The sequence below is a fragment of the Amia ocellicauda genome, chromosome 5 (assembly GCF_036373705.1).
Source record: "Amia ocellicauda isolate fAmiCal2 chromosome 5, fAmiCal2.hap1, whole genome shotgun sequence".
NCBI lineage: Eukaryota > Metazoa > Chordata > Actinopteri > Amiiformes > Amiidae > Amia > Amia ocellicauda.
Genome location: NC_089854.1, coordinates 27,496,894 through 27,785,251, shown reverse-complemented (window position 1 = coordinate 27,785,251; position 288,358 = coordinate 27,496,894). Strand labels below are relative to the sequence as shown.

Sequence of the window (288,358 nt, the reverse complement as noted above, 5' to 3'; positions counted from 1 at the left end):
AAATGACGCCTTCTTACAACAAGAGAAGTTCCTACTTACTTTAGCACCGCATTATGCAGTAAGGGGGCAGGTATTGCGGCTCTTGAAGTCAATCCATCAAAGTCTTTCAATATATCTTGCATGATTTTCTGGTGGCGTCTCTCGATTTCCTGAACCTCCGTATCATTCTGGTATTCCAGGATTTCCTCTTCTGTCTTTGAGGAGAAAAATAATTTAAAAAGAGAAAAACACCCATTAGTTTCAATCAAAAACAAGAAAGGGCACAAATACAATGCAACAAAGTATTTCGGAAAGCAGCTCAAATCAAGCATGTACAGTTTCATCATAATACCTGTAGATAACATATACATAATCCCTTCAGAATAGCCAATTCAGTTAAAGCCATAACCTGAACTGCAATGGACTAATTCTGAAAATAATAATAATTGGTGTTTATGTAGTTATTTTCATCCTTATTTTTCCCAAACTCCATTGTTGGTAGATGGTTACTCATCCACCACTGAATGCACCTCTCACCGAGTTGGCTGATTAGATGGAGAAGTGAGAAACTGTTAAACTAATTCAGCTAAAGGTTAAAATATCAAAACCCAGCCTAATAGCCTAAATAATGCATGTTCTGATAACAGCTATTTCATTTTTTTAAATTCTTAACCTAGATCCTGGCTTTTAAACTTTGTGTTTGTTTTTTAAAACTTGAAGTAGTGATTTACACATGAACAGGATATGGTACCTGCCTTACCAGTGGTCGCTCTTGGTAGGTTCTGATTGCAGGATCCGAGCCTCCCGTTCTGAAGAAGTCCTTCACACTGGTTGACAAATGATGCAACTCCTGGAGTTCATGGGCATAGACATTCCCCTTGCCATCGACAACAACGGTGAACTGTATATTACAAATGGTGGGGGTGTTGTCAATATATCCAATGACGGCTCTCAGGGAGGTATCGCTCCTCAAACTCCTGAAGCATCCATAGTTCTCTGAAGTACTCTGTGTCTTCAAGTCCACCAATTTGCACATCATACCTCCTTGGGCCACCTACAGGTAGGGCTACTTTCTTATGTCTGTGCTTCTCCACCAGTTTGATGAGTTCCTCCAGGTATTCACTGGCTGTGAACACAGATCACAATGAGTAAATCCTCTAGTTTATCAGACAGCAGCCTCCCTACAATTTGATGGCCTACACACTCAAATTAAGTAGCTTGATTATTTGTCAACATTTGTTTAGATCATTTCAAACTTTCTTTTCTAAATTTCTCTGTTTTTATGAAAGGTTTGATATGCAATAGAAGACCAATTGTGAACTAGAAGATAATTTGGTGATATTTCTCCACATTCTGTGAAATCAAAAAACGAAAATAAATAATTTAGATTTCCATGTCTGCAAAAATAAAAATCACATGCAATTTACAGAATTTAGCAATTTCCGACACATCTTTTTATTTTCACGTGGCAAGATTATTTTTTCCTTATGATTATATCCATGTAGGAATTACATCAATTCTAAAACAATTAACTTTTTTAAAGTAGGCAGTACTGGGCCGGTGCATTAACAAAGTAACATTAATCCAAAACCAGTCATATAAAACTGACTTTAAATACAAAAATCACTCACAGATTTTAGAACTGCAGAAGTCCTCAACACAATCCTTTATTTGGGTTAAAACCATTCCATTAGATGTTGGACCTGAAAAAAGTAAATTGTTACAATTTTAACTTTTAAATAACTGTAAAAAATACTTTTACATATGCAAAAAAATGCAAACATATATTTTAAAACAAAATGCCACTAATAAGTAAATAATTTTGCACAGAAGCATCACCCAAAATCCAGTACCTGACTATCAACTGAAAAGTTTCCACACACCAGCTACCCTTAAACTAGGACCAGTGAACACTACCCATCCAGAGGAGCAATCCTGCTTTTCCACCAGCATTCAGTTCTCTGTTGGCAGTATTGCAATAGTTCACTTGTCTGATGTGGTGTTGCTAACTGCACTCCTTCCAGTACAGTTACATTGACAGTGTGATGACAGTTCAGTTCAGTTCATAAAGAACAGCACCATACAATACAACACCCACTTCGTCATGCCACACAAACATTCACAAGGCAAGGAAATGAGTGTCAGATCCTTCCTAACAGATCAAGAGCCTCACTGTGTCTGTGGGTTCAAATATCGTAGTGATCTCTTCAGTCAGAAGTGCGTGTACATCTGGCAGATTCTTTTAAGGGAATGGAAACTTCCAGTGGCATGAAAGGGTCTTCAATGCTGTTGACACCGGAGTAGCGGTTTTGTTTTTTGTTTTTGCTAGATTGCTCCCTCTTCACTTATGTTTCACGGAAAACACATCAAGGGAGAGAGACCCTGAGCTATATTTCAAATAAAAACCACAGTAGTCACATTTGCGAAATGCGCCACCATGAAATGTTTCCCAAACACATATATTAATCAAGGGAACTCATTAATTAAATGAATAGAGTAATTTTAAAAGGTGTTCGATTTATAACATAAACACTTGGTAAGCAAAAATGCGTAAACTGTAAAGTTACCAAAACATATAGGGCTAAAGATTTGATATGGTTTAAACAAATTGTTTTAAATTACTTAATGCTTTTTGTCTTGTTTCCAGTTTCCTGGTCTGGTGGCACACAACTTCACACTACATTTTCACTCAAGAGTTTGGTTGCGTTCCACAGCTTCCTGCTCTCTATGTGACGTCACACGCATTTGATTTAAGAATGCATTTATTTATCTATTTATTATGTTTATTTATGTATGTATTTTTATTATTATTATTAATATATTATTATTGGAACAAGTAGTGTGCAGAGGGGTTTCACAAATGAAATCTATGTATATATTACACAAAGATCTAAAACATACATTTATCGTTTTTACAGGTTTGGTGTTGTTGGAGGTTAAAATTGTTTTAATATATTGCTTGACTTCATTTTCCAATACAATTAAAGAGATGTTTTTGGTTGCTGAATTTATATTATATGAAATGTGGCTAATAACAGAATAAGATGGATTAAGTAGTATTAGTATGTTTTCGAACGGTCAAAGTCATAAAAGCCTTTATATAACAGGGAGAAATCATTACATAAATGTTGTTTACTATGTTTACACACATCTGTCCAACAAGTTTGAGTATAAGGACATGTCCAAAATAGATGTAGGGTGGTTTCATTACGGGTGTCATAGAATGAACAGTTTGTCTCAATGTCAACCTTTCATGATTTTGAAGACTTGAATCAGGTCAACACATAGTCTCCTCTGTTCCAGGGTGAAAAGGTTCAGTTCCTCAGTCTCTCAGTAGGACATTCCCTTCAGACCTGGAATAAGTCTGGTTGCTCTCCTCTGAACTGCCTCTAGAGCAGCGATATCTTTCTTGAAGTGTGGAGCCCAGAACTGTCCACAGTATCCAGATGAGCTCTAACTAGTGCATTGTACAGTCTGAACATTACTGCCCTTGTTCTCAATTCTACACTTTTGGCAATTTTCCCTCTAATTTTGTTTGCCTCATTTATTGCTTCCCTATATTGTTTGGATGGGGTAAGGTCCTAGATCTTTCTCATGCATTACTTCTTCTAGTTCTATTCCTCCCATAGTGTAATTATAGTGGACATTTTTGTTACCTGCATGTAATACCTTGCACTTGTCCACATTGAATTTCAATTGACACTCTCTGCTTCCTAGACATCAACCAATTCATAATCCATCTACTTACATTACCCTGAATGCCTACAGCTTCCAATTTGAGGATCGGTCTTTGGTGCAGAACCTTATCTTAAGCTTTCTGAAAATCTAAGTATATCATATCATATGCTTTCACGTTATCTATAGCTGCAGTAGCATGTTCAAAAAACTCTAATAAATTAGTAAGACATGATTTACCTCGTATAAATCCATGTTGACAATCACAAAGAATATGGTTTTCATAAGAGGCTCCTCTATTTTCTGTCTAATCATTTTTTCCAAAATTTTACAAGTAATACAGGTGAGACTGATTGGTCTGTAATTTCCTGGCTCAGTTTTGTCCCCTTTCTTTTGGATTGTTATGACATTAGCAGTTTTCCAATCAGTTGGCACTGATTACACTAAGTGTCAATTTGACTATTTTAGTTAGTGACCTGTAAATACTTTCCCTCATTTCTTTAAGTACTTTTGGAAATGTACCATCTGGCCCAGGTGATTTGTTTGTTTTTAATTCTGCTAGTCCCTTTAGTACCTCCTTCTCATTTATCCTGATCTCTCTTTGATTGGACTGATTGTTAACTTGTGGCATGTTATCTGTTTTTTATTTTGTAAAAACCTCTGTTAAATACTAATTTAGAACATTGGCCACATCTTTTTAGTTTTCTAAAATACTTTAGTTTTTAGCTGTTTCACTTCCTCCTTTATTGACCTCTTGCTGTTTTAGTATTGAAAAAAGGCTCTTTGCATTAGTTGTATTATTTTCTTTCTATTTCCTTCTTTGCTTTCCTGATCCCTCTCTTAAAATCACTTTGCAGTTCTATATATTCTTTGTATTTTAAGTCTCCATCCCTTTTGTATGCACTATACAACATTTTCTTTCTTTAGATTTTTTTTGCATACTTCTATTAAACCATTTTGGCCAATGCTTTTTGGTCCTCAGTTTGCTAAGCATTGGTACCAATTTATCCTGAGTCTCTAGTAGTATATTCTTGAAATATAACCATATATTTTCGACTAAATAGTACCTACATCTGCATGTCTTGTTTGAAACTAGAGACTGGGAGCCTTCAAACAATGATTTTGTTTATTTCGTTTGATAGAAGATAAATGGATATGGCACAGGCTGTCCAGGAGCTACACACAAACAAATAGAGGAAAATAACAGGAAAAATATGGTTTGTAAAGGGTTTTAATTCCCATAAATGCTCAGACTTTCCACAGATTCTTTGCAGAATTACTAAAATCTGCTCCTTGCACCCCATGTACACAGCATAGCTTAACAAAGTTACAGTTTGAAAATATAACAATGACTGGTAATGCCTGGCTGAAAACAGACTGCACCTTTTTATTTTACTTGTAAGTCTTTGCTGCATGATAGTTGGATAGTTAGATAGTTTGCAGGAGTTTACATGCCAAGCTGTTTGGATTCTGTTGAGTTAAAGTCCTAACAAACCTCTTTTGTACTCATAATGTAGTAGGGTGTCAGTTGTGTGTATTGTAAATAACTGTCCTCACAAATCCTATGTCCCCCCCTAAGCACAATAAAATAATCTCCCCACATCCCTGTGAAAAATCCAGTACCTGAGCTCACAGCAGTCATTTGAACAGCAATGTATCTTATTGGAATCAGACTGGCTGTAAGTATATTTTTTAATTGCTGATGGGATAAAAGGAAAGGCGTGTCCTCATAACCCAGGACTATATCAGTTGTACCCATAAGCCCTATGAACCAGTATAGGTGTGTGTGTGTGTGTGTGTTCACGCACACATGCGATATTCCTCAACTTGTCTGTCCAGTGTGGAGAGTTATGGCTTTTGATCTCCATTGGGGAGGCCTCAATAGTGGATTTACAAAGGCTGATGAATGGATGGATATATAATTACCTGACATCTGTTCTTCTTGTGATGTGTCCCACCCATTGCCATTTTAACATTTTCACTCTTTCAGTAATGTCACATATTTTGGTTTGTTCTCGGATGCATTCATTTATTTTTCTTTCTCTTCTTGTTATTCCAAGCGTACATCTATCCATGCTCCTTTGTGTCATCCGCAGTTTCTGTTTAATTTTTGCATTAAGTGATCAGGTTTCATCAGGAATTCATCAAATATCTCAGCAGATGCCTATTTAAATTATTAGCACAATCCCAGAATAACAAGCCCTGTGCAAATAAACTGTACAGTATAAAAATAATGAAACTGCTCTGCAGAAACCCTATTTCACCTCCTTGTCACTAATTAGCAGTAGAGGGCAGTCATGACTCATAAGCAGTTAAACAACCGGCATTGGAGAGAACAGATACAGCGTCACCTGCTGGCGGAACTGTGTATTTCTTTATTCCAATCTAAACAGCAATGGATGTATTTGCTGGTGACCCTGGGATCACACATATAAATCTAATTTCCTGAAGCAACTAGGGCTCTGCATAGCTCAATAAACCCAAGTGTCCACCTCAGAATGTAAGAACTGCTTAACCTTTTATTGTATATTTGATATTTCATTTAATATGTCAGTAGCATAAAATTTATCATTTACATATTAAGTATTTTAAGGTCCGTATCTCTATGTGTGTGCTTCACCTAACTATGTGTGGTATTGAAGGATTGTTTACATATTTCCAAATGTATTTTTTATTTAAATCTTAAGTTGAGATATACACTGATCAATATAAATCCTGTTAAAAATGAAAGGTGAACTAGATTCTGTATTACACAGCAGAATAAACGAATTACCTTGTTTTATATAAAGTGGGAGTGAATAGGGAATTAAATGTCCTTAATCTAACCTCAATAAAACAAGGACGGGTGTTAAAGAAAACAAAAACAAACAAAACCAAAAACTAGAAAATAAAATTAAAACAAACAATTGAATCAGACAGAGTCACTACGGGCTACTTTGTTTTATAAGGGAGACAGGGAACTGAATAGATCTGCAAGAAAGACGTTGCTATTGGTGTACCTACAACAGTCAAATTACAGTCATTATTTTATTTCTTGAATAGATTACATCACAGATATCAATTAAAATGAGAAACAATCAAAAGAAACCACACAGAATACATGAAATGGAATCATCACCAAGACAGGAATAATATAATAAAAATATACATAAACCGCTCCTAAAGAAACACAGTGAAGAGTGCTTGCAATCTTTTTGTTGAATGCTAATTCTCATGGATTTGATAAAACATATATTTTAAGCCAAAAGTCAAGCAATAAACATTTCACACCAAAACAAGTATATAGATTGCATTGTCCTGAGAAATCATTATTCACTGTTAACATTTGATGTTGCCTTCCAATATATACCTGGCAGGTTGAGGGGATTCCTGATAAGCCCATATATTAAGATTTTAGTACAAATACATTAATATGTGTCACATAAATGCCACCACATCAAATCACCAGCAGTAATTTAACTCAGTATGGTATCTTTTAATGTTTTCCACCTTGAGGCTGATTGAATATAAAAACAATATTTGCCTGTCAAACTCTTATCCCTTGCCAAGTCTCGTAAACTCCTTGGGCTTATGCTGGCAGTTATTAAAAGTCAAGATTGTATAATTCATTTAAGGGCTTCTCAACATTCCTGGCACTGTGAGATAGGATTAAAAAAAAAAACTTTAAGGATCAAATTCTACATAAAATGTAGGCCGCAGGTGATAATTTCAAAAAAAGTCTTGCCCTACATATTTAGTAGAGCTTTCCTGCATTTTGATGATGCTTGAAAGTTATGTAAACCTGTGGGAAACCAGGAAAGAAACATACAAAAACACTTATATACTCAGAAGGAATAATGTGATTCAAATAGGCCTACAGATGGGTAGGCCTGTACTTTAAAAATGAGATTTTTCTTTTTTTTTTTTGTGCCTCGTGATTTAATGGCTAACTGAACAGGCAGATAAAAGAATGGAAACTTTCTGACAATTAGTCCTAATAAGTGGCTATTATCAAGTAGGATGTCCATAACCTTGGCAGTCACTATAATGACGTCTGCCGGGTCACAGACTGTATTGCACTATTATCAGGCCCTGTGGTTGACAGCTCACGCGATCCCAATAACTGGAGCTCATGCAATCTGCCAGAGGCTTTTAATAGATCCTGATAGATCAGCCCAGTATTTGGTAACCTAATCAAGACTTATCACAACTTGTGTCATTGCATTCTGCAGATGTTATTTATCCATAACCTCTTTCTAAATCAAAAGGTAACAGTATTTAAAAAAAAGCACACACACACACATGCACACACACATCATTACACTGTGTGATATAACAGACGTTAAAGATTCAGTAATATTATTTTCTATTATGCATTATTAAGGTATAATAATCCATCTGAGCTCCCTGTATCCACCTCTTAAGATGACAATATTATATAGTTCTCACACAGTATTTATTAAAATGTAATATCATTATGTATAATTTAATAATTCTTTGATGTATCCATTCTGTCTACTTTATGTCAACTCTAAAGTATGTATATGCACAGGGCCGGCGCTATGGGTGTGCCTTAGGGGGTCTTGCCCCCCCAGTTTAGATCCAGTGCCCCCCCATTTTGAATATTGAGTCTTTTTTTTTCTGTTTATTAATTGTCCATGTAGAAATGTCTTATTGCAATTTGCATTCTTGATACAAAACTCAGGTGCGTTTCCGCCATTGATACATGCTGTTATTGTTTTACCCCCCTGGACCACACATCGCCAGCACAACTCCAACCAAACCCCCCCAACCCGGGCCGCACTTCACCAGCACCCCCGACCGACTTGTGCCCCCCATGTCATATTTCTGATGCCCCCCCACTGAGTTCATGCTGACGCGGTACTGTATACACCGATCAGCCATAACATTATGACCACCTGCCTAATATTGTGTAGGTCCAAAACAGCCCTGACCTGTCGAGGCATGGACTCCACTAGACCTCTGAAGGTGTGCTGTGGTATCTGGCACCAAGACGTTAGCAGCAGATCCTCTAAGTCCTGTAAATTGCGAGGTGGGGCCTCCATGGATCGGACTTGTTTGTCCAGCACATCCCACAGATGCTCGATTGGATTGAGATCTGCGGAATTTGAAGGCCAAGTCAACACTTGGAGGCCCCACCTCGCAACTTAAAGGATCTGCTGCTAACGTCTTGGTGCCAGATACCACAGCACACCTTCAGAGGTCTAGTGGAGTCCATGCCTCGATGGGTCAGGGCTGTTTTGGACCTACACAATATTAGGCAGGTGGTCATAATGTTATGGCTGATCGGTGTATATATTATCCACATTCGTAAGGACAATTGCATTTAATCCTACGAGGTTACATATTGCAAAGGTTACAGGTTGCAGCAGTGTAACAAAAAGTGTTCAACATGAATATGCATTGAAACAAAATATAGTTCCAGGTATACTGGTCAGTGTGAAGAAATCCAAATATTTTGTTTCCTCAACACTTTAAACACTAACATGAATGAACTCAGGCTGATGATATGAACCTCAGTGAAGGGCTTCTATGCACTCCTTCTGTGTTATTTTCTTCCAGGGTCGATGTTTATCTGAAGTAACGTGTTCTCCAGAGTATAAGTCAAAGCCAAGTAACAACAAAGGCTCTTTAGAGAAGCTCTGAATTGTTCTTTCTTTTGTGAAAGCTGAGCCCTAGGGATGCCTTCCGAAGCTACAGATGTGAATTTAATTGATGATAATCATGCACTGTTATGGGATTCCAGTTCTAATGACTTGTGTCCTGACTCTGATTACAAAACAATAAAAAAAAAAGAAAGAACAAAAATCATATTTTCCATAAACACCAAGCCTGTGGTAAAATAATTGTTACCTCATTGTTAGGCTGCAAGTTTACGCCCCTAATCAGTTTAAATTACACGTTCAACTGACGTCAGAAACTATATAGACTTGTCTCAACCAGGCTGCCTCTTCCTGTTTGAAATGTTGCTTTTGACCCTTACCTAAAACCAGATGTTTCGCCAGCAGTCTCTGGAGTGAAAATGAAAAGACAGCTGTGAAATATGTCATAAAGTCTTTTCTAACGAGTCTTTGGATAATGACCCTCTATTGGGTAATCCAATATCACGTTTTAGTTCATTCGTCTGGTACAACTCCAACTCCCCTGGTTTATATCTGGAAAAGATTAGGATACGCCTGGCGTGAGATGCCCCCCCCCCCCCCCTTTTTTTTATCATCAGCAAAGATTGCAGACGCTTTCTAAATCAAAGTATATTTATGTTTCTGTAAACAAGCTTTAACTGAATCACTAAACACTGAAAAGTGCCTTACTTGATGGGAATTATTGTTATCGTAAGGGAAGTTTATAGATGTTTTTTTAGAAAGGAATTTTTATGCATGTTTGTATATAAAACCAGTTTTAAGATGAATAAATATAGCTAGCCACCATAACACAGGGCTGAGTGCATATGAAGAAAGTTTTCATAAACTGTGTACTGTAAAAAAAATTGGCAGTTTTAATAGTTTAGTTTGGTTTGTTAGTTTAGAAAACTTATTTTTCCCTGGACTTGCTTGCATGTGGCTTTTAGTAGTGTGACCTGAATCCATAGTTTTAAAGTATCATCTCATAAAGCAGATGTGTACTTTATCAAACTGCGGTAAGGATTGTTACTTGTTACAATCACAGGTTGAAAGCTACACACAAACATGGAACTGTGACCTAGAATCCAGCATTAGTTTCCTCTTTCTCTGAAGTGTAAGTATAAATGACCCATACATTACAGTGGTGTCCTGAGGAATTCAGGCTTTGCAGGGTGATTAATTGAAAGACATTAATTCCAGCAATCAGTGAATCACATCCCCCGAAGGCATTTGATTTGATGTTAAAAGTAATCTGCAGTGCCCTTGGAGCAATGAGGAAAATACTTGTAAACAATGCCTCAATGAATATCGATTGAAATTAAAACAGATTAATGGTGAAATACATCCTTAAATCCCTGCTATGGTACATTGGGTTATTTTAACAAACTCATATCTAAAGGAATTGGGGATGAGTTGGGATTAGTTTATACTAATCTGGCTGGCTCCTAGGCTGACAATGATTGAGGGATTTTGGATGAAATTCAGTAGCATATATTATATATATATAATGCAAGGCAAATAAGAACACTGACATTATTTTGTGGAGATGTCTAAACATTAGAGAGGTTTGTTATGTTTAAAGTTTCACAAGATCTGTGAATGTGTTGTGTCATGGACACTGAATGACTCATCAGTGGCTCCTCTTTGGGCAGTGAGGCCGAATCTCAGGCCAGAGGCAGTTGGGTCAGAATAGCTAGTCAGCAAGGAAAGGGGGAAATGGCAGCAGACACAACAGCAGGGAATCACTAATATTGTGAATCACGGCACGCATGAAAAGTTAATACATTATATATATTATAAAAATAAAGATTGTTACCTCTCGTCTTGTTTTGTTAGCTGACAATACTTTGCATTACTCCTGTGGGCCGTCATGCTGAACTGCAACGATTGACTCTGAACCTGCAACTCCTGAAAACTGTCCCTTTTATAAGTTGCTAAAATGAATATATATGTAACCCGTGTATTCTACAATTTCCACTGCTTATGAATGGTCTTAATTTTGTATTCTTCAAAACACACTGTAGTAAAGTATGTTGGACTGTTGTTTATGTATAAAAGAGAGTTTTTCCAAATTTGGTACAGTTTTGATGAGCATACAGAACATTTGCCAACAGGTTAAAGAACAGAGGATAAAAACCTAGTAATCGAAGTAGCCGTGTCATGACTGTGAAGATCTGTGCTACATTCAAATCACGTCGATACTTCCCATTCTTTGAGGAAAAAAAAAAAAATGCAATAAGTAAGTGAAAGGGAAAAGCCCTTTCCTGTCAATTGGATGTTTTATTGTCAATATTCCATTGTTGTGTTTTCACTCACCACCCTTTTAAGGCAAATAATGGATATATCAGATTCGTCGGTGGCACGTCTATAGGTGTGGCTTCTCCTGTTTATATCTCGAGTGCTGATCTTTCCCACCGCAGACCTGGTGCCAGGGAGTCCCATAAACTCACTATAGACTGGAAGTAGGAGAAAGACAGAGGGAGAGAGAGGGGAAGAAATTACCCAGAGGATATGCGTAAGGCCTCACAGAGGGTCCTTGGCTTCCCTCTCTGGGGCCTGGTGATGCTGGGATACAAGGGGCTGAGACAGGCTGTTCCTGGCTCCACACTGCAGTATCACAATGTCAGGCCGGGTGGCAGACACAGTTAAGATGTGCGTGAACAGTAAGAGAGCCCTGTGACTGTGTTTGTTTATTATTACAGCATATCACTACACATTGAGCCCCTCCTTTACAAACATCCTGACCCCTCCGCTAACAACGAACAGAGTCACACAAAGACAGACAAAGCAAACTACCTCGCTTTTTATTGTTTTTATTCAGAAGCTTTGAAATGACATAATCCTCCAGCTTAAAGGTTGCATTTATAATGTGTCACGCTACCAACATCTACTATCTACTGCCCTCATGATATAGTTGAATAAATAAAGTATTAACAACTTTATGTCTTCCCTGCAGTTTGAGTTATGTATTTTATTTGTTCGTTTAATCATAATCATAGCTTATGTAAAGTGCTTCGTGTCAAGTTTCAACAGCAGTGTGTGGAAGGATCAAAGTGATGGACATCTGGAAAATATTAGTACTAAATATGGATATTTTCAATGTCAGAGAAAGTACAGATTATGGTGGAGCTAAGGGCCACATTAATAAAATGCCACCAATCCACTAAAAGTTGTGTTGGTGCTTTACATGAACATCCTCAGTACTTCAGTAATTTACAGCATTGGCATTTGTAATGAATGCTTGCATTGTAAAGCAAATGTATAATGTATCAGGAGTGTTAAACTACGCTAAAGGAAAACAGAAGGTTTGACACATTCCCTAAAGATGCTCAGCTGGTGACAGAACTATCTGTGCAGCTAAAGAAATAGTTGGAATCGGGAGATAGAAGTAGACCTAACTATACCTGATAGACAATAGTTTTGTGGATGAATAATTTTGCACCTTATCTATATATTTTACAAATTGTCTGTATTGTGCTACAGGTATTCTCCAGGTCAGGTGCAGCCAAACAGAATAAACATATATCCAGTTTCTCAATGAGAAATATATATATACTGCTCAAAAAAATTAATATTGATTTCTGAACTTGGAGTGTTCCCTTAATTTTTTTGAGCAGTGTATATACAGTTAGGTCCATAAATATTTGGACAGTGACACAATTGTCATAATTTTGGCTCTGTACGCCACCACAATGGATTTGATAGGAAACAATCAAGATGTGCTAGACATCTTCATCTTTAATGTGAGGGTAGTTACATCCAAATTGGGTGAACGGTGTAGGAATTACACCCATTTTTATATGTGGTCCACCCAGTTTTAAGGGCTCAAAAGTATTTGGACAAAGTAACATAATCATGAATTAAATTGTGAGTTTCAATATTTGGTTGCAAATCCTTTGCAGTCAATGACTGCCTGAAGTCTGGAGCCCATAGACATCACCAGATGCTGGGTTTCTTCCCTGGTGCTGCTCTGCCAGGCCTGCACTGCAGCTGTCTTTAGTTCCTGCGTGTTCTTGGGGTGTTTTGCCTTCAGTTTTGCTATCTTACTATCTTGATTGTTTCCTTTCAAATCCATTGTGGTGGCGTACAGAGCCAAAATGATGACAATTGTGTCACTGTCTAAATATTTAAGACCTAACTTTTATTCATTTTCCACATTCAGTATTGCACATTCAAGCCTAACGTGCAATATGTTAGAAACTAAATCTGTGGGAAAGAAACTAAATTATCAGCAGAAACAGAAAGTTATACATTATGTTTCTGATTTCTTTTTTCCTTATTTTCTTTTTTTACATAATCTCACCATACTTCCTTACTGCTGCAGGGGCCCTGGAAGCAGTGAAGCAATTAACTGTAGCTTCACACAGGCAGGGGAGGAAGTTCCATACCTGCACAAGTTCCTGCACCAATTATAACTGCCATTGATTAACAGTCTGTGACAGCACCATCCTACTGTGCAGAACAATCACACCTCCGGGTGCACTACTTGAACTCAAATCTGGAATTTATTTTGAATAAGAACACTACTACTACTATATATCATTCTGTAGTGTTCCATGACTAGGTTTCCTTTTTTCAATACATGATCTTGATCATTTTGTGTTCTAATTGCGTACTTGTCAACATTCATCCATACATTTTCACAGATAATTCCTTCACCTCTGACCCCTGTTTGACCTCTGCCATGCTACAGAAACAGGTGCTGTTAATACTTGCAACAGCAGGAGGTCATACTTTAGGCTACACGATCTGTCTTACTAGGACCGTAAAAGAGACAAATCAGCACAGCCCAGGGTTGCTTGTATCATATTGCCAAATTCATAAGGTTTGTGTCAGAGACAGTTTTGTACAACAAATGACTAATGAGAAACACAGTGTTGTTTTAATGTATATATGAGGGAGAGGGTACTTTGTGTGTCTAGGTCTGATGTCAGAGAGCAGAACTACCTCCTGCTGGTTAGGGAATCGCAGTGCATCAATCACAAAGCTCTCTTGAGAAGGGCAAAATGATTTATAAAAATCATGTGAAACTGATATTAGTCATGCTATACTAAGAACTGGCTCTGCAGTTATTGAATTAAAGATTTTCATTTTTACTTTTTTTATGTGACTGGCCAAGACTGAGATTAATTAAGTGGTGTTTGTCACTCCTTTCCACATTTCCACTTTATTTGCTGAATATTATCATTGTCAGTCAAACCATTTCAGAGACTTTGAGCCAGTTAGGAACTCTAGACAAACAAGTTCAAATGTTTTCAAAAGAAGAAAGAGTAGAGAATCATAAAGCATAATAATGTTTAGTGAGCCAAATGTTTCCAAAATCCTGAACTGAAGAGGAAGAAAACAAATTATAGTAGAAGAGATTGCAAAACAGCAGCTGTGCAAAAGCAATATCGAGTGTTTCTTCACAGAAACATTGATTGACTCCAAATGTTCTTTTTCTAAAGTCAGCTGGAAGTGGGGTTTGCTGTTTTATTGTTTTCCGTTTGCTGACTGATAAAATCAGATGAATGGAGGCCTTGTCTTGTATGAAATGGCCATGGGGTTGACTTAAAGAGAATATTGTGTCAAAACATTTTTACAGAACATATTCGGACAACTTGGGGTTGTTTGGCTTGATAATAATAAAAAAAAGATAGGAAAATCAGTCATAATCATAATAATAAAAGTTTAAATTCATATTACATTATTATTATTAATAATAATAATACTGTTGTTATTATGCTTATTATTGGTTTATGCTAAAAGGCTGTGTCCTTCCATATTCTGATCCATAAAGTTCAATAAAAGCTTCAACAACTCCCGGAAATAAGCGACCCTTTCATGTGCCATTGCAACATATGATTATCCTGTGGAACTGCACAGACTGCATCTTAAGTCCTGAATTTCCTGTGACATAAAAGACACTGCTACCATGACTGATTTGATCCTACCTGCAAAGGAAGAAGACATTACAGAAGCTCTTTGATCCAGCGATGGTGCTATAAACAAAGGGAGGCAGTTGGAAGGAAATTTCTCTTTGTTTTGAGTCATGTCATTTACACCAGTTATCTGCAGACACAGTCACCCTGTGCAATATGGAAACAGGTTAATGTCCAGTTTACATCACCTAACCTGCCTGATACCAAACGTTACACTGTGAATTGAGGGAAAATTGGGAAATCTGTAAAAGTAAGAGAGATAGAAGCATTTTTCCTTTCTTTTTTTTGCACATAGGGAGGAGCACCTGTAAACAAATGCCAAACACAATTATTCAACCTTGAAAACACATGAACATCACTTATTTTAATTTATTCAGCTGGTCATTTAAAATATTTAAGCTGTCAAGATGCGTTTCTCATTTCGGGGGAAAAAATACTGTGCCAATAACTCTCTGGAGACATACGCCACTGTGAATTCCACCCCCTGTGTTTTTAGGCTGCATCTGTGGGTCCCCTGATTGTGGGTTGTTCCATGAGGTAAGCAAAGGGGGGGTTATGTAATCAGAAGACAGCTGGTTTGAGCTCTTGTTTTCCTGTATTGCCTAGGAATCTAGGGGAAGCTTTGTGTGCCCTTTATACCTTTATGCATGCCATATTCTGTATTGACAGCACCAAGTACTGCACATAAACATTGCTGAGATTTCAATTTCTTGGCCGATTCAATTTATTAGAGTTGCTGAAGGTGAGAAACATGGCTCATCTCATGAAACGAGAACTGATTCTACACAAATATTTTTTCAAATACGGACTTTGACTTACATGATCTTTATTTATATTTCTCATAAAAAAACAATCACTGTAATGTGCCCTTTGTTTCAGTGAAAAGCCCACTAGTTATTTTAAGATCCAGAAAAGGGTCAATTTCTAGAAATGTGTAAATATTTAGATGTCTGTGGAGGATACAATATTTTTCCAAAGCATACATTAATAAACAGAAAGCTGAGACCAGGAGGGATGGGGAGGTGGGGTATAGCTTAACTCTTAAGATGAAATTTGTCTTTAAACTTCACTTCTGCCAATGCATTTATTGAGATTAGGCCATTACATCTTTGGTTTTCCATCACTTTTAATTTCCCTTAGTATTTTGCCTACTGCAAAACAGCAGTACACTAGACCAGTGGCAGAATAGGCAAAATCTGAAGAACTATTGTTTCACAGCAGCATTAAAACAATAATCAAAACCACAAAAATAAAATAATAATTTGAACAAAATGTAATGCTTATAACTTTTAATTTTGGAAAACAAATACATTTCTCAGGCATTTCTGTGAAAGTAATAATGAGAAGTGTTGTGTAGATAGGCTGTGCGCTGATACCTCTCAGACAGTAATAAGAGACTGTCTGACCGAAGCACATACAGATCTGATAAGGCCACTGAAGCCTTTTCCTTCCTGAATCCAGGAATGTTTGTGTTAGTCTGTCTTCAAGCTCTTCTTCAGGGTGTGGGAATCAACTGCCATGTATTTGCTTCATACTCCTCCCAAATCTCCTGATTTCCTCTGTTCCTAGTCTAAATTTATGAAAGATGTTTTTAGTTTTAGTTTTGTTTTTTTAATTATGGGAATCTAGTTTAAGGTACCCACAACTTTTAACTTTTAAACTTTAACTGAACTCACTGAATTACCATAAAATCCTTATTTAAGTGGAACTCGTCTGCTTAAGTAGCAAGGTATTATATATTAAACCTTAAAGAAAACTTCCCACTAGGTCTAAAATCATGGTTTTATACTTCTTTATGTGATGTTATACTCTTCCAGATCCAGTCCATCATATAAGCAACTTTATACTTTGTACTTACTTTTTTGATGAGTGGTTAGTCACTTGTAACATGCTCATATACTATATGAGCCCTGTTTCACTAGATAAACAGGAATTGCAAGTGTGTCAGACATTGTCCACATTCATTTTAACCATGGTCTTAAGCATAAAGATTAATTATTACAATGTTTGAGTCACGTGAACGGAACTGCTCAGTATGAGAACATTCAGAAGGGTTTTAATAGAAAAACATGTCAGCTTCACTTGAAGTAGCATTGTTTGTGATGGCAGAAATAGGTGAACACGGGAAGCTACATGGGTATAAAATGATGCACATGCACTCAACAGGGCTTTGTGGAAACTCAAGCCACCAGACGCCTTCTTCACACACTGGATCCTGGAGGAGTCGTGTTACAATGTCTCACACAGTACCATGTTAGTTTAAGTTTCTATCCTTCCTATCCAGTTCTGTCGAATCGCGAGATTACCCATAAGAACTACAAATGGTCTTGGACTACACTTTTTTGTTTTTCGTGGCAACTACATGCCTAAAAAAATTAAAAGTAAAATAAAAATCCCCTGGTAGCAACACGCCACCAAAATACAAAAAAAAACAAAAAAAAAAGAAAAAAAAAGTCATTCTTTTTGTTTTTACTTACAACAATACAGGAGATGGATCCGCAGGGGAGATTGCACATAATTAACCACACACACAAAAAAGAAAAAGGCAATCTTTGATCTCCTGCGTTGGTTTGTATGAATTGACTAATGCACAGTAATGTGTGTGAGTGTTGGCAAGGTGAATAGTAATTTCGTATTCAAGTATACAATGTATATGAAGTAATTTGATGTTTCCTTTGGAATAACAAGGGTCGTTAATTAACAACACTTGAATCTTGAATACATGCTTTTTCAGTTCCATCAATTTGAAAACTTGGAACATTTACATTTTTGGGAATTACATTTGAAACATTGTCTGTGGGAATCTATTTACATAATAAATAATACCATTACTAACACATATTTTGTATTATCAGCGGAAAAGTATTTCAGATTTTCCCTTTCTTTAATGCAATACCAATTTTTCATTTGTTAATTATTTGAACTTGCCTTGATTGCCCTGCTTTGAGAGGATCAAATGAAACACATGACTTCTGATGTAAGCACTGTAACATTGGAGTTACATGAGCTAACATCTGAGTGTCTGTGTTTGTTTTCAAGACCTGTGTTGTCTGTTGCTTGTGACAAATCAGTAATATTTAGTGAAGTTGATGGAAGATATGTCACATACTGAAGTTATAAGCCCCTGTGAGACAGCCCTGTATGTAAAATTTGGTTAAGAGTTTAAATACATTTTCACAACATGGTTAAACACAATATTATTGTAAATTGAATTCTTCTTTTCTAGACCAGAACAATGAATTCTTACACAACCTCTGGGGTTTTCAGACCCTAAATGTGTGCAGGCTTTCTCCATGTGTATTTAGTTTAAGATTCAATGCCAACTTCATACATCATATGGATTTGCTATCCATTTGAAGACTACATGTTATTGATTTACTTTTTAAATCCAGTATGGTTTGAATTTTTTTCAATCCAATATATAAATATTTATATACATTTAAAAAGGGTCACTGTTTCCCTTTAGGCAGTAATAATCAATAGCAGTCATAGTTTAAACGATTGCAGTAAATGGTAAACAATTCTAGATCAGTGTTGGATAGCAAGTCGAGCAAAAACAATTGCTTTTGTTTACCTCAACGGGGTTAGTGATCCACACACACTATGAAGTTATGTCAAACTTTCTTATATGTTTTTGCTACAAAGCTTGAATTAAAGTTGTTTTAATTCATAAAACCAAGTATGGCATAATTCTCTATGCTAAATTAAGGACTTTATAAACAATATTTCAGATAACATTTAAAAATAATACAAGACTTCTATCTATATTTGCTGTAATATAAAGATCATCAAGTTATAGACTTTATCTTTTATCTTGTATATAGTATACTGTTCAGCATACTGTTCACTTGATTGCTATACATCTAACAGAATATATCATTATTTCCAGAGCTTTGCGATACCTACCAGTGAAAGTTTCAGCTAAGAACTTGAGTTGGAGTTTTACGTAATGTTTCAGAAAACAAAGACAAACCTATTCTGTCAGGAATACCACAAGCAGAGATCAACTTTACTTTACCAACAGAACATGAGAGAGCGCCACAGCCACTGCCCCAGCTTTGCCCTTTGCCCATTGTCTTGAATACGTAATTAGAAATGTTTTTCCAGTTTTCCCCAGGGAGCACTCCAAGAATGTACATCACTGATAAAATGTGTGGTCAATAATGCTTCAGACTGCATTAACTGCAGCTCCATTGTGTGGGAACAGTAACCTATTCACACACTCATTCAAAAAAGCCATAGGAATTTGGCTTTCAAGTCCTTTTTGTTTCCAAGAGTGCCAGAATGCCTCATTTTCATTCAGGTCGAATCAAGGCAAAGGGTTTCATGCTGTTTTATATGTACGTGCCCTAGTCCCAAGATTACTTGATGGAACGAAATGTACAAAAGCATTGAGTAAGTAAGTAATGTATTTATATGTGTGTGTGTGTGTGTGTGTGTGTGTGTGTGTATATATATATATATATATATATCATCATCATCATCATCATCATCATCATCATCATCACCTCATATCGATCCAGTGCTGGATGAAGACCTCCCAAGATTTTTGCACTTGCTTTTCTAAGTTTATTGAAAATCCAAATAAATATACTCTATGAGATAATGTTTGTGTGTGTGGAATAATGGAGTCTTCTTGGAGATGATAATACTTTGTTTCCTCTTTCCCAGAATTTACTTGAATATTTGTAAGTGGGAGATGTGGGCCATGGAATCTGGGCCTATTATAAAAAATATATTGCTCTCCCATGACAGTAGCGAGGGTAGCTCTCCTAAGAAAACACTTCTGTCGGTTAGATCAAAGGAAACAAAACATGGCGAAGAAGTTACTTCCCATGACATCATTGCTGTTTGTTTTGTGACCCTCTGCAGCTGTATCAGACACACCTTCTTGTTTCCTTAAAAAATGGTCCAAATTCTTTAAATAATCTACCTTTAGGAAAAATGAGTATTATCAGTATTTTTTCTCTTGCACTCGCTTGCCAAAATGATTCTTGGCATATGCGAGGAAGAGGAACTCATTAGAAATGAATACACTGCTATCTGTGTTACTGTTAGCGCCATAGCCCCACTGTCACCAAGAGGACATTATTTAAAAATAATAAATGATAGAGGAACTAAATGAATGATGCAAACGGTAAGAGTTCACATGGCTTCTGCTGAAAGGGTAAGAATAATTAATCTTGGATGACTGAGGAACGGGAAAGTGTATTCAAGGTCCTGATAAGTTTTGCTAACTAGCCCATGTTTTCTGCCACCGCTAGCATTTATAACAAGAATATCAGATCTGATATTAAAAACTGATGATCTTTACACAATACATCTTAAAACCATTTATATGACAAACAATGGGCCTGACCACCTGACCTTTTTTCCTCTTTCAAATTTTAAATCTCCATTTAAGATTTATCGAAAATGTCTTTCGACATGATAATGAATCATAGCTAGGTCCACTTGTCAGGTTACATTGGGAATCACGGCCTGGGCACCATTACTGGAAAAGCCTTGCCGAATGTCCACTGTTCTGCTTTTCTTCATCAGATTTGTTTTTCTGGAAAATTGTATTTGACTACAAACATGTCTCTGTTTTGCTTTCTGTCCGTTGATATGCTCTGGATTTGATATCTGATTTTCATGTTTTAAGAAAGAGAATATTTTATGTGTGGAAAAAGCATTTATGTCTTTAATTATTTCTATTTATTTTTTTATTTACTGAAGAATATGTTTTTGCCTAGGAATTATTTTACTGTATGCTACATAAACAAAGTTATAAACAAAACTGATGTGACTGAACACCTGCCTTTTGGAGCTGTCTAATTATGGTGTGTTGATACTTTGAATTCCAATAATGATTTTCCATTCTGCAGTTTCATATATTTTTATTTATTTTATCAAAAACGTGATAAAAACCAAGATAAAATAAATATATATACTGAAATAAATCATACAAAATGTATTCAATAATAATAATTATAATGCAGAGACATGGCACATTTGGAAGCAACATGAAACAAAAATGTATTTCATTTTCTTATTTCTAGTGACAACACTAGTAAGAAGCTTTGTGAAGACGCTTTAGTGTTTTATGTATTTTGAAGGATGTTAAAAGTTTTGAAAATGTATATTTATTTGCATTTATTTGCCTAGAGTCTGTTGGCTTAGCTAAGCACAGTCCTTTCTTCAAACTGCTGGTTCAATTGCTAGTTTTTAATTAAAGGCGGAAAAGTTGGTTCAGATTCAGGCCTATCCCTTTCCCTTAAGCTTGCCACCACTTACCCCGCCTAAGTTTCCAGGCTATCACAGCATCCCTGTTTGTGTGCAAGACAGCTCCGCCACACCACTGCTGTTCCCAGGCAATACGTGGTGTTGGAGGTCACAGCTGCAAACACAGACCATTCGCTCCAGTCGAAAGAATAACTTTCCAGAAGAGCATACTTTCTGTGCACTGGGGTCATCTTAGACACAAAGTTACAGCATTGTATTTCTGGGTCGCTCCTCTGCGTCCTTCAAAGCTACTGTTGTTGTGTTCCAGCCTTTAGTGCTTTATCTCGGAAAACATGATATAAGCCATTGGTTAAGGTTAAAACCAACCAAACCTGAAACAACACCTTGCTTTAAAAAAAATTCTCGGGAAACTAGCATTGTTAATAACTCTAAGTTAGTAACATCAATTTACAATGGAATAGATTGATCTCCATCCATCCTTACCCTAATCCCAATAGACAGTTATTCTTTTCTATTATTATTATTATTATTATTATTATTATTATTATTATTATTTGTAGTAGTAGTAGTAGTAGTAGTAGTAGTAGTAGTAGTAGTAGTAGTAACAGTAGTAGTAGTAGCAGTAGTAGTAGTATACTAGTAGTATACTTTTTATAACCTTGTGTTACTTTGTTAGTACCAAGTAAGTCAGGATAAGTTTGAGCTTTAGAGCTGCTTATATGTTAATATATGCATATATGATTCTGTTTAGTTCTAATTTCCCAGGTTTTAAGGGGGACCCAACAACAACATCTTGTGGAGTGTTTCCCCCTAGAATCTCACACACACACAGAAAAAACTCCATCTGTATAAACAGGATGGTCATCCTGGAAAATGCCAGAAACAGCACTGGATTAAAAAGTAATAGACATCAATTAACATGTTTCACCGTTGTGTTAGCAATTATCATGGAGGAAGTTTGAGGTTTTAAGCCGATTTCCCAAAGCTGAGTTTTGTAAACCACATGGAAGTTGGTTTTCCTGTAAATGACGGAGTTTGACATTAAACAGCATTTATGCTTTCGACCTGTGACAGGCTGAATTGTTCTTCTGTTTTCAGATTGTGACAGTAGGATTAGATTGTGGACCATGAGAACTTGCAGCAGTTAAAGGATTGACATGTTGGCTATACACAATGTAAGTGACCCATTGCTGTGATCCTTATGTTGTTTGTTTATATTTCAACAGGAAATAATTAAATTTGTTCAATGTAAACTGAACACTGTGTTGCAAACAGTGTAACCACCCATAGAAAAACATGAACTAGAAAAAAAATAGTTTATAAATAAAAAAATAATAATTTCACTCTCAGTTTATACACCATCTCATAGTGCTCTTGTATAGATTGAAACAGAGTGAAACATTTGAAAAACAGAGACTTACTGAGATTTAAGTTTCTACTGTATTTTCATATTGCTTTCATGGTCCTGGCAATAAACTGTGCTCACTGCAAAGATGTAATTTTGTGGTTTCCCATTGTGCAAACATTTTGACATCTTTCCAATATTTCAGATTTTTTGGGGACTGGTCTTATTTCAAACAGTTGGCTGGTAATTAAAATCAAAACTCTGAAACAAAAAATAGCTTTTAATCTGATCTCTTATTGAAGCCTTAACTGTGTGGATCTTTTTTTTTTAGCTTGTTAGTGGTGTTAAAAAGAAAAGACCAATAAGAAGGACACAAGAAAAAAGTTTGAACTCATCGGTTTAATTAAGGAAAGGCAATACTACAGTGTACTTTATTTGACTTACTCATTTTTATTTACACTTATAGACATGAATCACTTTATCTTTAGAAAGACCAACATGGTCTGTCTAAGCAATTCTTAGTATTTTGGTTAAAGAAAAATTCAGCTTGCAACATGACAGCTCCAATAGCAACTAAATGATCTCAGTGCATCGATGAAAACTACACATTATAAATTCAATGCAATGCTGTTTGCCCAGTGTGTAGATGTGTTCTCTAGTGTGCAGTTTTTAAAAACCCAGCAGTTTTTCAGTCCAGCAGGAAGGGATTTTCATACACTGTGCATGAGAATAAGGACCAGCCCAGCAGCCCGTGCTTGCTCAGGGGACTGCAGGCGTGCATCTCTTTAAGATGTACTGGCAGAGCATGAAAGAGAGCCACCGGCTGATGTTGATGAAAGGAGTGACTGCGAGGCATCGGGCGTTAGTAAGAGGAAGACAGTACTTTATGTATTAGTGAGCAAAAATCTCTTTTTAACTGAGCTCGGGGCTGGGCTACTGCAGACGTACAGATCTCAGAAGAGTGCCCTAAAACAATGCCCCTTCACAACAATTAACATCTCTGAACAATTTGAATTAAACCAACTTCACTTTTCAGTTATTTTATTAAGGAAATCAGTTGATTCGTGTCTGATGGAGAACTATGTAATGTCTTTCGGCAAAGGTGAATAGAGTTCTCATCTATATGAAACTTGTCTCCATTCCTTCTAGAAATATTCCCAAATGTCACACGTATATGTCTGTAACTACCAACACATTATATCTTGCCTTTTATTTTGTATAGAATTGAGAAACAGTGTTTAAATTAACCTGAGCAGCAAATGCATTCCATGTAGAATTAGGGTCCTAATTAATTAATGCACTGTATGCATTTAATTATTAATATAAATAAATAACAAAATAAATAGTGGTGAGTGCTCCATTCATTCTGCTGGGGAATGTAATCCTATACCATACTGTCTGCCACTCATGACAAATTCATTCGGAGGCTTGTCTGTTTCAGTCTTAATCATGAGTTTCTGAACAAAGGAATCAGGGTCATTTTATAATGGACTCTGCTCTTTGCTGACCTATTGCTGATTATTAAAGCAATTGAGCCAATTAAGTGTGGAGCATAAAAGCATGTTCTAGTGATTTCAGTATTCTGAAAACCTTTTTGTGTTACGCTTAAATGGTTATAAAACCAGTACTTGTCTGTGAATTTCGGATGAAGAGTTCTACTTATTATGAGCTCTTTCAATCTGGGCTTATTTCCATTCAGTTGATGGGTAATAATGCAATGTAGCATATACTGCACATTTAATAAGCAGACATTATTTTAGACTTGCAAATGCGAATTTGTCATTGGTATATCATCATTGTATGTTTAATAAATTATGTATACTTCTAAGGTAACTTGCTTTTGAAGTTTGCACCCTTAAAGCACACAATGAGAAACATTCTTCTTTAACTATTTTTCATTTGCCTAGTCATCCAAGCTGGTGGCTGGTGAGTTCTTTAGCCTTTATCTCACTGGTCACACCTCACTCGAACAGACTGACTGAATAACAAGGAAAAACAGTGCTATAGGGACTGACAGTGACCATCGCTTGCATGTTAGTTATGCTTCAAACTCGAATAATTGCAAAAAAAAAGAAAGAAAGTAATCAATTGGGATAATCATCCATTATCTTGTGTTTTGCACAGTAATTTCCCTTGCTTCATTAAACCAGCATGCTCAGTAATGTCAATCTGAAGGTATAAATCAAGGAGGAGCTGTGCAGTCATTTTCTCACACAAACGTACAGCAAACGAAGCCAGTCTCCCAATGTCAAATAGTTAACCTCGGCCTGGGAAGATTTTAAGCAGTGTCCACATGTACAGTTTTTATTTTTTTTAATGATGTGGCCTATCTGTTGTTTTAACTCGCTGCTGTGCCCACCCATATGATGCGAAGGGCTATCTGGCCGATCTGCAGTGATAACTGTAAGCTTATTCATGTTCAGGAATGGGAGGGTCAGGGCCATTGACACACACCAGTATCCTGCTGCCTATGATTTCCTGCAGGAGCTGGCCAGGCACCAAAAACCAACATGACAGGTGGATGGAGTTCACAAGGAAATAATGACAGGGGCTGGTTTTCCAGGAAAAGTGTTCACAGGCAGAAGCTTATATTGAACAAAATGCAATGCAGCAGCTGCTGTGCAGACTTATACATATATATATGATGCTGTAAGAATCATTATAGTTAAAAGCCTTAACTGTAATACAGATCCGCTGCTGTAATAATGTTAGACTACAGGTTGCATCTGCACCAACTGATTTCTTGATATTACCACTGTAGTTGCATTAGCAGCATCTGTTGTAATATATATATTCAGATATTGTTTATGTGAATAAAATGGTGGGTGAATGCTAGTCTTTGCTCTGGCTAGCTCCATGCAAATGCAACCTTTGTTATAATACACTTGTACAAATTACTCACATATCATTTTCACTAATGGAAATGTAAAGACATCTTTAGTTGGAGTACCTACATTTGCATATCATTTTATTCACAATTCAATACCCGAAAACAAATTATTTCAATAGTGGTTGGAAATATAAGCACTGTAGTAAAATTATTATAATAGTGGGCTTTTATTACAATAATTGCTGTTACAGCAGTGCAATTTATAAGCATAAGCAGGAGGCTTATCCTTTTACTTTTGTACAGTATGCATATATGCGTATAAATGTGTTTGTGAGTACAATGAACAATAAACATCATATAAAGGTATCATATCAGAATGAGATTTGAAATAACTCCATTAATATTAAACAAGAGAAGAGAAAGCTCCAGAGGATTTTTGCTTAATTGTTCATGTTTCCTAATGCTGTATTATGGCTTATGTTTTTGGGGGGCACTCTTGGATTGTCGTGATTGACAAGTACTAGTCAGGGTCCGGTTTACATGAGGATACTCTTTTTTTGTAGCCTGGCAGAATGCCAAATACAGGATATAATCTAATGGGATGGAAAGGATTAACCACCACATTAAAGGAAAATCAGGCCTTTAGTTCCATTGCATGGCTTGAGTTAACTTAGATAATAAGGTAAATGAAAGCTTTTTCCTTGAACTGAAATATCAGCAACTAAATCAGCTCAGTCCAACATGTTTTGTCATATCTTTCAAAAGCATAGCCCCTGATAAATCTGAAAATCTTCTGTCCAGCCACTTACAATATTAAAAGATAGATTATGGAGACACACGTGGATTTGGTGCGATGTTTGAAACTGTATACCTGTTGCTTTTGATAGTCAACACATTTTCATGGACAGTTCATGCGGACAGAATTATACATTCTGAAAGTTCACCAACCAGTTACGTTATTGACTCTATGAAATCATATTCATAGTGGTGCCTGTGTTAAATCTCTAAAAACCTGGTAAACTGGTCTCTTGTCCTATTAGCTAAATGAATGCCAGTGTAGCAATTAATCACACTAATACGGATCTATACATTTTCGTGGTAACACTTTACAATAAGGTACCAGTATTACTCATGAATTAATATTTGAATACTATAGGATTTAAACAGCAATACATCATGAACATCATCTGAGTTCTGATGTTGAGCACATGAACCTGCACTTACCCTTACCCTAAAGCCTAACCCAACCCTGTTATACACGTGATTAACATAAGAACTCAGATGAGGTGCATGACATATTCATGTGTTTATCCTGTGGTATGCATATATTAGTTAATCAGTTATACCTGTACCTTATTGTAAAGTGTGGCCATTTTCGTTTTTGTTTGTCCATTTTTTAGTTTAAGTTTTTTTTTAAGAAACAAATTAGAAAATGTTCTTTCCACTTAATGTAGAATGTTTATTTCACTCCATGTTTTTTATTTTCAGGGGGATGTGGTCTGGTTTATCTTATGACCCTTTGCAGAAGAATAATTTGATATTTTCCTTCTCCTATGGCAAAATGGTTAGTTGTGCTCTGTTAATAGACCAGGATTGCAGGTAATCCAAAGTACTTAAAGGTCCAAAGCATTTACTTAAACTAAAGTACTTACAGGTTCCTCTGTTTTTATTTGTTCTTCTGGACTCGAGCAAAACAGAGTTTAAACAATACTTTTGCTGTGAGAAGCTGGGACTTTTACTACAGTAGAATCTGTTTAACATAATAGTGTCTGAAGTTTGTAGCTCTTCCAGCTCTGATAATCCTGCACATTTACTTTAAATGAGTGTACACGCAACACTGCGGGCAATCAATGTGCTTTACTGACTCTCCCTACATAATTCAATTAGTGATACATACAGCATGCAATGAGTTAATTTACTTAAAAACAACAACACTATTTTCTTACTTGCAGTACCATCAATGTTAATAGATTTATTTACCCACTTAACTTTGGAGCAGCTCTAATTTAAATGCTAATTAGAAAAAGAAAAACATGGTGATCATTTAGGAATGTGATTTTGAAAAGTCTGCCTGACTTAACTCGAGTGATTTAAATAATGGCTTTCTCCTGCCTTGTAGCCATTTTAAATATTGTAAATTACTAACATTCTGTTTTAGCACTACAATTTTCATGAATGTTATTATTTTTGTTCTGTTTAGCATTGCAAAAACATCATTATAAGTAGGAAAGAATATACAAACTCTTGAACTGTAATGCTATAATAAATATGCATGTGCGGCAGGGATGTAACTAGAACCACCATAAATATACAAATTAAAATGAAAAAACAATACTCATGCATCACAGATATAATTTCATTTTAGAAGAAGAAGGATGTATTCTTCTACAGGTATATGATGTAAAGAGAACAGATTATTGTGGACTGAAAGACTATTGTACATTACGTTCCTGGAACACAATGTGCAAGTGTATCCAATGAACAATGGTCAAAAGCAATAATTTAATAGAAAAGGCTAGAACAGGTCACATTCAACAGGGTGTCAGCAGCAACTGACCCCAGACAACCTGAAAAAGAGTATAAATCTTACGTCTCCACCAGAATTACATTAATTATTCTTGAGCCACATGTCTAGTGACATTAGAAGGATAATGTAAACAGTAAATATTCTGGATGGAAGCCAGGAGTACAATTTTATTAAAACATCATGAAATCATGTTTTACTTGGTGCTTGAGATCACTTAATCTTGTTATCTTTGGAATGCCGTCACCACCTACAGATTTTAAGGTTAATGTCCTAACAAAGTAGGAATGTAATTGCAATCACGTCATTCCAACAGAATCTTCTTGGCCTGTGTACCCCTGGCATTTCCTCAAATTAAGCAATTAGGCAAATATATTTAAATATTTATCTCTAACATTTGCAGTGAATTTCGGTAGTTATTTATTTAACCTAAAAAGAAAGCTGATACAGTGCTTAATTATTTTCAGAACAGTGAAAGGGAAAATAACAGTATTGTACCACAAGGACAATATATAACAATATTACTGGCAGGGTTCTAATTACATTACATAGTTCTAGTCATGTTGAGTATATTTACTTGATGTGTAAGTTTAATATTGACAGATTGATTTGTTGAGCAATGTGAACTTTAATTGAAAGTATGATCCAGAATTCTCAACTGAATAATATTACTTTTGCTGAAGATTCATTTTTGGCTGAGGACCTTTATTCCTTATTACATAACAGTTGGTGCCAGCTTTTTGCTGACTGTGGTTACAACTATTTTAAAGCGAACTGTAAAAGTGTTCTGTGATTTATAGGGTATCGTATTTACTTAAATTAACAAATGTTAAAAGTTAATGCTTTGACAATTATCAACTGGGGTCCAGGGTGTTATATGCATTGTTTAAAGCTGTAAGAAAAGGGTGTAGAAACAGTAGTTATTTCCTGTACTTACTGTTCTTTTAATAGTTCCAGGTCCCCTAATACCACTTCTATTCCCCTATTAGTTCACTTTCCAAGCTTGGTGAATGTGAATATCTGCAGCCTGAAGCTGTCACTCTCATAATACTGCCAGGGATTTCAGGAAGGGAGAGACAGAATGTGACAATAAAATTTGCATCAACTCCCTGAAAACCTCTCCCGGTTTTGCAAAGACAACATTTTTTCTTTAGAGCACTAAGACAAGTCATTGAGATGAGTGCTGGCCACATGGATGGTTTTCCATAAGAATGAATGTACAGGGTGGCAAAAAGTTGCTAAAAATCCTGCATTCCTATTGCCCCACCCAAATCTCTATGGGGTTGTCTTTGGGTAAATGATATTGTACCCATAATTATAATTAAAAAAAAAAAAAAATTGTTGGTCATCACATGACACTAGAATTGTATTTGCCCCTGCAAATCTCCAATGGTGACGGCAGTGTTAAAATGTATACCCCACTGGGCCTTTGTAAAAGGGATTACACAATCGTGGGCCCTGCTTTAAAATCTTGCCTGCAGGAGTGCCCATTTCTCACTGTTGACTTTTGTTGTGAAGTTGAGAGCACAATTCTGCCTTCCAGAATTCACTGCTAAGCCTGCCAACCCCTCTCTTAAAAGCATGAACTCATTCCCAATTTTACAGACATAACAGAGGCGTTGTTGTTGTGGAGTTTGCAGATGAAGTAAAGTTGATTAGACGAGTCATTTCCATGAACTACTCTGCAGCATTCTTTCTGACAGCACCTTTGTGTAGTTGGCTCCTGTGTGTGCCCATTAAGTCAAGGTGTTCTCACTGCTTATTATCCGGGGGTTTGTTTTTTTTAACCTTAAAAAAGATCCATCAAGCATCCCTCCTACTGTTGCCTGAATAACAGGATTCATTACTGAAAGCTTCGCTGTCACGTCAGTACACAATGACTTTTAAAAATTGGCTCTGGGAGAGATTGTGCCACTAAGCCTTGAACGGCACTCGTTTATTTGAGTCTGTGTGTCAATTAAATTGTCAGGCTCAATCACTTGATTCCAAGCTGGCTTTCCCCAGAGGGTCATGAGGGTCACAACTAACAACTCCACTGCAAGAGTGACGGATATTTATTCTATAATCTTGCGTTATCTTGAACTATGAAATATATGGAATATGGAATAACCACACTTGAGTGGGAAGTGTGTATTTCAAAAAGGAATAATATATATTATTAAATAAATACATAATTATAATAAAGCAACAACTAAGAGCTACTCCAAAGCAGATTTATTTTTAATAGTAGTGTCATCAAAATAGAGGTGTGGGGTCTTCTATCACTCATATTCTGTATTGTTGCTTTGGCTTAGACAGATTAGTCATGAAATACATATATTCATTTATTGCATTCTGTTGGAAATTCTTATCAACCAGACAGAGATTGTGATTCTAAAATCTGATTTTAATTTAATTGGAAACAGTGTGTTAATCCTATATTTTAAAGCATGCATCCATGTTTGCCATTCAAGCAAATATAATGAATTAGATCTAGAAGACTATTTCATTTTTACTTCCATTATACTTGAAACCAGTGTAATTACATGTTTAGAAAATGGAAACTACAATGAATGCTTATGTGTTGAATTACAAAAGGTATTTTTTCTGTAACTGGTCACATTTCTGATCTTGACTCAAATCCAGATATTTTATATAACAGTAATTTCCAAAGTAGCAGAAGTCTGTTTTGGCCATTTTAATCTAGAAGTGACATTGAAGTCAAGGTTGTGGGCTGCAGATACACATTGCACTTTGTAGATCATAAGGGAGCACCAAGGCAACGTATGATTTGTGCTCAGATGAAAGCTACAGCTATTATTATTATTATTATTATTATTTATTTATTGGCAGACGCCCTTATCCAGGGCGACTTACAACATAAGTGCAAACAAAGTGCAAAAATACAGTGAAGTACAAGGCATCAATCATTACAAATTCAATTTAGCTAAAACAGCAATTCAAAATAATACATTTTACAAATTCCAATTTACAATTTACACAAGTACAGTAAGTGACTTCCTACATCTTGGACAGTGAAAGCTAAGTGCTGTCAAGATGTAAGGTCACAGTCAAGGGCTACGGGAAAGGGAGCAAGGAGGAAAACAATCAAGAACGCAAGAAGCATAATAAGAACTGTGAAGTGCTATCTAGCAGGGATAGAGGACTAATGATGCGTCTTGAGTAAGCGCCGGAATGAGGTCAAGGAATCTGCAGTTTTGACTTCAGTGGGCAGGTCGTTCCACCATTTAGGGGCCAGGGATGAGAAGGAGCGGCTCTGGAGGAAGGAGAGTGGAGACGAGGCAGAGTTAGTCTTCTGGCACTGGAGGAACACAGTGGTCTGGAGGGTAATCAGGATGTGTAGTATATTTGTGTTTTATAATTTATGTTTTACAAACTAACATGAATACCTCTTGTCTAATAGGAAACAGCAGGATTGCTGCAAATACTAACACAGACATTATTTGAGCAGAGTTCAATTTTCTTGCCAGTATACTAGCCAAGGTTTCACTTATCCTGTGTGCTGTTTATGAAATGTTTATGATAAATATGCAAGCACTTCCACGATCCCTTTACAAATATACTACACATCCTGATTACTTGGGTTTCATTCCTGAACCAATGACTATTATTTATTACAATAAAAAAAATGAGGTGTTTGCATACACCTACATTAGACCCATTCCTTTATTATGCCGCTGGCAGCGGCAGTTTTTTCTGTCTTTACCCCCCTAAATGCAACAGGTCCCAACAGAGACTCATATAAGCCACTTAGAAAGGTGGGTTGTTGACTGAAGAGTCGGGTTCAAGAAGAGGATATGCCATCCTGACACCACCTGTTTAATTATTTATCATGTCACCCTTTTTCCGTCTTCATTTCTTCTTAATTGTAGCTCCTGGCGACACATTATTTGGAAAGAGGATACCCTTGTGTTTTAACAACCTCTTACGAAGTGATTAACATCAGACCCCAGAGTCGGGTGTCAGAATGACGCAACAGTTTCTCCCTATAGCAGGCCAGCCTCCACCGGCGATAAAGTTAGCCCTCAAAAAGTGACAAAGTGTGTTGTTGGTGCCCCTCTGACGCAAGCAAATCATTTTATTATAGTGTCTGGTGTCACAGGCAAGCGTAGCAACGCAAATGCTGCCTATAAATATAGCTGTGAGTTGCACAGAGCATGCTATTTAAAACTAAAGTGGGGCAAACTAGTCAGATAGGAGTGTTTCCCTTTTACCATGGAGTCTTCACACTCAACATAAATTAATTAATTAATACATAACATTACATCTATATTTTTAATCAAACTAGCATTTAAAAGGAACAGGAAATAATACATTTTAGTTTACATTTTCATTATATTTCCGTTCTCTTTCCCAAATCATTGATATTAATCTATTTGTAAAGCATTGAAAAGAGAGGTAAAAACAATATTATTACAATTATTTTCCACCAATTCTGTATTTTCCTTGCCTGGCCTAACTGTTACTGATCATTCAATTTATACAGCAATTTGTTTTATTTTGCATAACCTTTTGCAGAACACTGGTTTATTTTATTTTAATTTTCTCAAAAACTAAATAGTTTACTTTGAATATATATGTCATGTTTGTATATATAAAATGTGTCCACTAGCTTCGAACTATAGCTTCCCTTTCCATGTTATACCTGCAAAGTTTATTATTTCATCTTCCCACCTTTTTGTATTTGTTTCAAATACAAGAATTGTAAGTAAAAATACTTAAAATGTAGAATCTGGACTACCTGGTATGTGAAACAAAATTGTTTCCATTGCATTTTGTGTTAAAGGTTTGTTCAAATAAACTTTGATATTCAGTACTTGTTGATTAAATCCCCCCAAATATCTAATGTAGGTTCTTTATGTAAATCCTGCATGAAAAAGTAACTTCTGCTGTTAAAACAAACAGTGTATATACTCTATACATAACAGGTTAGTGATGGAAATGCTGTTATTATATAAAATGTCATTCCTGGAGAAAAAATTTAAAGTTTATTTGCTTTATTATTTTTAAGACATCTTTTAAATCACCATTCACTACCAACAGGTTACAGGACAGTTAAAATACTGAATCAACATAATTTTAAGAACAACTATATTATAAATATATAATACTATTAACAAAATTGGAAATAATGATGCTGTCAAATGAGATTAACTCAAGGAACAACAGGTTGTGACTAGGCTGTGGTAAACTGCCAATGATTCCTACGATTCTAATCATATTTGCACTGAGTTTAACACAGAGTCAAAATCACATTGAATACATGTTGATGTAAAGTAAAACCATCTTCATTGCAGTAAAAAAATGTCTGTTCCTTCATTGTAACCAACCCAATTTGAAATTCAAATCTATTCCATTTCAGTATTGTTCATTATATCTCACTGGATTTTATGTTGGACTAATTCTATTTCAACCATACAAGATGTTGCATAAATGGTGTTTCAAATACGTCATTTTTTCTAACTACTGTTCAAATTATTTCTGGTAATTAATCATGTCATATATATGATTATGCATTACAAGACAATTCGTAAGTACCACATTTCAATTACTTAACAAATAGCTATGTCACAAATTAATCAAAACAGGCTGTCAGAGTTCTTCACATATGTCACCACAAATGGTCCATTCTTCTATTTTTTGGCTTTCTGTATTCACTTCTCATTCCGTCAACTGGATCCCAATTGATGGAGCCTTCATTAATGGGAAACTTTTTTACAGCTACTAACAATTTGTCTTACTTCTGATACATTCTAATGCATTTAGGCTGGCTAACCTCCAAACTACCCAGATGTGGTCAGTCTCATAATTGGAAAAAAGGCAGTCTTTCCGAAGAAATTTCATCACTTTTTCTGTGAACTGCGTAAGACATTATAGGGGGCAAAAACACAGCTGCTTGGATGAGCAACAGCAATCCACGACACATTTGGCTATCCATTTGTTTCTCGCAATAGAGTTCAGCAAATGCCTGAACATCTGGGAATAGTATGCATCTCCTAACCAAAATGGGGCTTCAAAGAGAGCAGTTCCCTTAGTTTAACCTCTTCCCCCAGTGTTTTTGCCATTTGAAATGTTCTTCCATCTTTAGTATTTCTGCATTTCTTTACGCAAAACTACTTCTTTGGCTCGCCATTAAGGCCGTCTGGCTCTCCCGTCTTTTGGCTTTCTTTCTTTCTTGTCTTACTTTCCAACACAAAGCGCTTGACCCGAGCAACAGCAGTCCAGTGGATAAAAGCACTAGCCCAAGGACGGAGATGATAGATCCATGGGAATTGAAACTGTAGGCAACGGCAGTGACCACTATCCCGGCGATGAGAATGACCACCCCAAAGGGCACCGTGCAGCGGTAGCAAGATAGCTCTGCTCCGCCTGTTGCTGCGGTCAGTTGGACCTCGTTGACCAGGGGAACAGCAGTCACCACACAGTCATTGTTATTGGTCTTTTCCATCAGTACTCTTTCGGGGGCTTTGGGGACTTTCATTGTGTCTTTACTGGATTCTTCTGGCATTGCAAGTAGGGGCACCAAATATTATGCTTACTGAACCAACGGGTCCTTACTCCCAGTCTTCAAGGCCTGTGTTTTCAGTGTGTCCAGAGCTGTGCGGAAAAGATACGTGAATGTTTTAATGTGTGTTTGAAACAAGCTAATCACATCCCATGTACAGTTTAGATACAAACTAAAATACAAAGAGTCCATTATGACATTTGTATTTTCTTGTTGGCCAATGCATGTGTGACCCTCTGGTCTTAAAAAATGGGGTAGTCTACTTTTGAAAACAAGGGAAAGTTTGTCTCTAACAATTATCAGATGATTGACAGTAAATGCAGCCACCATAGACTAACATTCATTCAATAATGCAACACACCGAGCTTTCCCATTCCCTAGAGTGAGACATTACAATTCAAATAGCTACAATAGAAACACTAACAAAGAAATAAGCAATTTCACTCAATCTGATCTGACAGTTAAACATACCTCTTAAATCAAAGCATGTCTTTACATTTACGACGGAGTACAGAAGTAGAAATTTTGAAAAGATAGTAACGGATGAAGTGATACTGTATTGCACTCAGCGACAGATAAAAATAATATTGAAACGTCAGTTAACAGTTCTGAAATTGCAATATCTTGTAATTATATGATACCATATTATATCATATTTTAATTCGGGAATAAAGAGAGCTAAGCTGATAATTATAAGAGCATACTAACAGTTCCCCATGCGTACAAAATACCTAAATTAATGTAATCATATTTTGAAATAATAATACAGCGCGGTTTTGAATCTATTGTGCAAAACCATCATTGTATCGATTACTAAATAAGCTATTTTGCGTCAGTTTTCACACGCAAACACACATATATATGTTAAGAATTTCAATTAACAAAATGGTAATATGCATTTCATTCATGTTTAAATTATATTTTGCCTTACATTCAAATTACTATTTTGTGTTCATGTATAACAATAGGATGTATGTAACATGCAGTTTCGGTGCTTAGTGGTAACAGGACACTTTGCATGTCTATAAATGTATCGCACAGGCAGCAAAACCCATAGAGTAAAATTCACCATGCTGTACTTCTACACACACAAACCGACAGCAACCTACCTTGCGCCTTTGCTCTCCATTCCACTACTGTAGTTTTGAATTGAAGAAAGTCGAGCCCATGTTCTGCACCCGAAAGCGAGAGAGAGAGAGAGAGAGATCCAAAAGTATGTTACAAAAAGGTGCGACTATATCTCCAAAACCAGCTTCCTTCTGAGAAAGAAGACCAGATGCTCGCAGTGTTGACTTTTCTTGTTCTTTGTTGCGATTCAAGCACTGCTAAAGCACTTCAGTGGACCTATATTGCAATGGTTTCGTGCCTTGGCTCTGTGTCCGTCCTGGGCTGCTCTCAGTAATGTTGCTCAGCCGGCGTTTGCTGTGGGAATTGGACTCTCATTCATCGGATGTCCCCTATCAGCTCCCCCGTGTGTAAGAAAGAGTCTGTTTGAATGCCATCATCTTAGGGAAGAAAGGACGTCTGAAATGTGTCAATGGCTCAAGAGGGGAGTTTCTTAGTAGCGAACACCACACTTTTTCCCCCCCCATTTTACTTGGCTGAAAAGAAAAGTTTTAACCCTCACAACGCTGAAGCCTCTAGAGAGGAAAAAACACGTTTGTTTTCGTGTAGAACAAATATTTATACACAAACACACATACATACATTTTACCTAGTTTTAATTTAATGCATATGTTTGGGGGTTATTTAAAAAAAAATATATATTATTTTATAGCAAAATGACCCCCGAAAAATACACTTTGTCTTTTAGTACACATATATTTTAATCACAAAGCCATTGCTGTGATTTGTGACAAGGATAATATGTGTTCAAAGACTTATTTCTTAATTAATTTGTAGCTAGAATAGTCAATAGCAGTTGCAGATGGAAGTGTTTGGGCTGAGGTTATAGATGTGAAAGAGCTAACTCCTCGCCTCTGAATGCAAATAGAGGATTATTACAAAGTCCACTCCAGGGATTTCACACTGCTCCTCTATATATCTGTTGTACAACAAACTCAGAGCTGGATGTGGCATTAAAACAGTGATGCCACCATGGCATATGCCCAGTAACTATATTCTTGTTTTTTATTTAATGTATCACAATGCAATCCACTTTTTCTTTTAACTCCCTATTTCAAAGTAAGATTTTCTAACACGTAGTCATTTGATATGGGGTGTTGTCTTGACCTTTTTCCTTCCTGAACTAGATCCCTTCCCAATAGACAGAGACAGAGGATTTCCATACAGGGATGGGAAAACAGTGGCTCCTCCAATACTCTCCTTTGTAGGATTTTACCCCGTAGTCTTAAATTATTATGAATAAGGTTGCATAAGTGTGTTTATCTGTTCCAGGCAAATTGTTAACAGCATGGACGATAACCTTTCCTGGATGAGAGTAGATTGTAAGAGCCCTTCTCTCCCTTTCGGTCCCTGTTGTACGACTATCTGAAAGCATTATTAATGTGCATGTGTGATCTGAATTGTATTTTCATTATTCCTTGGAAAGCTTAGGGGAGTGTGTTTAATAGACTGCAGGCCTCCACCAATCTAATCAGAGGAGAAATACAGTGTGCACCTCAGAAATATGGTCCAGCTTCAGTGAAAATCATTTATTACAATTTGAAGTGTACTGGATCGGGTTGCAGTTCTTTTGTGGAAAGCACTGGCATACACTCAGAAGAAATGTGTTTTGTACTTGTCTTATGCTGACCCCCATTAGAAATAATGATGCTCCAACTGTGAGAGAAAGTGTTGTTTATGAGAAGTGAAGGTGTAAGATGACTGGAGTGCATCTGTACAGCTGGATTACTTCCAGATAGGTTTGGCTTGCATCCAGTCAGAAAAGGAAAGAATATTAAACACACAAACACACACATACACACACACACAGACACACACACATAAACAGATTAAATGAATTAACTGTGAATTAAATTGATGAAAATATAAGGAATTACTTTTTTAAGATATAAAAAAGCATAATATTAACTTCAATTAAGTCTCTGTCTCTATCATAAGTGCAGGGGAACCCAATGCCTGTGTGGTTCCTTGTCTAACCTAAACTGTTTGTGAACCTCCTGTTAGTGAAATATTGAAGAAAATGTAGAGAATGAGAATGCAATAATATCTCTCTCTCGATATATATATTGAGAATAATTTTTCACAAAGACTAGGACTGGATTATTGTCAGATTGGTGAATTGTGCTTGTGAATTGTAAATTGTCAATCTGATCATAAAATTCTCATAAAACTTTAAGGGGGCTATATCAATTGATGTGTTACTGTCAGTAACACAACTATTGTATGCATCAGATATTGTACAAAAAATTAAGTGTGAAATGAAACTGATAGTCAAAGCCAGATAAAGTCAGCTTTGTACATGCCCATAGGGAGTGTGGGAGGTTGACCTCACGCTCTGTAAGTAATCTTGACAACTTCTCTACTCAGAGATAAAAACAAATTCTTAAGTCTAACTCAGAGAGGGATCATGTGAAAAATGTAGAAGTAGAAGTTAAAATACTTTTTATATGTCTAGTTTAAATATTATTTGCTTATGATGTATTCATGCGAAGAAACAAAAATATGTAGGCCTATGGTATATTCTATAGAGAAAAAGTTATGTGAAACACTGCCCATATTGTAAGGTATATATATTAAAAATCTGAACTGAAACTGAATGAATGTGAATATATTATATATAATTAATTACCACTACTATTACTAAAACTAATACTATTTAGTCATTTATGTTGGCTATTTTATGTATAATGTTCTTTAATATGCATGTAATTTGTAAAGCCGTCAAAAAACATTATAATACACCATTCAAGTGCAACCTGCTTAACCACATGATATAATAATTAGGGAATGTAATTTAATTTTGAAGTGGTGAAATATCGCACTGCAGAGGCGCGGAGAGCAGGTGTCTGGGCCGCCCGTGTCCCTGCTCATGTGATGGGGGCGCAGCGGCGTTTGAAAACATGGCGCTGCAGTTCGGAGAGGAGCAGTTTCAGGAGGGGCTGAAGGAGCTGGACGAGCCGGCCCTGGGAGCAGGGTGGGAGCTCTTCACAGAGACCATGGGCATCACAATCTACCGGCTCTACGACAAGGTACCTGCTGTCATTAAAACACACACCAGATAAACACTGGCCAACAGCGGGAAGCGCAGTGGGAGAGGCACAGTGATTTGACATAATTGAAATATATTACAGATATACAGACACCAGTGCATACAAAATGCAACTACAATATTTATGCATGTATTATTGTTAAACAGTTTAACCTACCGGGAATTATATTTTAATTAAACGGACGGTTTAGTTGTAAATTACAAGACTGTGTGTCCGGAGGTTTGCAGCTGAACTTCCTGTGTGGCTGCTGGATGGATCAGGTGGTGTTTGTTTTTTTCATTTTGAATGTGCATGTTCTGCAAAGGTTTTGGGATTTTAATTGACACCAAACACAGCTGGCACGATGGGCTGTGTGGAATACTGGTCGTGTTCTTGTAGCGCAGATTTCCGCAGTTCTGCACACATCTGCAGAATCCCTTCGATCCCATTGGTGGAGCAGCGCAGACCCTCGCAGAACTGCGGGAATATGAGCTACACGAATATGATCTAAGTGCAACTGTATATCTTAAAACCACAGCACCCCCCCTAAATACATACATAAATAAATAAATAAATAAATAAATAGGCTACATTGCTTCAGCCTTGCTTTAGCCTGACTAAGACTTGGACTAAATAAAAGCTTTGTCCTGATAGAGAATATCAAACTTTTACCTAATCTCTGTAAATTAATTTATTGTTAGATGGCACATTTTACTACTTAAAAAATAAATAAAATATAAAAGTACAGATTTGTAATTTGTAATTAGGTCAGAGATTTTATTTGGCTAAAGAAGCCTAAATTGAGCCATAAATTAATCTAATTTACCAAGACTCTCCAAGGAGTAGCATGAATGCAGTAATGTTTACAAAGAAGTGAATTTTCACCACAATACAAGACTACAGCAGTAGTCTTCAACAATGTAGTTGATATACAAAACAAAATACAAATACACATATGTATGCTATACACAAAAACATGAATAAGACCAAATTGCTATATAGGAAATACAATAATAATAGAGAATGGAATGCATATAATTGCATTGGCAGGGTTTGCAGTCAGGTTATTCTGGTTCTACAATTAATCCAAAGTCATTTAGGTTTTCAAACCTATTATTAAATGCACAATGACGAAAGAATAAATGTCTTTGTGTATGAACAAAACATGGTGTAAGTTAATAATAGAAGTGAATTAAACATTTATAACTAGGTATCACAAAGCAAATGGCAGCTTATAAGTATGACTTTGTATTATTTCTAGAATTGTGCTTTAGTCACATAAAAAAAAAAAAAAAATGTTTTGCATCACAGGCCTAAATGGAAAAATAAAATAAGTGTTCAAGTAGTTTGACTTGAAGTTGTTAATCAGAAAACCAAACATTACAAAAATTATCCTTAACATGTTGCATCTACATGTGTACTGTTCTTGCACTCATGATTGTCTGTTGGAAGATAAATATATTACTATTTCAGAATGTTAGATTTGTCAGGTTGTGTTTGCTAGCTGCCAGTCTGCTTTGAATCTTTTTGATCTTCATGTGTTTCCTTGGAGATTCTTGTCCATTCCTTGCATGTCCTTAATTAACAGTTCTTCATATTTTAACAGCAAACGGGACTGTATGAGTATAAAGTTTTCGGGGTCCTTCCCAACTGTACTCCAGAGCTATGTGCAAATGTGTACATGGATTTAGAGTATCGCAAAAAATGGGATGGTTATGTTAAAGGTCAGTATTTTCATGTTTTTTGTTTTGGTTTTTGAATCTACATATATACATTTAGCAATGCACTTATGCCCTTCATCACCCAAGATGTTTTTAATACAATTATAACCTTACTGGAAGACATCTCAGTGGAAACTGTTATTGTCAGAGGTGCAATTATTATTAATACAATAAAATCTGTGATATTCTTTGAAATATGAATTTGAGTCCAAGCGTTAATCGTGTGTGGGGGGTGTGTTTCAGGAGGGAGACGTCTGCTTTAAATTGTTCCAGTGATTAAATTCTTCTGTTTTGTTTCATATTAGCCTTTTATATCAATGTCTCATTTACATATTAACCTCAGGCCAGCTCAGGGAGGTGACCTCTACACAAGGAAGACTTCCAGGCCTGGGGCTTCAGCTCTACCGAATGTTAGACAAGCAAATGAAAAACAATTAGTCTGCTGTTGTTTTGTACATGACTGATTAAACATTCATTACATGTGCTTAGTGCTCTCTCTAAAATTATTATTCCTTTTTTAGCAGGAAAAGTTCTCTTGGCAGCCTACACTTATAATGCATTTGGTGGTTTTATCTTTTGCTGACAAATTGCTGAATATCTGTAGAAAGTAGTAAAGGTCCTTTTAAAGCGTAAAGCAAGCTTGTTTTTGTTTTCAGAATTATTACTGTTCGAAGCCATTTAAATCCATTGAAAACCGTGAGAAACCTATGTTTTATTCAGTTTTCTATTTATCACACATTTGTGTTGATTCCTGTTCTACACATTTCTGTGTACCATTTTATTACTTGCAATACATTTTCTTTTGATTTGTTCATTCTTCCATTGCCAGCCGTCTTCAAAACATCTACCAGGTAACCAAAGCTGGTACACTTCAAACACTTCAATTAGCATTAGGTTTTGTCATTGTTTGGTAACTGTTTGCTTTAGAATAGTGTGTGTCTGACGTAGTCTATTGAGTTCTCATCCTTAATTCATCCGTACTCTCTCCGACTGAAAGTGTACGTGCCTAGAGTTACTGTGCAAGCAGGGAAGGGATATATTTTTCCCATTCCCTGTCCTCTGGTCAATCACAGTAGCTTTGTTTAGAGTGAAATGTATGGTAGTTTTGGCAAAGCAGAATCAAGAAGCCTTCAGTCTATTTTTCCTTTTGAATCGGGGAATCTTTAAAACATTTTGAATGGTTACGCCCTCTTATTGCTTATTCCATTTGCATCTCCTTTAGTAATTTGACGAGATCTCTTAATCAGCCAAATTTGCTTGAGATTGTTGCCATAGCTGTAGTGGTGTAGTTATTGTTTTCAATAACCAAACATGAGATGAATTTCCTGTGAAAAAGTGGTCGGGAGATTGAAGGGAGGGTAAGTGTTTTATTGGGAACATATCCTTGGCTTCAGCTGCGAATGAGGTAATCTAAAACGTCACTGTTATCCGTCAGATTACTGGGATTGAGTCAGGTTTTTTTTAACTTTATTTCAAAGTTATTTTCCATAAAGAATTAGCATTGCCAGGGGAGTGACCTGGGAATTTTTGGATCTGTGTGTTTTATGCAGTGGAACATCTTCACAATGACTAATGTAAAACGCAAAGACAGTTGCGAGTTTCACTGCCCCTCGGGGTGGTATATATTCAGCAGACGTGTAAATGCTAGTGTTTCTTGCCCCTGTTCCCACTGCATAATCGTCACCAGAGATTAGATAGGAAGACATCAGGAAATGATCACACACATGCCTAGAATGATGTAATGCAGGACCCCAAGCGGTGTGCATCTTTGCAGTGATCCTGACACAGGAAAGCAAATGTAATGGTTCAATGGCGTTGTAATTTTCAGAACAACCTGGGGTTTGAGAATCTGAAATTGATTATGTGTGAAACATTTGCAATATCGGATAGAAGAATTGCCCCAACACTTCTCCGTTGTGCTAGAGGTAAATAGGGCCTCACTGAAGTAGGTGTGCCATGTGTTGCCTGTACAAATTCTAGGAAAACTTTTGCTTGGTTGCATTTAGGCTGACTCAGCGGGGCCTGAGCCATAGAAAGCAAAATCAAAAAAATGAAGCTGGAGAGCTAATTAAATAACTAAAAATAATAAGAAAATAGTAATGCCTCCCTCAATTTGTGCTGTATGTGTTTGATTGTATATGATGATTTTTTTTAAGTATTTAGAATTGTGTACTGATTAACACTGCTTGACATTTCTCTCGCTATTCTTCAGAGCTATACGAGAAAGACTATGATGGACAGACAGCGATTTACTGGGAAGTGAAATACCCTTTTCCTTTGTCAAACAGAGACGTATCCTTTTCCTATTATAGCTCAGTTCCTGTGCCAATAGACATTTCTACTGTGTCTCATTTTACTGTTGGCCATGTTCTCCACGTGAATAGAGTTGCTACAAATACAAATTAATTAAGCTATGCTTTATGAATGTTCCCAGTCCATACTGTTAGAATAAAATTAATAACATGATTACTTATTACTATTGAACAGGTACCAAGGCAGCATGTTTTATGTATATGATTATTGAGAGAGAGATTCGATTAAAAAATAAATAAAAAATTGTATGCGTATAGTTGTGTAATACGAGTCCTCCCCAGCTTCTTTAACTTATATCCAGTATGTATATGTGAGAGAGCGACGCGATCTGGACCTCAATGGCAGAAAAGTGTGGGTGATGTTGGCAAAGAGTGCTCCTGTGTCCCATTGCCCAGAGAAGAGGGGGGTGCTCAGAGTGAAAGACTACAGACAAACCCTCGCCATTGAGAGTGACGGTGGCAGTGGTACTAAAGGTGAACTCTATTGCAATGTACTATGCTTTTATTATATCCTTATTTCTCTCATGTCTTTTTAAAAGTTGTTAAAATATTCAGTCATTCTCCATCGTGTATAGATCAGTTATATTCATTCACATTTTTGGAAAGGCCAAAGACTCTGGTTGCTTTGAATAATTGGCTGAATTTAATTAAAGTAACACTAATTCCAGGACTTCAGGACTTTGAAGGCCTGGAAGGGCTGTTGTCTTCCATGATAGTGAATAAACTTGACTTACATTATTGATCATTCCAACTCAACCAAACTACCCATCACCTGAAGGCATCTCCTCACACTGGTTGTAAGGAATTGCATACATATCAGTTACCAATGTACTGGAACCCATTGGTGGAAACTGTCTGAACTTCACCCTGTGCAACACCAGGGGAAACAGAAGATGCCAAAACCAAAAACAAAAACAAAAACACTGTACTGTCTGTCTTTTATTGCTGGTTGTAATGTGTGTTTGTTTACTCCTGTTTTAGTTTTTATGAACTACTTTGATAACCCAGGCGGCATGATTCCAACATGGCTTATAAACTGGGCAGCCAAGGTGAGTTTGTACTCTTTACAGTGAGTCAGACATCCATCTTCTTTTGCAACTTTTCTTTGGTGATGATTCACGCTTATCTGGCCTTTATATGTTTATTCCCTGCCCTTAGACAATGAGGTGTAACACATTTTGGAATTAAATGCTTTTTTGGTAACCCCCTATGTGTGGGTGTGCAGTGAGTAGAGTAAAGATCACGCCTCTTAAAGAAGACATCACTGCATTCGTTAATGGCTCTGTAGCCAGGCTTTTCGCTCTGGCACAAGCTGCCGTAGTTGAAAAGTAAACAATCGGGGCCTTACACAGCTGTTCAGCTTCAACATCTGTGAAAATGTAATACAGCTAAGCCCTCCCAGACGGTATTTATATGTGTTTATTTGTTATACTGTGATGTCCTTAATGTGAAGTTCTATGGAAGGGTAAATCAAAAGCACTCTTTACACTTAACATCTGGGGCCCTCTGGAAAGGAAAAAAGGGGGCATCAAAGTCAAAGTATCATTGATGTTGGACAATGATTAAGCCACTTTTTATCGGCTCTCTGCTACAGCTGCAGAGTTTTAATTTCTGGTCCCTCACCATAGGTGCCTTGGAGTCTCAAATGAAGGCATTAATTGCCTGCAGATGTTTCACACATTGCTTCTTTGATGTTAGCTCCAGTCCACCCAGTTGGATTTTTTCCGCAGGTCCCATGCCTACTTCATTAAGTCAGCACAATATCCGCCTTAAGCAGGTGTCTCTATTTCGTCCACAGAGCGGTGTTCCTGCCTTCCTCACAGACCTGCAGAAAGCCTGTAACGGTTACACCGAATACTGCAACAGCAGGCGAAAATGATGTCTGAGGGTCAGAATGATGTGCGTTTTTTTGTGATTTTTCCTAGAATCTGCGATAATGTTCATAACACTGGGTAATGTGGGACTTTTCAGGTTTTATCGATTTATTTAATTTAAAGGGATATGTATATTTTGAAGTGTGATCTACATTTTTCAATGCTATATAACTACTTGCTATTTTATCATGCTGGATAAATCAATTAATGAGTATAAAGTGCCCCATGTCACCAATTTAAAGAAATTATATTGGTATTGTCTGGTTTACCTAGATTTCACCAGCAGTAACTAAAGTCCCATTTACACTAAAATGCCTGCAAAATGCACGCAATGTTTGCCTGCTTTTTTCCTGTTACACCCCAATTCACACTGGCTTTGAATGCTGGCAAATTGCAGAAAACAGAGAATACTGGCATTAGTGCTGAAGCTATGGGAACAAGATGATACAGAAGAATGTGGATTCGGTGACAGTGGAGACACGGACTGGTATTCCGGACGTGTTTGTAAAAGTTTGATAATTTCCCCGTTTTGCCAGTCTCCTTCTATTGTGGTTACTGGGTTATTGGTTCTAATCAGGGCGGCTGTTCGGTTAGGAATCACTACCAAGAACAAATAGTCAAGACAGAAAACAAACGATATGTCAATCTAGGTGCGTATTCACACTATGACTAGTTCCATCAGGTTGTATGGTTGTGTGTTTTTGCGGTGTGGTCTGCACCCCCAGCACTTACAGATAATTTGAAATTGTGAACCCAGTATGAGACTCGGCTCTCGGTTCATGGTCGTGTAATGAGAGACATTGTGTGGGGTTTTGACTGCAGCAAAGTTACATCAAATAAAATAAATGAGAAAAAACTTTGTGTGTATATCTATATTGAAATATGGGTGTGCAGATCTGCAATTGATAGCTCAAAACAACTTATTTTATTTTGGACCTGTTTTAAAGTTTGACATTACTCCCTTAAAATCAAATTAAATAACTTCAAACAAACTACCGTCAGTGTACACTGTAATGCAGTCCAACACGTATGCCTGTATATATTTTGCATGATTTATTGTTCTATAACTTCTGACATACGAGTGACGGTAGTTAGCATTATATACATCATCAACCTGTTGGTTCATCAATAACATTCAGAATTGCTGTGACTACATTATTTTCAACCTCCGCCATTTCTAACAACCTGGTCGGTTTTGGTCAAATGTTTTTGTGTTGTGGTCAAAACACGAAAAATGCGACCCTGTTCTGATTGGTTACGTAAATTCACGGACACACTGTGTCACTGTGTCATATGCAGGCATTCGTTTTCCTGCTCGATTCACACAGACCCATTGCCTGAAAATTGCTGGCATTTAGACTATGTTCCGAGGTGGAAAATTGCTGGTGTCGAAATGCAGGCATAAACCTATTCATACAGACCTTGCCGGCTACAAAATATCACCCAAAAGCCAGCATTTGTTTGTGTGAATGAGGCTTAACTTTAGCAAAGTTACTGGTGTCTTGAGAAGTTTGTCAAAAGTAGTTCCCTATAAACCATCAAGAAAGTCAAAACAAAGTTTCCTAACCTGATGCACTGCGCAATAAGGATTGTAATTGGCTGTCTAGTTCAGAAAAGAAAATATTGTTTTACGTAACATTGGGATCTATAATCTGTGGGTATAATGCATATTTTGATGCTTTTTTCCATTAGTTTGGTGTAGTCTAATTATCAAGGACAAGGTGTAACATGTTAAGCCTATTATGAAATTAGGTGGGAATTCATGCGTGGTGCATGTATTGATAAAAATGAAGCTTCTATGTGTTGCAGAATGAAAATCTTCAACTGACTTACAATAAAATATTTTGATATTGTGTGGCACTGAAACATTTTTTCACTCCTGAGCAACCATTGGTATTGGTCTTAGAAGCTGCCAGATTTAAACATTCATACAGTTTTAGTGGTTTTGTGTCATTAAAATGTAAACATTCTTGAAAATAAAGCAAACTGACAAGATCATAATTTTAAAATGGAAATTATTGGATTTGTTCCCAGTTTTGCAAGTCCGACCGCTTTAAAAGGCAGAAATATAATACAATGAAAAGCAATGAAGTGCTAATTATCATAAACCTTTCTCCTCTTTTACTTGAAGGTCAGTTTTATTTAGTTGTAAGTCAAATTGAAATCTCCATGGGGATGATTGCACATTACAGAAGTGGGTAGTGAATTAAAACAAATCTGAATAATTTGCAAGAAAACCCAACAGGAAGCCATAACGTTTGATGTTTGACATTTATGTAATTCAGTCCTGATAACACTATCCTTGAATGCAAAAGTAATTGGGAACTGCTGAGATTAAGCATTTCCTGTAATGCTCTGTTTTGTAATACTTTTTTTTTCTTATTTAAATATATACATACATACAGCTCTGGAAAAAATTAAGAGACCACATTGATTTCTGAACTTGGAGTCATCTCTTAATTTTTTCCAGAGCTGTATATTACTGCTTGAACATCAAAGAACAGACCAAGCAAAGTTAATTATATTGTAAACTTTCTGTCCACTGGCTGTGAAGGATACAAAGCAGCTGTCCCTTTGTGCTCTAGAGTTTATTTCAGTTGGGATCCAGGCCCATTTTCACTGACAATGGGGAAAAGCATAATTTTCACCTGAGGTGTCTGATATTTTTTAATGTTTCTGCTTTCTGAGGTTTTAGCTATTCTGTGGAAATACTTATGCTCTCCACTCTGATGGGACTTTCCACCTGATCTCACCTGTCCATAATGAAACATTTTTTGTTTTAGGTCATGGAAACTAAGTTTAAACTAAGTCAGTTAATAGGTCATGTGAAAGGTGTCTCTTATTGTATAACAAATGCCATGTTTTGTAGTTTGGGTGAGAGAGAAGCTAAGCTGAGCTGCACAAACTGTGAAATAACCTCTCTTATACAATAAGAGACATCCTTCACATTATGTATTATTATAAATCACAAACATGAGGTTTAGACACAGATAAGTTTACTGTGCAAAATATATATTTTTGTGAAATATAACAATCGAACCTGCTTCTCCCATCTCAAAATATTGTGGTCCAGGATCCACTGTGACTGACCTACAGTAGCCAACCTGTATTGTGTTTTCATTCTAGTTAAATGTAAATAAATTATTTATTAAAAACCAATGTACATCTTTCGCATTTAAGTGTCTTGAAATGGTAACTGATATTTTTTAATCCTGATAATTCTCAGGATTACAGGATGACATTTATACACAAGATCAGAGGTTTAGGATTGTTTTTTAAATGCTGCTGTGTGATTGGCTGGTTTCTTATATAGTACCCTGACAGAGTGCTCCCTGGGTTATATGGAAAGAGGTCCAATATTTGTTATTTTACAACTGTTTAGTTACCAATAATGTTCTTGACAATTAGCCAATTCATGTATATCTCCTATTGGCATTTTTGCCTTTTTTTTTTAATAATTTAGAACTTGGAAGGATTATCTGTCCTCCCCCACTACAACTCTTCTTTGACTTGACTGTAACAACAACATTAACCTTCAACACACTAGAATGGATAAAGAACATTATCTGACTGAGTCAGTGGGGAATATTCTTAGGCAACTTTCATCTGCCATCTTTTTTTAGGATAATGGATATATTTTTAATCTCAAATCCAACTTTCTTCTCTGCTTTTGAAAGTTCTAAATAATATAGCATCTTAAGCAATAGGCACTGCATCTCAATAATAACAACCACCAGGAAGTCGGTACATCCCCCAGTTTCATCAGTGCTTAAAAAGTGCTTAATCTTCGATCGTGCTACAAGAAGATTAACTTTCAGATTGTTTCAAGAACAATTTCTGATTATACAGCTAAAATAAATACTAATTCCACATATGCTTGCTTTCTTTTCAAATGATAAGAAATTATGTTAAGGGCTAGTGGGAGCATGGATAAGATGATAGTGTTGATAAACTTACATTTAGGCAGTTCAGTTAAATTACTTGATAAGCTTCCAGTTCATTGTGTTTCTGCTGACCCCTGCGGCTGGCAGAATGCACAGAATACAGCTGCATGACAGCTGGATTACTGGTCATTAAAGCCTTGCAAATCTTTACAATGCACTACAAAGCATGTACATCCCGTTTCTGAGCCATCAACCCTGCATCAATCAGATAGGTCTTTAATCAGCAGCCCAGTTCTATTTTCTTTCTTGGTTTCATCTATGGAGATTAACTGTCACATTTGTAGGATTCTGGATGTTTTTTTTTTTTTCCCAAGGTGCGGTTTCCTGCAGAGATAATTATACTCCTCAAGACCTCAGTTGCTCAGACTATCTTACATTTGAATCACAACTGAGCTGATCTGTAGGAGTACGTTCCCAGGAAATACTGCAATCACAATTAGTCTAGTCACATTAAACATTAAAAATATATATATGGAATATCTTTTTATATATAGATCTTTATATCTTTTATTGGGCAAATGAGCTGATGAGCATTGACTGAGGTGTTTGTTTGATTTGAATAAGTTCAAATACACAAAGCTGTCCATGGGGATGAACTGCAAATATGTTACTCTCCTGACTAATGCCTGACATTTTATACTGAGTCTTTTCAAATCAGCTCAATGATATGTGAATGTAGTCCGAAAATCCATCCATCTACAATGTACGGGTAACTTCTTATTGTCATAAAAAAATGAGTTGGGTTTCTGTCCATGAATCGTTTTTTTTGTTGTACTTCCTTTGCTGTATTTGCTACTGTCTCAGTCTTTCTATCATCTGCAAACATAAAGTTTACTCAATCAGTCTCAATCAGTGAAGATACTTTGGAAGAGGACTGGGTCTAAGTTTTAGGCCTGTCGTACTCTAATCCCCTATTGGTCATGTCTATTCCTGTTTATATGGCCTTTTTAAACCTTGCTGTAACACTTCACAATTATCTTTTTGTTGTCAAGAAGTACTTCTGTGAATCAGAGCAGATAGCTGTCCTGTTTTCTGCATGGGACATTTCATTGTCTACAGAATCAACAGATAGTGGAGAAAATGTGTATACTTGTTAGTCTATTCTATCTATTTGCCCACTCAAAAATTCATGTTCCAAAGGCCTTCTTAAAAAAATCATAATTAAAAAGAAAACAAACCTTGAAAGTCTAAAACCTTCCTGTGTTTTGATTGAGAGTCCATGTATCTAAATTGCTTGTTTGTTTTTCTATTCTGACAAGTGTGACTTTTTCATTATCACAGACAAAGCAGATCAATTTGTGCTGCTGCTGGATGCTTACAATATATTTCCCCTGAGAAGTTCTCCGCTGCTCTGTTTTGATAAAGGCTGACGTCGTGTTCATAAGTGACATTATACTTGCCATGTTGTTCCCAACTTCCCAGAAATTAATTGACAATCTGTCAAGTAACTTCTGGAAGACTTATATGTTGGGTGCAGAGCTATTGACAACAGAACGACAGCATTGAACAGAGGAAAATCCAAACTGTTTATGTTGAAATGTCAAGTTGTGATTCATTTCATGGAGGTTCAAGAATATGTGTTTTAATTGGTGTTTGGAGGCCTGCTTTTAAGAGTGCACTACCTCCCAGTGAGGGCAAATCAGTGTCCTTTCGAATGCAATTTAAATGACATCTTGTATTTTCTCACACATTTCAGTGCTAGTTTGATTTTGTGACACTGGGATAGAAAACTGGTGTACATTTTAAGTTTTCCAGCACAACAAAGTTTTTGTATATGCTGCTGGTGTTGTATTTATTATTTATTTTTGACACTTGAATATTAACATCTACAGTCAAAATTACAGAGATCATCAACAGTCCAAACACTGCTGTGCATCCTATAATTTTGAGTCTCCTAAAGAAATATACGGCACATAATCTTAGAGAAAGGATATATTTGGGAACATTTAAAAATAGACTGGATAGGATCATTGGATCGCTTGGTTAATTAATGGACACCAAACGAGCACGATGGGTCGAATGGCCTCCTCGGTTGTAAACTTTCTTATTCAAATGAAAGTGTAATGTTATGATTAAGAATTAGACTGTACTGGAACTGAGGTAAGTATGGGTTTAAAATCATTCCATATTGATTGGTGGACCAGAGTTTCTCTGAAGTGTGCCAAAGAGCAGGTTCACTCTTCCTGGGCTGTCCTTCTCAAGCTGTGTTAAAAAAGGGGACTTTATATACATCCATTGACAGGATAAGCAATGAGGTAGTTCTCTGCAGCCCTGTGAAGCTCCCCATGGAAACAGTGAATTGGATGACATTTCCTTACGGCCCTCACTATTTTATAGCTGTCTGCTGGTGAAATCAGAGCTCCACTTCTCTCACTCTTCCCACACTCCTGCGTTTCGCTGACTTATAAAATAACCACTGACCTGTTTAAGAACTGGAGCATGGGCCAGATGTTTCCTGAGCAAAGACAACTTTTGTTTCCTTTCAGTGCATCATCCGTAGGAGATATCGTCATTACTTGAGAACATCTGACCAGCTCTCTAAGTACCCTGGCTGGCCATGGCAATAGGAATTTGTGATTGTAGTCTGGACTTTACTGTCTCCCGTTCAGATTGCTCAGGTAATTTTCCACTGTTTTAACCTCAAACGCCAGAGCTCGGAGTACAGGTGCATTATTCATACTGTGGCTGCATGATTTGGAGGATAGCAATTGCTAATAAAATAAGTAAATTAATGCCTACAACCTTGTTTGCCTAATTATTATTATTATAATCTTTGTGCTTAGAGTATGGATATTGTGTTTCCTTCATGCTGATGTTGCAATATTTTTGTGGTCATTTAGGTATTGGGATTGATAGTGCAGTCACATTTTATTATGTACACAATTGCCAGTTTCAAGTGGTAAAAACTTTATTTACATTATATTGTAAACTGCTGTACTTGCTTGGGCATGCATGTGCACTTTGTTACCTTTCTATGACTTTATAAGATATCCTTAAATATGTTAGCTATGTTAAATGTCTGTATTTCGAACAGCTGTTAGCCTTTAAGTCTCCTTGGTCAAAGGCACCAGTAAAATAATCAGTTTATGAACCAAAATCATGAATACTCGTGTATTATTCAACTGTGGGACTACAGCCACCAATATTCAGTACATACAGTAGTAGACATGATCTATTTAAATAATCCAACATTTCCCCATGCAATTGTGTCAAGTTTTATTTAATTTACATCTGCATTTTAAACCAGTCCAAGCCAAAACAATTGGCTACCACCCAGAACACCAGGAAAAGAAAACAGCAGTTTTAGAAAAATACATAGTTTCTCTGTTTATTTACCTTTTATTATACTTTAATGGGACACACTTTGTCCTTGCAATTTAGACAATGCAATGTGTACATGGGGGTGGGGGGGAGAGAAAATCTATAAAGCTTTTAGTCCTGCACCTATTGCGCTTTCTGTTGTTACCATGGAAATAGTCACTGAGCAGACATCCCTGAGAGACGGCTTCTCGTTTGATTGGCGTGCGGAGGCAGTAATCAGAGAAACAGCAGGGCAATCTTTCTCCTGGCACTCTTGTAAATCTTCCCTGGAGGGCCAAGGTGCATTATACACAACACTGTACAGTCTTACAACAGGCTGACAATTACTGTGACTCCACGGCCTTTCTGCACACACTGAACTGATGCGGTCTTTTTTTAGCTGAAAGCGAAGGCAAGTTTATGTAAGAGACTGGTCATCCGCTGTGAGAACACATCGCATAGCGTGTAAGATGACGTTGGCAATAACCCTGAGTGAGCCTCTTTCTCAACCCTGTCTTCTCTCAAACAGCCAAGGGTGCTGACACACAACATGGGCATGAAATGATCATTAGGCCTTTGTAGTGAGGTCAAATGTTCTGGTTTACAGTCCTGGTGTTGGATTTCTGGAGTTACAATTCTGATCCGCATTGAAAAAAGGAAGTTCTGTTGATGTACACATGACACTACTTCCTGAAGCATTCTGTAGGAAGATACATTAAATCTTTAAATGCACACAGTAACTGTAACAGGTCTTTGATTGCAAATGTTTTTTTTGACTGGTAGCGTTAAATGGAGTCAGGGCTGAATGACTCACACACCAAGTGGCACACAAGAAGGACAAAAGAAACCAGGGTCGAGTTGACAAGTGGCAGAGTATCGTGTTATGGGTAAACGTTTCCCAAATGTTTCCACTTACAAATTCTTTCCAGCATGGTTCTTTGTCCTACATCCAATTAATAACTTTTTTCTGTGGTTTAATTAACAAATTGCTTGTTGGCAGGGAGTGTATTTAAGGGCTGTATATCAGTTAAATAATGAGTCCATAGTGCAGAATGGAAATCCTATCATAATTGATAGGGTTTTTTTAAGTTTATTTATTTTTTCTACTTAACCTAAGTGCTGCCTTTAATCTCCCTGCTGATGTTTGTTATATATTTTGGATTTAAATAATAACTCGCTGGACATGTAGTTTTCTTTCTTCCAAGTGGTGAACTGCTGGCTCCCTCTAGTGGTAATCTGCCTGAATAGTATATTCTGGTTTTATGGCTACATGTGAAAGGTGGCACACAGACTAAAGCTGAGCTCAGATTGATACCTGTATTGTACACATCATGATCTTGGCACATTTATTTTATTCACCATTTTATTTATTTTTTATTCCAACGCTGAGGAATGTATACTTTGAGAACATTATTTCCTTATCATTTGATTTGGGAAATGTAGATTAAGCCATTTTTCGTTTGTTTTGTTTTTTCAGTTGATTAACACTCCTTCACTTGTCCATCCTTTGCAAATCATGCAAATAGTTTTTTGGTTTTCCTAACTTTTCAGTTGCCTTGGTTCTTTCCTGGCAATTTGAAATGAGGTAGTATCTGTTCAGCAGTAATTGCTGTCTGGAGGAGAGAGTCAAGGCTGTTCAGGATTAACGTAGTAAAATACTGAGGTCACTATAGAGGGCAAGTCAGATCACTACCCCAGATGTGACGCCCACACGTGCAACATGCTCACTGCTAATCACAAACTTAGGTGAATCTTAAATAAATCCCTTTTACCCATTTCTGTCTTCCAGGGTCTAGGTGCAGGGTGATCCCAAAGGAGAGTGTACCATTGTTGGTTGTGGTTTATTTCCCATGTAAATATATTTATTCTCAAAATGTGTAGGAGGAATACATATTTCAATTGAGGTCTGCTTGCATAGTTTAACAAATATATACTGTTTTCACAATGGCATTTTTTTCAGCACTTGGAAGGAATTGCTGGGAGGTACATGTGAATTCTGTGATTAGATGTAAGCAGTAGATTTGTATTTATTTATATATATATCAGTAATGTTTTCAATCAGTTTATGGCATGCACAATAAAGATTACTATCAAATATTTCTCTCTCTCACTCTCTTCAGTTTACAGGTGTGTAATTGTGAAAACCGGTGCTTTCTCTATTCTCAAACCTTTTGGGCTTTTGTCAGTTTAATGAGTATTCTTTCAAGCTGGACAAACCCACACCCTTTTCCCTACTTTTGAATATTTATTGTACAGACCACACAGTTATTTTTAGGTTTGTTATCATCAATTTGTTAAAAGCTTTGACTGAAAAAAAGCCCCTGGACATTTCCAGAGCACAGGTTGCTGTCTTATAACTGTTACATAACACGGGGGTGCTGTACTGTGAATTTTGTTAATAGCATAAACCCATTTGATTCCAGGAATGCGCTTCAATTTATTTTTTCCTGTAAATGTTTGACCATGTTAAGATACAGATGCATTTTGCTTTAAACAAGGGGAAATCCATCAGGTTGAATTAGATTTTCTGACTAATGTAATATAAATCCCCCACTGCTTGAATGCTGTGATGTCATGCAAAGGAGAGCATGACAGATGGAGACTCCAACTAAGCTAATAGTATATAAATCCAGATTGAAGACTGATGTCATAAAAGGGAAGATGTCCTTTTGCCAATGATGTGCAAACTGACAGCATCCAGTTCAAATTCGCATCTGCTTTTCAGTGAAGAAAACAGGAGAAAATGATGTTAGTTCAAAAGAAAAATATCTTTAAATGCTTTTGCAAGAGGAAAACAACAGATCACAACAAATCTAAAAACTGTCTACTTTATAGCCATTGGCTAAACTCTGCCACCTACTGTTTCATGAGAGATTTTTTCATAAACGCCATAATCTGTTTGTATGAAAGTTTCCAATTGACAGCACACCTAAATAATCCATTTTAGATTTTGTTCTGGTAGGTTAAGGTAATTTCCCCATATGTGAACATGACAAAATTCAACTACACCAACATATAAAACAATAATATAAGTTTAACACATAGGAGTCCGTATTTATTGCATTTGATAATAAAGTCTGTCACTCTAAAGTGGTAGGGGTTTTTGTGTTCTTTCTTTACCTTCCTTCCCCCCACTGAACTAGTGAGTGTTAGTATTAGCTCACTGTATGCCCTGCAAACAACTAAACATAACCATGCAATTCAAATCCATGGACTACAGTGTCTTTATTTTAGTTGTGGTTTCCCTGATAAAAAGAATAAAAGGTAGGCTGGTTTCTACTCAGACAGAAGCTTAATTACAGATCCAGCTTAAGGGCATTAATTATTCCTCACTCAAAACAACTTTTTGTATTTGTATTATTGCAAATTTCTTATTGGCAGTGCATATCTAACAGCACATGGAAACATATGGAATAAAGATATAATGCCCAGAGGCCCTCTCAATTACACCATTCATAGTTACAGCAATCACTCAGTTTTCATATCCTGTTGTATTTGATCTTCTTGATTAACTCCTGTTTGTTTTAAGGATTCTCTGGAATTAAAAGATAGTTTTGTTCTGTAAGGAATGTAAGGAAGCTCAGCAGGGAAGGTGAAGGACCAGAGTATGCTTAAATATTTAGTATTGACAGCTAATAAGTTAAACAAAAGTGCTTGTATCCGATCCTCCGTTGGAGGGAGCGTTTCTTTCTAACTGTTGGTTCTGAAACATCTTTTCAGAAGCTATTTTGTGGGTATAGCCAGATGTGTCATCATGGCGTGCCGGGAAAGGCAACCGAATGAGGAACAACCAAAGACAGTGTCACAGAATGGATAAAATAGATCATGCAGCAAGATACAAAGTGCATTAAAAGAAAATGCAACTTTTTTTATATAACATTATGCCGAACTACCAAAATGAGGTAATGCTTTCATGTGAATGGAGTGTGTGGGCAGCATGCAGTGTGTCGGGCTTCTTGTGTTAACTTTGTGAGCTTTGAAACTTAATGTTTAACTGATTCTACTACAGCTCAGAAATGATTCATCAAAGCACAGGTTGAATGTTTTCATCTATAAAAGAAAAAGGCAAGCTTCTGTTTTTCTCTTTGCCCTTTGTGTCCTTATGCTGCACAACAATCAAACTACTTGAAGCTGTACAGAAAAATTGAAGCAAAACCCACTGTGATGAATAAATAATTTGAACACAAAAGAATCATATAATCTGTATTGTTCTCAAGTAGGTAAGTGACAGACGAAGACTTTAGCTTTAGGTGAATATTGTTCCATGTTTCTCTGCAAAGTAACTTAATACTTAGAGAAAAGCTATGGAATATTTGACTATGGTATTTTAAAAGGTACCATATGTTGCTTTCAAAAGTCTGCTGCTTTGTTATACTGATGACGAATGTAACCAGATATTTCCTTTTGGTTATTTTATCAACAATCTATTTTTGATTAGAGCCAAAGTGAGTGGGAAAAAAAATATCACTCCCCCCCCCCCCCCCCCCGAGACATTTCTACAGTTTAATTGAACAAATATATGCATGTAATGAAACAGGTCGGTTTTAATCTGCTCAGATATATTTACCATTTCATATTCAGTACCCAGAACCACTATGCCATATAAATCAATTAATTAAAATAATAATGATAAATAATAATTATAATTATAAATTTAATTTATATGAAAATATACTTGTTATAGTTTATTTATTTTTAAATACAACCACAGATAATTGCTTTGCAAACTTTTGTTGTATATGTTATTATAATCTTACAAAATATTGTTCATACACACACACCCAAACTTATGTATAAGGTTTCTAAAACACAAACATCAACATTAGGATAGTTGCTTTATCTAAATTACAGGGTTTTAATTGGAGTGCTGCAATTTATCCGGGTAAGTGCTGAAATATTTCCTGTATGTAGTTATCTTCTTCTTTTTTTTTTTTTCTTTCTCCGACATTTTTGTAAAGTTGGATGCAGGGATCCACATTGTAATCCTATCCTCTTAATATACCACCATGTCTTGCCAAATATAGACCGTTTACCACCAAAAGTGCAGCTGCGGTGAAATCAGTCTATCGATTCAAGTCCTTTTTTTTTTTTTTCTTGGCATGTCACCCATATGTAATATGTCTTCCTAACACAGGCTAATTATTGATGACTCTTGAGGGTAGAGGGCTGGAATTAAAGCCAGGGTCACATACTTCCTGATGTTGGACCGGGTACTACCATGGTATGTTTGTTTATTTGGATCATCTATTCCCAACTCAGAATTGCATGAAGTAATTCGCGTCAAAGAACAAGTTTGAAATGCTAGATATTACAGCTTGCTGATTTATTTTTTTCCTTCTTATTTTCAATGAAACAAAACCAAAAAAGCGCTGAGACAAAGAGAAGAAGATGATCCGAGAGCTCCTGCACACATGCCCTGCGAGCACAGCTGCTGATCTTGCCGCCGTCTGATGAGCGCTGACAAAGACAGGTAAAAACGAGGAAAATATCAAAATAAACCCAGCGCGTTTCAGTGGAAAATGGCTGCTTTAAAATACACTGTTGCAAGTGAAAAAGTGAAAGATACTCTTTTACGCTTCAATAACTGTTACAGTCTGTAGACTTTGTAGACGTTTTGTTGTCGGACACTGTTGCTTAACTCTGGGCACGGAAACTTTAAACACAGCTGTTCACAAATGACAGAATAATAATAGGATAACAATAACAATAAAACATATTTTAATGCGTTTGTAGACGGGGTTGTCCCTCCCCACATCATCCTTTGAAGTATGCATGGCAAAGCGCCGTACAATGCTGGCGGGTGGGGGGGGGGGGATGCATGGCTGTCCTGCACATACGTTTAAAAGTACACTTGCAAGGGCAGTTCCTCTCCTGGAGCTTAACTTTCATATTGTTTGATAATGCGCACTCAGTGCCCGGGTAACTGATCTCCAGGGTGCTGCTGGATGACAGGAGAGGCAAAACATTAGCCACGTGTAGAAAGGACCCTGCAAAAGTGCATCTTGCAGCCTCTATTGTAACATTTTAACTTGCTGTTAGTGTAAACAAATCCCACTGACATTTTATATGCATTCTGTAAAAGTGTCTTCTTATGTGCAGTTTCACACATTATTAAGCCTCTCTGACTGATTGTTGGGGATTCATGAAAATGTCATTTGAATTGGTTTACAATTGCCAAATGGAATCTTGTCTATTCTTCTTCCTGTCTTGAACAGAAAATGTCATTCTGTCAAGTGATCATGAGACACGCTAATTTTAAACATATAGAGGCAGTTTTGATTAACTGCATGCTATGGAACGCTTCTTTGTGCACAAATCCGGCACAGTTTGTTCATGAAGAAAAGCACATCAAAAAGATGAAAGGTTTGGCATTGTCTCTGACTCCTTGTTATTAGAAAAACAAAAACATGGCAGGCAGACTTCCATGAACATTTTTTCTTCTTTTTTTTTTTTTTTTTACATTCAATTTAATAAGTCCTTATTTTTCCAACATAGTGACGGCATACTGTGTCCCTGGAGACGGACAGAAATTGCTGACTGCTTTCCCAGCACAAACCAAACTCATCCACATCCTGTGTGTTAACAGCAGCCTGAGGATTAATCTGAGCTGCCTGGGATGGGAGAAGACAGGTATGGGTGTGACTTTTTAACTTCAATTGACTAACATTTTTACTTAGTGAAGCGTTCATCAGTAAACACTTCTACTTTTCTGTGAACAGACCAGGCACTGCTTCTCTCTTCTGTCTTGTGCTCCAGACAGGATCTACTCAAATGGGTAATTTCTACTTGTTGCTGAAGCATTTTCAGTCACAAGCTGAGGCATGGGAGGCAATAAAATAATAGCACAGCCAGCTGCAATTACATTTGTAAAGGGAGGGGGCTGTTTGATAAACTTATTTAATGTTTTTCCTTTGAGCCAAGATGCACTTATAAATTGATTAGTGTTGCACATTCAGTCCCATTGCTTTTGCACTGTCATTGAAATTGAGAACATTCTTTACATAATTATAGTCAAATTATGTGAGCCATTTAAATACAAACACATTTTTTTTTGTAAGTGCATACAGAATAAGGTCTATAAACATTTACCTCAGAAAATACTTACACTGTTGAGAAGTGTAAAGTAGGTTTTTAAATATGTTTTAGGAAAGAATGTACAATCATGTTACCTGCATAGGATTTACTTGGATTTAGATAACATTTTCTCTGGGCTATAAAAAGTGTACTTGTGAAGCCAAAATGTGTGAAGCCAAAAACATCTCTCTATATTTTCAAATGTAATCTTTTACCAATAGAAATAGTGCAGGAATGTAAGTTACATCCAGGGATTCTCTGCACCTTTTTGTTTTGGAATGACTTTCATTTAGGTTTTTTTAAAAATGAAAACGTCTCAGGAAGACATCTTCAGTACATCTGAAGCCAGTTAACTTCAATATGCTAGGCAGCTGAGAAACAAAACAAAACTTTTTTTAAGCATTACAGTCCACTCCATTTTTTCAGCTGACTCTTTTGGTAAAGCGAACAGAGAACTACATGAACTGTGATACAAAAATAGCTGATCAAAATGGTATTTAATTTTTTTTTGTGACCGACATACAAAGTGAAGTAAAGAAGCAATTGTATATTGGACCTGTCAGCACAGGCAGCTTGCTTGGCTTATATTATAAAAACATCTAGTTGTCAACTGACTGACATTTCAGGGTTGGCATCCAACAAAACCATCCCATTGGCCAAAGCCTTCAGCCAATCAGTGTGTATGACCCAAAGCCTATTAAGTGACCAAGAGCTCAGGCAGCTACAGGAAACTCTTTGCCAAAGTTTTTTTTTTTTATGGCTTGTAAATTGTAGCAAACACAAAATTGTTTATATTTGAATAGCTAGGCAATTTACGGTCTTATTCGAAGCTACAAGTAGATCAACAAACAATAAAGGTTACTCAAGCTTTCATTTTCAACTTGCAAACAAACCAGAGAGAACAAATAACAAACAAGCAAAGCTGCGATCTACTATGTTTTTTTGTGTGATTCTCACAAGGAACTAAATACGATTGTATCGACCTGAACTGTGAAACTGGGAAGTTGGGGTGAAACTGAAGTGAAAAACAAAATTACAAAAATACAGCTTTTTACAACAATGAGTTGTGTGATACATGAAGAAACCCCTGGAATACATGTCTCCCTTAACTTGTCCATTTCAAATCAACATTAAAGACATGTATGAATATTTGCTTTTTCCTTATTGTGTCTATCCATGTGTTTAAAACCTATTTAAAGCACAACATATTTAGGTCCATAAATATTTGGACAGTGACTCTGTATGCCACCACAATGGATTTGAAAGGAAACAATGCGTAGTGTAGACTTTCATCTTTAATTTGAGGGTAGTTAGATCCAAATTGGGTGAACAGTGTAGGAATTACACCTATTTTTATATGTGTTCCCCCCAATTTTAGGGGCTCAAAAGTAATTGGACAATTGGTTGCTTAGATGTCTCAGCTGTTCCATGGACAGGTGTGTGTTATTCCCTCATTAGTTCAATTAAAGGTAAGCAGATAAAAGGTCTAGATTTGATGTCAAGTGTGGCATTTGCATTGTGAATCTGTTGTGTTAAACTCAATATGAAGTCCAAAGAGCTGCCACTGCCATCATTAGGCTGAGAAATCAAAACAAACCAATCAGAGAGATAGCAAAGACATTAGGTGTGGCCAAATCAGCTATTTGGTACATTCTTAAAAAGAAAAATGAACTGGTGAGCTCAGGAACACCTAAAGGCCTGGAAGACCACGGAAAACAACTGTGGTGGATGACAGAAGAATTCCTTCCCTGGTGAAGAAAAAACCCTTCACAACAGTTGGCCAGATCAAGAACAACCTCCAGGAGGTAGGCGTATCTGTGTCAAAGTCAACAATCAAGAAAAGACTTCACCAGAGTAAATACAGAGGGTTTACCACAAGATGTAAAAAGGAAACAGGAAGACCAGATTCGAGTTTGCCAAAAAACATCTAAAGAACCCTGTACAGTTCTGGAACAACATCCTATGGACAGATGAGACAAAGATCAACTTGTTCCAGAATGATGGGAAGAGAAGAGTATGGAGAAGGGAAGGAACTGCTCATGATCCGACGCATACCACCTCATCTGTGAAGCATGTTATGGCATGGGCATATATGGCTGCCAAGGGAACTGGTTCCCTTGTATTTATTGATGATGTGACTGCTGACAAAAGCAGCAGGATGAATTCTGAAGTGTTTAGGCCTATATTATCTGCTCAGATTCAGCCAAATGCTTAAAAACTCATTGGATGGTGCTTCACAGTGCAGATGGACAATGGCCCGAGGTAAATAAGTGGATCACAATTTAAATAATGATTATGTTAGTTTGTCCAATTACTTTTGAGCCCCTAAAATTGGTGGGACCACATATAAAAATTGGTGTACCGTTCACCCAATTTGTATGTAACTACCCTCAAATTAAAGATGAAAGTCTACACTTAAAGCACATCTTGATTGTTTCCTTTCAAATCCATTGTGATGGCGTACAGAGCTAGAATTATGACAACTGGGTCACTGTCCAAATATTTATGGACCTAACTGTATACAGCTACTCAATTTTAGTGGCCCTGTAGATTTTCTCTATATTTGTCCCACTGCCTTTGGTTCATAAGATAATTGATCTTACAATAGCAGTGCTACACTATTCCCCATGAGCTTTATTGTAATCTCTGTTTCGTCAGTTCATGCTCACAAAAGCACAAAGCTCAATCCACATGCAGCAGTGAAAGTGAATTGTCTGACTCATTTTTACTTCCCCGCTTGGAAAGACGGGCAAAACATAATTGTATGGTGTGGTATTTGTGAGGCCCAGTGTGAGACTCCCATTTCAAGGCTACTGTTCACTTGGTACAACTCAGTATGTTGCTGCTGTCGCTGCTGTCAGAGGAAACTACTATTTTTACTTGGGGCATATACTGTTGTAATCTTTTATGAGCACTTTATTTTCAACAACTGGTTTAAAAAATAAAAACATATCATGGGCACAAGTCTTGTGACCAACTGTTCTTTTTTTGTTTTTTGTTTTGCTGTAGTACTCAGTGCACTTATTAGATGGAGTGTGTAAGCTGACATTTGAGGGGAACCACAGTGCACAGGACAGATCATCTTTCAACCAACTATAACATCTTTACATTTTTCTTAGTATGTTTAACTGCATCCACCCATGTCACCATTCTAACCATGATCCGCTTGCTAGCCTATCATGGTGGTTCCTACAACCTCATCCTCACCGCTGAAAAGATTCTCTATGAATGAGCCCACACAGCATCTAGAATCCACTTCCATTTGTGTGTTCCTTGTCTTGGCATTCTATATGAGCCGTGTTGCACTTCCGTGTTGTCTGTTGCATTGCACAAAAAACGAAACGAAATACATTTCCTGATAAGTGCATATAAATACATTTGCCTTTTATTTGCTCTCAGTGTACCCGCTCTCTGTTTCTAACGTGCTAAATGAAGCGAAGGGAGATGAAGGGAGAAAGCGCAGAGATCTATGTCAAAGTCACTATGTACCGTGGGCTAATTTAGTTTTTATTGCACTTTTTATGTGTTTTCAGTGTTCTGGAAATGCTGAGCTACTCCAAGTTTACAGACTTGGAAACCTGGCTTTGTATGCCATCTACAGTGTTGCCTAGGAGTTCGGACCCACCATCTGGGGAAATGACACCACTGTTGACACAGACCGAGGCCGCCGACTCGGAGCAGAGACCAAGGTACCGATTGTAAAGCTCTGTGGAAGACTGAAAGACCACTTAGACCAAACATGGTGGAGGGTATGAGTTTGTAGATGCATTGAGACGTGTAATGGGTAATACACATTAATTGTAAAATCAATGCTGGGATATTTCAAACTCCAAGTGAAAGATATTGGCTAGTGCAGACAGCATGCAGTGAGGACTTTGGTGATGTTTTTTTTTTTTTTTTACTTTGTTCTGTATGCTTCAACTAACAGATAAAAAAGTGTACTTTTCCTTTAAATAGATTTGTGTTCATCAATGTTTTTAATTGATAACAAATATGTGCTACCAAAGACTTTGCATGTTTGTAGTTTTAGTTAGGTAGTATTAGGGAAAAAATGTATTATTCTGCATTGTTGTTTTCCTTATCTCAAAAAAAAAAAAACACCTGAAGAAATCTTATTCATCTAAACAAAGTGGCGGTCTTTGGGATGGATTGTGTTCAGCTTTTGTGCTAAAAAAAAACTATAAAAGCATGGATTTGTACTTTGCGTCATAGTGTGGGATATGTAGTTTATGTAATATGTGGCAGAAGGTTTATTTCAGTGCCGAAAGCTGAAAATGAAAATGCTCAGGCAAAATACTGTGTCTAAAGTCCTCCAAAACCCCCTGCTTCCTGAATGGGAGTTTGCTGATGGCTAGCACAATGAACGAATTCTCCTACATTGAATCCCCTGCTAGGGGAGACTGGGACATCACCAGCCTACTAAAATAAAGTAAGTGGGCTAGAAAACACAAATCGGCTTGACATGATGTAGACTAGTTATAAATCTTTCTCTGCTGAACAGAAGTTGCATTATGGGTAGGTGAGTGACTGAATGGGACCAGGGAGTAGACCTTTGAGTTCTGTTAACCTTGCACTGATGAGGGTACACTTTGTTGAAATGCTCTACATTTAGCCATTTCACTTTGTGACACTTTTGACATGCAGTTAGAGGGGTGATTTGTGATTCTCAGAGAGGTGTTTACCTGTAGTTTTAGAAACCTTTTTATAGTTTTGTCCTTGTATGGAGGCTTGCATTTGTATTGGACTCTGACCACAAATAAAAGGACATTAGCCAGTCATAGGATTTGACTCACCTCTTGTCCCTTTGAAGGAAGCATATGCAGTACAATGGACAGTGGGAGGATCGTGACATTGTCATTTCCTGTATTTTCCATCTTTTGTTGCTAGATAGTGTGACTTCTGTAAGTGCACTGTCTGTCAGCAGTCCAGAACACTAAAATCTGCTTCTACATACTTCTACAAATAACCAGAAATCTTTGGAGCTGATACTTAATTAAAGAATTTCACATTTTCTGTGGCAATATTAATTAATTGGACTGAAACACTTTCAAGGATAAGCCAACTTTTATTTGTCGTGGCACAGTGTGGCTACTATATAAGAACAAGCGGGATTCTTCCTAGCCGACTCCGCTTTATAACAACTTGTAAAGGGAAAATTGTGGAAAAACAGGTGCACATGGATAAGTGCACACACCTGCAGGCGCTAGTGCTATGCCTCTCAGTGCACATCAGGGCTAGGTTTCTTGTCTGTTTTACAGTCATTTTCGAGGCAACTTTTAGATTTGACAACTGCCTGCACACATTCACAGCAACTTGACACGCCCGAGAACCCACCGGCTGTGTCACAGTATGCGGTATATCAATAATAATAATATGTAATATTTGACCTATTACCTAAGCGGTGGTTGTCTCTGAATAGCACAAGTGTCCGGTCCTATAGAAATTCCAGAGGGCCATGTAGAAGGTAAAGCTATGCATTTAATAGGTTGCCCAATAGATGTCAGTGTTGTAAAGTGTAAAATGAAAAACAGAAGTGAATTATCATGAAGTGCACAAATGCATTTAAATATGCTGCATTAAATAATCTTATGTAGAGATATAGATTACACTGCAAAAGGAAAGCACAACAACTATCCAATTGGCTACCTCAATACATGATTACATTTTTGCAATAAGATTTATAGATATGTACGTATGTATGATATGTGTTTACAAATTATTCCCAGGTTCTGTTGTTTTCAAGATGTAACCTGAGGGTTGAATAATGTATGTGATCAACTAAAGGCAATTACTCTTTCTTTTTGGTAAGTGAATTAAAATTAATGTTTTTTTTTATGGGTCAGTGACGTGATGCATGAATTTGGTGTCCCAAGCATATTACAAATATTACATGTATTTATTTGTTATTAAAACTGAATAATGTATCTCAACACTCCTATCTTTATTCACTGATAGGAGTATTTTTCATGAGTATTTAAAATTTTAGGAGCTGTTAATCTCCAATCATTCAAAATGTCATACCGGAAAACTGTCCACACCTAAAAATGAAAATTCAACAATGGGCATAATTGTGTGATTGTTTGCATTCATGTATAAAAATATTGCAAAGACTCTTAATTTCATTTCATTTTTACATGAAGAAAACGTTTGTCCCCATATTGGGATTTCTTCCAATGTCATTCCGGACAACAGACATTCAGGAGCATTTTTACATCAGAATGCATTTTGCTAGCCATGTGCCAGGACATTGCATCGTTCAGATTATGAAGGACCCCCAGGCTGTGCAGGAAGTTTTAATAAGTCAATCCTAAAATGTTGATAATTTGACCTTTTTGATCATTGGTGCACTTGGGTACAAAATTCTGTGTCATACTGGACAACACATAAAAAGCATTTATAATATTGTTTTAAAAGAAAAACATATATTTAATGTGAAAGATGACATAGATTAGTTGTAGGTCAAAGTAAAGTAGCAGAAAACGATTTTGTCAAACCAGAAAACGATCACTTTCTGTTATCCAACAATGTCACTCGTTATCTGCAGTGACTTGCTTATAATTGTATTGTTTTTAGGAGTATTTCTAAGCGTGTAGGCATCACATTTACATTGTCATGTTGTATTAACAACATATTTATAACACTATTTCTGTAGTTTTAATGCAGATTTAGTCTGTGTGGATGTCTGTACAAACGAGATGGCAACGTGGTCATTATTGTTTTGTTTTAATTTATGTTGATGCCATGAAGTCATTTGCAAGTTCTAAGAGAATATATAAATCCAAGTAAAAAAATAACATGATTCCCATATATTTAAAATGTTATGATATCAAAACATTTAATATACTTTTTAATCTGTTGAAATGTTAATGAATTGGATTGAATTGACTTCGTCATAAATGAGTTTTATTTAAATGGCATAGTTAATGTGCTGAAAATGATTAAGTTAATGTTTTTAAATCTTAAAATGTTTTACTGCTATGGTTTTATCAAATAGCCTTTGCCTTGAGTGGAATTTTATTACATCAAAGTGACTGCTCACTTCTGATTATTTACTGTTAATTAAAAAAATGGATACATTTAGTGACTCTCACTCTCGGTTAAATACAGAATGAGTGTTTAAATACACCCGTGTTGCTGAGACTATCTTTAGATATCATCCCATATGAAATCTCACAGTATGTCATTCTGAGTAACAATATCAGTCAGGTAGGACAACAGATTATTCTTGTAAAAATACTTAAGTCAGTGTCCTTGAGTTAAGGATACAACAATAATCATATAATTTTGACTAGAAAGCATTTTCAGACATTTCCCAGCATTTTTCACTATTCAGCGTTAATTTGTATTTTTAACTTTTTACCATTTTAAAATCCTTATTCATCACTGACCCACATATGTTTTAATTATAGTTTATATGACTATATATATAACTCTGTATATAAACTCTCTATATACACTCACCTAAAGGATTATTAGGAACACCTGTTCAATTTCTCATTAATGCAATTATCTAACCAACCAATCACATGGCAGTTGCTTCAATGCATTTAGGGGTGTGGTCCTGGTCAAGACAATCTCCTGAACTCCAAACTGAATGTCTGAATGGGAAAGAAAGGTGATTTAAGCAATTTTGAGCGTGGCATGGTTGTTGGTCCCAGATGGGCCGGTCTGAGTATTTCACAATCTGCTCAGTTACTGGGATTTTCACGCACAACCATTTCTAGGGTTTACAAAGAATGGTGTGAAAAGGGAAAAACATCCAGTATGCGGCAGTCCTGTGGGCGAAAATGCCTTGTTGATGCTAGAGGTCAGAGGAGAATGGGCCGACTGATTCAAGCTGATAGAAGAGCAACTTTGACTGAAATAAGCACTCGTTACAACCGAGGTATGCAGCAAAGCATTTGTGAAGCCACAACACGTACAACCTTGAGGCGGATGGGCTACAACAGCAGAAGACCCCACCGGGTACCACTCATCTCCACTACAAATAGGAAAAAGAGGCTACAATTTGCACAAGCTCACCAAAATTGGACAGTTGAAGACTGGAAAAATGTTGCCTGGTCTGATGAGTCTCGATTTCTGTTGAGACATTCAGATGGTAGAGTCAGAATTTGGCGTAAACAGAATGAGAACATGGATCCATCATGCCTTGTTACCACTGTGCAGGCTGGTGGTGGTGTAATGGTGTGGGGGATGTTTTCTTGGCACACTTTAGGCCCCTTAGTGCCAATTGGGCATCGTTTAAATGCCACGGCCTACCTGAGCATTGTTTCTAACCATGTCCATCCCTTTATGACCACCATGTACCCATCCTCTGATGGCTACTTCCAGCAGGATAATGCACCATGTCACAAAGGTCGAATCATTTCAAATTGGTTTCTTGAACATGACAATGAGTTCACTGTACTAAACTGGCCCCCACAGTCACCAGATCTCAACCCAATAGAGCATCTTTGGGATGTGGTGGAACGGGAGCTTCGTGCCCTGGATGTGCATCCTACAAATCTCCATCAACTGCAAGATGCTATCCTATCAATATGGGCCAACATTTCTAAAGAATGCTTTCAGCACCTTGTTGAATCAATGCCACGTAGAATTAAGGCAGTTCTGAAGACGAAAGGGGGTCAAACACAGTATTAGTATGGTGTTCCTAATAATCCTTTAGGTGAGTGTATATATAAAATACAGAAATTCATATGCATCTTCCAAAGTCATTTCAACAATAGTACATCATTAAACACTTCTGATGTTGAGCATATATTCATACACACTATGTCTATATCCATATTTCCTTAGCAGAAATACCATAATCATGAAAGCATTTTAACATTGAAAATATATGAGGGTGTGGAAATGTTTATCCATAACTGTACTTGTTTGAAGTGCAGAACAACAGGAATGCTTCACATTCCAGGCAAATTCCAATGAGATGAATGATGAAACTGCAGGGGGGCTGGGGACATGTGACAGCTGGAAGCAGCCTCTCTAAAAAGAGCATAAAATGCTTAGACAACAGAGGTGCTGATTAGCCAACAAATTGAGCATGACAGATTTTAGAAGCTTGGGGCTTACTGTTTAAATTAATAAAGACATGAATATCACTGATAAAGAGCTAGGCACTGCAGTCACCGGTCAAGCACTCCATTTCATGAACTTATACAAAGCAAAGCTAAGAGGCTTTCTCAAGGATGCCCGCAGTTCTGTGACTGTGAAACTGATACAAGGTAGCAGGTGCTTATCCTTATTCACTAGCATTGTCAAGCTACCCTTAGGTAAGATACACCTGACTAGTAAAGCCATCTGTCTTGAGGGAAATAATCTACCCAGCATGTGCAGTAGATCTGTATATCAAAGCTTTAAGTAAATTGGCCATGTACTGAAGAGTGGGAAAAACACTAACAGTCTTAAAAAGTCATAACCCTTTCCATACCATACCCCTATCTTAATGATAGTTGTCATGGAGACCTCCCCCAACTTTCCTCCTCGATTTCCATTCCTAGTAAGGACATTCTTTGACCTTTCCTTTCCTTGGGGAGAAATGGCAAGAAATATGTACAGACCATAGAAAGGTCAAGGTCTTTGCATCATATGTAAATAAATGGCAGGGAGATGCACAGTTTTTTTTTTTATGGGAACAATAAAAACCTAAATGGCTGCATTCATTAAGATCATTAAAAACAAACAAACTGGTATCCATTCCTGTGAGACTTATATAAAAATCAATTTTAATCAGAGGATTTGACGACATGATGACTACAAAACTGTACAACATAGTAAACCATATGGTTACAGATTTTGGCAACTATAATATAGACCAATGTCAATGCTTAACTGCAACTGCAGAGCATTATATTATAGTACAGCACTATAATTACTGAATTAGAACCTCAACACTGTACATTATAAACCAATATCACTGCTGAATTAAAATGCATAAAATTATAGACCAGTATCACTGTTGAATTATGGTTAAAACCCCCTTTTGAGCACTATTACTATTGGATTAGAGCTACATTACAGAACAGAACTGGTGGTGAGACTTTCCAGTGGTTCTTAAAAAAACTGCAACCAACCAAATATTGACAAATTGAATCCCAAACTCAGACAATACTTAACTGTGTTTTATGTCGGTTTTTATTCCAATGCTGTGACTATTTAAAATAAATAGTTAATTGAGCTAGAGAGGAGAAATGATGGCTTGGCATAATGTTTAGTTGAGTCTTTCTTCCCAGTGCCATGAAATAATACAGCATCACTATCTGTGTTCTTTAGAATTAAGAAATACTTCCTCCAAGCAGTCATAGTAAAGCCCTGTAAAAGAAATGAAAAGAGCTGGTTCTGGAAAGGAAAGAAAACATGCCATATTAAGACTATTTTAGTTTTCCATTAAACATTTACTATATCAAGAAGCGATTACTATGCTTTGGTACTATAGTCTTGCTTCTTTACATGCTTCTTCATTAAAGCGGTACTACACAGCAATAAAGATAATACAGTGTGTTCAGTTTTGAACCAGTGGAGCTATGGTTGAATTAATACGTTGGATTGTTTTTCTTTAATTCTCTGTAGGCTGGAATTAGCCTGTGACATACACTACATCGAAGTTCCCACAATTCTTATCTTTGGTTTTAAGCCTTATTTTAGTAGCCAAGATCTCCCTGGGATTTTCATTAGCTCTGATGATTGCTAGGAACATGACATTGATATGCAATGATGCTGTAAGGTAACATAATGTGACACTTTCTAGATTACCATGCATATCTGTTTTTAATATTATAGGCTGAATGATATAGCTATGCCTAAAGAGATGTGTACCATAACTGTTACAAACATGATTGATTTCCTTAATCTTTGTGGAATACTTGTGCATAGTTTTGAAGACTGTATATTATTAAAAAAAATAATCTATACACATAGAGACAGTGATCCATTTCTCATTTTATCATGTGTGAGATTTACAATCAGAACCCTGGAGAAGAGAGATTATTCTTGCTGTTATTGTCTTGACTTGATCCGTGATGTTGATCTGGCATATTCACACACATATGTGATGAATAAATGCAATAATGCCATAGTTTGCTGCAAATAAATAAGGTTTTCCAGCTGTCATGTCATGAGATGCAGGCAAAACTAAATATTGTGTGGATGTGACACAAATGAGAAAAAGGTAAGCTGCTAGCATCCCACTGCATTGTAAAACATGCAGGCTTTCCCTGCATTGTATAACTCTGTTTGCCTACGTCCCAAAACTGTCCTGGTAAAAATTGCACTGGATATCAATTAACAGAATTCTATAATCTTTTGAGCTAACACCATTCCCTCCTTTGGCTTTCAAGCTCTTTTGTATTTGATTAATAAAGCTTATGAATTGAGCTGGATGTATATCACCAAAACTATGTAGAAAGTGCATTAAATGCAAGATAATTCATTAGCTAGATAATTTACCCAATAAGTCCTGTAATGTTGAAATCCTTTGGAAATATTCATATATTCATCAAACACAATCCATAATTTATGGAAAAAACCGTGCATACAAATCCATTTGTTGGGACAGAAACCTACCCCCCCATTAGAATCCAGTGTGTTTAAGATCGGGCTGGCATCAGTGTTGCCTAGCAGGCAGAAGGTATGTGGTTTTCATGATGTTGATGGAGAAGGGGCTATTAGAAAATGTGTTTTCATTAAGCGAAAGAGACGAGCATACAAGGCAAGACAATTAAAATACTTGCTGAAGGAATTCCTGGAGAGCCATGGGATGTAAGCTCGGTACACAAAGTGTCAGTAATCCCTGCCTGAAAACATATGCCTTTTGCTGCCTCAATTTGCTGGGCTGTTAAAATTTCTATGGAGTGTAAGAGAGAACAAAGAGAAATATGTGGGAGATTGTCTGCTGGCTCAGTTATCGATGTCAAAGTGAGCTATTGATCTCGATTCCACAAAATATCACACGCTTCTCTTATTGGCGGTTTACCTGTAACTCATGTTACACTTTTCCACTTGGAGTGTCAGTGTTTAATATATATATTTTTTTTTTTATGAATTGGATTTTTCTTGGCAAACTGTGGTGGACAAAGGGATCTAGAGTGTAATTCATCCTTTCATGTGAGGATAATTCGAGATAGTTCAAGTAGTTGGCGACTGCTATTAAGAAAAAAACATTAAATTCAATACAAATACTCAGAAATGATAAAACGTAAATCTATCTGTGATTTTCTTCCTAGCTCTAAAGTACAGACAAACTCTATTAAATTGCAGTTCATTTATTTTTCTGAAGAATAAGAACTAACATTTGATATATCTTTTGTTTTCTTTTAATACTTCTTAAAAGAAACATAAATAACCCAAAAAAGTGCATGATGGACTCGGTGTCTAGACGACATCAGAAGCCTGGGGGTGTGTGTTGTCCTTCATAAGCATACTGTAATAATTAGCTTTTTCCTGCATTTAATTACCTCTTGATGTGACCCATGAAAGACCCTATCAGTTTCAAGTACAGTTCGTTTTTGATCTTTCACTTTTTTGGAGACAATATTTGTGGAAATAAAGATCACATCTAATCCATTTCTATGAAGTTAAAGATATTTAGAAATGTTACAGAGTAGAGATCAATGGAGGGTATATTTTTGCAGGCTTGCATTTTCTTGATAAGGTCATCATAATCCCCATTCTTTCTATATGTAAAATAAGACTGAGAAATACTGTTCTCTAAAATGTTATTAACAGTATCTACAAGCTAGAACAAATAGATATACCTTGATGGCAAATTTGTCTGATATATGTGCATTTGTAGGAATATATCAGATTTGTTTTGGCCCTTTTGGAAATCCCAATATCATCTTCAATTCACAATGCTGAGCAAAGCAGATAGGTTGGAAATGTTGCTTTGATGTCCTTACCTGGGCATACTACCTCTTAAATCAATTATTAGATACTTCCCACTTCTGGCTGTTGAACCTCAAGAGTGTGCGTTCCAGTCAGCGCTGACCCCTTTCTCCAAACAGAGTAAGCAAATTCAGTCAGCTCTTATTGATTTTTCTCCTCGATGGAGAATGATAGACAAGATACTGATTTGTATGGGCTCAAATTAGCACCATAAGTATCGCATTCTTTTTTTTTTTTATTGATGTTGAGATCAAAAATAAAAAAATCGAATGCAAAATGTATAGAATTGTAAAGAAAAAAAATGTCTCAAGCAAAAAAACAACAACTTGAAAGCAAAATGTTAAATCGAGAGCAAAACTTGCCTGCAGTCCCTGTCTTTGCTTGCAATGCTGCAATTTTTGCTTTTGCCGCCAGTTTCTTTGCTTTCGATTAATTTTTTTCGTTTACGTGTTTTGGCGCTGTTTTGTCGTGAGGGCAAGATTTACAGGGAGGCGTGGATCCTGGGTCTCCATTGGTCCAGCAGGTCCAGAGTGACAGTTCTTGCTAACCCAATCAGTGAGCAGGGTGAGCTGGTCTGACAGTCAGCAAAAATTGCAGCATCCCAAGAAAAGACAGGGATGGCAAGGTGGGGTGTCTTGTCTATTTCCATCAGATAATCCTCCAGTTGAGCCATGTGATAAAATGAATTTGCTTTCCTTACACAGACGTTATGTAAGCTCATTTAAAAAAAAAAACATAGCCTATAGCACTGTGATATTTCGCTTTCACCTTTAAAAGTAATTGCTGTTATATTAACTGTTATTTATTCCCAGTGAGCCCAACAAAATCAGTGTGCAGTATCTGAGCGTATAAAACATTTCAAGGAGGATTTTGCAACTGCATTATTAGCATCCTCGTTGTATTTCACATTCTTTCCAGTCATGAATTGTTAAGACGTGATTATATATCAGTTATGAGATTAGTGTTCTTAGAGTAGAAACACTGCTGTATTATAATCAGAAATAGCATTAAATATTGCAGTCTCAGACAATGCTCACGTACTGCACAATTCTTAGAAAGGCAGTCATGACTAACATAAAATGAATTTCAATTAAATATGGTATGACATTCTTTGATATCAATGGTTATAGCTATAATATACAAATTTAATTTTCAGTCTAGCTGTTTTCTTAGGTGAATTTAATTTTGCAGTTATAATGGAACCTGTTTCTTTCATTCACTATTTAATTGCAGTAAATATTCCTGATACATAAAGACCTTTGTGAGCCAGCTCTACATTGGTTCATAATTGTTTCTCAATTAAATATAAATAGTACATTGCACTTTTATTTATATTTTGCATTTTTAACACAGGCAAGAAACAAAACATTTTTACACATATCTTAAGATTTGCCAAAACTGAATGAAAACACTTATAAAAGAAATAAATTGTATTAGTTTATTGAGTTGGTTTATTTTTTCTTCTTCTTCTTTGAGCAGACTTGTAACTTAGTTACACTTTCAGCAGCACCAAACGGTGTTGTTTCTCTTGCTGTTCTCCTTGGCAGCCTTTAAAACTGCTGCTTTTCAAAACTTCAAATATTATTTCAGGCTGTGTTCTTCTTAAGATTGAGCTTTAATGGTATGCTGTTGCTTTCACAACTGCTCTAACATTTGTGTTAAAAAGAAGGAAAAAAAGAAAGGAAAATAAATGGTTTTAGTAAAGTTTTTGGCCCAAGCGAGAGAGTATGGATTAAACCTTCTGGCATCCGATGCGTGTTTCTCACAATATTAAAATATTTTGAATGGAGCGGTTAGCAGGGAGAAGCTGACCTAAGAACATAGGCCATGCTTGATGTTTTAATGGTGGTACGGTGACTGACATTTAGCAATAATCTTTGCCTAATTGCATAAAACACACTTTAAGTGGAGTGTTCTCCAGTTTCTCTGCCTGCTAGTGGCTTTCAGGTGTAGATTTCAGCCTTGGAACAAAAGCAAAGCCCTGATAAGTTCCTTTCTAGTGTTTTATAAAAGACAATCTTGTGGTCTAATTTGATTTCACTGTATCATCTGACTTGTCCACACCTCTGGGGAGCTACAAAGCTCAAGTCTCAATGTGCTTTAAAGGCCACTTCTATTTACATCCACAGCAGGATTACAACTGAATGACTGTGCTTGGTTTCAAGTCAGATGTAGGGGCTCTTTCAAATACTTCACTTGTGAAGTTATATGAATTCTTTGGAAACTGTTTTAATGGTTCACAGATACCAAAACATTAAACCTATGGCTCTAAAAACACAAATAAAATACAAAAAAAGTATAACATAAGTTTCCATTCCTTCCTATTAAGCCTTTTTTGTTTTTCCAGGACATGTGAAATCATAAATACATACAGGCATGCCTTCGGTCGGAACAGAAAAAATCTTTTCCAGTGGTTTAATGTGAACCTTTGTTTACTTGGTCAGCGTACAAGACCTGGTAATTATTCCACTCAACAAATTAAAATTAACTATCTGTATATTTGTACCTGTATTGATGCAGTGACCTGAGTGCCTCTTTAATTAAGGAAAAACACTTTGCCACCACAGAAAAAAATAAAAGTACATTAACAATCTCTTGCTTTCATTGGAACATGTTTTGTTCATACTACCAACCTTCAGACCTCCAACCAAGAGTCAACTTGAATTGATTTTAAAATAAAGCAAAACTGAGATATTGACTTCAGCAAAATGAAAAAATTGAAAAGTTAAACATCAGTACTAGAGAGGACAAATATTAACCAAGTCTTTAGAGTAAAAACCTTAAATCGCTTAAAAAAAAAAAGCATTCTTCTATTATTTGGTATGAATTCCACATAAGACTATATATCTACTTTAAATATAATCTCAAGAATTTCAGACATTCCACAGGAACCAAACTGACAGACACACACTCTCGCATACATATCTACATACAGTGTATATGTCTTTTTTTTTTGTTTGTTTAAAGGTCAGATTTGGTGATTTTCCTCTTCGATATTTATCAAATGAAAGAGAAGGCTCATTCCTTTAGGGTTTAATTTCTTGCCAGCATTTTAAAATAAAAGACAAATATATTTCTTGGCTAGCGATTGTATTTGAAATAGGTTTCTTTGATTGGTAAAATACAGGGCTAATTAACTTAAGAAAGTGATATACTTTGGTTTTGGACTCCTGCTTTTCTTAAATGTCGGATCAAATATCCCAGGTGCCTTGCTGTCTGCCAGCCGTAACAAAATAAATGTTCTGTGTGGAAACAGTTTTTCGGCCTCCTTTTTCATAATTAGCTTTATAGATATTAGTATGCTTTAGGGATAAGAAATCATGAGGTCTAATAGACATTGGAATTCATATAGCCCTGTACAAATCAAATGCATTTTGATGCATGGTTTTAAACTTATTTTTTACTTTTGCAAGGCTCTGTTTGAACCAATTTTAAATACTTGTGGTGTCTCGTGCACATAAACATTAGGTTATGTTATTATTTTAAATGTTTGAAATGCTTTACCTATATACAAAATATAAGGTGTGAAATATTTTCTCATTTGTTGTAGGAGTCTTTTGTTAGAATTTTCTTTACATTTGCTTTCCTTTCCTTTCGTTCGTACATTATACGTTTGCACTTTTCAAATTTACCAGATTCACAAATAGTGTGGTTTGTCAAAGAGCAAACAGAGCACAGTAAGTAGTCCGATATAGAGAGCTTTTGTCTCACATGCTCCCACACTGAATAAGAAAAGGCCAATGCACCTACTTCCCATTAGATGTTTGCATCCTAGTCGCCTTGATTTCCTGTGATCTCCAGAGCATTGAATTTGTTGGCTATATTGTGTGTGGTCTGTGGTGTAAGCTACTGAGCACAATTAATGGATTGTTTTTTTTTTTTTCTTTTTGAAGGGAATTAAATATTCATGATCAGTCATGGTACTGAATAGAAAATTGTCCCGAGTTATTGTATCACGTAAATAAATACTCCTTACCTATGATTATGTTACAGATTTGCCATTTTGAAAGTTACAGTGCCTTAAGTAGCGATTATTTAAAAACAACCAGTATAGTGTAGCAAGGTTTTCCTTCAATATGTGTCACCTAAGCTTTGACACAACTTTTGCTGTTTGCAATATGTTGCTGTGTAATGAGATGGATCTTGACAGTCGTGGTTTGCCCTGACTGACATCATGTTTGGCGTAGGGAAACTTGTGGAGTTTTTCTTCTGGCGAAAAAAGACTGGGTCCTACAGAAGGGGGTCTCGGAAAAGCCAAAGCTACACCGTCACAGATTCCAGGTACATTGAGATTTGTGCATCGTCTCCTCTTCTGGAAATTTTAAAAAGGGCAGACATTGCTAAATAGTCGAAATGTAGAAAAAATTAAAATAAGAGAATTCCTATTGATCCTCTCTTGTTGTCATGGGGCAGAACATCTCATAGTAGTTTACAGATCTCAGTTAATGACATATTAATTTTGGGACACGTTTATGATTTGATTACCTCCAGAGAAGTCATTAGATGACAAATATTTTTTTCCGCATGGGTTCAGAAAAATGTAAGTTTATTTTTTTCACTCTCTTCTGTGTAGCCTAACTGAAACGAAGTACGTTATGTTGTAGACAAGATTCTTAACTCAAGTTGAAACATATCCTTTATTTTCTCTGCTTGCCATATTTATATTTGTATTTGTTGCGGTTTCTTTCCGGTAAAAGAGGAATAATAAACAGAAAGATCATCCTTGAATGTTCCCTCGTGGTTACTCCAATCAAATTTCTGTGACAGCTATTGAGAAAATTGAAGATGGTATAATATTTGAGGTGACAGATAAAATCAATGCATACTCAGATATAACAGGAATGTTTAATAGAAACAGCATGAAAATAACATGCATACAAACCATTTTCAATATGCAAATATACTAACTGTAAGCAAAGTGTTCCCTCCATGTTTAAAATTTTGATATAATGATGGAAGCATTTCCAGTCAGCAATTTTATTTAAGTTTTTATTTAATTAAAAGCAACCTCAGAGTCAAAAAGACTAATAAATAATTGAGCATTTTATCTTGACTTTCTTTATCTCAAAGTTTCTGTATTAGTTCAAAATGCCATCATGTTATATTTGGTAATGGTATAAAATGTCAGATTCTTAAGAAATGAAGCTGTCCTTTTTATTTTTAATTTCCAAATGATTTACATTGCTTCCTAAAGCATTTAATTTGTGTTTCAGAGTAAAACAATCACCATATTTGGGTAGCCAGTGTTTTATCATATACAATCTTATTTTTTTTGTTTTTTTTTAGTCACTTCCTATGTGTGCTTAAATATCAATGTAGTCTACAGCAAATATGTTGAGCATAAGTGTAGAAACAATAAACTCAACCCCAAAATATATATATACATTTATTTAATTTTAGATGTAATTAAATGGGATTGAGAACTGGCTAGTATGACATCTGTCGTGTGCTCTCTATGTGTGATTGTTTTGCCTCTTAATGATAGCTGTTGAACGGTACAGAACAATTATCATGCTTGAACCCTTGCTTTATATAAACTCACCTCATTAAGTAGAAGGCAGAAGGAGGAAAATGCAATAATAAAATAAAAAACTGTTTTCATTTATTGTTGTGGTTGAATAAGGCCAGGCAATTTACAAGGCTGGAGAGTGTGGTGGCTTTGCTTTCCTGGGCATTTATTGGACTCCTGTATAAATAATATCAGTAAAATTCAAACCACATGGAGTCTGGCTCATGTTGTTGTTTTTAATATGGATTAGCTTGCAGTTCTTCACCGTGCATTGTCAGGGCTAATGTAGGTTCTCTCTTAAAGGTCTTAACAGTACCCATTCAGAGGAATTTAAAAGTCATTACCTGGTGGTCGATTTGTCTTGGAGTATATGAAGGTCCCATGTTGCATTTAATAAGTTTGAAAAGTGAAGATGATTTCTTTCATGGGCCTTGGTCATCCACTTAGACTGTCATTTTTTGTGATGGGCGCACAGACTTGAACACCTACCCCAGGGAAACGGTAATTTGCTTGTAAAATGTTGCTCTGCTTGCCTTTGTGAGTTGTGTCTCTCTGAATTACATTAAATATTAATACACAGTTCTAGATAGCTTGGTATTATTTGTTTAATGATTAAAATGACTTTCTCTTTCTCTCCCTCTAGACTCCCGTAAGACCTTTCAAATATTATTTATCCCTTCAGCGTGGTTGTTTTAGATGTAGTAATCCCCATAATTTAAAATTCATTTCATATACAAATGTGGCGGCTTATTATGAGTTTGATAAAGGTAATTGGTTATATTTTATAAATAACTTGTCTTAATAATAATGGAAGATTATCTCTTCTTTGTGGTTTATATTGCTTCCATGTACATCCCAATTGTTAAAATGGATCTATTTGTGCTAGTAACATAGTTTGACAGGTCATAAATCTTTTACAAATGAAAAAATATAAAAATGTTTTTTTCTGTTGGTGTTCATTGCATCTGTACAGTTCTTGTCTAAACTCAAGAAAATTACATATGTCTTAAGCAAATGCATGTTTATATAAATACAATGCCCACTAATATCAAACGTTCGCCAAACTGAAACACAACACTGACCTTGCATAGATAGATGGCATAGCTGGTTACATTTATTTTCAGTAATTCAAAAATACAATTATTCAAATCCACAAAGTCAGTCAAAAATTAAACAAAGCACATTATCCTGCAGTCAGACTACCCCCCCAAATAAAGTGGAGATAAATTTAGCTTCATTATTAAAAAAATAAATAAATAGAGAAAATGTTAAAAATAAAAATAAATATAATGGGTCTAAAATGTTCCAGAAGTGAAAGTTCAGAGGAAGTTGGTAATAAAGAGTATGCCCAGAGACGGAGACCCATGCCCTGAAGAGGGTCACATGTTTCCAGTGGTTGGGGAGAGAGTTTGCTAGTTTACTAAGCCAGTCACATAAGGCAACAAGCCAACAGCAGCTCGATTTCTTGCTGGCCACGATGAATGTTGCTCCTGGGACCAGGCCTTAACATGGGCAGGAACTTCTCTAAATAAACTGACTCACTGTGCACCGACACTGACCCTCACACACGCACAACATTGTTTTTTCAGGCCTCTGGAAAGAAAAGCACCAGTGCTGGTGAAGTGTCAGTCCCTGCCAATCCCCACAGTGCCAGGGTCCCCCTCTGCAGAGTCTCCACGAGGCCCTGGCCAAGATAGCGTCATTGTGAGGAAGCGTCGCCGCCTGCCACCCAACCCAGGAGGCCTCCACTGGAACACTGCAGGTACCCAATCTGCCCTGCTTCTCTCAGACACTGTCATTTATGCCCCGTTTCCACTGGCGGACGCTCCGGCCCCGGACGCTTAAACGGGTGTTTCTACTGGCTGAGCGTCCGGACGTGTCCGTGTTTAGTGCCGGTTAACTTGCTGGTGCTGGACGTGTCCGTAAGCGTCCGTCCCCACTGAGGACATGATTCACTATCAGAGCGGAGGTGTGTGTTTGACTTGTACAGGGAAGAGATCAGATACATTGTGTCGGAAGATATAATCTCAAGTGCCGAGTGCGATCACGAAGATGGAGTGAAATCCACGTACAGAAACAATGAAATGTTTTACTGCTTACAGTTAATATCCGAGTGCATTAAACACTTGGATTTCACAGGACCGGTGCAGTGCCTGACTAGTTAAAATAAACTGAAGGATAATAATCGGATCGGTAGCAGCCGATGTTATTAATATTGTATGAGCAGCTGGACGGTGTTTCAGGCTGTGTTGTGTGAATGTGTGCAGGACAATCCGCAGACAGTCAGTGTGAAGGGAACACGATTCAGTTAACATGCCCATTTACAAGTTAAATTAATGAATAAATAAATACAGCAGATCTGGGTTTCCCTCTAAAACATTAAGAACTGGTTTAATAAATACATCCATAAACACCATGACTGAAACGTGCACACTTTAAATTATAACCTGCTATATTGTAGCTGGATGAATAATCGTGAAACGTGTGTATTTTGTTTCAACTGTAACTTGCCCATTAAGGGCGTCTGCTAAGTAAATTATAAATAATACGGCAAAAAGTATCGTTTGCAGTTACAAATCTGCAGAAAGAGTAATAAGTTAAGGGAGTCACGTTGTGCCGTTTAAAATGCATATATACTAGCACAAATGATGACGATAATAATAACAATACATATTTGCTATTTATTGTTGCACATGGAAACATATTCTTATGGGAACATGCTTATCTGAATATAATGTTGTCTACACGTTTAGCTCTTCCTAATATCCCTGAACAGAAACATGTATTTATTACGCTATTACAATCATGTAAAGCAGAAAGAATAAAACAGACACACAAGTCCTCTCCTCGTCAGGCTGTGTCGCTCGTAGTGTTTCCTGTCTCTGTATATCAACCAGACTAGGAAGAAAAAGAGATGCCTAGAGAAGCTGGGCATCAAACATCAGACACAGTCTGGACTTATACCCGGTGAGCAAGCATGGCCTCCCAGATTACAATGTACAAAAAACAAAACAGATCAGGGCACTTGAACAAGAATCCAATCAAGCACTATCGAGCTGAATGATAAGTAAAAAAAAAAAAAAAAAAAAAAGTGATTTATATCTCTCTCTATATAATATAACTAGGTGGTAGAATGGTATGCTTCAGGGTCTGAATATGTCAACTGTTTGGGATTTCATTTACACCACGGTATAAAATCTGCTTTCCAAGTTTAGTGTTAAAATTGTAAAACAGTCAAAAGAACACCAATATTACAAATAAAAGGAGTTTGTCATGGTTTGTTTGAGGCAGTTTGGCTTATACAGAAGTAGGCTCTAAAAGTATTAGACACTAATGAGATGGCAGTGAAGCCCTGTATGAAATTGCACACATTTGTTCCCCGAATTGCCACAGGTACTCAATTTAATTGCAAGTCCAGAGAGGTGTACCAACATGTAAACCAGGGAAAGAAATCAACAGAAGCAGGTGCAGCACAGCCAAGTTTCAGTCTATTATGTCCGACACATGGTTCTAATATTAATGACACCATTTGCCAAACCCTGATAAACCCAAACTGAGGAGAGAGAGATTTAAATTCCATAATAACATAATAAGGATTTTGTTGAAATCCCTTCTTGTGGTTGCTGTGCTCATTTACTTTGTCTTCAAACTTTATGTGCAGGGTCAAGGAGTGTTTTTGTGTTATTTTCAGATTCAGACAATAGCAGGCTAGATCAAGAATTAAGTGGCCAAGAGATCTCCAAGTTGTCGGTCTACCACTGCAAAGGATTCTGTGTGTTTGGCCATGTGGCCACTCTTATATGGGAAGATGTCTTATCACCGCATTTTCCATTAATAGCTTTCACATTGCCTCAAAATGTTTTCATAGCTCTAAGCTCTGTGAAGACATCAATGTGTTTTAATCAGTTTGTTTCTTTTTGATACATTCCGGATGCCAGTTGGCAGCTTGTTTGCTGTCCATTACAACAATTAGTATTTCCTGCATGTGCTGTCTTGTTTTTCTGGCTACATTTCCTTTTGCACTGAGGGTCTCAGCTTCTGGTGTTTGTGTGTTTGGGGAATTAAATGGTTTACCATCTCTATTTTCTCCCTTCACCTCTTTACTTTGTCTCTTACTCTTTTTTTCCATAGTTCTATGCTCATCGTGTATGAGTTTGATAAAGTTTCTAAGTTACTTAATAAGAGTTTTGGACCTTTTAGGCTTGTGTCCCCACGTAATCTCCCACAACCTCTTATAAATGTTATTTTAATGGCAATACCCTTTGCTCTTGACTTTTCAGACCACTAATAGCTTGAGACATCAACACTTTGCAGTCTGATATCTTGCTTCTTTTATTAGTCATGGGAGTAAATTTAACCTGCTGCAATACACTTATTTATTGTTATGTAATGCTGACTGAAGATCATCCTTGAATTTGGCCTCTCCTGCTCAAAGACAAGAATGAAATCATTGTTATATATACTGTTTGTATTCATTTATATAGATGCCCTGTAATCTGTGAAAAGTATATATATGTTTATAAAGATGAAATGGAAACTGACAGATACTCATGTTCACTTTGCACAGTAATACAACCACAATTTCATGGTTGACTACATCTCCAAATGATTTTGCGTTTCTGATAATGTTCTGTGAGGAATACTGGGAGATATGGCAGCAGTATGCATAAGGGAACAAAGGAGCAATGGTGTGTAATCTAGTGAGGCAGGTACATTTATAAATTAAAATACCTTCTCCCATTTCATTTTTGTTTAACAAAATAACAAAACTAACAATACTATATATTGTAGCACTGTCGGGGGGGTCACCTAAAAATAGGCGCTCTAGGGAAACAGTAGGGATTTATTATAGACTGAATGTGGTGACATACAGAAACTGAACGAAAACCCAAACAAAAGCCTAATGGACACATCAAGGAAATGGTCCACATCACAATCCCAGAATCAGTTTCTCCATCCTCTTTTTTTTTTTTCTTGTCTGTCGCACTCTGTGACTTCTCTTCTTCTCTTTCCTACACTTCCCCCAACCCAAAGGTGGGCCACCTTCCTTTCTTTATGTAGGAGCCTGGCCAATAATTGATAAAGTGAAGTGTAGATGGATGTTTTTAGTTTTTTAATGCATTTCAATTCCAGGCTAAAAGACAACAAAAGGTTGCAGACTTTCTATAGGCACTGTATATATAAGTAAACACACAATCTGATACAATCAATACAATCACACACCACTTTCCTGTTCCAGCATGTCTTAGAGATATAATGAATTGGTTTAATTTCAAATTTTTAGCTGTTCGTGCTTTGCAGCTTCAAGTTGGCAAGGTTTCAGTTCATCTACTACCAAATGATCACAAAAAAGATTAAGCAGAGGCTGAAGCTGATTTTGCGAAATCCATCTTATTTATTGCTGAGAATGCATCCGCCTGCATTCAACACTCTGCTCAGCAAGCATTAAGATATACAGCCACCACGTACTGTCTCAATTTATGTGCTTTGGGTTGCATACTAATGCTTGTATGATATCAAATACCAATCTTATATAATTTACATAATCTTCTCAACACCCATGCCAGGCGGAAAAGAGCTATTGGGCCCTTTTTGATTTTCTCTAGTTATTGGAATCAGACCACAGCAGTGTGAGTCCCTGTTGCTGATCTTGTGCTGTATTACTGAAACTACAGGTGTAAACAAGCAGTACATTAAACTATACATTCAAATGCTTCTCTCAACAGTTTGTTTTCACTCCAGCCTTCTGCTCTTCATGTGTCTTCAATTACCTTACTGAAGCACATGACTTCTTAATTGAAAGTGGGAGATAATTAATTGAATTAAAACTGAATTTGATGATATGATTGCTAATATATGTGTTATCTAAAGTGTCTGACTACAATACCTCTTCACACCTGCCTTTGTTTAATGTTAAAAAGTTACATGTTGTATTTGGAAATACAAGTACAGACGATTTCATTTAAAAATTGTGATAAAGAAACAAATTTGTAAAGTGGAGCAAAATGTAATGCAATTCACATGAAGTGTAGGCTTATAGAAGAATACTAGTGAATACAGAACAGTAAAATTAAGAACAGTAGTGGAATCAGGTAATAAGAGTTGAATATTTAAAACAAGGAGTATTAACAAAATGTGGAAATGTTACTTGACAGTACTGACCTTGAAGAGAGACATATGTACTCAATCCACTCAGGGTTTGACATTACGTTTTTGAGAACTAAGCCTTTTGTAAAACAATCTTTTGGACTTGTCACTTGAAATGCGTTTATGCTTAATTAACCATTTCTAGATACTGCAATCAAAGGTGCCTTCAGTAAATAAAGTGCTACATCATTTTATTTCTTACAGTTACTGTAAATTAGTCATAAGTGTCGGTTATGAGATGCCATGACCGGCAGGCAATGCTAATGACAGTAATAACAGCCTGAAAGTCAAATGTTTTATATAGCATAATAAACAATTCATTTGTCAAAGCTGTTCCCTAAATGATCCTGGAACAGAATGCGCAATGTAATGAGGAAATAAGTTGGCTGTTTAATTTCCCCTCAGAGGAAGGGACATTAAAATTCTCTGGGTGGGTGAAACAGGAAACCAATTTTATCATTAAACTCCGCTATGGGAAATGTGAAGTATAACGGAAGCGGATTAATTAAAGAGTTCAGATTTGTATTCTTTATTTTTTCTAAACTAACTTCTACAAATACTCTTTCAAACTGAATGACTTTTTGGATCTATAAACTGACATCATAAGCTTGAATCCCCTTCAGTGAACTAAATGAGTGTTAACGTAATGTGGAAGACATCTTGGAATTGGGCTGCAATTCCAGACTCTTCTGGAAGCGTGGCATTTTCATTTTTGGATCTGTTCATCACGTCAAAGTCCATCCACAGTTCTCAAACACTCTTTTTTGTAATGTAACATAATTATGGGAAAGGAGCTGTATAACGGTGAAATTTAATTCGAGTTTAATGTGAAGGAAGGGATAGTATTACTGTTTAGTTGATTCTTAGAGTAATATTTAAATACTTTATTTAAGGTGGACACATTTTGTGAAGGGTTAGTTTGCTCAGTAAATCTAGACTTCTGTTAGGTTTAAGACAGGTCCTGGTGTATTGTAGTTTTTTGCTTGTGTTGTTTCATTTTCATATTCAAAATCAGCAATAGGAGCAGAGCACAACCTCGTGGCAAATCTCTTCTTCCACAGTTGTCTGTATCAGTGCATCAGATTAGTATTACAATCATATTTTAATTAAACCGAGCCCTGAGGAGACCTGACAGGATGATTTTATCTGCCTTTCCGGTGAATGAATAAACAAGGAAGACTATTGTCTGTTCTCACCTACACAAATACACACTGATACAGTGCGAGGGCATCTTTCAGAACACTGCGGCATCTGTCTCCTGAAGGAAGAGTTTCAAGATAGCCCCAAATCTGCCTGTCTACATCCTCTTACAACGTATAATAAAATGCTGGACAAATGATGTTGTCCCCTGTGGTAAGTATATATTTATTCTTCTTCCCATTAATATGGGTCATTGAGACAACACTGAACCCTGAAGTTACACACCTAATAAAGCAGTTACCTCATAGGACTACTTTATTAACTTATATAAGTTATTAAGTTATTGTTTTTTGTTGTAATTATGCAGTTAATCCCTATTGCCTATTTGCTTGAACTGTAATGCTAGCAGATAGGTTACAGTATTGCACATTACTAGAAAGAGCAACAGTTGGTTACCAGTGGTGTTTTTAACTGGTGTTAAAGCAATGGGCATTTAGTATACTACAGAGCTGAAAACATGTCACCGTTTATCGAGCTCTAAAAACTGTGATATTAAAGGAATTTGGTATAACTGTATGGTTTGCAGTTAAGGAGGATGGTCTGCAGTCAGCAACCCCAGCATAGGATTAATATAGAGTTTAACAACAACAAATCAATATGTTATCAAATGGGACTGTCATCTACTGTAAACAGACTGTGTTTTGTATCTGTCTGGGGCTGTCTGGGGCTGGAGGATTGTTTTCAAGTGCTAAATAAATGATCAAGGTGCCACTGCAGTTCCTTTTCCTGCCGGCTATGTTATGAACAACGACACAGCTATACAAAAAAAAAAAAAAAAACTCCAGAGAATTACTTGTGTGAACTCCCATTTATTTTATTCACTGTTTGACAGTAATTACCCTGTTTTCCCACAAGGGTAATGTTACAGTATTCTGTCTTTTAAAAGCTGTAACTCACAGTAATACTATTTACCTTTCCCCTGCACTGCACTGTACATAGGGCTAATTCTGGCTCAATGATAGTGAGAAAACACCCCAAAAATGTGCACCTTCGTTATGCAAAGTTTACATTGCACCTTAGGAAAAAGCTACACTAATTAATTTATTTACTAATTGAACTATTGCTTGGCAACACAGAAGCCAGATCTGTGGCATCTCCAGCAGGTATTATTTCTGTGAACTGTTGAGGTCAGGTGATGTGACTTGTCCTTTCCTGCAGCTCATGATGAATGTATATACCTCTAGGCAGCAAGGCTCTGGATTCTAGAGCGGAGGGTCGTGGGTTCGATTCCACATGGGGGACACTGCTGTTGTACCCTTGAGCAAGGTGATTGCTCCTGTAAAAACCAAGCTGTGTAAATGTGTAATTGAATGTAAAAGTAAGGTGATCTACCATATCAATTGTAAGTCGCCCTGGATAAGGGTGTCTGCTAAGAAATATAATAATAACATGCACTGAAATAAAGGTGAAAGAGATAATACAGGGTGGACAAGAATGTGTGCTTGTGTAGTGCTGTTTTTACCTTATTTCTGTTTATTATTATTATTATTATTATTATTATTATTATTATTATTTGACTGTAAAGAAGCTTGTAGGACCGATACATAGCAAAACTTAATGATAAGTGTATGTTTCTTTTTGTGTGTTTTGTAAGGAAAAACTACATATTAAAAGGCGTAGCTTGATAGCACATGCAGTGAAAGGGAACAGAGAGGTGTGGTGCCGCCCGATTCTTTGTTCATAAAATAAATTATGGCATAATGGAATTGCTTTGAAATGTCGCCTGCGAGGTCAGCTCAGAATTGGATGCAAAGGGCTTGAAATGGCAGTTCTCCATTCATTCAAATTGTTGACGACTCCTATTTCACTATGCACATGGAAGCTGTGATGCTGATGCTAGGAGAACTGATGTGTATACATTTTAAAACTGTGATGTCAAAATATATATACTTTCCACCCCCCTTCCCTTCCGCCCTCATAAAGTTTGACGCCATGCGAAAGCAGCAGCAAAAGTTGTCTCCTATTCTGCCATTATGTACACATTGCATGGATGCAGAGCATGAAAGTACATGGATTAAGGCATCAGCCAAATGTAAGAAATAAATCAAATGTGGCTATCCCGCTGTGAATGGTTTGGGCTCTGTTTCAATAGCAAAGGGTAATGTGGCTGTGAAATAACATTATAAAGTTACTCATTTTTGTTGCACGAGCTGGATTCATATTACGATCAGAACAGCGAAGATAGTTTTATATTTCTACTGTACTTTGAATGTTTTTTAATCCCCATGAGTTTTAAATATGCTCTCCATAGTTCCTTGAAATTCTAAAAGCACAACTGTTGGCTGCTTTAGTACATTTAGTTTGAATATTTTTTAATAGTTTTAATACATCTCCACCACATTTTTGTGACTTCTTAATGTCCCTACTGGCATTTTCATCTCTTTCAACTCTTTGAACAGGCTAAATACTTTTCATACTTTCGCAACACAAAACCTTCAAGGTACTGAAACGTTTTGATGTAGAGTATTCAAACTGGTGAGGTGGAATCCGATGGACATGATTGTCAGTGAAGCAAACCAATCATAAGAATGAAAATTGAGTAGAGGATATGTCAAAATTCAACTGACCCTGAATGGTTTTGTACATATTTTAAAAACCCATAGTCATTCCAGAAATGCCTAGGTTAATATGGAATTAAAATCAATGCCTAAATTGTTTTGGAAATGAAAAACGTTTACCCTAAAATACCTTCCAAACTTTACCAATTTCACTGTTAAGTAATAGAGTGCATCTGTCGCTAGAGAGAACCAACAATTATATCATGACCAAGCTGACTTCGATCCAAGAGCTGTGTGTTTGAAAATCGTAACTCTGTTACCTCAGCCTGAGGCAGAAGTGTAAATAAATCATAAATGACTTGAGTGATGGAGCAGGAATAATACATACCAACAATTGCTGGAGCACAAAAGCCTGTTCAGATTAGTATATTTTTCATTACAGGGAAAAGTAGGTTCAGCAAACAGCTTTGAAAAATTGTTAAACAGTTACAGCTCTGCTACTCCCAGGGTTTTTCTGTAGTACTATGTGCCAGAGTAGTGGTTTCATTCCAACTTAACTCTTAATTACCAAGGCTTACGGAATTCCTAATTGAACTATTTTAGTAATCAGGTCCTTTTTAAACTGATTTCTGCACTCGGAAATAATCTACTTTTGATGCATTATTGCCAAGGAATTCAAAAAATAGAATGCTATTTCGTCTGTTCTGATTAGTAAATGTTTCTCCCCTCCAGCTATCAAGATGACTCTAATAGGTTACCAATTAATTCCCAGACACAGGTGGGAATTATACACAATCTAACATTCCCATAATAAGATCTTTGTTTTTCATTGTCCCAATTGCTTAACTGATCACTGAAAAAGTTCACCTGAATGAGCAGAGCTCTGAAAGCTTGGATTACAATAAAGGGACCATCAGTGACCCCTATGCAGCTTTTTTAATATATAAGTTTATATAAGTATAAACAGTTTTAGAAATAGGTGTAATCAAACAAATGGTGCAGCAAAAGGGTTAAATGAGTGTAATTAAGACTAATTAGTATGAAAATCAGAAAACACAGTAAGTAGGTCCCCAGGACAAGGATTGAGAGACTTTCTGTGAAAATACAAACAGGAATAGAACTCTTTGCTTAAGATCTAGAAACATTTGTGCAGTTACATTAATTATTAGTTAAATTAATAATTAGATGTGACTTGTTGTAGATTACATTGGATCAATAAATTAATTCATTGATAAAGCTTATTTATGTATGCATTTTTCAATGATGTGCTAAGATTTTTTTATGTGTTTATGATCTGTCTATAAACAATTTTTTCAGGTCTCTTTAGGGTTTTTTAATTACATAATTGAATTACTTTTTTTGGCAAATAACACAGTGGATCTTGTTCACGTAGGAGGCTCAAAGACATGGGTAAAGGTTTGGCATTTAAAGGGTTTTGCTTCAATATTAAACAAACAAACAATTGTTTGAAAGAAGGCTTGTGAGAACTCAGCCATTCCTCTCTCTCATATTGTATTCATTCAAGGATGGGCCTTTTGAAAAAAATATAAAAATAACAATGTCAATAACTATAAAACTAAACTTTTAACTTAAAATTAAAAAAGTAATTTTAATTTCTGACATTGCACTTGGTTCTATTTGATGTAATACAGAACAATGGGTAGTTTGCAAATTATGGCAGAGACATTTTTATAATAGAGCTAAACCTATTCACCTGTTTACACTGCATTGACTGGCTTCTGTGCAGCTAGCAGCATGCTGTCCATTTATCTGCGATCTGCTGCTCTGAGAGAGGGCGCTACAGTGCAAGAGCCCCAGCACATAACAGATAAGGCCATCTTGCATCGAGCACTGAAGCAATCACATGTTTTTCTGCTTGCGTTAGTCCATTTGTTCTTCATTCTGGTCTTATAGATAATTATCTTAAAAGTGCAGCTAGTTTCAACTGTCTCCTTATCTAATAACAGTCGCATTTGCTGTCTTTATGAAAACAACATCAGTCAATATAATATGCAAAGCTGGAGATACAATAGGCTGTACTCTATCCTGAGGTCAACTGCTGTACCTTTCTTGGAAATTGCAGATAAGTCTGGCTCTCCTATGACCAACACAAAAATGTGATTACAATTGGCAAATATCCAGATCACAAAAAATAGGTATTTAGCATGTCAAATGAGAAATAGTTCATAAGATGATTTATGATTAAACGATCTACACTCACCTAAAGGATTATTAGGAACACCTGTTCAATTTCTCATTAATGCAATTATCTAACCAACCAATCACATGGCAGTTGCTTCAATGCATTTAGGGGTGTGGTCCCGGTCAAGACAATCTCCTGAACTCCAAACTGAATGTCTGAATGGGAAAGAAAGGTGATTTAAGCAATTTTGAGCGTGGCATGGTTGTTGGTGCCAGACGGGCCGGTCTGAGTATTTCACAATCTGCTTAGTTACTGGGATTTTCACGCACAACCATTTCTAGGGTTTACAAAGAATGGTGTGAAAAGGGAAAAACATCCAGTATGCGGCAGTCCTGTGGGCGAAAATGCCTTGTTGATGCTAGAGGTCAGAGGAGAATGGGCCGACTGATTCAAGCTGATAGAAGAGCAACTTTGACTGAAATAACCACTCGTTACAACCGAGGTATGCAGCAAAGCATTTGTGAAGCCACAACACGTACAACCTTGAGGCGGATGGGCTACAACAGAAGACCCCACCGGGTACCACTCATCTCCACTACAAATAGGAAAAAGAGGCTACAATTTGCACAAGCTCACCAAAATTGGACAGTTGAAGACTGGAAAAATGTTGCCTGGTCTGATGAGTCTCGATTTCTGTTGAGACATTCAGATGGTAGAGTCAGAATTTGGCATAAACAGAATGAGAACATGGATCCTTCATGCCTTGTTACCACTGTGCAGGCTGCTGGTGGTGGTGTAATGGTGTGGGGGATGTTTTCTTGGCACACTTTAGGCCCCTTAGTGCCAATTGGGCATCGTGTAAATGCCACGGCCTACCTGAGCATTGTTTCTGACCATGTCCATCCCTTTATGACCACCATGTACCCATCCTCTGATGGCTACATCCAGCAGGATAATGCACCATGTCACAAAGGTCGAATCATTTCAAGTTGGTTTCTTGAACATGACAATGAGTTCACTGTACTAAACTGGCCCCCGCAGTCACCAGATCTCAACCCAATAGAGCATCTTTGGGATGTGGTGGAACGGGAGCTTCATGCCCTGGATGTGCATCCCACAAATCTCCATCAACTGCAAGATGCTATCCTATCAATATGGGCCAACATTTCTAAAGAATGCTTTCAGCACCTTGTTGAAGCAATGCCACGTAGAATTAAGGCGAAAAGGGGTCAAACACAGTATTAGTATGGTGTTCCTAATAATCCTTTAGGTGAGTGTACATTAAGAATGCCTAGTTTCGATGCTTTATTCATCAATCATAACTTGACTGTACTTGGCTTAATAGCTTGCCCACCTGCCATAAAATGTTTTAATTTATTTTGATACTGTAGCCATAATTCAAATGTGTATGAAAATGTTTGCCACCCACAATGCACTAACATTAACATCATAACGCAGATGAAAGGTTGTGAAGGAGTTTCACTTCAGTTAAAACTACCCTTTGTCTTAATAATTCCAGGTTTGGTGTGCAAACAGCTTTTGGGCTGTAGAACTGAAAGATGTAGAGAATACTAACAGGATACCTACTTAATAATAATGAGTAATTCTGTTAAAATCCCAGTGTGGAGCTTTTTACTTTTTATTGCAAACTTATCTTGCTAGACATGTGCCATTGGCTTCTGGGATATATTTAGTAAATCATTGTGACCAATTAAGAAGATAATACAGCTGGAGATCCTTTCGCTAGTCTCCAGCAGGAGACATGTCTGTTCTAGTGACAGTTGTAATAGGTAATAATAATAATATCAGTTGGAGTCCTGTTTTTACATAATGCAATCAGGTTGAATTCCTCATTTGCTGGGTGACTCATTAACAGTTTACCATTCATACTCATCATCCTAAAGTTAGAGGAGACATAGAGAAGCACTTGTCTGCTTCTCTTTTAAGTGGCTAACCTTGCAATGGTAATGTATTCTGCATCAGTGTGTGTCAGCAGTCTATTTTGAGTATTTATAGGCCCATGGAATGGGTGCTCATTATTGTATGTTTTTTTGGTTTAGTTTTCTGTTATGGGATACTGTGCTTTGAATCGCAAAAAGCTTATTCTTTCAAAATTAAGTGAAGGAACACTCGCAATTTTTTTAAAAAAGTGATTGTTTTATTCATTTTTCTTTTATGAATTATTATTTTACCCAGAGTTTCCAGTTTTTGCTCCACCATATTTCAAAATCCGGAACATTGGAATAGTTCACTCAGAATGAATCCAAACAATTTTGGAGAGAAGGCCGTGGTGTGAGAATGAGAAGCGAGAGGACATAACAACAGAGTAACATTCTAGGCTTCATTGATTGGTTTTGTTATTTTGTGATAAGTATCACCTATTTGTGATGGATTTAATGAGTGAGGTACATAACTATTGGCTATGTCCCTTGTACCTTTATATTGGATTATATTTATTGATGAGCTGACAGTGTGGTACCCAAAGGAATTACTGTGGAATAACTATGAAGGCTTGGCAAATAATACACCCAAGGAAAATATGTTATTAATGTGCTGATCTATAGAGTTGGCCACTGTGTGTTCCCAGCAGAGACACATTTATCAATACAAAATGCTGAATTTTCAGAGGGAAAATAAATAACAGGGCCTCGGCCTAATGATTTCCAAATACGGTGAAACTGCAAGGAGCAGTGTGTCTTTGAATCATGAAGTATAAGGAGTTATGCTACATTTAAAGAACAAAAGACACCAATGTACTTTTGTCTCAGCTGACTACAATCTGAGTTTGGTAAAAAAAAAACTGTGTCGTAGAAAATCATTTGGTTCAGTACTTTAGTATTTTAGTATTGAAGTGGTATGGCTATTGATATGGATTTAAGATCAGTAACCTTTTTGTTCTTCTTTCAGCATTCCAGAGCTTGGTAATTCATGCAATTATTTTTTAATGTAATAGGTCATAAAGCTAATTGAATTTAATCAGATTAATCAGAGTACTTTCTGTGTGGAAAGTTATTTTATCAATTAATCTAGCCCTTTTGGTTATTAAATAGTCATGTTGTGTCAATTCTCTGTATTTGGTATTTGGGCAGTTTTATTTTTATACAGTTTGAACACTGCTGTATTATTAACATTGTTTATATCTGATCAATAAACAAATATATTTTGCTTGGTCCCTGTAATGTTTTTACTTTACTTTACCTTCTACTTGTCTTTTGCAAAGAAATCAAAAGTGCATACCAAAGAGTGTCAGACTGAAAGCTTCGAGAAGGGTAACTTGATTTAAAAGTGATTAAAATGTTATGTCATTTAAAAAATAAATAAATAAATATAAATATAAATATATATATATATATTTTTTTTCTTTTCGTTTTTTTCCCTCAATAACTGCAGTAGTCTTTTTTCTACAGGAACTGAGAGAATGGAGTTGCCTTGAATTCTACCTTCAATGTCTGTATCTCTAGCTAGGCCTCTCACTGTGACTGTAACAGCATGCTACAGCAGTTGTCATAGAAACTGGCCTTTTCCCCCATTATGATTGGCCCTGTTCTGGTTTATTCTTTCGATTTCCTGTTTTTAATGAAATTAGGCAGGCAGTTAAGTACACTTGAAGAGAACAGAATGATCTTTTCTCTCCACTGGTATTGTCACAAACATATGACATTTTATTCTCTAGGCATACATCATCATCGCCCTCATAGAGACAAATTTCCTTCAGAAGTAATAGTCCACAATACTGCAGATAATTGTATCATTTTGTAAGAGATCTTTAATTACATACAAATAGGGCCCTACATTATAAAGCGTTACAACTTCAAATTGAAGCCTGAGTCACACCAGCAAGTCAAATATATATATATAAACTTTGTGAAGTATTGCAGTTCAAGACATAAATTATAAGAACATGAGAACATAAGAAAGTTTACAAATGAGAGGAGGCCATTCGACCCATCGTGCTCGTTTGGTGTCCATTAATAACTAAGTGATCCAAGGATCCTATTCACTATATTTTTGAATGTTCCCAGCTTGTCGGCTTCAACCACATTGCTGGGGAGTTTGTTCCAGATTGTGACAACTCTCTGTGTGAAGAAGTGTCTCCTGTTTTCCGTCTTGAATGCCTTGAAGCCCAATTTCCATTTGTATCCCAGGGTCCGTGTGTCTCTGCTGATCTGGAAAAGCTCCTCTGGTTTGATGTGGTCAATGCCTTTCATGATTTTGAAGACTTGGACGTATGCTCCTTTTTATGATGTGTGCCACATACATATGTTGTGAGCTGATGCAGTGTTTCATGAGCCTTTGGGATTCATATGCGGTTGTTGTTACCAATGAATGAGGTAACTCTAGGCAGGATGTTGAGAATCTGCTGTTACAAAACGTTTAACAGTTTGAAGGAGGAAGCTAAACTTGAAAAACCTGTCTTCCAATAGCGTTAACAGGCCAAAGTGATTTTTATTTATTATATTGTTGTCATTTCTGCCAAGCATTTACTTGCATAACAATGCATATGGATGCTGGTTTAAAATCCACAGGAAGCTGTACAATCCTTTTATTGGGAGTAATTTAGCACATTGGCCCACTAAATGAACAAGTCTGTTAGGCCGCTAGCACAGTAAATGTCTTCCACCTGACGACAAATAAAAATAGTAACTTTTTATTTTGAATACCAGCTTTTCTTTGACTTCACAGAGTTTGCAAATAGCCTATTCATTATCTGCAATTATAAAGCGGCTGCAGAGAACATACACAAAGCCTATTATAATAAAACCATTTGGAAATCTTAACAAAATAAATAAAATAAAGCTACACATAAAGGTCTTTCAGATGTGGGTGATTAAACTGACTTGATTTGCTCTGTTTGCTAGTATCTCCAGCACTTAAGGTTTTCGACTGATTTCAAGGGTTCCAGGAATTGACTGATTATGCAGAACAATACCGGATACTTCCTGTTTGATGACTTAATCAGAGAAAGGTAAACGCTTTGCCCTCGAGCCCTTAGTGCACAGTATTCTCAGCCCCCCAAGGGTGGCAATGGACAGCTTCATACATAAAGACTACTGAGGCCTGGCAAACCCTCAAATCCCTGAAAACGTAAAAAGTCCATTCAAATGGGTTTCTTTCTTTTCTTCGCTTGAAAATATGAAGCCCTGTTCTCTGTGTCTTGTTTTCTGCTCTACAGATTACAGATCCAGTAGTTGTGTAGCACAAAACAAACTGCAGGTATAATTACTCCTTCCTGCCATTCCAAAATCACGCACCTGCAGAGACGTTTGCCAGGTAACAGAGCCGCAATGAACACAACCAGCCCTGTAATTCTAAGATCTTGTTTCTACCCAATGCAGAACCCTGTTTTTATGCAGAACAGTTTACGCTAGAATCTGTAGCAAGATGTCCCAGCATTATTCACCTTGGCAGTAACAGCGAGTGAGATCACTATGGTAACAGGGATATAGAAGCAAGAACAGAAGTTAACATGAGGTTGGTTGGTGAGCTGCCTGTCAGATTGGGGACTGCTCATTGTTTGGAGTTATGCAATCGTAGCACATTAGAATGCATGCAAAGGTGAACCAGCTTAAGCATGGAGAAGATCAAGTGGCAACAGTTTTCATTTACAAAACAGACAGCTTCTGTAATAGTTTCTGTTATAATGTTTCAGCACCAATGCCATTTTGGTCTATAATATAGTTAATGCTGACAGCTTTTGATCTGTATTCCTAGCAACTACCAACCAAATTAAATCGATTAGTATAAAGCTATATTTCATGATTCACAGGAAAAGAGGGCTCTCACTGAGATATTTGTTGCTCTAACAGGTGCATTGCTGTAGCACCTGACTGCAATTAAATATTTCTATTCATTTTTAATGCAACCACATTAAACCTCTCTGTTGGTTCTCTGATAATTTCACGTTATCTATGTATTTTTATTAGTCAATAATAATAATAATAATAATGTGTTACCCGTAATATGCAAAACTTGCATTGATGTAGAAAGGTTAGATTAAGTTTACTATGAAACCTAGAAGTATGTTTTTGTTTTTAGTAATACAACAAGACGATATCCAAATTAACATACAAAGTGCAATTATGTTCATTTTTATTTCTTCAGAGACCTTGTCATGGTTTTCTGTTAAGATATTTGCCTGCAGTAGTTTAAAGAGCTTTACAGTAGAGGAAAATAATGACGAATCAGAAGACAGAAATTAATAAATATCAATAATATTAATTATTTGTAATTAAATATAATAATGTAAATCCAGATGTGTAAAAGAAAAATAAACATTGCTTGTCAGTTGCACAATCAATATGAATCTGAAAGAAAGATGCAATTCTCCTTTTAGCAGCGATGCTTAGTTCTTTTGAGTCTTTTCTTTTCAATTAGGTAATTGCTGGAACCCTTTCATTAAATTTTAATTGGTCCGTGCTTTAAGACGATAGTCATGCTGCTAAAGGCAAAAGGAGCTTTTCTGACCTGCAAGAGGAACTCAATCCATACCTGTCTGCTGCAGATGACAGCTGAGAACACACATCAGCCGGCACAATGAATACACTGAAACCTTATGCTGTGTTTTTTTTTTTTAATTCTTTCTTCTGAAGCAAGGCTAGAGGATCACAGCAGGCAAGCAGGAGAGTATTGTACATAATGACCTAAGATGATGAGCAATGTTGTAATTGGACGATACACTAATGAGCTGTATACCTTCGATACCTAGCTGCTTCAGTATATACAAAAATGTCCCTTGTATTTGTTTGCTTTTTAATTGGGCTGTTGATTGTCCTCCTGCTGCTTTGCATGGTTCTGCTTAACAAAATACTGGATCAAGTCTTACTGGGCCTTAAGTATTCTTTATATTTGTATATATATCGATATATGTATATACACAGATATACATATAGGGTCTGTGAGGCACAGATCTGTGCCTTTTCGGTTTTAAATGGTTTCATTTAATGCTTTTTTTGTTATGTTCTGCTGCATTAATCTCTCTGAAGCAGTCTATGCTGTTATGAAATGTGCATTGAGTACTTCTGTAGGGCTTCAACATAACTGCTGTGTTCATCCTGAATGCTGTTTAAATAAATAAATAAAATGTTCTAAAGTTTAAAATATAAAAGTGGGTAGATAACTGTTGTCATTCAATCACCTGTCATCTGGCTGACTTTTCATGTTTTTGCTTGCCTAAGTTTCCAATAATAAACTGCCAATTTAGCCAATCAAAACTGGGTGGTTTCAGGTGAACGTAGCCATGGCTACTCTAAGCTCGTGATGGTCAAACTAGTCACAGACGGCAAAGAAAAAAAGAGGTAAACATCTGATAAATTACATACCAAAATGCAAAATAAAAAAGTGGAATATCAAAATTAGTGACAGGAATTTTATTCTTGACATTTATGGTGTATCGAATTTGTTATTAACATGAAAAGTGTGTGACTAGAGGGGAGGTATCGCAAAAAATAATCAGACAGGCAACATATAAATAGTAAATATAGAAGCAATGTAGAGTTCACATGGGTGACATTTTATAATGTTGAATATTAGAAGTTGGTGATTTTAGATTGTACTGCCTGTTTCGGTTACATACTGTGTGAACTTGAATTAGTACAGGTGAGTTTATCTGGTTTATCTTGTGCTCCTACCCCTAGGTCTCGCACATAGCGCAGGCGCAGAGTTCAGTGCAATAATACAGCCAACCCCAAACACAAATAACAGTCAGAAAAAGTCCCCATATACCTTCTGAGCATTACTTGAATCCCATCTTTCACAATAACAACAGCATCCCGCTATTGGTCACAATGCTCAGTCCAAAGTTAAAGATGTTTTGGCTCATCACAATAACAATACTCACAGCATATACACTCACCTAAAGGATTATTAGGAACACCATACTAATACTGTGTTTGACCCCTTTTCGCCTTAATTCTATGTGGCATTGATTCAACAAGGTGCTGAAAGCATTCTTTAGAAATGTTGGCCCATATTGATAGGATAGCATCTTGCAGTTGATGGAGATTTGTGGGATGCACATCCAGGGCACGAAGCTCCCATTCCACCACATCCCAAAGATGCTCTATTGGGTTGAGATCTGGTGACTGTGGGGGCCAGTTTAGTACAGTGAACTCATTGTCATGTTCAAGAAACCAATTTGAAATGATTCGACCTTTGTGACATGGTGCACTATTGTGCTGGAAGTAGCCATCAGAGGATGGGTACATGGTGGTCATAAAGGGATGGACATGGTCAGAAACAATGCTCAGGTAGGCCGTGGCATTTAAACGATGCCCAATTGGCACTAAGGGGCCTAAAGTGTGCCAAGAAAACATCCCCCACACCATTACACCACCACCAGCCTGCACAGTGGTAACAAGGCATGATGGATCCATGTTCTCATTCTGTTTACGCCAAATTCTGACTCTACCATCTGAATGTCTCAACAGAAATCGAGACTCATCAGACCAGGCAACATTTTTCCAGTCTTCAACTGTCCAATTTTGGTGAGCTTGTGCAAATTGTAGCCTCTTTTTCCTATTTGTAGTGGAGATGAGTGGTACCCGGTGGGGTCTTCTGCTGTTGTAGCCCATCCGCCTCAAGGTTGTACGTGTTGTGGCTTCACAAATGCTTTGCTGCATACCTCGGTTGTAACGAGTGCTTATTTCAGTCAAAGTTGCTCTTCTATCAGCTTGAATCAGTCGGCCCATTCTCCTCTGACCTCTAGCATCAACAAGGCATTTTCGCCCACAGGACTGCCGCATACTGGATGTTTTTCCCTTTTCACACCATTCTTTGTAAACCCTAGAAATGGTTGTGCGTGAAAATCCCAGTAACTGAGCAGATTGTGAAATACTCAGACCGGCCCGTCTGGCACCAGCAACCATGCCACGCTCAAAATTGCTTAAATCACCTTTCTTTCCCATTCAGACATTCAGTTTGGAGTTCAGGAGATTGTCTTGACCAGGACCACACCCCTAAATGCATTGAAGCAACTGCCATGTGATTGGTTGGTTAAATAATTGCATTAATGAGAAATTGAACAGGTGTTCCTAATAATCCTTTAGGTGAGTGTATAGGCTAATTATTAGTAATCCTGACCAAGATACAATTGTAATATATTGGATTTGTTGTGTTAAAAACCTCCAGTTTCACATTGTCCGGTGCACACTTTTTTCTCGAAAGCTTAAGAATATAATACAATTTTCCGTTTAAGAAAATAATCATAATAATAAAGGATTAGTTTTTTTCAATGCATTTTTGTATCCCTTTTATAAACGGGATAACCAACTAGGAGCTGGTTGCATACTTAACTCCCAAGCAAGATTTGAAATCCACTCACTTCAAAACAACTTTCTAGTTAAAGCATGATGGGGGAACGTCGTTTTGAAGTTGATTTTAAGTCCTGCTTGGGAGTTAAGTCTAGATTATGGCTTTAATGCAACTGGCTTCTGGTCTTGTAGGTTCTGTTGTGTTAAATTAATTAATTTGTGACAAGAATATTGAATCTTGAATAGGTCAGCTGATGTAGTTGTTTAAAATTTGTTTATCGCTGATCATAATCAGGATGCAATCATAAATTAACATGACCACATGAAAAATGGCATATATGAAACGAGGTAGAAAATGTCATGCTGAAGTCAGTTGCAGCAATGAGGAACAAGAAGACAGTTGTAGTCCTCAGAAGTGATGTTCATGAACAAGCAGACAGAGTGATGTGGAAAAAGGACATGACATCAGGACATGACAGTAATAATGATAATGGTTTTGGGTATATTGTTTCTTCATAGTCAGATTTCTGAGATTTCAGTAATTTGAGTAATAATTTACATAAATGTGACTTTTTAAATTGTAGGCCTATATCTTATAAAATGTTCCAATTCAAATTTTGTATAACATATTATGCTTAACTTCAACCCCCCTTTTTAAAATTATAGGAAGGCTCAGATTAGGCATATTATTAGTTCAATTAAGTAATCGAGAGCTCAATTGGAATAAGAAGGAGAATGGGTAATTGGTCCTCCAGGATCAGGGTTGAGAACCACTGGCCTAGCTAAATGACATGTTTTTATTTTGTTTTAATTGTTAATTTTACTGTTGATGCAAAATTAAATTAAGTTTCTTTCTTCAAAAGGCTCACATTATTTGAATTATATACTGCAAGTGGTGTACTAATAGCATTGTTTAATTTAGGAACTTAAAGTAAAACTTGCAACATTGATATGATTAATATAATAATGATATACAGAAGTCAGAATCCAGCGTCAGATTTTGGTCATATACTGGGTGTATGTGAAAGTCGGAATTACGTCAGATTCTGATGTTGTAACAATGACATTATTGTAACGTCAATCCAACTTTCACCAAGATCTGACGTCTGATTCTGACGTCAATGCAATGTTATTCCAACTAACTGTGCCAGCTGGGAAACCTGGGGCAGGATTAAATAAAAAATGTTGGTGATGCGAGTCGCTCGCAGAAGCATTAGCGCATGTCTGCGAATGGAAATCGTGCTGCTAAACTATCGTGGTATTAAATCTGACCTGATTTGTGCCGCAAAATGACCTTCTTGCAGCAACTTTCTTGCACAGCGCGAGAGAATAAAACACAGCTTTCACAGCCACTACTACAACACTACACACTGTACTGAGACACACTTTCATGTTTAGTTAGATGCTTCTCTCTTCTAATTTGTAATGTAAATCCCATGATGTACAGTTGTGTAGTTTGCTATTAGCGGCTGGTTAAAGTTGTAGTTAATCCCGCCCAACAGTACAATGGGAGTGGTTACATTTTCACTGCATTAAATCAAGAAAATATCTGTGAGAAAACCTGAAAATGCTCTTGCAGGTCCTCGAAGTTGTTCAGTACTGTTTTACACCTGCTAGGCCAATTGGGTAGTTATGTTGAAACAGGTGGCTTAACACTGTACTTATTTATTTGGAGGGTTATGTCACTTATAATGTGCTTATATTACAAGTTATGTTCAGTGAGCTAAAACTACTCAAAACTTTTTTGCGCTCCACTATGACAGAAGAAATTGTTTATGGCGGTGCACCTGTACATAAGGACTCGCACTGATGTCTGTTGATGTTATTGATGAATTCAGTGTCACAACAGAGATTTGCATTCACACACAAACTCCTACATAGCGGCGAAACAGCTAATTTCCAATGAACAGTTCTTCCAATGAGAAATGTAACCACTATGAGTTTTGTAGTCAGTGTGTCACAATTTGTTTTTAATCTGCACCACTGCATATAACCCAGCTAAAACACAATGTTGGCACAGCGTTATAGAAATGTAATTCACCTTGTCACAACACTGGCAACGTTGTCTGTTAGCTGGGAAGTGGACGCTGAATAAAATATTTACATTGACCTATTATTCACCAAACCATTGATCGACCCGCTAATAGATAACGCATAGGTAAGGGTGTCTGCCAATAATAATAATAATAATAATAATAATAATAATACAAATAATAATAACTACACAGCTTTCATCAATGGCAGCTTCGGTTTTTATTTTATATTTTTTTCTTCTACTCATAGTTGTAACCGCTATGATGTATAGGCTTGTAGTTTTGTGTCAGGGGGGAGATTAATGCTGTGCATTTACAGCACGGAGCGCAGATGTGTTTCTCTGCTTTATTGACACATCGCTGCTTATCGCAGGACTGTCTTGCTCTACCGCTCTCTTCAATTTCAGACACTGTGATTGTAGTCCTGTGATGGACCCATTCCATCTTGGAAGCCACGCCAGCAAAACATGTCTCCCCCCTGTTCTCAGGTCCTCATATTTTAGATTTAATTGACGAGCTGAGCTGCGAGATTCCTTTCTGCGACTCTTCTGCAACTTCACGTTCACACCTTGCGAACATTTATGATTTAATCCTGCCCCTGGTGACACAACACATTTTGGAAACTGAATATTCATAATTTCCTTCTTAGAGCTCATCTACACAAAATTATAATTATATTCAAAATAAATCGAGCTTTTCTGTGGCAAACTGCACAACTAATCTGCTATTACTACCAAGCTTTCGAAGTAACCAACAGCAACAACAACACTAAAACACATTTTTAAGATTTAGATAGAGATTTAATCTAAGTTAAAGATATGCTTTATGCCAAGAAAATGACTTCGAGCATTTTGTGGGAAAATAAATGTTTTGATATTATCTTCGAGCGATTCACAGGACTGGAGTCAGTATCTCAAAATGAAATAAACATGTTTGCGGTTCTGAGTCAGATATGTGAAGTGTGCTGTCTACAATACAGATGATTTTTTTATGTGATCCTTTGAAACCTTGTTTTGTTTCCTCTGACAGCACTGTTAATGTCTTTTCCCTAGATAAGTTGTAACTTAATCATCAGACAGCACGGATTTAAACTTGGATCATTTCTGGGCAAATACTTTTCTGACCAATTTTAATTTTACTTATCACATTTTGACATTTATCACCAGATGAGATGTATCTCTGTGGAAACTGGATGTGACTCCATTAATCTCTCCCTTTGGTATCACTACTTTTTCAGTTAATGTTGTTTCATATCCCAGGGTAGAGTAATTACACTGGTTTGGGAGTAAGTGTGTCGAACATCGAACACGTTTGGCTCATCACCACAAATTATACAGGAAGTGCTTGTCATAGCCTGAGTTGCTGCTACCCAGTCCCTAGTGGACTGACACGGGATATGTTGCTGAATCTTCAAAACCTTATAAACATTGATCTTACAGCATTCTTCTGAAACACACAATCTGTAATTTGCAAGCCCTCTGCATAAGTGTTATGTAATTTTGTGACATGGTACAAGTTTCAGCAATACATTACAAAAACATTCTTGCATAATTGAAATGCAGTATAGTCATATAGCGTAAGTTCTCATACATATGTAAGAATCCCTTGACACAAAATTGGTGTACTCTATGAGACTGGAATATTTGATGCATACACATGGGACATTTTCATTGATTAACCCCCCTAGGTCGGAGTATGCTGTAGTCATATTTTAATGTGATTATGTTATTTGAATACTAAAAGGAAGGGATTTCTCTGCTGACTAAAAACAATCAAGATCCGTGAAGGTTGAATTACATATCATGGCAGGTAAATATATTAGTTCCGAGTACACCATTTTTTAAGCCTGTCTGAAAATATTAGGTGCCAAACTCAATTGTGTTTGAGTGTAATTTGGGCCTTCTGTATTGAAAGCTGTAGGTATTTCAAGCGTATTCTGCTGCTATTGCCAATAAAGCTACATTTTGTCTTACATCGTACTTTAAAAGAAGAGTAAATAGCTTTGTTTTGTAACCTTTAAATAGGGCTTAAAAATGACCTTTATAATCACCTACTGCTGTCATTAACAGCAGGCCTGTTTCTCTCACAGAATAAGGTTATATTTAGATCTCATGATTGAAGAAATCTGGAGTCCCAGCTGTACAGGTTCCCTGGCTTGTTCTACATACATTTGCATAACAAATTAATTCTGATTACCATTAAGAAGTATTTTACTTGACCTAATATTAGGAGTATTTATTTATTTGTTTATGGAAGGACCAAAGCAGTCGATCATCATGCTTTGAAGCCTTTGAAGTTGGTCTTGGGTCATTGTGAGAAGAGTAAACAAATCAATTTTCAGTAAGTCTCAATTAAACTTGAAAATGCACACATGGTTTTGTGGCACAGGAGTTAATATGGTGAAAGGGTGAAAGGGTATTGCTTGTGTTGAGAAAGGGAAGCTATTTAAATGAAAACCGTATCTGGGAGCAGCTTGAAGTCTATTGTATTATGTGGAGAGGCAGGGACAGAAGATGCGTGTGTGTGCACACATGCATGCAAAATCAATAAGGTCACAGAGGCTTGGCATTTCCTTACAGACCCCGTCCATATGGTGGATAACACACACAGAGGTGTGACTAACGTGAGGGTTAGGAAGGAAGGAAAACCTTTGACTTAAGTTGGTATCCATTATTCTTTTGTGACTCTTCTTGATCATGAAGAATAGATCATCGCTGCAGAAATGGCAACACAGATTAGTGTTGGATTGGCTTCAGGGGTTTTAACACACTGGATGTGAAGTTCAGAAACTATTTATGACCTTTTACAGAGCTACAGACAGGCATGATTTATTTTTATTTTTGTGTAGCTCTCACATGTAGCACTACGTGGAAATGACTACGTGACAAACAACACACTCACAAAACAAATACAGTCATGCTACATCTCAGCAATGTGTGGGTTTAAAGGGTTTGGCACAACAGATAGATGAGAGAAACCTTGAGATCCTGTTTCAGCCAAACCTTCACAATGTAAAATTGCAACTCAGACTCTCTGTGCAACTGTCAGTCTGGCCTTTTGTGTTCTGTTTGACTAGAAAAACATTGTGTATGCGTACTGTATTGTGCCTTGTGTATTGGACCACTATAAACCCATATGCTGTTCTACAACAAATTAGATGCTGGTGCTTTTTCTTTTTCTTTTTTATCCCATATAGAGTATATCCAACTTCAAGTTTTTCAGTTTGTATAATCCCAATCATTCATCAGCGAGCAGGGAGTTTTTGGTAATTTGTTCTTACTGGAAAAGCTGAGTGTAAGGGAGATTAATTGCAAAGGTTTACTGCAGCAACCCCAATATATCAGAGTTATTAATGATGCATGAGGTAATTACAAAGGTGTCTCACTAAATAAAAGTTAGTTTACCTAGTCAACCCTTCTCATAAACTCACACACAATTATATGTTGTCTTGAGGATGTGAAAATGTTTGGACATGTGTGAAGAGACTTTCTTTTTCTTGAGAAAAATCTCTCTTTAATTCTAAATGTAATGTCGTGGAACAATTGAGTTTAGAGGGAGAGTTCACAGAGAAATTCTGAGCAGGACATTGATGCATATTTGCCGAAACCTTACCAATTTACTAATGTTCTTCATCTTATGTTGTAAGTCGCCCTGGATAAGGGCGTCTGCCAAGAAATAATAATAATAATAATAATAATAATAATAATAATAATAATAATCTTTCAGTACTGCTACCACACTCACAAGTACAGATGTAACTGATAAGACCAAGTAGAACTTTGCAAGTTATTGTAAAGTGGTAAAGTTGGTATCAAATTTCAGATTTGATGCCCGTCATGCACACACAAGTAAACAATTGTTTTTGTTTTATTACTAAGTACGTTCAATAATGGATTCATAAATAAAGTGACACGCCACACCCATCTGCTTTGTTTTCTAAACCTTTTTCTTGGCTTTGCTTTATACGTCATATCCATTGTTCTTTGAATTTTGCTCTATGGATAGAACTTACCCTTCAGCAAAACATATTTAACTCTGTTCTGTGGGAACTTCATTTTGATGTATTCATGCATACATAATCATGAAAACTATTGCCTTTGGTTAATGTAATAGTCTCTTAACCATTAACACCACGCCAAGCTTCATTTAGAAAAAAAAATCTGATATACACTCTCTTTTAAATGGGAAGCATTAGCATTTTGCTGCAGGTGTCAGCGGGGTGAAAGTCCGGTAAAACACTGGAGCCCCTGGTTCACAGAGTCACAGGAAGCGTCCCGAGTGGGAGTATCACTCTAATGAAATGTGTTAGTTCCTCGGCTCAGTTGGCTGTCCCTTGGGTATTCCTAGGCTATTAGTTGTCACTGGGTGTCTATTGTTTCCCTTCACCAGGGACACGGCAGCGGGAATATGACAGAGCTGAAACCTTGCCTGCGTTTGCCGAGAAGCACAACCCCAATAATGGCACACATGAGCATGTGCTCATCTGGGGAATCTCACACAAACCTGCCCTGAGGAAAAGCATCTCCGTGGACGAGCATTTGTTCCAGCCGCCGCACAAAGAACAACACAAGCTGCTCAGCAGGCTGGAGAGAGGCAGGAACAAGCTGAGGAACATACATGTGAGTAGCATGCTCTCAACTATTAGGAAAAAAGAGGGATGGAATTTGGATCAAGAGGCATTGGCTTTCTGTGAACTCTATCCTTGCTGTTTGCTGTTGTTGGTTTGGATACTACTTGGGTCCCCTTATTTTTAAATTTTTCTTCCTCCACGTGCGCTTGTTTGCAGGTAGTAATTCCTTTGGGTTTACTGGACTTTATACTTGCATATCTTTAGTACCTTGCTGTGTCATCTGCTGCTTTTGTCATCTAGGCAAAGCCTTACCAGCTCCCCCCCTTTCATTCCCTGGAGCTTATGGTGTTACTTGTTTTAAGCACTTAGTAGCACTGCCATGAAACATACTATGTGTGTTTTTGTGATTATTGAAAAATAAGGGGGAACGCATCTGCTTGAACCCTTGATGTTAAAGTATGTGGATTTATAGTATTTCATATTGATTTGGCCATTTCTTTCAATTTCAAAACTTTTTTTAGTTTGAATACATTTTGCTACATTGAATACATTGAAAGCAGTGGTTAACACAATGTGACATCATAACCCTGCATATTGAATTGTGTTAACTGATGACACATAGCATGCACACACACTGAAAAGGTAATATGAGTGTCCACTTTTGAAAGATCAGTGATCAGTATCGCTACAGTGCTTACCTCAAAAAAGCTTCTATGTATGTTAATCCTGTTCATGTTTTTATCGGTGGCAGCAGCTTGTTCGAAGCTCAAGACCATAACATTACTGTCTGAGGCAAATTCATCCTGAAAAGCTTGGCTGCGTGAGCTTTGTTTCTATGGGCAAAGCTGATTAATAAGCGTGGTCTTGTGAAAATGATCAGGGCTCTTACAGCACAATTATAGGAAAGTTAACAGCCTGAAATTACTTTGCAGAGTATTCCTGGAAGCAGATTGAAACGATTACCTATTACCCAGGATCCCGTAGGTTTTTGTTTGTGTTTTTTGCCAGTTTGTTCACTGGATAAAACCAAACCGTTTTTAAAGGTAATTGATACTGAATAATGCATGAAGACATTTAAAGCAGGTTACGTAAATTGTTTGTCCTAGAATAGGCCAATCTTCATATTTTGTCTCTCTGCTTCAGTCAAATACTGGCATGATGTTGTCTTAGGAAACTATAACATCTGCCATGCATTAAATACAAAGTACAGGTTACCAAAGAGCACACGAGAAATTAGGCATGGGAAACCACACATACCAATAAAGGGGCTAAATGGATCTTTCTTATAAGCACAGAAACACACACACAAACTTAAAAAAAAGTGTTTAGCCTCTTTTGTGTTCATTGAAATGGTTTATTTATGCTAATATTCACCTCTCAAGGTGCCCTGAAGGCATGGAATGAATTAAAACATAAATTGTAGTTAATCTTATGGGAGGAATCTACAATGTATAAGTTCTGTTTGACCTATTACAGTTATGTTATTGTAAGAGGTATATCAACCAGTGAAAAAACAAATATGAAACAATGGCATATTATCTCTTCATAGAGAAACTCTTGGGTTTGTTGTCCACAGAGTGGCAAGTTTTTTATTGAGGTTTTAAAATTTTATGCATCCAGCCTCCAGTCAGTGCTTACTGTTAGCATGGGCTGCTATTGCACTTTTCAAAAACAATTAAATGACTGGATTAAGGAAAAAAACGGAATGTACTTAATCCACGCTTAAAGGATGAGTGATGGTTTTCACTGAATAAACTGACTTTTTGGTGTTTTGGTTGAAAAAAATTAAATGCATAATGATGTTTTTAGCATTTACATTGGAGTAAAGCAATAATGATCATCTAAGTAAGTTTAATGCCATGAAAATAAAGGCAAACATTGAAGGTCAGCACGAGAAGCCACATCAGTGTATGAGATGAAGTCTTGAAAGATATTCTGGTTAGTCATTTGAAGAACAATATTAGGAAAATAAAAAACGAACATACATTCTTAAATTACAGGAATTCTCAAGGGTGTTTTTTTTTAATGAATTGAGTTGTCATCATTAATACAGTATTAATTAATAATTTAGTACAGGATACTGCTTTCCATATGGTGTTACTATGAAATATAGCAAATAAGAAGTTGCCTAAGGGGGGGGGTTAAATTTAATCTTACAGTTCTGTGTCTAATAGTTTTTATCACAGTTCCTGAATTTACCGTGATATGCGTACACTCATATAATCATATAATTTTATTATAATTATGATCTTTGTATTAGTTTTGTACACACATGTTGTCTTTAGTGCATGTTAAGGTAAATTACTTTCAATGTTGATAATGTAGAAACAAATCTCAATATGATATAATTGACTGTAAAATCCCAAAAACGTGACAAGGATGTATTGCAATTACACTATGTAACACAATTTTTGTCCCTGGGTAGTAATTGTTATTTCCTAATTTCTTATGCCTCAGAAGTATAGAAAATGGCTATTATTCCCCACAAACTTTGCTTTTGTGACCAGGACAGTGATATTTTGAAATGTAACTATTTCCAATGAGAAAACATTTGTGTCTTTTTGTTGAGTAGTAAATACAGTATAATCGTAAATCTCGAAAAACTACTAATTGGAAATAGTTACATTTCAAAATATCAATCAGAATTGTTATCAGAATTGTTCCTTTACTCATTTTAGAAAAAAGATGGACTAGCACAATCAATATGTCAGTTGAGGGGATGACTGCTGTTTGAGAATGACCTGTTATTTACATTACAGCTGTGTTCAAGCATTCGAATGCTCTGAAAGAGGTTTTCCTTTAACCTTCAAATAGTGCTGTCAAAACACTCGTTATTTAACTTTTTCTGTTTTTAGAAACATGCTTGTCTATAGCCATAAATAGCTTTCTTGTGATTACTTGTTAGGTTGGTAATGCACTGGCCCTCTAAAGGCAATATATTATTGAGGGACAATATTTTGCGGCAGCTGCTGTGGTAATGAATGCTTTCTTCACAAATATATAAAGACACAATATTGTCTGAAAGTGCTCCTATTCAGGAACTCGAAAATCAACAAGATGGCTGACTGCGAGGGAATTAGATGTATTTATATATTTTGGATAGGCGTGGCTGTTAAAGATAATGTTTGACTTTCATCCATTAATCTTTCTGCAAACAAAGCTTCATTCAACAAGCAAAAAGTCAGTATATATTACCAGCCCCATCTAACAAAAAAGAAAAGAAGCATATTGCCCTGACCTGAGAATTGACACCCAAGTGAAGAAAAAACAAAGCTTAATACCATTTATAGTTGAATTTAATTCCCCATCAGAATAGTCAATTTAAATATAATTCTGATATGTTTTTTTTTTTAACTTACTTTTATTTCATTGTAATTCAATACTATTTTAGTAGTAGACAGTATGTTTTTGGTAGGCCAATGCTGTTACACAGTTTAACAACATTGACTCTTTATCATTAATCTGATATTCTTTGTGCTCTCTATTGCCACTGCCAAGATAGAGAGATTCCATCGTGTCATGACAGTGCTATTGCTCAAGTGGCAGCAATTGTGGTTTTAGCATGTGCAGATTTTATATGCTTTTAGTACTGTATACTGCATAGGAATTTAATCTACAGCTAATATAGAACCAAGTTTAATGCACAGAGGTTTCTTTTGAATGTATGTCTTATGCACATATAAGTGCTATTTAACTCCTGATTTGCCAAAAATTAGGGTTTTCTTTAGTATTTGGTCTTCAAAGCCTTGGGCTATATTACTGTATGCTGTGCTGTATGAAATGTAGATGCTCGACAACCACAGGGAATTGTAATGTTCTAGTAAGTCTGAAGTTTAATGCTGGACTTCCAGATCTTCACACCTATATTAAAATACAAAATTAATGTAATGGTTAATATTCTTAAGGGTATCAGTCAGTCTCTTTGTTTCTATTTCAGTATGACATCATGTTCTTTCACGCCCAATGTGTTGTCAGGCTATTGATGGCAGATTAGTTGCTCTTCTCTGCTTAACTCACATGGATTGATGTATTGCTGCTGAATGGGTCTGCTTTATAAACACTTAAATGCATGTTCTCATTCTTGAGAGTGGGGAAAGAACCATGCAATGTATTAAAAGTATGAAAAGTCACTTTGGATTAAGCCTTGTTGCGGCATGCGTTGCCTTTACATGACTGGAATGCATCATTTCATATGCAATCATCTTGTACTTTTTGTTCAGTGTATTTACACTTCATGGAATAATGAAGCATGTAAGTAGGTTATACAAAAGGAAAATGCATTCAATCATATGCTTTTAGTTTACCAATAACCCCAGGCTATTATATGTAATAAGCAAAAGATAATTATTAGGAATCTCGGATTACATACATTTAAGAAATACTTTATTAAACTTTATTAAATGGTCAGCTTCTATGCCTGGGTCAGATTCACAGTGACTAAATTATTTGTATTTGTTCATGTTATTGAAGGTTGGTCTATTTTAATTAAATTACTCAGAAATGGCTCACTTTGGGTGAAAACAATAGGCTGTGTTAAAAAAAATCCTGAAATGTATGGTAAATTTCACATTACTGGGGGATTTGGAAAGAATAATGGATGAAAAACTTTGTGTCATTGTTTTTCAGACCAAAATGGGTGTAAAGCCACCAAAAATATTGTGTAGTGCTGTGGCATTTCTTCCAGTCACTGCATGTACTCTAGTGTCAAGTAAAGTATTATATAAAGTGGATGAAAATAATGTTTTATCACTTACATAAAGCTTTAAAACTGCAATATAGAGAACAGAACATTCCACTGTAGAAAATGTAAAGTGGGTATAGAATCTTGTTATAAAAATGTTCAAGGTTTTTAAGGGTTATGCATGAATCACTAGTACAATATGTTCTACAGAGAGTACAGTGAATAGTGACAGCACACTGTACTTTTCTTTAAACTAAATTTGATTTGCTATTATTGCTATTTCCTTCCACCCTTTTCACTTAAATTTACATTTTAATTAAACGCTGTCTTTTACAAAATAAAAAAGAGATTACAAAAGCATATTTATTGAGGACATGAGTCATTTTTATTACGCTTTAAATGTTAATGCTTGAATTTCCCTGTCTTTGCTCATAGTCCTCAATTGACATTTCATGAATATCCTGTTGAATAATAACAAGACAATTTTCTTTGTTTTCCTTTTAAGTATACTATTTGTATTATTTTAAATAAAATGATATATTATTGAACGGTGTACTATAGTAAGAAATTGAAGCCATCATTGTAAGGCACACATAATGGTGCAGGATACAAATATAGTTAACAATAAATAATTAATACACATATTGTCATAACACTTTATGTACTGCTGACAACTCCAAAATGTTTTTCAGTTTAAAAAATATTAATGGGGCGCAATTTGACAAAAAACATAAATGTAAACATTGTTTATTGTATAGTAAATGGAAAACTTTTGTATCAGAAGCATTTGAGACTTGCTCTTCCTGAAATAATGCACACTTTGAGGGATATGACCTTGTGACCCTTAGCAATAAAAACTTAAAACTAAGACCATTAGTCGCAAACTTAAAAAAATAAATAGTGTCTGTATACCAGTTAAAATACCAAGCCGCTTCTATAAAGAAATAAAATAACATTGTAACACAATTCCACATGCATTTTTGCATGTTCCCAAAAAAATGTAAATGTGGAACAGTGGAGCATTGTTTTCTGCAAAACATTATTTTAGTGGTTCTAAAGTCTGAAATACATTTTCTTAGTCTCATTACGATTCTGTAATATCCCAGATTCATGAGGTGTCCTATAATTCTCTTGAGAAATTAAATCAAAATTATTTTCATGCCTCACTTGAATCTTTTATTATTAGCAGCAGCAACGTGAGAATTATATTGTGCCACATTATAGCGTTTATATAACTTTTCTGTTGTTTACTGTTATGAGAAGCAAAACTTTGTATGTTACAAATGGCATTATCAAAGCAATAGCCTTCTTAGGGCAGTTCTGAAAATCACACAGTGTCAACTGTAAAGCTTTGTCTCCAACCAGTTTCTCAGGGCTAAATATTATATAGAAAACTCCCCCTGGGTTTTCTCTTTGACAAAGAAGTGTGGTTCTGAATATGTATTGCCTGGGAGAGCTACACTGTGAACATGTATATGATTACAAAACACTTACTATGATGAAGATGAAGATTGAATTGGATTTTATTAAAAGCAATGCTATGTCAACCTTTTCAACTTCTGCACAACCCCTACTCTTATCAATTAGCTTAGTAAGCAACACATATGAGACTCCCAGTTTGAATCTGGATAAGTGCATAGGACTATTATCTGAAAAGGCAGAGTATTTCCACTATTAGTCTCTAATAAAGCAAGGGAATTCATTTTGAAAGATTGTGTTGCACATTTTTTGGAATATGTGATTTATTAGTTTAAGCCACAGGGATAACTAAGTGCATATTATTTATAGATGAATGATACATAACTTTCTAGAAATGCTCGGGTATCATTATAAAACATATTCCAAATTTGCGGTTATCCTAGAAAGCCTTCTACAGACAACTCATGAATTTTCAATCTGCTAGATAACTCAGAAAGAGTTTATAGAGCCCTGCTGTCAGGGGATCCAGTTTTGTTTTCTTATGGTACACAACAGGTACATTTATCACAAAATAACATAATAGCAAAGTAACAAAGTAATACATTTAGCAGATGCTTGTATTTTAAAGCTCTTTAAAGAGATAAGGGGGTGAACTTTGAGGTAACATATCTGAAACTAAACAAAATAGCTATGCATTTGATGGGGATAAATCATAGTGTCCTTTTTGTATTGTGAGATGACTGGAAGTTAGGTGTACAGAGTGCTACAGTTACAGTAAATATGTGGGAGGATTCTGGGGCAGCTTTTAATACTGGAGTAGGAAGTGTGAGGTTCTTGCATTTATTTAAATAATTATATATTTCTCAAAATATCTTTTATGTTGGAACTGTTGAATTTATGCTCTGTAAAGTTGTTTATTATTATTATTATTATTATTATTATTATTATTATTAATAATAATAATAATAATAATAATAATAATAATAATAATAATATTTTCTGCATTGGTTTTCATAACACAGAGGTATATAGGATTCTGTTACCTTCTGTTCCAATATCAACCTCAGTAAAGAAGTGGGAGAACATTCTCATAGTGGGGATAAGGTGTTATATGAAGATATACAGACGTGCTCAAATGTGTTGGTACCCTTACAGCTCATTGAAATAATGCTTCATTCCTCCTGAAAAGTTATGAAATTAAAAGCTATGGCATCATGTATACTTGCATGCCTTTGGTATGTCATAGAATAAAGCAAAGAAGCTCTGAAAAGAGATGAATTATTGCTCATTCTACAAAGATATTCTAAAATGGCCTGGACACATTTGTTGGTACCCCTTAGAAAATATAATACATAATTGGATTATAGTGATATTCCAAACTAATTAGTTTCTTTAATTAGTATCACACGTCTCCAATCTTGTAATCAGTCAGTCAGCCTATTTAAATGGAGGAAAGTAGTCACTGTGCCGTTTGGTATCATTGTGTGCACCACACTGAACATGGACCAGAGAAAGCAAAGGAGAGAGTTGTCTGAGGAGATCAGAAATACAATAATAGACAAGCATGGTAAAGGTAAAGGCTACAAGACCATCTCCAAGCAGCTTGATGTTCCTGTGACAACAGTTGCAAATATTATTAAGAAGTTCAAGGTCCATGGAACTGTAGCCAACCTCCCTGGGCGAGGCCGCAAGAGGAAAATCGACCCCAGATTGAACAGAAGGATAGTACGAATGGCAGGAAAAGAACCAAGGATAACTGCCAAAGAGATACAAGCTGAACTCCAAGGTGAAGGTATGTCAGTTTCTAATTCAAAGAAAAGAACACCATACCTACAGTGAAACATGGAGGAGGCTCGGTTATGTTTTGAGGCTGCTTTGCTGTGTCTGGCAAAGGGTGCCTTGAATCTGGACAGGGCACAATGAAATCGCAAGACTATCAAGGCATTCTGGAGCGAAACGTACTGCCCAGTGTCAGAAAGCTCTGTCTCAGTCACAGGTCATGGGTCCTCCAACAGGATAATGAGCCAAAACACACAGCTAAAAGCACCCAAAAATGGATAAGAACAAAACATTGGACTGTTCTGAAGTGGCCTTCTATGAGTCCTGATCTGAATCATATCGAACATCTATGGAAAGAGCTGAAACTTGCACTCTGGAGAAGGCACCCATCAAACCTGAGACAGCTGGAGCAGTTTGCTCAGGAAGAGTGGGCCAAACTACCTGTTAACAGGTGCAGAAGTCTCATTGAGAGCTACAGAAAATGTTTGATTGCAGTGATTGCCACAAAATATTAGGTTGAGGGTCCCATCATTTTTGTCCAAGCCATTTTCATTTGTTTTATTATTTACAATATTATGTTGAAAAACAAAATCAAAAGCAAAGTCTGATTTCTATTAAATATGGAATAAACAATGGTGGATGCCAATTACTTTTGTCAGTTTCAAGTTATTTCAGAGGAAATTGTGCTTTCTTTGTTTTTTGTGGAGGGGTACCAACAAATTTGAGCACGTCTGTATTAAGTATATATTATCATTTGAAGACACTGTCAATGGTTTGTTGGATGAAGATCTCCCTACAATCTCGATAAGTGACTCACTGCAATGACCAGGTGTGGATATCTATATATAATCTCAGGAGGTATAATTCAGATGCATTGATTTGTCAGTTTTTGAGCAGCGTAGTTCCCTTTGGTCCCACTAGCTCTTAGGGACTTTGGGTCCAGTGCCTATAAATGGTGACTGTTGATGACATAAGTGTTACTGGGAGGTTAAGATCGGTTGGCAAGTTATCACAATTTTCTCTAGGGGGCTTTTCTGAGCAGCAATCTTCAAAGCAGCTTTCCAGACCCAATGAATATGCATGTTGGAGTCATTGCTGAGCATATCATAATCTGTCTTTACATATTCAGATGTCGGGAGTGATGCGCTGAATGTGCATTCTCCACAAGGGGCTGAGACTTTCTGTTATTTGGAATTTGGAGATATCTTCATAATGTTTAACAGATTAGATACTGGTATAGAAGCAATCATTACGTTTGAAGATACTTGTAATGTAAACTGTAGTGCTAAGACATAAAACACTCCAAATATATAGCCTAGATCTGAATCACTGGATTTACACTATAAAGCCCGGGACACACCAGCGTGTCACGTCGCGTCCAGATTTCTCCCAGAACAATTTTAGACGTGACGCTTGAGAGACGCCTGGCTCTCGACCAATGGCAGTCCAGTTATAGTGGTGATATCACTCAGAATATTGTACATTATGGCACAGATGTATTAAAGGAAAGGAAAGGAAGTTGATCCATAGAGCCTATAATTAATGTATCTCCCTTCTCCACACCCACCGGAGTTTATATCTTATTAAACTCTATAATCGCTAATCGGCCGGGAGATTTGTTTTAACTGGGAGGTGGGTCCAGTTCAAAACAGGACATAAAGCACACGCAAACAAAAATGAGCACACACAAACAAAAAATGTACTCATAAATGTTTAAATACACACAGAACAAATTATTGTTAAACTAAGCCAATGTTAGAAATGTCACAACAAATGGTCAGTCAGATGTGTGTCTGACAGCTCTGAGGAAAGTTATCTCAAGCGAGTGTAAAACCTTTTTAGAGACGGTGTTGTCGAATTTTGTTGTTTTCATCCAGCTTTTCTAATTAGATAATGCGCATTATAATGCTTGGATGAAAACATGGCTTTGTGTTTCCCCATTGCATATTGTAACGGCCACCAGGGGGCTGGAGCCACCCAGCCTCATTAGTATGCGTGCCATGCGCAAGGGCTGCTGGGAATCTCGAAAACTGTTACAATATTAACTTTTGAAAATAAAACTAAGCGTCCTTGTACATAATTGAATTGTCTTGAACCACTTTTTCGTTACATGAGGTTGCCTACACCAGGGGTTCCCAAACTTTTTTGACCCAGGGACCCCTTTGCTGGGGAGGGGGGTGGGTGCTGATGGTAAAAACATGCAAGAGCTGCGGGGGTGGGGGTGGGGACTGAAGGTATTTTCGCCGGAGTGCCAGACCGCTTTTTTTTTTTTTTTTTTAACTCTTTTTTTGGTTTCGGTGGGATATTTTGCCGCGGACCCCCTTTGGGTCGCAGACCCCAGTTTGGGAACCTCTGGCCTACACAACAGTTTTAGAACAAGATATTTAAAAGTAGAACTGCCGACATTCCGTACTACATACAGTCGCCTCGCCGAATCCACATGATGTGCGACTGCTTAATTAAACAGCTGTATGATGACAATGAAAAACTAGGATTTAGATAATCCTTAAGTTTTACATATGAACATCTCACATAACACTTTCAGGGCAGAAAGGCTGCATTTACGTTTGAAAATTTTAGTTTTTTTTTTTTTTTTACAAAACGAACGCACATAAACATGAAACAATAATAATACAATAAAATAATCTGGTGTAGAAATCGGTATGCTCATATCTAAGCAGACGTATACAATTATAAAACATAAATAACCAGTTAACCAGTTAAAACAAAATATACCATCTTTTGCAATGTGCAATGCATTGAAATGGCTCCGTCTATTACAACTGTGTATCAGTGCAGAAAATGCACTTTTCAACACTGCACTACACTAATATAAAACAATTCCCATTCATGATCAAACAGGTGACTGCAGGCATTGATCCAGAGACCCGGGTTTGCAACGTAATCAGGATTGAGTTCCAAAGAAAAGTTAGAAACTTGCTGAGCCGATCAGGACAGGCAGAAGAGAGCTATATCAGGTCCGCTAATAAAATAAATAATGATAATAATAATGAATATATGATGTATAGAAAATTACGTGTTTCAGCAATCAACACGATTATAAATATTTCACAATCAATAATTTGCCTTGTACAAAGCCGCCTACCCAGCAGTCAAAATACATTAGAAACAACATTGTTTCAACGTCATATTTCAACGTTGAATATACATTGAAAATTGATTGGATTTGCAAATGGAATCGACGTTGAATTTTCAACGTTGGATCAACTTGGAATAATCTACATTGATTCAACGTTAGATAGGCAATGTATATTCAACGTTGAAATTTAGTTGCAAATTGGTTGGATTTGCAAATGGAATCAATGTCGAATTGTCAACATTCCTTCAACAATTTAATCAGCAAATGCAAACAACCACAGAAAGAGGGAGAGTCAGTGATGACAGATAACGTGATTAATCTGGGGGGAGAAGAAAAGAAAATAACTAAAATACACTTTCTTGAGGTTAACTATACAAAAACAGTAGAGGAAAAAACACAGGATGAACGTAGATTGAAAACTCCAAACATCGTTTTTTTGGCTGAAATTACTTTATTGTCATGTGTTAGAAGAGAGACAGTACCCTGCACATATTTTGTAGAAAATAACACAAAATGTGTCATAGTACTATTAACACATTTTTTGTGTAGAATTTCTACACATTACTTCTAAGAGTGTATATTAAACCACCTGACAAACAGATTTAAAAAATGCTATGAATCTTTTTAAAACTAGTTCCATGCAAATTATGGTTACAGAGCACTTTTATACACACTCACAGTTTTTCCAATATGTTGTATACAGGTCTCCAGTTGAATTAAAGTTGAAGTAAAAAAAAACAAAAAAAAACAATGCACTGAGATTTTTCAAGTATCGTCAACGGTCACTGATAAAATATTTTAATTGTAGTTACTATTTTGATAATACATTTGATTAATGCACACATAATACAATTTTGTTATCCTGCACTGGGAAGGGTACAGAAACAATTCTGCAGCATTGAAGGTCCCAATGAGCACAGTGGCCTCCATCATCCGTAAATGGAAGAAGTTTGGAACCACCAGGACTCTTCCTAGAGCTGGCCGCCCGGCCAAACTGAGCTATCGGGGGAGAAGGGCCTTAGTCAGGGAGGTGACCAAGAACCCGATGGTCACTCTGACAGAGCTCCAGCATGTCTCTGTGGAGAGAGGAGAACCTTCCAGAAAAACAACCATCTCTGCAACACTCCACCTATCAGGCCTATATGGTAGAGTGGCCAGACGGAAGCCACTCCTCAGTAAAAGGCACATGACAGCCCACCTGGAGTTTGCCAAAAGGCACCTGAAGGACTCAGACCATGAGAAACAAAATTCTCTGGTCTGATGAAACAAAGATTGAACTCGTGTCTGGAGGAAACCAGGCACCACTCATCACCTGGCCAATACCATCCCTACAGTGAAGCATGGTGGTGGCAGCATCATGCTGTGGGGATGTTTTTCATTGGCAGGAACTGGGAGACAAGTCAGGATCGAGGGAAAAATGAATGCAGAAATGTACAGAGACATCCTTGATGAAAACCTGCTCCAGAGCGCTCTGGACCTCAGACTGGGGCGAAGGTTCATCTTCCAACAGGACAACGACCCTAAGCACACAGCCAAGATAACAAAGAAGTGGCTACAGGACAACTCTGTGAATGTCCTTGAGTGGCCCAGCCAGAGCCCAGACTTGAACCCGATTGAACATCTCTGGAGAGATCTGAAAATGTCTGTGCACCGACGCTCCCCATCCAACCTGATGGAGCTTGAGAGGTCCTGCAAAGAAGAATGGGAGAAACTGCCCAAAAATAGGTGTGCCAAGCTTGTAGCATCATACTCATACTCATCATACTCAAAAAGACTTGAGGCTGTAATTGGTGCCAAAGGTGCTTCAACAAAGTATTGAGCAAAGGCTGTGAATACTTATGTACATGTGCTTTTTTTGTTTTTTATTTTTAATACATTTGCAAAGATTTCAAACTAACTTCTTTCATGTTGTCATTATGGGGTATTGTTTGTAGAATTTTGAGGAAAATAATTAATTTAATCCATTTTGGAATAAGGCTGTAACATAACAAAATGTATATATATGTTTTATTTATTAAGGGGAATTTTGCGCATTGTTTTACCATGTCACTCAAAATACACCCATGAAAAAAGTACCTACTGGGGAAATACATTTGTTTGAGAGGATATTGTGTTTGTTATCTGGGGGTCTGATTGATTGTTTTGACTGTCACGACGTCTATTCAACCTGAAAGCAATGTATATTTCGACGTTGATTAATCATTAACAAAACCACGTTAAATAGTAGTTGATAGTTGTTGATCCACGTCGCAACTAGATTTCAACCACGAAACAACGTTGAAATTACGTTGAGTGCCTGCTGGGTAGCACATATTGTTAGTAGCCTATGCTGTTAATAAAAAGTGTATTAATAATTAAACTGATGTATTGAAACAATTCAGAATATGCTAGTGCGTTTTCTTTTATATATTTGAATTGGGGAAAAAAATGGTTTGTAAAAAATCTAAGTGGCTGGTAAAATTGCTAATCCACCAGCCAGTGTGGATGTATTAATTTCCCACCCTGGGTTCTTCCACCTCCTCCTCATCTGTTGATGATTCATTGGGGTTTTCCTAAAATACTGACATTCATTTTTATTTTAGTTTTTTGTGCAATGGAATGGAATATCTGCCTTTTGATGCTTGGGAGAAGCGTTGGTGTCGCACTGTCCGCGGGGTGTCAAGTTTGAAGCGATGCGCTGGTGTGTCCCAGGCTTAGTAGTAATACAGATTTTATAATGTTCTTTTCATAAAGTTTTAGTTTAATGCTAGATCATAATTATCTAGCCTCCAGAGAAATTTTAAAAGTCTTTGTACTTACTGTTACATTTATCTAACTTTCCATCCCACTCAGAAGTGTGTTTTAAAAAATGTGTCTTTCCAATTTTGTCATAATGCTTTCTACTTGTGTACCTTGTAAAGTATATCTTGGTATTTTGTCATCGTCCTGGAAAGAAAAAAGCCGTTTTTTGTCAGAGATGTGACTGTAGGCGTTGTACACATTTGTTAGCATGCATATTTTAAAAACCTGTCTATGTAATTGTCAGATGGGAATTTCTGGAACTAAAGACAATGGCAAGAACCATTTTCAGTTACTGTCTTTCTCTTGTCTTAACAATAGAAACCCTCTATTCAAACTTCAGTGTTACTGTTTGTCAGTCACAATCTTATGTAATTCATTGAAGGAGGCTAGTGACACTTTAAATTATGAATGTTGTGCCAAGTATTGTGCTTGTCTATATCTGTGTTGCACTAATTCTGCAGTTTTATTTTAGGCCCAAGAGACACTTTCAATAACATGCTTAAACTTACATTTCCTCAGTTTCATGTGGCTTGATTAAAAAATCAGAACAATGCATGTAAGCCACAAGGCTCTGAAATATTTAAAAAATATGATTTCTCCTTTACAATTTCTTTTCATCCACATTATTTATGGTTGTGCGTGTGTGAGAAGGTGTACTGAAATTGTCATTTAGCATGTGTTGACTGCCTCTGCCAAAGCAGAAGATGTAATTGCAAAACAATTTCCATGGTTCGAATTGTTTTCTTTTATTTTGTTTAGTTTTTTGGGATCTGGGGAAGGAATGCCGGTTTGGTTATAACTTTCCAAGGAAGGTCATGACGTTCTGGATGAATTGTCAGGTAAATAAACTCTAATTGCGACATGGCGGAGGAAGACAAAGTGACGCAAACATTCCAGCATTCTTTCTGTTTCTTGTGCAGTCAGATCTCAGCTGGAAAATCGAGCTGGATATGTGCTTTTGTTAGGTAGAGCCAGAAGCCCTTGGTTTGTACAAAAGTAAAATGTGAATTATTTAAAATCAAAATAGGGCAACTGGAAATGTAGATGCGTATAGGCAGAATAATGTAAATTTTTTTCTATTAAACCACTTATGCTCATACAGTATTTGGGGAAATAAGTGTGCTTAGTTGCATGATTAATCTGTATATTTTAACTTTTGATTCAATGGTTCGCTTTTATTGTTATCCACATCGAGAGAGACACTAATGGAGCTGATTATAATGAAATAGACAACTAGTTACCCTGGATGCTGATTTCTACAATGTGTGGCAGGATAACATATTCATATGTAACAGGCAATATTCTAGATGCAGCATTTGACTAATGGTATATATCATGATATAATCAAATTTGACCTGTTGACTCCTATTGCTGCCCTGGCTTTCAAATGTAATTTACAAATCACTGCTTTTTGTATAAATCGGTTGTTTTGAATCCGAACCCCGCCCCCCACAACAGCGAAGATACTCCTTTCTAAGTGATTAGCTTCTAGAAGAACAAGATGTTGCACCGCTTTGGTCTTGTCACTCTCACTCATAGTTGCCTTTACTACTAGTACCTTGTGTGACTAAAGTCATGGTGTGGTTCGTCAAATGCTGTTTATTATGAGAGTATCAATTTGGACATTACATGTTCAATTAGTTAGTTTAAATAGTTTTGTTATTAAAAAAAATGCAGTTCGAACCATAGAGCATACATATATTTTAGAACATTATATATTTCATATAATAGCTTTTTTGATTTGTTCAAATTAACACACCAATATATTTTAATAAACTTATGTTTATTTGTGATCTGTTATCTCACCAACTGTGAGTGTTTTTTACAGCTTTGTCTGAATATAATTAACAAGGAAAATATCAAGCTGAACAGCCTACATTAAATCAATAATCAACATTTCAGTGCTTTTTCTCTTGATGTCAGCCTTACAAACACCTCAGAACTTTGTATAGGACTGGGCAGACTTTAAAACTGCTCATTCTACTTTATTTTTTTTTAACTATATAACATCTGATATCATCAAAGATATGTCTATAGTGTTATTGCAGAGGATACAATAAATATTTGAGAAAGGTAGACATATTTTTGTAAAAGTGCTCATAATAAAGAAAAGCATCCCACATGAGTTTTGTTTAAAATTTCTTTTTTTGTATATTGAATTAGTACATGTATACATACTCCAAGAACTGTAGATTAGATTAATAGAATTGCCAAAAAGTTATATTTTTTACTGTATATTTAAACACCCATAGAGAAACATTCAAAGCCTTGTGCTTCAGTGCAAAATTCTTATAATAGTGAACACCTATTTTTACACCACCATTTTGATGTTTTTCCGACTTTTGGTGCCTCATTACAAATGTTTGCCTATCCAAATACATTGAGACAATATAGTCCATAGGCATGTTTTGTGGGGCTTTTGCTTTCTTCTTCATCATACAATTTTTATTATTCAGTATATCATGCCATATTTTCTCTGTATTCTCCAGAGGTAAGCAAAGATAGTGAAATAGAAATTCTCTCAGTGTGGCATTCTGACCTTTAGAGTTGACGTGGAATTTGAAATGAATTGACACAGCTGAGTTACAATTGCCAAGGGTTAGTTCAGCTTCACTCTGTGTGTAGTTTAGTCCTTCTTACAAGCACTGAAATGGAGGCTGTGTTGATAACCATTCACAACAAGAGGTCATTTCTAACAGGCTAACAGGACAAAAAGGGACCTTCTGTGGCATTTCTCATTTCCCTTGCAGGATCTTGCTAGCAGTGAGTGTATCAGCAACTGACCAGCTTGTAAAGTAACAGTCCAAGAATTGCTTTTATCCGGAGGTTAGGTTATTCATTTATATTTAAACATGTTGTGCAGTGCAGTATAGTAGGGTTTTCTTTCATTTCCACAGTGATTTATTAGCTGCAATATATATGCTGGTGTCTTCTGTAGGTCGCAAATAAAGAGACGGTGGATGCTGAGATTATTTTTCCAGGCTTGGCGTAACATTTTTAAGTTTGTGACCAGGAGGATTTTCAATTGTGAAGAAGGAGTCTACAAATTAGTCTCCCAGGACTCACTTTTCTAAAACTCCAGCTCTTTTGTCATCTTCTGTGGGGGCTTTAAGTACAATTGTTCCAACGCTGGGTTAATATAAAATATTTCAAATGCAAAGTAACCTGATGAAATGCTTGCTAGCTTCGAAAATGTGCAGTGTGTCTGTGCACTTTACTCAGTAGCTTACAAATTATGAAATGTTACAACTATTCCAAATCAACACAGTGGTTAATGTAGTAATTGCATTACCCGGCTGAATTATGACTGGAGCGCAGTATCACAGTCTGTGGTATTGATAAGGTCTCTCCACTCAGAGAAGGCAGATGCATTACCATCTGCTTGCCTATAACTACCTCCCACACTGTAGAGTTTTTGTTTTTTGTCATCTGCTTTGTCTGTTAATTTCTGCGTAATTTTAAAATTTACAGTATTGAAAATGAAAACTCTCAGCACTGTTAGTTCATTGTATTAATGAGTGCTAACTGTCCATTTTAATTTACTTGAGAGATGAAATGAGGAGAATTATGCATGCCACACTGATGATGTAATCAGAAATTTACATCAATGATGACTGTGCTATTATGTTGAATGTGCTGTGTAAAATAGTTTAATATTTTCCATATTAATAATTTTTAAAACATGTAAAGAAAGTAAATAGCAATCAAATAGAAATTTTGTCTATATTAAAATGTCAATTTAAAATGAGTTTGTGAGCTGATTTTCAGTGGTGTGTATGTGTTTGAGGAGGGATGTGTGTATGTGTGCATATATAATATTTCAATTAAGATTAAAGAGACATAAACTTCTCTTCAGGCTTATTGACTTTTCTATGCTGTTCATGAATATACTCATTAAAAAAAGATCAGTTTAGAAGCATTGTTTCCAAGATTTGATTTAAGCTACCTTAAAAACATTTCACAAGAGTTCTGCAATAAAACCCTGTGGTATATTTGTCATATGTAGAGAAATTACTTTCAATTATCTGTTCCTTATCCTCTATATATCAAACTGGCAGGGAGAAAACCCATCAAGAATGACTGTTTCCCTTTTTAAAAAAGAGGCGCCTCGTGTTTGACCTAAGAGAGTAATTCCTTTATGTGCAGTCTACGGCACACCATAGCTGAAACCTTATGTACTTTAAATAACAAAGTAGCTGTCAGCCTTAGAAATGCATGAAATGCATGTAATTGTTGGCTTGTAAGTCCTAAGGAGTTGGATTTCTTATAATCAATTAAAGTCATGGAAAGGGATATAGTGGTTTGTACAATATCAGGATAAGTGTGTTAAATTGTGAATGCAGCTGATAAGCATCTTCTATAAATCCTTATAATGATGTGCTTGGGGAAGGTATGTCTACAGTGTCAAGAAGATTAGTCGTGCCGAACACTGCCTCGGCCTTGACAGGATATTTTCCATTTATAGGCAAAACTAATAAGAGATTGCATGAAATAATGAAACTGCAGGGGAAAAAATGGAAATCAATGAGACAGAAAATCACGTTGATTGAAATTTAAATGGAGCTGGAGGAGCTCTAAAGCATTCAGAGGTACAAGCTGGTGCTTTGGATTTGAGGTCCTCTATTAAGACGCACTATAGTTAGTTCACTTCAGAAAAGTTATTTGTTTGATCTCAGTAACAGTCTCTTGATCCTAAATGTTGTGGTTATTACAAATGTTAATTGTCAGTGTCTTGAAATTAAGCATTCCACTGAGCATTGATCTAATCAATTATTCAATTGGGTAAGCACCCCCTCCAGAAATAGTTATAAAGGCTATACTGTTAATTACATAGTTGACCAGATTACATTCTTTGTACACAAACCTAAGTGTATTAAAGCAGTAGAAGGTTCCTCTGTGTTGCTGATAATAATGTGTTTAAAGTATTTTGTTTGATCCTAACAGCTGGTAGCTCAGATAAAAACAACAAAATGAAATGCTTCTCACAGTGGGAGATGAGATTTACCTAACAAGAGGCATGACACAATTTGAAGACACAGTTGTATTCATTTTGGTTGTTCAGTGGGGGGGTTCCTTTCTGAAATGCAATGATCTGTGTTGGGAAATGGATGTAGCACTTGATCAGATAACTAAGGTTAGATTATATTTTAGGGGTATTACACTGAAGTTGCTCTCACCATAGATAGGTCTATGAACTTAACCCAATTGTGTAACTGTCATTGTTATAAGCATTGTTGAAACAAGTTTAGCATATTCTTTGTGGGTTTTACAGATTTCATAACAGAATATTTCTGAAGTAAAAGATTGATCAAATTATTCCATTTGACTAATCCCAACAGGTGTCTGTGAGCAACACTTTATTTTTTTTATGCACTTATGATTACAACCTAATGTGTAGACGACACTGTATTCCTTAAAATATAATTAATAAATGTCTAGACCATTGAGGCTAATAAAGAACCTCTTACTAGCTTGGTACCACACAGTTTGTTTTATAGTCATGAAGTGTATTGTTTTTAAATCAGTACAAGTATAGTATTTTTTTTATAATTTGATTAGACCCATCAAAACAATTAAAACTAATTAATATGAGATAAGTAGAGTGCCTAGAGATCTTCGCCTTTATTTTGCAATTACTAACTTGTTTCATTGTATTACTGTCATTAGGCAGAAAATTAGGGATTTAGTAAATGTTGTTTTAATATAGCATAGCCCATACATACTGTTAATATATGCTTTACTTAGAATACATTTCTGCACTTGATACTGCTTTTAGAAAAAACAAAAGTATGTTCTTCATCATCATAAACTGAAAGATAAATGGAAAAAAATTATGTTTCTTGCGTGCGTTGAACATTTCTTGGGCAGAAATATCCATTTGAGAAATAATGTGTTGAGATTTGTTTTCAGTCCAGCAATGTTTTTATTTTTTGGTTCCTGTTTTTTTTTTTCAAATGCGATTGCATCCATATTTGTTGTTCTCTTTCCATCTGTTATTGTTCTCCTGAAGATGATGAGTCTGCTCTAGAAAATTGCATACTTGACCTTAGGAAAATGTAAAATAAACTGCAGCACATTTTGAAGTTCTAAAGGACTTGGACTCACGAAAGATGTCATGCAACAGTGCAGGTTCAGAATTTCCCCCACTGCCTGGAGATGACCTTGGCGCCCCTACTTGTGTTGTTCCTCAGTTTAAACTTGCTGAATGCTATGCTCATAAACATGTTTTTGAAGGTGGACTCTACGGTATGGGGGTCAGTGAGGAAAGGTATACTTGGTTACATACAAAAATCCAGCGAAAGCATGCATCCAGCAGAGAGTATTCCCAATGGACAGAGCCTCCTGCCAATTCTAATCCACACAATTCAGCATAGTACTGTCAGTGCAGGGCTGGGGCAGTTCTTGTAAGATATGCTCACAAAGGATCTGGTTTTTTTATTTCTCTGACATTTTGGCCATTAGGAGAAAGGCCTGAAGAGAAGAGTCTACCATTCCTGCAGACCTAACACAACTGTTTTATTTCTTCCAGTGAAGATTTACACTGTATTTTCAAAAAGAGCCCTTTACAGTGTATATCTGAATGCTTGGACCAGCATTAGGATCATTATAGATGTCCAAATTAATACTAGGTTGTAGTAAAATGATCATCGGTGTTTAAAATTATTGAATACCATTCACTTTTCTAATGGTGATTATTTAAAGTCTTTCATATAATTTAAGAGGAAGTGAATGCAGGAGTGGACAGCAGATGAAGCTATGGTTTGTGACCTTTCTGAAGCTAATATGTTTTGCATTTCCTGCACAGTACCAACAGAAATGTAAATTTGATAAACAGGACCTTGCAATTTTTCACTAGTTGGGATGTTTTGACGCATGGGTTAGGACACTTGTCTTTTATTAGAGTTAAAGGGAAGGTAGGAAAAACTACCAATGTGAAGCTTATTTTTTACATCATATTTCAAGAGGTTTGTCATGTGTTTTACATCATGAAAAAAAAACGTATGGATTTAATAGTATGATATGTTTGTAGTGACATTTACAGTAAGTAAGTATGGAACTTAATGCTTAATATTTTCTGGGATATAGGTTTCCATGTGTTCTGATTGAATAAAAACTGTCAATTTGTGCCATGGAAAACTCAATGCTTCTGAACTATTGTGGAAAAAGTGATCCATATTGAAACTTTGAGATGAGTGACAATGAAAGATTGCTGTTGAAAGAGGCTCTACAATCTGTACTCCACCCCTCATAGAGGGGACCCAGTGAATTAAACTGAGAAATACACTTGCCTCTTACTGTTATATAAATGTTAGATTTTTGTGTTTACAGTGGAATATTCATTTTCACTTATTCACGCAATCTTTCTATCATAAACAAAACAGAAAACGTATTTTAAGATATTTAAATTGTAATATTACACTGCCATTTCACTTTTCCAATTGGTGTGTTCTCCCTTTTTTTAGGTCAATATCAGGAATACAATTTGTGTGTAGAGACTCCCGGCAGCATGCATATTTGATGACGGTAATTTTAACTAATTGTAAAGTTTACAAATTACACCTTCACAGATGTTTTGTGATATTCTTAGGTTAACAGCCATCAGTTAGGCAGTATAGTTCTAAATGAATTTGACTGAACAGGCCTGAATAGTTGTGTTCTGTTATTGTTTTAGAAACTAAAGTAAATTTGTTTTGGATGGAGAGCAATTGTTGGGTTTACATTTTAGACTATTTTTAGTCTGCATTGAATAGGAAATTTACAAAATGACAGAGCTGTTTGCATTGGATAGACAATAACAACTATCTGTTTATTTAAATCTGGAATATCCCATTGTTAATTAGCACAAGAAAGAACTTATTTTCTGTCTGCTAAGAGCACCGTAAACTGTCTGACTGGCTTTCATTAGCGTGCCACTGAAGAAGCAGCCAACAAGAGCTAAGTACATGCTATGATAGTTACAATACTTTTAAATAAAGATAAATTACCTTTGATACATACTTGTGACAAGGATATATTTTTTTCTCTTTATTATATAAACATCTATATGATGAAACATAGCAAACACTCGTTCCAACATATTGTTTTTATGGCATCGGTCAGTTTCTACCTCAGAAGTGTTTACAAGTTGTTTTCTCTCGCATTTTAGATTTATATTTAAGAAGGAAAATAAAAATAAAAATCAAATTACTCAAGGGAACTGCGTTGTACGTTAACTCCCCTCTCCACCCCCCCTCCCCCTTCCCCTTCACTATGGGCCAACACAAGCTCTGCATTCCTTGGAGGGCTTCTCGTGTTTACCTCTCGACTGACTTCAGACTTGGTGTCCTCTCCTTTCCTTCGTGGTTTCTGGCAGGCATTGGAGAATTCCTGCATGTCTATCACTTTAATCAAGAATCCAGACCCACAGTCAGGCTCGCAGTCAAACACAGCAGTACGAAACACTAAACGTCAAACGAGCTACACATTTTATTTGGATAGAGTGTTGTGGAGTGGGTTTTTTCCCTCCCCTTTTTAGTGAAGAGGGTACTTCCTAAAAAACACCAAAAGGGGGCAAGCTTACCCTCTTTACCTTTCATCAGTCTAGCTTCTTTTGAAATTACTTTTATTTAAATGGGTTTGGGGGGCTGGGGTAAATTGTAGCTTTTACCAAAAGATTAGTTGTCTACAATTAATTTGTGCCTCAAATTCTTGTTTTTCCCTTAATGATTAAGACCTATTAAAGCCAAGAGAGTCACAATGAACGCTATACAGTCAGAGGGAATAAAGATTTTCTGTCTGTGATTTGTGCACGGTCAACCTGTGTCTCCTGGGCTTGTCACTCCTGTCATCTTATGGACCTGAAGAGATTTAAACATAAAGCAGTCCACAGGCAGCCCAGATCAACATAGCAAGTAGCAGGTGCTAATCGGAAACAAACCACTTGCTTCTCCGTTTGTGCTGAAGAAAGGGGTAAAGGTTTATTGAGGAATGCTCCATGGCAGGATTTTGATTACTTGAAGTTCTTGATTTGAAAGTGTGTTATTTATTGAGAGCTGCCAAGTTCATATATGGTTCACAAATACTGTCTCATATTGATACTTGCAACCAGCGGTGGACCGAAAACTGACATAGTAGCCAGTTTAATCGATCAAGTAGGTGAATGATGAGCAAAGTTTTTCGGAAAGCAAAGTATGGGGTGTATTTTCACACAGAACTAACACAGCATTCTGGAACTGGGCTAGTTTTATGCATATTAACTCCAGATTTAGTACAAGATCCATATGTTTTAAATCTTTCTTTGCAACTGACTTTAATGGGGTCTATAATGTATTAAGGCATGACATGTTTGTAAACCTGGTTTAATGTGATTACTGGATTGTATAATCTTACATCATTTGCTACCCAGTGAAATTGGTAGGCAAGTAATAAACCGTCTGCACTACTGTGTCTGCCTCTATTTGCCACATAAAAATCATTCCTGTTTCAGTGACAACAGCCAAACCTGTCTCTGCTGCTTTATGGGCAACATTAATGATGCTCATTATACAGAAAAGTTCCTTAACACTATGACAGGATTGGGCTGTGTAATGTGACAGGCTTTTAAACCTCCACTGATGTAACACGGTGCTGTCTGCTCCTGAAATGGCTATATCTTATGTCTGACACCTTTCTTGAAGTTGTTTACCCTTGCACTAGCATAGCGCGGAATGACGATTATATTTCAAATTAATTATAACCAAAGCAACCACATTTATTTATAGCTCCAATGACTAATGACTGCACTTTCAAATAAAACTATCGTCAAATGGAACAGAACCTGCGTGTGTTTCGGCCCCAAGGCAATTACATTGATTGATAGAATTTATTTGGTATAAGTCAGTGAACAAAGTGGAATAAGTAAAAGGTCTCATTTAACATATAAAAATGTGTCCTGTACATATATGCATCAGATCAGCAAATTTAACATAGCCCTCAAAGTGGAAAATCTAAAAGTTTGTCAGGTAGGGGCTTACACAGAGAGCTTTTAATGGGGCAGATTAGATCAGGAGTTGAACTTGCCCAAAACTTTGTTTCACATGGGAAACGTGACTGTATTCCATCAAATCACCCAGTGCAGTTCGGGGCCTGAGTGTGTGTGTGTGTGTGTGTGTGTGTGTGTGTCTCTCTGCGTGACGGTGTGTGTGACATTTCACTTCTGCACCTAGAGTATGAAGGTTTATATTTGTCAGTTGATGTTGAAGGAAAGCAGGCTGTCTAGACACTACTGTATGGCCAAAAGACAGTGAGAATATCTTTTGTGCAATAGGTTTTATCGCTGACTTTTGTAAGACCACATTCTCCCACCCTTAATATGTCCCGAAACCTTTATATTGATTATTGGGAAAGCTTAGCAATGGATGTGGATTCCTCAACGTGGGATTTTCAAAGAGCAGTTTCCTGAAAATATTTCATCAACATGGACTACAGTGAGTGCATAGTAATTAAAGATAGTCATGTAGCTGATAATCGTGGAAAAACAATCTTAGTTTCACAATGGATACACTTCCTCAAGAAATTGGTTTGACTTGTTTCTTTTAACAGATGCCTTTTATAGTGTTTTTGCGAAGTTACAATACATTCCATGCATTCTGTTTCAGTGATATCACATCAAACACTTCTGTAGTTTTGAGAGGTGTTTTATAGCTCAAACCTAAACAGATTGTGAAGCCGTAAGTTGCAGCTCCACAGGAGAAGGGAAATAGATGTGCATTTTTCAACAAAGAAGACCAGACCAGATATATTTCACTGTATTCAGTAATGTGTTTACAGTTAAATGGCTCAAGAGAGTTTGTAATTAAGTATTGTAGTACCTTTGTATTAAAACCTATTCATCATAAGGAAACGCCTTCATGTGAATTTGTAAACCGGTTTAAATGTGGACTGTTTTTGTAGAGCGGTAAATCACGATAGCGATCGCTAATCACTTTGGAGGTGTTCTTTTCTGCCCATGAATATGTTCTGCTGTACCTTTGAAAAACAAAGTAGGATTTTGTCTTCAGTGACAGAATTAGGAATATGAAAGCTAACGCTGACAAATAATTGATGAAAGTGTGCATGAAAACAAAGTCAAAGACCCTAATCTGTTTCAACAGGCATGTCTGTCTTTGAAAAGAGATAAATGGCTGAAGTTGCTTTTGCAATTCAGTGCTTTGCTGTGTTCAGTTTTAGCTCTAGATTATTTTCTATCAATTTCAAAATTGATTATTTTGTTAAAGGACAAATCCCAAGCTTCTTTCTGCACCCATTTTGAGGGATACATTTTAATGAGGGGCTGTCCTTGCACATTACAATGAGTATCAGTTTTAGGAAATGAACATGTCACTTAAAGAAGGCCAGGCTTTCATCATCACTAGCCTATTCTACCAGTATGGATTTGTTTCTTTGTATCTGTACTGTACATGTATTACATTTTAATGTATCTTTCATTGATATGTCAGCTTGAAATTTTCAAAATCAATATATTGCTCTATAGTTTCAAGCATTATTCCATTTAATATGAAATGAAATGTTTCAATATTGTCTCTGTCCTGGTCTCGCAAATGTCACATCTTATATTTCTGGGTTTCTTCTTTTGTTATCATGTTTTTGTTTAATTATCTATTTATATGGGAAGTACTAAAAGGTTACCCTAGTGTTTTTCTTCCATTCTTATATTGGAGAATGTGTCTTAACATATTGGAAATGTGTTTGGATGAAAAGAGAGAGAAAAACAAGAGAATCTCGGTCCTTCCATTGGAGGTTTTGGGGATTGGCATTATCAGTGAATATCACATATGTTTACCTTGTGAGTATTTATAGGTAACCAGATTAGCGAAAAGCTCATCTGAGCTTCAACAGCCAGTGAACATTGTATGATTTCAAAGCAGGGCCTTTTTTATTGAGTAGAGCTATGCTACTCTACTTTACTAAGAGGTTTTTGTAATTACATCTGAACCCCTCCTACAATAATTGAGTTTCTTAGTATTTAATTCCCATAAGCTAAGTACTCTGTGTCTTTTATTATCATTTGTATCTAACAAATATGTGTTCATATTTTTGTTTTTTATGTTTAATTAGTCAATACTCATGGGAGAAAACAGGAGTCCCTCTGTCTCTGGATATTCGCTAATGCATACTTAATTATCACATGTAGCTGACTATAATTCATTATACAGCGGGACCTCCTGCAGGTAATATACTAGCAGTTTATGAACTGAAATAACCTCTCCATAGATTAGACCAGGTCCGGTGCTGCTGCTCAGACATTTGGTGCTTCTAGAACTTCTCACTTCACTTTGCTAATTTGAACAAGGCTTTATTTTTATATTTGTCAGCAGCTAAACTGTAGCATGGTTGTTCAACCTCTCCCAGGCCTAATTAGGGCAGCAATGCTAGCATTCATAGTCAAACTTGCGTTCCTGGGTTAGAGGAGGTAGTCTTGGTGCTGCTGGCAGACAGCTGCTGGCAGCTCCAGGGCCTTGTGGCTGCAATATTAAGTGACTGCTGAAATTCATTGCCTGCGCGGCTGTTTTATACGTCTAGGTGACAACCAGCTTTCACATGGCATGGGCGTTTGCAACACATTAGCAAATCATGGCATTTCATTATTCATTAGGCCATTCTTGAATCACATACACACAGCAGCTGACCGGGAATTTTGCGACACCCTTGTTTTGGGATTTGGGTAATAAACTGCCAGTCTTAATTTATCATGGCAGCATTTTACACTAAATAATAGATTTCCAAAAGATTGAGTAGACACCATGGACTGTTGAATGTTCCTCAAGGTGGCGACTCCTTTACCGATCAGACTGTCTTCCTAACAGCATATGCAAAATACAAATAAAAAACAAGACAAAAAATGCCTTTGATTATTTATGAGAGAAAACATCATGTGAACTATTTTATGAAGATTTAAATGATCTCCATCACTGTATTTAATCAAATTAGAGCTTCAGTATGCATTGTACATAAAGCCAACCTTGTTTGAATGGTAGCCTGGTTTTGTTTGGGATTTTTCCATTCCAGTCACAGATAGAAAAAAGAATAGACAACAAAATCAAATGTGCCCTTAACTTTTTAGCAGAAAGAAAAAGTAATGTTTCAATTGCATCTTTACAAAATGCTTACTAACATTTGAGTGCAGATATAATTCATAAGGGTAGCTGTGAATTTGTTTTTATTCTGCATGGTAAATGCTTACTGTTTTGTGCACTTAGCAGACGGAGCCAGCAGTAAACCTGTCTGTGAACTTAATTATCATGTGTTTTACAATGAAGTTCCTATTGCTTATTCCCTAATAAAAGTCAGTATAGGACAGGAATGGATAACTATAGTCCAGGGCCCAATAAATACCTGGTTCACACACTGAAGTTGGAATTGCTATTCCATTGCAAGGGCTGTTGAGATTCTTCTGTGTCTCTGTAAAGTAGTCATGGCCAATATCACATTCGTATTGTATGGTAATTCCATTAGTATTTTGCTTTGTGTAGTATTCGAGGTGTTTTGGGATATTTGTGGAAGTCAGTGAGATTTATTCATTCATTCATTTTATTGAAATTTAAGCAGTTCAAGTCCAGTGACTAACCTGAAATGGTACAAAGGTCTCATGCAGACAGTCACAAATCACTCGGTTTCGATCGGAATTCTTTTCAAATAGGCTTGTTTTGTTCAGAACAACCTAACAATTATTATTATTTGATGTTCTATCAAACACCGAGAAGTTCAGATCCAATTATGTAAAATCGTTGTGTATTAGTACACTGTAAACAGTGTTTTCCATCTTGACATTTTGAGCTCTCTATCGGTGTGTGTTACTTCTACCAAAACGAAGATTGTCTTGTTTTGATCAGTAGACTGTCTTGTTCCAGAATATGTCAGAATTGTCAATGTTTTCTGAGATTTTTTATTCCTACTCAAACCAAGTATCCCCCACCCCCCCATTTCAGAATGCAGGCAGGTGTGATGGGGGGTATAAAAACCAAATTTTCAGAGAAAGCTTCACATCGTTAGAAAGCTGAGAGTATCAGCTTTCATGGGATGCCAAACACTTGGCAAACAACACAAGAGTGAAGAGTACACATGGGATTAAAGAGAAGCACACGGATTTGGTGCCCTTTTAAGGGTACCAGAGGGGTTTGTCAGCTTAAGGGGTTACATTTTGTTAAACAAAACAATTCCATGATTTATTTTGTATCTCTAATTGTTTATTTGTTCTATGCGTTAATTTCAGAGAACATTGAGACATTAAACTGTGTACATTTCAATAAAAAACTGGAAAAATTGAGGTGTTCTACAACTTTTGACCAATAGTGTGTATGTGTGTGTGTGTGTGTGTGTGTACATATATATATATATATATATATATATATATATATATACTGTATATATATATATATATATATACTGTATATACTTGATATGTGTATTTATACTCTATATGTATGTAAGTATATGATGCAGTGATGAAACATAATAAAAACACAGCTAGCATTCAAGCTCTGAAAAGTTTATATGACACTTTGACAGTTTTATGGAAGGAAATGGTAAAACTCTTTTACCTTTCACACCAAGAGCCCTGCTAGGCAGCAAACTCATCATGGAGTATTATTCCCTGACTATAAAAAAGAAGAAAAACACCTACAGCCTGGAGGGAGTGATTATTTGCACTCAGGGATGAGGTGTGGCAGTTGAAGGGTTACCATAGTGCTGGACTGCAGAGGTTGTGGACAGCCACTCGGGCCTACACTAAAATGCAGAAGTGTGGTAGTATCCCTGAGGTTTGGGTTCTTTCTACATTCGATTTATACATAACCCATGATTCTTCACCCCCGGAACTTAACCCAACACTTGATGTAAATGGCCAGACTTTCGTGCTATAAAGGATTATGTTACAGCTTAAATGCCAGGTATATAATCTTATAAAGGATTTGTGTGGGTCTATAGCAGGAACCAAACACTGGGCTTCAAGGCAGGGAAGTAGTAGGCTATTGTCTGTGCCTGTCTTATTATTAGTTATGTTTTCCTTCATATAGATGTTTCCATAGTCCTCCATTTGCATGCATTTCTATGAACCATGTGTATTAATGTGATTTATGTATGTATTTCATGAATGCAGCATTGACAATCAAGACTGTGGTTCTCTTTAAAGTATTTGCAGGTGTTTGGTTAATTTTCTCACGTCTCTCATGAAAAACGTGCAGTGGCCATATTTGTATTAATCAGCCTTTCACACAGTTATCTCATTAAGGGTCTGTCACAATAAACCCAGTTCCTCTTGTTTGCTGCAGGGGAATCATTTTCCTGGGGGAGATGCGCTTTAGCCATAAATTGGACAGACAAGGCCTTATCAGCTCACTTCCCATTGAATTGCTTATCGCCAAAAGTATGCTTATGTTCTTAAAGTCCAGCAATAAAAAAATATAAGGATAAAGGTGATGGCATTTTACTTTAGTGTCTTGTTGTCTGAGGTTTTCCAAATCACAAGCACTTGTTTGTTGGGTTTTGTTTATGACTTAACCTCCCAGGACAATCCTTTCTGTGTAATACTTTAATTCAAATTTTGAGATTTTTTTTTAATAATCTTCACTTTTTTCCTTAACTGCCAGTCCCTGTGTACATGACCCAAGCAGCTCTGTTATGTTAGCGATGCACAAATAACTCCTGACAGTAAATTAACTGTGGTTTACACTGGGTGTAGCTGTCACTGCCAGGGAATAGCTAATCCCTCAGGGTTACTGACTCTTGGGGCAAGTAGGATATATAGGGAGAGCTGTTGTATTTAACAAGAGAAGGGTGTAAATCTTAAAATGCTGTTAATAATGCCTAACAATTAAGTAATGTTTCCAAAGTTAAGTTAAAGGCAGTTATTTTCTATTAGGACAAGTAGTATATAGCTGTATAGCTGTTGGGCTTTATGAAATACTGACTGAAGAAGTACATATACATATATTTTAATGTAAAGTATTATATATATATATATGTATATATATACGTATATATATATATATATATATATATATATATATATGTGTATATATGTATATATATATGTATATATATGTATGTATATATATATATATGTTTATGTATATATAGCAGACACCCTTACAGTTTTCACAAGAAGCATTTTAAAGCATATCAAAAGAGCAGTAATACGATCAATACAAAACATAATAAGCATACATCCAAGTACAATGAGGTAACGTGTAGGCGTAATACAGTTAAGTAATATATATATAAAGTGACTCATTCTATTTTATTTTATAGGTGTAAGGCAGAGTGACTAGTGACTCTAGTCATTTGCCCTAGTGAGTGTTCATCTTAACTCCCATGTATCCCTAGTTTCTGCTTAACATTTGAACATGCTCATCAGGTTACATTGTTTCAATTCCATGAATATAACCAAGGTTTTATTCAGGGTGTAGATGTTATTCTGTTTCCAAGTCACAAAAAAAAAAAAACAAAAAAAAAACTCTGCAGTAGGAAAACATAACTCATCTAAATTCAGATTTATTAGCTTGTTTTACAATTAATGGCATCTTCGAGTACAATGTCCTGATGAATTGAAAAACTTTACATGGTCTGCTTTCGCAAATAATGTGATTATTCTCCACACTTCAGAGGTGTTTTTCCACAGCAGCAGTCCTTAACCTACAGATCCCTTGAGTATCATCAGAAGGAAAATATCCTCATAAATGTGTTTCTGAAGACAGACTGTATGTTTTTGTCAACAAGGAACCTCGTGCTTTTGTTTCGTGGAAAATATTCCAGCCAGGGTAAGCTTCCAGTAAGAGTATTCTCCGTGGGTGGAGTTTTCTGGATTATTCTGCCAATTGTAACCCAGTCCTATTGGCATGGTCCTGCCAATCGTGGGAGGGGTTAGGACTTAAGGGTGGTTGTGCTCACTTGTCCATGTGGTGTGTCTGACGTTTTTGTCATGAAGACAAAGACAGGACAAGACTGATACCTATTCCTGCAGTTCTACACCGTAACGCTGTTGAATTATTTACTTTGTTTCTATGAGGATGTACAACACAACAAATACAGTCAGTATGTGTAGAGTTTGTGCTCTGCTGAATGCATTGACATGATCAAGCTGCAATTTTAGAAGCTTAGTCAGCATTTTATTTGTCTAATATCTGCTTATCCCTTTATCATCAATCTTGCATTTTGGGGATATTTACAGAGTATACCTTTAGACCTTTGGTCTCTCTTTGCAGCTGCTCTGCACACAGTTAGCAGTGTGCATCTTTTGCTTAATTCGTAGGGGTTTATGCCCTTGCTTTAGCAGCTCTTTCTTCTGCTGTATGTTTTTCATAAATTATTTGAATGTTTTGTTCTACATTTATGTTAAAGCACTCAGCGTTAGATTTTGCACTTTGTAACATTTTACAATTCCTTGCAGGGTTATAATGCAGCAGTGTGTATGAGTGCACATCACCGGGGATAAAAGCGGCAGCCAAATAAATAATAAAAGCTTGGGCTGAAGTCTTTGACGTACTTTGCAGAAACGGAAATATTGAAAAGAGCCAAGACTGGAGGGGTGAATCGTTTGGGTTCCCTCACCTTGTCGTCAAGGCCTGGGTGGAAATTCATGCAGTCTGGCCTGTACTGCAAATATGGCCTGGCTGCTTTGCTCACTAGGGTGTCTCCTGGGGGGCATTACTCTGGGCTCTTAACTCCAGTAGGATAAAGGCATAAAACTGTGGACAGAAGTGCCATCCAGTGTGGGCGATTATTGAGGTCAGGCAGAAATGGTTGATCTTGTCTTCCAGGGTTCAGTGGCTCAGCACAAACCATGCTAGGTTCCCTGACTGTAAAAGAGGAGACGGGCTGGCGAAACAAACATGAGCACTCCTTAGTATTCAGGATGATGGACGCCACATAGATTACAAAAGAATGTTTTCAAAAAAGCAAAGGAAAGAGATGGTCTAAGCTTGAAATATTACATAATTCTAGAGACACGTCTGCTTTAAAGGCCAGCACAGCTTGTTTCAAATGCCAGCTCTATTGATAGGATAATTACCCCAGCCCAATTGTTCTTGTCCAGGGCACTGACGCTTTGTTGAAATTGTCAAAGTGGGTTCCTGTGTAGCTCAGTAGTGGTAGTTAATAATAATAATAATAATTTAAAAATGTTTCATTATTATGCTGTGATTTCTTAAAATCCCTGATAATTAAACTTCAGTTTAATGCAACGATTAAATAGTTTCATGTCATTTAAAAAGGAGCATGCCTGAGTTTATATATGTATTTTTTTGCTTTGTTTTATTACAATCACCCAGCAAAGGAAACAGCGGTGTAACCTGAAGCTGTGTTTCATTGTATTGGAAGTCCAGTAGTTCTGGGTTACTTTATTGACAGCTTGGTTTGACAAGCCATGAATTACTGACAGCCTTAACAGTATTTGGCCGCTCGTACTGTCAAGAGACTTAAAGAAACACGAAAACTACATTATCAGCGCTGTTTTTGATTTTCAAGTTAAGCTGTTTTTCTTTCTCTTTAGAGGAACTGTTTCTTATCCTTTGCCATTTTTATATCCTTGAACCATTGCATTTGGCCATGGCTCTTATTCTAGAGTATTCCTCCCCTCCCCAAAAAATATTAACCTGCACGTTGCTTGCTGGAGTTAGAGAAAAATAATAATGTCAGCATGCTTTGGCTTTAGAAATACAAAAGTGCAAAACTGGGTCTTCATTGCTGATTTTATGCCAATGCTGAATGCTGTTCCCTCTAAAAGTGAAGTAATTTTCCTTTACTCTGGTATACTTGGAGGGCATTTATCTGAACTTTAATAGGTATGTTAGATGATGGGTTGATATGATGGATGGTTCAAGGCTCATGTAGTTTGAGCAAGATGCTAAGAACATCAAGGTCTAGGTAATGATTGGTAATTATGATAATGGTGGCTGAAGATGATATTGATAAAATAGGAGGTGCATTTATAACAGGTCTGGTCATGATATTAGATTTTTTTTCTCTTTTTCTTTCTTTCTTTCTTTTTTAAGGACCTCAATTGGTGTTTTGAATGTAAATTTAAATATGTAGTGCCAGGGAATGTGTAGATCAAATTGACTCAATAGAAATAATACAAATAAAAACAATATCAAATATTTAAAAAAATAATATGCTTTATTGTACTACCGGGGAAAATTTCTAATTTAAACTGGTGATGTTAAAATAGGCAAGGAAAACAACTAGCCATTTTAAAAGGTACAAGTGGAGTTACCTTCACACAGACACAACAGTTTTTCACGAAGCACAGAGTTCTCAGAATTCAGTACAAATGCTTGTATTTTAAGTTTTTATAAGAGACAGAAAATTACAAGGGTAATTCTTAAGCAGCTTTTCAGGCACTCCCTCTGTACCTGTATTTCGAAAAAATCCCTCTTTTAAAATTATTTGAAGTACTTATTTGTTTACAGGGTTGTATTTTCACATGTGCTTGCTTACTAAAATACATAAGTTTGCTATTCATTTGCCAGCTGTGTGTTTATTTAACTGGAGTTAGACATTAACACATTTTTCCAACAATTAGTTCACACTTTAGGGCTAAAAATGTGTAGTTTATTCTGTCTCCAGTTTTCACAAAGGACAGTGTTTACATTCATTGCTCCTTTAAAGTGCTGATACATATTTCATACTTGTTAATTATGCAATGGAATAAAAGTCTGCCAATGAATCAAGAAACAAATGCTACCGCCCCTTTATGACTGATGAATCTGGATGTATATTAATAGATTTTTTTTCTCTCTTTTGTGGCTGAAATTTAAACCAGCTTACTGTTTTTAGCCCTCTTCAACTTTGATTTGCTGACAGCTCAAGGTGACAGAGCGCTGAGTCTTTGTGCTCATACTGTATGGTGTATATGAGTTTGAACTCTTTCAGCAGCTCATTTAAGAATGTCTTTGGAATTATTATTTCCAAATTCCCTTCAACTGGTGTTATGGTGATGGGCTTTGATCAGATAAATATGGTGTGAATTATTATTAACTTATTGATTGTTCTGCCTTTAACTGACCTTGAATGCACAATCTCTTTAATGTAGAGATGACTGTAATTATCAAACATAAAAACATCTTTCACTTCCTGGAACTGAGTCTCTGTCAACAGAATTTTTATGAGAAAATATTTGCAAATTCAAGATGAGTTCACAAGACCCAAGCATCCCAGCTGACGAGTTCATAATTCACTCTTGACTTTGATGAAAATCCTGTTAAAATGTCAGCTCTGAAAAAGATATAGCAGTCCTTTTCAAGAGACCAGTCCAGCAGGTTTTATAGTTCTCTTTAAATCGTCACCTGCATTAGACCTAGGGAAGGGATGAAATGTCTTCAGTTTAATTAATAACTATGCAGAAGGGGGGGAAGCTCGTTAACAGCTTCAGAAGCAGATTATGAAGTAAGAATACAGTACAAACACTTTACTAAAACCTTTTGCAAGTTTGTGTTGAGATGAAATTCAGTATTTAGTTGAGGCAAAGACCCCATATCAAATCTGTGGGCCTCTGACAGCAAGAACTCTCCTAAAGCACCCAGTACTGGCCTATAGACTATATTATCTGATAGCACATACAGAAGCTGCAAACAGAATTGATCTTAATGAACCACTATGCTTTTTGGTACAGTGTATTTGTAATACTTTCTCTGCTGCCCTGTCACAGTCTGGCCAGATTTCTGAATATTTATCAGACTTATATCCACCCACTCTTCTTCATTACTGCCCTGAAATATAATGTTGGGGACATAAGACTTCTAAAACATGTTGATGGACTTTTCTGAACTCTCCTGCTACTTTGCTATACTTACCGACTTCACGGTTCATTTTCAGTCCGTAATCATGGAAACAAGCAGGCTGTCCAGCTGGCCTTCATCAATCCAGTTCTGGCCTTCATTCGATTGCATTTTTCTCTTACAATTTGTACCCAAATCACGTGTGCCTTCACAAGCTAGCACCGCTCTTTTGTTATGTTGTCATTTGCTCTTGCAGCCAAGGTTCTGTTTTCCTGTCCGTCTTTTGTCTAACAACTTTAGCAAAATAAAATGACCTTCCCTGCCAACAATGAGATCATTTTACCTTAAGAGATCCCACTCCCATAGTTTCAGATGTGCAGGCACAGAGAAGTCACAGATGCATTCATCTGGCTTAGAAAATGGGCAAGTCTTAAGTCAATAAGTGTAAAGATAAATAACGAAATAATGGTTCTGTAGAGACTTATTCATTACCTGACTGCCATCTCAGAAATGGTACATGGGATTTGAAAACAGTGATATTACTAAAATAGTAACATGACTTAAGACTCGTCTGGAGTTCCTTGGGGAGGAGCTAAAGTCCTTGGGGAGACTCCAGATCTATAGACCAAGTACTGTTATAAGTTTACAATCTAAGTGTAAATGTACAATGTGTCTTTCTTTTTGTTTAACTGGGAGGCAGATTTAACATTAGTCTGCCGTGGGGACCTTTTATACTGTTGGGCCCTCATTGTGCATTTCTCTACACATAGAAGCCGTCCATTATAATGCCATGTCATAGAGTTTGTCTATATTTACTAAAGGTAAAACTCTACTAGTTTTTCTTCCTGTACTACAGAAAACAGGGGCAGTCAAAAGCATGAGTCAAAAATTCTTCCCTGTGGTTACTTGTGAGAAGATTTTTGTATTTTCTTTCACAGCGCTGTCCAAAACAAATGGAAAGTGAGGCGTTTAACTGTGAAGTCAAAAAATAAATCTGCTCAGAGAATCCCTTCAACTCTTCGACTGCTGAGAGCACATGTGTACATCAGATGGCATGTGTTCCCGTTTTTGAAAGCTGACATTTGGTATGCTGCTCTTTTTAGTGCTTATCGTCCACTTTTATGGATTCAAACAGCATTTGATTTACTTATAATGTCTTTGATTGTCGGCGTTACCCTCTGTTTGAAAAGTAGTCATCAGCTTAAGCACATTCACATTGCTTGGACATTTCTTGTGGGATTCCTTTTTGGAAACCTTCTTCTGCAGCTGTGATTTTAACCTCTGATATATTTGTTTTTAATGAACTACATTCTTGCACTCAATGAAAACAAGATCAAACAAACCAAAATGCATTTTTGGGAGCACACTGCAGTGTTGCTTTCTTTGAGACCTTTTGACGGTGACAGTGACAATGACTGAAATATCTACAGATCACTCACCTGTATTATCGTAACTTGCAGGTGAACTGTACCAACATAGCTTTTCAGTCTCACTGGTCCAAAGAAGCAAACACATGAAATCCAATGTGTGGAAATGTTAACTTCAGTGATGTTTTCCCCCATATATTATAAGATCATTGTGGTTAAAAGCCATTTTTAGATCTTCCATGACTTACTAAGTCTTGCTAAGGGCAGAACTGAGTAGTGTGTAATTCAGTTGTTCTAATCTACAAAAATATAGACATACAAGCACGGCAGCTCCGTTTTATTGTATAGGAATTTCGTGCTTATCCCATTAGGCAGGGTTTGGTTGTTTCTAAGACCTGGAGACATTTTTTAATGAAACTTTTGACAACACAAGGAAGTTAATTATATGCATGATCATTTTCAATGTATTCAGCAGTTCTGGGTGGGCTCAATAATACAAGCAGCAAAGAGCATGCTTTTGTCATCAGTTATTTTGAAAAAGTATTTTGAAGGTGCTCTAGTGAAATGCTTGGCCAAAGTGATCTTCCCTTTTTATTTAAGACTTAAAGCTTTGTGAGGAATGCCATGTAAAGTTCGTGAAAACAAGGTCTCGGGGAACAAAATATCAGCTATTGGAGCTAGATGGCACCTCTTTTTTTTGTATGAATGTGAGTCAAACTTTATAAAAATAAACCTGCTTGTGTGTTTAGCAGGGCTTTCCATGTATGGAATGTAGGAGAAGGTGCTCTAGTGAAATGTTTCTAGTATTCAGCTTGTTGTATTATCATTTACTGTAGACAAATAAAGGCACTATTATTCTGGGCTGCCAAATCTGAATTCCAAGTTATCATTCTTCACTGGATTAAGCACCCAGCCTAAGCCACAGACACCCTCAACCTGAATGCAATCCATTTGGATTTGTAACAGGTTAAAACCACATTATGGTGTGAACAGTAACAAGAACATGGCATGCACCATCTTTAAACAGTTGACGCCACAAGTTGTGATGTACAGTATACCGTTATACTTTGGGGAATGTATTTGCTCTTGAAAGAGATTATTCTTGGATGTCAATCATTTTCAGTCAGTTAATTTCTGTTCAGTGACCAATCCTCACAGTTACAATGCTGAGCTAAAGACCATTTTGTGAATACCTTGTATCAGAGCTACTATGGATTAGTTATATACCATCATCGCGATATATTATTTAAGAGAGTAATTCGTTTTCCCCTGAAAGAGAAATTTTTATTTTGTTGGCATTGAAGATGGATAGTGTGTTCAATACCAGTCAATTTCGTTAGAAAGGTTCAAGGATTCGTTAAACCAGTCATGGGCACAGACCTGTAATGGAAAAACAAAGAACTTATTCAGAGAAAGTTTCACATTTCCACATTTAATGTATTTTGGTTTGTCTGTAATGTAGAAGGCTGCACAACTGATGTGAAAATGAGAATTAGACTGGCATTTAGTTTTATGACAGGGCCTGGAGTTTTTCAGTTTACTACAGAACATCAGTCATTAAAAACGGTCCTGGGAGTGTTAGAGCGCTTTTGTTTTTAGGAACCTTTTTACACCACTGGCCGATTTATAGTAAGTTACAGTTGATGACCTTTAAATCATAGGTTGGTTGAGATCACTATAATTTTACAATCCTTCCTCTTTATGAAAAATAAAACTAAATCTACATACGATTTTTTACCATTGCCATTTAAGTGAATAAACTAATACTGGAAAACCCACTGGGAACCATTATTGATTTGCTCATTCAAGTAAAAGTTGAAAGAGCAACATCTTGATATTTTCTTTTGGGTCTTCTGTTTCAGACTAAATAAATTGAATTGATTATATATTGTGTACATTCTGTAATAGCTTCTGGGAGGTTACATATTACACCGTCTCCTTTGGTATACACAATTCCTTTGTATTTTGTTACCAGTTTCTTGTCACAATTGTCAGCTTTGTTGCTCTGCGACATCACATTCCCCGCAATTGGATGTGCAGACACACAGAGACTTCAAGAAATTATTAATGCATTTACCACATGTGCTCACAGTTTACAATGAGTTTTCTGGCAAAAAATGAACCTGATTTATTGAAACACAAGATGCTGATGTGACAGTGTGCTTTTAATTTGCAGAGGAGAAAAGTTCAACAGCATTTTCTATCTTCTTTCTAACTGGAATTGTCCTTCATCTACGATGGTGGGCCATCCTGGCTTTTCTTTCTTTTCTTTTTTTCTTTTCTTTTTTTTATGTCTTTATATGTTTACTGTTGTTCATTTCTTATTGATCTTCCTGGAGTCCAAATAATTAAAAAGCTGGAAATATACAAAATAATCAAATCCCTCCACTGAATGCTACATAGCCAAGAGTACCTACTCTTTTGTAACTAGTACCAGGAGATCAGTAGTCAAAATGGCTGAGAACTAGAATGTGAATATGAATGTGATGCAATCATTATGATCAGATTGAAATGATCAGAATAATGTGGCCACATCCATTTATTTTTGGTGGCTTTAGAATAGTAGTTTTGAAATAAAATTTAAAGAATATTACAATAAAAAATATTTAAATTAAAATGTAATTCATTGGAATCTCTACCCTACTACCTAGACAATCTATTACTGTTCTTATTATTACCTTTTTTCTTCTTTGAAATAGTTTTTAAGTTTCATTATAGAGCTCAGGCCATACTGCATTGTTAACATTCAAATGCTTTCAGCCCCTTGCCAATGTACCACAAATCATTTTTTACTGATCAGCACTTCTATTGTTCTGTCGGCATATAGGTTTGTAATTATCCTCAGTAACTCGGGGGCTTTTCTTGTAAAAGGGGTTTCAAACCACTTTTGGCTTTCTGAACTGATTTTACATTACAAAGGACCATGGGAACTGAAAGACTTCCAGCTTCCTAAGCCTGACAGAAACTCAACCATTCTAAGTTATTGCGTCTTTGTTTACTTAAGTTATTTGAGAAACAACTTTTCCAACGGTCCTTACTTTCAAAGAGCATTGGAGGGACTACTCCATGTTCAAAGCATAACAATCAAATGTAGCTAGTAATCCCTACAGTTCCTCCTTGAAGACTCCTGCAACATAGAGTTTAAATAAAATGTATATGAAGTCAGTACTACCAGCATTATATAATAGACTTTTTTTGAAAGCATCAATAGAAATATTCAAAAAAATATAATGAGAAAGAAAATGTTGTATAGAGCAAACAAAAGAGATAGAGGAGAAACAAAATACAAATAATATATAGAACTGCAAAGAGATGTTGAGAGGAATCAGGCAAACAAAGAGGGAAACAGAACGAAACATAGCTATTGGAGCTAAAACAAATGCGAAGAGTTTTTTTCAATTCTATAACAGCAAGAGGTCAATAAAGGAGGAAGTGGAACAGCTAAAATCTAAAAATGGAAGTAACTTAGACAACGAACAATGTTTGGCAAATGTTCTAAATAAGTATTTTAGATTAGTTTTTTATAAAAGAAAGAAACAGATAACATACCACGGGTTAACAATCAGTCCAGTCAAAGGAACTAAACAGACTAGCAGAATTTAAAATGAACAAATCACCTTAGCCAGATGGCATATTTCCAAAAGTACTTAAATTATGGAAATTGTTTATAGGCTGCTAACTAAATTATTCAAATTGACACTAAGAACAGGGGATGTGCCAACTGATTGGAAAACTGCAAATGTCATACCAATCCACAAGAATGGGGACAAAACTGAGCCAAGACATTACAGTCTCACTTGTATTACCTGTAAAAGTTTGGAAAAAAATATTACACAGACAATAGAGGAGCATCTTAATGAAAACCATATCAAATCATGTCTTACTAATTTATTCTAGTTTTTTGAACATGCAGCTGCAGCTGTAGATCACGTGAAAGCATATGATATGATATACTTAGATTTCCAGAAAGCTTTTGACAAGGTTCTGCACCAAAGACCGATCCTCAAATTTGAAGCTGTAGGCATTCAGGGTAATGTAAGTAGATGGATTATGAACTGGTTGATGTATAGGAAACAGAGGGTGTCGATTACAGGAGTCGCTTCTAACTGGAGTGAGGTTGTTAGTGGAGATCCACAGGGATCAGTACTAGGGCCTTTGCTTTTTCTAATCTATATTAATGATCTGGACTCTGGGATTGTTAGCAAACTTGTCAAATTTGCAGATGATACTAAAATAGGTGGCTCAGCAGATACAATCTCGGCAGCACAGGCTATTCAAAGGGACTTGGATAATATTCAGTTGTGGGCCATCAGCTGGCAGATGAAATTCAGTGTGGACAAGTGCAAGGTATTACATGCAGGTAAGAAAAATGCCCACCATTTTTCCCAATCAGCCATAACATTATGACCACTGACAGGTGAAGTGAATAACACTGATAATCTCATTATCATGGTACCCGTCAGTGGGTGGGATATATTAGGCAGCAAGTGAACATTTTGTCCTCAAAGTTGATGTGTTAGAAGCATGAAAAATGGGCAAGTGTAAGGATCTGAGCGACTTTGACAAGGGCCCCACCTCGCAACTTACAGGACTTAAAGGATCTGCTGCTAACGTCTTGGTGCCAGATACCACAGCACACCTTCAGAGGTCTAGTGGAGTCCATGACTCAATGGATCAGGTCTGTTTTGGTGGCAAAAGGGGGACCTACACAATATTAGGCAGGTGGTCATAATGTTATGACTGATCGGTGTAAGGCATAGAACTGGAAGAAGTAACGCATGAGAAAGACCTAGGAGTCTATGTGGACTCCTCACTTTCTCCATCCAAACAATGTGGGGAAGCAATAAAAAAGGCAAACAGGATGTTAGGGTATATTGTCAAAAGTGTAGAATTGAGAGCAAGGGCAGTAATGTTCAGACTGTACAATGCACTAGTTAGAGCTCATCTGGATACTGTGTACAGTTCTGGGCTCCACACTTCAAGAAAGATATCGCTGCTCTAGAGGCAGTTCAGAGGAGAGCAACCAGACTTATTCCAGGTTTGAAGGGAAAGTCCTACTGAGAGACTGAGAGAACTGAACCTTTTCACCCTGGAACAGAGGAGACTACATGGAGACTTGATTCAAGTCTTCAAAAGCATGAAAGGCATCGACTACATCAAACCAGAGGAGCTTTTCCAGATCAGCAGGGACACACGCACCCGGGGACACAAATGGAAATTGGGTTTCAAGGCATTCAAGACAGAAATCAGGAGACACTTCTTTACACAGAGAGTTGTCACAATCTGGAACAAACTCCCCAGACTGGATGTGATACTTGGATCACTTAGTTATTAATGGACAGCAAATGAGCACGATGGGTTGAATAGCCTCCTCTCGTTTGTAAACTTTGATAAGATTGATAAATGTAAAGCTATTTTTATGGCATCAGTGCTTGTCCCAATGCCGTTGAGTTATAAGTTGAGTTGAGCTGTGATTTTCAGTTAATAACACATTAATCTATTCCAAAGTAAATGATATCTAATTAGCCAGGATGTATTGATTTATCCTTATTTATCCCACATCGCAATCTAATGGAGGGTCTGTATTTTAAAAGGTAAAAGGGTTATCAGTTGTAGCAAAAGTATCTAAGGCCTATTTTGTTCTGAAAATCACCACAGGATCAATGGTGTTTATGGTACCTCTGTCACTCTGAATTGATTTTAGCTGCACCTTCCCTAAAAGCATGCTACTAAAGCTCATTCAATCAATGTTATAGAGACCCTCTTAGAACAAATAACTCATTACTATTCTCTTAATGCTGTGATTCTGATCATTCACATCACCTGTCATCCTGTTTCCTTAACTATAAGAGTTATTCTTGCTTTAGTTTCTTTGTTTTTCCAGACAATAACACGTCAGGTTTTAAAATGGTGGCAAGTAAAGACCTTATTCAGGCAGAATGAACCCCAGCTCCAAGGCATTCCAAGGATGAGCATTGCTATGAATTATAGTCAGATACCCTTCTAAGGATGTCTGGGTTTGTTTGTTAAGGAAGTTGTGCTTTCTGTTAAAAATCTTAATCTGTTTTGTCACAGAGGTGTCAAACCCCTTTTAAGACAAACAAACCCTAAATAAATGAAGTTATTCCTGCAGCAGTGGAATTAAGTTGGCAGGAAAGAGTTCCCCTTAACAATAAACTGAACCAATCAACTGAACCAGACAATTATATGGTTTACAAGGTGTGATCCCTTTCAGTCACTTCACACCATTCAGTTGTGCATTTTTTTCCTTTGCATTGAAGAGTAATTTCCAGATTCTTTTTTTTATGAAGGAAAGGCTAGCCTCTTTATTATTTTGTCACCATTGCTGTCCAAACCAATAAAGGGCTTTTATGAAGTGAACCTGAAAGAATATAGTGCTGTCGTTTCTGAGCGGCTGAATTAGCTTAAGAAGTCCACTGACATTCAACTGCATGCACACAGAGGGCAGTGATGTGTTCTGTCCAGAGTCGAACAGGCAACGCATGACATTTCAGAGAGATTTACTAGGTACAAGAACAGAACATGCTGCAACCATGTGAAAACCAAATTTAGATGGAGGTCCTAATTGCTGTGGATTTGTAAATTGCACCATCAGCGACTGAAGCCACATCAAAGTTTAGGTCATAGTGAAGTTATCATAGAAAATGCCATTGGTGTTCTTTATCTTTCCAACACTTTTATCTAGCTGGCTGTTTTTTTTTTCTCTCATCTGTATCAAACTCGGCTAATAAACAGGTCTCCGTACAACACTCAGAAGCTGTCCTGTTCAGTTGTTACCCAACAGAACTGTCAGTGAAACATGATTTTCAGTTCTGTTTTCTTAGCAGAAGTGGTCTCTTTGCCAAATATGAAAAAACTGTCATTACAAGTCCCCCTTAAATGTATATAGTGCTTTTCATTACACCAAAGAAGATCCAAAGTACTCTTCAATAGATGCCAAGCCAAACAAAAGGACTTTGTAAATTGAAGTGCACGTGGATTTACCAAAACCAGCATCCTGGTTTAGGTGGATCAAGTACCCCAACTCTTGTAGGTCCCTGAAGGCCTGGATTAGCACTAAGCCTTCGGCTGTTAGGGTCTTGTGCTGACAAGGGAATTAGTTCATATGGTACTTCACTGAATTTCTCTGCCTGCTGGCACAGAAGATGCACTGCATTGAATTGCAGGAGAAGGAATTGCATTTGTTTACGGTCTGCATGAAAACATTGGTTTCAGGGCCACAGAAGCAATCAGAGTCGTGCTTTTTCTTTTTTTCTTTTTTGCTGTAGTCTTTAATAATGCAGAAGTACAAATTGTCTCTAGTGTATATGCAGCACATTTCTTTCTTTCCCTTTGTTTTGTCTGAATCATTGGGATTTTCTGTACAATTTTATTAAATATGTTTTGTAAGGGCTGAGCAGTCAGAACATTCAAGGCACATTTCCAAAAACAAGTTTTTTAATTTTTTCTGTTTTTTGTATTTCTAAGCAGCCTTAGGATGTGAAACATTTGGAAACTGACAAGGTGTACCAGCATAAGAATAACAAGGCATTCAAAAGCAGTCTTCTTGTAATACCTTTCAACTTACATTTTTCATAACTTGCTTGTAAGTCTTTGTCACAACCCTGATATAAATTATTCTCAAAGGTCACATTGAATCTTTATCAAAAATTAAAACTCCCAATCTTAGTGATCTTTGAACAAATGTGTCCATGTCATGCATTACATTTTATGTCAAATACCCTGCAAAATGTTAATATAGGTATCACAAAACATTTTTTCAACTTGTGATCGAAATGACCTTTCGAACTTGTGCACTCCAGAGTACCAAGAAAGTAGTATGCGTGGCAGCTTTCATTTACACGTGATCTCTAACAATCAGCTCTGGATACATTGAAGATGTATGTTTTATCATTTTCCTCCATTACTGTCAAAGGACAATTAGCATATCCCTATGAAAAATGAATGAGTATAAAAATCCATAGGGTGAGGGTGCCCTGTATGATGCATCTTGTAAAAAATCAGCAGTATCCCTGGCAACTTAGACCGTGTTGGGAAGGCCATACAAAACCGATACTAAAACCCAAACAGACTCCTGGGAAAAATAACAACAACAACAGAAAGAATACAGTGTAGGTTGATAGACATCTATTTCTGTAGCTAACTAAAACACTGAACTGGAACCAGAATCAAACAATAGAACATATTGTTTCTTTCTCCCTTTTTTATTTATTACTGATAGACCTATTTTTATTATCTTGTTTCTTGACCCCAGCATTTTAACCTGAATATAGCAGTGATATTTCTGAATTGCAAGGGTGTGTGCTCTGCAAATATGCACAATAAAAAGTACATAACCTATATTGAAGAGAAAATTACAAGAGTTACATTTTGGTTTGGCCTAAGGGTTAGAATGCCCAGTAAACGTAGACTTCCATCTGGTTTGGGGTTGGGCTTGTAGCTTGTAGTTCACTAACACACATGTAGTTGCAGATTCAGCGTAGCTTCATACGATGGTGTTAGCTACTGTTGGGGTTCTGGCTATTTTTAAGGGGAATAACGAATAACATCTTATTGGTGTGATACAATGCTGCATAGTGACAATTTGTTCATTTTTGTACTGCAATACAGTACACACTTTTTGTTTTAAATAAAAACAAAACAAAATAATAAGTGAGCTCAGGTTAATAAAGATACCTTATCAGGCCCATATCAGACTTTTCAGATTGGGTCAGTTCTTGAAGCCATTATGTCATTTGACAGCTGTTGGTCCTGCAGAACGAGAGGGTGTTCTAATTTCCATTACAACTGAAATCCATTACCTAATTGGACCAATTATTGATTTCATTAATCAAAATAAGAATAGTGTTTACTCACTGATTGATGACCCACCTAAAGCTATAGAGCTCTCAAGAACCAGGATTATATATATATATATATATATATATATATATATATATATATATATGCGGGGCATGTGACATGTAAGTCCAGGAATCAGGGTTTAAAGCTGGTGACAAACCCCCACAAAATGAAAGAGCCTTTAAAATGGCTATAATACAATGCATAAAGCTTTGCCCAGGTTTGGGCATGAACCAGGGGTGTTGCTAAACGCTATTTAGTGGGGCTTCAGCCCCCCTATATTTTGTGTCAGCCGCCCTAAAAATATTATAATCAAAGAACTAGGAAGCAACGCCACGGAGACACCGTCAACACCCCTCCTAACAGACAAAACACCATTATCAAGCCCCCTGTAACTTGCAGATGCGAAATGCCACTGGTTGTTTACTAACACGATTCTTGTAACCCAAACTTTGTTCTGCCCAATACTCTGTTTCCCCAATAAAACACTACATGAAACACTAAATGAAGTCCAGTTCAGAAGGGGTGGTCTCATGGGGGGGTCTTGTACTTGTTCATGGTCGATGTTCAGTCCTAGGTCAGTTATACAATTTGTTTTCTCAGCACAAAACACAGTCTGTAATTCATAGAGTTTAAGTATAATATTCACAATACTTTCTTGATCAGAAGCAGTCCTAATGTACCCCTCAGTTACCAGGCAATAAGAGAGAGGGAGTTTTCCTTTTTACACATAGCATCCAATTACACCCCGCAGTGTTTCACATCTTCCCCCTACAACCTTCAGCCCCGTAGCAGGGGTTTTGGGAGGTAGAAGCCCACAGAGCATGAGAATGAGACGGGGCATCTGCATTTCCATGTCGTGTGCCCTTCAAGTGCATACATGGAAAACTTAAACGGCTCCAGACCAAGAAACCATCAAGTCACTCGAGCATTTGCATCTTTGTGCTGTGACATCCAAGTCAATGGTGCATGGTCTGTAGCCAATGTAAATATTCTTCCACAGACATAATATTTGAATGACTCCAGTGCCCACTTGATGACTAAGCATTCCTTTTTGACTGTGGTGAATTTCACTTCTTGGGGCAAAACAGTTTGCAGCTGAGATAGAAGATGTGGTGCTCTTCTCTGTAGATCTCTTGAAAGACAACAGCCCCCAGACCCGTTTCAGACACGTCTATCTGCACAGTCATAGGTGCGTTGAAGTTAACAGCCTGAGGAACCAGCCAGTGGCAGTGCTTTCTTTAGTGTGACCTCGCTGGAGAATTCAGGCAGCATAGGCTAGTCTGTGATAGGACACTGCCTCGAAATGTGCCCTATTACTCCATAGTGATGGCATCTCAAAGAAGCTTCTGGAGTCCAGCTTCCCTTGTTGATCTGGTTTTGGTCTTGTTTTTGCTCCATCCCCGCCATGCAATGAGTCCGTAGTCACCTGATGCCACTTCACCAGGTCCAGGAGCTCATCAGCACTATGAGGACCCTGGCTGATGGTCTTTTTCATTTTGTAGGGAAGAGCCTGGAGATAGCAGTCAACCACCATCCTTTTGAATTCTCCAGAGGCCCCCTGTGTGCCCAGCTGTAACCACTTGTGGGTGAGGTGGATGAGGTTAAACATTTGCTGTCAGGGTGGTGCGGTCGCAGAGAAAGTCCAGGTATGAAACCTCTGTGCCTGTACGAACATAGCTTCTCTGAGGTGGAGATGACATTGTGTTTAGACATCTTTGTCAGAAAGGAAGGGCCCTAGGTTGCTTTCCTTCTCTGGTCCCACCATCATGTTGTCGGCGAGTTTTACGAAACTCTGTAGTTCAGAGTCAGTCTTGGGATCAGGGTTGAAAGCTGCTAGCAAACCTCTCAGGTTGGGCACATGTTCTAGCTTTCGTTCTGCATTGTAATCATGTGGGGCTAAGGCACTTGAGATCCACTTGAATTTGAAGTCAAATTAATGCAATAGCAAGGATAAGTTGATATATATATTTTTAAAGCCATTTTCATATATTTTAATAAAGTAAAGCCAAATAAAGTATACACTGCTATGTGGGTATCTGTCAACTTAATGGTAGTGTGAAATTAAATATAAGAGAAACGAATGTGTCTATGCATCTCCTTGAGTATGGAATTTAAATCTCAGATTATAAGCAATGCATTACATGTGATTGTGTTTCAAATGAACATATGTTCTGATAACCTTTGTTGGAATAAAAAAAAACAATTAGAGATGCGGGTGAATTCTGAGATGGGATGACTTTGTACAATTCAAATATTAGTAAAAACAAGTAAAAAAAAAATAGCAGACGAGTGTAAACGAACAAAAAACATATACCTTGTATTTCAGAATGGTTTGTTCTTTCTTATATTGGGCTTGTTACCATGTGATAACTCCAGCAGAGGGACATTTTTTATTTGCAGCATACATAGCATCTTTCTTTAAAATGGATGCTTTAATAATGTAAGGCTTCAGGTAATCCTTGGACAAACTGGAATGAAATGTACATTTGGCTCAAAATACAATAATTGAAATGTAGGTATTTGTTTGGAAATGTGAACTTGCTCAATGGGCAATGATCAGATTATAATATATCTACTATGTCTACTGTAATTAAATCAAATATTATGATATAAAAAATATTTCAGTTTGTATGCTACCTTTACAGTGCAAGTGTTGAGATGATGTTAATAGAGATTTATTGCCACATTTTAACTTCTTCCACTCATTAAATTTCTTCCCACAATAAATGTATATTGAAGAGGTTACTACAGTGCTTTTTAGAAGAAACATTGCACCCAATGCAAATCAACAAGTGAAATATTTTCCTGAACATATATTTTGTGTTGCTATGACAACAGCTTAGAAAGATCTCTGTCTTCATCTTATATGCTGTATTATAAAGAAATGCATGAGATATGTCATTGAAAATGTTTTTCTGACTGAAGAAGAAATCAAATAGTGGAGCACTTCACAATCTGCAAAGGGAAGTGGCTAAGTAATGACATTGTGATTTTAGGACTGATTTATAAGATTGTATCAATTATGAAAATGTGTGCCTTTATTACTGTAAAGATCCTTCAAGTCTCATATTTGGTTATCATTATGTGGATGTTGTGCCATCAAGATCATTTAAACACTTAGACAGCAGACATGAAGCAGGCAATAAATGAATGAAAAACTAAATGCTGAGCAATGTACAGGAAACTGAGAGAGACTCCAAAAATATGTCATCAACACTACTACCTGCACTGAAATGTTATTTAGGACAGCAGTAATAGAAATATATAACACTGATTCCAGAATCTGAATTGCAGAATTGCTTGACATATTTGTCTGAATTTAACCCTGGTTTCAAAGCTCACAAGACAATGAATGGTGCAGTTAGCTAATTTATGTATACAAATCATAGAAAGGGTTGGTCCAGTAAGGTATTTTTAGGACAAAGGTGGAAAGATGAATTACATTGCCATGGATTCTAATATTTCACTCTACAATACTGTGTGGGCAGTGTGACAGAGGCTACAGGAGTACAGTGTGAAAGGGTACCTGTAGTAAAAATGAACAAATGGCTAACATGGTCAAATATACCATTACAATGATGATACCCTGCTGCACTACACTATCAACACCGGGGAGTTGATGTGGCACGGGTGCTGTGACATCACATTGGCTATGCTATATGAGTGTAGGGGAATCCCTTGTAAACAAAGCATTTTTCAGTGTTTTCACCTTGATGTAAGTAATTATGGAATCTGACAGAACTACCCAGATACAGTTGAGGGATATATGTATGAAGGCAAATGACCCATGTTCAGTTGAGAAGAGTTTGGCGACCAGTGACTCAGATTCTGATGGAGAATCAACACCTGGGTGTCATCATGGCCGTTTCCATGAGCAAATATTTGCCAATATGTCAGCACACTTGACAATTTGTTTTCACAGAAAAAGAGGGAATATCGGGTTATGCATGACTTGTTGACAGAATCGTGACTGGAATTGTCACTGGCGTGGTTATTTGATCATTTTAGCCCTTGTGACTTTTGACTACAGGTACATTTTAAAGCATTTAATTTACTTTGCAACATATGTGGCCTTGAGTGATGACTAGTATTCAGACACTTGCATGGATATACACTCACCTAAAGGATTATTAGGAACACCATACTAATACTGTGTTTGACCCCCTTTCGCCTTCAGAACTGCCTTAATTCTACGTGGCATTGATTCAACAAGGTGCTGAAAGCATTCTTTAGAAATGTTGGCCCATATTGATAGGATAGCATCTTGCAGTTGATGGAGATTTGTGGGATGCACATCCAGGGCACGAAGCTCCCGTTCCACCACATCCCAAAGATGCTCTATTGGGTTGAGATCTGGTGACTGTGGGGGCCAGTTTAGTACAGTGAACTCATTGTCATGTTCAAGAAACCAATTTGAAATGATTCGACCTTTGTGACATGGTGCATTATCCTGCTGGAAGTAGCCATCAGAGGATGGGTACATGGTGGTCATAAAGGGATGGACATGGTCAGAAACAATGCTCAGGTAGGCCGTGGCATTTAAACGATGCCCAATTGGCACTAAGGGGCCTAAAGTGTGCCAAGAAAACATCCCCCACACCATTACACCACCACCACCAGCCTGCACAGTGGTAACAAGGCATGATGGATCCATGTTCTCATTCTGTTTACGCCAAATTCTGACTCTACCATCTGAATGTCTCAACAGAAATCGAGACTCATCAGACCAGGCAACATTTTTCCAGTCTTCAACTGTCCAATTTTGGTGAGCTTGTGCAAATTTTAGCCTCTTTTTCCTATTTGTAGTGGAGATGAGTGGTACCCGGTGGGGTCTTCTGCTGTTGTAGCCCATCCGCCTCAAGGTTGTACGTGTTGTGGCTTCACAAATGCTTTGCTGCATACCTCGGTTGTAACGAGTGCTTATTTCAGTCAAAGTTGCTCTTCTATCAGCTTGAATCAGTCGGCCCATTCTCCTCTGACCTCTAGCATCAACAAGGCATTTTCGCCCACAGGACTGCCGCATACTGGATGTTTTTCCCTTTTCACACCATTCTTTGTAAACCCTAGAAATGGTTGTGCGTGAAAATCCCAGTAACTGAGCAGATTGTGAAATACTCAGACCGGCCCGTCTGGCACCAGCAACCATGCCACGCTCAAAATTGCTTAAATCACCTTTCTTTCCCATTCAGACATTCAGTTTGGAGTTCAGGAGATTGTCTTGACCAGGACCACACCCCTAAATGCATTGAAGCAACTGCCATGTGATTGGTTGGTTAGATAATTGCATTAATGAGAAATTGAACAGGTGTTCCTAATACTCCTTTAGGTGAATGTATATAAGCTATGTAAAATATGCATTGCCCTTAACAGCATTTTATTTATTGCTGTAAGGCAAATGTATTCAGATTAATTGTATTGGTATACATATCTTCTTTTGCTTCATACATAGCCAATAAGAAACTGCTACTGTACATTCAGAGACGTGCTGATGATTATTAAAAAAACAAATTGTTTTTGTATTGCTAACTGTCAGTTAGCATTCATACCTCTTTAAATTGTTAAATTCATGCATGTTTTATTCATATTTTTTTAGAGTCTGGGATCTACAAGCAGATACGAAACACGGAAAAAGTAAGTCATTTCTTTTCATTTGATTTTAAACTGACTACTAAGTTAGAAAAATAAAACACTCCATTAAGCATGTCTTTGCTTTCAGTTTCATTTGACAGGATCATTAACATTTCATAAACCATGGTGACAAATGTCTCTGTATTTCTTGCCAAGATGTGCCATTCACAGCCGTCAGTTTTCCTTTTTATTGTTTTATTTTTCAATTGTTAATTTGCTATGGCCTGATAATCGTATTCAATTAAAAATTAAAAAATCAGCCTCAATTGGAAGCTTATAGGTTAGCATTGAACTATTGAAAAATTAGTCATGTGTCCAATAGGTTTACAAGCCTGACAACATCAATAATGACAAGTGTTATTAATTTCCCTGTTACATTTTTCTACTCCTGTCATTATGTTCAGATTTAATGCTGTAAGTAACAAACAAAATCTCCCCCCCCCAAGTCTGTATAATGAGATCTTTTCAACAATGATGCAACTATGGTTTGTTTATGAATGTCTATGCATGTAAATTATAATTATTTTTGAGCTTTAATTACGACGTACACTAATAACATTTTATGGAGTTGTCTCTACTTTTGCAACAGTATTAAGATTGAGTTTTTTCAGATGTTTCTTTTGACTATTGCATTTCCTTTTCTTGGTGAAGTTTCCCCAAGTAAAAGATTACACTATTAATTGTGTAATAAGATTAATGACTAAACTCAATAACTGGAATTACCTTTTTGCTGATAATAACATATAGAGAGAAGGTGGATGTTTCTTTGATTTAATATGTTTGTAGCTTATTCCTGTGGTTGTGTTTATCAGTGTCATTCACTGATAAATGCAAACAGTCATGAATTTAAACAAGGACTGCTTCATAAACAAGGAGTAAAACTATCTAAAACACTGTTTAACCAATGAAGCAGATGTGTTTATTTCTATATACCTGTTTTTTAGTTTTTTTTAGTACATACAAAAAAAAAATACAATTTTATGTACTGAGGTCCGAGTCAAGCTTACATGCTTAGTCAAGGCTGTTTTGTGAACCTAGCTGCAGTGATCATGTGGAGTCAAAGTCTCAAAGGGACTATGAAGATGATTTAATGCAAATGTTTAAATCATTGCCATCACAGAAAAATCGTCATGTTCCGTTGATTTCGGGACAGCGGTCAATGATGGCAGGGGGGGGAAATGCTGATATTGAAGACATTGTAATAGACTTTAGTTATCGAATGGTCATCATCAAACTATAAAACATGTAAATATTTTATATTGTATTACCATATTGGAATACAAATGTGTTTTTTGGAGTGGGTGGGGTGGGGGGTTGTAACAATCAACTATCAGATCTTTGCTGAAATTGTGTCACTGACACCCCCTAATGGTTAGTGAAAAAACATGTATTTTTCCCCATTCATTGCTGCACTTACCAATCCTTAAGTTTACTATATATAACTGCATATTCTGTTATAATGATTGCCTTGGATGTGCTTCCAGGATAATGTAAAGATCTTTTATGTATCTTCTGTATTATAAGAGGTTAAATTCAATTTCCATGTGTATTTCTTCCCATTATGGAACTCCGTATTAGTAGTAATTCATTCAGGATCGGTTCTGTCCTGTTCTGTAGTTTTTCTGGTTCAGTTAATGGAAATGCTTTTAATGCTTTTCAAATAACAATAGCTTCTGCAGTTACTTCTCAAGACGATATGAGAGCAAATTACATGGGGAAAATCTACCCCTGTATCATATTTAGCAGTATACCAATGGACAGAAATGATGCAAATTTGCTTTCCCACTGCAGTTCCTGGTATGAACATATATGGGACTTGTTTTTTTGTTTGTTTGTTTGTTTGTTGCTGTTTTCTCAGACAACTAGCAAAAATAAAATAAATCTCTGTAAAAGTCAGTACACAAGTAAATATATGTACATGATTATCTGTCCTCATGTACTGCACCCAGCAAGGTTAGCTTTAGGTATTTATTAATTTACCTGTCCTCCCATCAAGGGTCGAAATCAGATGTCTCTAATTAGCTTTATTAAATCAAGAAGCAACCATTTTCACTTGTGCCCGTCTCTCCTTGGTTTAATTAAACGACTTCGATTAGTTGTCGCCGTTGCGGTTCTCTTTCATGTTTTAACAGACTGCAACAGGTTCAAAGAGAGGTGTTTGCGTCACTGACTCCACTTAAACACGGTGACAGGCAAAACAGCATCCTTTCAAACCCTAAGAACTTATTGAGGAACAGACTAATATACACTTAAAAGAGTAAAGATAACCAGGTTTCTGAAGACGCTGCTTCAGTTGTGATCTTACAAGAGATGGAAGACATGAACACAAAGAGGCTTTCAAAGTATCACTGCTCATTTAGTATTTTAACTATTATTATTATGTATTTGTTCTCTTCTTCAGGAACACACATTGGGAAAGGCATTGGAACTAAGATTAGATATTAGCTTTTGGCTGGGGAAAAAAGTATATATTTAGCATGAAGAATAATGTAGAGTTATGGTGTCCAACCATCAAAATCTCTGACAGAACTGCACCCAGTCATGTGTACTTTATATTCTTAGCCTTAGATGCAATCTAGTAATCTGATTATAATGATTCAAAGCTGTAGCCGGCTTGTCTTCAGGATTTGATTGTGTTCATCTCTTTTCTTTTCTTACTTTCTGAAGGCCTTTCCAGTTTTCAGCATCTTTAAAGTATTTGTAAATAATTAAGAGAAACATGAATTCAGATGTGTGGTGTTCAATTGCTGTTAGTCATTTCTTAATTATTAATATATATCAAATATTTAAAGTAATAATGCAATGCTGTATTCCCCAGCTACTGTTGTTTCTGTATCCATGTGTATTCTGAAATGTACATCAATGTTAGATTGTTTGTTGTGTTTTCTCCACAACATTTTGCTCTTAATAACAACTGATAATTTGGCTGCTGGTAAATGTATCCCTTGTCAGATACACTTACATCTGTTGCATTTCAGTTTCCATTCATCGGTGCTTAGTCACATAATGAGTCCATTAACCTTGTCAAAGAAATGAACAATTAAGGGCAATAATCAAACCAGATTAATCCTGAAGTGTGACTGTTTTCATTAAATGTTTTTGTGTTTTACAGCAAAACAAAACACATAGAATCATGCATGTAAAAGTCAGTTGTTATTTCAGACAGACTTCTTCCTTGGTAGATTTGAGAGCAAGCATATCTGTAAAATGTCTCCATCCTGTCTATATTGGCCTAGTTCATAATTATTTTCTGGTCGGCAAATATAAACCTCTTTCATGTTATACACCAGCCAACAAACTGGACATGTGTCTCAGACTGTCTGGTCTGAAACACAATATTAAAGTTGTGTGCCATCTTGCACAATTCAAAGCTGTATTGTTTTTATACAAAAACATACACTCTCTGATTGTACATAAGGACTCCCATGTTTTCTTCAGTAGTCTGTATTGTAGCTTGTTTCATGTAGTATATTACGTATTATAGTGAAACAGAGCATCCCGAAGGTGATGTCTGAAACAGTACAGACTGGTGTGCCGCAAAGTATGATAATGCATTACAGTGTTCACTGACATGCTCTCAATATAAAAACTCTGCAAACATTCAAACAAATGTTAAGTGCATAATGTGATAGTTTGCATGTTAAATTATAATTTAGTAGGTAGGCCCAAAGTCCTTTTGAAAGACTCAGGCTGGGATTAAATCAAAACTTTGACCCACCTTATTTATTTTTAGTAAGATGCTGCTTTCTTCTAATCAGAAATGTAACCGCTATGATGTACAGGTTTGTAGTTTGCTATTAGCGGATGGGTCAAAGCTTTGATTTAATCCGGCCCTCAGTCAAGCCTTTGCACTATTGCTTTTTAATATTTTGAAGATAAAATAATTGCTTCCTTCTAACCTTTGAAGAAGAATAGAAAACAATAGAAGGTAATGGTAGAAATTTGAGAGAGTGCATTTGAAACTTATATTAATATTTTTTTCATTACATTTTACTTGAGTCAAGAAAGGAAATATCTGGAAAATGTTTAAAAGAGCAAAAGCTTGAGCTATTAAAATATTCTGGCAGTAATCAAGCTGAAGTAAAGTAACCTCTGAGCATTCATATATTGTAGTCTGCTGCTGTTAACTAATTGTGTGCTATATTTAATCAGGATGACATTGCTGAACATCAAGCACAGAGCTTTCAGCAAAGTTTCATTTCAGCTGAATTGGAGCAGAAGAATTTCCTCCTATAAAATTGTAACTGCCAAGAATACATTTCTTAAAAATACAGAAGCAGATCAATCAGTCTCAACAATACTGAAGGATTTGAACACCAAAAAGGTGCTGATATACAGCAATATAGCAATATAGTATTATAGCTTTCTAAACCAGATTGGCTTGGCTTTCTTTTAGTGATAGATGCTTATGAATTGATTTTTAACCTGAGATGGAAACAAAATAAAAAGGGAACAGTCTTTCTGTCTTTGGTTTTGATCCACCTGTAGACCTTCATGGGAGAAAATGCATATAGATGATTTCACATTTTGTATGAGTTGAAAACATTCCTACATATTCCGAGAAAGCAATTTGTTTTATAATATAACACTACATTTAAAAAAAAAATCAGGGCAAAGAGTGCTCAAATAATTAACAGGCTGAGAAGGAATGGTGTATTATTTGAACAAATTACTCCACCATAAAATACATTTGAATTACAAATAGGCCAATAAGTTCTTGGTGGTTCCAATGAAAAACGGAAGCTGATAAATATTTTAGTAGAAGTGTAATCCAAGCAAGTGCCTTTTTTATTAAAGCAATAAAAAAATAAATATCCACAGATCACATTACAGCAATGAAATATGTCAGAAGATTGCGGTGTTGGGGAATACGATTTTCTATACCTACTTGCAACAATTTCCAGGGTATTTAATAAAAAAAAGAAAAGAAAACCTAGCTAGTTACTTTAAGCCTGGAGCAGGTTTATTTAAACACAAAAATGATTGGCTAATATGCATTGCTGCAATCCTTTAGTAAGCAATGGGTGATGGTACAGTGAGGGGAAAAAGTATTTGATTTTGTACGTTTGCCCACTGACAAAGAAATGATCAGTCTATAATTTTAATGGTAGGTGTATTTTAACAGTGAGAGACAGAATAACAACAACAAAATCCAGAAAAACGCATTTCAAAAAAGTTATAAATTGATTTGCATGTTTATGAGTGAAATAAGTATTTGATCCCCTATCAATCAGCAAGATTTCTGGCTCCCAGGTGTCTTTTATACACTGTAAGATCCTTCAGTTTAGCCATCTGGCAAATTTGCGATAGTAATCTTAACTATTGTTTTGGCCTTTTCTATGAGGTGTTTTGAATACTCTTCAAAATATGGTTTTTGAAGACATGGTAAAACTCAGAGCTTCAAAAATCATGTTTCTTACATAGATGTAAAACATATTTGTTTCTATTCTTTGGTTCAAACCAGGATTTGTTATCTTAGTCAGAAGTACAGATAGAGCTGGATACAGCGCTGTCTTTTATACAGGTGTTTTTAATTACTGACATGATTTAGTTGGGGTTTTTAACTGTTTAGTTTTCCAGATCGACACAAGTGCTTTCATTTTCTGGAAAACACAGGCAGTGGTTATACTGTGCCAAGAATGCATGTACAGATGCAGCCAAAAAAAGTCTCATAGATGCTGGGAAACTGAAAAAAATTGCCCTGAATGCATTTTCTAATTTTCCTAACTGCACTGTAAAAATGAACACCCTGTTAATATGAAAAAGTGTGTACCCAATTTTCTGGTTCATGGGTTGTAATAATTCCTGTATTTTAAGTACAAATGTAATGTAATAATATTTTTCTGCTGTGTTCAACCAAACATTAGAGGGAATGGATTATCTTTTTTTGTGTGCTGGTTTAACACAATGAAATGCATCTAGTCATTTCAGGAACAGAATATTTACTTCAATCTCTGTTGTGTTCTTAGCAGGGTTGTGTGCATTTCTGTTTAAAAAAAAGGCTAACCCATAAAATGAATTACCAATCAGTGCCCATGTTATATCTGATTGATTATGTGGTGGCTTGTTGTTCCCTCTTGCATCTTGAATTTCAACGCGAGCTAGAAAAATACACATCCTGCCACCTCTAAATATGCACTCCCCTCTTTCATTCAGTCCTGCACACAATGATTGTATTAAAATGATGTATTATTTTTATTTGCAATGAAATGTTAGTTCCACAACAGTAATTTGAATCAGATGGAGATACCTGCAGTCTGGATTTTAGGAGCCCTTGACAGCCATTAAAAAAATGGTAATGACTGGGTTGCCATGGAGATTAATTCTCAGGGAAGCAGTACAAGTCCTATTAAGAAAATAACCAAGTTGTTAGGTGGACTGGTTACATTTGCTTTACTTCTAGAGATGCTTTGTACTGTAGTTCATATTTTATACGGCTCATGTATACTAATCAGGTTTTAATTTATTATTGTTTTGGTTTTCCTTTAGTGCATTATCTGAGAATCCAAGAAGAGTATTTGGTGGTTTAATGTGAAAACCCTATGATGTGTCATATCAATACATCATCACTACTTAAACCACCTCTAAAATCTTTGTGAACAAGGACGTTTAAGCCAAGTTATTATAAAATACAAAATCTGAACTATAGTTAAGCCTATAAAATATTGGTAATGGTAATATTGGCCTTTATAAAATAATAAAATCTTAACTATCCTTAAATATTGAAGTTGAAGACCACAATGAGTGTATACATAGTTGATTTAGAAGGTTAATTCCCTCAGTGCCCTGCCTGTGACAGTATTTATGACACAGTGAGAACCCTTTTCAGCAGCTCATATTCTCCTGTTAAAAAGAACAAAAAAGGGAGAGGCCGAGATCTTAAGACTTGAAGACGGCTTCCCTGGCATCCAGCTGTTTGTTTAAACAGTCTCCCTTGACCCATACTCATTTGTCACAGTGTACTAGTACCTGCTGTTTTACTGTCTCAGGCTCCTGTGCTAAAGGGATTGACAGAGCTAGGCTCCGAAGCCTTTCGGTGGGACAGTAAATAAGCAAAGTTTGACCTTGCTGGCCGCAACTGTATCTGTTGTGCTGCTGATCAAAGGGAAAGGAAAAGAGACAGATCCCCTGTGGGGGGGTGGGGTGGGGGGGTACGGTCGTCTCTGAAAACAGGGGATCAGAATGGGAAATTGGATTTGAATTACTGCTGTAGTTCTAGGAAGCAGGAGGCGCAGTCAGTCTAAAACATGCAACAGATCTCATCTCCCAAATGGGATGCCATGAGTCTAAACAGCCCTTTTTTCTAATGTTGGGTCTGTGTTGTCACTTCATATTTTAATGTCTCGTTCCCCTTTTGATAACCCTTGGCCAAGCTTCTTAACTTCTCAAGCTAAAGTTTCCCTCTCCATCCATCTAGGGAATAAAGACAGAGAGAGGCTCTGAAAGGTTGTCTGCAAGATAAAAGGACTGTGGAAAAATGGTTCTCAGCAAAATGCATAAAGAGCAACGCAACAACATTCCACCGTTGTATCTTGATCAGGAAACATACTTAGAAACGGTGGCTGCAAATTGCCAAAGTCCGTTTAGGGAAAATAAAGCATTTAAAAGAAAACAGAATGACAGCAAATAAGGCTTCAAAGAAAGTTAATGCTATTCAATGGTCAATAGAATAAAAGTCAAAAGCAAAACTGTAGTATTTTCAGAATGGGAATAAAGTAAGTAAATCAGAAACACAGCCTGTGTCACAGCCTACGTACAGTCTGTGTTTATTAATTCCAAATCAGCAGATAAAAACATGCAAAATACAGAAGACATTTAAGCAGAAGAATGTTGTGAGGACCAATTATGATGACCCGGACTGAACCCTTTTGTAGAGCAATTATTTTGAAGTGATCAGACGTTTTTTTCCTGTAGTCCAGTGCTTACATGTCAAAATTGGCAAGGGGGGTAATGTTATACTTGTTTATACTGAGTAGCTGCTCCTGAGGAGAAGCAAATAATATATTGCCTTGCTTTGGATGGATCCTAATGCATAACTGAATGAGTTCATTTGGTGTGAAAAGAGTACAGTCAAGCAGTTAAACCAAAGTCTTCATTTCGATCTTTGGTTCTTGTTGACATATGTAGGTTTTGTAAACGGTAAAGAAGACTCTGATGTTAAAAAAAAAGGATGAAAAAATGAACTGAGCACAGTAAATTAAAAGCACAAATTACAGGAGATTTTGCAGATGCACATTTGGCAGGGCTGATTGCACAATGCAAATAGGTAAGAAATCCAGAAACGGGGGATTGTTTCAGTGGTGTAAAATTACACCAGTTTAAAGGTCAAAGATGTTGGAGAGTTTTCAAGCCGTTGCAACAGCAAGCTTGATTGTGCACGGTCGCTGAGCACACAAAGACCCTCTAGCTTTTCTGTGTGACAGCCTCCTGCTGGAGTCGTGACTAGAGACAAAGCTTCCTCCCTCTTCACACACACACACACACACACACAAACACACACACAAGTGCACGCTCATGGACTGCAAAGCTATTTTTAATGCCCCACATCACATTAGTCTTATTAGCACCTTGTATGTTCCTGTGCCTGCTCTCTCTGTCTAATGTTTATACATCTTGTCCTCACTTGCTTGGGTTAGAACAGATTGATGTTCCAGAAATGCATTATTTACCAATGGTTAATTACGGTTTCTCAGATGCATCTTTCCTAGTCTGTCAGCCTGAAAGAGGAAAGATGCACTAAGATGCAATGGTAAAGAACATTTTAAGTATTCAGGAAACATCAAAGGTAAAAAAACTAAGTCTATGATATAAACACATCAATGGAGTACTGATTAAAATAGAAAGTGTTATATGCCAATCTTGTTTTAATATATATATATATATATAACAGTTTGTCAGTCACTGTGTCTCAAACCCATTGTTTACATAATGTATCCTGAACTGATCCAAGGTCCAAGGTGGCTCTTGAAGCCAAGTCTGAAGGTGAGATGTAGATACTGATGAAGTGCGCCTTCACTGTGTGGGGGGATGTGTCACCATGACTCAGACATTTTTATTTTGTTGCTGAGATCATCCCCATCCCTGTAGAGATGAAACACTGCTCCTGAATCATGTTGCAGCCGTGCCATATCTATAATGACAGGGTGGCATCTGTGACCATTTACTCTGGGATTTATGACAACTGGAGTTGCTATTTCATTACATATTTTTAAACTGCACTATTGGGTAAAATGTTTTACTGCAGTGTTAAGTGTATTACTTAACTAAAATATGGATGGTTTTGCGTAACTAAATAAGTGAATCAAATGAACACCTAGTCACAGATGGCATGGGATACAATCATTTTCCACTTAAATAGCACATTTGCTAATTGCCAAAGTCATACCATCTTTGGCTGTCTTAATTCATCCTCATAGATGTCAATTTAAATTCTGCACCATTTCCCCTTCAGATCTTATTGAAATGTGTTGATGTAGGACTACTCATGGATGCTTCATTAAATCCAGGTTAGAACTGTGGGTTTACCAATGCAGCTTTTCAGCTTTATTGCCCAAGTGCCTCCAGACATCCTTGGGAAAATACACAAATCTTCCACTGAAAGATTCTAAAAAAATGCTCTTATATTTCTCAGAATTAATTTACCACCACTGGCTGACAGAATACAACGATTTTCACACTTTTCTGTTTATGAAAGGTGCTGGCACATTAAACAAATTTCTCCCTACACAGTGTATATACTGAAAATGTATTTGTATTCTCTCCGTACTCTTGATTCAGATATAAATGCTTGTTCTGTACTTCCTCCAGCAGCCTTGCACGCAGCAGCACTGAATTGTTCAGTTAATGTCTAAAAGACTCTCATTACCAATAAAGTAAACTCTAGTGATATGGGATGCACATTTTTCTGTGTCATTATGTCAGGGTTCATTAGGCATTTGCCTTTGAGTGCACACATGGGATGCAGGGGATGGGCACTATAGTTAATAGCTGCAACCATGGAAACTGAAATCTCTGCTTATTTATTTTTTCATGAGAAATGTTCAGTAAGATTTGAGAAATTGCGATTTAAAATATTTTGGAAGTTAACAACGTTGGTTTCCTGCAGTGAAGAAATAAAGGCTCCCGGAATTGTTTGAGACTCTTTTGAATGATATGCCTTTTTGTTCTTTTATTTTTTCGTATGTTGCTATGGATATTAAACCAAGTAAAGTAAAACTCCCTCTACCTATTGAGTGTGTGTGTATGTGTGTGTGTATATATATATATATATATATATATATATATATATATATACACTCACCTAAAGGATTATTAGGAACACCTGTTCAATTTCTCATTAATGCAATTATCTAACCAACCAATCACATGGCAGTTGCTTCAATGCATTTAGGGATGTGGTCCTGGTCAAGACAATCTCCTGAACTCCAAACTGAATGTCTGAATGGGAAAGAAAGGTGATTTAAGCAATTTTGAGCGTGGCATGGTTGTTGGTGCCAGACGGGCCGGTCTGAGTATTTCACAATCTGCTCAGTTACTGGGATTTTCACGCACAACCATTTCTAGGGTTTACAAAGAATGGTGTGAAAAGGGAAAAACATCCAGTATGCGGCAGTCCTGTGGGCGAAAATGCCTTGTTGATGCTAGAGGTCAGAGGAGAATGGGCCGACTGATTCAAGCTGATAGAAGAGCAACTTTGACTGAAATAACCACTCGTTACAACCGAGGTATGCAGCAAAGCATTTGTGAAGCCACAACACGTACAACCTTGAGGCGGATGGGCTACAACAGCAGAAGACCCCACCGGGTACCACTCATCTCCACTACAAATAGGAAAAAGAGGCTACAATTTGCACAAGCTCACCAAAATTGGACAGTTGAAGACTGGAAAAATGTTGCCTGGTCTGATGAGTCTCGATTTCAGAATTTGGCGTAAACAGAATGAGAACATGGATCCATCATGCCTTGTTACCACTGTGCAGGCTGGTGGTGGTGGTGGTGTAATGGTGTGGGAGATGTTTTCTTGGCACACTTTAGGCCCCTTAGTGCCAATTGGGCATCGTTTAAATGCCACGGCCTACCTGAGCATTGTTTCTGACCATGTCCATCCCTTTATGACCACCATGTACCCATCCTCTGATGGCTACTTCCAGCAGGATAATGCACCATGTCACAAAGGTCGAATCATTTCAAATTGGTTTCTTGAACATGACAATGAGTTCACTGTACTAAACTGGCCCCCACAGTCACCAGATCTCAACCCAATAGAGCATCTTTGGGATGTGGTGGAACGGGAGCTTCGTACCCTGGATGTGCATCCCAGAAATCTCCATCAACTGCAAGATGCTATCCTATCAATATGGGCCAACATTTCTAAAGAATGCTTTCAGCACCTTGTTGAATCAATGCCACGTAGAATTAAGGCAGTTCTGAAGGCGAAAGGGGGTCAAACACAGTATTAGTATGGTGTTCCTAATAATCCTTTAGGTGAGTGTACATACATATACACACACACGACAGTATGTTTTTGGTGTTATTATTATTTTTTTTTTTTAAGATAAATAATAATAATATGAATCACACCTCAACCTTTATGGATTTAAGTGCAGCTGTAAAACATTTGGTATTCAACTTAATAATTATATGACTGGCAAGTCTATTTAAAATTGTATTGAAGTGCTGCATTACACAAAGGAAATTTCGTGCTTGTAAAATAGTGTAATATTTGCTGGTATGAATCTGGAACAATTCCACGATAAATAAAATTGAACTCATATACACTTTGTTGCTCCAACACTACGTTACCAATTTAATTGTGACAGTCTAGAACTGGACTCACAAACACCGAATGCATTTCAAGCTGAGAGGTGTGATGTCTGAAGGACCAAAGCTTTTCACTAAACTGTGCACATGTTGCTGGTACCACAATTTCTATATTGGTTTCTTCTTCGTTTTAAGAACATAAGAACATAAGAAAGTTTACAAAAGAGAGGAGGAAATTCGACCCATCATGCTTGTTTGGTTTAAATTAATAACTAAGTGATCCAATGCACAGTTTGTTCCAGATTGTGACAACTCTCTGTGTGAAGAAGTGTCTCCTGTTTTCCATCTTGAATGCCTTGAAGCCCAATTTCCATTTGTGTCCCCGGGTGCGTGTGTCCCTGATGATCTGGGAAAGATGTGGTCAATGCCTTTCATGATTTTGAAGAGTTGAATCAAGTTTTACCTTTGGTTTGTTTGTTTGAAAGGCACAGATTCCTTCAGAACAGTATTTAATAACGTAATCAAAAGCATAGATTTTACTGTAATGCAAAACATAGCAAGGGTAAATAAAAGAAGGTAACAGTGACATTGAATTGAGCATCAAATCTGTTCAAAGTTAGAGATGTATCATCATATTAATTAAAAGAAAGCCAGATTTGCTGCATTAATTTCGTAAGGGGACTTTGCACCTGCAAGGAATGCCATTATAGACTTTGCAAGTGTCCCCTACAAGCAGCAGTAGCTTGTAGATCTAAGCCTTATCATAAAAAAAGCAGCAAGCATATCTGTTCTTCTGCCTAAACCTGCAAGTGCTGTGTAAGTTTGAATGTATACGGGTGTGTGAGTGCCTGTGCTTGCATGTGCATACGTGTGTCAATGTGAATGGCATGGGCATCCGAGCTGAAACATCTTTGTTCTTACATTTGCATCTTGATTCCAAGTGTACATTTTCACCAGTTGCCCTCCTGGGGCCGTCTGTGAGATTCTGGTGACTTCAGTGATGGGAAGTTTCTGGTTAAGTTCCTATCTAATTGTGTTTGACATTCACAGTGCTCCTATTTGGCGGTTTTAAATCCTTTTACCTTTCTCTTTACACATAGCACAAGCCTTCCATCATAAAATCCTAAAAGAGAGGAGGAAAGCAAATAAGAAACGTCTGGGTTCAAAGCACAAACTCGCTGTTAGAAACTGAAAGATGCAGGAATAAACTCACATTTGTTTAAGTCTGTTTGGTGTCAGTGTCATCTTTTCCAGAATGTTTTAAACAATGAAACTTGAAAATGAATAACTAAAGGCTTTAATCTGTCCCTTATATGTTCCAAAGATGTTTATACATATATATACACAGTGCCTTGCAAAAGTTTTCACCCCCCTTGGCATTTTTCCTATTTTGTTGCCTTACAACCTGGAGTTAAAATTGATTTTTTGGGGAGGTTTGTATCATTTGATTTACACAACATGCCTACCAGTTTGAAGATTCAACATATTTTTGTATTGTGAAACAAACAAGAAATAACCTAAACTAGGCACATCTAGCCACTGGGATTTTTGCCCATTCTTCAAGGCAAAACTGCTCCAGCTCCTTCAAGTTAGATGGGTTCTGCTGGTGTACAGCAATCTTTAAGTCATACCACAGATTCTCAATTGGATTGAGGTCTGGGCTTTGACTAGGCCATTCAAAGACTTTTAAATTTTTCCCATTAAACCACTCGAGTGTTGATTTAGCAGTATGCTTAGGGTTATTGTCCTGCTGGAAGTTGAACTAGTCCCAGTCTCAAATCTCTGGAAGACTGAAACAGGTTTCCCTCAAGAATTTCCCTGTATTTAGCACCATCCATCATTCCTTCAATTCTGACCAGTTTCTCAGTCCCTGCTGATGAAAAACACCCCCACAGCATGATGCTGCCACTACCATGCTTCACTGTGGGGATGCTGTTCTCTGGGTGATGAGAGGTGTTGGGTTTGTGCCAGACATAGAGTTTTCCTTGATGGCCAAAAAGCTCAATTTTAGTCTCATCTGACCAGAGTACCTTCTTCCATATGCTTGGGGAGTCTTTGGCGAACAGCAAACGTATTTGCTTATTTATTTCTTGCAATGGCTTTTTTCTGGCCACGCTGTGGAGCTTTGCAGCTTCTTCAGGGTTATCTTTGGTCTCTTTGTTGCCTCTCTGATTAATGCCCTCCTTGCCTGGTCCGTGAGTTTTGTTGGGCGGCCCTCTCTTGGCAGGTTTGTTGTGGTGCCATATTCTTTCCATTTTTAATAATGGATTTAATGGTGCTCTGTGGGATGTTCAAAGTCTAGTATTTTTTTTATTTTTTTATAACCCAACCCTGATCTGTACTTCTCCACAGCTTTGTCTCTGACCTGTTTGGAGCGCTCCCTGGTCTTCATGGTGCCGCTTGCTCAGCGGTGTTGCAGACTCTGGGACATTTCAGAACAGGTGTATATATACTGAGATCATGTGACAGATCATGTGCACCTGATTGCACACAGGTGGACTTTATTTAACTAATTATGTGACGTCTGAAGGTAATTGGTTCCACCAGATCTTATTTAGGGGCTTTATAGCAAAGGGGGTGAATACATATGCATGCATCACATTTTTTAGAATTTTTTTAAACAAGTTATTTTGTTAATTTCACTTCACCAATTTGGACTATTTTGTGTATGTCCATTACATGAAATCCAAATAAAAATCAATTTCAATAACAGGTTTTAACGCAACAAAATAGGAAAAACGCTAAGGGGGATGAATACGTTTGCAAGGCACTGTATATATAGATGTTTATATATCTTCTTGGTTTTATATACATATATATACACTCACCTAAAGGATTATTAGGAACACCATACTAATACTGTGTTTGACCCCCTTTCGCCTTCAGAACTGCCTTAATTCTACGTGGCATTGATTCAACAAGGTGCTGAAAGCATTCTTTAGAAATGTTGGCCGATATTGATAGGATAGCATCTTGCAGTTGATGGAGATTTGTGGGATGCACATCCAGGGCACGAAGCTCCCGTTCCACCACATCCCAAAGATGCTCTATTGGGTTGAGATCTGGTGACTGTGGGGGCCAGTTTAGTACAGTGAACTCATTGTCATGTTCAAGAAACCAATTTGAAATGATTCGACCTTTGTGACATGGTGCATTATCCTGCTGGAAGTAGCCATCAGAGGATGGGTACATGGTGGTCATAAAGGGATGGACATGGTCAGAAACAATGCTCAGGTAGGCCGTGGCATTTAAACGATGCCCAATTGGCACTAAGGGCCCCAAAGTGTGCCAAGAAAACATCCCCCACCATTACACCACCACCACCAGCCTGCACAGTGGTAACAAGGCATGATGGATCCATGTTCTCATTCTGTTTACGCCAAATTCTGACTCTACCATCTGAATGTCTCAACAGAAATCGAGACTCATCAGACCAGGCAACATTTTTCCAGTCTTCAACTGTCCAATTTTGGTGAGCTTGTGCAAATTGTAGCCTCTTTTTCCTATTTGTAGTGGAGATGAGTGGTACCCGGTGGGGTCTTCTGCTGTTGTAGCCCATCCGCCTCAAGGTTGTACGTGTTGTGGCTTCACAAATGCTTTGCTGCATACCTCGGTTGTAACGAGTGGTTATTTCAGTCAAAGTTGCTCTTCTATCAGCTTGAATCAGTAGGCCCATTCTCCTCTGACCTCTAGCATCAACAAGGCATTTTCGCCCACAGGACTGCCGCATACTGGATGTTTTTCCCTTTTCACACCATTCTTTGTAAACCCTAGAAATGGTTGTGCGTGAAAATCCCAGTAACTGAACAGATTGTGAAATACTCAGACCGGCCCGTCTGGCACCAACAACCATGCCATGCTCAAAATTGCTTAAATCACCTTTCTTTCCCATTCAGACATTCAGTTTGGAGTTCAGGAGATTGTCTTGACCAGGACCACACCCCTAAATGCATTGAAGCAACTGCCATGTGATTGGTTGGTTAGATAATTGTATTAATGAGAAATTGAACAGGTGTTCCTAATAATACTTTAGGTGAGTGTATATATATATATAAATACACACACACATACAGACACACACCTATTTTGTATTATGTATTATAATTAATGTTTTTACTCGATACATTTATTTGAAACATTAACCCCAATAACTACGTTTTATACAATTAGTCATGATAGCTGCACGCTACTTAAAATAGGTTTCATTCAAAAGCTGTATGTCAGGTGGTGCAGTGGTTAGGAAATAGCACTGTAAACAGAGTGGTCTTAGTTCAATTCTTGATTGGTGTGTGTATAATTTTCTTATGTGTACATTATTATTATTTAAATATATAATTTCCTGCAATGAAACGGTATCAGAGTAGAAATAACAATTGGAAGGTTATTAATAAGGATTTTAAATTATCCTAATTAGAATTGCGTTTCAATAACACGGTTGAGGGAACATGAACTAGTGGCAAATCCACTCATTAATATCCAGTTAGAGTGGATCATTATTCGAATTCAGCCAAACTTAATGTAAGAAATCCATAATAATAATAATAATAATAAGTAGAAGAAGAAGAAGTCACTGAATATGCACTGAATTTAACGCTTAAATGAAAGAATAACAAAATAATAATAATAATGTACACATAAGAAAACTAAACCTACCAATTAGGAATTGAACCCTGATCACCCCATCTGTAGCGCTATTCCCTAACCACTGCAACACCTGACATACAACTTTTGCATGAAACCTATTTTAAGTAGCGTGCAGCTGTCGTGACTAATTGTATAAAATGTAGTTATTGGGGTTATTGTTTCAAATAAATATATTGAGTGAAAACATTAATTATAATACATATATATACATATAATAAAATAGGTGTGTGTGTGTATTTATATATATATATATATATATATATATATATATATATATATATATATATATATTTTTTATAGCCTACTATAATATATTTTGGAAATCGCCCTGGATAAGGGCGTCTGCTAAGAAATAATAATAATAATAATAATAATAATACTATATATACACATACGTGTGTTCTATGAGTCTACAATAAGTGAATGCGCTCATGGTTACAAATGCTGGAGAATATATAATGATGGGGACGACGAATTGTCATTAACCCACAGGAAGTGATTTGAAGATATCTCTAAATGATTTGCAGATATCTTTAAATGATTTAGAGATATCTTGAAATATTTGAATATATCTGGAATTATTTGAAGATATCTTTAAATTAATTACAGTTATCTCTAAATGATAATTTGGCTTGCCATAGGATGAAGGCCTCCCCAAGATGTTTCCACTTGCATCAATCTATAGCTTCCCTTTTTCCACATCATGCTTGCAAAATGTATTATTTCTCCTTCCCATCTATTAAGTGGTTGTCTTCTAGGTATTTTTTAATCTCTTGGGATGCATTCGAGATCTTCCGTTGTCCATCCTTGATGTGTTCTTCTTGCAGTATGTCCAGCCTATTGCCATTTTAACATTTTCACTCTTTTTCAATGATGCCACTCTTTTCTTTTGTCCATCTTTAATATGTTCTTATCATTTGTCCAGTCCATTGCCATTATAACAATTAAATAATATACAATACTGTGCATAAGTTTTAGGCAGGTGTGAAAAAAATGCTTTAAAGTAAGAATGCTTTCAAAAACAGATATACAACTAAATTATATTTATCAATTAACAAAATGCAAAGTGAGTGAACAGAAGAAAAATCTACATCAAATCCATATTTGGTGTGACCACTCTGCCTTCAAAACAGCATCAATTCTTCTAGGTACACTTGCACAAAGTCAGGGATTTTGTAGGCATATAGTCAGGTGTATGATTAAACAATTATACCAAACAGGTGCTAATGATCATCAATTCAATATATAGGTTGAAACACAATCATTAACTGAAACATAAACAGCTGTGTAGGAGGAATAAAACTGGGTGAGGAACAGCCAAACTCAGCTAACAAGGTGAGGTTGCTGAAGACAGTTTACTGTCAAAAGTCAAACACCATGGCAAGACTGAGCACAGCAACAAGACACAATGCTTACTTCCCTTCACAATCAGAAAATGTCCAGCAGTGCCATCAGCTCAGAATTGTCAGAAAACAGTGGGACCCTGGTACACCCATCTACTGTCCGGAGAAGTCTGGTATAAAGTGGCCTTCATGGAAGACTTGCGGCCAAAAAGCCATACCTACGACGTGGCTACAAGGCCAAGTGACTCAACTATGCATGAAAACGCAAGAACTGGGGTGCAGAAAAATGGCAGCAGGTGCTCTGGACTGACAAGTTAAAATTTGAAATATTTGGCTGTAGCAGAAGGCAGTTTGTTCGCCGAAGGGCTGGAGAGCGGTACACGAATGAGTGTCTGCAGGCAACCATTAAGCATGGTGGAGGTTCATAGCAAGTTTGGGGCTGCATTTCTGCAAAAGGAGTTGGGGATTTGGTCATAATTAATGGTCTCCTCAATGCTGAGAAGTACAGGCAAATACTTATCCATCATGCAATACCATCAGGGAGGCATCTGATTGGCCCCAACTATATTCTGCAGCATGAAAACTACCCCAAACATACAGTGAAAGTCATTAAGAACTATCTTCAGTGTAAAGATACCTTGTACTTCTCTGTATTTTTGCACTTATGTTGTAAGTCGCCCTGGATAAGGGCGTCTGCCAAGAAATAATAATAATAATAATAATAATAATAATAATAATAATAATAATAATAATAATAAAGAAGAACAAGGTGTCCTTGAAGTGATGGTATGGCCCCCACAGAGCCCTGATCTCAACATCATCGAGTCTGTCTGGGATTACATGAAGAGAGAGAAGCAGCTGAGGCTGCCTAAATCCACAGAAGAACTGTGGTTAGTTCTCCAAGATGTTTGGGCCAACCTACCTGCCGAGTTCCTTCAAGTTTACCTAGAAGAATTGATGCTGTTTTGAAGGCAAAGGGTGGTCACACCAAATATGGATTTAATGTAGATTTTTCTTCTGTTCACTCACTTTGCATTTAGTTAATTGATAAATATAAGCATGTCTATTTTTGAAAGCATTCTTACTTTACAGCATTTTTTCACATCTGCCTCAAACTTTTGCAAAGTACTGTATATCAATATAAATATACAAGAAAAGCAGCATGCATGGGTTATACAGAGACAGTGATCAGTTCTTGGTCTTCTGCAGAACAATTATGGCCCATAGGACATATAGGGAAGAACTCTTTATTTGATCATTAAAATTTTCAACTTTCCACTTAAGTACGGTTGAATTAAACTAACCTGCCTAACGCAAACTCAGTCTAGCTTAAATAAAAATACTCTGAAAGGAAGCATTCTAAATACTTTCCTCACACAAGTATATAGTAACATGCTCAGTTTCCTCACACGTTATTGTCTTCAGATTCCTCTATTGTGTGAGCAAAGGGCAGAGGAGGGAATCTTCTCTTATACTCAGTGGCTTACCATCACATTAAATAACCATTATAAAAATTGTGCCATGATGTATTACTGCCTGACCTTTTTAAATGCAGCTGTCTCTATTGTGGAACTGAATGAGCTGAAAATGTGTAAATATGGATTGCTCTTGTGCTCTTGTGATCAGTGTCACGGGACACTGTTAAATACATGGCTGGAATTATATTTGGTAAACAAACAAACAAAAAATAGATACTGACCACCTGGGATGGATAAGGCCTGTGTGTATCATTTCTTAATCTTCATGTATATTCTTGAAAAAGTGTTTTTATCTCTAGCAATATAAACATATATACACCGATCAGCCATAACATTATGACCACCTGCCTAATATTGTGTAGGTCCCCCTTTTGCCGCCAAAACAGCCCTGACCCGTCGTGGCAAGGACTCCACTAGACCTCTGAAGGTGTGCTCTGGTATCTGGCCCCAAGACGTTAGCAGCAGATCCTCTAAGTCCTGTAAGTTGCGAGGTGGGGCCTCCATGGATCGGACTTGTTTGTCCAGCACATCCCACAGATGCTCGATTGGATTGAGATCTGGGGAATTTGGAGGCCAAGTCAACACCCTGAACTCGTGATTCATCAGATCTGGCCACCTTCTTCCATTGCTCCGTGGTCCAGTTCATGCTCACGTGCCCATTGTAGGCGCTTTTGGCAGTGGACAGGGGTCAGCATGGGCACCCTGACTGGTCTGCGGCTACGCAGCCCCATACGCAACAAACTGCGATGCACTGTGTGTTCTGACACCTTTCTATCAGAACCAGCATTCACTTTTTCAGCAATTTGAAATACAGTAGCTCGTCTGTTGGATCGGACCACACGGGCCAGCCTTCGCTCCCCACGTGCATCAGTGAGTCTTGGCCGCCCATGACCCTGTCGCCGGTTCACCGCTTTTCCTTCCTTGGACCACTTTTGATAGGTACTGACCACTGCAGACTGGGAACACCCCAGTTTTGGAGATGCTCTGACCCAGTCATCTAGTCATCACAATTTGGCCCTTGTCAAAGTCGCTCAGATCCTTACGCTTGCCCATTTTTCCTGCTTCTAACACATCAACTTTGAGGACAAAATGTTCACTTGCTGCCTAATATATCCCACCCACTGACAGGTGCCATGATAACGGGATTATCAGTGTTATTCACTTCACCTGTCAGTGGTCATAATGTTATTGCTGATCGGTGTATTTACGTATAAGAAAAGGATTTATGGCAAAGATTTAATAATATTAAAAAGCAACCCTAACCCTAACCTTTTTCACTCTTCTGTGTCACAAACAGTCCCTGTCTTAAAAGAAACATTGAAGCATTTGACAAATTATTTGTATGTATTTTTTAGTTGTTGGAAGCTGAAGGTGTATTCTGAACAAAATGAAAGCCTAATTATCGGCATATCTTCGTACTGCCTCTCTAATTTAATTTGCTACAGCATTTATTTACATTTAAAACAATAATACAATATAGCTCTATATTAATTCTACTTCTTTTCTGAAATTCACATCATCCTCCCAGGTTAATTCTGTGCGGAGAATGCAGGTCAGTCAGTCATGTCCATCTTCAAATTTCAGATATGATCTCAAATGACGTTTTTATATCTACTATTTGCTGGTCTTTTTGAGAGCTGTAATTTTTTCCCTTTATGTGTGTTTTGAAAGCAGACCCTATGGTTTCTCACATTTCCAGCATTATATCAAACTTCTCACAAGAGAGACATATGCTTGGCAGTATGAAATCAATTGAAAGGATCTTGGACCACTGAGCCATGGTAGTCTAGTCTAAGGCATGTTTCTGAGAGTCTTCAGAAGAAAAAGAAAAAATGAGAGAATATAATGTCCTCTAATATGTGATTCCTATCATTATCTCCAGCAATATCCATTTGAATGGCAGAATCTAACAAAGTAATGGTGGAGCCATACTTCTTCCCCCTCCCCCCATCATTCAACTGCAAAATCGACAGTCAGCTGTAAATCAAATTTGTGTTATTGCATTCAACTCCTGAGCACCATAATATACTCTTGATGATTTGAGGAATTTGGCTTTAGACCTGAAATATTATGTTACTTTGATATCTACTATCAAGACATTAATTTGTACCTTTTTTAATTGTTTTATTTCAGTAGTTGGTCTTTAGACATGTGATTAGAGGAGATTGTGATACATACTATGCTTATGTAAATTTGTTGTATTGAATGCTTTATCTGTGCATATACATTGTGTGTCATTTGAAAATAGACTGGATAGGATCCTTGGATCACTTGGATACTAATGGAAACCAAACGAGCACGATGTGTCAAATGGCCTCCTCTCGCTTGTAAACTTTCTTTTGTTCTTATGTGTCCTCAGAAAGTCTGTAGATTTGTCATACAATATTCAGCTTGACTAGGAATAGTGGACTTAAGCCAAGGTCCTTCTTTACTTGTAAAATAGAGTTTTATACACATTCAAATGCCCTTTTTTGGAGCTAATATCAAGGTATTGCACGACAGCCTTTTTTTCAGTTCAGTTGCTGCTTATTCATATACTATATGTCTTTCTCTGTTGTACAAATTGGCCTTGAGGGAGGAAAGAACCGAGAAGCAGTGAAGGCTGTTTATGATGTCTCATGTCTCAATTTTCAAATACCTGTCTGTTTTATGAGCGTTTTCCAAGGCCACAGACCAACTAGGAACTTTAATTACAATTTATTTTATATAATTTCAAGAAGGAAAAAAGAAACACAAACGCTTGGCTGTACTTTTCTGTCTGGCTCCGGAACAGGCTATTTTACTGTGTTGAGTTACTCCTTATTCGAAATTGTATTCTGGAACGATAGGTTTGTGTTCATCGCTAAAACAGAAAGAAAGAAAAAGTTGTTGCAATTTAAATAAACGTTTGAAAGTTAAAATGATTTGTTCTCGTGGTTGAAAAGCAAACACGAGGAGTAAAAAGAATCCCCAGTTGCTTGGAAAGGGTATTGTTATGCAAATGTCATGATCTGAGAATTGTACAAGCTTTCAAGCAACAAATTAGACATTTTGTTGATCTCTGCGTGTTGAAATAGGCGATCATTAAACTCTTGCCATCCTTTATGCTTCCTCCAGGTTCTGTAGTGCACTGGATCTCGTGTGATCCATTTGTTGAGAATGTAAGAGGTTAAACGAGCGGATTAGGATTAAATTTTTGGGCTGTCTTCTTTGGGAGAGGGAGGTTCCTGCTGAATTGTTCTTGATGACCTGTGCTGCTCCTGGGGATCAGCTTAATGTGTTTTTTTACTCTTAATAATTGTGAACCATTCACTAGATCAAAGCATTAAGCAGGTCAGTACTCTGTTTTCTAATTGCTAACATCACACTTACTTTCCTTCGTGGTGTCAGGAGGGGTAAGCCTGGATTCACAGGGTCACAGCTAAATAGCTTTCTCAGTAACCTATCAAGCCTGAGTTCATAATGATGGTGTTTTGTATGAGCTGGTGTAAGCTTCAAAAAGCACACATTGTTTGTAAATGATGGTATTTAGCCCAAAAACATATTGATTTATTTGCTCTCCCATACAGCTTGATTTATTATGGTCTGCATTCTATACAATAAAAAAAAACAGTTGTACTCTCTCATTTCTAACAATTTTTATCGGTGCGCACACTTCCAAATGAATGAATGCTAACATGCTTTGAGTCTGTTGAAATCTTTCAATGATTTGCTGTACTGCAGTTTACATTCATTGCAGGTTGAGTACAATTCTGTAGCCTTAGTAACTGTTTCTTTGAGCTGAATAAAGCTCATCTCTTCTATCTCCTTCTCTCTCTGGGGATACTCTAATTCCTTGGCTGTATCTCCAGTTGCACTTCACAGACTTCCAAATGAATCTTTATAACAGTCTACCTCCAGTGTTTTCTCTGCCTCGTAATAAAAGGTCTCTATCAATGAATACGTTGATCACCACTTATTCTTCATAGCACCTTTGTGTGGCAATCACCATCTCAAGCACTTTCTCAACATTAGGTCACAATTGAGCAGGGTAAGAATTCAGTATCAGAATATATTACAAATAAATAGTTTTAAAATGAAAAATACAACTACACTACATATAGAGTCTCTTGTGAAATCTGATTGCATCCACTTTTACATTGAAGAATGTGTTAGATCCTACAATTATTTGTGATGGTGTGATTTTGATTACATCACTTTGGTTAATTATGTTCAGTGATCATGTTTGCTTTCATTCACATTTTTATCACACCCCCACAAAGCTTTTATGTTGTTTATGTACCTTTCCTACTTCACGAAAGAGTAATATTTGTTTTTGTTTTTGTTTCCTTTCTATATTCAGCCATTGACCTTTTAAAGTGAACTGACTTCATAGTTTCATCCATTCAAAAACACATAAAAACAGGATCGTTCAGATTTAGACTGGGTAAATAAATGCTGCATGAGCAAGCTGACTAAAATGTCCTGCTTTTAATTGATCAAAAAGAATGAGCAAACTGGGGGCAGGAGTGAAGTAGCACCTTCTGTTAAATTACACATTGCTGTTATACATACACTTCCGATCCCATGTTGATCTTAACAAGGCCTTGAATTGAGCTAAAAATGTGCTGCTCAGATTAAAACAGACTTGCGGTGTCTTTTGCTAAAGCGGTTTGTTTGGAGTGATGTTGGAAAGAGAGCATTCAGTTTTTCATAAATCGTCATAGTAACCCTGCCTCGACAGGACCTCAAGCAAACATGCGACAGGGTCATCTGCAAGTACACCCGCCTCGAATGGTTTCTTGTGAGACAGCAAACCAGAGGTGAAGGCAAGAAGTCTTTGTGTTTGTGTGCATGTGTATGTATTAAATAATGTAGATGTCACATTGTGTCTGGTCCCTGTTCATAAGACCACCAGATCTTTGCTTATTGTAGTTGGTTTCTCAATTTTCATAGATAAAAAAATCGTATATTTTAATGCTAAGTCCTGAAGGTATTGGTAGCACTTCTTGGTCACAACAATGCTTTGTTGTTTGTCTGTGTTTTTTGCAGCAGATTTGATGAATGACATTTCAAAGACAGGCTGACACTAATAGTTTAACCACCCTTGATGTAATCCCCAAAAACACTTCAAGTGTGTTTTTTTTTATTCTTTTGGTTTTGGTTTAAACTACAATTCTTTCAAAATAAAAAGGTGATTACTTTTAAAAAACAAAGCCCTGATGTGTCTTTCACATCAGCACTAGTGTCTACTGAATGCACATGTGAGAGAAAGTATGACCAGTTGCCTAGGTTGCATAGAACTGCATGTTAGAGAAGGAATATTGAATTAAGCTCCCTGGCTCTGAGTCCCTGATGTAAAAATAGACCACCTTTATGAAGACCATATGTATTTATTTATTTATTTATTTTTAATTTTAAACATACACAATGTAGGTCTTTCTCTCACAATGTCAATCTACAGATCTTCTACTAATTCACTTATTCTGAATTATTCTGTTCAGGAGCAGTATCTAAGGCACACAATGCTTTAGAAGTAGAAACTGTCTCTATAGACAAATATTACACTGGCAGACTGTTTAACCTGACACAAAGTCAACTTCAAAAACTTAAAGTGTCAGTTATGATATATAGCTTTATAAATTGGTGACATTTCAAGGCGTTTGATGCCGTATACATTATTTTCCTAATGTTTTTTTAAATTGTAGTGAATATAATTAAAACCTGCTACGTTTCAGATAGTTGTGCATGTTTTTTGAGAGATTAATCTCTCTACATAACAATTTCGTTAGACTAATCTGCTCTGTACTCTTAAAACATGGCCAAGGTTATTTTGGGCAACTGTTGAGCCTGTAATTGTTCATTAATACCATACACTGATTTAAGTAGCAATCTTTGGAAATGTAATATTTAGATACCATTGAGAGGGATCCTAATGTTTGTGTGGCTCAAATGTTTTGGGTAAGGTACCGAAATCTTTCTGGAATATTTATGAAAAAAAGGCATGTCTTTTGCATTTTATCATCACTTTTGAGAAATAAAACCCTGATTTCACTCAGCTTTAATTATTTCACACCTATTTTAATTAGCAAGGCTTATTTTTGGGCATAAGGGCTAATAGTGTTTTTGTGAGCAAGCAATGAATGGCAACCATGGTAACAAGATCTCCACTTATCACAATAAACCTCACTGGCGGTATTATATTCTGAATGCGGTACAATTTTTCTTTGCATGTACTGAGTAAAAATGAAAAAAAAAAAGTTTTATCAATGGGATATATATATGTATGTACAAGAAAAGATGAAACGGTGGTGATTTTTAAAATAAAAAATGGCAAGATTTTTTTGTATTTGTTTTTAAGAATTATTTAAAAAATGTTTCTGGTGCATGTTCCAGCTGAGGTAATGAGATGCTACTAAGAACCACTACCCTTACAACACAGCCCAGACACCCTAAGAACAAATTTGACATGATTCGTGTGTGAAAATGTTTTATTTCTCTCTTTAAAAAGGAACTTATTTTGTCGCAGACCGATTCACAACCAGTCATGTCAGCTTCCTCGTGCTAAAAGCTGCTCTTTTTCTTTCTTGACTCTCCAGGCTGGCTCGCTTAGAAATGATTGAAGGATCTGCCAGCTGATATTTACTCCAAGCCAGCAAAGCTTTCCATTATTTTTGTGCGGTGAGAAGTCAAATAAAATGCTCTTTTGTTCATATTTCATGTTGTTGTTGGTCACTTTCCTGAATTGAGTGATGTTTTTGATATAGTCCATTTTTTTCTGCTTGCTCTTCGGCGGCGAAAGTCACAACAGAACAAGAATAATAAGTTTAGTGTACAACCGAGCGCTTGACAGTGGGTTCACATCAATTATGACTGCAGATTTGGCCACACTTTAAGGGACCTTTGAAGTATAATATATCTGACTAACTTCATGTATGCCCACTTTTTCCCATTTACTGGGTAATTTTTGGAAAACAAAGCTTAAAAAAACAAGTTATAATAAATAATGCAATATTTTCCACAATGTTGAAAGGCAGTAATTCAGACCGGGTTGATAATTCTTAGTAATGCCGTATGTGCTGCTAAACTAATATGGGTCCATGTGGGCAATATACATTGTTAATGTCTCCACCTAATGTGCTGTTCTGAGTGGTACAAGGATGTATTGTTCTGTGGGTTGTGCTCGTAAAAGTATTACTACTGTACTCATGGGCACAGACTGTGACTTCACTATTCTCCAGAAAGTTCGCATTGACACTTTAGTCATTCTGAAAAAAAAAAGTGGTTTCCTGGTTCATATCTTAGATACGTGTGAGGAACTCTGTTTAACACTGTGGGACCGGTCAGTCCATGCAATGGGAATCTGTGATAGTTCTCTCATGCCAAAAAGAGAGGCAGTAACAGAGAGAGAGGGACAGAGAGGATGAGAAGCTGAGCACTGAAAAGCCGGGTCGAGTCTGTATTGCATCTGTTCATGTAGTTCATTAAATCTTTGCACTGAAGGTACTTTTAAATTGTTGTTGATTTCAGCCAATGTGCTGTCTTCTTTAACCCTGTGTTGTAATCACAATTGAACAAAATGTGGAGAAATATACTTACTATCAGTGTTTTTCTCCAACATATGGTCACAGGGGTGACCTTAAAGTACTTTTTTCAAATGTATAAAATGATTGGAAGACCTACACAAAGAAATATTCTGAATATACAGCAAAATGTGTCCATGTATGTTGAAGTAGAGGGTGTTTAGCTGTTCACAGCAGGAGGAAAAATAAATGTGCAATGCTTTCAGTTTGCAGGGGACAATATCAAATCTGCTGGAGAAGCATCTTTAAGAGGGGGTTAAAACAAATCTAAATAACATTTATCGAGTGGCTATAGCTTCAGATATAGTAACCTTATGAAGCATTCTCATGTTCTAATGACAGGTTACATAACATACAAGAGCTCATTTGCATTTGAAAATGAGATTTTGATGCCCAAATTTTGTTCATTATTGTTCTCTACTTTCAAATTACCATACAACTGTGCATGTTGATGTGGTGAGCAAGCTCCTCTGCAGTCCTGCTGGACAGTTCCAGAATATGAATGACACTTTCACAGCTGTTCCTGTGTCTGCAAAGGATTTCAGCAACCATCCCAGACACGCTCATTTGTCCTTACCTGGGGTATACTGTCAGCTGTTAGGCCAACCAGAGGCCTTCTGTACGTCAATTAAATGCAGAATGCAAGAAGCATGCTGAGAAATATTTATGAAAGACATGTTTTTTTTAAATAACTTTCTAAAAGCATAAGGAATACAGTTTGGCCAGTAGCAGATATCTGAATATCATGAAAATGCAGAACTGTGAGGCAGAATTGTAATAATCAATCAAATATTAATATGACAGGCCTACTACTATCTAATACAAACATTACAAAATCATTTGAATGCTTAGGTGTAATATAAATATTGTGCAAACCTGAATTTCAGGGGAGAGCATGTGTGTTTGCAAGTTGAAGATTTCACTAGCACAGCGATTAGTTTGTGCTACAAAAGCTTTTAATATGCTGAGGGGGCTGCCTTTGTATAGTAGAGGCCGATGTTTGTGTGTACAAATTTGTTTATCTGCGTGTTTACTAACATTGCTTATTCGGCAAGTGCAGATATTAAAGTGGTTCTGGCTGCTCCCACAGGACCCTATAAGCATGTGTTCATGACCACAAAACCTGGATAAATTATTTCTATAGATCTGTAATGGAGGCAATGCTAGTGATTGTATAAGCAAGGTGCTTGAATTGAATAACTGAAAAGATAATGCAAAGAAAAACAAATGGACATACACACACACACAAAACACAATTTATGTTTTATATGAAGCAGTTTTCAGATGAAATCACAAACACAACGCTATTGATTTCAGAGACTGATTTTTCTCCATATGAAAGCAGCTAGTTTTGCCTTTTACAAATATACTTTCTTTAACATTAACTACCTTACAGTTAAAGATAGAGAACTTGAATACAAAGTGCTTCATTTTCTCAGAAAATTGGAAATGTAACTTCCCCCTATAAAGGCAGTTAATATTAGTATTTTTTTATATGAAGGTATTGTTTATTCCCAAACAACTGCAGTTTTCCCACCTTTTTCTCTAATTGAAATGCTTCAGGCTACATGTATATATCCATTGCAGGGTCTCCTTCGGCTTAATAGTAAGCCAAATGCTTTTGCCACTGGAATGAACTCTGACAGTGACACACAGGATTGCGTTCAATGGCAATATACTGGACGCATAATCCTTTCAATAATTCATATCTGTCTGATTATTGGCAATAGATTAACTTTCCTATTAAGAAAGTCCTGAAATGTTTGTACCTCAATGCCAGGAGTATAAGGAACAAGATGTTAGACCTAGAAGCCACAGTGCTGGCGTGTGACTATGATGTTGTAGGAGTGACAAAAACATGGCTTACAGAAAATGATGGGGACGAATACAAGTTGAAAGGATACACACAGTTTAGAAGGGACAGGCAAAATCGAAGAGGTGGTGGGGTAGCATTATATGTAAAAAAATGACATTGAGGCTGAAGAACTCAACTTAGATCCCAGTAATGGAACAGAATCTTTGTGGTAGGAGTGTGTTACAGACCACCCAATTCAGAAAGATATTCAGAAAGATGTTGCATTGTACAATGTAATCAGGACTGCATGTAGCAAGGATGTGGCTGTTACAATGGGGGACTTCAATTTCCCAAACATAGACTGGGCTTTCCCAGTTGGGGCTACAGAAGCAGAAATAGAAATGGTTAAAATAGTAAATGACTGCTTTCTAACTCAGTTTGTCAGGGAACCAACCAGAGAGAGTGCATGCATTGATTTGATCTTTTCAAATGACCAATATAGAGTCAGAGGGACAGTAGTTAGAGAACCAATGGCAAATTGTGATCACAATATGGTTAGTTTTGAGGCATTATTTCAAAAAACAAGGACCAAGTCTATTGGTCTAGCAAATTGAGGACCAAAAAACATTGGCCAAAATGGTTTAGTAGAAGTATGCAAAAAAATCTCAAGAGGAAAAAAAATGTTGTATAGCGCATACAAAAGGGATGGAGACGAAACAAAATACAAAGAATATGTTGAACTGCAAAAAGACCTTAAGAAAGTGATCAGGAAAGCAAAGAGGGAAATAGAAAGAAACATAGCTCTTGGAGCTAAAACCAATAAAAGGAGCTTTTTTTCAATACTACAATAGCAAGAGGTCAATAAAGGAGGGAGTGAAATAAGGCACAAATTGAAATATCTTGGAAAAGAACAAGATGTGGCAAATGTTCCAAATGAGTATTTCACAGAGGTTTTTACAAAAGAAAAAACAGATGACATGCCACAGGTTAACAACCAGTCCGTTCAAACCCTAAGAGACATCAGGATAAATGAGGAGGTACTAAAGGGACTAGCAGAATTAAAAACAAACAAATCACCTGGGCCAGATGGTATATTTCCAACAGTACTTAAAGAAATTAGGGAAATTATTTACAGGCTGCAAACTCAAATATACCAAATGACACTTATTCTAAATGACAATCAACAGGGGATGTGCCAACTGACTGGAAGAGGGCAAATGTCATACCAATCCACAAGAAAGGGGATACAATTGAGCCAGGAAATTACAGACCAATCAGTCTCACCTGCTTTACTTGTAAAATGTTGGAAAAAATTATTAGACAGAAAATAGAGGAGCATCTTAATGAAAACCATATTCTTGGAGATAGTCAACATGGGTTTAGACGAGGCAGATCATGTCTTACTAATCTATTAGAATTTTTTGAACATGCAACTGCAGCTGTAGATCATGTGAAAGCATATGATATGATATACTTAGATTTTCAGAAAGCTTTTTAAGTTTCCAATCCAAAGACTGATCCTCAAATTGGAAGCTGTAGGCATTCAGGGTAATGTAAGTAGATGGATTATGAACTGGTTGATGTATAGGAAACAGAGGGTGTCGATTACAGGAGTCGCTTCTAACTGGAGTGAGGTTGTTAGTGGAGTTCCACAGGGATCAGTACTAGGGCCTTTGCTGTTTCTAATCTATATTAATGATCTGGACTCTGGGATAGTTAGCAAACTTGTCAAATTTGAAGATGATACTAAAATAGGTGGCTCAGCAGATACAACCTTGGCAGCACAGGTTATTCAAAGGGACTTGGATAATATTCAGTTGTGGGCCGACACCTGGCAGATGAAATTCAATGTAGACAAGTGCAAGGTAATACATGCAGGTAACAAAAATGTCCACTATAATTACACTATGGGAGGAATAGAACTAGATGAAGTAACGCATGAGAAAGACCTAGGAGTTTATGTGGACTCCTCACTTTCTCCATCCAAGCAATGTGGGGAAGCAATAAAAAAGGCAAACAAAATGTTAGGGTATATTGTCAAAAGTGTAGAATTGAGAACAAGGGCAGTAATGTTCAGACTGTACAATGCACTAGTTAGAGCTCATCTGGATACTGTGTGCAGTTCTGAGCTTCACACTTCAAGAAGGATATCGCTGCTCTAGAGGCAGTTCAGAGGAGAGCAACCAGACTTATTCCAGGTCTGAAGGGAATGTCCTACTGAGAGACTGAGGGAACTGAACAGAGGAGACTACGTGGGGACTTGATTCAAGTCTTCAAAATCATGAAAGGCATCGATCACATCAAACCAGAGGAGCTTTTCCAGATCAGCAGGGACACACGCACCCGGGGACACAAATGTAAATTAGGCTTCAAGGCATTCAAGGTGGAAAACAGGAGACACTTCTTCACAAAGAGAGTTGTCACAATCTGGAACAAACTCCCCAGTGATGTGTTAGAAGCTGAAGATTTGGGAACATTTAAAAATAGACTGGATAGGATCCTTGGATCACTTAGTTATTAATGGACACCAAACGAGCACGATGGGCCGAATGGCCTCCTCTCGTTTGTAAACTTTCTTATGTTCTTCTTATGATGTTTGGTTTAAAAATGGATAAGGAAAATTTGGTTTCTAAATGGCATTGTTTTAATGGAGGTGGGTATGCTATTTCTGAGGAAAACCTGTTTTCCCAGGCCACTCATTCAATATGCTTGTTTTTATTTAATATGCTGCAAAAAAAAACAAGAAAAGGCCATCAGAGTACAATAAAGCGTTAAATATCAACCACTAAGACTTTCTTCCTCCGTGTCAGTTGCTTTAGGAAATTCAGTTGCCCTATTGGCTTTTTACCACTGCACACATTTTATTGAGATAATTGCAGTTATTATGGAGTTTATAAAAACTGAGTCTTCATAATGGTTGTAGACCCAGTTTCAACAAGTCCACTCACTTTTCCATGTTTTCTTTTCAGATTAATATGTCAGTGCACACTTTTTGGAATTCCTCTACCTTTTATTTTGTTAACCTGATTTGCACTGTAAAGGTTAATGTGGCCTTTTAGTATTTTAATTGTATCCATCTATTTGCTCCTGTTTCACCAATATAATGAGCAATATAAAGAAATATAAACCATCCTTGATATTTCATCATTCTCTGCCCAACGTCTAGACCCATTCTTGCTGTAAAAGCATAAATGTACTCTATCATCTTCCAACTGACACAAGATAGTGGTCACCACTGGCTACATTTGAGCCTCAGATTTTAATTCAGGATATCTTGAGAAATGATATAAAGAAAAAGATCAATGAAGATCCAGATTTTCTTATCTTCAGTGACAGAACTTATGCCATTTGATTCTGAAAATATTAAACTTATACTAGAAAAGTGATCAATCATTTTATAAGAAAGTATTTTATGTTGTAGTGTTTACACAAAACACATTTATCATGTTGTTTTTTTACACAATATGCTTGTATCATTATAATTTTATAAACACTTTGCATTGTTTTAAGTTAAACTGCTTTTGAGAGATCCAAATATTCTTTAACTTTTTTCCCATTTCAGTCAAATAACTTGCCATTCAGGCCCTCTGCATTATTTACATAGCAGAGTTGGAGAACACATCTTTTTTGCAAACTGCAATTTATTCCTTCAATTCCTATTCCAAACTTTTGCTTTGTGACATTTCTCCACTATAAAGCAGTTGATTCACTTTTTGTAGATTTAAATGTTTTGAAATGCATTTTTATTTACTACATTTGCATACTTTTCACCTGTCGTGAGCAGCATAGGGTGCATGGCAGGGTGTCCAGCCCAGAGCTGTGTTTGCTTTTTGAAATGGTCTTCTCCGTACAGCTGGCTGTGTATCTGTCCTTCTGTATTTGAGACCATGTGACTGGGTTTGGTTAGCAAGACCTTTTCCAGAGGAGATGTCAGCTGTAGTGCTGCAGAGCTGTCATTACCCTGCCTTACAATCTCTGTGCTATGATAAAGGCATATAAAAGTGTAATAAATCCTTGGAAAGCACTGCAAAAATATTGTTAAAATAATAGACACAACAATGACTGCGAAATGAGTCATCCCTCTAATTGTGTGCAGCTGTTTCTCCATTAGCCCTCCAGTGGCACATATCATGCTCATATAATCAGAAGTTTCACTAATTGAGGTGTCCATTAATATACTCATGCTACATAAATAGCAATATATTTGTAAAATCCAGGGATTTGCATTAATGATTCCTGATTCTTTGGCTGCAAAGTCAACAAACGGGATCCAGACTTTTAAAATCAGATTTAAGTCACCAACATATTGGATGTGTCTATTATTATTATTACTCAATTTCTTAACAGATACCCTTATCCAGGGTGACTTACAATTGTTACAAAATATCAAATTACTTTTTACATTTACCCATTTATACATCTGGGCAGTCTAGGTAAGTACCTTGCTCAAGGGCACAATAGCAGTGCCCCTACCTCAGATTGAGCCCACAACCCTGTGCTCCAGAGTCCAGAGCCCTAACCACTACTCCACACTACTGCCCTACTGTCTAATATACTATTATAATAAGTCCAGCTTCTGCAAAATTAAAATCAAATGATCCTACTTTATTTTATTAAGTATCAGGTTTAATGCAAAAATTGCATTAAATTGTTCACATATCTCAATGCATCCCTTTGCATGCTTTTTAAGTCTTGTCTTACTGCTTATTTAAATAACTGTTTTTCACAAGGCCAAGTGAAGCCATTAAGGTCTTTGAACTGTTTGTATCTTTGTATACCCTGACCAAATATTGGAAATAAACTGACATGTGAGATGATAGAGAAGAGCACTCATAAAATCCTGAAATTAATTCTTAAATGGACCTTGAAGTCATCAGTTTCCATCAAAGTGCTTGAGAAATATATTTTCTGGGGAATTCTAGGAACCTGTATTTGCCTTTCTAATGAATCCTGTTTCTGCTTAGAGCTTAAATATTCATATGTTTGGTCTCATCCTGGAACACTTGATCGAAAGAGTGACGAGGTTGGTTAATAAGTATCCATGCTAATAAGTGTCCCTCATGTTTAAAAGCCAAGGGAGATATTGTACGAATAGGTTACGTGGGAGATAAGGTATTTTCAGTTGGGACAATATAGTTGGCAGGGTACATTCACAAATCAGGCTTGTGCCCTCTGTGTTTCATTTGTGATGCACCAGGAGGTATCATTTTTAGTTCAGTTAGTTTCATGTCACCAATTGCTCTGTACTTGCTCTGCGGGCAAGTGTTTTGAATGGTGTTATGAAATTCCGGGATAAAAAATATCCAAGAAGCCTGCCGTGCTGTGTAGGACCACCTGAAAAGAGAAAATTACATCCTTTGTACAATGAAGAGAAAACACATAGTAAAGAACGCTTAGTACTCCCAGCTGAAATAGAATGATCTTATTGCTCGTTAGCAAATGATGCGTGGATTAACAAGATTTTTTTTTGTAATATATATTGTAATCATCAAATGAATCCATTTCCTCTGTGTCCTCATTCATATGCATTTCTTGAGTGCATTTGTTTACTTTCATTTTTTTTATCCATTGTAATTTAAATTGCAAACCATTCCTGTAAATAATCAAAACAAATCCCCTTATCTATTTTTATATCAAGATTCATTCTTGTTATTACATAAATTAACTGTTGGGGGGGAGGGGGTAACACGTAAGATTCTTTGATGATTAGGATGCTTTAAATGTTCCATTCAATACCCAAGGCAGTACAAACACTGCTGATGCAATGCCACATAGGAGTACCAGATATGCCTTTATTTTTAAAACCACTGTGGATATTTCGTGGTGATGAAGTATCATGACTCTGACCTATACAGCCACTTTCAGTTTTATGCTGTTGCTAGGTACTTAATGGTGCTTTTATGTTTGTTTTAAATTTGATCAAAAGGGTAAACTGAAAAGAGAAAAGGCAGATTTTATATATATATATATATATATATATATATATATATATATATATATATATATATATATATATATATATACGGCTAAGGGACCACCACAAAATGATCCATTTCTCTGGTTTTACTATTTATAGGTATGTGTTTGGGTAAAATTAACATTTTTGTTTTGTTCTATATCTACTGACGACATTTCTCCCAAATTCCAAATAAAAATATGAATGGAGTGGAATGGCTGCCATACATGTAGAGATTCTGATTTAAGAAAAAATTTGCAGTGGTGTCTTAATTTTTTTCAGAGCTGTATATTGTGTGTGAGTATATATATGGAATTTGTATATAATTTATATGTTCATATCTTCATTTTTTGTAAATAGTATGTAATGAATACATAATATATATTTCCAAAAAAAATACCTGCAGGACTTCTCTAAGCTCCACTAATTCCTAGGAGAGACCCCAACCTTTAAAATCACTGATGCAGCATTATCTGACGTTTTTTTTTTTTTTTTTAATAAGTCTTTATGGTGGTGTGCAGCTCAGGATAGGATCTTATAAATTATGTTGCATATGTCCCAATGCACTTAGAGTGGTTACACTGTGTGCTGCTATTAGAAGAGGCAGCAGCTCCAAACAGATAAGAGCTCTGAACAAGAAGAGCAGTAGATTAACATTCCAGCTATATAGAGCAGCTCGGCTCAGCCGTGAGGATATTTGCATGCTATTGATTGGAAAATCAAGCTGGTATTTTCAATGGAGCTAAGCTGCTGCTGTCCTTAGGCTTGCTTTATATTAGCTGCTCATCCCAATACCTTTTCATTCCATCTGGGGAGGTACTGCTGATTGCCGATTTACCCACTGATAGGTCTGCTTTCTCAATTACAGTGAAGGAAAGGAAATAAAGCATGCTGCTGAAATCTCCGTGCAACAGACTCAAAGGAAACAGGTGCTTCCAGCTGTCTCTGTGTATGAGCATCTCGCCTGCATTGTTGGATTCGCTGGAATACTGGATTACATCTCCCTGAATCCCTGAATGTTTTGCATGCGATAGCACCTTAGGAGTTTGTTCTCTCGGTGTTCCTTCAGGACAGAGAGCAAGATCACCCGTTTCGCGCAGCGGCTGCATCAGAGGCACAGAGAGCAAAGTCAGTGCGATGCGCTGAGCAAGGACTTTAAACACTTAATCCGAACAGGTCCTCCTGGCACTTCACAGAGCTTAGACAGGTAAGAAGGCATCTTTTTAATTCACAAGGCAAGGAGCTTTTAAATAATTAACATCAGTCTGAGCTGCATGCATGGCATTTTAACTGAATTGTAACTCAATCTGGTGTATTTTGAATCTAATACAGTGAGACATCCTTGTTTATTGAATATTGCCTTTTTGTGTTTTAACTATAAAATGAACTGTTTAACATAAACATGTATAGTTTTGGAACATATAGTGATGTTATTGCAATGATTATGCTACCTAAAAATCAAATTTGCTTAAGATTTTATTTTGTTCTGTATTCTATATATTATTATTTTTTCTTTTGTTTGTGCTTTATAGTGAAGGCTTCACTTTCTTAGTTATATTTTGGAAATATTCTTGCACTATTGTGACAGGGAGCACTCTCTGCTAGAAAAGATCTAGAGGAGCACTTTTAGATATGATTATATATATATAATTTTTTTTTATTTTTTATTATTATTATAAATTTTTTCTTAGCTGACGTCCTTGTCCAGGGTGACTTACAAATTATATATGTGCTGTGATTCAAATTTCCGCTTCAGATTTAAAAAGTGCATGTGCACGATTTGTTTAAGGAGCTATTATATCTCTTCAGTGTCTCCAGTGTGAGCAGCATTGAGAGTGACCTCAAGCAACAAACAGGCATTTTGTTTTTTTCTCATCAGGGGAGGCTGTTATAATTGATTTTTATGTTTTGAGCTGAAGTTCTTTTGTAAAGCCCAGAAAGGTTGCGGTGGCCAGGGCAGTTAGTAGATGTGTTGCCTTGCCTCTCTCCACCCCTCTCTGCTACTAGATGAGACTTTGCGATTTAAAGAAATGAACAATCACCTGTCACCAGGTGTGACTTATATGAGCTGCCTTTCTGTGGACACATTTTGTGTGGCATAAACACCAGGAGCTCTTGACTAGCCTTTTTATTTACATATTATTTTTCTATTTGTATCTGTATTTATTTATTTTTTGCCTGGAGGCTGTTTGTTTGTGGGCTTATTTTGGTGCTGATTTCCTGACACTTTGTCTACAATGCATTATAACCAAACATTTTAACATTAGATTTGAAAGCACTTTTTCTGCCAAATAGATTAATTACATGTGTCATCATTTTCTGTGTTACTGGTACTTTAAGAATAGATTGCATTGCCCTGCACTCATAGGTCAATATGTACTTTAGATGGCAGAACTGACAATATGCTTGATTGACAAATTGAAACGCTTCATAACTAAATTAATGAGTTTATAAGACTGCTTAATAAGGCTTAATTTGTAATCCACACGTATTAATAATGGGAGAAGATTAAAAAAATGTGTATCTTTGTTTGCAGATTTTTGCTTCTGCTATGATTGTTTTCTTCATGCATTCTACCAAATGAACACTGACTTAAGGGTTATGAACCCCTTATTGTGCGAATCACTACCACACGGCCTACCAATGTCATCTATTGTGCTGTACTAATTCTCCTAATACTAAGTTCAACCTCATGATGATTTATTTATTGTCAGAGTCTTCAGGTATCCTGGGGTTTAGACTTCCTTCAGGAAGGGGAGCCAAATTAAATCCCTTGTACTTTCCCCCCAGACTCATTCCCGCTTGGAATTGGAGTATGTATATCATAAAAGAACAACACTAGTGCAACACTGGTGCAGGTTTTTGCATTCCCAGTAGACTGTGCTGTCTATGCATATGTGCTCAAAAGGCAAGAGAGGAAAGAATGTGGAAGTACAAATATGAGTAAAGTGTGTCTACAGTATGTGTATGTATACAGTGTGTGTGTACAGTACATGTGTGTATACAGTGTGTTTCTTTTTTTCTGCAGCGCTTCAGAGATTCTCTGACCATATAAGTTCTTTACATCTGTCTGACTACTTGTTTGTTGAGACCTTTGCACAGATAAGGAGGTAATTCTGATGCATGATGATATAGAATAACCTTTTTAGTTACCATCAGTCAGTGGGTAAAAAGACCGCACAGCCAGAAGAATCAAGCTTGCGATGCAAATTTCCAGTGACAAGTGTTTTTCTCTAGCTGAGTGGCTTAACCCAAGCTGCCCTTTTCTTTTACATGCACGACACATGGCTTGCTCTGATTGATTTTTGCAGGCTGTTCATGAGTTCCATGGACAGCATCCTGGGATACATGGGATTTTAATGAGTCGTATTCAGAACTCATCTATACTAATTTCATTGGATAGGTCAGTGACGTACATTTCATATAGGAAATGCATCCTTTCACATTATGTACATTACTGAGGCTAATTTGAAGCTGAAAATTGTCATCTTGATTAGCCCCACATTTTGCCTTCGCATGGCAGCATTTGGGAGTAGGACTGCAGGGGATTGGCCTGGATTGTTGTTTTAGCCCAGTAGGCACAGGTGAAGGACCAAGTGAGAGAATATTCCTGAGTTACAGAGACAGACCAGGCAACATGAACAATCAAACCCTCATCGTGCACCACAGCAGTATAGCTGTTTTGGCAATTTCTCTCTCACTAACTCACAGAGAGGCCAGAGAACAGCTGAGCTATTTGGTTCTCAGTGAAGTCTGACAACTTGGCCGGCATTATTATTTACTTTGTTGTTTCATTATATGTAGTTATAAAAATGTTACATATAGAATGAAATGCTTCTTATCAAGCTGTGAGCAAACACAGTTAATCGATCAATAGATTTTTGGAAGAACAACTGTTTATTATGGGACTCTTCATTAAAACACAAGTGGGGTCAATATTTTCTGATTCGGTTCTTATTGTATCAACATGCATGAGCTGTTTGTGGGTGTATCATCCAGTGGATTACTGCCATGTCCTGGCAAATATTTATTTCCTTAACTTGCAGTCATAAGGAAAAATAAAAGTATCTCTTGTTGCTGAATTTCTTATAAAGGTAGTAATCTACAAAGCAATAATAATTCTGGAAAATAGAAACCTCTTTTTCCAGGAAAATACCTATAATATAAAGAATAATGAAAATCAAAGTTTTGGTCATATCCAGTAAGAGAGTTGCAGTAGTCTGTTTTATAATATAGAAATGGACTCATATTACATGCTTTAGCTAGATAGTGTAATCTAAAGAGATTAAGCTGTGAAGCATTTCAGATAATGAAAGTGTGTGCAGAGCTTTATGCCATGGTAAAGGCATACCTGTGATAAAGATTTGAGACCTCTTGTCAATTTATATTTTAAGAGGCTTCATTTGCTTCTGTGTAATGGATTTTTGAGGATTTATAACTTATCTTTTTATGTTTGCAGTGAATCCCATGAGAGGTTCATGAAATCTGTAGGCTAGTTTTTTTCTAAAAGGGGCTGTAAACAATACCATATATATATATACATACACATACATATGAAGAAATCAAAAGTTATGTCTACCTTGAACAACAAATCAGTCCGGACTAAAATATTATGGAAGAAATCAAAAGAAGAGTAAAAATGGGATGAAGTGCATTTGGAAGAAACAGTAGGCTGCTGAAAAGGAAACCTAACCAACTTGCCTGAAGAGAAAAGCATTTGATCAGCGCACACTACCAGTACTCAGTGAAACCTGGTCACTTTATTCAAAAATGGAAAGCATGGAAAGATATATGTTTGGAATAAGAAGAAGAGAGAGAAATAAATGAATGGATCCGAGAACAAATGAAAATGTGACATCATCGAAAAAGAGTGAAAATGTTAAAATGGCAATAGGCTGGACAAACCGCAAGAAGAACACATCAAGGATGGACAAAGGAAGGTCTCGAATGCATCCCAAGAGATGAAAAAAGACCTAGAAGAAGACCACATAGAAGATGGGGAGATGACATCATAAACTTTGTAGAACACAAAGAGAAGCTGTAGATCAAACCAAGTGGAAATGTAATACTTTTTAAAACCTTTAATTTCTAGAAATCCAATATTAAAATCCATTTCAAAAATAACAACTAGAAACCTATACATTGTACACTACACACTACGGGTTTAGTGTAAATATTGTCTTATAACAACTTTCTAAAATAATATTTATTTTAGTATAATTGTAAACGGCTCACTGTACCTTTTACTTGATTTATCAATTATTTGTATCCTCATTATTATTACTATGATGATGATGATTTTGATTCTGTCTTACAAATGCCTGTGTTTCCTGTAAATGTCGCTGTGTATCTGAAGCCCCTTCAGAGATGTTCTGCCTGAGTGGTTATTCAATCAGAAAGCATCTTGTAGTGGCTTATGAATGTTATATAACAAGCCTGATTCTCCCCAGGCTAGCGCTGAGCATCTCTCCTCTCATTTCACACAGGCCTACACAGGCTCCACTGCTCTCTGGCATGAAGCAAACTGTGCTTCTCACAACAAATAAAAAACAACCAAACTCAAATGCATTCATTTTTTGCCCACACACCATCAATCCCCTTCACTTTCCGCTTTCTTACCTTTCCATGCAAATTTTACTGTTCCACACATTACTGAATTTATGACACTATCACAAGGACCATATCTCGTAATGGGAAACTGCAGGGAAATTGTCCGTTTTATGGCCATAGGCTCCATGATCATCCCAATGAGAATTTTTCAAATCACTTTTATTTGTTTTTTTGTAATGTCTGACCTTGTGTATATATTGTGACACCAGGGTGCAGGATCTAGGGAAACAGATACACATAAAGGCCGGGCATATGGTGTAAAGGATGGTGTATTTATTATTAACAACACTCAGTGGGGAATCAAAGAAAACTAAATCCTAGCTCCTCTGGAGGGTAACTAAATGTCTTTTGGTCCTGCTCTAAATATAAAACACTAATACAAACAAACACACAGACAGCAAACAAATCCAAATTGAAGACCACGAAGTCCAGGTCCATAAAAGGAGGGTGCAGTCATTGTGTGTTCTATCCATGGTGCGGCGCATGCTCCTGAGCCTGCGTCCTGGTTTCAGGTGGCAGACTTTCTCTCAGCTTTCTATTGCTCTCAATCCTCAACAATAAAGGTGTGCTGGCTTCCTTCATTTATACAGGCACTGACCAATCATGTGAACCCTGCAGGTCAGGTGCTCCCACATGCTGATTCATCCTCCCAGGGCTGGAAATCAATGCAGAGATCCAGCATGACTATGATGTCTGAAATTAATTAATCAAGTGGTTCACCTTTCAACTGATAGGATTAGTGAGCTTATATTTTATAATTATTGTATTTCTTAGCAGACACCATTATCCAGGATGCCTTACAATTGTTATTATATATCATATTTATTTTACATACAATTACCCATTTATACAACTGGAACAAGGAGCAATCTAGGTACAGTACCTTGCTCAAGGGTACAACAGCAGCGTTCACAACCTGGGATTGAACCCATGACCCTCCTCTTCAGAGCCCTAACCACCACTACTACACACTGCTGCACTATACAATTTACACATCTTGACCTATGGATAGGAAAGGGTTATATGTTACATAATGTATGTTCTGTGAGAACAGAAAATGCTGTCAGTCAAGTTTTCATTTTAACCAGGGCAACTAAATCATAAAATATTAAACAATAATCAGAAACTACTGCAAGTGGGTTCTGAAGATTTCGGCGTCAGGCAGTTGACTTTTGGATTGAAATCCCGAATTGCTGTAGTGTGAAAACCTGTCTTTATTTGGTGTAGCCGTGCAATTTCACTGTCATTTTCAGCCGCTTGCAGCCAGTAGTGGAAGCCTCTGTGAAATGGTTGGATTCATTCCTTCCAATTTTTTCAAAGTCCATCCATTTTCAGGGAAAATTGTTTGATAGATAAGAAATTATATTATTTTTAGTTTGAACTATTAAGATCTTCACCAAGAAGCTCTTTTCATACACTGTTTTTTTCAAAGAGAAATAGTGTTTTGCTTATTTAAATGGCAAAGGAAGAAATAGAAAGTTTAAAATGAAAGTACCTGTTGCTATAAAACTAAACAAATAGTGATAACGATGAGGGTGTATTTTAAGCGGAACTGGGACTCCTTAATTTCAATGGAAGTGCTTTGATGAGCAGGGCATAGAATTATATTGTATGTTTGTTTATTAACTTTTCCACCTCCAGGTCCTTCACCAGAAAGTACTTCCTGGATATTGCATTTTCCAGGACAAATAATCCATTACTGTAGATGTTTCGAAGGGAAGGGGGGCGGCGGGGATGACGACAACAAAAAGGTTATAATAATCATGTGGGTAAAATAAATAAATAAACTGAATTCATGTATTGAGGCTCCATTCTGGTTTCATTGTGGCTCCCCAGGAACTTCCCTGTCAGTATGACTCAGCAAATGCAGAACCTGCACCTCTCGCATGCTAAGAAGGGCGGTGGTCCCTCCTCGCCCAGTGCCGCCAAACGCCTTTACCGTAACCTCTCTGAGAAGCTGAAGGGCAGCCACTCTTCCTTCGATGAGGCCTACTTCTTTGGGCGCTCCGATCGGTTCAGGAAGACCTCTGTGGTGAGTATATTGCACTGCATTTCTAAAACTGCAAAGAATGAGGTTAGTTTATTTAGTTTGCTTGGAGCTGAGCCTTTGCAGTCATTGAGTAACCTGCATGTAATGGTTAACACCTTGAATTCACACTCAACCGCTGGAGGAGCACCTGTTTCAGGCACCTCCATCGAATCATGATTTGTAAAAAGATAATTTCACCCAGTAGCTCAGTGACATCAGACAAGCCTAAGGACATGCACATACCCAAGGTGCCATTGTCAAAGTGGTTGCATTAGTCTGATAACATAACAGGATGCAAACTTGGAAACAAAATGCAAGTAAGTAATAAACAGTTGAAGCCGCAGGTGGTGGTGTACATTGTTATAATTTTTCAGGACCCCACCATTTGCCTTTAAATGTTGACTTGCTTTGTGTGTTGTTAGGAGCTACTTACAGATGGAAAATGAAGCTGAGGGAAAGTGTTTTCGTACTGTTAGTGATGATTCAGATAAATGGCTCCCCTACAGTTTTGTATTCCTTAGTTCTACTGCTAGCACTGCCATACAGTTTGTATGTTTCATGTGAGAACGGTTCTGTTCTGCTTCACTACAACTGTGAACCTCTTGTCTAAACATTCGATTTATTTACACAAGACAGAAAATTTCCATAAATCCATACTCGTTTGCATATTTTCTCTTCCCACCTTTCTTCCCACACGTTAGTATCTCTAGTGCCTGCCTAAGCTATGCTGGTTTATTACAGTTTGTTCTGTAAAATAAAGCAGTCTACAGGGGTGAGAGAAACATTTCCTCTTTTGGTTGCCTTAATTACAGTGTGAAGCAACAGTTACATAAGAGCTGCAATAGAAACAAATGCACATAATTGCTCTTGCAACAGAGATATTGGAAAGCAAATGCATATTTATTTAGTTTAAATTGATTCTATCTGACTTGTTTTGACCTATTTAATAAATTGACTCATTCGATGACAGTGTCCATTTTAGTTATCACATTCTTACTGCTTTTTCATTATTATTTGATAGGATAGCTACATCTTGCCCTAACCTGCTAGGCTACCTCAATTCAGATTTGTTTTGATTTGTTTGGGGTGGGGGGTTGGTAGTGTTGTTTGTTGTTTTGCAGTTTTCTTTCATTTTTGCTTTTTGCATCAATAATTTTTTCTGTGTCATGGGTCATTCATTGCTGTGAAGGCACTCTTGTTTGTAACTCTAGGCAGTAAAGTTGTATTTTATTCCCAGAAATTACAGACTTGTTTTGCCAAGATGAGTACGTTGTTAAGTCAGTTATTTCTTGTTAGAAGTTTCACTGGATAGTGGGTGTTTCATTTTCAAGAGTAGCACACAGACAATCTTTATAGGAGGTCCTCTGAATAATTCCTGCTGTACTCCACAGAGGTCAAATTAAACTCTATTAAACTGACCACAGTCAAATAAATAGGAAGGGTACTTATAATATATCCTATGTAAAGTGAAAGGTTTGAATATTCTGTGTATTGACCATGCATCTCAATTCAGATTTTGTGTTTAGCTGTGATTGTGATTGTGATTCTCACCTTACTGTGACATTGAGTTCTGTAGTCAGGTGTCAGGGAACTGTTTTAAGAGAAAAGTTTTGAAGAACCAGACTGCCTCTTTTCAGTTATCTGACGTGTCTCATCATATCTTGCTCAAAAGAATGATTTAATGGCAGTGTCATAACATTCATATAAAACACCTGAAGGAATTAAGACAAGTAGGCAACACATTTCACAGACAGCAATTTAGAGAAAAACCGAATGACACAATGTTTATGAAATTTAATTTGTTGTCCTTTCCTTTTAACAGTAAAAAGATAATGCAATAAGGCTTTCGATAATTTTGACAGCAGCCTTTTGTTGAGAAATCTCCATAATTCTTGTGCTTTTGTTACAGTAAACCGTTAAACACAGCAAGGAGTCATTTCACCAAAAAGCAAACGTTAACTGATCAGTAAAAATCACAGTTGAGTCTCAATGGATTCAAAGCCTGTGGTCAGTTACAATTACAATTAGCTTTGCTGACAAGCCATCCAATTCTAATAAAATAACCAACCATAATGAATTAAGCCTAGTAGTTCAAGCAAATTTCCTAACAGTAGGGGCACCAGTTATTATAAGTGACTACATATGGTCCTGATGATCTCAACCAAAAAGGTCTGTTCAGGAATTTGAATAAATGTGTAGGCAAACGAACCACAAAAACTCACAAGCTTCTATCAAAGAATGCTCATCTTTTGTTGACAAGACCAGATAGCAGCTGTAGGTTCAGCCAGGCAGGTGTCTGATGTGTAGAAAAGTGTCTGTCACATGTCTGGAGGTGTCTGATACAGTACTGTTCCTGTGCTATGTGCTGTTTTGACTGACAGAACGTGCAGTGCAGCGAGGCGCTGTTCGATGCAGTGGAGCAGCAGGACCTGGATGCAGTTCAGATCCTGCTGTATCAGTACACGGCCGACGAGCTGGACCTCAACACCCCCAACAGCGAGGGCCTGACCCCCCTCGACATCGCCATCATGACCAACAACGTCCCCATGGCCAAGATCCTGCTCAAGGCTGGAGCCAAGGAGAGCCCGCACTGTGAGTAAGGGACACTGACCCTAGGGAGATGTGCTTTCCATTTATTTTTACAGTTTCTGAAAAACAAAAGAGTTATAGTAGTTTCCCCAAGCTTCTAACTTGCCCCCTTCTCTGTCCAGCCAACATATTTTACAGGGCTAGACTCACAATTACCAAAAATAAGTTATTTCCCAAAACAAATCAGTATTTAAAAAAACAAAACTAAACAAAGCAAAGCTGTCTTTAAAGAACGTCTTTCTCAGATATTTACACAGCTTTGGGCTCAGTGATTGATTTCATTCTATACGATAGTTAATCCAACTTTGAAAATAGTGATCATGAAAATGTTAAAGCCGTTATTATTATATGCAACCATTTCATAATAACTTTAATTTCGCCAAATTTATAAGATTAATTCGGGCCGCGAGTACTTAATACTGTATGGTAAAATATGTTGTCGATGATTAATTTGTGTAATTCAGCAGATGAAAACATACAGCATTAGTCAAATATCCCTCTAAAAGGGATTAAATAACCTAAAGTCTGGCTGGAACTTTTAACCAGTGGCTTCTTTGGCAAAGCTTTGACAGGTGTTTCTTACCTCCACCGACAGCACAGAAAAAGAAATTACAAGACCTCAGTGTTTGAATTTGTCAGTGCTTTTATATATTAGAAAAAGCTTGCCTGACATGAAACATAAAGTACCACGGCATAGAATTTGTGTGGTAAAGAGGAGGGGGTGTGTGGGTGAGATGTTCCTTCTGAAAACTTAACACAGTTTGTCGTTTAATGGTTTCGGTTCTCCAGTGATGCGTGCTGCACACAGCAATTATATTAAGTGATTTATTGTACCCTGGCTGCAGTAACTTTATAAACAAACGCTCACCACGGTACAATCCAATCCTTGTAAACAAACAGAAAATAAACATGACCATATTTCTCCTCCGAGGTATTATATATTATTGTATGTAATTCCAGAAGTGCCAAATAAATTAATCAACCTCAGCCTTGACAATTCAGACGCCTTACCTGGGGTTAAAACATACACACATTTATGAGGATTGCATGGACCTTTCAATGCCTATATTTAGGGCATTCCCAGCCAGTCAACAATGAGAACTGTGTGTGTCAGGTCACTATCGGCAAACTTGCCCATTAATTTATAGTTAGTTCAATTAACCGCATTTAGAGCTGAGATGTCAATCTTCAGAGAACAGGAAATTGCACCTCAAGGCTTCTAATATTGCCAGCTTTTCCACTGCAGCTCAGACCCCCAAGTAAGGAAAGACCTTTATTGCTTTTTCTGGGTCTACAACACTTACTTTATCATTTATCCAGGAGACCTTCTCCCTCCCTCAGAGGATTCACTTAGCGTAACGGCCCAATGAAAGAGGTTTTCTTAGCGATGTATTTATTTGTTTATTTTTCTGTCATGGGTCATGACTAAAGGCTTAGACTGAACGTGCAGCCGTATTTAGAGAATATGAGTTACTGTTGAGGTAGCATTCATTTCACCATGACAAATCGACCAGCCTTGAACACAGTCTTGTGTGTTCTGAACAGCAGCCAGGAGAGACTCCCCTGTCTGTCTTTTTATTTTTAGTTGACCTCATCAGCGAGCAAATTAAGACGAATGGCAAGCAAGGCCAATTAAGAAATCACATTGATTTTTGGTGTAGACAGAATGGAGAAGACATGAGCTTACTCCAAAATGACTTGTTCTTTAATTGGATCAACTGATCCCATATTTCCTATAAGTATATATGATGAACTGTTAACCTAACCAGATCCCATCCATTTACTTGATTACTGTGGTATAGATTTTTTCCAGCATTGCCCTCATGTCATCAGTATGTTGAATAACTGTAAAATTATGCAGATTTGTTTGCATTGTTAACACCTGATGAGTAATCATAATTTGAGGAATGCTTGGCTACAGGAAGTGTAATGTGACTTTCAGATTAATTTATTTTTCACTTGTGTATTTTTACATGTATAATACTTAACTGCAGATATCTCCGAATGAAGTGTATAATCTGTTGCACATTCCAAGTATCTCTATATGATCCCTATATTTATGTGTTTCACGTGTCAAACAAATGGAACATATATCTCTTGCCCTGTGCCAGTTTAAATAGCGCAAATAACTTCAGAATCAGAAATCTCAGTCGCCTTGTGCCAGGTTTCTTGAATTATTGCTTCTTATAACTTTTTTCTTTATACTTTAAACATTGTAAATAAGGTGTTGCCAATTTAAATCTAATCTGTGAAAATACTTTCAACACAAGTCTCTTATCCTGACCCAAATAAACTGTCATAAAAAAAAAAAAAAGATTTTCATGCTAAGTCTAACATGGGCTGATACAAAAACACTAATTGTGGGTCTTATAATATTCCTGTATTTCTGCTGGAAATGATTTAAACACCACAAAGAAGGAAGAAAAAGTTTGAAATGCTGATTTTATTGCTGGTATAAATCACATGTGCCGAGCAATTAGGTTCTGTCTTACCCACATAGAACAACGAGGAACAGTAATGATCTTTGTGATTTGTTCTCGCATTGAATTAAAAACCAATAATAAAACATACAGTTGTCTCTCCAGTGCCTCGATTAAGGGCCAGCTGAATTGAATTGTAAATCCTTTCACTGTTTCAGGTTTTTATTGTTACCAGTTTATCAGCGAGAGTGCTCGTTATTCTCATTCTTCACAGCGCCCCAAAGTCGGAGCTTACAGTGATGAAGTGAAAAGAAATAAGTCTCTTTTGCCTTCTGGCTTGTTAGCAATGATCAGCCTTCATCTAAAAAAACAAAACCAAAAAACAATAAATGGGATTTACAACCTTCAATAAAGGATGTAAATAATTATGGCAGCGAAGCCGCAGACCCACCTTGTGCTCGTAAACATATAGGATTTAGAGCCACTGGAGACCTTGCTTCTCCAGTTATCCATAATCCATGTGTGCCAGCCAAAACTTGAGAATGTGACCTGGAGCCAGCCTGCTCTGTAGCGATCCAATGATTTTCAGTCTTTTTACATTCCAATTAGTCCCAGGGTAGCAAATTATACAGAGGTAGCCAGGTACCATCATGAGTTTTGCCTCCCGGCTCGATGACTTTTCAATGACCTGTGTCCATCGTTCATCCTGCACCAATGAAGGAAACTGAGAACTGTATGTTTTTTAATTTGATTGTCTTTTTCATGATTACTGAAGTAAACAGTCCTTTATTTGACAATTGATTCTAAACTATATATAAATGCGTTAGTTTGATGTGTTGCTGTTTTTTCAATCATTTTAGTGCTCAGTTTCTCTTCTAGCCCACGCACTACTTATTTTAATCTTTCTTTCCTGCTCTAATCTCTGCTGAGTCCCACTGAAATTACTTCATGAGGTTTAAACAATGCCAACATTTCTGAACCTTATATAGCTGATGGCATTTGCAAACTATTATTATTATTATTATTATTATTTTTTTTTTTTTTTTTTTTTTTAATTATTTCTTGGCAGACGCCCTTATCCAGGGTGACTTACAACATAAGTGCAAAAATACAGAGACGGCATCAATCATTACAAATTCAACTTAGCTAAAACATAGCAATTCAAAATACATTTTACAAATTACAATTACAATTTACACAAGTACAGTAAGAGACTTCCTACATCCTGGACGGTGAAAGCTAAGTGCTGTCAAGATGTAGGGTTACAGGCTAGGGCTACGGGAAAGGGAGAAAGGAGGAAAACAATCAAGAACGCGAGGAGCATAATAAGCTGAAGTGCTATCTAGCAGGGATAGAGGACTAATATTACAAGTACTGTCGGAAGAGATGAGTCTTGAGTAAGCGCCGGAAGGAGGTCAAGGACTCTGCTGTTTTGACTTCGGTGGGCAAGTCGTTCCACCAATTAGGGGCCAGGGATGAGAAGGAGCGGCTCTGGAGGAAGGAGAGTGGAGAGGAGGCAGAGTTAGTCTTCTGGCACTGGAGGAGCGCAGTGGTCTGGAGGGGATGTATGGAGAGACGAGTGACTGAAGGTAGCTTGGTGCAGTGTGGTCAAGACAGCGGTAGGTGAGGGTCAATGTCTTGAACTGAATGCGTGCCGGTAACAGGAGCCAGTGGAGGGAGCGGAGCAGTGGAGTAGCGTGTGTGAATCGGGGCAGAGAGATTACCAGACGAGCCGCAGAGTTCTGGATGAGCTGGAGCTGGCGGGTAGTAGATGCAGGCAGGCCGGCCACGAGGGAGTTGCAGTAGTCCAGGCGGGAGAGGACCAGGGACTGGACGAGTAGCTGAGTTGAGTAGTCGGTGAGGAAGGGACAGATCCGGCGTATGTTGCTCAGGAAGAATCTGCAGGTGCGCGTCAGCGTGGTGATGTGCTGGAAGAAGGAAAGCGCAGGATCGAGGGTGACTCCTAGATTTTTAGCGGAAGAAGAAGGAGAGAGTGTGGTGGATTCCAAGGGGATCGAGATGGGGAGGTCACCAGAAGGTGAGGAAGAGTGGGGGAAAAAGAGGAGATCTGATTTGGAGAGGTTGAGCTTGAGGTGGTGCGAGTGCATCCAGGCGGAAATGGCAGACAAGCAGGAAGAGATGCGTGAGGGGATGAGAGGGTCAGAAGAGGGAAAAGACAGGAAGATCTGGGCATCATGAGCGTAGAAGTGGTAGGAGAAACCATGGGAAGCGATGAGGGGGCCCAGGGAGCGAGTGTAGAGAGAGAACAGGAGTGGGCCCAGGACGGAGCCTTGGGGAACACCTGTGAGGAGAGGTTGGGGGGTGGATGAGGAGCCTCGCCATGTCACTTGGTAGGACCGGTCGCTGAGGTAGGAGGAGAACCAGGTGAGAGCAGTCCCAGAGATCCCAAGGTCAGCGAGGCAGGAGAGGAGGGTGGAGTGATCAACAGTGTCAAATGCTGCGGAGAGGTCAAGGAGGATGAGGACTGAGGAGAGGGAGGCTGCTCGAAACGCGGCTGAGGGAGTCAGTGACAGCCAGGAGAGCCGTTTCAGTGGAGTGAGCTGTGCGGAAGCCGGATTGCAGAGGATCAAGAAGTGAGTGTTGGGACAGACAGTCCGAGAGCTGACGGTGAACCGCCCGCTCGAGAGTCTTGGAGAGGAAGGGAAGTAGGGAGACAGGGCGGTAGTTCTGAGGAGAGGTGGCATCAAGGGTTGGTTTCTTGAGGAGTGGGTTGACAGCAGCTTGTTTAAATGCAGAGGGGAAACAGCCAGAGAGAAGTGAGGAGTTGAGGAGGGAGGAGATGAAGGGGAGAAGATCAGGAGCGGTTGCTTGGAAGAGACGAGAAGGGAGAGGGTCCAGGTCGCATGTTGTGGGCTTGTGATGTAGGAGGAGAGCAGAAACTTCAGCATCTGAGAGAGGTGAGAATGAAGAAAAGGAAGCTAGGTCGGTGGGAGGTTTCGGTGTGATGGGAGATGAGGGTGGAGTATTGAAGAGCCTGCGGATGTCTGCAATCTTGGAGGAGAAGAAGGAGGTGAAATCATCAGCAGTGAGAGATGAGGGAGGAGGAAGGGGAGGGGGGACAAGGAGGGAAGAGAAGGTGGAGAAGAGTTTGCGAGGGTTGTTGATAGTGGATTTGAAGAGAGATTGGAAGTAAGACTTCTTGGCTGAGGTGAGAGAGGACGAGAATGTGGACAGTAGGGAGCGGTAGAGTTCGAGGGCAGCTGGGAGTTTGGTCCTTTTCCACTTTTGTTCGGCGGCACGTAGACTAGTTCGGGTTGCACGGAGAACAGCAGAGAGCCAAGGCTGAGGAGGGGAGGGACGGGCAGGACGAGACGTGAGAGGACAGAGAGTGTCAAGGGAGGAGGTGAGGGAGAAGAACAAACAGGAGGTAGCACAGTTGACAGATAGATGGGAAAGACAGCCAATGGAAGGTAAGAGGGTGAGAGCAGTGGAAGCAAGGGTGGAGGGGGAGACAGAGCGGAGATTTCGGCGGAAGGTGACAGAGGGAGTAGGTGGAGAGGGGAGGGAGGGAAGGGAAAGGGAGAAGGAAATGAAGTGGTGGTCCGAGATGTCCATGGGTGTCACGGAGAGTGTCGAAGGGGAGCAGCCTCTTGAGAAGATGAGGTCTAGGTGGCGGCCAGCCCTGTGAGTGGGGGGAGATGGGGAGAGAGAGAAGTTAAAGGAGTGAAGGAGAGGAAGAAATCCGGCACAGTGGGAAGGGTTGGAGAGGTGGATGTTGAAGTCTCCCAGGAGGATGGTAGTTGAGGACAGCGAGGGGAGAGAGGAGAGAAGAAAGTCGAGTTCATCCAGAAAGGAGGTGAATGGACCAGGTGGATGGTAGAGAACTAGAAGTAAGAGGTGAAAGGGAGAGGTGATTTCCACTGCATGGAATTCAAAGCTGTGGGTCGAGATAGAGGAGAGAGAGGGAGGGACAGAGAAGAGGAGAGAAGGGGAGAGCAGGAGCCCTGTTCCTCCTCCCCACCCAGTAAGACGAGGGGAGTGGGACAGGACAAAGAGAGAGGATAAGGCAGCAGGGGTGGTAGAGTTGTCTGGGGAGATCCATGTCTCGGTGAGAGCGAGGAAATCCAGAGACTGGTGGGAGGCGAAGGCAGAGATGAAGTCGGCCTTGTTGGAAGTTGAGTGGCAGTTCCACAGGCCTCCAGAGAGGGGAATAGAGGGGAGGGAGGAGGAGGGGAGAGGCAGAGAGATGAGGTTAGAGGGATTAGGGAAACAATGGCGCGCAGCTGCACGCCGAGAGGAAGGAGAGAGCAGGACAGGAATCGGAGAGATCGTCATGGTTGCCTGTTGTTGCTGTGCGGCGTCACCTCGCAGTCTTCTCCTCGCTGGAGTCCCCGCAGCTAGAGTCCCTGCCCTTTGTAATTGGGGCCCTTCAGAAGGGGGGCACTGAGGCTGCTTGCGCTGACTGCTGGCGCAGAGGGGTGGGGGGCTGTTAAATACGTCACCTGTAACTAATGAGGACAGTGCACACCTGTGTTGCGTTGAATGACACAAGGCTGGTCAGGATGGCCCTCCCTCCCACGCAGGACTGCTAATAGCACAATTAATGGCCGCTTAATATCTGAATACAGACAAAGACAGTGCCAGATACACGCAGTTACACTGAACAATAGCCCATAGTAATGTTAAACAAATGCTAAATAATCACAGCCTACACAGTGTAACGCTTCTGATAGCAGACAGGGCGTGTCAAGTGCGCTAGGTTACTGGCTAAATTCACTAACAAACTAACAAACAGTCGCTGCTTTTCCGACAATACAGGTGCAAGATATACAATTCGTAGCTAAACAACAAACCACGTAAACAGTCTATGTAACTTAACTAAACGAGGAAACACGAGAGAAAGCGATACTTAGCTGCGGCGACTTGAGCGACTTCTCAGCTGGCTTGTCCGAGTGTACATCTTTGAATTCCTCTGGCTAAATATTCAAGATCATGTTTAAGTGTGTTTGTAGAGTAACCTCATTAAGTAAACAAAAAAACTAATTTTAAGTGCAATTCAATCCCACATGTAAGATTCACAGAATTCCACTAATTGTATGACAGTCCTGCTCCACAAAGGTGGCAATTATTTCATAACTTTGATAATTTTGATGTTGATTTTGAGCAACTGCTTTAATTGGTATGGTTGTTAATTCATATTTTTAAAAGATATTCTGACACTTCATTGAAGTATTGTATTCACAGCTATAGCAGTGGCTTATTAGCCACATAGGATTTCAGTTACTCAATCTTTACATTTTTTTTTCCTTGTTTTACATTGACTTCTCTCTTAATCCCTTAATATCAAGAATTCCTGTAGTCACTCTATAATTTGATAGCTACATAATCTTTAGGAATTATATTTCACTTTTCCCAGTGACAGACTTCTGTATTCCTGTCTCATTCTTGGTTGGCCCAATGCAGGTCGTATAAAGTAATACAAGGCAGAGGCAGACCGACCATTAACTCACAGAGTTAGTAAATTATGTATTTTTTAAAATAAATCGATATTGATAATGTTACAGAGATTGTGAAGGTCAGACACTGAGGTGAATTTTAATTCCAATGTCACTTGGTACAAGTAAAGAATATATGGCGACAATATTATTGTGAATGCCAGCAACTTGATGAGCAAAAAACGATTAAAGAACTAAAGGCATGCAGATATATGAAAATATTCCCCATCACATACAAACACAAATGTCAAAGATCAGCAGATAGATTTTGTACATAATAGCGTAACTATGCAAACTTCCAAATTAAGATGAATCAGACTGAAAAAAATGATTAAATATATTACAAAATATATTTTTCAATCAATTTTTGAACTGAAGAACTGCACTGCATTGTACAGCCTGCTCGAGCAGTCATTCACAGTACTACCTTGTTCTTGCCCTTGGATCTCTTGTCTTCTGAAGGTGTTCTGATACAAAAGTCTGGTACAAAAGAAGGCTGCTCCTTTGTACAGGTCGAGCTATTGAATTGCCTCACCACAGTCCCTTATTATAGCCTACACACGACTGAAGACATATTTTTAGAGCCTATTAATTAGAAAGTGTACAGGGGGAGGGCAGAGGTGCTGGTCAGGTACAGAAACATTGTGAAAAATCTTTAAAGGCTGTGTGACCAAGAATGCAATTTAACAATAAATTGTGTCAATTGTCTCTTGTGGAAAATGTAATCTAATAACAACATATAGTATTATTATTTAAGACATGATTTGGTATATTATTATTGAGCATGAGTCTTGCCTTCCCTTACATAAGTTGAGGAGAAGTGATGATTTCAAATGGAAGCCAATGTTTCTATCCCTAAATCTCTTTAAGTGTGCCACTACTCCACATTTCCGATCTTAGAAAATCTTTGGCTTTTAAATTACTTATTCTTGGGGTAAGGCACGAAGGGAAAGATTAAGTCACAACTTGTGTTTTCCAGGTTTGTTCAGCACGGCTGCCTTTGACACACTCTGGCTTTCCAATTCTGCCTGTCCCACATATTTTAGGAACAGCCAACTAATATCCACAGCTAATTTAGGACAGACCAGGTCAAACGCACATTAAACCCTGTTCATTTCTCTTCCGTCCAAATTGAAACCCTCCACAGACGATCATTTGTCAGGGGTTAGGGCATTACTGCATTTTATGTAGTGTTACAAATGTTTGAGAATTCAGGTTTTCATAAATCAGAGTCAAATGCTAATTTAATATACTGATCTGATTCTTTATAGTCTTCTCATTTAGTTGCCAAGCGGTCTCACTGATATGGTCAGGTCTGAACTTCATTTTAACCAATGTGTCTGCACACTAAGACAGTCCCGAAGTAAGGCCACAAACACAGGAGATTGGCATGAAACCCAGTGTAAATTGAGATTCACATCTGTTTCTTGGTTTCAATTAAGTAATTATGGATCTGTGTGTAAGAAAGCTCTTGAGATGGGATCTTGAGAGATGTCGAGTTGATATCAATTTGCTACCTTATGATAAACGCATTACTTCAAAAAAAGCTACACTTCGATGGATATTTGGTCAAATTTTCCTTTCGAGGATCATGCTGGAGAATAAGCATTTACCTCTAAGTTGCCAGCCAAGCTTAGATCACACTGTTTAATGGTGTTCTGCTCTATGATGTCCAGACCTTGACACTTCTGGGGCCTTCACATTCAAAGCATTAATCTCTGGCACATTAATAAAAGAGAGAAGTGTAGCATGACCAATGGATGTCCTGTGATAACACAGACTAATCACAATAGAAAAGGAAAGGCAAGGCTCCGGACTGGCAGCACCTTTCTTATTGATCATACACTGTCTTACAGTTATTAGCCTGGAGAGCAGAGCCCTGCACCTCACCACCCTGGTCCAGGAAGCCCAGCAGCGGGTGAGTGAACTATCAGCCCAGGTGTTGAGTGAAGGCCTGAATCTGGACAGCTCTGACAAGGAAAAACAACTGAAAGCCTGGGAGTGGAGATACAAGCTCTACAAGCGCATGAAAACTGGGTTTGAACACGCAAGTAAGTGTTTGTCAATATTATTATGATTTATTTGTGTATTTATTTATTTTTTACATACATGATATGTTAACTTGAATGTTTCTTGAATACCTTTAATTTTATTTTGATAAGTTCACTGAAAGTTTCCATTGGAATTGGAGTGTGCTGCCTCTAGTGGCAGAGGAGTTGAGGTGCTGTATTTCAGAACGACTGAAGCTCAGTTGCAATATTTCTTGAAACATTGACAGAAACGGACACCTTCACTCTAGGCCACTAAAACACAGAGTTGAAGATAGTTTTAATTACAACAGACTTAATTCATTCTCCCTTTTTCAACCAAAGGAATTTAACCGAGCACTAGAAAACAACATGAGATTCCTAACAGTCTTTCAAATACTGTTCAAATACGTTGTTTTTAAAATTAATTGCATTACTTGCCTAGTTTTACTTTGGTCTTTAATGAGACATACTATGTAGTTGAACAGAATTAAATAAAGAAATTAAAGCAATAATCTCTTCATGTATGTATTATGGTACTTCCATCGCATTTATTGAAGACTTGAAGATCAGTGTAGCCATCGATGGTGGTCCTTCCTCAATTTTCATCATGTCTGTTTTTTCAGACCCAGAGCTCCAAAATAGCAATGTACCAGCTGCTTGTCAATCTAGTGTGTATCACAAGTCCCTGTGCTGTATCTCATCAATGACAAACACAACAATCCACAAAAGCACTCCGTGTCACTTCCCCTCCTCTGGATGTAAAGAATCTTATGAACCGACACAGAGTCTGTGTTCAAGTAGCTGTTTCCCAGTTGCCTAACGATTACACATCAATGTCAACAGTGAAGAACAATTTCCAGCATTTTGAAAGTCTATAGAAATGTCAATAGTGGAAAATGTGGAACAAAATCTCTGGACCTTCATATTGCAAAATGGACAGACTTCCTCTTAGACATGAAAAATACCAATGTATTGAAAAATTTTGTTTTCAATTCCATTTTGTCTCCAGATCTTTTTCAAATGTACTTGATTTTCTGAAGGGGACAGCTTACACATCATGGTGTGTGTGTGTATATGTTACTTTTTGATAACATTTTAAAATAATAGGATTTCATATGCTTTTCTGATCATGGCAATAAGAACATAGTATCACTTATATTTCACTACTCTGCATAGAAGCAGATTCATAGGAAGCCATAGTATGATACTTTGTAGGTTTGTGGTGATTTTATTTATTGAAGAAAACTACCTTCTTAAAATGTTCCAGGAACTCCTCACATCTCAAAAACAATCGCATTTGGGAATGCCATTTCTCATTGGAATATCAGGGGAATTCAAATTAAGCTGCATGAGGCTATTTGTTTTATTATGTCAGCTTGAGTTACAAACAGGCAAGAAGATGCAGACTGGAAGTAGTCAAAATAAGGATTAAAGCAGAAATAAATTGTGGAAGCTTGCTGGATTTAGATTCACAAGTACAATGACTTAATGAGCTGGTGGTAGAAAACAGCAGGAGAGTGTTGTTGTTATTATGTTCGCTACTGTATATGTCGTGTCATTGTCAGAATACAGTCGATGACATAATTGATACCGAAATTATGTGCAAGTAGTAATTCAAGAAGAAAAATGGGAAGTAACACATATAATCAAATATCATTGGAGCTTATTTGTCAAGTTAAAGTTATCTATACATGAACCAATAAATCATTATGTATTACGTTATTATTCAATACTAGTATTGAATAATAATAAAACCAAAAAGTCCTGTTACAATGTAAAATCAATGCAAAGTCAATCCACACTGATTGAGGAAGGATTGTATCTTGCACACCTGAACTTTACTCCAAGACTGCAAATCGCTCTTAGCATTTATCTTGATTTTGGGAGAGGGGATCAAAACTATGGAAGTACATATAAAACCGGTTTATAATATGTATAGTCTTATATATATTAAAATTAATAAAACACACACATATATTATATTTCCACCCCAGACACAGGCTCTTTGCTAGTTTATGCGTTCATCTCCATGGCATTGTGTTTTCCAGTTCTGAGGGTGTCTCCCCCTGTGTTTTTATAGGTGGTGGTATTTATTTTGTTGTTGTTTGAAAAACAGGGGTTGGAAAATGCTTTGTTTTTGCTGACCTCTTGGTGTTTGCTTCTATCCCAGGGGCCCCTGAGACGCCATCCAGCGTCCGTCTGATTGTAACAAGCAGCACATCACTCACTGTCACCTTCTCGGAGCCGCTCAGCGTCAACTCAGCAGTAGTGACCAAATACAGAGGTATTTCAGGCACAGCAACACTGTGGCTTCCGCTGCCAGCTTGGAGCTTTTGTCAATTTAGCTTCTTAAAAGCTTCTGTCTTACTGGATAACTGAGTTATTATACACAACCTATATTCATATTATGATGTAGCTGAAAACAAGGTTATAATGTATTAGGATATTTACAATGTTCAATTTTTAGGATAATTATTAGGATAAAAAAAGGATTCTCAACATATTCTTTAACATATTTAAAGAATACAGGTAAAATGTCTGTGAAACACTTCTCTTTTTACCTGCTGCATCATTTTATTTAATTTGCATTGCTTTAATGTTAATCAGTATAGTTTTAATTATGTTTTTTTCTAAATTTGTAAATGGTTGAAAGTCATTTTTTCATATGTAATACCCACCCACCATCAGTCATTCAATACAACATCTGGCAAAATGATTTTTCTCAACTTTCAGCACAGAAATCTAGGCACTCAATAGACTGATAGTGGTTGTCTGCCTCTGCTATTTAAGTCATTAACTGAAACAACAAGAGAGCAGTCTTTGAGGATTTGGGTGGTCTCTTCCACTCTGCTCCTGGTGTGTAGACTTTTCATTGAATCTTTGGAACAGTTACAGGTAATTTGAGTGACTCCTAATTAATTGTTACAACATGGTTAGTAGTCACTCTTCTTTAGTAGGCATGCTCAGGCTTTCAAATGTGTATTTATTATGGTATTTAAAGCAATAAAATCAGATTAGAAAATGTTATTTTCCTACACAAAAAATAGAAAGCAGACTTCCTAGATAACACATTCTATTTAAGGATCAAAATGTATGTGTATGTCTGTATATGTGAATGTTTGCTATCATTGTTGCAATTTATACATCTCATCGAATTCTTTTTCATGCTGAATGTTCACGTGTTGGCAGATGAGTCAAGAGAAATGCATTTGTATGATCTAAGCTTTAATATTAGTACTAGTATGACAGTTCTTGGTGATGTTGGTTGTGGGTTGTAACAACCGTAGTATCATCTTGTCAGTTACTTTTTTTGTATATAGTTTTACCCTTTCATGAGGGGATGCCTGAGATTCCTTTAGTTTTGTAAAGGTCTGATGGTTGAGCGAGTGAAGCTGTGCTTGTGCTGTCCTGTGGGTATTGCAGTTTTGAACTCTGAACACTTTTGATTGTCTTAGTCTCCTTAACGGTGTGTGTGACACCTCTGAGGTAGCAACGCAGAATTTCAGTGGGTTTCTTCAGAACAACCTATTTCATGATGAATAGAAATTTAGCATCTGTCTTTATGTTACAAAGCAGGTTCTCTGAGTCCCTTCTGCAGGTTTTTTTCTTTGCTCCTATGTGGTTCCCGTACTCATAAGATGGAAATTCTGCTATCTGCCAAATTGCCCCAAGGGAGCCAAATGAAGGTACTGCTCCAGTATATTTGTTAGGCATTCAAAGGCAAAATCTCTTATGAACCCATTTCAATTTTTTTCCAGACAAACCATGAATGTTTATTGTCTGAAATGATCTGAAAATACAATTTTGTCTAATGGCTGGCTTTCCTATAGCCACTGATTTTCAGTCCCTGGATAAATGAGGAGAAGATTTTTAGCATATGCTTATTTATGGGACATACCCTTCCAAAATCACGGATTCATCCCAAGAACCCAAGAGTCTGTTGAGATTTAAAAGCTAAAGCAATCTTTTTAATGGCCGTTGGCTCCACTGTTTAGTGAAGACCAATAGTCAACTGTATAAAACAACTTGATGTTTCTATTTCATTTTTAAGTGTCTCTTGGGTTTAAAGTTTTTACACAAAAAAAACACACAGAAATCGATACTTTAGTTCAGGGAAATGCTTCTGTATTTAATTAAGTTATTCAGTACTTAACATATTATACAACACAGCCATAGACACTTACAATATTGTGGAAAAGCAGTTTTGTTTACTTCTCTCAGGGCTATAAATGGAGGCAGTGAATCATGATTGCAGAAAATAGATGAATTTGTCAATCACATTTGTCAATATCAACCAACACTTGCAGACCTCCCAAAAAATACATCATTCCAATCAATTCCCAGGTCAGTCAGTGTGCTGGTGAGAAACTGGAACCATGCTTAATTAATGGACACTGCAGATCTTGTGCTGTCTTTCATTGATCATTGGGGCATTCATTATGGGATGTTAACCAAAGGTTCCCCCAACCCCAAAAAGGGGAACACAAGCAGCAGCCCTAAAAAAAAGTAAAAATGCAGCTTATTTGTTTTTCCGAGCTCTGTGTGTAGCCTCTCCCCTGTAGAACCATACCGCTGATTTGAGGCATTCATTTGTTCCCTTCATCACTGTAAAGATGAATGTCCTTGTCTTGCTGAAGTCAGAGTTGAAAACTAGCGCCGCTCCTTGGATCTCAGCCCATTTGGCGGCTCTGGAATGCAAGCCAAGGGTCTCCGCTCTTGGGGGCTGATGCTTCCCTCTGTTGTTGAAACACTTCAAAGTCATGAGAGCTTGTTTATTTTCTGGGGGTATTCTGTATGGTTGTTTGTTTGCTTAGTTTTAAACCTTTTGCTTGGCTGCTTCTCTTTTTACATACACTTAATCAATCTATTAATATATTATATATATATATATACAGAAGAAGATGATTTCTTTTTTATTAGACAGCATATTCAAATATATATGGTTGTCACAAACTGTCACAATATCAATCCCCTGGTTTATATTAACGTGTCTTGTGCCTAGTATGAAAACTGGGATTTCTTAATTGTTCTTCTTTCTTTTTCATGCAAAAGATAAGGGATATGATATCTCAATTTTGTAAGTACAGTAGTTGATATGGGAGTTATCAGGCATGCAGTCTCCACAAAGCACGATGACATTCATTTAATTACAAGCCACAGTAAAATTAAACTCTTTCCACAGCTAAAAAACACACCTAAACACCTAAAAAGTCTGCCCTTTTTATGTTTTTACAATATAGATTATATATATAGATGAAACAAGGAGGAAACTTGTATGTATGGATTTGTAAAATATAATTTGCTTGTATACTGGTATTTTGTCTTCATAAATAATATGGTCATTGTCTCTCTTTGTTTTCTCTTTGATGTAAAGTGGAAAATTACTAAACTATATTCTGGATGTGAAACTAAATATTGTGCAGCCGTGGTAATTTCAAATGCTAGAATGTGTTTTTCTCTTTTCATTATATTTTTTCTTAGAAGCTATTCATAGACAGACAGACATGGATCTGCATATTGTTTTTATTTTCCTTTTTCTTTCTAGAATTAGAAGTAGCCCAGTTCCCGTAATACAAAATCACCTTCCAATGGAAGCTACAGAAAGAAAGAAAAATGCACGTATCTAGTTATAGTTTTAATAATCCAACATATTTAGCAATTAGACATCACATTTATTTCATGCTTGCTGTGAGTGACAGGCTGTGATAGTAATTTGAATCAATTTAGTAATCTGGATCTCTTGTCCTCTAAGAAGGGGATATTTTCTTTGGACAGATGAGCTTCACTACTCGAGCTCTTTGTAACTGCTGTAACTCAGATCTTTCCATAGTTTCAATATGGAAACAAAACATCTTGCTTAAGGATCTAGAAAGCAATTTGATTGTTTTATATTTATTTTTCTGATCATATCCTACTTCAGATTTTTGTTTTTTGGATATATGAGGAAGAAAACTGGGAAGAAAAATAGTATTTAATATTTTGTTTTACTTAATATTGTAATGAATAATAGTTTGGACATTCTTTCAATGTGTAATTAGCGTAGCTGCTCAGAATAACTAATACAAATCCTACACCCAGCTATAAGACACTAGGCACAGACTTGATTGATTTCCTTGCGCGGGTTTCAGGACTCTGCTGAATATATGGCTTCATAGCTACTTTCAGCTTATGTGGTTTCTTTCAGAATGGTGAATGATATTTAATGAGTGCACATGTGAGAGAGGTGATCATTTTTATCACTCTGTGAAAGAACATAGCAATCACATGCCATTGACAAAAAATAAACACATAATTAAAAATGCAGCTGGCATGAATCAGGAATCAGATAAAAAATTATCTTTTTGTTCTTCACTGATACGCTTTTTCTTTCTCCTGGGAGGTCATTGGCTGACTTTACTGTATGGATGATTGCTGCCTTGGACAAGAATGAATCCCACTCTTAAGTGCATTATGTAACTGGATTTATGAAGAAATGCTTAATTTCATCACACTATCTAAACAGACTCATGTTCCCCTCTAATTAATACATTGTGATAGACATTTCATCATATCATAAGCATTCCACAAAATAATATATAATCAACTTTTCAAAGTCTGCTTTTCATTCTATATAGTCAGCAATTTGTGTCTCCAATCTCCAATAAACAGTGCACTTAGAAGTACTTTTTAAAAGCTTGTCAGAAAAAGGTTTTCAATCACCAGAAACATTGTGATTAAGACAAAGGACCCCCAAAAAAATTCCAGACTCAGGTTGAAGGCATTAAATGCGTAGGTAAGCTTAATGTGCTTTTAAGGAAGAAAAAAATTGAAAGAAGTTGCCTCATCTTTTATATTGCAGTGAAATTGGTCTGAACTACCTTTCTGTGAAGTCAATTCTGAAACATGTGGATGATGTGATGATTCAATCAGTTGATCGTCTTAACATAACAATCATTCTTGCATGCCATTACCAACATATCTTCTTGTTTGTAAAATTGTTTTCATAGCTTGGCAGATTAAGCAATCAGCAAATGTCCATCCTTCTCCTTCTCGGTATTCATTAAGCATCTCAGCTTAGTGTTTCTGCACTAATATAAGTACAGTGGGCTACAATGTACAGTAGCCAGAAAAGTCGCTGTTTGTTTTTCATATTCTCCCTCCCGAACGGTTCTGTGCTCCGTTCTCTGATGAAGATCATCCTCTTTCTGTAGCTCAAAGCTGGTACTTTTTATTCAGAAAAGAGAAATTTCACAGTTGAATAGCCCCCATGCTGATAGAGAATTTCTTTGATCTCCTAACTCACTATCTGGCTAACTCTTTGGAACAGTGCTTTAGGATTAGAAGCAAAAGATCCACATTACAAGCAAGTGATTTCTGCGGGCAAGGAAAAATATATATTAGATTTCTGGCACAGCATGTTTGAAGTGTCCGGATTACTTTTGTATCGTCTTTTCTTTTTTTTCTGTTGTTTCCCCACTGATTGCATTGTGTTGCAGCTATTATAGGATTTTTAAAATACCTCTTTATGAGCAAGAATGTTCCAAACAATTAGACGTTTTCTGTTGTTTTGTTTCTGCTGGATGCAGTTAAAAGAAACGTTCATTAATGGATGAAAATTGAAATAGGCCCCTTCCAGAAAAGAACGAAAATGTCTTTCAGCCCAGCTACACATATTACATTTCTTGCATCTTATCAGTTCTACAGCTAAGATATGAAGCAATGGCTGCTGCCCTGAATTGATGATATTTCCAAATATCGGAAGGAAAAAAACAAAGTCAGATAGTGAGGAGATATTTTGCCTGGGGGGTAAATGAAAGAGGACCTAGGATTTTTTTTAATGTAGGTAGTATTGATATAAATTGGATTTTCTACAAAATAGCCAATCTGCTATTTCTAACAGAAGATTGCATATAAAGTAGTATTTGTTGGCTAGAGTTATCTAATTGAAGTTTCGGATTTAATACCATAAGTAGTTCTATTTTGTTTAACGCCTCATGCTTTAGAGAAATATGATTCTCTCAAAGACCAGGTTTGATCCTTTGGGAATCCTGCTCTTTTAAAATTTCTCTAATTCTCAAGACACTTGAGACACATAGTGAAAACCTGATACAGCCCATTCTCTCTTCAGTCTACTGTTCTATCTGGGATCTACTGTACGCCAGTCACATTAATGAGAAGCAGTTGCATTTTTCTTGGTGGTTTTCGGAAATCTCTGCCTAAAATCACCCTGTCAAATTCCATTGTATTGATCAGCACTTTGGACAGGTACGTGCCTTACGTTCATACGTTCATTGAGTGTTTCTGCAATCAGTAGAGTTGGATTTGACAGGTGCTTGGGAGATGTATTGTATTATTTTTAGTGATCATGATCTTACTGTGCAGTGATATTGCTTTGCTGTCAAGTGAGTGTCTGGAATCGATGGTGGTACGTCCCAATCATCATAAGCAGGGTACAATCTGTCCACCATTAACGGATTTAAAAATATTTTAGTAGTAGTAAGCTTCAAATAACCAAAACGGAAACTTTGAATCATCTGATTTTGACAAAACGTTTTTCCTCCCATTGAAATCAGTTTCAGATCCCTTTGAGGTCAGAAACAACAAAGAGCCCACAAAGTATACAAAAGTGCTTTTAGTAATACACAGCATTTGCAAGTAATGAAATGTGTGGTTTGGGATAAATTATGTATTTTGCTGTTCAGATTGCAGTAGCAATTTAAAAAGAAATAACATTAAGCGTTTGAACAAAAATGTTGGAAAAAAAAGAATGTTTTAGCTTCCAGCAATTCAAGAAATGGTAAAAGTTAATTTGCAAATGCTGAGCTTTGACAGTCTCTCATTGTTGCTTTCCATTTTCTATACTAATTGCTGGCCTGCAGAGGTATTGACATTTTAAGAGGTGAAATAAACTTGCTTAGGAAACACATGAGGTTAAGTATTATGAACGTTCATTTACCCATAATTGTTTCCTCAATCATCCAGTACCATTAAGATTTCTGAACCTTTGTTTTTTTTATTTTGCATTTGTGATTAGAACATCAGTCATTTTAATTTTTTCTTGGCACAACATGGTGTGTTTTTATGATTGTCCTCAGAGAAGTAAATTCAGTCCACTTCTTACAGGTCTGTCCCTGAATGATGTCTTCAGGGAAATAAAATACAAAAGGAATTATAAAAAGCTGAAAATATTATCAAAAAAAAAAAAGTAATTCAAGAGTTAATTGCTATGGTTTAAGAATAGCTGGTCATCTTTGCAGTGCTAAATCTCATACCTCCTACTTTCCATTAATTGGCATAATACAGAAATGTTTTAATGTTAGCGTTTGTGATTGCACTTACTTTGACATCTCATTTATAATGTACTGATAATTATAAACAGAAATATAGGGCTACTTTAATTGACAACATCCATTTTAAAACATTGCATACTCCAGTAGCACATCCACATTATAAGTGTAAATGTCTGAATAAAAAAACAGTGCCTTGATCTGCACAAATACCCCGGGGTCATAGTGTGAAAAGATACATTTCTTATACTAATACTTTTGTCAGTACAAAAATAAAAACTCAGCCTTATACCCTCTTGTTTTATTGAACATATTCATGAATTTACATGATGATAAAATTGAATATGGCATGAATGAATCTGCACAGTGACATCCAGCACACTTTTGCTTAATATTCTTCTGAAGCGAATCTCTGTAGAACTGAATAATGAGATGGTTAATTTATTGATATCAGATGCCACTTTAATTAGAGAATCCTTCAGGTAGAGAATATGTTGGCTGTCTTTCTAAAAATTAAATTTAGCTGCCAGATCTAGGACTGTGGGTAATATAGAATACTTCAATTGCCTAATTGGCTACTCAAATATGTATTTAAAATGCAAATGACGGTTGCACTTTAAGACTTTCGCCAATCTGTTATTCAGAAAACCTTATTCTTGAAAAGTATTGTTTGGCTGTTATTAGTCAAAGAGGAGAAAAAATACAAATTATTGTAAATAGACACAATTAACCCCTCTGTTAGCAAAGTTCAGTATATAAACAGTAGACATAAATACTAGTGTCCACCTTGACATTTGTAAATGGGTTTCTTTAAAGAAATTAGTCAACAGAAGATGGGCTCCAATAGCAATTATTGGCCATGAAGGAGTTAACATTGAAACCCATCACTGCTGCTTTAATTAATTCAAAGTATCACTTATAACTGTACATGTACTCAGTCATGCATGTTTGTATGTATGTATTGTTTAGCATTGTTGTTGGGATATTTTTTTTCTCTTTCTGTTTCTGCAATTAGCTTGATGCCATGGTTACTACAAGAAGGAGGGACTAATTGAAATGATGAGAGCTTGTCTGCACAGGGGTGGGGTCTTCTGCCCTTGTGTATTTTTGGCATTGTAATAAGAACTATCCCTCTGACAGGTTTATAGTTTGGAAAACCAAACACCTTGATATACTTGCCAAACCTATTAAACACTGGCTTAGAACATTTTAGACTCATACAGATTGCAACAGTGTGAAGGCAATCTTTATGCCCCTAGTGTTTGCAACAGTATGCACTTATAATCCTTGTCAATTACATATTTTACATACATTTAAATAATGGCATTAGTTTTATTCCTACACTTATAATAATATACAGGTATTTCTGTATGTACTGCAATTCTGTCACATACCAGTAAACTCTGGAAGCTGAATACTAGCCTCAAATGAAAGTGAACAGGGACACCGAAACAATGCCAGATTTGTGTCTGGAATGTGATGGAACTTCGTCACATGCATAACCAATATTATAATGATGTCGAGAGGCTATTTTCCCTCCAAGTTGCTCCCACCCACACAAACCCTCATCTAGTTCCAAGTTTTTAAATAACACTGCTGAAATTTCAGGGCCAGTTTTCCAAACATCCTTTTTTTCTGCATTTGTATGAAATGATTGACACATTTATTTTGAAATGAAAGCGTTTTCAAAGTCAACATTATTTGTCATATGAATGACTTAAGCAATATGCAGTGTCATTCGGTAGCCTTGGAATATATTGCAATGGAATATTTTACCACTGTGCCTTATTTTAATGCATTGTTAGCATGCATAATACAACTGCGATTAAGGTTATATACATGTACTTTTTTAAATATCATTTTTTGGTTTTAATATTTAAAATGTAATCAGTGATAAAAGCTTGCTACCAAACCTTTTTTGTTCACATAGTTGACTCAAGTCTTTAAGATGCTTGTAGTTTTTAGTCCTTGTAATGACTCGATTGTTGTGTTACATATGTATTTTGTATGGGAATGCACAAAACACTGATGAATGGGAAGCTGCCCTGACATAGATACATATGTGATATAGTTAGTCTTTACATTGTGAGACTGTGAGGTATACACTGCCTTTAAATTGTAAGATTATGAGGTAAGAACTAATTCTCAGTCCATTTATACAGCAGTGTTTCAGAAACAGTAATGACAGAAAATAAACAAAATATTCACATGTGTATTTCGTGTGACAGCAGCAATTACATGTGTTTATTAAGAAAGGCTTTTATTTTATTTCCCTAGTATGACTTGACAGTTAAAAATACCTGACTAAATCCAAATAATATATTTTTGTCTTGCTGAGTTTCTTTTTGCAGGATAATAGATAATAGTGTGTTTATGCATGCCTTCCATGTTTTGTATGATAGGTAATATGCTATTTTTCTCTTTGTTTCTGATGATGGGATTTGTTTTTTGTTTTCTTGGCATAGTGGAATGGAGTTGTCTGAAGGACTTATCCTTGCTGGCTGGAGAAATAATAATGGACAATCTTCAGTCTTTGAGGTGCACTATCACTGGTCTCACAACGGTAAATGCCAAATCATGCAATTAGATCTCCACTTCTCCAAACCATTTTGTGGGGGCTCTGACATTTGCATTCAGCACTCTCGGCAATAACAGCAACGCAGCCATTCCTCTGGCAACAACTGCCAGTCATTAAGCATAATTTGTCTGGTATCCGTGAGCTGAAATACACAAAGGAATAAGCAGACAGCATAAACCATTTTTGTAAGTTGTCATGTGGAGAGATCAGAAGAGATTGGCCTCATGTGGGGAGCGGGGAGCCTTGAGCGAGGGGCTCACACTATAATCTCCTGAAGGATCATGGAGGTCAGACTCTTGATAGATCCAGCTCTGACTGCATGTCTGATTGTTAAAATAACAAAAACGCTTCATCTCCCTTGCCACCTACAGACAGTTCTGTATCCTTAGGCTCTGTTTGTAGGGAGTATTAACAGTCATTTTGATTACCCTGCTGTCCTTTAATTCTTCATTGTTTTTGAGTCGTGGTGTAAGATTATGTAAACCCGTAATTATTCGTTTTTTGGGTTTGTACGATTATCTCCATCCTTTACATAATCACAGCACAAATAAGTAGGTAAAATAATGTGTAAAGATAATTAACAATGTAAGCAGATGGCTCTATTGTTTTGCTTTTGTCTTCCTGCTCTGTGCATTAAAATGAATAAATACAGAATGTAATTTGACAGGCCAAACATTTCTCTTAGAAAACTGGATTGCAAATTAAATTATATTTTTACTATGGTAATTCTTTTCTGAATCTTTGTTGTTTTAAAGCCTAAAATGTTTTATATTTACCTTTAAGAAGCAATTTGGTGAACTAACATATTTTAAAGTGCATTCATTTCACTGAAACTTCATACAAATTTGATGTTATAACAGGCTGTAATTTGTTATATCAATAGTTATTAATTTTATTTTTCAGGGAAGGACCTATTACGTGCAGGTTTCTGCCTATAACATTAAGGGCTGGGGTCCCCCACAGTTGGCTACTCCTGCTTTTGCAACTCCATCAAGTAAGTAGATGGGGGTTTTACTGATGTGAAGAAAATCAGTTTCGATGTTGATTAGCCACTTAGTAATATTGTATCTCTAATGCAGGATCCCATAGTGGACCTTTGACTTTTTCTTTTTAACGGAATGTGAAGGTGATATCGAGTGATTTAACCTAACATCTGCAAACAACTTTTTAAAGTGCAGAAAGTGGATGATTTAAGTTACATGGCAGCTAAACACAAGATTAACTACACAAAGTGACCTATTAAGCATAAAGTAATAGTAACACTAAATGTTACTTCTGGCATTTGTATATAGTTAAAAGCTATGTTCGTGTATGAGCGGTTACTGATACATCATAAACTACAACACAGAGCTATGTTTTACCGTGGTGAATACTGCATTAATATTCGAATTTGACAGGTGTCATCTTTCACTTCAGAGCTCCATTTGTTTAAAAGTTTTCTACGCATTCTTATTCAGAAAAATAAATGCATTCCTTCATCTCACGAATGCAAGTGCATTAATTCTCAAACCAACATATGAAGGAGACCTCCGCCTTCTTCCCCATGTATTCTTTAGTCCAAATGTTTGTGAGCGAGTTCTGTTGTTGTTTTATGGATTTACACCAGTGAGCCTTTGATGTTAGGGGTGAATGGAAGACTCTCAATTTTGATTGTGCGTTTGTTTGTTTCTTTTCATTTTGTGTTCGATTTAAGTCTTTGTGGTTTTGTTCCCCCCTCTCCCCCTCTCCAGACTGGAAAGAGTCTGATGGCAGGGAGTCTCGGCACCGGGGACAAATTGAGGCAATGGAACGTCTACTTCAGCAGGTCCGAGTCACACATCAACATTACAGCTGTGGAGGTGAGGAGGAGAATCCTGGGTGGTAGGGCACCAGTCACGGCCTCCGTGGCGCCTGTAATTTTAGCTGCATTCTAACTGGGTCATACCTTCCCATTCATCAGGAAAAGAGATATTATTAATATTGGCACATCTGGAATCACTTTACTGTCTCACTTTAACCCTTCAAATGATTTGGGGTAGGGAGTTCCCCCTCCCTCTAACCCTCCCTTTCCCTTTCCCTTTCTCCTTTCTCTTTTCTCTTTTCTCTTCTCTCTTCTCTCTCCTCCCCTCCCCCTTCAGCTCCCCTCCCCTCTCCCTTACTCCTGTCTTTGCAAGTAAATGAAATAAGCTGTACAGAATTAAGTATAGCATTTACCCTCGGCTTCCTTTTGTTCTGCCGACATGGAATCATTAAATAATTTAATGGCCCTTGCAAAGACGAAAATAAAGCGCTACTTTCCCAACTGTTGAGCTCACTTCTTTTCGAAATGTTTGAAGAAAACCGAGAAGCAAACTGTGGTCTGTCTTTTCAACAAGACATCAGGGCAGAGGGTATTTTTCCTTAAACAAATGTATATCTTAATCCATATATACCTATATATTTTAACATATCCAAAGAAGGAGCACTTTACTTTAAGCAAAACTAGACTTTACAAAGAAGAAGAATCACATCAAGAAGTAATTCACATCAATTTACCAAGAATATGAATGTCTTTGCATGCATTCAATCTGACAGGAGGGTATGCAAACTTTGACATTGAGCAGAAACTTAGTAGCTGTGTCTGACTGGTTTGGACGGGACTTCGATAGATAGCTACACATGTTTTATTGCATTTATTTTTTTCAGACACATATATACAGAGAGCATGGTCTTGCTATGGTCCATCCACATTCAAACATCCCAGAATTATAAAAGATTCTTGTTACAAAATGTGTACATTTTGATCGTACCTATGGCATATTGGGTTCCATGAATCTAAAAGTTTAACATTGAATGTTTCAGTTGTTTGATTGAAGCAGACTTTCACTTGGACCTTATAAATCGTTTCCCGGTATGAAAGCCAGGGCTCCAAGCTGTCAAGCTATCAGGGATTAAAAAGACCATCATTTGGGTAATTGAGAGGGCAATTTTAATAATGCACAATCAGCCAACCGAAAGGATAAGGTGATCTCAGAAAATTTCCCTGTGAGTTTCTCTGCTCCCAAACATAGTCCAGTTCTTGCTTTTTTTTTTCTTCAATATCATTTTTTCGTTATAATTTTTAATGGGTTTTGCAGTCCTTTAACTTCATGGAAACTTACTCAAATATGCAGTTTGTGTAATTTAATCAGCAAATGCAGTTTAGCATATTTTAGATCTATTTAGATAAATTGTATTATTCAGAATACATAGAAACATTTGTCCCCTTTTTTATCCATCTCATCATTTATTTGATTCACTCCTTTATTTAAGATTAATCGCATTCAAGAATACAACTGTGGTGTTAACTGTAAGAACTGAAAAAAGTGATTTGTCTGAAAGAGTTACAGTGCAAAGAGGTTTAGTACAACTGTGCAGACTGCATACTACCACAGTGAAGTGAAAACCACAGCAAAGCAAGTCAAGGATTACAGTACACTTAAATAGAGAGGGTTGTTCAATCAAACTGCTGTCTCAGGCACACCTCCAATCCACCTGATCCACACAGCTCAAACCAAGCTTCGAGCCCGCCATGCCAGGCAGCAGTCCCCTTACACAGGGAGTTTAAATACACTTGGAAGTACATGATGAGCTCCACCACACAAGTATCTTGATATTGTTCCTCTTCCAAAATACCTGTGTTGATAATCCAGCCCAGATTTGACCCAGACATCTCTGCAAGACAGGGCCCAACCTGAGCAGGGGCTTTGAGCAGGGGCTTTAACCAGGGCAGACTGCAAATGAAATAGTTGAACTCAAATAGCTGTGTTTAAATATTTCCATAGCTTTACTGTCATATTCACATATCACAGGTTTTCAAGTAGTTTATATACAAAATCATAATTGTGATCCCTGTTATATTCTATTCATTCATATGTTCTGTATGTCAGCTATACACTGCACCTTTGTAAACCATTGGGGAAACAAACAACAAGAAAACAACAAAAACTGTAGAAGCAATACAGCAGCCTACTGAAGTACACCATCCATAGGGCCAAGCAGACGTCTTGTGTCTGTGGGCAAGGTTGGCAACAAGCCTGTTTCTAATCCACTTGTGGTTATTATAGGGATAGAGGTCTGCTGTTTCGAGTGCTGACAGTCCTTCAACTCTCACAAGCACTAACTTCATTACCAAACTATATATGAATTTGTTTGAGAAGTAAAAAAAAAAATGGTTCATCACTCATCTGTTTATGACTCAACACTAATGATGTCAGAGGGAATGCTGCCAGTCTCACTAAGTATACCGTATAATTGATTTTATATAAAAGGTCTTATTTGTTTGAAAATAAGAGGGGTTTTCTTTTTTTTTTCTTTAATCATACCATTTCAAGTATTTGACAGAATCTCCCAAACAGAACGTTGCCTCCCACTACGAAAATCTGTACAACTCTTTTATTTCAAACTGAAATCAGTGTTTACCAGGAGACTACTCAGTGGTGTATTATTTCTTGGGTGTAATAGATGTGAGGCTTTTGGTTATAAAGAAATACATAAGTTAGAAAATTATGATGATCTTCCCTTAATAATTCTGCAGTTTAATTATTCACCAAATTTAAATCCTGGAAAAACCAAACATATATTTTCAAGGGTTTTAATCAATAACAATAATAATTCAATCAACATAATTCTCAGACTGTCTATATATATGTGAGAGTGCCATGTTTTATTTATGCACATGTTTTGATGTTTATATGTGTGCATTTTTTTAAATTATATGTTTACATGTGTGTTTTGTATTTACTTTGAGAGCTGGAGTTCAAAAATAATTTAAACAAAAATAATCTGTAATGGTACAATGACACTACTATAAAAACATGAGAAAAATAAATTCATTTAAGGTTATCTTAATTTATGATGTGTATAGGTATAGCTGAGAGTCTGCTTACAGACTTAGGGGTGTGTGTTGCACACAGCACCCTGTGTTCCAGTTGTAGACGGAGTGACCCCCCCCAACACAGCTGGCTCACACAAGCACTGACTACGCAGCTATATAAGCAGCTTCTGTCATGAGGGGTTGGAAACTCTTGCCCATGATCATTACAGATGAGCCCTCTACCTTTACAAGTGTTGAAAAGGCACCGTTGACCTGTGTTAAATTGCCTAAGAAAAACGGAGAATGCTTCTTTCTCCCGACCCCCGCCCCCCCACACCTTTTTCTCATGCTACCCTGGCATCACGGTGACGTTGTGTATATGGAGCAGACAGATGGACCGCCACCTCATCAATCAAAAGTAATCCGTTTTCTTATGAAACAGTATTTATTTATTTACTCACCGGGGACATTTCGGCTGGACGGCAGGCCAACAAACTCGTGTCGTACAATCCACTTGTCAAAAACATTTAGCTTTCCTCCAGCAAAAATAAATACAGCAACAGAATGCGAGTTACAGCTCCCTGTTGCACCTCTAACCCCTGTTTGTATTGCTTTCATTGTAGAAGACATTTAATTAGGTGGTCCAGACAGTGTGTGTTTGATCTGTAAAAGGCCTTAAAGCATAAGATGCGCTTGAATTGTTCTCAGTTTTATCACTACAGTGATTGTTTGTTTCACTTCATGCTTGGGTACAGTGGACTAGACATTCCATACAGATAAAGGAACAATTCTATGAATAGATTCAGTAGCTTGACGACTTACTTTGAGTAATTGATTGTTCAGGATGTAGTCCCAATTGTTACTTCCCGATTTGATCTTTTAAGAAATTTGGAAATAACAGTAAGACCTATGTAAGTAAAGCCCACTGTAATTTGCTCCAGTAAATGGGACAAATTCTGCCTGATCTTAGGGTTATAAAATACATACCTGGAGTAATACATTAATTGAATAGCAACGTATTTTCACTATGTTATCTGTTTTTATTACATTTTTTATAGAGTGTTTTTTATCTTTAGCTCTAACCAGCATCTGTGAAGAGTAGAAGTGAGAATTTGTAATAATCTCAAAAGTGTTTAGAGCGATTGTAGGTCTCTTGTATACGTATTTTACTCACAATATATTATTTCCTATTTTGCATGCTCACAGTTAGATGTTTATAAGTGTATATGAACATTTTTAATTGTGTGGTTCTTAATTCGTCTGCTTAAAAGCCTGTGTGAGTGACTCCTGGTTTCAAATTGGAAAGAATGACAATAAACAGCAGTCCAATAATAATCCTCGTTCATTGCTGAGATAAATTGCTGGAACAGTCTAGGGAGTTTGGTGTTTGGAGTATTCATTAATAATAGCAGCAGTGTGGAAGTATTGTGAAGAGACGGAATTATCCAGAGATGTGTTAAAAGGACTTGTCTCGTTGGGTTTAATGTTTTGGAAAAAGTCAAGTGATTCAACACAACAAAATCATTCATTCCTCCCGACAGACCTTGGCCCAGTAGCGTGACCAAATTGCAGTGATTACATATTTCTGACAACGACTTTAATGGTGTAAACAGTTTTTCAGCAGAATTAATCGTGCTGTCTGCCTACTGTTTACTGTAAGGCAATTACGTGATGCTTAATTTAAAGAAAAGGACGTCTGAAGATTGGCATCACTGAAATCTCAGCCGATATGACTGCCTCGACAGGGAGATACGCAGCTGAACGCCAAGAGATAACTTGTTAATCAGAATCGCTCAACTGCACTGAACCCATTCATAACAACTGACCTTTTTTTATCAGTGGCACCGGTTGTGTTTATAATGCTTATTGTGAGTACCCATTTCAGTTTCCTGTATTAATTAAGTGGCCTTTTTTTCAGTGGAACATTTGAACCATACCGTATAGATGTTTTTTTCTCCTTTTTCCTCTGAACTCTTGGATCTACAGTTCTTTGAAGCTGTTTATGATTTTATGGTGGCTATTCACTGGAATAGAGGAATGAAATGCACTTTCCAATAACTGCCTTCTTTGAATTGGTGAAAGCTTCTTCAGTCTTCTTTAGTGGTCTTCAACACCCATTAAGTCTTACTCCTTTTTATTATTTTTTAAAGATCTACATAGAGAGAAGTGGCAGTCTAGCAAAGCATTGACAGCTGGAAACACCATTGCTGCAACAAGTTTCTATTGAAGCGTTTGAAATCTAACCAAGAATGCAGGTTATGTTCATTCCATTGATGCAAAATATGTTGTTCTGTTTATTTTAGCACCTACCCCAAACATTTTCCAAAAAGTGTGTGCTGACAAAGAGATTTGAGTTTGATATATGGCATCACTGTTGCTACAATTCAGTCACGACAGGAGCCTCAATTTGCGGGATATTTGTTTCTTTCAGATAATTCTAAGTTACAGAATCCTAGTCGCAAGCAGTCTGTCTCCAGGAGCCTGAAACACCTTTTTCATTCTTCAAACAAGTTTGTGAAAACACTGAAAAGGTGGGTGCACTACACTGTGTTATATATGTTCACATATATGTAATACATTAGAGATCAAGCTAAAGGAAAGAAAGTACATCTTACTTGTGTTACACTGAAAGTCTAGTGACAGTTTTGAAGATTATGGAGCCATTTTGCCTTTGAATTAAGATGCACTGTAAGCAGCCTTTGCGCGGTAATTCCTCTTAATTCTGCATATAACTGGACACTAATGCGTAAATGCAGAATCAAATATTATTTTAATGAGATTTCTTTGTTGTATATTAATGTTTCCTCCCATCTAGCTCCTAATTAAAAAATAATTAATTAATTTAAGCAAAAACACAGCGTATAAAACAGCTCATTAGAAAGGTGATTGTACTATGCCAGTCAGTCTGTGACACTGCATGCCTTTTAGCTTTTTAATTCCAGGCTTTCAGATGCTTTCATTGTTGGTTTTGAAGCCAGGATTGCTTCTTTTGCTTTTACCTCTCTCTTAAGTATGTGGTTTAAGTCATATGCATTATAATTTAAATCCTATATAATAATTTAAATAATTTAAATCCTATATTTCTTGTCACTGGTTGCCACATTATCACAGCGTTTTGAAAATCTGAAGGTTTATCAAAAGAGGAATTCAGACTTCGTGAAACATTTCTCTTTTAAGAGCCTTTTTGCATTGTAAAATTGTGGTCATTAGTAAATTTGCTTTATATATGCAATTTTGAAGGTTTGCTTTAAATTGCATTATGTCATCTGCAGGGGACTTTATGTGGCAGCAGTGTTTTATCACAAGGACAGTCTTCTAGTTACCAATGAGGATCAGATACCGATTGTGGAAATAGATGATTCTTACACCAGTTCCATCATGCAAGACTTTCTGTGGTTTACAAAGGTATGTATACTTTTGTGTCTGTTTGCCTACCATTCCATAATCCTGGGTTGAAGTAGTTGGCTTATAGTGTGGATTGATTGGCAGGGTTAACACATTCTGGTACGCATGCTCATTTACTTGGGGAATAGCTTGCAATTAGGTAGGGATCCAAACTGTTTAATTATTAAGCTGCAGGGGCATTGCATAACCTAGTTTAGGAAAAACACATGGATGAGACGAGGAGACCAGACAGTCATTTTTAAAACCAAAACCAAATTGTGCAGCTTTCCTTGGAGTGCTCCGCATTATTAGATTTGCTCCATGTGTTTTGGGAATGAGTCGTCCCCTGCTTGCAAGCGAACGAGTGGCAGCCACTGTGTCAATGGCAGGGAGGAGATGTAACAAGGTTTTTGTCTTGGCAGCTGTCTTGCATGTGGGAAGACGTCCGGTGGCTCCGGCAGAGCATGTCGGTGTCCATGTCCTCCTCCTCTACCCTGCAGGCGAGACAGAAAATGCTGTCTGCTGCTGGACAGCTACAGGTGAGTTCCAGCTGGCAACGGAGATCCTACGGAGAGACTACTCATCTGAATTGCAGGAAAAATGGCTAGTGATCCATTTATTAAATATGTAAAATCACTCAGTTAATTTACAAAATGAAGTATATATATATAGTATATGTGGATTTTATCAAGATATTTAGGAAATACAGCTTTAAGAAAACCAACAAGCTGCGATAATCTTCTGATTATTTTTTACCCTGCTTTTAAACTAGAAAGTTGCAGGAGGCTTTCACTGGAGAATCCGCCAGCCCAGTATACCATTTGTGTCTGCGGATACCCTGTTGTAGTGGGAACATTGGTAAAGAATACAGAAGGAATCGTGCTGCTTTTTATTGAAAAGAATAATCCTCAAAATATAATCCATAGCTTCGGTCACAGTGAGAGCCCTAGTGTTGAGGGTTGTGTGCATTTCTTCGCCTTTTGCATTATGTGGAATAAAATGCACAGCTGTTCTGCAAGTATCTTCTCCATATGTTCAAAACACTCAAGCGTGGAAATATGTAAGATGAAGAATAAAATGTAGTCTCACAGCCTATCTGTCTTTTTCACCATTTGCTGCGAGCAGTAAAAAGGAAATGACTGTTTCCAACTTGAAACTGCAGGCACTGAATATGCATGAAGTCAGGCAATTAGAAAATGAATGTGCATAGTGGTTTTGACAACTCCCTACTGATACTGGAGTACAAATCTTCTCTTCTACACACTGTTATGCTTCCATCTAGACCTCTTCACACCCATTTCCTTCTCTGAAATATTTTGGCATGTCCTAGCTGACATATTTTCAAACTGCATTCCCTCGCCATAATACACACAAATGACTCTTCTGCTGCCAGAATTCTGCTGATGATCGTCCTTGTTCGCCTCTGAATGGATTGTCTGACTACGGCGTTTAATGAGCACCCTGGATTTATTTGCGAGTACATAATGAGAGGGAAATGAAACTATTAGTCAGTGTGCACAGACACGGCCCTCAATTAACCGCTTCTGTGGTCTACTTAAACACCAGGGATGACTTACAACTGACAAGAAGAAAAGTAGGAGGATCGCAAGTTCTGCTGACTGTTAATTGGCCCTGTATTGTGGTTTACCTGGATATTTGTTGGTATTATTTTCTGTTTGCGTCTTTAAAAATATATTTTCACAGTCAGATGTTTAAAATGAAGCCTGCTGTGTATATAAAGTTGGTTCTGTGTAGAGTAGAGGAAAGGGTGCATAGTTAGAGGTTGGATCTGTTAATACAAATATTACTGTAGTATGATTGCCCCCATTTTTCAGCCTTTTTGCCCTACCACTGCCTTGCCATTTAATACCCTTCATTAGGCCAACTCCAGTGCTATTCTAGCATGTGTTTCCCATTACTTTATTGTCTCACCCTTTCACAGAACCTGCTCGGCACTCACAATCTGGGACGTGTTTATTATGAGCCCATTAAAGACAGGCACGGCAATGTCCTGATAGTCACAATAAGAGAGATGGAGAGCCTCTTTTCCTTCTTCAATGGAAAGTGGATGCAGATTTCCAAGCTGCAGAGTCAGAGGAAATCCCTCTCAACCCCAGAGGAGCCCACCGCTCTCGACATACTACTGATCACTATCCAGGTATGTTCATCATTGTTCAACAGGAGAAGACTTATGACTTGTATTACTTCAATTATTTCTTTATACCCACGTGATCCACATATCCATTTGTTTTCCTGTCCAAAATAAAGGTTCATAGCTATTCAAATAGTTTCCTTCCAAGGTGTTCTAGAAACAAATTAACCATCATGGACCTCTTTAGCACATGACCTGTCCTGATTGTTTACTTTTCATTGGAAAAATACGGACAATTATTTTGTCCCAGTAATTGCTGGACTGAAGCCTAAAATCAGCCTTCAAATGCCAACCCTTTTTTATCTACTGTCTAATTGCATTTGCTCAAAAGAAGTCATCTATGTCTCCACCCCTGTTGTCAGGTGGAAACACCCACATTGTTTTGTATTCTCTGTTTTGGGTTTTAAATATGGGGTCTTATGTCTGAAACCCTACATTTTTATTGACAATGTCCCTCTGTGAACTTTGTATTCTACAGGATATTCTCTCCTACCAGAGACGAAGCCAGCATCGACTGTCTCCGGGTCTGTACTTGGGATACCTGAAGCTCTGCAGTTCTGTGGACCAAATTAAAGTCCTTGTCCCTCAAAGGCTTCCCAATATGCTGTGCCATATGAAAATAAGAGACAACAGCAATGTTTCCAGGTAAGGATGTCTTAGTTGTAGTAAATAAAATAAAAAATGCTTTAGGGCTCAAGTGCTCTAAACAAGCAGTGAATAACAGTGATGATATAATGATAGAAAACATATATGAGGATATCTAATAATCCAACAAACTCCCTCTTTACTGTTTTCAAATCAAGCTCTTGGTCATTACAAGGATGCCTTTTACATGTAAATGAATATCAATCCACTGTAAATGTCATCTTTTGTCCAAAAAGCAATCAACTGTTGTACATTTCAAAAACAAATTATTATCTCAGGGTGTTTGACATTAATGGACTAAAATATGAAACTGAAGATAAACAAAAGAGGGAAGTAGGTGCTTAAAAGCTGTGGTGCAAAGGTGATTTACTGATTTGAGTTTCTGATTAACTTCATTGTAACTAGCATGGCCACATGTACTAGTGGTACAATGATATTGAATACTACCTAATAAGAGGTATACAACTGTGTAATACTTCACATTATATTATTAAAAATAATAATAATTTAAAATCAGACAGGAATAATAATACTATTGAATATTATAAATGTTCATAAGGGAGACAGATGAAGCCTGAAATGATCTCAGATAACATTTAAGTTGTTTAATAATTTACTAATCCACATCATCATCTCGACCTTGGAAGAAACGCTGCATAGACCACTTTTAAGATCCAAATTGAAGAACAGCAACTCAGCAAAGCCAAGACTAAAAAGAGCCACTAAAGATGTTGCATTTGTACTCATTAGGATTTGAGACACATTTCCTATGATATAACTCCGTAAGCCTTTGTGTAGCATTGTTCACAGTGCAGCAGTGTCAGCTTGGTGTCTATATTCCATCAGTCCATTACTTTCTATATTCAACTGGAACTCACACATTTCACACCATGTGTGTTTTTGTTGCATGTTTTAAATCAGTGCATCAGGCCTGTGATGGTTAATACATTTAAAGCGCAATCTCCTGAGGAATTTAGCCTTATTTGATATTCCTTGTTAAAGGAAGCTCTTCGCATGGAGCTGTTTATTTGGGTGCTATCAGATATTATTATTCCTCTTAACTTGGCCTGAAGCAGCCAGGTAAAAAAAAAAAATGTATAAAATGTTGGTTGGCTCCTGCTTGAGGAATTTCTGGAGTGATGACAGAACTGGTGTACATTGGAAAGTGTGAAGTGAAAGACAGAAAAACTGAAGCTGCTTTTTTCTTCATCTGACTCACTCCATTGAAAGTTGAAAAACACATCAGGAAAATGAAATGCAATGCCATGGCTAATTGAATTTTACGAAGATTTGAGAACTTATATATTTAAAAGCCGTTTGGCGTCCCTGACTGGAATATTTTTCAAACTCGAATGTGGACGCATGTTTGGATGCTTTATGTTTCAACAGACCTCCTTTGAATATAATGATTTCTGAAATTGTCCTCTTCCCTTGATGAAACAATAAGAATACTGGAAGATGACAACAAAGGTCTTTGGCGGTCAAGTATAAAAAACAAAAAGCAACTGTTGGGACAAAAGCAGGCCTGTACTACATAGGGCATTTCCCCCACTTTTTGACATGATTCCATTTTAAATGAAAACAAAAATGTTTCTTTATTTTAATGTAAGGTCATGACTTTGACCTTGGTAGGTTGGTCTAGACAGGGAACATATTATCCCCCTTTCCACCCCAAACTGATTGTAAAACAGTACATTTATTAATGCTTTTCATTCTTTGGGCACTAGTGCAGTCAGCAGAAGTCTTTGTTTTAAACATGAAGCTTGCATGAGATGATACATATTTACATCTTGGAAAAAATATGTAAAAAAAAGAAATCTCTGCTGGGAACTTCAAGTTCTTGCGTTCCCTCATTTCTTCAAACAAATCTTTCACTCCTTCTCTGTCATTCAGATGATCAGTCTTCTGTAACAGTTTACTGCTTTTTATTCAACAGCAGGGTTTAAGATGTTGCATCCCCATTCCGTAAGATTTTCCTTCTCATTAGGGTCACTTTTTTTTTTTAACAAAACTTTATTAATAACTTGTATTTCACTTCAGCATGCCATACTTGTTTAAGCATACTCTTGTAAAATTTAGAAAGCCTGCGCTATAAGGCTAGAATGACTCCACTTAGATGCTCTGCGGTAATTGTATCTGTGGATTTCAGGTCGCCCATTTCCTTTCCAAGCTTACTTGTAGGAGTATGGTTTATGAAGGGAAAAAATATACGATTTTAAATGGCATAGGAATGCAAAGGCTAATAAAGAGATATTGAAGCAACCGTAATGATTGTCTTAGGTAGCCAAATTATAAGGATTGAGTGACAGACTCTTGCTACCACTGTTTCCATTTCACTTCTGTAATTTGCACTGTTTGTTGGCATGCATGCCTTCTCTGTACATTTTGCCATAACTCTTCCCTGTCAGCCCAGCTCTTAATTTGAACAAATGAGGAAGATTATGGGTAGTTGATACTGTACGCGCTTCCTAATGTAACAGCAGCCATGGTTCTGCAGGGATATGTAAAAATATACAGTACTGTGAAAAGTAAAGAAATGCAACTGTGTTTACTCATTTTAAGTATCTCCTTCTGTGCCTAGAGATGAGTGGGAATGGCTCCAAAAACTGTCTGGCCCTGCTTATGTGGAAAGTGTGGATCAGACATCGGTCTGCCACACTCAACTGTTCTTCTATGAGCTCCAGTTGGCTGTAAAAGGCTTGCTTAAACAAATCAATCTACCTCTGCACCAGGTACTTGTTTTGAATATGTTTTTTTTTTTTGTTTTTTTTTTACAATACCAGGCTGTATACTGCATTGCATGTCCAACGTTTTACAGCAACATATACATGAAGTATTTGGCTGGGCATGAACACTTTGGCACCCCTATTCCTCACACTGTGTGAAGAGAGGTTTTCCCTGCACACATATTAGCTGGGAGCAGAGATGGGAAGGATCAGACAATACAACTCTATTGAATTTTCTTAGAGAGGAGAGTTCTAATAACATAGACTCTCCATGGACCTTGAGAGATAAAGAATGTAAGCAAGCATATCGATATATATTCTTTATGATCCTTCTGTGGACATATTATCCAATGCTATGAATTCCAAAAGAACATTGTGTTCCAGATTCAGAAAAAATACAATGTTTGAGGGTCTGTCTGAGATTTCCAAAATTAACCCTTTTAAATGTTTATTTCAAATCGTTCTTTTCTTTGTTAATAAAATACAATATATATATATATATATATATATATATATATATATATATATATATATATATATATATATATATTGTTTGTCATCAGCTAAAATAGTATTTATATTTTCTATGTGCCACCGCTCTATGAGCATCAATAGCTGTTTTGCCATTGAAGTAACTGTCCTGTTCAGAAGCACAAAGTAAAACTGTGATATGTGGTATCAGCATCATGCTCTTATATGTCAACTGTTTTGCTTTGACATATACAGTATGATGTAATCTTTAAACTCAGGCACATCTTCCTTATCTAAAATAATAAATATCCACCCAATACGCACGTCAGCATCTGTGATACACTGTTGCTATCACAGATGCTGACATGCATATCGGGTGAAATATCTCTTGAAAGTTCTTTGAATCACAGTTTCAGTTTCAGTTTTATTATAGAAAAAGTGCTAATACTTAGATTTGGCCTTTGCTGTCTTCATTTTTTTTTTATGTCTTAATTGCTTTCTGTTTCTTGACAATTAGTAATCAGCAATTTGAGTAAATAGTACAGCTTTTTAGCTTTTAAATGTTGTCTTGACATTTTTTGATGTTTTTAGAATATCCCCTTTCTGTGTAATTCAGAGTCTTGAGTTTTTGAGATAATTTTCTCATTTTGAGAGACCAATCTGAAACAAAAGAATGGCTAAATGTCTGAACAATGTTAGAATCACAGACATATTTTACCTTCTGTGTCATTGTGCAGAGTACAGCCTTTTGCTGATGCACTAGGAAATACACAGGTGAATATGAACAACATCACTACCTAACGGTCATCCCAAAACCTAACCACCCAGTAGGTGGCGTGTTAATGACTTGATTACACTTGACATGTGCTTCGTTTGCCCAGAGTGATTGATAGCATGAGGTTGCTGAGAACCAGGTCATCAGTTTAGATGTACTCATGATTTTCACTTGTTCTGAGTTAAAGCAAAGGGCTCTGCACTTGTCTGTGATGTGCAGTTGTGGGAGGCGGGCAGGTAAATCATTGACTCGATTGCAAACTGGTGCCAGTGCTGTGTGAGAGCATTGCTGTAACCCTCTCCTCCTGTGCTTGTGTCCCTGTGCAGGCCAAGCACTTCCGTCTCTACACACAGGAGGTGCTGGAGCTGGGTCACAATGTCTCCTTTCTTCTGCTGCTCCCTGCCTCAGACGACGTCTGCACTGCCCCGGGACAAAATAATCCTTACACCCCGCACTCAGGGTTTCTCAATCTCCCTCTTCAAATGTTTGAACTAGGTATACTACCTTCAGTTTCACCTACAATATTAGCTCAGTGGCCTTATAAAAATGCACAGATTCCAATCTGTTCCCCCTTCTCCCAGAGGAATGCCAATAAATCACACTCCTGCCGTGGGCTGCAGTCTAGTCTGTAGCCCCTGTATGGGGCTATGTAAAAAAGGGAAAAAATCATGACTACTTTGGCATTTAAAAATAATTGATTAAACACTTAAAATTCCAATCACGCAGAATATATTTTATGTTGATGGCAAGAATGTTAATGGGTTTTGTTATATTGTAGAAGAATCTTTCAATGTGTATTTGTACCTATTTTTATTATCTATATATTGATAATTATTATAAATATTATTAGTAGAAGAATTGTTGCATTTTAAAGTTTCTTGCCTATTTTTATGAATATATATTTGCTAAAATACAAAATGCCTAACCATAAAATGTAGGTGGCAAGGAACAAAACTTAATTCTAAAATAATACTTTTAACAGAGAGTAAAGTGATGTTATCGGAATCTGGTATGTGGAGAATTACAGGCAATAATGTAGTGTACTGTTAAATAATGCATTGTAAGTTTCCTTATTAATCTATCAGTATTTTGATTGAGTGCCAAAGACAAGAAGAGCATCCATTAATAATGTGAAGTGGAAATTTGTGAGGAAGGCTAAAGACTTTTTTTTTTGGTCTAAGCCTTCTTAAAACATCTTCAGAAAGGTTCAGCTCCCGTGACTTATCTGTTTTCTCTTTTCAGTTCACTTTTGCACTTATAAGGAAAAATTCATCAGCCTATACTGTCGTCTTTCTGCTGTGTTGGACCTTGACTCGCTCATTACCCAGCAGTCACTGAGGGAGGCCATTTCAGACACCGAAGTGGCGTCTGCAAAACAGAGGCACCAACATGTTTTAGACTACATACAGGTACGTGGCATATTTAGAATTAATAACAAATTATGAACACCAGCAAAGTTTGCCTTCCAGATAGTTATGTGCTAGCCTACATACTGATCCCCTGCATTTGTGTGTGTGTGTGCATGTGTGTGCATGTGTGTGCATGTGTGTGCGTGTGTGTGCGTGTGTATGTGTGCATTTGTGCATTTGTGCATTTGTGCATGTGTGTTTGAAATCATTTTTCACTTTGTGTTTACACATGACTTCACTGCTAACAGCAACAGACCTCACAGGCAAAGCTGATATGAGTTATTTTTCTGTTATTTCACTTTTTAATTATTGCATACACCTTGTTTACAGGGTTCTTAGAGAATATATTGTGTCTGTTTTGGTTCAGACTATCACTTACAGTAATAAACAGTCCTTCCTGCAACTTCCAGTAACTGTGGAAAGTCCACAACTGACACTAAGGAACTAATGTGGGGATCTGTAAAACATGGCACCGGCTTTGATGGGCTCAGAGCAGGGGTAGTCTGTAGGGACCGTGGGCCAAATCTGGACCGCCAGACGCTTTTGACTGGACCGCAAGAATAAAAATTATGATTTTTAGTTTTTTATCATGAGGTTTGTTGCACTTATTGCTTGTTATTGTGTGGAACCTAGTAGCAGCCCATCCTGGTTATTAGCCAATAGGATGTTACGTATTAATATGGGATGTTCTATATAGAGCTAGTGTTCCCATTAGTTCGTTAGTTGATTCCTCGCAGATTCCCGGTTCGGGCGACTCTGTACACATTCTGGATTGGGGAAAGAGCATTAGTTTGTACTTGTCAAAAAAACTAAACAAAAATGTATTCGGTTTGTTTTCCTGATTTCTAAAAATTTGTAATTTGTCTTGTGGACATATTTCAGCCTACAAAATATAAAAGTGCATACACATGACCGGGGGTTGCACGGTGCCATAGATTGTATTCACCTAGAAACTCCTACATCAGTGGCGGAAACAGCTGATTTCCAATGAAGACGCATCCTCACCAGTTTCAATTCCACCGAAATAGATCTCTGTGATTGACAAGCACCAGAAACCACGTCTAGTTTGCCTGCACAATGGCGGTTCATGTGTGAATTTTCACTGGTGATGTGTGGTTGTGAAGCAAAGATATGTTTGAGTCCAAATCTGCCTGATTTCATGGAGATTTTTTTTACTTCAGAATTGTGCATTTCAGGTCTCCAGTTGTCAAAATCTTCATTAACTTTGTGCAGTGCACAGTGGGGCAAAGGGAAATGGTAAAGACTTGAATCTAATAAGACACGAAATGCTTGAAAGTTTATATTATATTTATCTATATGCCTACAATAATCTTACAAATTAAAATTAAAAGTGTTCTGAAACCGTTTTAATACTAATATTTACAATTATTTAAATGGTTTACTTTTGTACTTTATCAAATGAATGTACTAAATATAAGCAACAGGGTATATTACTAATTCACAGAATTGTTTGTGTGTGTTGGAAAGGGTCATTTGAAGGTGTGATCCCCCCCACCTCCATCTGATATCTGGACATTGACTATACCTTGACCAAGAAATTTGGACCCTGACACAAAATAATTGAATACCCCTGGCTTAGCGTATTGTGCAACAGAGACTTGTTTCCCCATCACATATGTATCACAAGTGAAATACAATTTAATAAAAATGTATTTATTTATTATAAGTTTGTCTCTAATTCAGAAACTGCTAGTGTACGAACTTTCTTTATGATCAAATGTATCTATGTTATAACTAGTAGACTATTTATTAACAATAACATCCTAACTCCCTATCAGGTTTCGACTAGAATGAAAAGCATCTATAATTTGACTAGTGAAAAAATAATGTAACCCACCACAATGGTCTTGGAGATTAATCGAGATTAACCGCAAAACCACAAATGCACGTGTGAGCTCAGATCTAAAAAAAAAAAAACAATTTACAGATCTCAAAAATAAAAACAGACTGTCACAGAAAAAAAATGAAATATCATGTGTGCAGTTACGAAATGTGGGACTTCCTGGTTCAAAACAACGTTAAAAAATGGATTATGAAAGTATTACCATATTGTGTGAAGTGTGTGAAAATAAATGTTTCTGTCAAATACATTTGGTATGTGAGTGACTTCCCATTGCCTCAGTTATCCATGCCCTGCATATGCACCAACCAATGTTCTCATCTATGATCTTTCCAGAATATAATAAATTCTTTCCATTAAGAATCACTCTGCAGCTTTGCTTTGAGAAAGTCAATCAGGGGATCCATATATTTAATGGATATTGTTCTGGCTTTTCTAGCAAGTCATAGGGGTTATAAAACAAAAGTGTATGCAAAGTATAGGCAATTTATCATGGACATAAAATAACACATTAATCCTCAACTATTTATAATACTTCACTTAATACCGTCATTTATATTAATCTTGTACTTTGGATGTATACACTGTAGCTTTAAATATTCATTAAGGTGTTATTAAAGTATAATTACTTTGTATTCATACATTATATTAAAAAGGGGGTAATTTGAAACTCCTACAGTGGTAATTTAATGTATTTTCATTATTGCATTACGTCCTTGCCGATCTGAACATCAGTAACACAAATAAGCTAAGCATGAATGGCTTGGTTTTCTTCTGCTAAGTACAGATGCCTTACAGTTATGCTATTGGGCACAATACACTTTGAATATTGCAATTTACTTTGAGCTGTGCATGCTGACAAATATATGAAATGTGATCCACTGCTTAAAATATACTTTAATAATATTTATTAATGTAATATTTGAAATTTTCCCAGTATCCGCATTAAAGTGGCATAGCCACATTTTGTTCTTCTTTGACACATTTTTGCAATGATGTTTTGGGATTATATTTGTTGTAATCAAGCATTTAAACCTTATTCTTTAAAACACTTGAAAGCATTTTGTTTGACAGCTTTTCGTATGTTAGCATTTCAGTCATGCTAAGACTGCCTATGTTAGAAATGCAGAGCCAGCTTTCCAGTGTCACTTCATTTTACTGTTGAACTGGAATAAAACTGGAATATGAACTCCAAAATCCCAGACATCTTCCTAATCCATCACCCTTTCTTTTGGCATGCTTAATTCAGCAAGTCCTTCAGCTAAAAAATCGTTTACAAATATCCCGAGGCCAGAGCCCCACATTTTCTTTAAAATAAACCATCACAAATTTATGGAATAGGAAATCTCACTTGATGGGCTTCATTGATAACATTCATGCTGCTTCTCAAATTGTAGCCCTGCCAGAACATACACCATAGCCAAGAATTTCCTTTTGTTCCGAGCTATTATTTTCAAGCACTGCTGTGTAAGATATATGAATCAATAAAGGTATACATTTGTCAGGGCTGTAACTGTTCTTTCTGTGGTTCATATGTAGACAAGTAAGTCAAAGCCAGCCTTAAAGTCCAGGCCCTTTCGGTTGTGGCTGAGGCAGTGTAGGGAGTTATCTTTTAGATTATATTTTAAGGGACATATCACCTGAAACCTTTAGCTGTTGTTTTGAGGTCATCCTTCATGATTAAGACTCCCTAGATTGTGTTTATTTCTGCAGGTCGTACCTGCCTTTAAATCTATAAGTAGTGCTGTAAATCCAAGTCAGTTTTCTCACTTAAATCACTGTGAGATGTTGACGAACCAAGTATTTCTTAATAATTTCAATAAGGTGATGCCAAGTACATAACGAGTCAGTAAGTGTTCTGTCACATAGTTCTCAAAGTGTCAGAAAGGCTCATGGAGAGCAAATTACAATAGTTTTTGTATTTTAGAAACGACACAATTAATGAGATTAGCATTCATCGAGTCTTCCCTTTCACCTGAAGAAAAATGCAGTGGTACACTGACTGCTTAGTTACAGTGACAGGTGTATTGTCATTTGATTGCAATTTCAAGAGTGTCATTTTAATGGGAATCAATTATTAATAAATGAGTGTATTGTCATCAGATCTGCATGATTTAATTGAGAAATGAGCATGGATTAACAACACTAATGAAAGCTTAAAAGGCAGAAATAAATGTCAAAAACAGGCAGCGCTATTCATTTGCTTCTGTTATGGATGCAAGTGTGTATATTAGCAAAGTGTAAAAATAAATGGTACAAATCATTTAATGTAGTAAAGGAGTATACATATGTTATATACATAGTACATGATACGGTACAATGAATTTAAGTAATTTGAATAAGTAATGTTTGGACAACACAGTAATGGTTTTCATAATGCACACCTGAAAGTGAGTTGCCATACGTGTACCCTCCGTTGAATATAATGTTGTTATTTCTTAATAGACCTAAGCTTATATCTACTTCCCTTTTAACAGAAGACAAATGATCTAATCCTTCTATTGGAATTAAAAAACTCTTCCATACCATTGTACTTGGCAATCCTCCCCACTTGTCATCAGAGCTTCAGCATACTTTCTATAAGTAGTCATCTTGTGGTGTCAAGCTTCATTAAAGAGGCATGGTGCTTCTATCTGCCAGAAAGGGGTCTGGTTGCTCCTTCAACTTTGAGTTTGCTTCTGCATAGCCTTTTGACTCCCCTTTCAAAATAAGGACCCCCTTGTAAATAACATAAACATCTCCAGGGTGTCTAAGACTGCTGGAAAATATGAATGCGCTTCTGGATGTCAGAAACAAAAGCCAGTCTCTGGAAGCCTGCAGCCAAATCAGAGTTTATTCTGTCTTTGATCTAGTACAAATTGGTTCTTTAGCACGCTGGCATTTTAAAGCGATGTTACTGCTAGGAATTGAGAAAACAACAATATTGATTTTTCCACTCTCATTCTGAAAACTGTGGTGTTATATAGATCTGAGGACCTTCCATAGACAAGAGCATGTCTTCATCACGAATCTTCATCACGGCATTTCCCCATTGTAAAACAAAAAAGGTGATTGATACAATCAGTCACTGTAGTATGATGTGTATTCCTCATCATTTAAAAGATGATAGTACTTGCACTTGTAATCCTTTCAGCTTCTGCACAGATGTTGTATGTCAATAGAGCTGGCAAAATCTGACATGCACAATGAATTTCAAGTGAATCAAAGACATCCATTCAGTTTAATGTATTTGCAGTCATACCTGATCTTGTATTTTTCAGTTGAATTTGTATTTGTATTTTTTATGTTGAGCCATTACGGAGTAAGATATTGGGTAATGTTTCATTTATGCCTCACATTTAGCTCTACATATACAGGCCATCAGCTACAAAATATATACACTGATCAGCCATAACATTATGACCATCTGCCTAATATTGTGTAGGTCCTCCTTTTGCCGCCAAAACAGCCCTGACCCGTCGAGGCATGGACTCCACAAGAAGGTGTGCTGTGGTATCTGGCACCAAGACATTAGCAGCAGATCCTTTAACTCCTGTAAGTTGCGAGGTGGGGCCTCCATGGATCGGACTTGTTTGTCCAGCACATCCCACAGATGCTCGATTGGATTGAGATCTGGGGAATTTAGAGGCCAAGTCAACACCTTGAACTCATGATTCATCAGACCAGGCCACCTTCTTCCATTGCTCCGTGATCCAGTTCTGATGCTCACGTGCCTATTGTAGGCGCTTTCGGCAGTGGACAGGGGTCAGCATGGGCACCCTGACTGGTCTGCGGCTACGCAGCCCCATACGCAACAAACTGCGATGCACTGTGTGTTCTGACACCTTTCTATCAGAACCAGCATTAACTTTTTCAGCAATTTCAGCTACAGTAGCTCGTCTGTTGGATCGGACCACACGGGCCAGCCTTCGCTCCCCACGTGCATCAATGAGCCTTGGCCGTCCATGACCCTGTCGCCGGTTCACCGCTTTTCCTTCCTTGGACCACTTTTGATAGGTACTGACCACTGCAGACCGGGAACACCCCACAAGAGCTGCAGTTTTGGAGATGCTCTGACCCAGTCGTGTAGCCATCACAATTTGGCCCTTGTCAAAGTCGCTCAGATCCTTACGCTTGCCCATTTTTCCTGCTTCTAACACATCAACTTTGAGGACAAAATGTTCACTTGCTGCCTAATATATCCCACCCGCTGACAGGTGCCATGATAACGAGATTATCAGTGTTATTCACTTGACCTGTCAGTGGCTTGTTATGGCTGATTGGTGTATGTTAGAACTATATTTCAATCTGAATTGTCTCTGGTCATTTCTCCACAATTTGTCAGCAGTGCCTAGTAGTTGTACTACAGACTAAGTGATATACAATTTAGTAAATGCCTGGTCACAATGGGGTATAGCTTTCATTCGGTGTTAGTGCAGAAAGGGAATATAATTGTCCTTTGCCTTCCTGCTTTTTGTTTGGCATGTATCCACGGTAGTGTTTTGGAGCAGTGATTTTGTTCTCTCATTTGCAAATCAGCTCCCGTTGACAAGATAACCATTCAAATTAAATAAAGCATCACCTCTCTGTGCTTCCTGCCTCACAGCATTGATTCTCCCATCATTTCAATCCTTCCAGGCCATTTAATGACGTAATTCCAGTCTTCAGACTCATTGTGTGCTCTGCTGGATGAAACAGACACTGCTTGGTTTCTGTCCTTTATCACTCCCTTAGTTGCGAAGTAGCTCTGTTATGCAACCTCTACAGCTGGTTTCACAGACCTTGATTGGCAATAGTCTACGACTCCTTTACCTAAAATAACATTGGATAGTCCAAGAGAAGTGCTAAACTTAAGCCAGCCCCCAGAGTAGTACCAATTCATGTTCAGTGAGTTTTGAAGCTAAAATGACCACAAGAACAAGATAGAATAATCAGCACCATGGTCAGCTGTTAATCATATGCAGGTGACTGAAGTATTACCAATGGTATAGTTCACATTGGTCCAGTTTAATAAAGTATTTTGCATTATTAGACCTAGTAGGAACTTAAAATGGTTCCCCATTATGAAGTCCACTGGGATAGAGGCACCATAGACTTTTGTACTTAGTAGATTTGCATAAGATATATATGTCTAAACAACATTTTCCCTTAAAAGTCCTGATACAAATAGGTTTTTTGGTTGCTTGTCGCATGTAGCCTTTGTAGTGATGATATTGCCCAGAAAAAAGGCATTTGATTCAAGTAAATTGAACCCATTTTAAACAACCCTTGTGCAGCTGAATAGCATTTACCAAATCATCCAATTTGTGAGTTTGTGTTATTCATGTTTTTTATATTGGTTTGACACCAGGAAACCTCTACCTCATTCTTACATTTTATCAAACAGACATTATAAAACAGGATAGAAGATTGTAAGCTTCGCTATTGCAAAAATACTTGGACTACCTTTTTCTATTCATAGACCAGGCAGCATTAAGATAATAATAAGGAATAGATATAATTAATACAACAATTAACAAATAACAAATTAATGTACTATTGAAATGAAATGTAGACAGGTGGACAGGAAATAATCATGTCAGAAACACTTGTGGCTCTGGCTATAATACATATTCTCTATGTTGGCCATCTTCCAATTTCTGGGCCATACATAGGCTCATACTCATAGACTGATAATTGCATTCATTGTTTTTGTCTTTCCTGTTTTAATTCTAAAGCAAATGGATGAGATGTGGCGAGAAATGCGGTGGATTATGGATGCCCTTCAGTACGCCCGTTACAAGCAACCTGTAGGTGGCGTGCCTATCACCTGGATTATTGACTCGACAGTGGAGCACACAGTTGAGAAGAACGACTCCACATCTTCAAACATGGACTACCTGCCCACTCCCTCCCCATCACCCGAAATGCGCAGAAGAAAGGCTGTAAGCGGTAAGCAACCAAGTCCTCCGAATGTGCTCTTCTTAATGAGCACCTTTTAGTACATGTTTTATATGAAGCCCAATTATCTGCATGGTTATGTAAGAACAGAAGAAGCCACTTGGTACATGCACTGCATTGATTGTTATTCTTTAAGAATCTCTATTTTAAGCTTCATAGCTGCTCATGTTTCATTCTCAAACACATCTGATTTACAGTTTCCGTGTCGCCTGCCATAATTCAGAGCCCGGGGGCTAAACGCACAGTCTGCTCTGGGGGGGTGGAATGGGGGCTCATTCAGACGGTCACAGATCACTCAGTTTCGATCAGATTTCTTTGCAAATAGGCTTGTTTTGTTCAGAACAACCTAATGATTAATCTAGTATGTAATCCAATTGTTGTGTATTAGTAACATAGTTTTCCATCTTGACATTTTGAGCTCTCTAAAGTTGTGTGTTGCTGCTACCAAAATGTGGTTGGTCTTGTTTTGATCAGTAGACTGGTTCCAGAATATGTCAGAATTGTCAATATTTTCTGAGATTTTGTATTCCTACTCAGACCAAGTATCCCCCCACCCCCCCATTTCAGAATGCAGAGGGGAGTATAAAAACTAAATATTTCACATCAGAGAATGCTTCACATAGTTAGAAAGTTGAAAGTCTCAGCTTTCATGGGATACCAAACTCTTGGCAAACAACACAACAGTGAAGAGTACACATGGGATTAAAGAGAAGCACATGGATTTGGTGCCCTTTTAAGGGTACCAGAGGGGTTTGTCAGCTTAAGGGGTTACATTTTGTTAAACAAAACGATTCAATTATTTATTTTTTATCTCCAATTGTTTATTTGTTCTATGCCCTAATTTCAGAGAACATTGAGACATTAAACTGCGTAAATTTCAATAAATACTGGAAAATTTGAGGTGTTCTAAAACTTCTGACCGGTAGTGTATGTGTAGCTGTTCAGGATTTTCAGTTGCTCCACAGAAGTCACAACTTCCATATTCCATGTGTTTTATTCTTTCAACAACTGAGCTCCAAAATGAAATAAAGCAAAAAGTGAATATTACTACTAAGAAGGAAATTGAGTGGTGAACGTCAATATCTCAGTAGGAAAGGTAGGCTTTAGGAGACCTTTAAACACATAGCTTTACAATGTATGATGATGTATGGACCACCAAATTAATTTAGTCTGTTATTATAATTATTATTATATTACAGATTCCCAGCCTGGGTCAGATGAAGAGGGATGCTCTGAAGTATTTTTGCCTACAGACAGCGACTATGATTCAAGCGATGCATTGAGCCCACGGGAGCTGGACCTGGTGTATTCATCATCCCAGGACATCTCTCAGCAGGTGCTCTCCGGCCTGAGTGGGAGCGCGCCAGACGTGCTGCAAGTGCATGACCTGAAATATTCCCTGTGTATGAAGGAGGACTCCAGGTTGTCTAGTGGCTTTGAGGAAGCCGAAGCCTGTACCAGGAACATGGAGGGCTTGACGTTATCTGGGTTCACGGGCAAGGGAACAGACAAGGCTTCCCGTGGCAAGCAGCTCAGCAACCCTCCGAGTAAGAAGAAGTTGCTGTCCAAGCACCAGCCTCACAACTACTTTGGTGGGCACCAGCGCTGGCTCCGTGTGCACAGTGAGAGCCAGTCGGTGTCGCTATCAGAAGGCGTGTACACCCAGCAGCGGGAAACAGAGTTACCTCTGGAGTCAGCCACTGGGGGGGCTGTGAATATTTTCACAGAGCTACCACGTAGTTCATTCTTACCTCACGCCTCAAGTCTCCCCGAAGATGGGAAGAGTCGCTACATGGAGTCAAAACAGAACGTGCGCAGGATATTTGTGGAGCCCTGCAGGAGGAGTTCCCCAAGTGAAGATATCAACGCCTGGACTCTGAATGTGGGAGAGTTGCAAGCCGCCGCCACCGCTGGGGACATCACTGCTGGTTCTGAATGCGCAGTGGTTCAAGATGTCGATTCTGACGACCAAACTAATTCTCAAGTATCTGAAATCTTCAGCAGTACACTCTAGGAGTACATTAATTGACTTGAAGATGCTATATTCATTTTATGCAATTTCTGTCCACCACCCCGCCCCAATTACTGTTTAAACAATCAAGCATGCAAAGCCAACTTTCTTTTTATGATTATATATTATTTAATGCACATTAGGCTTAAATGGATTCTGCATCCGTTCAATTGAATGTAAAACAAAAATACTTAAGTTGCTGGTCAACTCTTTTAAAATATAAATTCCATGGCTTTTGACTGTTAAAACAATAATCAATGCAACATGAAGTGAAGCACTGCATTTAACTTGAACTATTGACTCCACTCAAGGCTGTACCATAAAAGGCAAGTCATTTAACAATAACTCAATTCAAAAGATAAAACGTTTCATCAGTATTTTGAAATTGGAGTTTTTTTTGGCCATTTCCAAAATAACATGCTGGATATAAGGTGCAGTTGAATTTGTTAATTGGAATAGATATGTATTTAATAGTTTTTTCGTGTTTCGTGCATTCACCTACTGATGTATTACATTTCACTCTTGGGTGCTGTGAAAGCAGACCTTATGTATAAAATATGTAATTCTGTTAGTAAATGAAATGCTACAGGGAAACAAATTAGACTCCTATTACATAGCACCTTTGATGAATTTCAGATTTAACAAGCAGTGGCCTCAAGCAAACAGCAGGTTTTTATATCAAACAAAACCGAGTGATAGATATATCACAAAAATATTACATAATTTTGAGTAAATTTCAATTGACAGATGTGCAGAGAATTACAATTTTAGGTTTTATCTTTCCGCTTCATATGAACAAATTTGGAGCTTGTAAAACCTGAAGTGGATCCCACTGCTATTTAATGCCCATCTTGTTTTGTGTGCTTTTGCGTAGTCATAACTATATTTTGCGGATTAAGACAACTCTTCTGTCCACCAATGCTCATAAAGTACTACATGTGCCCTTTGTTGAAAGTGTTATAAAAGGAATGTATATTTATCTATGGGGTGGGTGAACTTAAAATGTTTATAGCATTGGAAATGCATACGTTTTCATAAAGAGACTGCATCAGTCGTCACCTGATAAATTGGTTTGAATGAAACCAAAATGTGTGGCTGGCTTGCATTCATTTGCATGGCATTTACTAGAAGCGACTGAACTGTAGGGCGTGGAATCCTGCAGCTGACTTCGACTGTGGGCATTGAGTTCTGCAGATGGGGAAGCAGATCGGCTCAGATAATCGACATTCAAGAGTCCAGTATATTATTGGAAATTGTGTTACACATTTATAGTCCCAGAAAACAAGTTAAATTATTTGCTTCTTTAAAAAACATAACCTTACATAAGAAAATCTACTATTTTACGTGTAAATATATTGAATCAAAAGGAAATGTATTTTATCAAAAACCAATTGCCCTGGACTGTAAATGTGTGTATCTTTTACCAAATGATGTGAGGTGCACTGCAACTGAATGAATATACGTGTTTTGAGCTGTTTCAGTGGGGACAATTGGAGAGGATCTTGTATTTATGTCCCGTCAAATATCAGCATGACCGCAACTGATATCCTGCTTCATTTCAAATATTTAACTGTGACATTTTGTGGCAGATCAATGCAAAACTAACAAAAGTATTGTTAAATTTACTTAATTGGAGTTTTTCTCACTTTTGCAGATGTAGTCCCTTTTCCAGCTCTTAATTGAACACTGCTTTGAACCTCAGTGTGATATCCTTGTAAACAGCTGGATGCATTAGTGTGACCGTGGATAATGGACAGATACATTTTACCACACTGCAGTAACACCTTACTATAGCAATGAGGGCTTTGATAATTAATTTAGGGCTTTTAGAAGTCTAACTGTTTTCACTCCTTTTAAGATAAATAATTGTATCTGATTGCATCTGAAATGGTCTCTATATTTAAAAGCTCTGTCCTGAGATTTGATTGCCTGACATAAGAATATTGTTTAGCACAGTTGTGATAAATTGTGCATGAGTGTGGAGGGGCAAAACACTTGCGCTTGTGCATTGCCAGCAGTGTGAAGATACAGAAAACCAGTTTGTGAACATGGTTTACATATGATTTTAAACCCAGAAAAAATATTTCTGGTATTTTGAGATCCTTCATTCCTCCTTGACTCAGTTCAAAATGAAAGAAATGTCTTTACTATACCCACCAAACTTTACACAGCTATTTTGCTTCACAGACAATAATGGCAGAGCACCAATACAGCATGACAAAGGGGTATTGTTATCAATGTGAGGTATCTGTAATGTTACAGTGTTACTCTGTTTTCAAAAGCTGGAGTATCACGGTTAAAAACAGAAAACAAGGAGTCTTCAGGCCTATCACCACTAAACTGGTATCATGTTTTGATGTGTGCAAACTTGTATTCTGAGAAAATCTGTCAGAAAGTTTATATTTTAAATAAGTACAAATGATAGTATTAAATTATATATTGAAGATTGTAAATATTGTATTGCCAGTTGCACTATTACTATGTTATTACATGTTGGTGTTATACAGTATGTGTAAGAACAAACAACAGACGTCTGCACAGTTTTGATGTGCTTCAGAAAACACAAAATATCAGTTTGATAGCCATGGTAAAGCATATCATTAAATTGCTGTTCACACATTTATACAGTATCAAACCACTTTATACCCCGTTTGTATTTACGAAACACATATCCCATTTTTCACTACAATAACAGTTTTGAGGAAATTTTGTACAAATTTGACTTTTCCTAAAAAAACTGCAGATTTTAAAAGATTAAATTCAGCCACATTGCAGGTTTTGAATTTCTCATTATTGAAATTTAATACCAGTAGGTTTTTTTTTTCTTTTCTCATATTTGGTTCCTCAGGAAAGTTGTTTTTCCATATGATGTACATTTAATATAGCCTGTTTATTTTTTTAAACCACATACACATAATATATATATATAACCACATAATATATATATATATATATATATATATATATATATATATATATATATATATTTCACAGTCACCAGGTTAAATAATTCAGTATTGTGTTTGAACTCTGACAAAGTACATCATTTTATGTATGTATGCTGATTTCTATTTTCTCGTTGGCACATGCAAATAATTATGATCTTTTTGAAGTAAAATAATTTGAAGGCCTCTTGGGTGGGGGGGGGGGGGAAACTGCAGCAGAATTAAACGCAAAACCAGTTGCAAATCTCAGAAGCTTAGCATAGCATCTTTCTTTTCTGAATTCAAATACTATATATTTCCTTTGCAACAGTTTTTCAATTTTCCAAGCCCTCATGAAAGTGTAACTAAAAATTGATTAAGTATTAAAAGTTCATGATTATCGATGAAAAAAAAAGTTACATATATTTCTAAATACACAATGTTCTGATGTATTCAGTATTTTTTTATGAATGCATTTTGTATATAGGTGCAAAGATCAGGCATATCTCACATTAAAAATCGGGATTCAGAATACAGGCAAGAAAAAATGCATTAATAATAATAGTGGAAATAAGAAGGTGTATTAAAGGTGGTGTTAGCTTGTGAAGTATTGTTATATAAACAAAATCCAGGAGGTAGTAAATACTGGTTTTCTGCAAGAAATGTTGACGACAGCTTTGCATGTGCCATGAGCTTTTGTTCCGTTGTTCCTGGTGTAACCTTTGTTTGAAGGACGTTGTGCATTAATTGTAGACAGATTAAACTGTGAATGAAATCTTTGAATAATGATAACAAGTATTTAAATGCTGGGACAAATCGAGCAAGTTTATTGATCACCACACTGGAACCTTTTGTAATATATAAAGGTTGTTCTATTGTATAACGTTTTACTGTACTGTTTTTTGATCACAGAAGAAAAGCCTTAACTGTTGGCATGTTTGTGAATTGCTATTTTGCTACAAGGATGTATGTTGTTGCCATCTAAAGTATGGGCACACTGTTGCTTTATTCTCAAAACCAAGTAGATTTTTTTTATATAGTGTATTCTGAATGTCCATTTTGTTTGAAATGAACGTAAGTGTGTGACAGCACTAAACACTACAGACATTAAAATGAAAGTTGTGAGTTTTATTGATCTATTCTCTCCCTGCACTGTGTGATTACTGATTGTACGCTATACCCCGAGTTACACACACACACACTTAAAGGCTAGATTAAGATACTTTTTTCAGACACCTGATGGCTTATACAGATATTGGAACATAACAGTATATGATAGATTAAAATGAATAGATTTAATTGTTTATCAGGTTATTCCTCCTGTTTAATTCTCAAAAAAATCCACAAAGACTCCTGAATACATCCACAGACTCTGCATCCAAAGCTCAGCCTGGCAGTTTTTTCTTTACACCCACAACCTGAGATATACTGCAAGCCTCATAAAAGGCTCAAAAGCCTCTTAGCCTATTACCCTAGTCAGTATGATATGAGACTTCAAAATACTGTTTTGTCCTTTAATCTTTATCTATGACTTTTATTCCCTCATCTGACATTTGCCGTCTCTCGGAGCAGGTGCAAGTGGTCCTTCGGCAGCAGTGAAATTTATGGATACTTACTTTTAAGTTCACGGTGTTGTTTCCCGTCGGCAAAACGTGCTTCTCTAGAGAAGCTTTTTCTTTTTGGTTTCTAATTTCCGGTAAGTATCAAGGGAGATAGTATCTATGGATACTTTAGGGTCTCTTTAGTTGACTAAAAGGCCAAAAGCACAGCAACCGGTAGCCATGGAAACAATTCAGGAGACTCTTACCAGCTTGGAACATGCACCAATAGATTGGGACCCCAGTCAAATAGTGGAGAGAACAGCTAATAGAACAGATAAGAATGTTGACCTAATTTGTATATTCAAATGGCTCAAGATTGCAGTGTGGTGTTAAACCCGTGAATATTGATGCTTCTTTTTTGATGCACTCCCAAGAGCTAGAAATTCTGCTTTTGAGGAGCCAAAAGCAAAATACAATCCCGTATGTGAATGTTGGTGAATGTTTTCTTAGTTTTTGTTGCGGTTGTTTGTTTGTTTGTTTTTGTTTGCTTGGGTTTGTTTTTGTGTTGTTTAATTAAACTAACCTCCTCACAGTGCATTCTGAGAGTGTTGTACTCTAGCTTTTAGAGCATTTTATTTTCATAATGCGGTTTAAAAAGTAGGTTGTGAAAAAACCCGACTAAATAAGAATAACATGGTGCTGACATTGTAGATTTTGCTATTTTACGAATACCATATTTTTTTCTCTAGCTTTGATTGCCCCTACGTTTTCCACTTGGAGTGCTCCTGTGCCCTCCTTGCATCCTTATTGAGAAATTATAGGGCAGGAGTTGGTCCCATCTTGAATTCAAACATTCATTTAGGAGCCCATCACTCGTCCCTTATCTCTCTGTCACTCATGTATGACACAATACATAGCTGCTAGCTGATTGAAATCTCTGCTAGTTCTGTGGTTCAAGCCTAAGGTTTATGTAAAAACACAACCAATTTCCTGTCAGGGATAAATGCACCAACAAGCTCCATCAATTACTAACAAAGGAGCGCTTAATGGCTGTGTGCATTTATTTTCCTTAAACTAACAGCACTGGCATACAACACTTAAAGATTTTCGTTAAGTGATGACTAATAAGTCACAGCTGGAGATGGAATAGGTGTGAAAGTTCTCATCAAGACACAGCTGAGGGGGAAATGTGCTGTGTGTTCCTTAGTTTGATTAGGGAAATAATTGCCAACACTGAATCTTTTAATGTCAGGGGGGTTTATCTTTTTCTGTCTGTTTTTATTTTTCACTGACAGACAGGTTTTTAAAGTGACTGAACTTGTTAACATGACACAATCTGGAAAATAATCAGTTACTTTAGGGAATTCCAGTTATGGATGAGGCAGTGATGTGACCTGGGCATATGTAAGTTTCTAAATCCATGTATTAAAATTGAGTGAAAAAATTAAAGCAGCTTTCTAAGTATATGCTGCAATGTGCAGCCGCAAGAAAAGCAAGAAAAAAGGACAATATCTGAGATAGAAAGTTTTCTTGCAAACACTTTCATTTTATTCTTATTATATTGTATGCTATGTGATGATTTGTTTTAAATGTGAGAATTCAAAGAAGAACAAACATCTTCAGGCAGCTTCATCTCAAATTCCTTCTATGAATCGCAGGTCTAGGAGGTACAGACAAAGATGTAACCAGACCTGGTAAGAGGAAATGTCTGCAAAGGATGTAGGGAGGATCCCAGCAGGGGCACCTTCTTATAAGAGGAGTAATGGAAAAGATACAGCCAACCAGCGCCATGCTGACGTTTTCATTTTCAGTGAGCCCCTTTAATTGCATTGATGAAAACTGGCATGGGCGCGGGGGAACATGCCAAGCCTGCATGGTCTCTTTTTTCATACTGGGCTGCGAATTAGCATGAAAATATTCTGAACAGCAAAAGCTCCTAGAGAAAGCTGGTTATCGTGATAGAGCTCAATGCAGTTATTGTTAACCATTATTTTTCCGGTTTGCACTGGTTGTTTTAGCAATTCAGACACATTTTGGATACATAGATTGAATTGCACTGTATTATTGCACTTTGTATTGCTCTTGTGTTTTGTAAGTCGCCCTGGACAAGGGCGTCTGCTAATAAATAAATAAATAAATAAATAATACATGCACAGATATATTAATCTCTGGCTACATCTTCCTACGTCTACGATGAGGATTCAAACACGTCTGTGTAATTTCATGTCAGGCCAATCCATAATAAAACTGAATAGTCATCCAATAAATCTCAATCTTGTAGCAATAGCAGTAGTAATATCAACAATAGCCTTAACACAAAATAACTCTTTTGGATTTAAAAAAAATCTGCCTGTATATAAAGTACATATAATCTTTGTATTAAGTACCACGCCATATGCTGAGACATGATTATTTGTAAAATATGTTTTTTTTTTTTTCTTATTGACTAGAATTGATGTTGTAGATTTTATTAAACATATCTCTCAAACACAAAAACAAGAATTTGCCTAGGGAGCAAAATGTTACATTTTAATGGGAAAAAGTGATAACTTTGCACTCCAGAGCAATAGCTAAAGAAATGCATAGCACACTGTCCCAGTTTACCCAAGTTCTTATGTATTTGCATTTCAACAAGACTGGGCTTGGAGATTAGCCTGTCACCATCCTTTATCTTTGCGCTGTGTCAACACCTTTTTTTACAGTTAATAATGAGGTTCCTTTCACTAAATAAATATTCGAGCCAATCTTGGTGACTTTAGGATTACTGGAATTATATGAAAGTGAAGGTTGATGTCAAATAAGTATTATGTTTACTCCCACTGAAGGACAGTAGGGGGTCAAATTTATTTTATACCTAAACCTTTGACAGTCACCTTCCTTTGAGTTACTATTCTTAGCTCATACCTTGCTCGGTAGTTTTCCATTTACGTCTCAAAGCTCCCCATAACGGGTCATGCACTGCTGCAAGTAAACATTTTCAAACTTCATCTTACAGACTTACAATAAAGTCAGGGGGGGAGACTAAGCTTTAATTGGGTATCATTTGTCAGTGTTTTAAATAAGCAGAATTATTGATAGGAGCCTTAAATGTGGGAAGGGTTGCCAACTTCATTCCTTGAAAGTCACAAACTAAGAGTTTAAAGGGCTGTTTAAAAAAAGTCAGACTCTAAATCACTCTTCATTATGCACTATATGAAGCAAATAGTAATTTTGACCAGTTAAAACCATTGACTGAGTCAATATAATATAAGTGTCTTATATAAATGTTTAACAACCACTGCTGCTCAATTAGTTCGTTTCAGGTGGTGTGCAGAAAGGTTGCATTATTATGAGAAGAAAGCAGCAGCATGCAACATAGGCTTGCATTTCTGCTGAGGTAACTAATACAAGAGTAGTTGCCAATTGGGGATAGATTCATCGTATGGTGTTAGCTAGGGTACATGGCAAGCCAAATTGTCATTTAGAGATATCTCAAATTGAATTTATTTGAAGATATCTCAAATTACATTAAAGATATCTCAAATTGAGGTTAATTTTAGATATCTCATTTATAGCTCCAATTTGAGATATCTTGAAATGGAGCATTAAACAAGATATCTCAAATTGACTTCCTGTCCTATTTGACATATCTTAAAATACACAGGACGTTCATACAAAACATACAGCATTTTCACAGGAAGTCAATTTGAGACAAAGAAATGATCAGTCTATAATTTTAATGGTAGGTGTATTTTAACAGTGAGAGACAGAATAACAACCAAAAAATCCAGAAAAATGCATTTCAAAAAAGTTATACATTGATTTGCATGTTAATGAGGGAAATAAGTATTTGAACCCTTCGACTTAGTACTTGGTGGCAAAACCCTTGTTGGCAATCACAGAGGTCAGACGTGTCTTGTAGTTGGCCACCAGGTTTGGAAACATCTCAGGAGGGATTTTGTCCCACTCCTCTTTGCAGATCCTCTCCAAGTCATTAAGGATTCAAGGCTGACGTTTGGCAACTCGAACCTTCAGCTCCCTCCACAGATTTTCTATGGGATTAAGGTCTGGAGACTGGCTAGGCCACTCCAGGACTTTAATGTGCTTCTTCTTGAGCCATTCCTTTGTTGCCTTGGCTGTGTGTTTTGGGTCATTGTCATGCTGGAATACCCATCCACGACCCATTTTCAATGCCCTGGCTGAGGGAAGGAGGTTCTCACCCAAGATTTGACGGTACATGGCCCCGTCCATCGTCCCTTTGATGCGGTGCAGTTGTCCTGTCCCCTTCGCAGAAAAACACCCCCAAAGCATAATGTTTCCACCTCCATGTTTGACGGTGGGGATGGTGTTCTTGGGGTCATTCCTCCTCCTCCAAACACGGCGAGTTGAGTTGATGCCAAAGAGCTCGATTTTGGTCTCATCTGACCACAACACTTTCACCCAGTTCTCCTCTGAATCATTCATATGTTCATTGGCAAACTTCAGACGGGCCTGTACATGTGCTTTCTTGAGCAGGGGCACCTTGCGGGTGCTGCAGGATTTCAGTCCTTCACGGCGTAGTGTGTTACCAATTGTTTTCTTGGTATCTATGGTCCCAGCTGCCTTGAGATCATTAACAAGATCCTCCCGTGTAGTTCTGGGCTGATTCCTCACCGTTCTCATGATCATTGAAACTCCACGAGGTGAGATCTTGCATGGAAACCCAGACCGAGGGAGACTGACAGTTATTTTGTGTTTCTTCCATTTGCGAATAATCGCAACAACTGTTGTCACCTTCTCACCAAGCTGCTTGGCGATGGTCTTGTAGCCCATTCCAGCCTTGTGTAGGTCTACAATCTTGTCCCTGACATCCTTGGACAGCTCTTTGGTCTTGGCCATGGTGGACAGTTTGGAATCTGATTGTTTGATTCCTTCTGTGGACAGGTGTCTTTTATACAGGTAACGAGCTGAGATTAGGAGCACTCCCTTTAAGAGAGTGCTCCTAATCTCAGCTCGTTACCTGTATAAAAGACACCTGGAAGCCAGAAATCTTGCTGATTGATAGGGGATCAAATACTTATTTCCCTCATTAACATGCAAATCAATGTATAACTTTTTTGAAATGCGTTTTTCTGGATTTTTTTGTTGTTATTCTGTCTCTCACTGTTAAAATACACCTACCATTAAAATTATAGACTGATCATTTCTTTGTCAGTGGGCAAACGTACAAAATCAGCAGGGGATCAAATACTTTTTCCCCTCACTGTATCTCAAATTCAATTTAAGATATCTGAAATGGAGTTAGTTTGAGATATCTGCAATTCAATTTAAGATATCTTGAATTATATTTTGAGATATCTCTAAATGACAATTTGATTTGCCATAAGCGTAAGGGTTCTGGGAAATCCAACTTCACTTTGGAGTGAGGCCTCAATGAACTTTCCACAGTTATTTTCTCCACATTATCCTCATAATATTACAGCCATCCTTAGGCCAGCCTGGTCTAAACCACAATTAATCCACATAAAACTATACAAACACTGGTGACTTCCTTTGAATAACAAAGGGGTACCAAAATTATGTTTGCAAATTATGTTTTCCTGTTGGTAACACACTCCAATTTTATTGTCCCCTCATGTCACAGAGAACAGATTAGAACAGATCTCACTGTGTCCCTGATTATTTCTCAGTGGTATACCCGTCTCGCACAAAGTGATAGTTTTTTGGAAATAAAAACAAGCTTTGAGAGGTTTCTAATTGCTGTTTTAGGGACTGTTAAATAGAAACAGGCTCAACAGTTTTTTTTTGTTTTTTTTTTGTTTTCCAGTATTCATCCCACGTTCCAAGTCTGGTAAGAAGTGGAGACTTCATTGGAAACTTGCACAGTAAATATTTTGGGAAGAGAAGTTTCCAGAAGCGAAGAATGATTTTAGTGAAATATATTAAATTATGAATGGGTGTTGCTATACAGTAATTGAGAGATTGATACGGAAGACCCTTTCTTTCCTGAGTGGAAATTAAAAAATAAAATGAAATGAAACAGTTCTGATCTTCCTTAAAAAGGCAAAACAAAGTCCAGAACAAAGGAGGACAACATGAAGAGGATACCGTCTATCTACACAAAGTGGAGATTTACAGGCCACATTGAAAGGACTTGGTACAGAGCCAGCCTTATTCCTCTTGTGTGGCCTGGGGTCTGGCTGGTACAATACAATTTTTTCTGCCTGTCCCAGTACCTTGGTGCCAGGAGCTTTTACATCATTCAGATTTCATTTTAATGTCTCCGCTCAATTTTCTTACTAAGTCCGACAAGCCAATCTACTCTGCCGGGCACATCAGCACTTTCTGCCTTAGTCACAATGTTGTTCCCTCTGGCTTGCATATGCATGTGTTGTTGCTAATAGTATGAATACATCTCATGATCTCTTTCAATAACCCGACTGATCCTCAACAAATTGTGTATTGCTGTATGAAGACATTAGATGGTATTTATTTGTTTCTTTCAGAATCCCTGAGTACGGCGCAGTGGTGCAAAAAGGAAAGTGTTGGGAAGGTAAAAAAAGTTGCACAAGAGGGATTTGCTAGCATCACATTTGACCTAATTCAAACCTGTCCCCGATTCAAATGCAGCTACTTTTCCCCATTGTTTATTTCGTTTGCCATCTATGCTGTCAAAATTTCAAGCCACTTCCATGATTTTCTATGTTTTCAGGGCTTAGTTTTTAGTTTTTTCTCATATTAACTTTTTTGGTTCATATATTTCTGCTGATTTATATTTAGTGGCAGAAAGGTCCAGTTTACTCCAAATAAGATACATTTATACTACAATACTTGAATTTCATTGACTTTTTACAATGTTAATGAGATGCCTATCTTTTCATCCTTAGAGCAAACACACTCTCTGAAGGAGAGTTACATATTTCTGTTAGATAGTAGTAGAAAAGGATTCAAATGGTTGTTATTCTCAGAAAGACGATTGCTTTTAAATTGCAGTTAAATAGGAGTTAGACGAAATTAATTACATTGAAATTTCCAAGTGGGTTTCAGGTGGGATCAGATATCTGGGAAGCAAGCACCAGTTGGGGGAGGAAAGGATTTTTTTTCTTTAAGACCACACAAAACGCCACTCAGCGAAACTCAACTCAATACAGGCCTGATTAATTTGTGCAGGCTTGTGCAAACAAGGTGTTCAGACTACTAGGATTGAACAGAGGGAAACTGTCAGGCAGAGCAAGCCTGAGTCCATAGTAACAGAAAGACCAAACATCCATTGCAGCGAGTCTTAATGCAAGGGCTATGTGGTTAGTTGTGGCAGAGGGAGCAGTTTAGCTGGTATATTATACCTCTGTTAAGAAAATGTAGACTGTCTAAAAGTTCAACTTTTAAAACCACAGGATTGTGGTCATACCTGCTTAACCTCATTTGTGTGGTCACAATGTTTTCTTTTTTTCTTCTTTTTTACTTTGGTTTCTTGTCATCCGATCACCCTTTTTTGGAGGCAACAGTTCTTGGGGTGGCTGGCTGGCTGGAAGTAAAGCTTATCAACACACCGTGAATTTGTAAAAGGACAAGACGATTCATGTTTTACCAACCTGAATCATATCAGTAAAAGGGTGTCTGTCTATTCCTAGGTTGAGATCCAATCAAATGGCACTTGTCACTCTTCCTAATGATGTTATTTTAAAATTTCTATCCTCAGATTTAAATATGGGTCAGGCTTTTCATACGTCAGATTACTGCTGTGTGATGAGTACTTCTAGCAAACGGAGGTGACCAAGAAAGAATTTGAGAAATACTTTTTTGGTTGCTGGGTGTTTGATTTTCACAAGGCTTGCTTGTAACTGTATCCCCCAACCCCCACCCTTTCACCCTACCCCCACCCACAGCCCCAGCTAGGTGCACCAGTGTTTAAATAACAGAGCCCCCAGGCAATCTCTCTTTTTACCTTAGTAGGGAAAGTGGAGTGAGCAATGTTGTCACCCTGGATTAACGTTGTATAAATATTTTCAAATAACACAAGTGAGGAATAAAAAATAATAATACCAGCATTTTCAATAGAAAGTCAATTAGCTTTTGTAGTAAATTATCTTATTTTTATGGGTGGCACTTGAATAGTCCTTATAGTCTGTACATTTTTATGTCATTCAAAAAAGAAAAGTAAAACTGACGATGAGCTTAAAAACTGTGTTTATGGTATGTTGCTTAGCTCGGTTGCTAAGCTGCGTGACACTGGGCTTTGAAAAATTATAAACTCCTTTTTTTTTCAAGTCGTTACAAATTCAGATGCTGCAATTGTTAAATGCAATCATTGACACTCAGGACAGGATTTATCTGAGCCTGTATGTGTGATGTTTTCACGTAACAGTTGTCATCTCAATATCTTAAACATTATACCATAATTGGCTACGACTAAACATTTTCATTGCACCTTGGTATCTTAGAAACAAGTGACATTTCATATTATATAACTTAATAATTCCCTGTACAGCTCAGATGTTGTATTTTACTGTCATTCTACATCCACAAGGATTCATCGCATCTGCCTTTCCCTAAGATTTGATTTCATGGTGCATTTGCTGTTGTGTGTGTTCTTCATGACTCCTTTATTGTTGTTTCTGCTTAGATAGTTATTTCACTGGAACAAATTATTCCTTCTAACAAAGCTTCTGGAAATACTTGTAAAGCGTTGCTATCCAGAAAGCGTAGACAATCCGTGTCATGCAAGGCCACTAATGGAGCTATGTGAGCAATAGTGATATACATCCGTGTCATATTTGTTCTTTGAGTTCCAGTATGTCTTAAGGCATTCACTTGATGTGATGAATATCTTGTGGCATTACTGTTTTCAGAATTTGTATCAAGAAAATTGGGATTCATTTGAGTATGCTGTTTTCCTGTTTAATTAGAGGTCTTGTCAGTGGAACACTTTTTCTTAGCGTGTTAAATAACAATTCCAATCAGAAACCGCCACGGAGAATCACTTCAATTACAGTAACAAAGTAAAACGGAGACAAGAACATGAAATTATGGAAATTGTTCCTTATAATTGATTTATAAATGTTTATCAAGGATTCAGTTTTGCAGTTAATGCAGTACACTCTTTCTTCCTTGCCCACACAGTATAGTTTTCATCCAGCCGTCCTCGTTGTCCAACCAACAGCTTTGTAGCTTCTCCCTTGGCCTCGGGCAGAAAAGCTCTGAAATAAATACTGTATTGTCCAGACATATTAAAAAACTGTTTTCATAGTCATGCACGGTTGCACAACCTCAGAGGATTAAATTGAGCACTCACAATAGCTGGCCACTGATTTTAATAAGCAGAGGCAATATCAAATTAATATTCTAGGTTAAAAGACAAATTCACAGCTCTCTCAAGCAACATAATAATAATAATAATAACAATACAGTACATGTATATGTTTTCTTTTCTAAGATCTGTTATGAAGAACGCTGACCTTGTCTACCTGTTTACAAAATTATCAAACAGATCCACAATGTTAGAAGGATGCCTTTATCATTTCATTTTGAAAAAGTACGTCACCCTATCCAGTAGACCTGAAAAGATCATTTTATATTTTATAGACAACTGAAAGGTCACTACTGCTTGTACCATACTTGTACCCAGACTGCGAGTGAGAGAAAAAGAAAAAGAAAATATCGAGGAAAATAAATAAAACTGATAAAGCTAGAATTGTGTAGCCATTCATGTAGCCATTTGGAACTACATCATACTAGAATAAGTCTGGTCCACTCTTGTTTTGTGGAGACCCAAATGTCGTTCTGGTTTAATACTTGCATGTCTTTGGGTGAAAATGAGAATTGAACTACGTTAAATAGTATTGGCCTGGTCTAGCCAGTCAGCGTTGTTTCAAAACTGTGGGGGCTTAACTTGATCAAATGAAGGTTAATTTGTCATAACCTGGGTGTTTTCTGGCAGTTCCTAGAGACAGTGGGAGGCCATGGAAAAAAGGCTTGGAAGATAAATATGTACAGGTGGAACCCACCGATTGTAGACGGACAATATGCCTAGATGTTCAGAAAGTCTAAATCCACAATGTTGATAGGAGGTGACCTCCGTGTCCCTGGAAAACTATTTGAAGGTGGTTGCTGAATCTGTTGCTTTGTCGAAGTGCGGTCGAGGTGGTACAACACTTCTGCGCTGGGCTGCATGATGTTAGAGCTGCTTTAAAGGCTTGCGGGTGGGCATGCTGACAAATCGACCGTTCAAATTGCTTTCTCGTTAAAACTTCAAAGGCCTTTTATGGGGGAACGAAAAGAAAACAAACGAGACAAATCTTTATCTGAGTAGGTCACGAAAGAATGAAAAAATGTTGCCCCAACAACCGGAGAGGGCCAGCGATTCTATATTAAGATTACGAAAGCTTTGGTTTTATCATCAGAGCTCCATACGTGTTTTGTATTTCTCAAAGCTTGGTATCGCCACATACCTTCCCTAAGAGACAAAAACCTTTATTCTTCAGCATTAGTGGTCATCTTATCAAAGCTGTTGGCAGCTACATTACAAATGAAACGTATTCTGAAAGAAATCCTAGCTCAGCCATGAAGGAAAAAAGAAAAATGTCTACCAAGGCATTACAAAATACTCGAATATGGTACCATGAATTGAACTGAATACTGACTGAATTGTTTTTTCTTTAAATAAATTGTATTTGAGTAGTACTGACTTTTAATAATAATGATAATTATTATTATTATAATAATAACTTGATATATACTAAATTTTGATCTTCTTTCCTTCTACTTTAATTTCACCTGTGGCGTACATTTTCGCTTCCCTCTCTAATATGTATTTCTCTTCCCAGCTTCAACTCAGTCCTACAATAAATGGAAAAGAAATACAATAGTCCTGCAACATCTGCTCTCCTCAACTAGCCAGTCATTCTTCAAAAATGATGAGCCACATCTTGTTTCGTGTAGAGTCATACTGGGCAGGGCTTGGTCAGTGACTATCAGATAACTTTAACAGCCTTCTTACCACTAACTTATAATATCCTTCCACTGTAAGTCTGAGTGCTGCTGGCAAGCTTGGCGAAACGTGCCACTGTTGTGTGCTGCAGTCTGTGGGAATGCCCTTCTCCTGGGGGTAATGCTCTGTGGTTTCCCTGCTTCTACTCTCCCAGTTCCTACATAGACATTTATATGACATTTAATTTTCTAATTTTGGCATATATTTGTAACAATGTTCAGAAACCCACCCAAAAAAATACATGAAGGTAAAGGGAGTGTAATGTTTGCAAAGCCTCCAGGAAATGTTCAAATTATTATTTGGTGGTTGTTTGTTTTTATCCAAGGCTTACAAATTTAATTATGCTTAGACAAAGAAAGCAGAACCAGAGGTGGTACACATATAGTGCAAAGCTTACATTTCATTTTGGTCTGACAGATTGGGTTTAACAAAAGCAGCAGTATAAAAATAACAATTACAAGATACCTTTTAAAATGGGAACACGGTGCTTATTTTAATTATGCAGATTTCACAACCAATGGAAAAACAGAGCGGCTATGAAACCCTACCGCTCCATTAATAAGTGTTACCTGAGAATGCCTTCAGATCTGCCTTCAAGGTGCGTGCCAGAAACAGTATCTGGACTATTTCACCAAATTAAAAATCAGCAGGGAAGGTAAGAGACCTGTGAAGCTGTCGTAAGCATTCATTTTTATCACATATCCCTGAGTAACAGGAGAAATATCCCTGTGTAAGATGTAAATTTGTTCATTGAAGAAACAGACCCTGCAAAGGATTCTATTACCTTGGCTGCTTTATCGGTTAAGGAAATTAACCTTAGTTTAAAAAAACTAAAAACCAAAGTAGCTCAATTAAACAGGCATCTCTGCAAACTACCGTGCCCTTTAGAAGTAGAAATCAAATTATTAAATCACAAAAATGTATGAAATGTTCAAACAAAACAAATGAATAATACCTAAGGAATTAAATGTCTACCTACATTTGAAATCCTATATAATTTTCTATTTATTAATTTTTCCGAGAAAATTATGTATTATTTTTTGCAGTGTTACACATAATGTCTGCGTTTAAAATGTTTCAGGTGTGCTTATGTTTTGTATGAATGCATCCAAGCATTTGTAGAGTAAGTAAGTCACAACTACTACGGACTCTGTGTGTTTATACACCTAAATGTAGGGAGGTGGCCAGATATACTTCATCTCACTTCTTCCTCTGTTATTAAACACACACAGTTTTGTCAATGAACTCTCTTTTAGAAAAAACATTGTGTATGCGTTCTCCTAGGACCAGCTTTTCATCCTGAGATGCCTTAGCACTTTGTCACACTGCTGCTCGTAGGTTCCTTATCTTTGGAACATAATTTCACCCCCATTTCCTTTGTGAAGTTAGATATCACATCCTACTGGCGCCCGACATGTATTGTCACAGTATTAGTCCAGAAAATTACTCCAAGGTCAATTTAAAAGTTAAAAGGGGAAGAATGGAATAAAAGAAACAATTGAAACAAGCAAAGCGGAAATTTAAACACCAGGAAACCTCCCCCCCCCCCTTCACATTAGGCTAGTGCACTTCAATTAACTTGACAATAACAGAACTTTTGTGAGGAAATCAGTCATGTGCCTTTCTGTTCGGCTATACCTTAGACAGCCTCTTGCTCTGGTGTCACCTTTGTTTTTTTTCTGTGTTCCTTGTGTTTCATATTTTAACCAAGGAAGGCTGGCATGGCCAACCGGCTTCTGAATTGTTTGATAACCATTTCACGTTGGGTTCTTAATCTGTTTAATTCTGTCTGGGGCAAAAAAAAGACATCCGTACTCTTTTTCGGGGACCTGCAAAATGCACTCAATTAAAGTTAGTGGCTATTTTCGGAGCCACTGTTCATTGGTATGACTGATTTGGTTTTATTAACCTGAAAGGTCAACTTCAAAGGGAAAAGCTGTGTGTATTTAACTAATCGCAGCATGTAATGGGGTCTGAAAACACCAGCAGAATTGAGCAAAAATAGAACTCCAGTGGTAGGAATGAGTTATTTAGTAGTATTTTGGTCGGCAGACCAATATATTTTTTTTTTAATTGAAAGAAAAAAAAATGAAAATTGAAGCACAGAACATGCAGCAAGTGAAGGTTTTTAATGAGCAGAGTTTATTTTCATTTAATGAGCCCAGTAGGATACTGTTGATATTTCCCAATGCCACGGTTATGTGATAGTACACTATATGCTTTATTGTATGAATATTGTGGAATTTTCCCCTGGAATATGCAGATCTCTGAAGTGTTCTCTTATGTTTACTGTATCTGTGGTGTTCATAAATATATATCAAAAAAAGCATTTATGTCAGCACATCTATACAAGATATAAATATGTCTGATTTTATATACAGATGTAGTCCAAAGTATTCAGATACTTCGTTTTAAAGTTATTGTGATTAATTTATTCATTACTATACTTATATATCAAATATTTGCTTCATAGTTTGTTGAACACTGATTCAACCTAGAAAGTTAAGATGGTGTGTAAACTTTTGATGGTACATTCATTTCAAGTCCATTGAACAGAGCTTGATTTAATATTAAAATGTTTATTGCACATTCTTTCTTCTTTTTCAAGTGTATTTGATGGCAAAACTTCACACTGTACATGTGCAACCCAAATAAAATCCAGTGATAAAGTAAGAGAGTGGTTCCCATGGTGTATGGATTTTACACTTGATTTAGAAATGTAATGTTATTTCATAGATATTATAATTTTTAACCTATTGAACTAGAAAAGATCATTAATCCACTGATTTCTCTGCATAGGCTTAGATAAACAGATTTCTACAAGGGTTAAACCTTAATATTATTAGTATTATGGCTACTGTTTAACATATATAATATCTAGTTTTGTTGAAATGTGTCCACCTTCTATGGCTACATGAATGTATTCCTGGCAGTATAGTCATTTAATAATAACATGTACAAATGTAAATACTCTTCAGACAAATGCTGTACGCATACAGTATTTAATGACTTTTTAATGTACAGTATATAGCTATTTATTATCTCAGTTCCAAAGGCTACATTATTGACATTACCAATACAATAATTAAGGTCCATACAGATTTATAAACTGTGAATTTCAGGAATCAAATCATTACCCAGTTTACAATTATCCTTTGCTCTGACAACAGAAGTTATTTGTTCATTATAAAAATAAATGTACAAAAAAATTAAATACTTTAAACATGTAATTGTTTTAGTCTAGAATAAAATACCTCGGCTGTGCACAAAGACAGTGTTTCAAAGAGTTTGAATGAACTTAATGTATAGACTGTGTTTGAAAACTATAAAGAGCATGTGTGTATTCATTGTGACTGAGCTGTACAAGGTTGTTCTTGAGTAGTTGACACGATCTGTTGAGAAGTCCCATTGTGAGCCACGAACATTTTCAGTGTTCCAGGTTTGAATATCATTGCGTCTACTTGGAATGACTCATTCACTGGAACAGAACACAACTGTGATTATTTGCAAAGTCTCTTGCAATGCATTAATTGCACCGATACACAGAAGTGCAATGTTCTTTACTGTTTATGAAAAGGATACCCGAGCAGAATCATTCCAAGTGCATTCTTGACGCATTAACTGACAGGATAATTGCTAGTAATCATAATTCATATAGAACATAGCAGGGCTTCTCTTTTCAGAAACCTGTCAAGTTAATTTTAGAAAGGGATGTCAATATTTGCCCGAGTCTGAGTCGTTATTGTTTGGTTATCTTTTACCTATTGATTCATTTGCACAGGAACCAATGTCCTCATTGCTTCATTTTAAAAGAAATCCAACAGATTAGAATTAAATACAAGGAGAGACTGTGTAGATAGATCAACTCCATGTGCCTGTTTCTTTTGTCGGTTTCGCATGTCACTGACTTTGGGGATATTGTTTGACCATTGAGTACGTGTAGAGGGCAAAATGCAAACCTATTCAATAATAAAGATGGATTTTAAATGTTTGTTCCATTGCTCATGTAGGGAAGTGATGGTTTTAACATTGCCTATAGAATGACAGTCATAAAGAGATTCAACAGCTTTTCATCAATAAACATGGCTAGTGGAATAAACAAACATCTCTGAAATAACTGTGTCTACAAGTAAGGAACTACTAAGTTCAGTCAAGCTGAGTTCTCTGTATGATTCTTTGTCATGCTGGAGTCTTCATTCCCACAAAACCCAACTTCCACAACTGGAATATTTTCAGTGTAGGTTTTTGCTTAGTCATATAACACGATGGACTACCCTGGCCTGCTTTATTTGACATTTACATTCCTTGTAGTGAAGTGGGCTATTTGTCAATTAATGGGTGAATTTTTAACGTCCATTCAATGATCTTCTTGGCAATTCTATTACAAGACTACTTATAGTCACAAAAAGCACCCAGCATTTAGCACCATACAGCACATGTACATATATAGCATATAGTTCATGTACACCAACTAGAAAAGTGGGCAGAATGTTTCACATTTTTAAATGTGATTAGCTGTACCTGTGAAAAAGCACGACTTCAGGCTTGCATAACATAGAGCTTGTCTTTCATTTTGTAAAGCTGATGTGAGCCTATCTGTTATGGTTTATAATCTTTAATTTCTCAGTTGTAAAACAGGGCTATGAAGTTTCCAGACTTGGCACCATCTGTTGAATGTAAATTAGGAATGCTGTTATAACTAGATAAATGGGTCACTGGTTGATGTGTATGAGCAAAATAACAAATTTTCAAGAGAAACAGAGGTGCATTTATCGAAATGGATAGTTTATGGCTGATACAGCAGCAGGTAAGTAATTCCTTCAAATTATTTTCAAAGGACGAGTCTTAAAGCATTAGACAGCGTGTTAAGTTTGCGGATTGTGATGATTTTCCATGCCTGCTTAGTTAGTGCTGGATCAGGCAAGGGTGCTCTTGTTCATTAGGGAGTTATTTTGGTCAGGTTTTATTGAGAGGTTCCCTGTGGTTTGGCTCCACACTGAAATATTGTCCTAGTCTTTCTGACACAAACACAGGGCAGTACTGAGAACCTGGCGCCAGCTAAAACTAGGGAATGTGTGTGCGCTAGAGAGAGAGAGAGAGAGAGAGAGAGAGAGAGAGAGAGAGAGAGAGAGAGAGTAAAATAAAGAAAGTGTCGTATATAGTGATATATGTTAATTTCCAAGTTCTAATGGAAATGCCATTATAGCTGTTTGTTTCAATTTAGTTTGTTTGTTTTAATCATTCATTTAGAATCAACGGATATAACTATTCCAGCAGCTAGTACTGAACTCCTTAGCTGTATAGTTTGGGATTTTCAGTCCTTGCTACCAGGGTTACGCAGTCATTCAAAGCATATTTAAGAAGGTACAAAAGCAGGATAAGCGATCATTAGCCATGTCATCTGTGTAAGTAACAAGGTGTAGCTGAACAAGTGAGAATTAAGTTAATACCGTGACATTCAGTAATACGCCATGAATCTTTAAAATGTCAAGTCCATTAGTCATGTTATTTCACTTTGTGTTAGTTGCATATGCGACCATATACAACTGTAGAGCTTATTTGCGGTTGTTAAACACTGATTTAAACCTCAGTTTGGCAACAGATTTGGAGGGCGCTTCGGATCAATGGCTGGAGGTGGTGTATTGATGTATTTGACTCGCTGGTTTGATTGCATGATTCTAAAACGCACCTTTATTTTTGCGTTTCATTCATAAACGGGAAAGTCTGCGACTTTTGCACTGGAAAACAGAATAAACACTTCTGAGACGTAACTTTCGGTATTAGGTCAATAAAAGCAGCTGGAAGTTTTGGAGCCATTGTTGCTCTTGAAAGTGATGAGCAACACAACGATCAAACAGCTGGTTTTACTGCAGTCATGGCTCATTATGGCAAAGAGATGAAACACTTCACATTATTGGACTTTTCTCGGTTTTGCCTCTTTTCTGTTTCTCCATTCAATCACGTATTTGGAGTTTATTTTATTCTTCGAGGGTCCTCTCTAGGAAATGGACCTGTTATGAAAACGCTCTGATTGGTGTATATTATATTAATAAGATATCATCAACTTAGGCTGCATTGAAGCAGATTACTTAAATCGTACAGTTTAACATTTCACTTTCCACTTACTTGCAAACGGAGGGTAACTTTTTTAAGCTAGGAAAATTAAGTGACTGAGAGCAAATGTTTGTCGTTTTACATATACTAGTAATCCATCAAGTGCCATTAGATAATTACCAATAAAACATTACTGAGCTGCATGGATGTTAATAGTCCTCTTTAGTTTTTTTTGTTTTTTACTTGGGAGGGAAATAGGATTATGCATTGAGCCCATTCGGTAGCTGGAACAAATTATTCACCCAGCGATTTTGAAGTTGTTGTTTTTTTATCACTTTATTACATGTTTCAGTTGATTGCTGTCGCCTGGTTATCTTTAAAATATAACGTAAAATTGACTTATCTTAATCGACATCTAACAACGGGCACAGCTACATTTATTTTCCTCACACCAAGACTGTGTTTATGCATTAGGCATAAGTGTAACCTGTGACAAACTGCAGTCTGCCCACACTGAGTACAGCTCAGTATCCAGGTCTAGAAATCGATTACTCTTTCCCTTGTACGTTTATCTTTTTTTTATTATATTTATGACATAGATGTTTATCTTGAACAGACATTCCATAAACATTTGCATTGATGTATGTATCTTTCAAGCGGCATTTCTGTAACTTATTTATTTGTTACTTTTATTTCGTTTTTAACTTTGCATGCCCCGTTTATATAAACAAACAGTTGGTTGTTACAGTGATGTCTGCTGCTAGAAATATCTGAGTTAATAAAGCTACTGCAGAAGATGCCTTTTGGAGACGACAATGCTTAGGGAAGCATGGGGATGATGTACATCTTTCCATGATCTATGGAGGCATGGGAGGCATAAATATACTGGCAGCCGAACACCCAAGATTGTGGCTCCACTAGGCTCCAGGACAGGCGCCCTCATAAACCCCTGTTCCACCATTGATCTGCACACTAAAACACACATCACAGCTTTCAGGACAAAGTCAACACCTTCGCAATGTTGGTGGCTTCTGATGTATTGAGAGCTTTTCGTTTGGCTTGGTATTTAAGGGATCTATTATAAACCATAATTGAAAAACCTTTTTTGTTTTGCTAATGAAAACCTAGAAAGTATTTTAGTCATTTTCTATTGCGTTAAGAAATATTATTAAACAAGCTACTACATAAATGCATAATGCATAAAAACAAATATTTGTAAAAGATATAAAGATTACTGGCCTGAGTATTCTTAAAAAAACATATAAATAAAATCTCCTTCGCCCTTAAAAAAGTGTTTCGAGAGAGAATATAATTGAACACATTCGGTAGGACTGTGACGATTACTTAATTAATTTGTTTAATGAATAATGTATAATATTGTAATTTGTAAAATACAATACTATTATGGGAATATGTATCTGCCAGTAGAGGGCGTGCAAAACCCAGCTGATCTTCAGAGTCCCAACATACAGGACCGACCACCCCTATCCCCACCCCCCCAGCCCCCTTACCCCCACCCCCGCCCCCAGAGAGAAGGAGGTGTCGGGGATCTCTGGCAACAAACCCACATCCAGAATGGGTTTATGGATTACATCACAGCCCGTGTGGATAAATCGGACGAGCCAGGTAATTTTCAGTTTGGCTTTCAGCAAAAGAAAAGGAGAAACCATGCTGATACTCAGACCTCTGGACTTAACATTGACTACTAAAGATCAGAAGCTGGTACCAACGTCTGAGCAAGAGACAGACTTCACCAGCTTTTGATGGTGCCAGAAACTAATTCTGTTTAGAGAAGTACATTGGTATTTTTTTTTCTTTCATGAAAATAAAAAGGGATACTTAAACCACCCTGCCATGGACTCTGCTGTTAGACGCCAGAGAGCTTTTCTTCTGGGACTCACCAACTTCAGCTACTCCTACTAGAGTCATTGGTTGCTATGGTGTGAGCAACTATACCTGACGTTTAAGAGCATTTCAAGAGAGGAGCAGTTGGACAGGAGATAACTCGTGGTGCAAACTTTTGCCTTTTCAGCCAAGTTATTTCAAAGGATTTGTATCTGTTTTCTTCTGCTCCTATTTCAAGAATTAACTGGATCCGCGCTTCAGACTTTTAAGGAATATTGTTTTACATACTTTTGTAAAAACATAAATAATCATTCACGTTTCAGAAAGATGGATCATTCACAGTTTTTGGTAACCATGTATGTGCTGGTCTTATCGCTCGGTCTGAGGATAGAAGAAGGAATGTGCCAACACTATTACCACCTCCGTCCCATCCCAAGTGACAATTTACCTCTTGTGGAGCTTATAGAGCACCCGGACCCGGTATTTGACCCCAAGGAAAGGGATCTCAACGAGACCGAACTGAGAGGCATACTGGGCAGCAACTTTGAACCCCATTATATGTCTATATACCCCCAAGAGGACAGATATCCAGGGAACGACGAGCTGGCTGATTTTGAACTGAGACTCAAACCTACCGGGGCAATGCCCAGAGAGATCAAAGCCATGGAGTTTTTTGACATCCAGCATGGCAAGAAGCACAAGCCCAGTAAGAAACTCAGAAGAAAGCTGCAGCTGTGGCTGTGGTCCTATGCCTTCTGCCCGGTGGTTTACACTTGGAGCGACTTGGGGAGCAGGTTTTGGCCCCGCTATATTAAAGTGGGCAGTTGCTACAGTAAAAGGTCTTGTTCTGTCCCACATGGGATGTTTTGCAAGCCAGCCAAATCGGACCATTTTACCATCCTGCGATGGAGGTGCCAGCCGCGAAAGGGGGGGCAGAAATGCGACTGGATACACATTCAGTACCCCATTATATCAGAGTGCAAATGCTCCTGCCCCAAATGAAATGAACTTTTAATTTCATATCAATCATAGCTCCATGGTTATTTTTATATGCACTGCCGAGTGTAGGAATGTATATTGTATGTATATGTGGTGCCATTTAATAAGATACCTGTAAAAAGGTCAGTATTATGCATAACCAGCGTCTACTGTATTTTGGGGAAAAATATCCTGGTTGTAATGTATCTTTATATTTATATTGAAGAGCACTTCGCTTGGCGAAGCATTAAAAAAAGAAGACGTTTATTGAAGGACTTTAAAGCTATTTTCCATTCTTCGGAAAAAGTGGTTTTATGGACCTCAGACGGCGATATATAGATTACAATGTAATTCTGCAGCTGCGAGAGCTGTAAATATAGAGGTAAATTTGAATGATTAATCCTGTAAATTAAGAGTAACTGCTATTTATTCTTTATATTCCTGTAGTAAAATGCCAGTAAAAAAATTAAAAGTAAACCACTAAAACTATATTGGTAAGAGTTGGCTTTCTTTTGGAGTTTGACTTCACTTTCTTCTGTGCTTTCTATGGTTCCTGGAGAGGATTTTGTATTCTTGACATTTCATGTACAATGAGACACGTGTCTTTCACACCTACTATTGTGGACAGACATGGCTGAAACTTGACCCCTTGACTGCCTCTCAAAGACGTCTTAACGCAGACACCTTATGAGCTTTATCCCACTTGATCCCATCACACACGGAACTTTTTCTTCTTCTCCAAAATACCTGGAGTCCGAGTCTATCCTATTAGCTTTGAACATTTAGGACGCTTTAAGGAGCCAGAGTAACATAATGTAAAGCTGCGTCCCTTAACGTATCTAGTTTTGTACATCATCAAACAACTCAATAAATACATTCATTGACGTATTAAGATTGTTTTCTTCCCTGTTGAGAGTAAAAGACTAAGAGAGGGGTATATTTGACGCATGTTAGAATAATGTTATTTAGCTCAGTAATGTACGGTATTTACGCAGATAGAGGATAGTGGATAAGGGCTGGGAATATGGGTTTAAAAGGTGTGCTTTCATATGCTAATAACCAATTGCAGGAGGTATAGGTGCTCAAAAATAAATACCACTTTTAACTAGAGATAATTAAGAGGTGTATCTGTTAAGTGTTTAGTTTATGTATGCTCCCAGTTTCCGGCGTTTTTAATGAAAGGTTATTAAAGGTCATGTTTCAGAACAACCAAACTGTGTTTTTATCCACAAACAAAGACGTCTTCATGAATTTCTGAGGAATAACTTAAAAGAAACTGACTACACTTTCCAATCACTAGTAAGTATACTATATTTTCACTTATTCTTTATAATATGCTAAATGTCGACACAATGCATTGTTATTTAAACCTAGGAAGGCGTATTTCTGCTTGATATGTGATATCACTTGTAGCTCTGGAAAGTATTAAGACAGAAAACCCACTTTAAATATGACTTTTTCAATATTCAAACCGTGTTTATAACATTACTTCACTAGAGAGAGAGGGAGGGAGAGGGAGGGAATAGCGGCATTATTTCTGGTAAAGAAAAGCACCCTACCCCCAGTCAATCTGAAGGGTCTTTGTAAAAGGATTAAAAGTTAAAGACCTTCATCTTATGATGCTTTCATTTAATCTGTGTGGCGCCTAAAAGACACGCTGGATGGATGATCACATGTACAAATATTCCGATGTCTGCTACCTTCAGTCTCCAGGCAAGGCAAACAAACTTCACTTGTTTCAGTAAGAAAGAGGGATATTGAGATTTTTTTTAACGTTTGTAAATTACTGAACTGTTTAGAAACGTTTTTGACAAGTCCCCAAATAATCTTTAATGCCCCCCATTCATTAGCATTAGCCTACACCCAGCAAGTACGTTTTCTAAGAGCTCTCCCTCCGACTTCTCATTATGGAGATACTTCATTTGTTTAGCTCCTGTTCATTTTCTTTCTCCTGCACAAATAACTTTACGAGTCTTGCTCATAAAACCATCTTGCCACAGGATGCCAGCCAAGTTTTTTTTTTAAATGTCAACACACTTCACCCAAACTGTGAAGTCCTGCTGTAACAACCCCTTACAAATGTAACTGCTGATAGTGTAACAGGGATTTATTTATTCACAGTATTTGCTACTGCTGACAGATCCCAGACTGCGCCTATTCTACTCCCACGCCTCTCCGTCCTTTATAAACACGTTGTGGACAGAGCTTTGTAAGAAAAATAAACCACTGGGAAACTTAATGAGTTAAGCGTGGTATGCTCAATTAAGTCTGTCAAATACCGTTAATTTGCATCACGCAATCAGTATTATTTCTTTCTTCATTTCTTTGAAGATGTCAGTGTATTTACAGAGTGCTTTTCGGACCTGACACATTAGGAATTGTTGCAGCTGGGGCTTGTGATCATCACTGAACCAACGATTGTACTGTGTGTTGTACAGATAACAGAGAAACCTAATTTGTGCGTCAGTAATTGCTGAGCTGAATAAGGCTTTAATTAAACGTTTTATAAATCATAGCTTATCACCCTCCTCCCAGCCCCTTTCAACATACATATAACATTAATATTCCACTCTTGATTGTTTAAAATGAAACTACTACTGATGATGACGAAATATAATCATAATAATATTAAAAGCAGCTTTAGAAAATTAAGTACATTACAGACTGTTTTGAACTGCACACAGACTGAAAGTTGTGGGTTTTGGCAGTCAGGTTTGCACTCACATTTGGCAGTTCAGATGTGCGCACTCATTCACGTCCTGTTAAGCCATTATTGTGGTCAGTTTTCCCCCTGAGTTTTATATGTTGTTAGGTTTTTCTGACTGTGCCGATGGAATGAATTTATCCAGACGTTCCCTCTGTATTTTCCATGATACCCTCTTCTGCTTTCCTCTGTCTAACGTTGCTAGAGCAACTGTGCCCTAACTCATGTGTTGACACTTTGTTCAGGATACCCAATTTAGTGAGCCCTTTTTTTGTTTTGAGCATACCTATTCGATGACTGGTGTTTGAAAACTTGGGTGCTCACTAATCTTGTAGAAATACCTCTGCCTGCCACAGATCAGTGAGGGGAACGGGTGATTGATAGGTGTCCATCCCAGAGGTGCTGAAGTTGTGTTTCAAAGTACCCTTGTCATGCGCTTCTCAATGCAGGAGCGAAGGATATTCCCAGGCTGACCTTTCCCTGCCCTCATTGGGCTGCTGCTCAGTGGGAGAGGGTGAGGTATGATGAGGTCACCAGATCCCAAAGTTTATGAGACCTCAACCCTGCCCCCCCGCCCAAAAAAATTATAATAATAATCTACACTTTTATATGAAATGAAGATTATGTATTCTAGGGTGACTTCTTTTGAATAATCCCTTGGATTGTGAAGATAAATCCTAACCCCCCCCCCAAAAAAAAAGAAACAAAAACAAATCAAATTTCTGTATAATTCCTGCCAGTTTTAAAAACTAAACTCAACTCCTCTTCCCTCCATGTTGCTAATAATATGAGCAGGAATGCACGGCAACGTTGAATGGAACTAACATGATTATACCTCCCTTATTACTTCATGTAAAAAGTAATTGCATTTTCAATAATTCTTTCAATGAGTGTGGTGTGCAGGGCACTGTGACGACCCCTTAAATATAACCCCAATTACTTCCGAAAGAGTTTGTCGCGAACAATGCAGGGGTCAGCAGATTGCCATGTTATTTTTCTTAGGGTCAGGTTTCTGTAAAATGATAGGTAGACTGTGTGTAATATTTAAGGATAAATCTGTTGTATCGTTCCTCTTCACACGCATTTGGGTTTGGTTAAAATACTTGTATTCTGTTTAAGCAGGGTCGACATCATCTTTGAATTGAGATTTGTCACTCAGAATAAGAGACATCATGCTGCTTAGAATACATTTAAAATATAAATGATTTCGTTTAAAAAAATTACACGCCTCTAAGGACATAAAAGTCTGAGTCCCAAATGGCATTATACTTGTCTCTTTAGACTGAATGATGGTGGAGCTTGGTATGTACATCAATGCCCCCTTCTGGACACTTTTTACAACACAGTTCAAAGAGTTGTATGCAAGTCAGCTCTCTGACACACACTCAAACATTTATTTTAGTATCAACCACTTCACAGTAACACCAATTTGGACAGAGTATTTACAACTGTCCCATCTTTTCAAGAAGTTATTACAAAAAACAAGTAAAGTCACAGATATCTCTTTCTTTTGTCAGATTGATATGGCTACAGTATCAAAGAGTTGTGAGGCCAATCTGAATCTCGTTCCACTAAAATGTAAAGTGAAAGTTTTCCATTCAAGTATAATTATCAATGTCAAAAAATATACCAAACAAACAAATACATACACACATATTTAGGCCATCAACCAGAATATACGTTAGTTATTTTGTTTTGATGAGATATGGAGGAATTCATGCTGCAAGTCCCAATTGAAGTTTGCTTTCTTTTTATATACTGGAATTAGGGAGTACGCTGTGGTAGTGTGACCAAATAAATTGTCTTGCTTATTTGAAAGGTTTCATTTTGTATCCGTAACGATGTATAGACTGATTCAGAAGAATGATCTCTGTGTCATGATGTCCATAGATCTCACTAAAATGCGTCCCTTTCAGGTGAAAGATGGAAAAACCTGAATCAACTCTTAAAAATAGCTTAACTTGTTGTTATGCATAAAAAATTGCATAAATGGGTGAAGTATTTATGTGTATATAAGCATTCATGATCCAGACAGTGTGATGTGAAACAGCATGCCTAATTGGTAACCTTAAATGGCAAAGCATTGCAGAGTAATAGGCTGAAATATGAAAAATAAACAACAAAATAAATAAAGAAAGAAAAAGGCTTGGATGTCTGCCATGTGTTTTTAATAGGCAAGCACAGTTTCTATTCTAGTAATACCCAGTTAAAAAAACAGTCTCTATCTTGCCAAGGTCTTTAGTGCTTTTTAAAAAGCAGGATTACATTTGTTCTGTTTACATATATTTTGTTTTATGCTCTACACAAGAAATAGACTGTGGTCTGTAAGCATTACCTAGTATTTTAAGTGTGTCAGAGAGGGGTGAAGCAGCAAAACATGGACCATATGGAAATTAGATTTATATTATTTTCTTCAAATAGGTTTAATCTTTTTCCCAGTATAATCTGAATCCTGCATAATTCAATGGAATCTCCACATTTTATCTGGTTGTTTGTCTTCAAACCTTGTGTTGAGTTCCTTGCATCTTGTTTTTATCCTCAGGGTAGTCAATTTCGATTATTTATTTTAATTTCAGCTTGTAATCCTTTTGGATTCGATTTTTGATTTGTCCCTTTATCCCTTTCAATAGAAGATGTTTTTTTGTAGTCTGTTACTTTACGTTATTTTTTTGTTGTTTTTCTTTTAGCATTTTGCTTTGTCAACTGTTTCATAATTGCTGTTGTTTGTTTTAATGTAATATGTTTCTTTCTCTTCTTTTTTTGTACGTTTAACTGTCTTTGAGGCTGAACAAATGCCAACTGTGCTTAAATGATTTCTGTCTCACATAATTGGTGTTGACAAAGCTCCCAGTGCCTGCTTACACAAGCTGTAGTTTGAGGGATACAAAGTCACCATTTCTTAATACCCCACTTGGTGGAATACAGATTTCGGTATGAGTTTATTTACAGACACAGAATTGTGAGCCTGAAATAACGACTTCCTCTGCTTTAGCAACCTTAAACGTTCCCATGACTTTAAACTACTCTGTGGTGCACATCATGAAAACTTACATTATAATACTTGGCACTTCATTAAGTTCTCAATAATCCTTTTCACTAGTCACTCAGGACAAGTACAAGAGACATGATTATATCTTTATTAACTCTTCAAAGACCTCCGTTACACATCATTACTCTAAGATAGATACAGCAGAACATGATAGTGCTTGACTTTAAGCTGAAGGTAAGTGGGGGACACTTGGAAAATGGGAACATTTCTGGCAATTAAAGGATATTGGTCAAAACAAGCTAGTTTTACCCACATGTGCATGGATTAATTATCTCTGTTACTAAAATAAAAAGTGCTACTGGATGATGTATCCACATTAAAGTGTGCAGTCCTTCCAAGAATGTGGATAGAGCATTTACATATTAGTGTGGGTTGCAAGCAAATGCTCAAATATATAAAAACAATTATGGAGCTTCTTCCACACTTTGTTTTGATTGAGTTTTGCATAATTCAAATGACTACAGGAAAATAGCAAACTGAGTGAGCTGCTTCATTAGTGTTTCAAATTATTAGAGAATTTGTCTGCTGTTAAACGCTAATGTAATTGAATCACTTTGCTTGCTGCAGTCAACAGTCTCTTTTGGTGACTGTGACACTGTGATTTACAGCATGTTGAAATTAAGAATTATCTTGTCATTTGGTCTGTGGGCACATACTAAGATCTGGAAGAACTAAATGTCCTCTGAAAAGAAGCATCCTCGCTTTTCTGGTACAAATGAGTCAACCAAAACGGATGTCACTGAACATTGGATGTTTTGCATTTTGTAATTAAAACTCAAGTATTGGAATTTCTTGACTGTCAATCAAAGGCCTCCTTCAGTTAACATATTTATATTTATGATTGACCTAATCACAGTAAGAATGGGGTTCTAGTTTGAAATATATATTTATGCTAAACAGTCATTACTGGAATGATCTGCTCTTTTCCAGGTCCAAGTATTTTTGTGTTTATCACAGGATTTGCAGAAATGTATTTTATAATTGCTTCCAAGTTCAAAGAGGAACTAAACCTCCTTCAGGACATGAAAGCATTTTAGTGCTTTAATTAATTTAAGCAACCTGTGCAGTATTTACTTATAATAAGGGAATCAGGGCCAAGTGTATGGAATATGTTTTTTTTTCTAGTTGTTAAGTTCACATTAGTATCACTTGTGTATCAAATGATCCGTGGTGTTCAGAGACCTGCACGGACGTAAGGAGGACACAGCAACGTGTTTGCCAATCCTCTGTTTGATCTTAAGTGTAAATCATTAGGGTTTTTTGGTTTTGTTATCATTTCTTTTTTAAACAAAGAATTGATCATTAGTTTCTTCAATACAGTCAAGTAGTTTAGGGATCCAACTCACTTTAAAACTCATAATCCCACCATCAAGGGTGTCTTAATTTTTTGGTACAACTTCAAAGTAAGTGTCCTTTTACAGTATACTAGAGATCCCACTGAAGTGCAGTTGAAGGACAGTAAAATAAATGCCTATTACTGACATGCTTTGTCCTTTTTTACATTAAACTCATAAGCCTTGTAATAGGAACTGGATTTCCAGCATACCTAAGTGTATGACTGTTGTAGCCACGACCTGGGAATATTATACTATTTATTGCATTACATTTTTCGTTTAATTGTCCATTGTATGTTAATCTCTTCATCTATATATTTTTTTCTTATCCCATTAACATAAAAATACAATTTGAAATACAACCTTTTGAATTTGAGCTTTAATGTGCAGCGTTTGTTAATTTTAGTGGAAATAACTATTCTTTGACCACAGTCTGCTTGTCACGAGCTGTACTAAAAACATATATCCCTGCATAGTTTCCATCAAGGTAGCACATTTCTGTAGAGACTTCTGTCTCCTCAAACACATGATGTCACCCCCACTAACATGGCATAGTCTGCATGACTCATATTTTCAGCCACACCAGCTAAAGCAGTGACTTGCACAGACAGGATAGATGTTCAGAAAAGTAAGACATCTTTTCATGTGTCTTGAGTTTTATGTCCTGCCAGCAAGAATAGCATGGCATTTTGGACTTCATGTGGTGACATACCAAGTTACTTTTTGTTTTCAGTAGGCTGGCTTTTGTGCATCTACTAAGAATAATATTTCTTGGTTTTGTTTCATACTTTCAAACATTGTGCAGGATACTTGGTTGGTTTCGTTGGTGAAAGGAAGTCTTCTGTGGTTAATAATGCATAGGCTCTCCAGAGGTCAAGTGGTTTATTTTAAGGAACACTTTTGTATTCCCCGCCAGCTTAGTGGAAACCCCCACATGTCAATTAATTGGAGGCCTTTGAAATGGTTAGGTTCAGTTTGTTCTCTTCCTTCCAAAGCTGTGTGGGATGCCCTTTGCTGAAATGTTTGAAGCGGTTGTTTAATTTGCTCAGGCATATTCTGGCAGTTTAATCGGAAAAGGGTCCAGGTATGCAAGGTCAGCTTAGCTTTGATGGACAGGAATGGTAGTGCCAGGTTGTGTCTGAAATCATGCTGCTTCAATACTGTTGAATTGTACATGACACTCATTTAGCGACCAACAGAAACCCCTATATAGGTCTTATACCCAAAGTAAATCAAAACTTTAACCTAACCACCAATCACAAATTCCATGTCCAGTACCTAATAGAAGGCAAATAAAAGAAGTAGACAAAAAGCGAAGTTGGCTTAATGACTGGAGTTTTGATTTCAGCTGATCCTTTAGTAACAACAGTCAGATTGTGTTTTGTCCTAGAAAAATTAGCATTTGGAGGTCTATACATAGAGGGATGGTGATGCTCAGCAAAAGTTGACAATGAACTAGGGCCATGGTATGTTTAGGAGAATTAAATAGTGGTAGTGCTTCAGATTGGGGCTAAAATGTAACCTTTTCAAGTAATGCATAAATATCATTACTGCTGGTCAAATCAAATGTAATTGTACATTCTTCTCTGTCTGCAGTTAAGCAGAGATCTCTGGGAATGTGCTGGAAATGTATTGACATTCTTGTTGGTTATACAGCTCCAGCTTTTGAAAGTAGGCCTTTGAGTCCAAGGTACCTAACCTCCCCAGAAACACAGCATATAGGACAATCCGAAAGCGGAGTCCAGGGCACAATCCCATAACAAAAGCCTAAAATGTTAAAAATATGTTTTGAGTTACTTATATGATCAAATTGATCTTGAAGAGTGCATATTACTTATACAATATACACTCACCTAAAGGATTATTAGGAACACCTGTTCAATTTCTTATTAATGCAATTATCTAACCAACCAATCACATGGCAGTTGCTTCAATGCATTTAGGGGTGTGGTCCTGGTCAAGACAATCTCCTGAACTCCAAACTGAATGTCTGAATGGGAAAGAAAGGTGATTTAAGCAATTTTGAGCGTGGCATGGTTGTTGGTGCCAGACGGGCCGGTCTGAGTATTTCACAATCTGCTCAGTTACTGGGATTTTCAGGCACAACCATTTCTAGGGTTTACAAAGAATGGTGTGAAAAGGGAAAAACATCCAGTATGCGGCAGTCCTGTGGGCGAAAATGCCTTGTTGATGCTAGAGGTCAGAGGAGAATGGGCCGACTGATTCAAGCTGATAGAAGAGCAACTTTGACTGAAATAACCACTCGTTACAACCGAGGTATGCAGCAAAGCATTTGTGAAGCCACAACACGTACAGCCTTGAGGCGGATGGGCTACAACAGCAGAAGACCCCACCGGGTACCACTCATCTCCACTACAAATAGGAAAAAGAGGCTACAATTTGCACAAGCTCACCAAAATTGGACAGTTGAAGACTGGAAAAATGTTGCCTGGTCTGATGAGTCTCGATTTCTGTTGAGACATTCAGATGGTAGAGTCAGAATTTGGCGTAAACAGAATGAGAACATGGATCCATCATGCCTTGTTACCACTGTGCAGGCTGGTGGTGGTGGTGTAATGGTGTGGGGGATGTTTTCTTGGCACACTTTAGGCCCCTTAGTGCCAATTGGGCATCGTTTAAATGCCACGGCCTACCTGAGCATTGTTTCTGACCATGTCCATCCCTTTATGACCACCATGTACCCATCCTCTGATGGCTACTTCCAGCAGGATAATGCACCATGTCACAAAGGTCGAATCATTTCAAATTGGTTTCTTGAACATGACAATGAGTTCACTGTACTAAACTGGCCCCCACAGTCACCAGATCTCAACCCAATAGAGCATCTTTGGGATGTGGTGGAACGGGAGCTTCGTGCCCTGGATGCGCATCCCACAAATCTCCATCAACTGCAAGATGCTATCCTATCAATATGGGCCAACATTTCTAAAGAATGCTTTCAGCACCTTGTTGAATCAATGCCACGTAGAATTAAGGCAGTTCTGAAGGCGAAAGGGGGTCAAACACAGTATTAGTATGGTGTTCCTAATAATCCTTTAGGTGAGTGTACATACTAGTGTATAGATCTACACAACAGTCAAATGTTATTGTCAAGAAGGCCTTTTTCCTAAGACTATCCTATATGACCTTAAAACCATTGCCTATAAAAAACTAGAATACTCGATACAGTGAGGGAAAAAAGTATTTGATCCCCTGGTGATTTTGTACGTTTGCCAACAGAATAACAACAAAAAAATCCAGAAAAAAAGCATTTCCAAAAAGTTATAAATTGATTTGCATGTTAATGAGGGAAATAAGTATTTGATCCCCTATCAATCAGCAAGATTTCTGGCTTCCAGGTGTCTTTTATACAGGTAACGAGCTGAGATTAGGAGCACTCTCTTAAAGGGAGTGCTCCTAATCTCAGCTCGTTACCTGTATAAGAGACACCTGTCCACAGAAGCAATCAATCAATCAGATTCCAAACTCTCCACCATGGCCAAAACCAAAGAGCTGTCCAAGGATGTCAGGGACAAGATTGTAGACCTACACAAGGCTGGAATGGGCTACAAGACCATCGCCAAGCAGCTTGGTGAGAAGGTGACAACAGTTGGTGCGATTATTCACAGATGGAAGAAACACAAAATAACTGTCCGTCTCCCTCGGTCTGGGGCTCCATGCAAGATCTCACCTCGTGGAGTTTCAATGATCATGAGAACGGTGAGGAATCAGCCCAGAACTACACGGGAGGATCTTGTTAATGATCTCAAGGCAGCTGGGACCATAGTCACCAAGGAAACAATTGGTAACACACTACGCCGTGAAGGACTGAAATCCAGCAGCGCCCGCAAGGTCCCCCTGCTCAAGAAAGCACATGTACAGGCCCATCTGAAGTTTGCCAATGAACATCTGAATGATTCAGAGGAGAACTGGGTGAAAGTGTTGTGGTCAGATGAGACCAAAATCGAGCTCTTTGGCATCAACTCAACTCGCCATGTTTGGAGGAGGAGGAATGACCCCAAGAACACCATCCCCACCGTCTAACATGGAGGTGGAAACATTATGCTTTGGGGGTGTTTTTCTGCTAAGGGGGCAGGACAACTGCACCGCATCAAAGGGACGATGGACGGGGCCATGTACCGTCAAATCTTGGGTGAGAACCTCCTTCTCTCAGCCAGGGCATTGAAAATGGGTCGTGGATGGGTATTCCAGCATGACAATGACCCAAAACACACAGCCAAGGCAACAAAGGAGTGGCTCAAGAAGAAGCACATTAAGGTCCTGGAGTGGCCTAGCCAGTCTCCAGACCATAATCCCATAGAAAATCTGTGGAGGGAGCTGAAGGTTCGAGTTGCCAAACGTCAGCCTCGAAACCTTAATGACTTGGAGAGGATCTGCAAAGAGGAGTGGGACAAAATCCCTCCTGAGATGTGTGCAAACCTGGTGGCCAACTACAAGAAACGTCTGACCTCTGTGATTGCCAACAAGGGTTTTGCCACCAAGTACTAAATCGAAGGGGTCAAATACTTATTTCCCTCATTAACATGCAAATCAATTTATAACTTTTTTTAAATTAGTTTTTCTGGATTTTGTTGTTGTTATTCTGTCTCTCACTGTTAAAATACACCTACCATTAAAATTATAGACTGATCATTTCTTTGTCAGTGGGCAAACGTACAAAATCAGCAGGGGATCAAATACTTTTTTCCCTCACTGTACATAGGAGACTAGAATATAGTAATAGTATAGAAATAATACTGATGCATTGTAGAAAGGAGAGATTTCTGTAAGATTATGTATGCTTTCAAGCCAATATTCACATTATTACTAGTTATGTAGTTAATTATAAATGAAGCAAAGATTGAATGCTGACAAAATACATAGGAAATACATAAGCAGTGTTAAAAAACTAAAAAGAGAGAAGATACATGTTGAGCACTAAAAACATTTCTGTTGTGCATGTTTGCTGTATTCTGGTTCATTTATTTAGCTTTGAGTTTTTGTAAATTTAAAATATTCTGTTTTAAAAATAGGAACAGTCTCTATTCCATTGCCGGTGTTCTGTTTGAAAGCACAGGTTCTCTTCGGTGGATATCCTAATGTTGTGTTGTGCGTGTGGTGAAAAAACATCCATTAGGGGCGATATTGCTCTGTAAATTGTAGCCTGTTGATTCCAATCACAGACTTTAACCACCTGCCTTGAAATGTATCATTTGCACACTTGGATGCATTGCTAAGCACCACTTAGCCAATCAGCAGTTGGTAAAACAGGGTAGTTATAGACCCTTTGCCATTACGATACAAAGGACTAAATAGCCGTGTGACTCTCATAGTTAATTTTTCTCATGCTTCTTGCAGCCGTCCAACTGCAGAAGAGGCAATTAATTGCGACCGTTCGGCAGCCAGGATCCCATACTCATTGAAATTGATCAATTAGGCCATTCAGAGGGGTGGTTACCCTCTCTTGAATTGAGTTCTCTCTTTCTCCAACTCTTTGTGCCTCAGAATCTCTCGCCTGTTTCTGATTCCAAGGCCCGTGTCATTATCTCCTCTAACTCATTCTTTAAAGAACTTCCTTCACCCCACTTAGTCACAGAGAGATGGCACCCACACTCGCAATGATTCAGTCCATATGTCAGTCACGCAGTACAGGCACAGAAAACAGATGCTCTTCCTGAATAGAAGTTGGGGCTCATCCAAAGACAATGACAGCTCCTCTTTCATTCAATATCCTAGAGATAATTTTGTGTTATCTGAAGTGGAGCGTAGGTGATCTGATAAATACTATATGGCTAAATCATTTTGTTCTATTTGTTTGTTTTAGTTTTAGTTCAATCTTGTTTTTACGTTTCAGCCTGTTGATTTGATCTGGACATAAACGCGAGTGTTTTTAGCAACATAATGAAACCAAAATGGAACAAAACAAACAAGTTCACAAACCAAAAGATTATAGAAACTCTTCTCCCCACCTTGTTACATTGTGCTGGCCCCCTGTCTTTAAGTCAGGACCAGAAGCTGGAAAATAAGCTCTTGTAACATCTGCAGGCATTGTGCCTTTCTGTAATCAGTTTATCCTCTTTTATGAGTGCTAAACTTACGACTACTCCCAAATAAATCCACTTCCCAAAGCCACGTGTGTAGGATCCGGCAGGGATTTAGATCAAAGTTGTACAAACAGTCACCTTAACATGCCTGAAATGTACAGAGGTTATTTTTGGTGTCTGTGTGTAATATTTTAGTTAAATGGTTCCATTTCCATACATAAATCATGTCAAAGCTCAGAAAGCTACCAAGAGGTCTGCTAAAGACCATCTCTGGGATGAACTGCAAAAGGGGACTGTCACTGGGATTGCAGGAAGAGTGGCATAGTATTCTTTTGGTCAGCTCTCATGATACTTTCAGCAGACAAAAAGACCAAGGGAGGGCCTGCACCCTATTAAAATGCATTATGAACAGCTGTCTGTTGTATTTGATTTGGTATTGCAATACTTTCAACAATGTAGTTTTGGCAGTATTTTTACATAACGCTCAATTGACAACCACATGATAATGCAAACAAAATGTATTGTGTAATGTCTGAAGTATATTACACCCCGTCTATGTTCAGATATAAGCTTTCCTTTGTTGCTTTGGTTCACAGGTTATTCTAAATCAGCGGCAGAATTAATTGGCTTTAACTTTGTCACGTTTCCTGAAATAAAAGCAGAGTAAAAAATGGTGCTAAATGGTCATAATTGTGAAATAGTTCCTTCTAATGTTTTATTGATATCTACAAAAGAGATTATAATGCACTAGGCTCTGGGTCCCTGGTACTGCTTGACAGCGTCATGCCGAGACTACAGGCAGCCCAAGAATTTTCTGGAGAAAAACAAATCCTAAAAGATCTCCTTGTGAAGGCTGAAAATGAGAAGGTTGTTTGCCCTGGGGAGGCCGCATACTGTTCCATACTGACTTCTGGGGATATAATTTATTGCTAAACCGCAGCTTATCCAGAAACATATATAAATGTCACAATGCATATAATAGCAGGTCCTCAGCATGGTTTTGGAAGCACCACCACTGAATGTTGCATTTAATATCAGATCTGGCTATGAAACTTATCTCTTTTTATTTAGTATTGCCCTCACATTAGGTAAACATTAGTTTACGCTGCATTCCAGACTGAGGCAGCTCAGGTACAGTAAATACTTTTTCACCAGTTGGATAGCCTTTTTTTCATTAGGTATCAAGTGTTCACTGCATGTTTTGAAAGTTTTTGTTAGAATATCATTTTGACAGTGAAGACTTTGAAGTGTCATTAGTGCTGTTTGTTGCCAGTTTCTGAGTTTCTAATGTATCATTTTGATATATTTCAGCTTCTCTTAAGGTGTTTTATATTAGTGACTTATTCCTTTTACAGTTTCCAAGGTTTTAAAATCAAGTACAGAATTCCACAAGGTCCCTCACAGTTTGTGTATATTGTTTGCTTTTGTTTAAGCACATACATAAATCAACATTTTCAGAAATGTGCTTCGCAATTTCTCCCTTGTGATGTCCAGGGGAAATGGAGCCGTAGCTTACTGCTATGCCAGTAATTCCTGTTATTTCGTTTTCCTCAAAAGTGGTTGATGGGATGTCTGGTATGAGTTATTTCAGATTTGCAGAATAAGCTGTGGTCTTTCCTCGTTCCTGAGAGACTGTGGAAGCATTTCAACTATCATTTCCGATTAAATGTAAACACTTCATAGTTGTGTTTTACTTCTCAGGTCTCAGTGTCTTCACAGCCATCACTGCTATAACATCCGTTTATCATTTTTCATGCTCAGAGAGAGCTTTGCAAGGATACCACAATGAAATTAACTTATCTTTCTATCAGTGAAGCATCTCCTGTGTTGATAGACAAGGTCTCTCTTGTGTGGCTCATATTTTCAAAAGAAAAAAACATTGTGATGAGAACATAGACGTATCTCCAGGCCTTTCAGTTCTTGGATTCTCATCTAGTTACTATAGAGGATGATGCATTGTCTTTGATTTTGCAGTTGTTGGGTGAATTAATTCAGTAGTTTGGACAACTCCCTATAGAAGCAGGTGGATAGTAGTAATTTAGTTTATTTGGCCTTTACCTGCTTGACTGAGGGAACGACACCTTGGCCATAAAGACGAGGCCACATGGTGGGTGGAGCCAAGGAGCTGCTGCAAAAGCGGAGACTGGGGAGACAGAGGGATGTTGTTCTGAATTTAAGTGAGAAGGAGCGTGGCTGTGGTGCTATGTTAGGCAAGCTACTGACACGGCGGAAAGGAAGCAGTATTTATGATAGTGTGTGTACGTGAGGGTGTATCTGATTGGTTGTGCTTGGAGCAAGAGTGAGATTGGGGGTTGTCCTGCTCCTGAACTTTACTTTAAAACTCCATGTCCACTGAGGGTTAAACAAGGATTGTCTAATTTTGAAATCGAGCTACCATAGATGAAAGGTCTGCAAAACTGTTGTATGAACCCTGGCTTACAACCAAAATCTTTGTCTTCGTCAAATGGCTTTCCAGTCCTTTCTGTTTATATTTATTTGAGAAAGTCCATAAGCCCATGAATTTTGATTTTAAGGAGTAGAGGGGTCAACAAAATGTTTAACATATCCATCTTGCAGATTTCTATTAAATGACTGGAGATTGAAAAAGGGAAATTATATTAGCTCTTTGTGTTTAAGTAACATTTTATTCACCTTCTGTCGTTAGCTATCTCCTGAAAATGATTAAATTCCAT

General features: G+C 37.1%; 5 protein-coding genes across 5 annotated transcripts; 4 read left to right on the top strand and 1 right to left on the bottom strand.

The window, feature by feature from the left end:
• Nucleotides 1-33,100: 33,100 nt before the first annotated feature.
• On the bottom strand, nt 33,101-36,166 carry tmem100a (transmembrane protein 100a). The gene is made up of 2 exons (XM_066704652.1): nt 35,735-36,166; nt 33,101-34,717 (listed from the first exon to the last, which is right to left on the bottom strand). The coding sequence occupies exon 2, from the start codon at nt 34,626-34,628 to the stop codon at nt 34,224-34,226; it is 405 nt and encodes a 134-aa protein (XP_066560749.1). The 5' UTR covers nt 34,629-34,717; nt 35,735-36,166; the 3' UTR covers nt 33,101-34,223.
• A 2,432-nt stretch (nt 36,167-38,598) lies between these two features.
• pctp (phosphatidylcholine transfer protein) lies at nt 38,599-46,681 on the top strand. The gene is made up of 6 exons (XM_066704651.1): nt 38,599-38,779; nt 40,386-40,503; nt 42,713-42,792; nt 43,115-43,286; nt 43,794-43,861; nt 44,611-46,681. The coding sequence occupies exons 1-6, from the start codon at nt 38,651-38,653 to the stop codon at nt 44,689-44,691; spliced, it is 648 nt and encodes a 215-aa protein (XP_066560748.1). The 5' UTR covers nt 38,599-38,650; the 3' UTR covers nt 44,692-46,681.
• Nucleotides 46,682-56,866: 10,185 nt separating this feature from the next.
• LOC136750576 (ankyrin repeat and fibronectin type-III domain-containing protein 1-like) lies at nt 56,867-181,453 on the top strand. Its single transcript, XM_066705715.1, has 8 exons — nt 56,867-57,151; nt 57,298-57,400; nt 58,426-58,560; nt 62,538-62,693; nt 78,985-79,157; nt 105,054-105,283; nt 155,552-155,589; nt 181,369-181,453. The coding sequence occupies exons 3-8, from the start codon at nt 58,547-58,549 to the stop codon at nt 181,406-181,408; spliced, it is 651 nt and encodes a 216-aa protein (XP_066561812.1). The 5' UTR covers nt 56,867-57,151; nt 57,298-57,400; nt 58,426-58,546; the 3' UTR covers nt 181,409-181,453.
• Nucleotides 181,454-197,559: 16,106 nt separating this feature from the next.
• ankfn1a (ankyrin repeat and fibronectin type III domain containing 1a) lies at nt 197,560-251,157 on the top strand. Its single transcript, XM_066704649.1, has 17 exons — nt 197,560-197,745; nt 200,124-200,334; nt 210,064-210,258; nt 212,408-212,521; nt 221,969-222,066; nt 222,985-223,075; nt 223,812-223,919; nt 229,326-229,425; nt 230,167-230,299; nt 230,701-230,817; nt 232,221-232,436; nt 232,909-233,075; nt 235,657-235,807; nt 237,374-237,542; nt 238,290-238,456; nt 246,014-246,227; nt 247,436-251,157. Exons 1-17 carry the CDS (start codon nt 197,566-197,568, stop codon nt 248,248-248,250), a joined length of 3,246 nt encoding a protein of 1,081 aa, XP_066560746.1. The 5' UTR covers nt 197,560-197,565; the 3' UTR covers nt 248,251-251,157.
• Nucleotides 251,158-271,249: 20,092 nt separating this feature from the next.
• nog3 (noggin 3) lies at nt 271,250-273,023 on the top strand. The gene has a single exon (XM_066704648.1). The coding sequence runs from the start codon at nt 271,884-271,886 to the stop codon at nt 272,556-272,558; it is 675 nt and encodes a 224-aa protein (XP_066560745.1). The 5' UTR covers nt 271,250-271,883; the 3' UTR covers nt 272,559-273,023.
• The last annotated feature ends 15,335 nt before the right edge of the window (nt 273,024-288,358 follow it).

What these genes read in the sequence shown, in the direction of transcription:
- LOC136750576 (XM_066705715.1), top strand. An exon ending in GACTCGGAGCAGAGACCAAG is followed by an intron (nt 62,694 to 78,984) that starts GTACCGATTGTA and finishes TTGTTTTTTCAG; the next exon opens with GCCTCTGGAAAGAAAAGCAC. An exon ending in CCTCCACTGGAACACTGCAG is followed by an intron (nt 79,158 to 105,053) that starts GTACCCAATCTG and finishes TCCCTTCACCAG; the next exon opens with GGACACGGCAGCGGGAATAT.
- ankfn1a (XM_066704649.1), top strand. Translation starts at nt 197,566, where the DNA reads ATGACTCAGCAAATGCAGAACCTGCACCTCTCGCATGCTAAGAAGGGC. An exon ending in CTATCACTGGTCTCACAACG is followed by an intron (nt 222,067 to 222,984) that starts GTAAATGCCAAA and finishes TTTATTTTTCAG; the next exon opens with GGAAGGACCTATTACGTGCA. An exon ending in ACTTTCTGTGGTTTACAAAG is followed by an intron (nt 230,300 to 230,700) that starts GTATGTATACTT and finishes TTGTCTTGGCAG; the next exon opens with CTGTCTTGCATGTGGGAAGA.
- tmem100a (XM_066704652.1), bottom strand. Translation starts at nt 34,628, where the DNA reads ATGCCAGAAGAATCCAGTAAAGACACAATGAAAGTCCCCAAAGCCCCC.
- pctp (XM_066704651.1), top strand. Translation starts at nt 38,651, where the DNA reads ATGGCGCTGCAGTTCGGAGAGGAGCAGTTTCAGGAGGGGCTGAAGGAG. An exon ending in ATGGGATGGTTATGTTAAAG is followed by an intron (nt 40,504 to 42,712) that starts GTCAGTATTTTC and finishes GCTATTCTTCAG; the next exon opens with AGCTATACGAGAAAGACTAT. An exon ending in TTATAAACTGGGCAGCCAAG is followed by an intron (nt 43,862 to 44,610) that starts GTGAGTTTGTAC and finishes TTTCGTCCACAG; the next exon opens with AGCGGTGTTCCTGCCTTCCT.
- nog3 (XM_066704648.1), top strand. Translation starts at nt 271,884, where the DNA reads ATGGATCATTCACAGTTTTTGGTAACCATGTATGTGCTGGTCTTATCG.